The sequence below is a fragment of the Carassius carassius genome, chromosome 49 (genome assembly GCF_963082965.1).
Source record: "Carassius carassius chromosome 49, fCarCar2.1, whole genome shotgun sequence".
Lineage (NCBI taxonomy): Eukaryota > Metazoa > Chordata > Actinopteri > Cypriniformes > Cyprinidae > Carassius > Carassius carassius.
The window spans coordinates 17057146-17336720 of record NC_081803.1 but is presented as its reverse complement, the minus strand read 5'-3'; the positions used below and the strand labels follow the sequence as shown (position 1 = coordinate 17336720).

At 39.6% G+C, this 279575-nt stretch overlaps 5 protein-coding genes across 5 annotated transcripts; 1 reads left to right on the top strand and 4 right to left on the bottom strand.

Annotated features, from left to right (window-relative positions):
* Positions 1-21019: 21019 nt before the first annotated feature.
* LOC132132099 (oligoribonuclease, mitochondrial-like) lies at positions 21020-27306 on the bottom strand. Its single transcript, XM_059544354.1, has 7 exons — positions 27049-27306; positions 26393-26476; positions 24537-24614; positions 24337-24448; positions 21861-21969; positions 21674-21727; positions 21020-21518 (listed from the first exon to the last, which is right to left on the bottom strand). The coding sequence occupies exons 1-7, from the start codon at positions 27277-27279 to the stop codon at positions 21401-21403; spliced, it is 786 nt and encodes a 261-aa protein (XP_059400337.1). The 5' UTR covers positions 27280-27306; the 3' UTR covers positions 21020-21400.
* A 25486-nt stretch (positions 27307-52792) lies between these two features.
* Positions 52793-189872, bottom strand: LOC132132602 (kin of IRRE-like protein 3). The gene is made up of 16 exons (XM_059545041.1): positions 189291-189872; positions 107060-107209; positions 101232-101381; positions 83368-83525; positions 80107-80257; positions 74269-74374; positions 68817-68965; positions 68251-68378; positions 67398-67524; positions 61520-61620; positions 59946-60144; positions 59150-59257; positions 58115-58198; positions 57819-57928; positions 56523-56609; positions 52793-53807 (listed from the first exon to the last, which is right to left on the bottom strand). The coding sequence occupies exons 1-16, from the start codon at positions 189334-189336 to the stop codon at positions 53343-53345; spliced, it is 2319 nt and encodes a 772-aa protein (XP_059401024.1). The 5' UTR covers positions 189337-189872; the 3' UTR covers positions 52793-53342.
* A 73597-nt stretch (positions 189873-263469) lies between these two features.
* LOC132132466 (somatolactin) lies at positions 263470-264725 on the top strand. Its single transcript, XM_059544843.1, has 4 exons — positions 263470-263775; positions 263915-264028; positions 264120-264299; positions 264413-264725. The coding sequence occupies exons 1-4, from the start codon at positions 263605-263607 to the stop codon at positions 264608-264610; spliced, it is 663 nt and encodes a 220-aa protein (XP_059400826.1). The 5' UTR covers positions 263470-263604; the 3' UTR covers positions 264611-264725.
* A 3020-nt stretch (positions 264726-267745) lies between these two features.
* Positions 267746-270943, bottom strand: LOC132132806 (ATP-sensitive inward rectifier potassium channel 1-like). The gene is made up of 2 exons (XM_059545336.1): positions 269647-270943; positions 267746-268928 (listed from the first exon to the last, which is right to left on the bottom strand). Exon 2 carries the CDS (start codon positions 268919-268921, stop codon positions 267776-267778), a length of 1146 nt encoding a protein of 381 aa, XP_059401319.1. The 5' UTR covers positions 268922-268928; positions 269647-270943; the 3' UTR covers positions 267746-267775.
* A 1814-nt stretch (positions 270944-272757) lies between these two features.
* Positions 272758-275794, bottom strand: LOC132132703 (m7GpppX diphosphatase-like). Its single transcript, XM_059545185.1, has 6 exons — positions 275730-275794; positions 275218-275370; positions 274165-274229; positions 273940-274053; positions 273744-273854; positions 272758-273219 (listed from the first exon to the last, which is right to left on the bottom strand). The coding sequence occupies exons 2-6, from the start codon at positions 275270-275272 to the stop codon at positions 272953-272955; spliced, it is 612 nt and encodes a 203-aa protein (XP_059401168.1). The 5' UTR covers positions 275273-275370; positions 275730-275794; the 3' UTR covers positions 272758-272952.
* Between the last annotated feature and the right edge of the window lie 3781 nt (positions 275795-279575).

Below are 279575 nucleotides of genomic sequence, written 5' to 3'. Positions count from 1 at the left end.
TAATTTAAGTATTTATTATTATTTTTTTCTGTTAAGTAGGCTATTTATTTAAGGACATTTAGTATCTGTTAGTAAAATGTGAAAGGTGGTGTACAGATCTGTTTTAATAAAACAATGAAATAAAATAAAATAAATAAACTTACTTCTACCACAAATATAGGCCTAGATATATACTGTAGATTCACAGATTTAATATGTCACACCTGCAACTCGAATGAAAGAGTAAAGGTGGTGCACTTAACATTCTTTGTCAAATTTTCCGGTGCTTCAGGGTTCAAGTTGTTTAAACTAATTGACCGCACTGACCAACAGGAAGACGCTTTGTTTGTGCTTCAGACATCGCATATACTATTGACAATGGACATGTTTTTTGCCCACAGCTATTATAGGAATGAAACAACAAAAACAAGTTACAAGTACAAGTAAGCAAAAAACAGTAGGATGTGTATGTGTGTGTGTGTGTGTGTGTGTGTGTGTGTGTGTGTGTGTGTGTGTGTGTATACAGTATATATATATATATATATATATATATATATATATATATATATATATATATATATACTCATATGTGATCATCTGATGGCTAACCCTGACCCTACAGTACATGTCAATCAGAATTCAAATAACCACAAGTACAGTGTCCTCCGCTTCTTTTCAAAGGCAGCTGTACTTTGGTTTGTGTACTGCTGAAGCTTTCTGACTACATCTGCAGTGATGGAACCAACAAATATTTTTCATTATAATGCATTATGGGATTATTTTTAGTTGCACGGAAAACTTCAAAGAGCAACAGTGGCCTGTTTTTCCCCCCTCTGATTATTCATGAAGGCCTCCTGAAAAGGAGCAGTGAAGGAGGACAGGACTTATTGCCATGACCTGATTACAGTTTGCTACAGATGCCGAATTTACAGAATTTTATATTTTGGAACAGGCTGCCATCTTAAAGCATCTGACAGCTTGAAGGACAAGTGCAAGACTTTCCAGGTTAGTCTTATTTGTGGTTTAGCCAACCATAAAAAGTACAATATGTTTCACTCCACTATCAATTGACTATTTTGAGTTCTAAAGATTGAGGACAAAGTTCTTTGCCGTAATTATTAATTCATCACAGCCTCAGTTACAAGGCACTCAAGTTTAGCAACTAAATTTAGGTCAGACAGAAAATAAATGTCTAAAAACAAAATGTCCACATGTCCCTATAAGAAATTCCAAAGCTTCTTTAGAACATACCGAGGTCATTGCATTATTCATGAAGGCCTTAAAACTTTAAAACAATCCATTAATCCATTCATTCATTCATTTCCAAGACTTGGAAAAATGTCAGGGGCAAAATTGTTGATGGTGCGTTGAACAGACAATGAGACTTCAGCTTCAGATTTAGATGGAAATTAGCTTTCTTTCTGAATTTTTACCCTGTGGTCTTCTGGCAAACACATTAAAGTGAGGATAGACAACAACTCTCTACCAAAACCTCTGGTTTTAGCGATTCAGACCGAGAAGTTAAACCCCTCATCACCAGGGAGAGCGCTGTAAATCTGCAAGCTCTCTACTGCTGCAGAATACCCATAATTCAGAGGCAAGTGTTCATTCATCAAACCACTCAATTAATAACCTTCCCTGAGAGCATAGCAGGGATTAATCAAAATCCTTCTCCGGTATGACATTGGAGGAATTTGAAAGATGTCCTTAGTTGAAAGTGGGAATATGATTCTTTTTCCACAGATTTTTCCATGTACTTAATCTTTCTGGCCTGTGGTTTTGCTAGAATCTGTGGTGATGGAAAACTGGAGGTCTGCACCACAGTTCATCTTTGTATTTTTCCTTGATTCAATCTGAAAGCACAATCAGCACACACCTATGACGTGGCTACCTAGATGATCAGAGTGAATCAAAGCTTTTATGGACCATTTCTGAAACAGAATGATTCTTAGAAGTCTACTTGGGGACAATGCAACGTTAATATCCCCGGGAACACTGACTAAATGAAAGGAAAGGCAAAAAATCCAAGGCCTTGCAATTCAATTCCCTTTCAAAGATGAGGTCTATTTTCTCAAAGACCATTTTCAAGGCCTCAGAGAAAGAACAATAAAAATGAGTGTCTTGTTCCAAAAACCTAGTGAGCTTATTTGCTGTCTACTTTCTAGAGACCCCTGATAAAAAAAGAAAAGAAAAAAAAGAAAAAGATAAATGTCAGTCAGTTTTCTATATGCAAGACAAGAAACGTATCAGCGTATTGTACACATACACCGCTGTGGTGCGAGTTTCAATTAAAGTGATTGCTTTCAGGGATGTCTGGGTTTTTATTTTTTTATTTTTTATTTAGTGTTTGTGCCAAACCTGAGCTCATCAAACTGAGTGGAAACAGAAGCTCAACATGAGAGCAAGTATTAGGAAAGTCATTCATTGTATTTAGAAAAAAAGAAGCCCAAACACAACAGACAGAAAACTATGCATGAAATTATCCAAATACAAGATATAAACAATACACGACAATAGAGAGTATTAAAAACAGTGATATAACTAAGCCTCAAGGAACATGGCATTAGTTGCAGTTAAGAAAATGTCTTTGTATGAATATTTATAATCTGAAACACAGGAAAAAAAATAGATGCAATTTAATATTACTAACACAATATATAAAAAGTAATTAAGTATGTCGATATACATCACACTGTAAAAAAATGCGGTTAATATAAACAGTTTAAAGTCCAAAAATTATGTAATATGAATGATTCAACATGACACCAATGAATGCCATTTTTAATGCTCAGAAATACCAGTAACATACATCAATAAAATAATTTATTTAATAAAAGTTTATAATAATATTAAGTTTAATTTATATATGAATACATTAAATTCAGAGTTTAATTATGTTTGACTGATGTCTACACTTGTTGTAAAATCTAAACTAACTTGTTTTAAACCAGTCGAAAATATGAATGAATCAACATGACTAGGCTACAACGATAAAGGTCATTTGTAATGGCCAGATCAGATAGAACACTGTACAACAAGGTATTAATAAATGTATTTATTAATTTGGTTAATATTGTATACATTAAAATTAATGTATTAGGAATGAGCATGATATTTTATTTAGCAAATTTTATCAAATAAACATTGAAGTCTATTATATTGTGCTACAGAAAGAGCTTCTTAAAGTCAACATGAAATACCTGCACTGATGAATCATCAATAAGACTAAACATGTATTAAACAATTCTACTTAGACAACTGTAGAATTAATAAAATGAGCAATCATCTCCGCAAGCCATGCAAACAATCAAGAGCTCTGACAGGATTATTTCCAAACGTCAGACTAGGTTTTGCACTAATTAACCTCAAGTGATTATCTTAGCAATTTTCTTTATCAGTAGGTGTGCATTGTATGTGTAAGCTTCAGCATTCATGGCATTTTTATGTTAGATGAGTAACGGCGAAACCTCACTTAACAACCCCCTCCCCCCATTTCCAGCAGTGCATTATGGGAACTACAGTGAGATGGGATCCCACATCATCAGACAAACCCTCCTTAACTGAAAGGCACATCAATCTCCCCGCACACGCATGTCATTGTTTAAATTGGGTTATTTAAATTCATTAAACACTGCAACGGCATGAACAGCCAACATCATTAGACTTGCAGATGAGGTTGCTGCAGTGGTCCAGTCCTAATGGCCATGGATTTCACATCTCTCAAAGCAGTGGGAATATTCTGCTCACATTGTTTGCCCTCACTAGCTGAACGAGTGATGAGTTACTTGGGAAGGATATGAGAATAATATTTAAGGAGGATTAGTTTCGCAATATCCCATTGGTCGGCTGCTGCTGTCATGTCTTTCCAAACAATCCGCCCTTAATTAAGTCCAAGCAAACAGTTGGCTACAGTAAATGTGAATCAGAAGTGTGTGCTCTGAGCACATTTGTCAAAGCTGGAATGTTTAACTTTGGCTAACGCAAAATGAAATAATGTTCACTTCAAAATTTTAGAGCAGAGATAATTTTTAGACCCAGCAATTAATTTTCCTCCCTCAGGTACCATACATGCATACAGATACTGTAATACACCATCTTATATATGTTCAAATAATTATAAAAAATAATAAGTATAAATACATTTACATAGTTATAAATAACTATAAAAAAAAGTTTTAAAGAAGAGTGTGACTTAATTTACAAATAATTACAAAGAAAAAACAAGTAACACACTAAAATGAAAATTTGAAGTAGAAAGACTGAAATAGTATTTTCTTGTAAAACCTTATTGAATGCACACATTTTTTTTATATGTTAATGCCAGTCCATCAAGATAGAAAATGTCTGTTGGGGTTCTGTACAAGGAAATCAGATTATTTCCTGACCTCTTGTGCTGTTAGTGAAGTGACGTACAGCCAAGTATGGTGACCCATAATCAGAATTAGTGCTCTGCATTTAACCCATCCAAAGTGCACACACACAGCAGTGAACACACACACACACACACACACACACACACACACCGTGAACACAACCCAGAGCAATTGATAGATTCAATTAATTTCTGTTGTACGTTTCAGTGAATATTAGACACTGGTTAAAGAGGACCACTGACCCAAATTTCCAGCAAAAATAGCTCTGAATCTCCTGTGAAGCCACGCATGGGACCCCTGGATTGCAGTAGAGTCTGAGACATGTTACAGTTATCAAATGACTCAATACAACAGAGAGCCACACTGCCAGGCTTTGTGCAGTTAAACATGCTGTTAATTCCCAATACCCTGCTGTTTAACTGAATAAAAGATCTCTAGAACAACATTTTTCCTACTTTCCAACAGTGAAGTGAAAACTAAAATGCAAACATTGCTTTGAAATGAACAAAAACTGCAAACTAATTAAAATGTTGCATGTTCAATTTGGTTATTAAACATCTAATTTTGTAATAAATGTAAGCTATACACAAACACACACCCATATATATATATATATATATATATATATATATATATATATAATTTCGGTATAGTCTGATTAAGTGAGCCAAGTAGGCGATCTGTCATGATACGGTGTGTACAAACGCACAAAGAAGAAATTAAGTTTCCAAAAAGTCTTTAATCTAAGACATAGGTAATACAAACACATGGCTGCATTGATGAGACAGGACAAAACTCAAAATGAAACACATGGACTTAAATACATGGAACAAACTAAGGGAGCTACTTAAGACACAGCTAAAAATTAAAAGTTCTGAACTCTGAAATTCTAGTTCACCATTAAAGTCATTTTAGGGAAGAATCTACAGTTTAAGTTTCAGCATGAACTTTTTCACCCCCTCCATGAGGCACATGGCTGCCGGCCACAATTCACTTATAGAGATTCAGTTTGCTTCAGTACTGTAATAGAAGCTCTCACATCCACTCCACTGAAACCAGCGGCCCTTCACCCAGATGAGATCCCAGATTACAGCTCTGCTCTGACCATCCAGGACACACAGCAGAAGCAGTACTTCTAATGGATGTCACCCACGTTTTACCTACATTCAATTAAATGATGTAACAAAGTGCACAAGTTTGCACTAGTTTTGACTTTATATATATATATTTTTTGACAATGTATTTACACTTCAATCTATATGTCGATGGATGGATGGGAAGACACACTAACAGGGTTGGTAAGATTTTGTAATGTTTTGAAAGAATAAAATGCAAAAATACAGTAAAAAGTTTTTTAGAATTCTGTGAAGTTAAAAAGAACAGCATTTTTATGAAACAAATATTCTGTAACATAATTAATGCATTTACTGCCACTTTTTTAAATCAATTTAATGCATCCTTAATAATCAAAATGATTTATCTTAGTAATAAATAAACTCTTACTGAACACAAACTTTTTGAAAGTAGTGTGTAATTTTTTTAATTAATTTTATTTTTAAAGCGATCTATTGTAATATAAGTAAATAGAGTAAATTTGGACTTCATAACTTGACTTCAAACTCTTTTTTTGTTTACCTATTCTGCATGCATCAATTATTTTATATCTCATAAATATTACATGATATCGAGCCTGACAAGAGAAACACACCATGAGCATTGATTTGTGGTCTAAGTAATGGGAAAGAGAGAGAGAGAGAGGAAGTGACAGTGAGCGGTCCAGACTAGTTGTCATTCAGTGCTGAATTTGTCACCCTGTAACTGATCTGTCTCAGACACATTCTGTGGCTCTGGTTCCAGCGCAGCTACAGAAGTCACCTTGAAGCTCAGTTTCCTGCACAGCTGCACTGAAATACACATGAAAACAATACTGAGGCAATTTACCTGCACTATGACAGTCGAGATTATCAGTAACACCTACTGTACACAAGAGAGAATAAAGACATTAGAATCAGTTAACAGTTTTGCATTAACATTCAATATAAATCCTGATCAATAGGTGCAATTACATTGTCTGATATCCCAGATGTTTGTGTACCTCAGAGAGCATTGCATTTTTAAAGAGCGTTGTAGGTGTTTTAAGAGTGTGAGAGTAGATATTGACTCTTATATGGTGTGTTGGACTCTGACTTAGTGGAACAATCCCTAAAGGACACACCATAAAGCAGATGGTCAGCAAAAATGCAGCAATTCGGTGTGGTAAACACACACACACACACACACACACACACACAGGCAATGCTACAAAAACACCAGCACAAGCACACAACCCAATCTCAGTATGATGAAGAGAAAGGGGGCAGAGCCGGACACCTATTCTAGGTCTTGCTGGGAAGTTCTTGCTCACAAGTTCTGAAGGGTTAACTAATAAAAGTATGCATGTTCAATAGATTTTGCTCAAAAATAGACAATTGGACAAAGTAAAAAATGGACCAAAATGGAATCCCATCAAGATAGGAAGACCTTTAGTTCTAAAAAATTAAGAGCAGAGGATTAGAAATTTAAATTATGTTTTATGTATTGTGGAAGCAATCTTTCCAATTTCTCATATTTGTTGCACCTTGTTAATATGTGAGTGTACACAATTCCAGCAACTTTTGTTGTTTATTAATGACACAAACTAGAAAATGTTAAACGGTTCCACTCCATCATTCCTCTCTTACTTAATGAAAATGGAGTCTATGCCGTCATCGAAAACAAGGTCACCATCCTTAGGCAATATTATATTAGACTTATTAAATTCATATCTATATAAAGAATCAAATAATTTATGGCTGTTACATCTATGTTGTCATTGTTGTACTAACACAGGAAATAAACCGCCTCGTAAACAAGCTAAATAGTAAGTAGTGTTTTCTGGGAAGGTTTATATCTATTCTTTATCAAAAGTACACATACATTGTATGGCCAACATTCACATTTGAACTTAATTAGAACTATTAGCTTCACCATGATTATTTAACAGAGCAGTTTGAATGTTGAGCCAGCAGTTTGAGTTTCAACTTTTTTTTTACTGTGTTTAATGGTGCAATTACATGTGAAGAACTTAATGCTTTTGATGACATGTTGAAGAAATTAATACATTTATTTAGCAAGGACATAAATTAACAGTATATATATATATATATATATATATTTTTTTTTTTTTTTCCTTATTTTTTATTTAATTACATTAAATTGCAGTAATATTGCATGAGTGAAAGCGTTTTTAAATCCCCATGGAAAAAATTTAAATATTTCCAGATCCAAGACAACTTATAAAAAGTAGACAACTCTGTGCATAAAGACATCCAGAAGGCAACAGTTCAATGGCATTCATGTGTGCTCAGCTTACAATTCAATTTTTCAATTCAATTCAAGTTTATTTGTATAGCGCTTTTTACAATACAAATCGTTACAAAGCAACTTTACAGAAAATTATGTTTCTACAATATTTAGTAGTAGCTAGTAGTTTGTGCACGTTTGACAGGATTTTAGAAAAATAAAAATAATAATAATAATAATACAAGACGTAGTCAGCTAGATGATGAACTATCAATATTATTAATTAATAGTAATTATATGATGCAGTCACACATGTAGCAATATTTGTTAGTTCTGTTTGTTGATTTAAGGTTAGGATCATCTGGGGTCCTCTGAGGGTCGGCACCATCTCTTCTCAGGTGTTCTGGATCCAGACTGGAGCTTGTGTAAATCCTAGTTACATCCCATGGCAAAACATAGAAACAAAATAGAGACATCATTAGCATAGCTGCTGATCCAACAAAGTAAAATTAGTTTAACCCAAACTAAAGAATAGAAAAAAAATAAAAAACACTCACACTCACAGAAACCTATTTAAAAGGTACACGTGTATCTTATTTTACCCTTCAGAGTGTACTTTAAAAGTACACTTTAGCACCTAAATGGTACATAGTATCTTTTGCAAGGGCACCACTCTAGTGACGGCTTTTGTACCATAAGGAAGAAAGAGAGAAATAAGTTCAAAACGTTTAGTCCAAAGATGAATCAGACTGAGAAATCCTCTGGACCCGCTCATGCCCACTGCAGCTGGCACACGGGATGCTCTGCAGTTCACCAACTCAACCCACGCAGGAACTCTTAAAAACCATCTGCCAGATCATCCAGACAGGAAAGCACAGAAAGTTAGATACTCAGTTAAAGCGCTGGGACTGCAAAGCAATTTGGAGTCAGTGAGACACAAGATCGTTATTGATCAGTCAGTGGCCACAGGCCCAGATGGGATGGGCACATCGACACTTTAACCATTAAGGCTTTCAAATGGCTTTACTCTGCAGTGCCTTAATCTCAAGTATATGGAGAAATTTATTTTTCAAACTCACATGGAAGCAAAGTTTAAAATAGGTCACAGGTGATAAAATATTCAGTACTGAACTATGAGATGTTAAAAGCGACCGGGACTGACGGCAGACAATAGGAGTTGTCATGGTGATATGGACACACTGGAATGCTGAGTACACAGGGATATTTTCAATTCAGCAAACCTGGAGGGAAACCGGTGCTGTCCATCAAAAAACCATTTCAGAGCGTCCCATAAAAAACAACACCACCAGACCAGCAATGTGGAGATCACTCAAGGACAAATGCCTCAAGCTCCTTCAAATCATTACGGAGGCAACCTTATGTATTTTTGTGTGTGTGTATACACTGTTCTTTCTAATCAAAGAATTCTGGAAAAATATTACACAAAAACATTAAGCAGCACAACTGTTTAACATTGATAATAATAAGAAATAATTCCTGAGTGCTAAATCAGCATAAAATGATTTCTGAAGGATCATGTGATACTGAAAACTGGAGTAATGATGCTGAAAATTCAGCTATGCCAACACAGAAATAAATTACATTTTAAAAAACAAAAATAGAAAACAGTATCACTCTATTATTGCAAGTGGTTCATCCATTGTTTGTTTCATTCTTGGTCTGAACAGGCTTTAAAGTCAACATGAAATGGCATTTGCAAACCGTTTACTTTCGTAATGTGACATATTTCTAAGAAACAGAAACAAACAAGATATATAATAATTTTGGTTATGAGTGAATAAGGACAATGTGGTGTTAAATACCACAAATCTGAATTGATTTAACCTGGCTGTTTGTTTATTTGTTTAAGAAATAGAACAATAGGCCTTGAGGACATCAGCCAATTGGACATTTGCTTCCTCTGAGTAATATGGAGTGATAAATCCTGTACAATAAAACCTTTATTTAATTATTATTAAATAAACCTGGTCAATTTAGCTTTTATTTTTAACTGTCCTCAGTGTCCAATAGAAAAACACTGACTAAAAGACCAAACACTATGCTCCGGTTTTTCCTCTTACTGACCATCTAATCATTCACATGAACTCTGAACAAGAGAAAGAAAACCACTCAAAGAATTCTCAGAATGCTAAATATGAGCACACTCATACTGCAGTTATATCATCAAAGACATGCGGATGTTGAATTTTCATTCAATTTGTGGCAAGACTGAAAATATACTATAGCCTATATATATGATATATAATATTAATTTATTGCTGACTGAAGAGAAGCTCCTCAACCTGAATCCTCATATTGCCAATTACCTTTTTGATTTTTATGGCTCTTGTAATAATTGCCATTAGTCGGAGCACACTGAACTTCAGTAAACAGACCTGCCTACACTATATAGATCTGTTAAATTGGATTAGGCCATATAAAGAGATTAATCGCACAGCTAACAGTGGACATCAGACCCGGCACAATCCCTCCTGCAGGGCAGCTGAGGTGGAGCGCTGACCTCAGCATTGTCCGTATTGAGAGTCAACCTTTTTTTTTATAAACGCCACTAATGTGTCAAAGCCACTGACAGGTTTGGCCCTTCTGCTTTACTCCCCTGAGGAGTCCATCTATCCATGTTTCCTGTCCCATACAGACATACTGTGGAGTGACATCCTGACTGTCTTTGGCATGGCCCTGCATAATTTAAAACCTCCTGTTCCCCTGCGAGAACCTTTACAGACATGCTGCAACCTTCCTTCAATGCTTGTCTCTCCTAAAAAACGGCTTTGTTCCAAACGTTGCACTCAAAAGAGCATTCCTGTCTTAATGCTGGCGTCCTTGTTGTGCTGGTTGTTTTCAAGTGCATGTCAATATTCAATCCATAACATAACCTACAAGATGAGACAACCGCATAGTACAGAAAATCACGTCAGCATCTTTCCTCAGCTCTCTCTCTCACTCTCGTTGGCATGCAGCACTCTGTGTGTGCATTACTCTGCCTGAACTTTCATCCACTGCTCTTCGCCTACAAAATCGATGGGACGTAATTTTTCAGCAGCTCTAAAGAGGGTGAGAGTAAAGTGTGTGCGTGTGGGTGGGGGTGTCCTGAATGAACAGTGGAATATTCACTACATTAAAAAATAATTTGCTTAATCTTTAATTTTTGTTTTGTTTTGCAGTAAATAATAAAGAAATAATTATATTAGTTAGTTAATAATTATATATTCACACAATTCCAAATCAAATAATTTGAATAAAATCTAAAAAATTATTAAACAAAATTCATGATGCAGTAACGCAAACAAGATCTGTTGATTTGCGGCAAAACAGATGTGAGTCAGACACACCAGCTGCAGATGACGCTCCAGATAAAAAATGTTTTATTTCTCTGGTCCCAAAGTCCTCAAAGCCCCCAAAGACACGAGGAACAGAGCAGTGCTTCTCTAATGCTTGAGATGACCTTTTCTGTTGTATTAAAAGAAAAGAAGAAAGACACAAAGAGCCTGCCAGGCCTTTGTAAGAAGTCTAGCATAATATCACTTTAATTCTCTAAATGTCCTGCTTTGATCAGAAGGACACCTGCCTTTGTTACCTGCCATGGGTTCAATAATGGTCTTAAGGAAAAATGAACTTCCCTATAATGAGGCACATCATCAGGAAACAGTGCCATCGGTGAGCACATTATGTACTTTATACAATAAGTTTAATTTTAAATATTTTTTAAATATATAATATGTTTTGATCAATATCAGTCAATCTGGGTCCCCATTCATCACCATTATTAAATCCAACATTTATTCAACCGGGAATTACAATATTTGAGATTCAGCATCGAGATACAATTATAATTTTTATTTATATTTTCAATTAGTTTTAAATTAATTTGATAATTTCTTCAGGATTACTTTTCAATTGAATTTGATTAGAAATAGTATCATTATTCTTATGTGTCTATACAGTTCATTTGATTTCACTTTTAATTTATGTTAGTAGTTCAAACAGTTAGTATTTCAAACATATATATATATACATACACATATATATATATATATATATATATATATATATATATGCATACATACACACACACACACACACACACTCTCACTCACTCACTGACCACTTTATTAGGTACACCTCGCTAGTACCGGGTTGGACCCCCTTTTGTCTTCAGAACTGCCTTAATTCTTCGTGGCATAGATTAAACAAGGTTTTGGAAACATTCCTCAGAGATTTTGGTCCATATTGACATGATAGCATCACACAGTTGCTGCAGATTCGTCGGCTGCACATCCATGATGCAAATCTCCCGTTCCACCACATCCCAAAGCTGCTCTATTGGATTGAGATCTGGTGACTGTGGGGGCCGTTTGAGAAAAGTGGACTCATTGTCATGTTCAAGAAACCAGTATGAGATGATTTGAACTTTGTGACATGGTGCATTATCTTGCTGGAAGTAGCCATCAGAAGATGGGTACACTGTAGTCATAAAGGGATGGACATGGGGTGCTTCTCAATATCCCTCCTCGTCTCCTCTCTCCTCCGTCCTCTATCCTATGACCCGGAAACCGATCGAGCTCAGCCATCTTGAAGGACATCTCAATTCTCTAATTGCACCGCGAGGAGTCGAGGATCGAGGAGTGAGGAGGCTTCCAGAGGAGTCATGAGCGAGGATACACAGGTGCATCCTATGCGGAAGAGTTTTATCGACTAAAACGTGACGCACGTATAAATTCTCCTCCCCCTTCACATCGGTCACAATAATTTTGATTTCTACTTTACTTTTGCAGTTTATATAAACCACACACCTCACATATTTCAACAGGGTATCTTTCTTTATTATTATTTATTATGAATTTCTTAAATAAACAAATTTCAACAACATGAGGGCAGATCCTCTGAGCGCTGCTGATGACGCAACGAAGTGACGCTCGAGTGATCAAGGATTCCAATGTGTAAAAAAAGCTTTCATTCGATCCCTCCGTCCTCGCGTCTTTTCCTTGCAGCCTTCCCTCGCATCCTACAGGGGGCGGAGCTGAGACGCGAGGAAAGGAAGCGAGGAGAGGAAACGAGGATGCACAAATAAGAATTGAGAAGCACCCATGGTCAGCAACAATACTCAGGTAGGCTGTGGCATTTAAACATTGCTCAATTGCCACTAAGGGGCCCAAAGTGTGCCAAGAAAATATCCCCCACACCATTACACCACCCCCAGCCTAAACCAGCTGTTGCCTAATGGTTAGAGAGTTGTATACACATAGTGCCCGTCCAAAGAAAAGTCACACACTCTAATATTTTGTTGGACCACCTTTTGCTTTGATTACGGCACACATTCGCCGTGGCATCATTATGATAAACTTCTGCAATGTCACAACATTTATTCCTGTCCAGAGTTGCATTCATTTTTCGCCAAGATCTTGTATTGATGATGGAAGAGTCGGATCGCTGTGCAAAGTCTTCTCCAGCACATCCAAAAGATTCTCAATGGGGCTAAGGTCTGACTCTGGGGTGGCCAATCCATGTGTAAAAATAATGTTGCATGCTCCCTGAACCACTTTTTCACAATTTGAGCCCAATGAATCCTTGCATTGTCATCTCGGAATATGCCTGTGACATTAGGGGAGAAAAAATCAATGGATGGAATAAACTGGTCATTCAGTATATTCTGGTAGTCAGTTGATCTCATTCTTTAAAGGTGCCATCTGTCATATCTGGCAAAAAAATCAAGTCATACTCCACATTCCATACCAGATGGGGGCAGTATGCCTCAATAAAGTGAATTGGTCTACTCTAGAGTAACAAACGAGAAACGGCATAGTCTCTATGCTCCGCCCCTACCTTCACAACAACCCTAGAGCATAGCCGAAGCCTATAAGACAGCAGTTCTCAATTGCAGTCCTCGTGCCCCACTGCTCTGCACATTTTGAATGTTTCTCTTAACGCTTTAGACATTTGTTCTATTCGAACATAAGTGCCCTGCGAAGTGGACATCACAGGATATTCAGCCATGATTCCAGTTCGAAGTGAACGTAGCTATATGTTCCAATCAAAGTGCATTGAAGTGTGCAAGACGTGAATTTAAATTGTATTGATTTACAGAGGTATATGATGTCACAGTTGTCCATGTTTAAAGACGCTGCACAGCACAAATCAGTGAATGAATGTTTCGATGTGAGGTAAACTTCAACAGATTTCCCCTGCTCAGAGAGTAGGGAGCAATGAACATTTGAAAAACAGTTCATGAACGGAGTTAATTTCTAACGAGCTGATTATCTGAATCAGGTGTGTTAACAAAGAGAAACGTGCAAATTTTGCAGAGAAGTGGGGCGCGAGGACTGGAATTGAGAACCGCTGCTATAAGAGGACGTTTTGCCTCCAGAGGAACGTTGGGTGATGTCAAGTGATTTTGAAACATGACATCTTCAAGCTACTCCCCTTCACCTTTACCAGTGAATATGTTCATATTCGTTTTGTTCATATTACATTGACTTGTATATACACATTATTTGAATTAAATTAATTTGACAGACAGCATTCTGTCAACATCATTGGTCAACATCAGACAGCTGATGTTGACCAAGCTAGCGCCAACCAACAGTAACCAGAGCTGCCAACTCTCAAGCATTCACCGTGAGACACACGCAATTGACTCTTTTCACACGCTTTCACGCCACACATCAATTTTCTCACGTACAGAAAAACCACGAAGCAAAGAGGACACGGAGACCAACAGACTAGTTAGAGCAGGTTACTTATGATATAAAAAAATGGGTAAGTTATAGCTAGCTAATTATCAAACGCAGCTACGGTTAGCCATCGCTAACATTAGCACGTTTATAGAACAGCCTTCGATACATTTCTATGTTATAACTTCCCGAAAAAAAATACACAAACATATAAAACAAACTTCTAGCGAAATATTAACAGCATCTAACTTACCAATCCAAAATAAATGGTGCAAGTTCGGTGTCGAACCTAATTTCTTTCAGGTCCATCAGTTGTCTCCAGCGATTGAAAGCAGTGCCGATGTTTACTCTGGTTCGGCTCCTTTTCTTATCGGATTTGATTTGTGATTCCGAGCGCGGTTGTTTCCCTGTAGCGGGTGGTGGTCTCTTGCCAAGGGCTTAAGTCATCCTTCCTCTCTCTTCCCTGAACTGAAGTAGTGGGCTGTACTTTCCACATGATTGACATCAGGTATAAGTACGCCCACAAGCCGTGCGAGTTATTCGTGTATTGCATGTTGGCTGGTGGTTATGTTGCCCGCATACCGCCTCCCATGGCCGAAACTGGTATTACGACACCTGTTGGGCCGGGGCTAGTAATGCTACTGCTAATTAAGGTTGATATCTCTGCAGCACTATAACTTGACATTTTTTTAATGACATCATCGCCCTTATTTCTTCTCATACTTTTGATGCGTGTAGGTCATTTTTTTTAATAGTTTTCATCATAATTATGCTAAAAGATCCCTGGTTTTAATCACTGAATTTAACAAAATTTAATTTACATTCATGCTGAGAAAAATATGCAATAAAAGCAATATGTCAATGACATTAATTCAAAATATATATTCTGAAATATGTTTGCTTATTTAATAGACATTTGCTTCCACTAAATGTATAACTTATTATCTTAGGGGTTGTGTTTTGCAACCAGTCATAATGAATTTGTGCTTTTCTTCTTTGCCTGTTGCAATCTAAATGATTTATCTAATTAAAATCCGGCTCCTATCTAACCATTAGGTTAGGGACTATGGTGGTATGATTTAGGACTTTTTGGATAAACGCAAACAAGATCTGTTGATTTGCGGCAAAACAGATGTGAGTCAGACACACCAGCTGCAGATGACGCTCCAGATAAAAAATGTTTTATTTCTCTGGTCCCAAAGTCCTCAAAGCCCCCAAAGACACGAGGAACAGAGCAGTGCTTCTCTAATGCTTGAGATGACCTTCAGAGGCTGTTGTATTAAAAGAAAAGAAGAAAGACACAAAGAGCCTGCCAGGCCTTTGTAAGAAGTCTAGCATAATATCACTTTAATTCTCTAAATGTCCTGCTTTGATCAGAAGGACACCTGCCTTTGTTACCTGCCATGGGTTCAATAATGGTCTTAAGGAAAAATGAACTTCCCTATAATGAGGCACATCATCAGGAAACAGTGCCATCGGTGAGCACATTATGTACTTTATACAATAAGTTTAATTTTAAATATTTTTTAAATATATAATATGTTTTGATCAATATCAGTCAATCTGGGTCCCCATTCATCACCATTATTAAATCCAACATTTATTCAACCGGGAATTACAATATTTGAGATTCAGCATCGAGATACAATTATAATTTTTATTTATATTTTCAATTAGTTTTAAATTAATTCGATAATTTCTTCAGGATTACTTTTCAATTGAATTTGATTAGAAATAGTATCATTATTCTTATGTGTCTATACAGTTCATTTGATTTCACTTTTAATTTATGTTAGTAGTTCAAACAGTTAGTATTTCAAACACATATATATATATACATACACACACACACACACACACTCACTGGCCACTTTATTAGGTACACCACAGACAGCTGATGTTGACCAAGCTAGCGCCAACCAACAGTAACCAGAGCTGCCAACTCTCAAGCATTCACCGTGAGACACACACAATTGACTCTTTTCACACGCTTTCACGCCACACATCAATTTTCTCATGTACAGAAAAACCACGAAGCAAAGAGGACACGGAGACCAACAGACTAGTTAGAGCAGGTTACTTATGATATAAAATATGGATAAGTTATAGCTAGCTAATTATCAAACGCAGCTACGGTTAGCCATCGCTAACATTAGCACGTTTATAGAACAGCCTTCGATACATTTCTATGTTATAACTTCCCGAAAAAAAATACACAAACATATAAAACAAACTTCTAGCGAAATACTAACAGCATCTAACTTACCAATCCAAAATAAATGGTGCAAGTTCGGTGTCGAACCTAATTTCTTTCAGGTCCATCAGTTGTCTCCAGCGATTGAAAGCAGTGCCGATGTTTACTCTGGTTCGGCTCCTTTTCTTATCGGATTTGATTTGTGATTCCGAGCGCGGTTGTTTCCCTGTAGCGGGTGGTGGTCTCTTGCCAAGGGCTTAAGTCATCCTTCCTCTCTCTTCCCTGAACTGAAGTAGTGGGCTGTACTTTCCACATGATTGACATCAGGTATAAGTACGCCCACAAGCCGTGCGAGTTATTCGTGTATTGCAGGTTGGCTTGTGGTTATGTTGCCCGAATACCGCCTCCCATGGCCGAAACTGGTATTACGACACCTGTTGGGCCGGGGCTAGTAATGCTACTGCTAATTAAGGTTGATATCTCTGCAGCACTATAACTTGACATTTTTTTAATGACATCATCGCCCTTATTTCTTCTCATACTTTTGATGCGTGTAGGTCATTTTTTAAATATTTTTACCTCAATTTTTGCACATGGCACCTTTAAGCACTAAACATATATAATCATCCATGCAGTAATTATCCAATGGGAGGATCTTACCTATTTGCTTTGTTAAATACAGGTGGTGACTTTTTTTTTTTGACGTGCAGTGTGTGTGTATGTATGTGTGTAAGTATTTTATAATTATCCTTCTGAAAATACATCCAGATAGATACACTACTGAATACAGCTGATTAAACAGAGGTATCATTTCCTGACCTGGTTTACCTCATTAAATTTACAATGACCAGAAAATCTAAATCTGAATTTGTTTGAATATACTTTGTCAGACTTCTGCAAAGGTTTCCAAAAAGAACAACCTTGAATAACCACATGACCTGTTCCTTTCAACTTCTCTTGTTCTCTGCACATCTAATCCCGTTCTCACTTAGCATGTAACATGGCCTATTTTTCCTTTCATTAAAGGAAAATTCCCTCAGGCTTCCCGCCGTTTTTATTTCTGCTGTGCTCCTGCCCCCCTCTGCCTTTTTCAACAATTTTTTCACCCAGAACCTATACCTGTTATTTATGAAGCTTCACTTTAAATCGTCTGCAATGCTGAAACTTTGGGTCATATTTCAAAGGAAGGTTTTGAGTATCCTGAACAGATTTGATCATTATAAGTCACTCCAGATGTAAACATCAAAGCCTTTCCTGTAGATAAAATCTGGAAATAAAGGTTTATTGCCAAATATAATTTTTTTACACTGGCTGTCTGAATGTCAATACCGAACACACATAATAAATAAATCGTTTACATTTATAAAACGACAGCTAATACTGTTGAAAGTTTTTAAATATTATTTCTGAAAAACTGTAGATTAATCGTGTCTTAAATGCTAGTTACACTGTATGTACAAATTATATTTTCTGTCAAAAAAGTATCTTCTACTGACAATGTGTGTCTATATTGTCAAGTACAGAACTTTTTTCTGATAGTCTGAGTCTGCAGATGGAATGATCTAAGTGGCACTTGGGCCTGTGCAGCTCCACTGGATAAACTCTCCTCATAAAGGTCTGGACTGAAGAACAATGCTGACATCAGCGCTGACTGACAGCATAATAGAGCTAAATGCTTTAAAGCTAGCATGCTTCTACTGGAATGGGTTTACAAATGATTGATGCAGAAATTCATGGTGCTTAAGACTCATTTTCCAGCTAAATGTCATCCCATATATACTGCCAAACAGCTCAAATTATGATTACTTACATTCAGCTACGTTCAGAGTGGAACACTAGCTTCGTACTTACTGAATGAATACTGTATGGTATGTACAATACGTTTCATGTTATTTTATAAAATAACACGAAATAAGTTGCTGTATAAAGACTATAAAATGATAATTAGATTTATCAAACATAAACTCATATTTTTGTGGTACTTGTAGTCACTAAATATCCACAGATCTTATTTTACTTATAAATCTGGAGCACTGTATGCACAAAGTAGCACGTTAGCATACTATTTAGCAACAATAGCCTGTATGTGTACTTGTAAATTAGTGAGATTTAGCTCAAAACTTTATGAAACTTGCTCTTCTTTGTTTCAATTGAACACCAAATCAAGATTTAGAATATTTCATCCTAATCAAGTCTGAAATGTGGATTTGTTTTCCCCCATACAAGTGGGTGAAATGTTAACGAAAGCTATAAAAACACACTTTATCTCACCTGACATGTGTCACTAACGTCAGTGAGATTCTTGTTCAGAGTTCACCTTTGATTTAGAGCTCTGATCAAAGCAGAAGTGATCTGTATCTCATCTGTGTCAAGGCTTCAGGAGACAAAAAATGTCTCACTTAATGAAAAATAACACAAAAGTTTGCAGTTATAGCTATGCAGACATGAGCTGTATTATTTTTGGATAGTTTGAATACATAAACATCAACACGAGGAGCATTCAGTGATATTAAGGTCTAACTAAAACCAACTCAATTCAACTGCTGATAATTGGCAGGTAATTAAATTAGCGTAAATGGGAGTTATTTTTCAGAGCATAAATTAAATTAACCTTTAATGAGTGTAGGAGCCTGTCAGAATAAAAGTGATAAATTACTAGGCTTCGTCAGTAATTATGTTAGCACCTGTTGGTTCAGGGTTATGAATTCATGATGGATTGATCTGTTCTTAGTCCATTGTCATGATCCAGACTTTCTTCTTTCTGCCCTTGAATGAATACAAACAGAAGAAATAATAGAGTAACCAACTAAGAATCCATAAATAGGCAAATTAAATTTTTAATGGTTTGAAAACTACTGTATCATTTAGGTCCAACGAATCCACTTTCTGCTTGGTGCATGGAGAATATTTTTACTCTGGTGTATAAGAAACATTAATTCACTCCAAAAGTCTTAATTATCTCTTAATTTGAGTCATCAGGCACCCTTAGGAAATCCTTTGTATGCTGAACCATTCCGAAATGATCAGAGCCAAGTATAGGAAGCCACTTCAGAAGAAACAATTTCTAATAATCACACATCATTACTTTTCTACATTTTATAGAACATTAATCAAATTTGTTGCATGAAAAACAATCATGATTAGGTGAAGGAGCGCTTTAGAAAAGGCATCTACCTGAACTGGAAAAGGCTGGTTGAAGTCTTGTCTTGTCTGTTTGAAGTCAGTTTTGGTGCACCTGCAGGATGAAGCAGCGATACTTCGAACAGACCCAAGAAAACTGTACCTCTTTCTTCTGCAATTGACATTTACTTGTCAGAGATTGTAGACAATTAAAAATAAAGGGATTTCTGTTTTCTATTTTCCATAAGGTGCAGCAAAGAGCTCTGTACGTATATGGTCCTTTGGAAATTAAAAAAAAAAAATTGTTAATGTTATATTGTAGGTTATTGAGTTCTGGATTTTTAAGAGGACTAGTATATAGCCAGTTTTCCAAATAATTAAAAGTGCTTTGTGGAAATTGAAAATGGTTTTTGGTGACTTCCTCATAATGAAGTACAAAGACACACCTCTTACATAATCCACAACAGCAAAGGTGCTTCAATGAATACATTTACAACTACTTTATCATTCACTTGAACATTGGTATTGTGTACTGAAAATAATGTTGGTTCTCATGAGAAATTGCTTACAATGTTTCTCAATTTGCAAGTGGAGAAGCTAGTAAAACTAGAGCAAACACTCAGTGACACACAGGCATGTCCATATATAAGCAGTTTGTCCCAAACACTAATGAAGATATTCTTCATGCTCTGGGAGAACGATTCTGAGGGGGACGTTTTTCACCAGCTACAGTTCATGGTTTATGCAATGGCCCAGTGTCTCTCTATTTCAAGTTTCACTTGCAAAATCAAACGTGCGATCCTCCAATGAAAGCAGTGACAGACGAGACACAGTGCTCGTGTTAGCTTGGACTGCTCCAACCAAACAGGATCTAAGGTCCCAGAAGTCCCTGCCACATTAAAACTGCAACATTTACCAACATCGACGGTGTTAAAGAGGAAATGGCATCTCAATGAAATTTGATTGTTTTGTCTAACTCTTAGACCAAATTGCATATTTTCAGTCTTCATAACTTGAAGTAACTTCCTGCCTCAAACAACTTTCCGTGTCAGATGACGTCACTAAACCCTACTGTCAGTACACCTGCCATTAAGAGAAAGACTTGATTCCGAACATCATACCATTATATAAAGATGCAGCATGCTAGTGGTTATGCGGATAATAAAACATAGACACTTTTCCCATTTAATATCCTTTCACACGAATATTGAATATAAGGTTTCAAAAAAAGAATTACCCAATAACCCCACCAACATTAACTCCAGACATTAACTGACTGTGTACTGCCATCTGCAGTCTGGTTCAGCTTACTGTAGGTACAGGCCAGCAACAGCAAAATCACAACAACAGATTTTTATTTCAAAAAACAAGGGATGTAATGAAACCACTCTCAGACAGAAGAACTTATGCAATCACACTTTTGTTTCATTACCTATACACTGACTTGATCCAGCAACAAATCAGATTTCTAAAGTGGAACACAAGGGATAAAAAGGAACTTGTTCATAACAATGAGTTATTTGCGTCATTTTTAACTTTTTGGATTTTCTCTCTTTTGTTTTTTTTTTACTACTTTGCAGTCAACAAATAAAACAGGAAACAAACACTGGGGACGTCAACTTGAAGCTTTGCTCTCTCATTCTCTGGAGTATTCACACAGGCTTTCCTCCAAATATGAGAATTCGGCACCTAGATCCTAAAGCCACCCCAGATCGGCTTGGAGATTAGCGCACAGATTTCTTATCACCATTTTCAACGATTTTTCTCTTCTCCTTCACTTTGAAAACATTAGCTCTGTAAAACTTCAGTTCTTTGATGCTCTCCTGGATGTCTTCCAGCGCCCTGAAAATTCAAACAGACACGACATCATTCTGAGATTAGACAAAACAGTTTTTCTTAGTTTTAAATATTTATGAAGTACATCAAAGGGTCCTTTGCTATGCTAAACGTGGCATTCTATAATCCAGCTGTTAAAAACCCGTGTGATGCACGCAGACCTATGCGATGCCTTTTTCTGCGGTGCGACACTGTACTCCTCTGGATACCATCGTCTAGACAACAGAATAAAAAAAAAAGGTCCTTTTAAAAATAGTCTCTCTAGTTCATGCTGAAGCACGTCTGCAAGCATTAATGTGGCAACAGTGGTCGTTCAGTCATCTGATTAAACCTAAATAGGGAACACACCTGGAGAGCTCTTTAATGGTGCTCACATCTATGATGCGATAGTGCAGATGTCGCATGAACTGTGGCATGTACTTATCCAGAAACTTCTTATCGGCGTGAACAGAGTTCCCTGTGGATGAAGAACCACACAAACTATGAGGCAGAGGAGAGCTTTTTTTTTTTGAGATTCTTTCCAGAACTTAAGAGTCCTAACTGTATTAAGAGAAGTCTGAATGATAAGGAATCTGAATAATAAAAAAAGGTGGTGGGGGGGGGCGTCACAATCACTTTTGTGACTTGTGGCAGAATAATAATTTATAAGTCAAAACTGCAAGTCAGAATTCTAAGCAAAAAGTCAGAATTGCGAAATGCAAACTAACAAATGCAAGTTTATAGCTTGCAATTCTGAAGAACTATGTCTTAATTGGCAGATGTGAACTTTCAATTAGGGCTGTAGCTATTGAATATTTTAGTAATCAAGTATTCTACCAAAAATTGCATAAAATGTGTTTTTGCTTAATTAGAGTGCAATATTAATTATGCAAGAGAAAATAAGACTCCTGGGTCTTGTGACGGTCACGGAGGGACCGCACGTTCAACGTGGACGTTAATACGCACACATACGCACAAACACACACCAAGACTGTTTGGTGATACAAGAGTTTATTGTAATTATTGATCAGAGAGTGAATGAAATACGTGTAAACTATGTGTATAGTTCCCGTGTAGCATTTGTCCCGTGATTTTTAGAGTCCTGGTAAGAAACAATGGCAGGAATTATTGGTTCCGCTTAGGGTGACAATCTACCAAGTATTAATTGAGCGTGGGGGTTTCAAGGGCAACATGGCCGAGTTGTTGCTGTTATTTCCTGTTTAATGTGAACGAATTAATAACATCAAAGTAGATTTATTAAGTAGAACATCATGCCAATATGTTTCTTTCAGACTCTGTATATTTAAGGGAACATGTGTAAAGTGTCACCAAAAAGTCTCTGTGTGTGATTGTGCGTATTAACGTCCATGTTGAACGTGCGGTCCCTCCGTGACCGTAACAGGCCTCTTAAAAAAAGCAAATAAGTTTCCTTTTTTAGATTTTTTTTTTTTTTTTTAATGCATAGAATGCAATGCATACTTCAAAAATAAACATTTAATTATTACCCATTGTTTCTCTGTCTGTACTTGTACTGTGAACAATGACAAGAAAGTTGACAGATGAATTAATTGCATTTAAGTGCCATTCACTTGGGGTTTTAAATAAAGCATTTTCTGAGATGCACATTAAACATTAAAAACATAAAACATTAATTTAATTTATCATTTAATTATTGATTATTAACTTAACTTTTTGGTAAACAAAGGGGATTTACTATTAAATATAAAACATGGAAGAAATGTTGTGTGATTAAACCTTAAAAAAAAAAATTGTATATGTACATTTAACCGGACTTTTATTTTGACGGGTTGACGTACCTTTACAGTTCTGTGTATGTGATGTGACGCTAGTTTTACTCAAATCAAACGGTCAAATACTCATGAAGTGACTGTCAGAGCAGTTCTGGAGATGTTGTTCATGTGTTCACATCCTAATTTAGTGAGACAGCAGAGCAGATGCTGAAATTACCGGAGCGTCACGCGCGCTTCAGTGTCTGTAATAAAGGAAGACGTGCTTCTGCTCTATTCATTAACAGAGACACGCAGAACATGCAGGATTCATATTTAAATAGACTGTTCCGGCTTAATATTTACAGATATTAGCCCATATCGGGATTTGATGTAAGTGCAATGACCTATTTTTGATTAATTCATTCAAAATTTGGCAAATTCCGTGCCATTCCGCGTTTTTATGACTGGATTCCGCGATTCCCTCCGCATTTTCTGCATCGCGGAAATTATAGGGCCCTAGTTGTGGTATGCCAGCTCTATCTTGCAATAGACACATGCCACGACGTTCTCTTTACGTTTGCCCGTGCCATCAAATCAAAACACTGCTGACTCCTTGCAGTATGAGATCACATTAAAAAAAATCATTGCGAAAGAACCTGACGTGAGATTTAAAATAAATTAAAAGAGGCTTCGAAGCAGAGGAATTTGCCTCGATCATTTTTTGTAATCGAGTTACTCGAGGAATCGTTTCAGCCCTACTTGCAATTAAAAAAAACAAGTCAAACTTGTGAGATAAAAAGTCAGCACTACCCATATTATTTTTTGAAAAAAAAAAAAGAAAAAAGAAGAATCGCAAGTAAGAAATTCAGAGAAAATTCAAAAGAGCAAGATTTAAACTGATAAGAATTCTGAAAAGAAACATCAGAACTGTCAGATTTGAGTTTGAGTTAATACTAAGTTTTAACTATGAAGATAAACTAAGAATTGGGAAATGTAAAGTCACATTTGTGGGAACAAAAGTCACATAACCTTTTTTAGCTTTTTTTATTCAATTCCAAAATATTTTACACCTACAACATGCAAAAGAAACAACAGCAGCTGGTGTGGTTGGTTACCTGCGAGAGGACACTGTCCGGGTGGCGTGTGCTGCCGGACGAAAGACAGGAATTCATACTCCGCCTGCTGGAGAGTGATGTGACTGTCCCTCACAGCCTGAGTCAACCCTGACTGGCACATCAAACAAGAACACAATCTCACACACACACACTTAAAACACACACAGGAAAACTCAGCAGGTGCATCAATCTGTCCTCACCTTCCCATGATGCTCTTTGCACCAGTCTGACATGCCATCGAGCAGCTCGTCTGGTTGGTTGATTATGAGATTTGGCCCCTAACAACAACAACAACCAACAATGCGCTAGCTTTAAGGCCCAGTGTAAAAGACATTTGTCTTGCATTGCCGTAATTTTATTTGGGGTGAGACATATATGACATTACATGCAGGTGGTATTTAGGAGAGGTACATTCTCATTCTAGACACTATTTGATTGGAAAAATTTGTAGTGAAGGAGTCATCAATATTTGGATTTTACCTGGAAGAAAAGCAATATTTTTGCTAAAATTTAAATCTAGGTTTTAGTCTTTTTTTCTCCATTGCGAGGCTATAATGTTTTATTCATTCATCTGTTTAAACTTTTATTGTCCATTCTATTGGTCACGGGATGGAAAAACAGCCGTGATAAGAATTAAGCTAACTTAAGCTAACTAAACTATAAAACTTAATTCCAGGTATAACAGTGAATCAATCAATCAATAGGCACCCCAAATAACAACAAAAAAAATATTTTCAAATGTACTTATTAAAAAATACTCATCACCATTGGAACAAAGGATTTTAATTATAAATATACAAGTACAGACCAAAAGTTTGGAAACATTACTATTTTTAATGTTTTTGAAAGAAGTTTCTTCTGCTCAAGAAGCAGAAGAATCAAGCCTGCATTTATTTGATCAAAAATACAGAAAAAAATGTAATATTGTGATATATTATTACAATTTAAAATAATTGTTTTTAAATTTATTATACTTTAAATTATCATTTATTTCTGTGATGCAAAGCTGAATTTTTAGGATCATTATCACATGATCCTTTAGAAATCATTCTAATATGATGATTCATTATCAAAGTTGGAAACAGTTCTGCTGCTTAATATTTTTTCAGAACATGTTATACTTTTTTAGGATACTTTGATGAATAAAAAGTAAAAAAAAAAAAAAGAAGCTATGTTTTTAAAATATAAATATTTTGTAATAACAATATACACTACTGGTCAGTAATTTGGGGTCAGTAATTTTTTTTTCCTTTATTTTTTTTTTTATAAAATCAATACTTTTATTCAGCAAGGATGTGTTAAATTGATAAAAAGTGATAGTAAAGAAAATATATTATATGAATTTTATTTATTTATTTTGAATAAATGCAGTTCTTTTTAACCTTTTATTTATCGAATATATTAGACAGCAGAACTGTTTCCAACACTCATAATAAATCAGAATATTAGAATGATTTCTAAATGATCATGTGATAGACTGGATGTTACATGTGACACTAAAGGCTGGAGTAATGATGCTGAAAATTCAGCTTTGCATCACAGGAATAAATTATTTTTTTATTCAAGTATATTCAAATAGAAAACTATTATTTTAAGTTATTAATAATATTTCACAATATTACTGTTTTTTCTGTATTTTTGATCAAATAAATGCAGGCTTGATGAGCAGAAGAAACTTCTTTCAAAAACATTAAAACTAGTAATGTTTCCAAACTTTTGGTCTGTACTATATATATATATAATATATATATATATATATATAGGCCACGGGACTTTTTAATATTTGCCCTGATGGAAGGATCTCAAAATTAGTGTGAAGGGGGTGAGTATAATCCTTCCATGTTCTGATTAATTTTGTATTTATTACATTTATATTGATATATACACACAGCACAGCACAGCACACAGCACTTTGCTTTTCACTCAACTAATGATTATAAAAAAGATACTTAAAACAAAATTTGTTCAATTAATGCATGATGATTCCAAAGTCTGTCAGTAAACTTTTATGCAATGGTTATAAAAAAAAAAAAAAAAATCAAATAAAAATCCCCACCTCTGCAATGACGTTAAGGTCCGAATCTGTAACGATGCAAGCCATCTCAATAATCCGGTCCTTCTCTATATCCAGCCCTGTCATCTGAAACAGGAAGTACAGTCGCATTAATATGCAGCTCTGAAAACTAGTCAATCCCATAACTTCACAATCACTGATCAGCCAAAAATGTAACTGTAAATACTTCCTGGAAAAAAATTCCTGCATAGGTTGCAGCTAAAATCAAAGACTATGTATCTAATTTTTGCATTAATATAATAGTCAAAGACTATTATATTAATGCAAAAACTGGTAAACAAGAAGGTCAGCTGGTCCTCAGCAGCAGTGACCATTCGAAATATTGTCCAAAGAAGTTTTGACATGAATAGAATGTGTTGGAATTGCTATATAAGCCGATCGTTTATTTTATTTTTTTATATTTATGCAATTATCATTTTGAATCGTTCACATACTGTATATTTCGAAAAAAAACATGCAAATTCATTCAGCATAATACCAGCTGTCAAACTTTATCGTACAGGCGTGTTTTGTCATGAAGGCCTAACGTTTCGTTGAAAAAGAAATCTTGATTTTTTTTTTTTGACTTAACAGCGACATAGTTCGATCTTTTAAACAATGTATCGTCCTGTTTATTGTGTTGATCTGCTGCTGTTTACCTCCAGATCTACCCAGACCATCCGCTGGGCCAAAGACAGAGACATCTTCCTGCCGTGAGGTCGTCTTGACATCAAACCCTTAAAGAGCACAGAGGTACATGGACTGTAGACAGAGATGTTTTGAGCGGTAAACAACGGTGGGGGTGCTTTAACCGGCTGTGATGCCACACCAACTCGAGTCAGGACTCTGAATGCAGGAACACATGCCGCGCTCAACATGTGTGCCCGCATACTGCCGTCTTCCGAGGGAAAAGTGACGTAAATACCAACGCGGTGCAACAGTGAAGGCAGTTCAGCGGCAGATGAGTGAACTCCATGAAAACAACAGAATACGCGCTTTAGTTCTAACTCTGGTTCAACCTTTTCAACCTGGTTCAACCCATACAGTCTATGGGTTCAACTCTGCTCACTGGGTAATAGAAATGATAACTGTAATGTTTTTATTGTTTTATTTTTTTATTCAACTCTTTATATAAATGTTAAATATTTTATTTAATTTAGAACACACACACACACATAGATAATATTAATTACAAATTTTAATATAAATCATAATACATGTTCTTTTAATTGATATATTATAATATAAATCACACACACACACACACACACACACACACACACATAGATAATACGGTTTAGAAGAAATAATAATATGTATCTGTGTGTCCTTGTTTTTGTTTTTCTTTAGGTCTTAAAATAAATATATAAAACATACATAATATATTAATTTTGTATATTTATATATTTAAAGACTTATGTTTAAACGTATGGTAGTTACATATAAACTGTATATTAAAATTGCACAATATTAACATTACACTATTTAAAATCTGTATCTGATTCCACATGGACAAAACATTCACTATATTAATATTGATGCAGTAACGCACGTCGGCCATGAGGTGGCGCAGATGGACCATCACTGGAGCTGAATAAATTCAGCAATGTGGAAATTATGGCATATTCCATACAGATGGGTATATCATTCGGTATCCTGACATCCAAAAGTCCAAAGTTTAGGTTTGAATGGTCTAATTTAGTATTTAATGGGCTCTATCTTTGACATAATGTTATCAGGTGGAGATATTGCTTCATTTGTGCCCAGCCACACAGACTCTAATAATCAGACATCATTTTCGGTGTACATCATTTGGCGTGTAATACAGCTTTCACGTTCAAATCAAGTGACATGGTCACCTAATCAATTCTGTAGTGTCTACCGAGTCTGTCGTGGATATGAGATCTCAACTCCAACACTAATAGCCACACAGGCCCGTAAACATCATATTTCAGCTCTGACACGGATAAGAATTTAATGGCTTGAAGTCACCCTGTGAAGTAATCTGTGTTATAAGCGAAAGCGAGCGGCCTCATTCAAACCAAAGTCTGACGGGAAGTAGATAGAGAGAGGGAGAGAATTAGACTGGAGATTATGTCTTTCCCTTTCTCTCTCTGATGGTTGTGGTCTAATAAATGCAAGAGAGTAATTAGCAGAGTTGTACAGATGCACCGCTGCTGATGGCCTCCCTCGCCGTCTGATGGGACTAGAGTAATGCGGCATGGGAAAGGCCTCATGATGCGAAGACAGGCTTCATTATTCCTCTCCCTCAGTTTCTTTCTCGCGCAAACACACACACACACACACGCACACACACACACACACACACACACACACACACACACACACACACACACACACACACACACTCGCACGCACAAATTCAAACAAGCGAACTGAAAAAATAAAAAATAATGATGAAACAATAGGTAACCTGAGTTCAGGGCAAGATAACCCCTTAATATTGACTTCTTCTGTTATTCAATTGCAGTCAGAGCATTAATGTCCTGGAAGTAAGGCACTCACATTTCAACGGGCAAACACCTCTTGGAATATCTCAAATAGATGTTAAAGAGATTTGCACTATTATTGAGTCTCTTGTAAGTGGGAAGAATATTTTTTGCCGACAAAAACATAAGTGATTTTGAAAGCTGCGAGACTTTTGCGCACTTCTGGAAATATATTTTGTGAGTCAATTTCTTGAGACTTCCATCAAGTGATGTTGTTTCTGCCCTTATGTTAAAGGTGCTATAGGTGATTGTCTTCAGAAAAAAAAAATTCTTATGCTGGTTGAAAGTCTCTTCACATCCCTATAGCAATCATTAAGTTAAGTGGTCTAAATCTATTTATCTATATTTTATATACTGTGGAAGGCATAGGACCAAGACATGTACTTCCAATCAAAATGCTCGGTCCGAGCGTTTTAATTAGTTTTTTTGTGAATTGTTGGCCTTCTAGAAAGTATGTTCATTTACTGTACATGTACTAAATACTTGGTAGGGGCTCCTTTCGCTTTAATTACTGCCTCAATTCGGCGTGGCATGGAGGTGATCAGTTTGGCACTGCTGAGGTGGTATGGAAGCCCAGGTTTCTTTGACAGTGGCCTTCAGCTCATCTGCATTTTTTGGTCTCTTGTTTCTTATTTTCCTCTTGTCAATACCCCATAGATTCTCTCTGGGGTTCAGGTCTGATGAATTAGCTGGCCAGTCAAGCACACCAACACCATGGTCATTTAACAAACTTTTGGTGCTTTTAGCAGTGTGGGCAGCTGCCAAATCCTGCTGGAAAATGAAATCAGCATCTTCAAAAAGCTGGTTAGCAGAAGGAAGCATGAAGTGCTCCAAAATTTTTTGGTAAACGGATGCAGTGACTTTGGTTTTCACAATGGACCAACACCAGCAGATGACATTGCACTTCAAATCAACACAGACTGTGGGAACTTAACACTGGACTTCAAGCAAATTGGGCTATGAGCTTCTCCACCCTTCCTCCAGACTCTAGGACCTTGGTTTCCCAATGAAATACAAATCCTGCTCTCATCTGAAAAGAGGACTTTGGACCACTGGGCAACAGTCCAGTTCTTCTTTTCTTAGCCCAGGTAAGTGACGTGACATTCAGCCAAGTATGGTGATCCATACTCAGAATTTGTGCTCTGCATTTAACCCATCCGAAATGCACACACACAGAGCAGTGAACACACACACACACACTGTGAGCACACACCCGGAGCAGTGGGCAGCCATTTATGCTGCGGCGCCTGGGGAGCAGTTGGGGGTTCGATACCTTGCTCAAGGGCACCTACGTCGTGGTGTTGAAGGTGGAGAGAGAACTGTACATGCACTCCCCCCACCCACAATTCCTGCTGGCCCGGGACTCGAACTCACAACCTTTCGATTGGGAGTCCGACTCTCTAACCATTAGGCCACGACTTCCCACAAAGGAAGACGCCTAAGACGCCTCTGACGTCTGTGGTTCAGCAAATTCCTTGACACGTCTGTGTGTGGTGGCTCTTGATGCCTTGACCCCAGCCTCAGTCCATTCCTTGTGAAGTTCACTCAAATTCTTGAATCGATTTTGCTTGACAATCCTCATAATGCTGCGGTTGGTTGTGCATCTTTTTTTTCACACTTTTTCCTTCCGCCCAACTTTCTGTTAACATGCTTGGATACAGCACTCTGTGCAGAGCCAGCTTCTTTGGTAATGAATGTTTGTGTCTTACCCTCCTTGTGAAGGGTGTCAATGATTGTCTTCAGGACAACTGTCAGATCAGCAGTCTTCCCCATGATTGTGTAGCCTAGTGAACCAAACTGAGAGACCATTTTGAAGGCTCAGGAAACCTTTGCAGGTGTTTTGAGTTGATTAGCTGATTGGCATGTCACCATATTCTAATTTGTTGAGATGTGAATTGGTGGGTTTTTGTTAAAAGTGAGCCAAAATCATCACAAAACAACCAAAGACTTAAACTACTTCAGTCTGTGTGCATTGAATTTACTTAATACACACATTTCACAATTTGAGTTAAATTACTGAAATAAATGAACTTTTCACATTCTAATTTATTGAGATTTCCATTTTAATTTAATCAGTTTAATCGGTTATTTTAGTAGGCCTTTATTTAGTTAAACTAGATTAAAATAATTTGGCAACTAGCTGAAATAATAATTGTGACGAGTGGGGCGGGGCCGAGGGACGTGGGAACGAGGAGCGAGGCCGCTGGAGTGATTGGAGATGAACTACACCTGTTTCGAACCACCGGTCTCGAGTCCCACGGAGGAGATGGAAGGATATAAAACTGGAGCGACGACAGTGAAGGACGAGAGAGGACCAGGCCTGAGCTTTATTTTATGTTTGGGTTTTATTTGTGTGCATCAGTCGTCCGCGAGGGGCTGATGCGCTGTTTTGTGTTTATTTTGATTATTAAAGTTTCATTTGATTGTCCGCCGGTTCCCGCCTCCTTCTTCCCGATGATTGTGGAGTGTTAATTATTAAAATAATAAAATATATATATATATATATATATATATTATTTTATTTTAGTGACTATTTTATTTCAAGTAATTTTTTTATTTTTGTTTTTTTTTTGTTATTTTTATGATTTTAGTTTTAGTTAACTTTAACAACCCTAAATATTTGAGATTTTTCAATCCACACTTCTTTTTTTGAAATGTCAAAATAAATTCATTATATATACATTACATATATATAAGTTGAAACAGTATTTAATATGAATAATTTCTGGGAAAAGTTTTTATAAACAGTTTTTAAAAAATATATATAATATACATTTTTTAAAGTTTGAAATGTGTATCAATGTTAAAAGTTTACTGTTTTACCAGTGCTTTTTTTTTTCAAATTGTATTGAATCTAATTAGATCTCCATAAAAACTGTACCCAGATTCTGAAACGAATACATTTACATTTATGCACTTGCAGATGGTTTTATCCAAAGCCACTTACAGTTCATTGCATTCAAGGAATACATTTAATTAGTTATTGCTTTCCCTGGGAATGGAACCCGTGACTTTGGCATTGTTAGTGCCATGCCTGACTGTTTTGTGATACAGGATGGAGTTAGATGTACATTAGAATGGTTAAACTCTGTACACTTGATGAAAAATGCTAATATTAGCAGCATTGGTGTTTTAAAAAGGGCCACGCAGGTCGTGTTAAAAAGAAAAAACCTTCATGTCCAACGTCCTGGAAGATGTTTGGGGTTGAGCCATGTCATTACACAGGGGCACAAGTGATAATCCAGCAAATGGATTTAAGCTCTTGAAAGCTACCCGTGCATGTCCTAATGCATCTGTCACTTCTGAACTCTTGCCAGATAAGAGGAAGGAAAGTGGACAGACTAATGCAGGCCGTCTGATATCATCCACAGCACATATCAGCTCACCCACAAACTGCCACTGTCACGAACAGCCACTGCTTATTTTTAAAGCACATATTACCTGCTGAATAAATGCCTGAAGTTCCCAATTCTAAGTCTCTGTTGACCTGGATGATTTGGCCAGAACTTATTTCTAAAATCATAAAATCGACAGGCTGAAGTCTGAAGTGCTTTCCACTCCAAAGAATACAAGGTGCACGGGAACCCATTAAAACAGTAAAATAAAAACCAACAATCCCAAATGATTGATTTTCAGAAAGTTGGATATGCACCTTACTGTAAGGTGTGATTGCAGTGCGTTTGCATTCAGAGCCGAGTGCTCCATGGAGGGTGGATGTGGTGTAATGGTTTTAAGTTCATGTGCTGATCTTTTATCTTTAAAGGATTTTTGCAAGAAGGCTGTTTATATTTCTTGAAATGCTGGTTCAGCTCTTCACTGACACTTGAAGGGATAGTTAAAAAAATGCACTACATTACACAATAGCTTTGTGTGAGGAAAATAACCACATACAGCCATAGAGGTTTGAAATGAGATGAGTAAATGATGACGGAATTCTCATTTTTAGGTAAACTATCCCAATAATGAGGCTTTTTGGATAAGTCCTTTCCCCCTAAAACCTCTATTCCTTAAAATAATTTTTTTGTTAATAATATGTAATAATATGTAATTGTTCTGATCGGCTGTCAAGCTGTCTGTGTTGACACTGTGGGCCAGTGTCTCTTGCATTGCTTTTCATGAGTGGCACTCCCCCCCTGCTGAAGCTTCAGCGCCTAAAAATCATATTTTACCTGAGCTGTCAGCAATGAATGTGATGCAATAATAAGACATCTACCACAAAATAATGGATTGAAGAGTATTTCTAATGAGTTCCATTTGCAGGCTGAGTAAACAAAAATACAAAGCGACCAGCGTGGTCCAATTCAAGTCAAATTGCTCTTATGAGTCTTTATTAAAAAATTCATTAAAAAAAGGAAAAAGTTAAGCCTAACATTTTTGACAAGAAAACCTCATGGTTGTGAGTGTCATTCCCATCATAGGCCTATAGTTTGCAGCTGCGAAAAAGTAAATGCGGTACTGTTTAATTTTCCAATAAATAAATATATACCATCAACAAGCATAAGATAAAAGAGAATTACCCATAGTCATGGGACTGGAACAGTGTTTGTATTGAACGCAATAACCTGTGATGATCATTTAGTACAGTTGCTCATAAGCACTCTTCATAGTCTGGCGAACTGAATCAATCATTTCACTGTCTTAGCAGAGCAAAAATAAAACTATATCAAGAGCTAAATGTAAAAAGCCTCTGAAAAGAATCATTCAAAGCTGTTTTCTATTCAGAGGGAGTGAATCTTGAATGTGCGAGAAAAAAAAAAAAAGCGTTGTTGTGTAAGCTGAGACAGCGAGGGAGATCAAAAGATCATGTCATGCTTTTTTTTTATTTTTTTAGTTTGCCAACACAAAGCCTGAATGTCAAATCATGCATGGCGTCTAATCACTCATCCGGTGGTGTCTGCTGTGATTGGTGCACCTGAGGTGAGGGCAAGGCCTTTCACGAAATCCCAAATACCGGAGCTGAATTATTTGTTTAGTTTATCTGGATGCCACATGAATGAAAATGAGCCCTTCTGATTGGAGGAGAATTGCTTGAAGGAGAAAACCAAATGCACTTAACTCATAAGCCACACTCACATAAACCTGCTCTGTGATATATTAATATTTACATGTTAGAGAATAATTTTTTATATTGATGAGACATCTGTGATGTTTTGGAAAATAAGCTTTTCTCTCATAGCCGTGTGTTGTAACAGTCACCATGAAAACAGTAGACGCAGGTTTATGTCTCTCATCTTTACCTGTGCCAGTGTCTGGGGTTTCCTGGGAAACATGAAAATCCAATCTGATAAATTGTTTAGTGGTTTTTGTGAAACCTGTTACTGCTGAAATACTGATGGAAGATGCTTTAAAGACAGCTTTGCTACATGACTCGTGATTATTTCATACTGTAACATGATCTAGGGCCATTCTGGGCATTGCTTAATACGCCAAACATCATTTTCTTGGGTGTTTAAGTCAGTAAAAATCAATGGTACCATTGACCGAACAACATGGTCTTTTTTATATTTTGCTTTAAAGTACTCCAGCATCTCCTGCCTTCTCCACTGAGAACCTGGGGAGAGACCATGGGAAGAACTATAAAAATGTTGTTTGCCTAAAAAAATATTGCATTCAGCTTCCTTATAGCTGGAAAAAAATATTCCATAAATTGAGTGGAATCTGGGCTTGCAGAACTCCACAAAACATTTCCACAGAAGCATTTGGCATTCATTAATTCTACAAATACGTTGCATATTTGTTTATTATGCAATATTATTATATATAATATCATACAATTACATGCATTAAAAAAAAAGGTTCCAAAAAGGTTTTTCGGACCATTTTGGATACCCCAAAGAACCTTTCAGTAAATAGTTCTTAAAACCAATTTTATTTTTTTAAAAGTGTGAATAACATTTAAGAAATCTAAAGAAACGTTTTTCACTATAAAGAACCTTTTGTGAAATGGAAAGTTTCCATGGATGTTAATGTATTTTCATAGGAACATAGATGCAGAGAAGAACTTTATTTATAAGAGTGTATGTTGGGTCTAATTTGTCCATGCTTTCAGCTACCAATTGTCACGTTTGAATTAAGGACAGGAAGCAGTTGCAAGTAAATGATGTTTATTAGAGAAGTATAGCCAGGCTGGGTTGATGGTTGGTGACGCAGGGACCTCGATAGCTGCACAGACTGGTGAGGAGGTGATTGAGTGATCAGGTGGGTGATGGTGAGGGATCCGTATGCAGTGTTGGGAAGGTTACTTTGGAAATGTAATAGGTTACATATTACAAGTTACCCTGTGTAAAATGTAATAGTAGTGTAACTTTTTCAATTACTTTATTAAAGTAATGTAACTAATTACTTTTGAGTACTTTTTGATTACTTTTCTAAATTTGTGAAAATTAAATAATAATAAATAAAAGCATATATATCAATTCAAATACAGTTATCTAATAAGCATGTGTCATATTCTGTATAATAAACTCCTGAAACATTGGTGTTTTTTTTAAACTGCTGTCTCTTTGTATATGATATGATGATAGTTTTCTCAAAATAAGTAAAAAGCACATTAAGTGACACAGAGCAGTTCTAGAAATTATGTTTATGTGCTCGTGTACTCCTATATTGAGGCGGCAGAGGTCTGCGAGCTGCAGTAGGCCTATGTGTAGTAAATGAAACCATGTCTTTGCCATTAATTTTCAGGAGGGGCGGACTGGGAAAAAAATTCAGACTGGAAAATTCAAACTCATACAAACAAATTCATGGACAAAACTATTTTTTTTTATGGACCTGACATAAAAAAGGTTTAAATCTTTAATTTGGGGACATGCAAAATAATTAAAAGTTATCTCCTGAATTGCATCTTCACTTCCATTTTTCTCTTCAGTCTCTTTATTTTGCCCTGTTATCCATCTCTCTCATGACTTTAATACTCAAGATTGAACAAAACTATACTTTACAATACAATACTCTACAATACTACAATATCTTTATAGAAAAATCCTAATACTGTACACGAGTCATGTTTTTCCCTTACAAAAATTGACCATGCTTTTATTAGCCTATATAAAAATACAATAACCTTGTTTTGTTTTTTATTTTGCAAATGGATTTGTATTTATTTTTAAATAAATACATTTGTAAAATAATTTTACATTTTTGGTTACCACAGTTAAACAATAGTAGCTAAACATTTTCTCTGGGTTTATAGTAAAATAATAAAACGTTAATAATAACGTTTATAATAATGATGTCCTTTAAATAGTATTTTGAGTGATGACTGATGAGCAACGTGCTGCTGCTTGATCAAATAAATAAAAAAAAACAAAGACAAAAAAGCATCTTTACAGATGAAACTGACCTGAAACCCTGAACAGTAGTTCTGCTTCTCTGCTCCAGCTGTGCGCTTACACACTCCACTCTATTTTCTCTCTCTCGCATTGATTACTCTGAGTCTGATCCAAACCGTTTGGCGGAGGCGCGGAGAGCGCGCGAGTCATGACTAACACTTCATGACTTTTTAGAGATTTAATTATTAAATGGCAGATTCGCAAATGATCGCTTTAGTACATTCGGCAGGCAATTATACAATAATAATATTAAAATAGAGGACCAAATCGACTGCCAGGCCACCGGGAATTGTCCCGGTTCTCCCGGTGTCCAGTCCGCGCCTGATTTCCACAGACACGCGGAACGTGCAGGAGTCATATATTGCATTTTTGGAGCTTAATATTCACAGACACTAGTCGATGTCATGTTTTGATTCAAGTGTACTGACCTACTTTTGATATAGTCATCCAAAATGTGGCACATTCCGTCCGCGTTAGGCATTTCGTTTTTATGATTGGATTCTATAAACCAGACTGTATTTCCGCATCCCGGAAATTATTAGGGCGTATGTCTCATAATAGTCAGTGCAATTTGGGAAAGAAATCAGTTAAATCTGTATGTGGATGTGTGTAAATATTCAAATGTAATCCCCTTTGTAATCGTTAAAAATTTCATAAGTAACTGTAATTTAATTACTAATTTTTTCTTAGTAACTGTAACTAATTACAGTTATATTAATTTTGTAATTAAATTACGTAACGCCGTTACATGTAACTAGTTACTCCCCAACACTGTCCGTATGATGACTGGTAATTCCAAAAGCGACCGAACAGGAACAAGACACAAACGTAGCTGAGCAGATGGAACACAGACAAGAATCACGGAGGACCTCAAACAATGATCTGACAAACAAGAGAGGAAAGACAGGGCATTAAGTAGGCTGGTGGAATGAGCTGCAGTTGCCACATGAAACAATCAACATGACGTAACATGAGACGAGCAGGAAACGGTGCATTCATGAACCGTGACACCAATAACACCACATTTCTCTCAGCTCTGTTTATTTAATCATATTTAAATCAATTTCACAAATTTCCCCCAAATCAGCAAAACATGACTAATAAAACTCTGCAAATTACTAACCAGCCATATAGCAGACACATTTATCCGGACTGACATGCAGTATATGTATTACAGGAATAATCACCTTGGAAATAGGTGTTTTATAATATCTGGAGAAAGCTTGCTGTTAGCGGTCACATTAATTAGCAGTTTTTCATATGGCACAGGAATTATTCAGTGCTTTGCTCAAAGGCTCATGAATGCTCACTTTATACAGTTGGAAGCAGCCTTCCTGTACTGATCTGAAGCCACACCATGGTGGATCATATGCCCAGGAGTCCTATAATCCACTTTGATGCACAATTAAACCCATGTTTAACCCAACAGAGCGACCGTGACCCACAGTACAAACAGATTCTCTTGGCCTGCGCTGACACACAGACACACTACCCAAAGGTCATACTGACATCCACATGGCCTGTTACAAAATCTGGATTCGTTTTTGAAGAAACAAACACAGGCTACAAAAATGATGTTTATGTGAATTAATCAATCATTTGAAGTGGTTCTTTTGAATGACTGTGTAGAAATGATTTAAATTACTTGACTGTAAGAGTTTAAACTGTGAGACGGATGAATCATATGCAATCAGAAATGCAAGATCAGGCAGTCTTTGTTGTATAGTGAGTTTTAAGTAATACAAAATAAAGAGCATGGAAATGTCTCATTAGGGAGTTCTGAATCAAACAAATCAGTGAATCAGTTAAACGAACCATCCAAACAAATCAACCTGACATTTACATGGGATGAGATTAAATCTATGTTTAGAAACAGTTACAGAAACACAATGTGTATGTCAAAATGTCATTGCTTTGAAAAAGTTATTTTAAATGATTCAGTTGAACCGAATTGAATCACTCAACTGTAACAACTTCTGAGAGTTTAAACTGTGTGAATGATGAATCAAATGCAATCAGAATCAACTGACGATCTCTGTTGTAAAATCAGTGGTAATGGGGATCCTGTTAAAGAGCAACAACAACGACAGTAACATCAAAAAACTCTGACTCTCAGGGAGTTGTGACTCGAATGAATCAGAATAAATGAATCATCACTCATTCCTAAAAACAAGCTCTCACCCGGCTTTTAAAAGCTAGCCCTTCATTTTAAAATGCCCGATACCCTTTACTTTAATTAAACCACAAAAACCCAAAGGCTCAAAAGAACAGCACCTAAATCAACAGAGAATTTAAGAGGTTGAACCTTTTTATTTAGGAGATTTTTAAAAGTCAGCATGATAGAGAATCTTTCCGAGATTTGGTGCTGTTTTCATCATGCATGTCAGGGAAATGCTACTCTTTTATCTGCGCAGTCATTGACATCTCTGTTGCAGTCTGATGACTTCCAAATGAATCCATGCAAATCCCTTGACTGAAATGAAACTGTAAAACATGCTTGTGGGGAACTGGATTAGAACGAGCACAGATTTGTATGCATGCCACTAGCATGCAGGTCGACCCATGCCGACATTTTCCAAATGTCAATAAGCACACAGTGATTTATCTTTAAGTCTAGTTGCAAAGTGCCCTGTGTCAATAACAGCTGTTGATGGAGCGTCTGCTTGTGTGCTTTCTCAATGGCTTATAATTTATGTAGAACATAAAATACACAAACAGAGCATGGCTGATCTGTGGGTCAGCAGAATCAGAGGCTGTGTCAAAGATGTAATTGAGACCTTTGAGAGTGATGTCTCATTTATTTCTCCATACATAAGGCCAGTGAATGTTAGAAGCTACCACATTTCTCTGTATTTGTATTGATTGTAATTTTTTAAATTTAAAATAGCTGGAATGATTGATCTTATTTTTATACATCTGCATCGGATACGTCATAGTCTGACTTTGACATACACCTCTCTAAAAAGTTCTAATGAAGTGGTGAGGCTGATTACTAAAGATGGAGAAACAAAGCTTTTCTAAACTCTGAATCACTCGAACTAATTGCTTCTCAACATGATCACCATTTCAAAGTGCTTAAAACTGCATGCTAGCAACACGTGCAGGTCAAAACTGTGTAAATCCAACAAAAACTCAGCCTATGTATTAATAATAGTTTTACAAGCCAATTCCAAATGTTTTCATGAAAGTATAATCTGTTCAATGTAATCTACAAATATTGAAATAATGTTAAGTATGGAGGTTCTTTTATTTTCTAGAATACTACAATCCAAATTCAAAATATTGGAAATATACCCCCTCTTCCTCAGACTCAATGCCCACATGGGTTGCCAGATTGAGGATGTGCACAATTGACAATTTACACTGTAAGTTGATATTACTCTGTTTTTTTAGGTTTTTAAATGGATGCTGAGGCTTTTTAGGTCAGGTAGAATTGACCATCTCTTATCCAATTAGTTTGCTTTCTCCAACCTTCTGGCAACCTGTGGTGTCAAAACTGTCAAAACTGACAGTGGGCAGAATAATACAGACCAAAGCAAAAACAGACATTCCGACATGGAACGCACATTTCAAAGTATAGCTTTCACAATAAATATTCAATATTTTCACTAAAGTTTCACAATAGCATTGTGTTGGCTTGCAAAAAAAAAAAAAAAAAAAAAAAAAAAAAATATATATATATATATATATATATATATATATATATATATATTAATAATCTAGTTAGTAAACTGCTGTTCAGATGTTATGAACTCAATAATTTCCAGAAGGCGAAGAAAAACCCACTTATTCTCTCTCTCCGTCTCTTCTTTTTTTTAAATGCTGATAAAGTCAACCTAATTAGTCTGTGATTGTGCAATCATGAACAGTTATTGGACCGTCTTCATGTGCATAATACAAATGAAAATTAATTACAGATGGTAATTGTTAGCATTTGGTTAGTGAGCAGGTATCATGCCGTGAGGTATGGCAGACCTCATCAGGAGAACGAGACGGGGATTTGCAGCTCATCGGCTTTCATCACGCGTGAGTAAGCCGTCCATTGAGGAAGTGGCTGTTTGGCTGCTTTAGCACTGTTAAGTTTGTTTTTTTTCTTCTCTGTTGACATTCTGTGGTGCTATTTAATAATAATTTATCCTACTTCAACTATTTGACTCATATGCAAGTATTAGGTTTGTCCTGAGGGAGAGAACATTTGAATTTAAATCTCATAATATGAATTATACAGTCAAATAAAGGTTTAAAAGATTTATGCTCTGCAAAAAGGGCCACAAAAAGACTTTTCATTTAAAGAAATCTCTTTATTTTTTTTAGATCAATTCACCACATCTGAAAGAGTTGATAACCTTAAACATCCCTCTTTAAAGAAATCATTACACCAGCACCAACAATAGCGGTCTGGGATTGAGAAAGATTTTATCAATCATCAACAGGGCAGTTAATGCAAAGGAACAGAAATTAAACCTCTTCCTGATTCAGCAAAAGATGTTACAGAAGGACAGACTCATTCAAAAAGAAATCAAGTTCTAAAGCAGAGCATGGCAATAAAACTGAAGTTTTACAAAAACATTTCTGTCGACCATTACAGTCATTATCTGTGACTCTTTCAGCTGGAATGCATGACTCATTTATGAGTAATTTCAGCTTTGTGAAAAGGCTGGATGGGGGATATTTATGATTCTTCAGGTCAACAGAGAGAACAATGGGAGTTAAAACAGAGAAATTGACATGCATATCGATTTTTATGAGGGTCCTTTGGAGATCTCAGAGACAAAATGTCAGAAGTTGGTTTGCCATCGACCAGCTCAGCTGCCTCTGATATTAATAACACAAGGCAAATAGTTAAATAGTTAAAGCAATACTGAACCTGTCCATCATCCTAAATGTCCCTCTTGAACAGGGGTAAAATCATTAGCAAACTAGTGTTCTCTTACGAGAGCTCTCTCGTACTGCGTCTTAGCTAAGACGCTATGGGTAAAGTCTCTTTTCACGAAATACTGAAGCAAAAAATTATCCTTAATTTTGTATTTTTGTAAAGCGCATTTGCAGCAGTACACAGCTATAGGCGAGACGGCTCGTTCGCTCATTGGCTTGTTCTGCGGCAACTGCACAGCCTATCGAGCGCGGGCTGATGCAACATCAGACCAATAAGGGCGCTTCGCGCCCTTCTTGCCACTTCCCGCCGAAACGGGTGTGGCCCAACCTATAAAAGGAGCTCGAAAAGGCTGACTCACCTGATTTTTCATCTCTTCAGCGAAGCTCACGCATCGCTGGATCACGGAGGAAGCAAGCGCCGTCTGAGAAAGCACATCAGCAGGACGAGCCATTCTGAAGCTGCTGGCATCGCCGCCTTCCATTGCCGTTCCTGCTGCGCTATCCAGCGCCTATATCCTTTCAATCCTGTTATATACAAGCTGTTCTTATGTGTGTGTGTGTGTTCGCCCTGCGACACACACTCGTAAAAGAGCTCGCGTCTTTTTTAAGATGCCTTCCTGCGGCTCGTCAGAGCCCCACTCAGCGAGGGAGACCAGTACGTCATCTGTGTCTCCTGCCTGGGTGAAGATCATGCAGCGCTGGCTCGCTGACGGCGGATGCCCCCACTGCGAGCTGTTGCCATGGTGACTCTGAGGACTCGCCTGGCTTTTTTCTCTGAGCCTGCATTCTCTGCTGCGCTGAGGCGCCGTAAAAGCATCGCTTCCAGTGGATTCCGGAACCGTCTTCAGCTAAACCGAGCTCACCGGTTCGCCCTGCTTCACCGGCCCCCCCTGCATCGCTTCCCGGTGGGCAGCGCCCGCTGTTTGCCGGCGCGTCGTCCGAGGAAGTCGATCTCAGGGCCGCGTCGGGTAAGAGGACACCCGCTCTCTGCTAGCTTCGGGCAGTGAGGGCTGGGCGAGCTCCGAGGATCTCGCGCCTTCTGCTCAGAAGCCCAGCAGACGAGCTGACATCGAGAAGGAGCCGGGGCGAATGCTCGTGTTGGCCGCGATGAGTCTCGGCCGCGAGTGGTTTGCACCAGCGCCCCCCCCCCTCTCGTTCCCGGCTGGATGGTATTTCCCTTTCGGATGAGCGTACTTCTCAAAGCCCGCCTCATTTCTTCCTGAGCTTCACGAAGAGGTGGCGAAGGCTTGGAACGCTCCATATTCAGCACGAACTCGTTCGTCTGTCTCACTAGCATTCTCCACACTGATGATGCTAAAAACAGGAACTACCACTCACTTCCGCCGGTGGAACAGGCGATAGCGACGCACCTTTGTCCGCCCTCTGCTGGACGGCGGCAAAAGCGGTGTTGCCATCTAAAGCCTCCTGTGTGACGCTGCGTCGGCACTACTAACGATGGCTGCTTCATCGAAGCGCAGGTGTACGAGTTCCGCTGTGGCCGAGCTCTCACCCAAGCGCGCCGCTGTTTCAGTTCCAGGAATTGTGACTGTCTCAGCGTTTTCTGCAATGCGCAAGCCTGCACAGTTGCCCGCTTGCCTGCACACAAAAGCCCTTATCACAACAGCTTCAGCAACGCAGCTCGAGACCCCCGTTCTCGCTCTACTGGCCATCGCCCCGCGCCGCGGGGACCGCAGCAGAGGATTACGGTGAGGCCGGGAGCCCCGAAGCCATCCTGGGAAAGCCATCTACGCATGCTGCATGACGCTGCGTCGGCACTACACACGATGGCTGCTTCATCGAAGCGCCGGTGTACGAGTTCCGCTGCGGCCGGGCTCTCACCTAAGCGCGCCGCTGTTTCAGTTTCCAGAGATTGTGACTGTTTCAGCGTTGTTTGCAATGCGCAAGCCTGTACGGTTGCCCACTTGCCTGCACACGAAAACCGTTATCACGGCTACCCAGATATTTCCCGAAAAAGGTGTAATTTCTGGTGTCCTGGCCACGGCCGATGGTGCTATAAATGTAGTGACGATGCCCACTGCTCAGTGCCCATCTCCGCATATAAGCACAGCCCTTCACACAGGGCTCGCGCCTATAAAAGCCACTCAAGTCGATCACGCGCACTACATAGTAGACGTGCCCACTCCTCAGTGCCCACAATCACTATGTCACACGCGTCATGTGGTTTCTGTAAAACGAAACCCGTGCACGTTCGTCCGGCCACGGCCGATGGTGCTATAAATGTAGTGACGATGCCCACTCCTCAGTGCCCATCTCCACATGTAAGCACAGCCCTGCACACAGGGCCTGCGCCCATAATGTCGACTCAAGTCGGTCGCGCACACTGCATAGTAAACGTGCCCACCCCTCAGTGCCCACAATTACTATGTCACACGCATCATGTGGTTTCTGTAAAAACGAAACCCGTGCATGCTCGTCCGGCCACGGCCGATGGTGCTATAAATGCAGTGACGATGCCCACTACCCAGTGCCCATCTCCACATGTAAGCACAGCCCTGCACACAGGGCTAGCGCACATAAGATCGACACAGATCGGTCGAGCGCGCCGCATAGTAAACGTGCCCACTTCCCAGTGCCCACATACACTATGTCACATACGGCGCGGGGCTTCTGTAAAAACGAGGCCCGTGCACGTACATGCTGCACAGGCAGACAGCGAGTTGAAAGTGGTAAAAGTGCACACATGCAGCCCACGGTTACTCGCAGATATATCGAGTCCCACGGGACCCGCTCAGCCTCCCTCCAGTCGGTTAAGCGCCGGAACGGGGTCGAGGAAGAGCGATCTGCCCGCTGTGATCAGCGCGCTCCCCGCCTCAGATGCGCAGCACACTCGAGCGCCGCCGTTGCCCAGTCAACAGAGCGCGTTTCGCATCCAGCCCTTAGCCATTCATGCAGATGCATGGTCAGTGCTTCCAGGGGTTTCGGATTGGGTGCTAGGCATTATAAAGAGAGGCTACTCGCTACAGTTTTCTCGACGCCCACCGTGCTTTTCAGCGCGCGTCGAAACTACATGTCAAAACAGAAGTAGCACACATACTTCGGGCCGAAATATCAAAACTGTTGAGCAAAGGGGCTGTAGAGCCTGTGTCTCAAAGCGAGGGGGGGCTGTACAGCAGATACTTTCTGGTGCCCAAGAGAGACGGGGGTCTCCGGCCCATACTGGATCTAAGACAGCTGAACAGGCATTGATGAAACGCAGTTTCAAAATGCTCACGACCAGGAAGCTCCTCGCGCAGATTCGCAGAGGGGACTGGTTCATGTTAATAGATCTGAAGGACACGTATTTTCAAATACAGATAGCGTCAAACCACAGGCGATATTTGAGATTCGCCTTCGAGGGCCAGGCATACCAGTTTGCAGTCCTGCCATTCGGCTTGTCCGTAGCTCCTCGTACGTTTACGAGGTGCATGGATGCAGCGCTCGCTCCTCTTAGACTCAGAGGCACACGAGTGCTGAATTATTTGGACGACTGGCTGGTTCTGGCCCGATCATGAGCGGAGCTCATGGACCACAGAGCCGTTTTACTCGATCACCTCGAGAAGCTCGGCCTCAGTGTCAATTGGGTGAAGAGTTCGCTGAACCCCAGTCAGACGATCCTGTTTCTGGGTATAGTTCTGAACTCGTGTTCCATGACGGCGCGGCTGTCACCACAGCGCGCGATGGGCATTCAGCGTGCAGCGAGTTCTTTCCGCTGTGGCGCGACTGTGTCGCTCAAACACTGTCAAAAGATGCTGGGTTTCATGGCCTCAGCATCTCCGGTTCTGCGGCTGGGCCTGCTCCGCATGCGCCCCCTGCAGTTCTGGCTGAAGGCTCGGGTGCCGCGCAGAGCGTGGGCGTCTGGCCGGCTGCATTTCAAGGTCGATCAGAGCTGTGTTGCGGCTCTAGCACCTTGGACAGCGAACGGCTGGTACCGATCAGGTGTAAGCCTGGGGACTTCCCCGAGTGTGAAAATGGTGTCGACGGACGCCTCCACTTCGGGATGGGGAGCGCTGCTCGAAGGCAGACCGTTCTTTGGCCTATGGTCAGAACGGGAAAAGCTCCATCATATCAACTGCCTGGAAATGCTGGCAGTGGAGAACGCGCTGACGCGCTTTTGTCCCCATATCAAGGATCACCACGTCATAGTCCGTTCGGACAACATGTCCGTGGTGTCCTACATAAATCGCCAGGTCGGTCTCGGGTCCCGAAACCTGTGCAGGCTGACGGAACGCCTCCTGATTTGGGCTCAGCGCAACGTGCGCTCGCTGAGAGCAGTGCATGTGCCTGGACTGCAGAATCTGGGTCCAGACAGGCTGTCCAGAGGCAATGTTCCTACGGGCGAATGGTCTCTACACCCGCAAACAGTCCGGCTGTTGTGGGAGAGATTTGGCATGGCGGAGGTGGACCTCTTTGCGTCCCACGAAAACGCTCACTGCCCCGCGTTCTTTTCCAAGAACAAAAGCGCGCTGTCACGGAGATGGCCGTGCTGCCCGCTTTATGCGTTCCCTCCCGTCTCCCTCCTTCCGCAGGTGATAGAACGGGTGAGAGAAACGAGATGTTCAATACTGCTTGTAGCACCTCTTTGGAAGAACCAACCATGGTTCCCAGATTTGATGCAGTTAGCAGATGTCGCCCCGTGGCCGGTACCTTTGAGGAGAGACCTCCTCTCGCAGGCCAAGGGCTCGATTTGGCACCCTCAACCGGAGTTGTGGTCCCTCTATGTATGGGCACTCAATGGTTACCCGCTGATCTCGCAGTGGGAGTGCTAAATACCATCACTCAGGCTAGAGCTCCGTCGACACGACGTCTGTATGCCTCGAAGTGGTCGGTGTTCTCCAGCTGGTGCACAGCTCGAGGTTATTCACCCCTTAGTTGTGAGGTGACGGAGGTCCTCTCCTTCCTTCAGGAGCTGTTGGATAAGGGCAGAGCCCCATCCACGCTCAAAGTTTATGTGGCTGCCATCACGGCGTTTTCTGAAACGGCGTCCGGTCAGTCAATAGGAAGGAATGATTTAGTCATCCGGTTCCTCAGAGGAGCTAGGAGGCTGAATCCTCCCAGACCTCCGTCAGTCCCTATGTGGGACCTCGCGGCGGTTTTGGAGGCCTTGAAAGGTCCCCCTTTCAAGCCTATCCAATCGATTAGCCTTCAGCATCTGTCGTTCAAGACAGTATTCTTGTTGGCTCTCGCTTCTGTGAAGCGTGTGGGTGATTTGCACGCGCTCTCGGTGAGCCAGTCGTGCTTGGAGTTTGGGCCCAATGACTCAAGAGTCATACTCAAACCTAGGCACGGTTATGTGCCGAAATCCCTCAACACACCGTTTTGGGCTCAGGTTATTGCCCTGTCTGCCCTGCCGGTGTCAGGGGAGGATGGAGACTCGAGTCTTCTTTGCCCTGTCAGGGTTTTAAGAGCTTATGTGTCTCGCTCTGCTGCCTTTCGGCAGACGGAGCAGCTATTTGTCTCGTTCGGTGGGCGTTCCAAGGGAATGGCTGTTTCGAGACAGACTCTATCCAGATGGATAGTTGACGCCATAGCGTTAGCTTACGCTTCCAGGGGCCTTCAGTGCCCGTTGGGCGTCAGAGCACACTCCACAAGAGGCATCGCCTCATCGTGGGCGTGGTCTACTGGGATCTCCTTGCAGGATATATGTATGGCGGCAGGTTGGGCCTCGCCGTCTACATTTATCAGGTTCTATAACCTGGAGGTTCCCGCCTTGCAAGCAAGGCTGCTGTCGGTATAGGCGAATCAGGGCCCTGAGGGGAATTCTGAGTTCACGAGCGCTATGCGCTGCCGACTGTTATATGGGCAGTATTGCGTAAGACCCGCATTGCCACATTGGTCAGGCCTTGCCTCGGCTGTGTGACGTCATATTGCCGCATCTACGGATGCTGCTAGATATGGGACGGAGGGCTTTTTCCCTTTTCTGTCCTGGACTCTCTGTGAGTCCCTCAGGTGACTGTGCACTGTAAATCCTGGGCGTTGCTTCAGGTTTATTGGTGTGTGATCCCTGCGCGCACGGCGTTTTACATTGGGTTCCCGTAGCGTCTTAGCTAAGACGCAGTACGAGAGAGCTCTCGTAAGAGAACGTACTCGGTTACTAAACGTAACCTCGGTTCTCTCTAGAAGAGCGAACGAGTACTGCGTTCTCTGCCGTGCGCACGATTCACTCTGGTTCACTTCGGCGATTAAATAAATCAGGTGAGTCAGCCTTTTCGAGCTCCTTTTATAGGTTGGGCCACACCCGTTTCGGCGGGAAGTGGCAAGAAGGGCGCGAAGCCCTTCTTGGTCTGATGTTGCATCAGCCCGCGCTCGATAGGCTGTGCAGTTGCCGCAGAACAAGCCAATGAGCGAACGAGCCGTCTCACCTATGGCTGTGTACTGCTGCAAATGCGCTTTACAAAAATACAAAATTAAGGATAATTTTTTGCTTCAGTATTTCGTGAAAAGAGACTTTTCCCGTAGCGTCTTAGCTAAGACGCAGTACTCGTTCGCTCTTCTAGAGAGAACCAAGGTTACGTTTAGTAACCGAGTACGTTTCCTTTATATGCACCAAAACCTGGATGACTGAGTCTGCCAAAATAGGCCCAATACATCATAACACAATTTGACCAGAATGTTATATTATTTTATTTTCTTAACTAGATTAAAAATGACAAAAACAGTTTTTTATTTTGTTTAAGATAATGAACAGGAAGCCATTAACTAAATAAAAAATCCAGCATGATGAATAACGTAGCAGTACACTGTCATCACATGATCACTGTTATTTTAGAATCATTGATATATATATATATATATATATATATATATATATATATATACATACATACACATAAATATAATATTATTGTTTTATTTTTTTTAATAGTTTGTAATGTTTATGTAGTTTTAGTTTGTTTATTTTAGTTATTTTACAAACCGGAAAAGATATGTTGCCTTAGCAATTAGCTGAAATTTACTTTAAAACAAAAGTAAAATTTGATAATTAATAAATTAAAACAGAAAAAAATGTATGTGTCACACTTTCTGACTAATGAATTGTCTTTTCTTTTTTTTTCTACTGACATTTTGCCATTGTATTAGATATTGGAAAAGCCATGGAAATTAATAAAATGTTAAAAGGTCATGGAAAAGTAATTTTTTTTCAAGTAATTTTTCTAGGACATTAAATAGGACATCTAAGGACATCTGTGACATTAGACAAGCACAAGCACTCTGCATATGAATAGGGCAACACACACAGCTCTGAAATCATACGATTTTTTTTTTGTTTTTCTAGCAGGAGACTGCAAGCATAACTAGAAAAAAACCTTCTCCTTGTCCTTTTAACATTTTATAAATTCCCATGGCCTTCCCAGGATTGAAAATAACAATTCCCAAATATTGCAAATCCTGATTGTGGGACAGTATTTCACAGTCATGCAGCAACAATGCGCATACTGCAAAAATACCGTAATTTTTTTTTTGTTCCATAAAACACTTTTTGTTTGATGTACTAAGACTGGAAATGATTCATATATTTTAACTCTGTGTGTGAATCTTCAGACAGGGGCCAGGTTATTTGTTCATTCTTGAGTTTTCTTTGAAAGGAAATGATGAATGAACCAAGCTGAGTTCCTCTGTCACCTGATCCATCTCTTTTTTCCACTGTTTTCCGAGGGCTCCACAATGTTTCTATTTGCCCTGCTCTCGAAAAGGTTAAGCAGGAAAGTCAAGCATTCTCGTTTGACAGTTCCGACACCATCAGCGGCTCAGAGGTCCCTTAACCTCGTTCTGAGCAGTTTAGCGGAGAGATGATCTTGAAGAAATCGCCTTATTCTGCTGTCATGTGATGCTCTCTGTTGCTGAACTCATCTCAACTAAAGGTTGCATAGTGATTTATTTCCATTTCGTGACTTCCCCTTGCCATATGTGCAGCAGGGAAAAAACAACACAATGCCAGTAGATGAGCAATTTTGAATCGTTTCTTTATATATATATATAATATATTGTGTTGTGCTTCTAATTGCTTTGTGCTGTTGTTGAGCAGTAGGTTGATTCTAAATGACACTTCACTGCTTCATTACACACTCACACACACACACACACACACACACAAAAGATGTTCTCAAGAAAAATAATCAGACAAAAACAGTTATTCTTATTGTTTTGCAAATTTCTTATTTCATTTGTACGTTTTGAAAAGGATTTATTTTGTTTTTATTTACTGTAGCATAAGTATAGTTGTAGTTTTCATCACCAGCTCCACAAACTGTTCCATCTGCCTATAATATATACTAAAATATACACCAGAAACTGCATTTTAACACATTTAAATTTAGAGCTTTATTTGTCAAATTCATAATGCTTTGGTATTTGTGGACACTTAAATGTGCTGTGAATGTGTCTACCTTTAGAATTAAAGAGGAGTTTGGATCAACTAAATGGCAATGTCTTTACAACGTTTAACAGCTGTGCTACAATTTGCATAACTACTTATATACAAAATACTGTTGAATGCTGGTTTATTAGTTCTACAAATTTCAGATTTACTGAATATAAGCATCAAAGTGAACTTTTTTTCTTTTTTTTACATTCTCAGAAAAACAACAACAACAACAAAAGCACAAAAAGCTGTCACTAGGGTGGTACTTCTTCATAAGGTACACTATTGTATACACTTTAGGAACAAGAACCAGAATCAGACAGCCCCTACTGTCTAATTGTTTGTTTGTTTGGGTTTTTATTTTATTAAATTTTTTGTACAAATACAGATATGCTGAATTTGGAACCTTGCACTCCTTTATTTTCCATAAGGAAGAGTAGTGTGCAGTTTTGAATTCAGAAATAATGTGTCACAGCTTTGCTGGTGAGCATAAATTAGTAAAACGTATTTTGTGGCAACGAATTCATAATTTGTGGCTATATTTTTGCAGTGCTCTGTAAACAGTAGCCACATGTTCTGATGAAATAAAATACTTTTCAAGCAACAATCACAAATATTACAGTACCAGTTTTACCACTAAATGATTCTTTTTCTGGAAGCCCTTATAAAAGCATGAAAGATATTTTTCTCTCTGCCTGCCTTTCACAGCTCTGTGTAGAAGAAAATACTTTTTTAAAGTTGACAAAATAAATTTGCACAACCAGTTCACACCGATTTTCGCAGCTACTTATTCACAGCATTAAGTTAAATACAGTTTATTTATGTCTGTTAATGTTAATTTAGAACTTGAATGCTAATTTTTAAACTGATAGTGAATCATTTAGTTCTTAAAGTATGGTTGATTATTTCATAATAGCTTTTCTTGGCTTTGCTGGTGATATTGGTTTTAGTTAACCATATAATGACCTTGGGGCAGAAAGACAATAAATCACACACTTTCATCAGTATTTCTTCTCTTCCTCTCAGATGGTTTCCATTATGAATTTTCAGTACGGTTAAGCAGCCAGATGCACCGTGTCGTTCAGGAGGATGGAGTGCAGATAAGCGTCTCGCGCAGTGGGTTTGTAGAGATGTTTCATCATACATTCAGAGGATCGCGTCATTTTCCTTCAGGTTTCGCAGAGCGCAGGATGAGGAACGACGACGTTTATTTAGGGCTTCATATGTCACATTTTCGAGGCTCGCCGCATGCTGTGATCATCAGTTTCAGAGCGTTTGCAAGGATATAAATGTGCATACTTTTATCTTAATTTACATAAACTCAGCGTCTGCTGTAAACTTATATGGTGAGCGCGTGCGCACAGACCCATAGGGCTATGCCGCTCTGACCACGTGCACACCCGTGCTCGCAACCCCATGTGGGCATCGGCGATAAAGTTCAATGCACGAGCTACACAGTTGTGTGCGGTGTGGATTTGGGTAAATTGAAGCATTAAGCTGCCATCACTTCTGGACGTGTGCAGAATCAATAGATGCATCCTGAAAGTGGCTGCAGAAGTAATTTACTCAGCACTGGTCACAACAGATAGGCAAAATCTGCTCCGGCACTCATGGCTCCCACACACACACAGCGCGGCCTACTGAAGAATGTGCTGATGAAGGCTTTTCCAAATTGCTGCATTTATGAAGTGTGTGACTAGACTTTCGATTAAGATGACAAAGCCGGAAGCAACAAGGACTGTAATTTAATCCAGTACAAAAACAAGGCTCTGTACCTCGAGTAAGATCATCCTTTGAAGTCCATTTAGTTTCAAGACGGATCCGGCGTGGTCGGGCCAACCTTTAAAAGCCAAGATGATGGATTGAAGCAAGAGGAGAACTCATTTGTATAAAGATGTTTGGAGGGTTTATGAAATATCACTAATGCTATAGCGGGGAGATCATATCAGGTTTGCATTCCCTCGACCCTGTATCTGACTGCTGCTTTATTCAAGGAGGGCTTATTCAGATCAGATTTCAATAGGATGATCTCAACAGTCCTTATGATTTTAGATGTTGTATTTAAAGAGTCTAAAGTGGGCATTTTCTACACTGATGAATGATCCTTGTCCATCCCGTCACTCATCATTAGAATAAAGCAGGCTGTTTTTGCTTTTGTACACATGAAATGCAATAAAGTGAATAAAATCCATATGTTCATATCTGACATTGTCTTAACCATAGTGACAAGAAACTTGGTGGCTCATGTTTTTATTTCTATGTCATTGTGCTAAGCTAAATTGAGCTGCACATAACTATATTAAACATAAAAAAATTTCTGATTATCTGCGATTGGGTTGTATCAAGGACAATATTAAACATAAGTAATAGTTTCAACTTGTAATCAAATAGTAAGCATTCATGCTTGACTTAAATTTGTAAGTTTAGTTAACTTTAATCAAGTTGGATAATTAACTAATTGCAGCTGAATTTTTAAACGAAGCATTAGTTTAAACTTTCTAAACATATTCATTTTACAGCATGCATATTTCAGTTGGTACATTAGGCGCAACCTGCTGTTGACATAATCAGACATGACAGGAAGCCTCTTCTTTAATAAAAAAGGTTGGATGAACCAAAAAAAAAAAGAGAGAGAGGAGAAGAGAAGCCGCCTCAGCTTGAATGACCACAGAACATCTTTCCCACACACTGTTTTATTCAACACTTATTTTGTTATCATGATTATTTGATCAGTGTAATTGCTCTGATGCACAGCTCGAGTTAAAGTTTCACTCTGAACGTTCTGCAGACTCATCCGTCGACGGCAGGCACTTCCTGCATCAATTAAGCGATGTAAACATTTATGCCAGACATTCAGGGGGCTGCGGGAAAGAGAAGCTTACTTAAAACAGTGAGCTTATACATATGACAGCCTTAAACAGAACAAGTGGGGAAATAATGAATTCAATCATACTCCCACCAGAATGTGGAGTTTATGCGCAATCATGTACAGAACAACAACAACACCACATTGTTGGAGGTATAAAAGAAGCTTCTAACAACAGTGTCTGAATTCACAGGACATGTACGTACATAAACGCATTTATTAACCATGAAGTGTTGAAATGATCTGCTCACATTAAATACGTGTTAAGAAAATAAAGTATTGGGATTTACATTCTGGTCTCTGGCATGTAAACACTATGCTGTCCACGTTAGCAAAGCTCCTGAAGAACTCTCCACACATGCAGTTTGGCTGTGTGTGTTTTTACACATTCTCATTGCATTGGAAAGTAAAACACAAAGCAAAGAAACCATAAAAACGAGAGACCACATAAGGAAAGAGATGTAGTTAAAAAACAGTTTAGTGCACACAAGTGAAATCTATTTTACAAAGTCCTTAGCAACAACCTCCCAAGGATAATTCATCCTCATTTAGATCTCTTTATCAGCAGAAAAACACTGCGGTTGGCATTGAACACCTTTGTGCTTTGGGCCACAGTAGAAGAACTGCAAAATGGCCCAAGTTTGGCTCCTCGTTAAAAAAAAAAGCGAACACAAACCTCCAGGTTTTCCACAGTTCCAAGTTCCTGAATGGAACAGATTAGATTGGGTTACTGAGATAGTCAATGTCAATGACTCCTGATTGTCATGTTATGAAACAACATCCAAGGTTTGGTTTCCCCTGCTTTCATCTTTCAAACTCTGAAGTCTTCCACAAAGAACATGAGATCTAAAAAACACGTTACTTTTCAAAATATACAGAAAATTGAGCTTGATATGTCGGTAATGTTTTTCCAAGATTGAAATGTTTGGATTTGTTCACGAATGATGCATGAAGCACAGGTGACTCACCTTTAGTGTTTGTCCAAAAGCATGTATGATGTTCAGTCCTCTAGTTAAACATGCGTTTGCATTCGTTTCTGTAGTGGTCGAGTCAGGTCCGAGTTCTGGGATGATGAATGTGAATAGTGGGACGAAGACGACACAGAGGCTTTGCTAGCTTTGTCAAACTGCACGTATCCATCCTGCTTGCTGTAGCTGCTGACGCTGCTGTCGCACTGCGTGTCCTGGAACGAGCTGGAATCGCTGAGCGATCCCCTCTGAAACTCACGTTCGCACAACTCGATGGAGCTGCTGCCCATTCCCAGAACGAAACGCTGGCTGTAGTCATATACTCGGTTGGGACCGGCGCCCAGTGTGTTGTATATGTTGGTGTAAGACATGCCGGTGGGGACGCGGTGTTTTCCAAGGGTCGCTGTGGCAGGGTTTCGGACCTCTGCGTTCTGATTGGCTGACAGGGATATGGTTGGGGTCGGCTGTTCTTTGAAGGTGTTTACGCTGTAGTAGCCGTTGGTCGGATCCTGTGAGACATGAATACATTTATTCCATCATTGAATTATTTGCACAAATTTTATGCAAATGCGCCATAAGAAAAAGAGTGACAATGATGGCACACCATTTTCCCAGCACATACAGTATAGGCCACATATAGGAAAGGAGCAGCTGGGGGTTCAGTGTCTCGCCTTAGTGTGTTATTGAGAGTGGAAGAGAGCACTGTACATTCACTCCCCCCACCAACAATTCCTGCCAGTAACGAGACTCAAACCTGCAACCTTTGGGTTACAAGTCAGACTCTCTAACCGTTAATTAAATAAAAAAAAAAAAAAAAAAAAAAAAGGTAATTGCAACCTTTTATCTTGCAATTCTGAGTTTATATCTCACAGTTCGGATAAATTTGTCTTAGAATTCAGAGAAAAAAGTCATAATTGCAAGAGATCAAATCTGAAGTGTCCACTATGTATTAAAAAATAAAAATAGGTAATTGCGACTTTTAATCTCACAATTCTGAGTCTGAGTCAGACTTTTTAAATATAAACTCAGAATTGCAGTACAAACATTTTTTGAATTGTGAGAAAATAATTCAAAATGACCTTTTTTTATATCATGTGAGGGAAATAAAACGAAACAGGCTTTTTGCACTGAAATGCCATGCTAAATAAACCATTCTCGCCTCAAAGTACTCAACGAATCATTAACACGTCAAATGAATCTCTTTGTCCTTTTGTTTTTCTCACTGTTTGTGGTCATTTTGCTGGATGTTTCCATAAAGCTTGTCGTCAAATTGATCTGTTTATCCAAAGTCTGTTGGCACAATTATTATTTTAGCAAACAATTATTGATATATTACAGTATATACTTCCAGCTTGTATTAAAAGCAAAATGAGAGAAAGTAAAAGGAAACTGTAATTTTCCTCTCATGTATTTATAAGCTGTAAAAAGCCAAGGTCAAGTTCAGCTCACACTAATTATAGGCAGTGTGACATGGAAATTAGGGAACAGACTGATAACTGTCCCACGCTAAGAAGATTACATGGTTTAGTGGTGTGAAACAGTCATCTCCAGCATAAACAGTCAAATCCTGTTATCAGCTAATTAAATGGGCCTTGACGATTCATGTCGGCATTAAATATGTGAAATAATCTCCATAAAATTCACTCACATTTTATTTTTGGCCAATTTCTATATAGATAACATATATCTCTCGCTTTGTCTTTTTAATCTTAGCGGCCTTGTAGGAATGCTGAGGTGAAATAACTCAGGGGTTCCTGGAAAACAAAAACAGTATGGTGTGCAGTTTCATCACTGTCAGAGTCAAGGTAGCACATCTCTGAATGAGGACCAATTTTGGATGGAATGACATATTCAAAGACTGAGAGATGATGATGGTTCTGCCATGGAGAGATTGGTAAGGCAGGTGTGGTTGCTGGGAAAGAGAACAAGACCATCTTGATTTTTACATTTTCTGGAGAAATTTTGACTGGTGCCAGCGCAAAACTCAAAGCAACTGGACAGAGTCTGTTTCCAAGTCTGTATGATATTCTAGTTTGTAGACAGGACTCGTATTTAGTTCTCTCGCACAAGTTTTGCATTCACCTGAAAATCTTTGTGTTTGCTTAATAAAAGTTTTGCATTCCCCCAAGACAATTTGTTCCCTTTGCAGATGTTTTGCGTTTCCCTGATAAATTTTGCGTTCTCTTTACAAAACTTTTGTGTTGGCTCAAGTAACTTTAAGTTCGTTTTGCAAAAGTGTTGTGTTGTCCTGAAAAACTGCTTAATAAAAGTTTGCATTCACCCAAAAGACTTCATTCGCTTTGCAGATGTTTTGCGTTTCCCTTAGAAACTTTGTGTTCTTTTTGGAAAAGTTTTGTGTTCCTCCAAGAAACGTTGTGTTCAGCAAACCCATGATTCACCATTCATGTTAATGAAACAAATGACATACCCAAGTTTAATGCTGATGGTGTAAAATAGATATGTTCATAAATCTCTGACGCATAGTGGAAGTTTAAAATCCTAAAATCCCTTGGGAAATTTAATTAGTTTTACAAACCCTGTTGCAAGAAAATCCATTTCAAATTATCAAATATTTCAAGATATTATTTTTTTACTGTAAGTACTTTTATCTAAAGAAAAAAGTGGAAGTGTTTAATGTAATGTAAATTCAACTCAGTAGGCAGTTACAAAGCAAAGTTTCCATTTCTGGTCAGTTACGCTGGCCTTAGCAAATATGACTAATGAAGGACGATTTGTTTTAAATGTGCAGTTTTCCAAAGATCCAAACAAATCCTTGAAATATTGAGCTTTTGAAATGATATGAAAGGCTGAAAAGTTCCACACAAACGTTCCAGAGTGAAGTCTAGCCAAACAGCATTCATTAAACGAATTAGCTTGCACATTCTACTAAATGCCCCAGTATTTCTCAGTTACCAGAGGATATAATGAAACCTTGGGCTCTGGAAATCTGACATGCAGTCAGTCAGTATGACAACACGTCCATTTGTAAACATTTCTATAATGGACTCTGTAAAGAAAAAGAACATGGCAAGGAATACTGAAAAAGTCAGAGAGCGAGAGTTCCCACAACTCTGCTTTATTAGATTTGTTAGATTACGCGGCGGTTCTATTAAATCAGTTTTTTATGAGTATGATGGAGAAATGACTCTCTGGGGTTCTTTAATGGTGACAGATGTGAGTCCTGCAGAGTTCTCCTCCTGTCTCTCCATCTCTCAGTTCATCACCTTAATGTGTTGTAGCTCCCTCTCCTCTTCCTGCAGGACCTCCAACTGTTTCAACACAGACTCTTGCTGAAACTCAGATCGCTCCATCTAAAAGCAGAAAGAGAAAAAGTGAGATGATGCAGTAGATGCATGACTGGTATTGATTTCAGCCTGTAAGCATGTACAAGAGAATTTCAGCATCCAGCAAGAACAGAAATTCCCTCAAAGCTCAGGTCTGATCTGAAACCGGTCAAAGTTCAAGGATGCTGCAGAGCTGCACTGTGATTTGAGTGCTGCAGTGAAAAGAGGCGAAGGAAGACTAAAAGAAAAGTCATGTTCTCACATACAATGTCACATTAGCGAAATTTTGTGCAAAAATTGGTCCAATATATAACAGCTCACACAATTGTCACCTTAAAACCGAGCGGTTTTGTGTACTTTGAAACGTAAAAAATGTTGAAAATCTGCATGGGAAAATATTTCGCCCTCAAGAAACTTGCAGATTCCTATTAGAATGACTCAATTTCATAAAAAAAATTCACCAAGCAACAGTAAATGTGACCGCACTTTAACAGCAAAAATATGATTACAATTTGTCAAATGTGACAGCAATGTGGGCGTGTCCAGCAACTCAATAAGGTTGAAAAAAAGTGTAGCTTTATGTAAATGAGCACCAATTCTTCAACATAATCCTTCCTCTTTGAGACTTAGTTGATATGCAGGCACATGTTAAAATATGCTCTGTTGAAATTGACATCATTCTGAGTAAGTTAAATTTATGCACTGGTAATTGTTCATCTTGCTTGTGATATGGTGTATTATGCACTGCTATGATTATATATATATATATATATATATATATATATATATATATATATATATATATATATATATATATATATATATATATATATATATATATATATTTATTTATAAACTTTTCCTCACCAGAAAAAAAACATATTACTTTGTAAAACAGAATTAAATCTTATTTTTACTGGCAGTGCATCTCATTTGTGTGCAGTTGCACAGGCCACCAATAATGTGAGGACATCTAGGGAACATCTACTAGCAACAAACATTACAGAAAAAAAGTCTCATATCTTGCATCTTCATGATGAAAAGCTTTGACCTTGCAGATTCAAAAGCATATGCATATGTATTCAAACCCATCTAGGTTGACTTTGATACTCCATAGGAGGCAATTTACACTTGGATTCAGAGCTGTTAACATCAGATTATCTGAAACGAATGCTTGAACCAGATGTAAAGGAAGACAGAGAGAATTGAAGAGGGAGGTTAGACGTGCAAACTCACCATCATTTGCTTCATGTTGCTGTTTTCTTCCGGTTCTCTGGTTGCGTTATGGTCCTTATGGACAATCTCCACTCTGATGTCGTTTTTAGTGGATACAACCCCTTTGAGATCCGGCGGAAATCGTTCTGATTAGTCACGGTGATGAGAACCACACTACATTCTACAGCCTCTGCTGAGCTTTTACATGATTTGGAATATCCCTTCACATACTTGCAAACATGCAGCAATCGCTCGTAAACAACATGCATGTCTATTTTCCCAGAACCTGGCCGCTATGAGGTGACAGAAGGGCTTACTTTCACTTTTTAACGTGCCGGAGAGCTCTCGCTGCCGAGAAGAGAGGGACACTGGGAGTGATGACATCACAAGGTGCATGTCCTCTATGGTGCACAACATGCGAAGAAAGAAATATCACTTGTTAAAAGATGAGGTCATTACAGTCCTGGCCAGATAAAGTCAGGAGCTTGCCGCTAATGGAGGCAATTTGCAAAAGGCAAGATAAGACAATAAAGACCTCAGATAGACTAAGACGTGAGTGAGGTGAAGCTGTGCTCTTATCACTCTGTGGTACAGTGTAGGGGAAGCTACTCTGAAAATCGGCTGCTGAAAATTCAGCTTTGACATCACAGGGATAAATTACATTTTAAACCATATTAAAATAGAAAACAGTTGCTTTCATTTGCAATTTAAAAAAATACTGTTTTACTGTATTTTTGGTCAAATAAACGCAGCCTCTGTGAGCATCAGAGACTTTCAAAACATTAAAAAATCTTACCAACCATGATTGTGTGTGTGTGTGTAGATATATATTTAAATATGTACAGGTATATATAATATGTAAAACATTTTATTTAATTCTTTAGACTAAAAATGAGGATCTAGTTATGGTGATATATAACTATTATACAACCATTCACAAAAGACTAAATTATTTACATTTAAAACACAATGACAAATGGCAAAATATTTAATTATATTCATTTTCCTGGAGAGTTTCCTGAGCTGTAAGGCTTTGTACAATATAATACAAAAAAAAGTAAAGTAGTGTATTGTCATGCTACACTGCTAATTGTTCAAAAAAACAACATTAGAAAACAAGACTAATTTGACAACATCTGATTAGCTGTTATGATACAGAAAAAGTAGTTAAGCGGCACACCTTTTAATTAGCTTTACTCCAACACTTTTGTGTATGTGTGGATAAAGTGGTGCTACATTGTGCAACACAGTGTCACAAGATGAGTCTAAAACGGTGCATGGGTGTCTCAGTGGACATGCGGTGCGAGTCGCCTCTGTGTTTCTGTCTCTGTAGAAACAACGAGCTCACTTACTCCTCTGCAGTCGAGCGCAGCAGAAAGCCCCCAGGGTCCCAATGAGGACGATGAGAGCCAGGAAAGCTCCCACTGCAACCCCGATGATGACGGCCAATCGCAAAGACCCTGAGGAGAACACAGAACCGCTGGGATCATCAGACAACCAGTGACAGAACATAGATGTGCATAGTCCCGATCAAGAGCCTGTTTGTCACTTGAGCAGACATAATGAAGTCATGTTCCATGAGTCTTCGATTAAATCCTATGGGGATGAGCTGACCTCTTTGAATAACTCAGCTCTGCACCTTGGGAGTCGGCTTTGCTAGAGGAAAATGGGCCATTATTTGAATAAAAAGAAAAAAACATCTAATTTCATTTAAATATTTCAAAGAAATCATAAAGGGAGTAGAAAGGATTAAGGGCTGTTTAAATTAGATTACAAATGGAAGTTCTGAATATGTCACAATTCCATTAAGGAAATCCACATACTTAGTAGATGACTATGATCCAGTCTTTGCCCTAATGCTCTGAAAAATCAAGTCACTGCAAGACGCGAGTAAAACACACTCACACACACTTGAGGCACTGTACACCGTGTCCTAAACAGATGAGACGTGACCCGCAATAAAAGGTATCTTTTCCAAGTTAATCAGCAGAATCTATAGTAGAAACAGTTTCAGTTTCTGCAACATTGTGGCCAGAACTACAGTATTCAAAATACAGCAATAATAATCTCAGGTACTGATTCTTTGCTTTATTTATTGTTAAATATTGCAGTGTTGTTGTTTAGGATGCGGTGTAAACTGATTGTTACCTTGCTCTTTGAGGCGAATGATCTCCGTGTCAGAGCCGAAACTGTTCCACGCGGTGCAGTTGTAGATGGTTTGGAAGTCAGCAGGAACGATGTTGCTCATGGTGAGGGTGGAGATGACACCATCCTCTGTGCTCACGGTCTCCACAGTATAACGGCCCGATGTTCCTGATTCTAGTACTGTTTCTTTCCATGACCATGCCTGCATAAAATATAAGCATAAACGATTATATAATGCTTTGAAGTAAGTTCATGCTAAAAAATGAACCAATTTATGGGTTTAATTTTTATTGCAATGTTCTTGCAACTTCCAGGAAGTTAAAACTTAATGCAACTCAATTCTGTTTTGCTGTTTTTTTTTTATTATTTATTGATGCACTTTTTAGTTCAAATACTCCTAGGCTGTAAACAATGCTTTTGCGGTTCAGTCCATTCTGCCTCTTCCCAGCATGCATCAGGCCATGAATAATTAATACGGTTGCACTGTCTGACGGTTTTCCAATTTGATTTACACTCGTTGTCCTGTGATGTCAGGAGAAGTTTGTTCCCCTATTTAAAGTGATTGATCGTTTCATATACCAAGTGTTGAAGGTCTGTGTGCGGTGGTATTTCAAATGATTTTTTGTTTTTTTGCCTTGTGAGTGATCATTTGCTGTTGTCAATAGTTTAGGATCATGAGCACTTTAGTCTTCATAACATACATTTCCCTTAGAAAACAGGAGATTGGGCATATAATTAAATTAACAGTTTGTAACCATGAAAATACAGGAAACAATTTCCACTGAACTATTCTTTGAGCTGCTTACTGTAATTAGTACTGTAATGAATTTTTACAGTCCACATGTCTAGAAATTACACACCCACACATACGGTTTGTGAACCACTGAAATAAAGCCAAACACTCAAGCTATAAATCCTTTTAAATAGATCTTCAGTGCTTTACAAGCTCACCAAGGCTACATTTGTTTGATCCAAAATACAATAAAACCAGTAATATTGTATTTCTAAAATTTAAATGAACTGTCTTCTATCTAATATATTTTAAAACATAGTTTATGTCATCCAAAGCTGAATTTCCAGCAGCCATTACTCCAGTCTTCAGTGCACATGATTCTTCAGAAAATCCTTCTAATATGCTAATCTGCTGCTTAAGAAACATTGCTTATTATTATCAATGTCGATAATACTTGTCTTTAATATTTTTGTGGAAACATCATAATTTTCTTTTAGGATTTTTGGAAGAATAAAAAAGATTAACATTCTTTTATTAAAGAATATTCATGTATTTACTGTCTCTTTTAATCAATTTAATTAACCTTTGCTGAACTAAAGTATTAATTTCTTTAAAATCTTACTGACCTCAAACTTAACAGTAGTGTATATAAATATTATTATTGACATTTTAATATAATATTTTAATAATGTAATTTAAGTAAATAAACATTAAATACTAGATTTGAATATTACTGACATGACTGAGATATATCTGACCACTTTGAATATGTCTGATATGATTCCGGAATATTTGACCACTGAATACAGTACATAGGTAGTATGGACGGATAGATAGAACTCACAATGCGGTCTGGAGGAGGTGTGCTGCGGATGAAACACTTGATCTGGCCCTTCTCCCCGTAGAGAGCCTGCTGCGTCTGTGTGCTGGAGATGCTGGGAGGCCCTGAAACAAACAACAGACAGTTAAGCTTCCTGTCTGACAGCTGAACTGCCTGCACACCACATCAGCACACATCCTTCCTGAGAACAGAGATAACAGGACATACGCTTCTGTTTTCATGATCTCCAATCTGGTTTTGATTATCTTCTATCTTAAGATGAGGTGTAAGAGTAGAGAATCAGGGACAAAATGTTGCATGTGTTATTTCGCTGCTTATTTTTCACTGACTGTCCACATCCAGCCAGCAAGTATTGAAATGAAGTCATTGTCATTCTTTTCAGCACAAACATCCTTTCTATGTAAATAAGGCTCATTATAGATTGTGGCTTATGCACAAAACTCAGTGCTATTTGATTGGCACAATCATTATGGTAAATGCAATTTCCTTTAAAAGAGATGTTCATGTACATTTTCCCATTCACCATTGATCACTGCAGCCATAATTCATCAAATTATATAACCAGGCAAACTTCCAAAAAAAACCCAACAACAACAGATTCACGTGTCTGAATTGTGAGATTTTGTGGCTGTATTAACAACATTACCTGATTTGCATATTTTGTTTAGTAAATCAGGCACTTAAACAAAAATAGAGTGCAAATTAGCAGACAAATATAGCAGCTCCCGACTCATTCTTTGTGAAGTGGATCATCAAACACTTGACACTTAACTGTTAATGGGTAACTGAAAAAAAAAAAAACTGCACTAAATTGGAGAAGTCTAATGTTTCGTAGAAAGATTATGATTCATTTATACAAACTGTTTTTCACACAATTAATAATTTTCACAGTGATGTCGTGCTAACTTTCTACAAATCTGTTCTAATGAAAAAACAAACTCATCTACCAAGATGGACAAAAGCAGAGTTATTTTCAGCAAACTATTTCTTTTCAAATTTAAGTTAAAATTAATAAATAAATAAACTAAATTTTAAACATGCATGGGTGAACCATTCACAATCAGATCAATAGAATGCATTTAGGAAAGATAGGTTATTTTCATTCAATTTCATACTAACATGAACTTTTCTTTGTCACACGGTAGTTACTTTTTTCACAAATGCACCAAAAAGAGTTAAGGAGTTGAGTGTTAAGATTTGTTATTTCCCAAATAACAACTTCAATTTCAGTCTGTTCCTCACTCAAAGCTATCATATGGCTTCAGAAGACTTGAACATGGATTGTATGGACCACTTTTAAGGTGCTTTTTGTCATTTTGGAACTTGACAGTTTCAGTGCTCATTATATTGAAAAGTGGCAAGATATTCTCCAACGATTTACATTTTGTGCTCCACCGAAGAAAGTCATACAAGGTTGGAATGACATGAGGGTTAGTAAATAATGACTGAATTCTCATTTTCGGATGAGCCAGTCATTTAAATGTTCCCACTGCAGCTTATTCAACGAAAATAATGCTTAAAGTAAACTTCATAATTTCAAAAATAATTAAAAGTGAAAGAGAAAAGAGGGAGATAAAATCATAATAAATACAATCATAACTTTGCCATTTCTCCTTCCACAGCAGATTGTGATTGAGGTTCATTATGTGTCTATACGAAAACAGATTTTCATTTTAATTGGAATTCGGGTGTCTCAGTGCGCGATTACTATCCCATCAATTACAGATCCCAGCAGCGTGCAGGAGTCTTCTGTACAAACTGAAGCTCCATCTCTCTAGAGAGAGAGCGAGACAATGCACCCTCTTAATCACACGCACACTCAAAGGCTGCAGTCGGGCAGAGGGCTGGGATGCTTTTTCCGTGCTCTTCCAGCAGCAGCCTGTTCAGATCGTGTCCTCTGGGGGAGCCAAACAAATCTGACGGGGATCATGGCCATAAATGAGGGCTGTAATTAAACAGCTTTATCTCTCAGGCTCAGACGGGAAACCAGCTGAAAAGAAGAGAGAGCAGGATGTGAGACCGAACTGCACGAGGAAGGAGCAGTCACACGTCTCGCTCCGTGCCTGGCTTTCAACGATACTCTGCTTGTATGGTGTGAAAAAGGAAGGTCTGATCATCTACGCTAACAAACAATACATTTTTTTTTTAAATAAAATGTAATTAAAAGCCAGGGATCCATATTAATTTATACAATAAATGAACAAAAATCAACATTTGGTTGAGTTTTTATTTGGTAATCCTGTAAACCAGCAGGCCAGAGCCCACTAGGTGGCCTCAGCAAACTTTTAAGGGGACCACAGGAAGACTTGGAAGTATTTAAATTAATAAATTATTATTAAATAATATATAACATAAATAATTAACCAGTATAATTCATTCGACAAATATTAATTATATGGGACAAATATTAATCATATTAATATTACATTGTATTAATTATATTAATATTTGTAATATTATTAGATAAATGGATAATAATTAAAGGGTTAGTTCATCCAAAAAATTAAAATTAAGTCATTAATGACTCACCCTCATGTCGTTCCAAACCCGTAAGACCTTTAATTACCCCGTAATTACCTTTCTGGACATGGACAGTATACCGTACATACATTTTCAATAGAGGGACATAAAGCTCTTGGACTATCTAAAATATCTTAAACTGTTATCCGAAGATGAACGGAGGTCTTACGGGTTTGGAACGACATGAGTGTGAGTCATTAATGACACAATTTTTATTTTTGGATGAACTAACCCTTTAAAATGATCCACCTAATCTAAATTAAAACACTGAAAGTCACCCTCACTATTGTTTATACTGAACATACAGCACAGTTCTGGATTACAGAAGATAACTTCTGGAATCACAAAATATACAATGGTAAATAAAATAATAATAATTCAACCTAACAATACAATTTTGCTGAAAACAACCAACACAAAAAGGTTGAAAATCACTTCAGTAGAACTTGTAGTTGGGTTGCATTTAGTTGCATTTTATTTCGGATTTAAACCTGATCTCTCTTGCATGGATCTACAAACATTATCATTCATCCTTTCTACACTTTCAGCTTCTAATGGGTGGACAGAAAGCAGAAGAAGTGAGAGGGGAGCTGTTCAGGAAACATTGTGAGGGGTTCTTGTACACAGTTTGATTTCAATTATAAGAAACATTTCTTAGAATGCCTACAAACTGTGTTCAACAACACCTCCATAAGAGGCTTCTGAGACTGCATTCTGAGTTGTTAATGAGTGTTTTCCTGTTGATTTCAAAGGAGACACAACTGAGGTTAAAAATCATTATTTTAAATTCACCCTCTTGTGGACAGCAAACTGATCTTTTCATTTTTAACTTCACCATAAAAGACAAACCTGAATCTGAGTGAGTTTTATTTCTTTGGAATTTTTTTGGAGATGAAGGTAAAGAAATTGAAGTACTTTTGGAAAAAGTTTAAAAGCACCTTTTTTTTCCTCCGTTGTGGGTCACAAGCAGCATAGTGATTGCATTGATACCGATTGGTTTTATTCACGCACGTCTTTAAGGGTTCTCACAAAATCATCTGTGTTTGTCAAAGAGACGCACTTGTAGCCTAATGGACTCTAATATAGTTATTCATTAATGATCTATTATAATATCAGTAATTGTATTTCCCGTTCATCATCTGCCTAATCTATCTAATTTCTGGCATTTAAGCACTAATGCGTCTCCTCAGTTTATTAGCATATGGCTGCACATTTCTTAAAGAAACAGTCTTGTTTACTCACTCTCATGTCATTGCAAACTTGTATGACTTTCCTTCTTCTGTAGAATGTATAATTTAAATTATTTAATAAATTTAATAAAATAATAAAAAAGAACACCTTTGGATCTTGGAGTAAATAATGACAGCATATTGTGTGGTGAATAATGCCAAACATAATTCTGCCATTTACTTATCCTTGTAATCTGATTTAACTAATGTAAGCACAACAATCAAATGGCTTGATCATCACAGATGAACTGGTTTCCAAAACTTGGTGTTGCTGCATTATTGGCATGTTCACATCCCAAACAAATTGTCATTGCTTATAGAACAGGAGCAGATATGGGTCATCGAGAACCATCTTTGACAATGAGGTGACCAAGCTACATTATCATATATACCTTAACTTTTAGAGTTCTTGAATTGCATAAGGAACACAACTTCATTTACATTGTGGCCGTTTTTACAGATTGCATAACATATTTGGGTTTGAAATGTTTAGTCTGACTGAATTCAAAGTATTTGTCAGTGCTAGATTGTGATATAGATCTCAAGAGTGACCTTACACTGCTGTGGCATTTTTAAAACTGTATTACTTTGTTTCTGTGGAACACAAAAGGCAATGTTTGGTATGTATATATGCAGCTTTTTCCAATACATTAAAAAAAGATAGCTTTTTCAAGTTTCAAAAAAGGCCATTAAAGTACACTGCCCTGCACCACATTTGCTAAATGCATCCAATACTTGTTTCTTACTAATTTTGGGCTGCTATAGTTCCAAAAATGTCTGTTTTGCTCAAACATGTCAAACTTTTTCGCAAAAATGCATTTTGTAGCATTTTTTAAATTAAACAACCATTTGTAAAGTAAAGAAGGCTTGTATTATATAAGTGGGAAGTCGTGGCCTAATGGTTAGAGAGTCAGACTTGCAATCAAAGGGCTGTGAGTTTGAGTCTCGGGCTGGCAGGAATTGTAGGAGGGGGGAGTGCATGTACAGTGCTCTCTCCACCTTCAATACCACGACTTAGGTTCCCTTGAGCAAGGCACCGAACCCCCAACTGCTCCCCGGGTGCCGCAGGATAAATGGCTGCCCACTGCTCCGGGTGTGTGTTCATGGTGTGTGTGTGTGTTCACTGCTGTGTGTGTGCACTTTGGATGGGTTAAAAGCAGAGCATGAATTCTGAGTATGGGTCACCATACTTGGCTGTATGTCACCTCACGTCACTTTCACTTTATTATTAAAATACAACTGCCACAAAGACATTTCCACTTGTTCCATTTTCGAAGCTTAACATCCTTCAGACATCTCTTTTTGTATTTCAATAGAAGACACAAAGTAATACAGGTCTGAAACCATTTTATGACCAAATTATGACAGAATTTTCATTTTCATTTTTGATTGAACTGTTCTTTTAAGACTGGATTAGACACAAGGACTCAAGAAGACCCACAGTCACACATGTCGACCCGGGCCAGATCTCAACCTTGTAACACCACAAGAGGAAAAACAGCAAAGATTAAGAATTCATAGAGCACTGAAGAGGCTTATTGCCTCACAGGAGCAGGCCGGTGTTATTGCAAAGCCCTTAGGACTTAAAAGTTCCCATCAAAACAAACGGATAAAGCATACAAAGCTCCATAACACATTTTCATGAGCTCTTCGGGAGCGAGAATAACCAATAAAATGATGCCTACAGCAAGACAAAGCAAAACAATCAAAGCACATATGTATATGGTCTTTGTTGGTATAGTTTTCGAGCTGCCCGAATGGTCTGTGATATTTTTTTTGTTTACATTTCAGGGAAATACACTTCTTGAAGTGTGGGGTTAATCAATATGCCCGTATTGATTCAGAGACCTGGTAGAATCCTTAAAGTATTTCACACGAAATGATGAGAGCGATTCAAGATCATCTCTCCTGATTACGGCACCCATATCTCCGAGGGTCATGGAGCATGTCTGGGTTATTACAAACCTAAACAGTGTAGAAAACATCCATTTTAGCCTGAGTGAAATGTGGCCTGATCCTGCTTTGGAGAGCCTCTTCCAGCTCTTGTGAGTCAAAGCAATCAAAAGCCGGAGCAAAAGAAAATTCACTGAATCAACACACTGGAATATAAACAAAGTGTTGAAAATATTTACCGTTGACAGTTAGCATGACCTCCTTCTCTCCCACTCCTACCCGCGGCACCACAGCTCGACATACGTATTTCCCAGCGTCCTCTTGTCTCACTCCCTTCAGTGTCAAGGTGTTCTCGTTGCTTAGCACCTGCAAGGTAACAGATGTTTGAAGAAAACAAAACGCTACAGTAAACATTATAGAGATTGTTAAAAAGTTTTCTCTTGCTTGTCTTTTTTTTTTTTTGAAGAAAATTCATGAAGCAGAACTGCATCTACAGTATAATAAACCATCACTGTAGTCACAAATACAGCTTCTTCCTTGAGATTTGACTTCATTTCTACATCAATTGTGAGATCCTAACAGATGACGACCCACACAAATACAATGTGCTCTACATAAGGTCCATTAGCCCTTGAAACTCAACTGTCACAGCTGTTAGCTTAATCAAAAACAGATCAGTCACGTGTGTGTCAGATACATTCATCACATCCAGAAGGAAAAATGAATACATTTCTATAAGATAGAGATGTGTACAATTCAGATTGTAATTAAGAATGCACTTTAAATTACAATTAAACTCCTGAATTTGATTCTATGTGACGAATGCAGATTTGAAATTTGAATTAAAATGTAAGGAACTAGAATTAAAATGAATTTAGATTGATTGACAGAAATAAATTTAAGTTGATACATGACATTATCCAAACAGAAGTTAGAATCCATCATAGTGGCACTCAACAGTTACTCAAGAAAAGGGTGGATAATTCCAATTTAACTTTCAGTGGAGTACTGCAAACTCAGGAACTGAAAGCGAGCCAATTTTTGCACATCCCTGTTATAAGTTTTCTGAGTAATGCAGAATAAATTACGTACGACTCCATGGCCCCTTTTCATCCAGACGATGGTGAGCGAAGGGTTTCCAATCCAAGCGCAGCTGAAGACGGCATCAGATCCCCGATCCACTTGGAGGCTCTGGGGTTCAGCGGCCAGACGGGGTCCAACTACAACACAAACACATACATATATTCATTATCTTTTGCTTTATGCAAAAGAAAATTCATATAAGAAAATCATGCTACTCAAGAAATGGGTGGAAGGTGGTCATTATCAAATTTAAATGAATTTGAGCAGCTCTGCAAGAGTGGGCAAATATTGCAAAATTAGCAGAGACATATCTCAACAGACTACAGGCTGTGATTAAAGCAAAAGTTGGTTCAACAAAATACTGATCCAACTCATTGTTTTTTTGTTTTTTTTGACGTTGTTGTTATATCTTCAACTTGGATGTTATAAGTTGCAATGAATAAAAAATAAAAAATAAAAAAATATATTAAATCTGTGTCCGTCTTCATTTCAGGCTGCAAAGCAACAACATGTGGTTATTTTAAATGGGTGTGATTCTTTGCTATACCCACTGTATAAGTAGCAGTTAAACTCACAGTAAACATCCACGTTACGGCTGATGTTGGTGCTGCCCAGGGCATTGGTGACCTCACAGGATACAGGCTCGGTGAAGAAGGAATGATCAACCAGCACCTCATAAGTGTCTCCCGTTGCATCAGTGATCATGTTTCCCCCCTTCGCCCATCTAATCATCCATAAAAGACAAAAACAGTGCAGGGAAATCAAAAACCCAGATGGATACAGCCGAGGTTTTTTTTTTTTCAGATCTGCCCTAAAGATCATAGGTGACAAGAAATGTATTTATTCATGGCCAAATGACCAAATGAGATCATGTCTTATTTGCATGGTGCACTGAAACAACAAAAACATTCTTCAGAGTGTCTGACATAATTTAGTTTGTTTTTTGGGGCCTTTTCATTTTCATTTCATGTCTTCTTTGGCAGAAGAATAACAGGACCACATTAAGAGGTTTTTAGATGATGCCTCTATCACTGGCTGTCTTTGATGCTGTGGTCATTATAGTGAAAAATAAAGAGGAATGTGAGAAAATATCGGACAACACGAGCGATCGCTGCTGCTCCAGATTCAGACAGGAAGATCAAGCACTAAGCAGATAAACGTTTGTTTGCATTTGTGAAGTAAAAGTGGACAGTGTTACAGAAATAAAAATAATTTGGTGTAATGAATGTAGTTGGTGTAATGTAATTTATATGTGCTGACCCCTAGACAACTTTCTTCTCCACATAGTTTCCTCTGGGTTCCTTTGGGGACAACAGCCTCCATGTGAACTCAAACACATAAGAGAGATCCACACACAGGACAGAGCTGATGGCTTCGCCTGTCAATCTCAAGAGGAAACAGTCTGACCAAGTTAAAATATGGCAAGAAAAAAAAAAGGCCAAGATAAATATTCTATCTGCAGAGATCGACAGATATCCTTTTCATTCAAACATATGGGATTTGTTAATGTGTAGCTAATCCAGTGGCAATTGATTAAGCATTAAAAGCGTCAAAAACTAAGAGATAATCACAGTAGGTATCATCACAAATTCAAACGAATGCTTATTACATCCTGTTAAGAAAATTCAATTTCATCAATTGCAATGGTGCCAATAGTCAGCGTAAGTTGTTTATGAAATTATTTTAATCCTGTATTTGGTGCTAAAATAGAAAAAGTGTTGTGAACAATTTCCATGGATCTTTGACATTTAAGTGATTAACTGTCTTACTTTAATTTAATCAAGACGTGGAGCTGTATGAGAAATTACAGCGTCCTCCTGCCAGGGAGACACTTTCTTTGGCTCAGACGAGGGCTGCATCTTGACATATTCAAAGAGAAAATAATTTTGTTCTACGAAGAGCTGTAACAACTTTATCTCAGAAAGGGACATGCGAATAAAACAGTAAAGTAACCACGAATAAAACATCAGACCAAACCTCAGCCAGAAAGACAAACTGTGCTCTCAAAGCTTCACAATACACAAACCAAATCCATTTGTTTTGCTGCTTTCTTTACATAATTCAACAGCAATAGTATATGCACAAACCCTAGAAGAAAAAAAGGATCCTCTGAAGGTGTAAGCCGATACAACACCCGTGGAAAAGAAATTGTTTGTTTTTTAAGATGCTGCAGGAGGGCTGTCTGTGATCGGATGCATTTCGAATTAAAACACTGGGTGGTACAAACCGTCTCCACCAAAACAAGCAATCAGTCACGTGGACGCTGATGCCCACCGATGCCAAGCTGCAAAGCCACATGTTCACATCAAATGTCCGACACGCCCAACAGAGCGTCTTCCAGAAGACACTTCAGAGGTGACAAATGAGGATAAGACAAGACAAATCACCTACGCCACAACAAAGCCGCCAGCACCAGCGCTGACAGAAAGCCCCTGGAGGGACACAAAGCACATACTTTATTCACAGGCAGAAAAGTGACGTGTCTGATTCCATCCATTCACGCCCCAGTTTTCCACTCTGAGAGTTCAAGAAAACAAACAAACAATCGCAGCCAGAATTAAAAGACTCTCTCTCTCTTGCTCTTTTCTATAGTAAGGTTGTGGCTACATTTTTGAGCAAAGTGGCTTTTATTGAAATCTTTATGACAGCTTCACGTTTCAAGAGCCCCTTTCACACTGCACGTCGGACCCGGCATATTGCCGGAACATTGCCAGGTCGCCTTCTGTGTGAAAGCAAACACGTCCCGGGATTGATTCCGGCATTGAACCCGGGTCGGGGACCTAGTAACATTGCCGGGTTCAACCCGGGACGAGCGCTGTGTGAACAAAAGCCAGATCTAATGCCGTGTCGAAGTGATGACGCACGTTATCGCGCAACTCTTTTACCAGCTGTTTTGAAGGAAGATCAACGTTTGCGACGAAAAAATATGTGCAAACTCTAATGAAGCAGAGATCAGTTAGTTCCTCACTTTCCGCGCTTGCTTTTGTTCGCTTGCTTCAGTGAAAGTATACCGCGCATAACGTTTTCGACTCGTACATTACAGGTCACGCCCTGATGTCACGTGTCGTTACGGGATCTTTACGGGTTATGTGTAAAAGCACGCACATATCCCGGGTAATCACTGGCAGTGTGAAAGTGCAAAATCTAGCGACCCGGGAACAATTGCCGGAACACTTTACCCGTGTATTTGCCGGAATGGCAGTGTGAAAGGCGCTAAGGTGTTATTTTGGTGGAGAGAGGTCTAAGTTTAAGAAAAACAAAAGGCCACATCTTAAAAAAAAAAAAAAAGCATAAATCTTAATGTGATTTCACTGTCACTGTATATTTCACATGCACTATATCGAATTTTATATATGCCTATGTAGTGATGCTTAAGCAATATCATATACTGTAAGCAAGATTGCTATTTCGATATTCAGACTAGCCACACAATTTGTTACAAAAGTTCGATCAACAAAAACCTAAATTAAATTTACATTATTTACAATTTGTTCATTACTTTTTCTATTTTTGCTCTGTTAATGAAACTAGTTCCCATGAAAACCATGACAGAACTAACCGCTGTGATGAACATGCTGTTTTGAACAAATCTGAGTGAATGATTCAATGAATTTGTTTCGTTCCTGAACGAATCAGTGTTTGGAAGAATCATTTGAGTAAATGATTCAACCACTAACTTATAAAGATGTTTCATTCCTGAATGAATCAGTGTTTGAATGAGTAATCAGTATTGATGAATGATTGAATGATCCAATGATAATCAATTGCTGCCAATTTTTTGTAAAATAAGTGTCTATTTAACGGCAAGATATTTATATCCATATAATTGGCTATATTTAATTTCTTGTCGGGATTTAAAAGTCTGAATCTACACTGAAAATGTGTGATTCAAAACACTGAATTTAAATGTGTGACTTACATATTTCAAATATTATTTTGCACTACTTGTAGGTCACCAATCAAATCAGTAAATGTTTTTTTTTTCTTTTTTTACATAATTTATGTATTTATTTATTTTCCAAATTTAGTTTTTTATTGCAATACAAGATGGTCACAAATCGTGCTTGAGAACATGATAATCAGGTTTTACACCAAGTTTCTGTAGTAAAAAAGTGCTGTTGTCAATAAAACAAAAGGAAAATCTAATGCTAAGTCAATTAAGAAGGACAAATTCATGTCCATTCTGTTCACTCACATTTGGAATGAAAAAATAAGTAAAAATGCTAGCCCACTGTATCGGCATCAGCCATTGAAAAATGCATAGGAGTCAATCACTAGTGGAGCTGTGAGATCAAATTCCATTAGACATAAAAACTGCTCTGCCAAGTTATGAAAAGCCATGAATGAAAAATACTCAGGGTCTTAAATGGCCATCATGACCGCCGAACATAAAGGCATTATTTCTGCTAATTAATTTACGGCTTCACTAATCTCATTTCAAATGCCACAGGAGAACATGATGGGTTTTATTTCTGCGAGCGGCTGGACCGGACGCCTCCAATAAGAAATGTTACATTTTGTCTTACAAAAAAAACAAAAAAACAAAACAAAGTTAAATTAATTTCCATATTTATGTAAACAAAACGAACATGAATAAAATATTGGCTAGTGAAAATAATCCTTCCTCTTTCTAGTGAGGCAGCTCTAATCCTCTCAGAGGAACGGTGTAATGCCCACAGGAAATCTCCCGCAATCAGTAATGACTTTCTTCGTAATTAGTTGAGCTTCTGTGTTCCTGCAGTGTGAATTAAAATGCTGTGTTTCTCCATGAAGCCAGTCTCCATGTGGAGAGCTTCCTCGCGCTTGATTGATGATTTCATGACATTACACTTGGCCGAGGGTTTGGTCTGTGGCACAGCACGCATCTGAAGCCTGCTGTAGTGGGTCAAAGGGACAGGAGACACACAGTGTCCTCTACGCTTTGGAGATTCTTTGTCCAGCTGGCTCAGGGCACAGGCACAAGAGTCTGGAGTGTGTCTGTCTGTGCTTCTTTAGACCTCTCTGGCATGAATAATGTATGAAATCCTAATGGGGTGGCACGTGATAATCTCTCGCTCTGTGCTGATTAAAAAGATGTTAAGCGTGACACTGTCTTTCTCTATATGATCAAGACTTTCCAGTGAAATCACAAAACAAAATGTAAAGAAACATGTTCCTGGCCATAGGTGATATGATAAAAAAAAAATCAATTGAGCTAAATGCTTCCTTTTATAGTTACATTGCTTTATTAATAATATTAATTTAGTTTTTACTTTAGGGTCAGTAAGTTTTTTTTTCTTCATGTTTGTAAGAAGTCTGTTATCAAGTAAAATGGTAAAATTGTAAAATATTAGTACAATTTAAAATAACCATTTTCTATTTGAATATATTTTAAAATGTATTTATTCCTGTAATAAAGCTGACTTTTCAGCATCATTACTCCAGTCTTCAGTGTCACATGATCCTTCAGAAATCAATCTGACATGCTGATTTGCTGCTCAAGAAACATTTCTTATTGTTATCTATGTTAAAAATGGATGTGCTACTATATTTTCATGAAAGCCATAATAGATTTTTACATGATTCTTTGATGAATAGCAAGTTCAAATGAACATCATTTATTTGAAAGATAAATATTTTGTGACATTATGCATGTTTTTATTGTCACTCTGTATAAAAATAAATAAATAAATAAATAAATAATAATAATAAAAAAAACTTACTTACCCAAAGCTAAGCTTTCACCACATTGTGATGTCACAAATAAAAAATAAAAATAAAAAATTTGCATATGAGTTTTGGGTTGTTTTAGCACAATGGCTCTCAATGTGTCACGTTGTGCCTCCGTTGCTATTTCCATATGATCAAGTGTTAAAAAAAAAACATTTATTTATCATGCTGCTTTGCATGCATACGTGATGAACGTGTTAAAATGTGAAATTCATATGGTTTTTCCATGAAGGCATCAGGAGAGTGAAAGAATGAGATACTGAAAAAGAAAACCAGTTTCTGGTCTATGTGTGTGTATGTGTGTGTGTGAGCTCTCACCTGTAATGAGTGACAGGGGGATTCGCTTTAGCGGCACAACGGAACTTAACCAGATTGCCTTCTAGAACAGGCTGCGGTTCCACAGAGAGGTTCACCAGTGGGAAATCTGGAGGAGCAGAGATGGCCGGTCAACTTCATCTTTCCCACAAAACACTCATTAATAAACACTCGTCAGAAAGATTAATTGCGGGTTAAAGAACGAACTAAAAATACTCTAAAAAGTGGGAAAGGCTTGATTATTCTTTTTCTCGGTAATGGGAGCTACTTTGCATTAAGATTAATTGGCGCTGTAACTTGCCTTCTAATTGCTGAATTAGAATTTAAACAACTTTTAAAATGAGCATGATTAAAGAGAGTTTTCGGCGAAATTAACAAATAGATTGATTACATGAATTAAACAAACAGCAGCCAAATTCACATTAAGCAAAAGCGATATTTACCCTAGCCTTTTTATTGAACAATTTCAGACAACAATTACATTTTATTTAGTTGAGTTTAATGCGGTGCTGGAAATCTCGTTAAAAAAACTTTGTTTCAATTAAAACAAAAGAAAGTTTGAAATAAGCAGGAAATTGATATGGTTGGATCAAGGCTATCCCACTTTGCTAGAGTTTGCTTCTGTTCACTCCTTCCCAATTACACACACCCAAACCCGAACAGACAGACAGGACTGACAGCAGACAGACAGGAAGTGACAGCGGACAGATAGGTGCTGACACTCTCAGAGCTGAAGGACCTGTCTGTGAAAGCATGATTGTGCAGTGTGTTTGTTTGGACACAGGGCATGTTGGACATTAACTAGGCCAGTGGTAGAAACATCAGCGACATACCGACAAATCACAGCAATTCCAGACACCAGAGATTCCTTGTGCTGTTTTTCTCCCCAAAATCCTGAAACTTTAATATGAGAAAAGCTTCTACAATCTGCCCCAGTCCTGTCTAAGCGCAGTGGACAGATCTGTCACCTCCCACAGGTCTGAATGTGATTAGAGGCTTCTGAAAAGCCCAGACACAGCACTGGGTCTGATTTCTCATTAGAAATCTGCTTCCGTCACTCGCCCAATGTATTTGTACCTGGGACATGTTTCATTCATAATGCCTTATGGCGCGGGACTATTAATTTAAAACTAACCTGCAGCTTTTTCTGCAAAACACTGAAAAGACAAAACAACACATTCGAACATATTAGAGAAACAATAACAGCGACAGAGTGTGAGTAGAGTTAGAAACTGAAAATTTGGACTACTTGCACAACTTCTTCCACATTATTATGACTCAAACGTTTCTGTTTGTGTTTCTGTCATGAGAATGGAGGTTATTACTACTTTTAAGGGCTGTTAGTTGATTAAAATGATGATTCATGTTCTCTGCTTTAACAAGAATTACCTTGAACCGGGTGAAATGTTAAATAATATGTGTGGTTTCTAAAAAATTAATTAATCCATTTCCTCCTTAACCTCCAGAAGTCCAGTGTTCATCTTCTAATTAACAGTGTTTTTTCATGTACTGGTCACGGTAAAAATAAAATACATACATATTTTTTTTGTAGTAATTTCTGTGCTAATTTTTTTTCCACACCATTTTTTTTATTGTACCTTTTGAATGTCCATTTATGAATGAATTTTACTGATAAACCAGTTTTGAATGTGTGAATTGGTGCTCTTATTCCCATCTTTTAAAACAGCTGAATGAATGTTAAAAAAATGTATCAAGCTAAAAATATTTAATTAGTCTTGAACAATAACATGTAGACAGTGCTATTACTCAAGGCTAAACCACACAACTTTTATACAGATTTTTGCCGAATTTGCAGTTCAGACAGATTAACACTAGTTGTGTTTAGAACGACTTGGGAGTCTGGTAGTGTGTGGCTTTTACTGTATGATCCCTAGTTTTAATGTGAATCCATTTACAAAACTAGCAAGTTTATGATCTTGTTCAGATTTTGAAAAGGTGTGTAGTGTATTCCAGTCTTTCCAAAATAAAGTAAGAATTCTGGCATAAACCTAATGAAACATTTTAGTCAATGACAAATGAACCAGTGATTAAAAATACAACACAAATGAACAAATATTATTTGAAAAGAAACTACGTCACAAGGCTCAGGGCAACTAGTCCACATGAGTTTCTACAAAAACATACCAGGTCCTAAGATGGTACAGAATCAACATTGATTTGTGGTCATTCATTTTAAATGAAGTTTGCGTTGGACTGTGGAATCACTGGGATTTAGGGAGGTTTCTAGGTTTCTATAAATCTGAAAAAGAACCGCGTGCAAATATGCATCCAAAACCTCCATGTCCTCTAAACATAGAGGTATGCATCTATTTTGAATGGAGGGCTCAAGGGGGAATGTGAGTGAGTGTTTTCTTGAGCTTGATATAGCACCTCTTTTCAGTTTCCTTTGTGTGGAGTGAGTGGGTTCACCCGACAGGAGCTCACAAGAGGCCTCCAGACGCGGCTCCATGTGCACATGTGGTTGTTAATTATTCCTAACAAACAGCATTGTTTCAAACCTACTTTTATTTTCAAGGCAATTACTTTGAGAAGTGGAGAGCCACTCTCCTGGGTGCTAATTCTTAAACGAACTGGTACAGTGAGGCCTACGAGCTAACGGCGTGAACGATCTTCACGCCACGTTCAAGCAAAGGGTCAGACGGCATTATCGGCGGAACTTGCTGTGAAGATTTATGATAAAACCAAATCTCTTTTGAGTCGTAAGAGGGAGGAAAACTAAAATGGGATAAAGTGAGGCGTGAACGCAGATTGATGTGGGCTATGAGCTTTGAGAACGCTTTTATGAAATATGAAACGGGAAGTTTTAATTACTAAATGTGGTTGAGAGGCACTGATGACCTTTAAAGAGAGAACGTGAATGGAAGAAGGAGAGTGCTGGAGATGTGAATGTCAACACATTGCAGATTAATTTGTTTAGACTATGGAGATTGGTTGAGTCCAGAGATCCTTATCGAAATAGTGTTTTAAGGAGAGGAACCACCAAGAAACATTCCATTAATAATCATCATCAATGGAATCTAGAACAGAATTCTCGAAGGGTGTCAGACTAATAATGATAGGAAACCTTAACTCTGACACGCTGGAAGACCATCTGCTAAAGGCCAAACTGATTAAAGAAAACACAGAGAAAGAAACTATAATATATAAAATGTGACTAAATCTAAATTACACATTTCTCACTCTTTAAAAAAATCATCTAAAAAGTGGTCATTTCTTTTGGTTTGCTTCCATTTTTGCCTTATTTTAGGCCAGTTAAATAGTCCAGTGCTTTTACAGCCAAGAGCTTATATATGATTAGAAGCAAATGTTTTCTGTCTGGTATAAAGAGGAAGGCCAGAGTATAGCAGAAATGTGAAAAGCAACACGCTTATTTAGGTCACCAGTGACTCATGTACCCACAGATCAGCGCTGTTTATTAGCGGTACACTTTAGGCGGAACGCAAAAACTTAAGACGAAATGAAATCTAAACATTCCCCCATTCCGCTGATGAACTCTTGCCACTCTTTCACATTGCTGTATTAGATCAGTCCAGTGCAATTTATATCTGTTGTCGTGCAATTACCTACAGAGCAGGATAAATGGAAAAAACAGCATGCGCGATATAATGAAAGTGTTTTCAGTAAATAATCTCTGTGAACAGTGGAAAACATCTTTTGCCAGTCCTTCAAACTCTGCCACAAAACCCATTTCCTTCATGGCACCTCACTCAACAGCTGTCTTTTATAAATATTGATGACATGAAGCATCAGGAAAGTGCCCCTGGCACCGGTTGGAGCTCCCCATGGGCCGTCTTGGCCCAAAGGTTCTAGCACCTCTCTGCTCTCAGTCATCACTTATTTACCCAGCACATGTTCTTCCAGTGCGTGGCCTACAGCGGGGTCTCCACTTCACTGAACTGCTTCCTCGCATTAGACCTTCCACATCTCAAATGCCAGAGCGCACAGGCTCAGGTTAGATATGGCATAAATTATTCCAATAAAGATGGCTAAAGGGAAGTTCGAGCCTCCATGAATTATGAGCTAAATGAATCTTGGCAGTAGCAGTTAGCTTATTTGTGGCAATTTCACTGACTTTCTAATACACTACCGGTCAAAAGTGTTGAATAATTAAGATTTTGTAATGTTTTTAAAAGATGTTTCTTACGCTTTAGGCTGGATTGATTTAAATTCAGTAAAAACTCTAATATTGTGAAATATACAATACAATTTAAAATAACTTTGAAGACATTTGAATATATAATTAATTTCTGTGATTACAAATCAGAATTTTCAGCAGACATTACACCAGTCTTCACTGTCACATGAACATGATGAGAAATCATTCTAATATGCTGATTCGGTGTTCAGTTGTTAATGATTTCTCTTATTATTATAAATGTTGACAACAGTTTTTGCTTTGATAAATATATTTCAATAGAACAACATTTGTCTTAGAAGCAAAAATATTTTGTAATATTATAAATGTCTTGAATGCCACTTCTGATCAATTTAATTCCTCCTTGCTTTATTAAATAATTATTTTTAATATACTTACCCAAACATTTTGAATGGTAGTATATCATTGTCTTCACAGAAATAATAAGGATCAAAAGTCTTTTTTCAACACCGTTAATAATAAGAAATGTTTCCTGAGCAGCAAAGCATATCAGAATAATTTCTGAAGGCTCATGTGACACTGAAGACTGGAGTAATGTCTGTTGAAAATTCAGCTTTGCCATCATTGGTATAAATTACATTTAATTTTTTTTTACATTTATTCATATTAATTTATTACAAAAATATTTACTATTCCAAACACTAGACAGATAGTGAAGGATAGCGAATATAATCTGAAACCTGGCTGGTTTGACGTTCTCCAATCATGGTTAATTAAACAAAGGATTTCATTGGCCCATACAGTGGCGACATCTGCAAAACTGACTAATCAGGAGTGCCTGTGCAATACAGGGAGGAAAGAAGCTTACAGTAAAACTCTTCTATTGTTTTGCATGACAAAACGATTTGGGCCAAGTCTGGAACAGCAAAAAAAAACACTAAAGTTTTCCGTTTCACGCTTTCAATTCAGAATTTGAGCACCATTGTGCTGAGGTGCATTCCTTCTGGGCAATAAAACAGACTTTACGGACGTGAAGAAATGAGATGTCAGAACTTGTGGATCTTTCCATATGATATATTTTCTGCTTTATTAGTCAGACTTAATATCTTTCAACACTTACTGTAAGAGAGCTGAAATAACGTCTTTGTTCCCTATGCATACATTGTCAGAAATATTTCATCAAAAGCTAATCTTCGCGCTGAATTAGTTCAGGCCTTTCATTTTAGTGCTTTCAGATACACTTTTGACAGCAAAGCTTATGACTGCTATAAATAAAACTAATCAAAATGCCTGTATACAGAAGGCGGATCTGGTCGTGTTCAATTCTTCCGACATTTAAAATATAACAATTAGCACTTATGTCCACAATAACCGGCTTAAAGCTTAGAAACGTCCCTGTATGCTGCGTTTAGTGAAACTGTCACTTTCACAATTGATTCTCCAAGACAAAAAACAAGGAAAAACTAAAATTGTGTCAAGCCTTGTGTGTCTGTGGAGCATAGTACGACATGTGCTCAGACATCGCATCGCATGCATTCACAACGGATGTTTGGATAAAGAAAATAGGACAGCACATAGCGGATTTTCACATGTGAATAATATATCCACATAGACAGACAAGCTCAGAATGCAGGTCTCAAGATTTGGAAGAGGAAAGTGAGCTTGAGCGTGTCTGCCGCTAAATGTGTTTGAACAGATGCTCAGCCGGTGGAAGATTCACTCACGTTGGATGTCGATGGTGACGGTGGCCTCCTTGCCATTGGGTGCTGCTTTGTTGGAAGCACGGCAGGTGATCTGTTGGCCGCTCTTGATGTTCGAGGCAGAGATGTGGAGGGTGCTGACCGTGCTTTCCCTTCTGCCATCTCGCAACAGTGTCTGCGGTAAACACAACCATCATAAGCGGTAAATTGTCACTGGGCAGCATTTAACAGATGGTCAATGATATTCACAGAAAAAATAACAAGCTAAACAGTTCAAGATGGTCTATCCTTGGGCTTCCTCTTGAGTGTAGGTCAAAAACAGATTGCAATCAGCTCCTCTCTGTTGGAAGTCTCAGAACAAACCATCAACCCAACAACCCTTGAGTCTCGAGTGCTAAATAAACATGAAATGTTTGCTCTGTTATCAGACTAGCTCTGTGTTGAAATCTGTATTGAGGCATCTTACACTGGAAGTCACACACTTCATATATCAGTCACAAAGAAGCTTATTCAAGGCGATATTAACTGCACTTTTGCTCTCTGGTATTCAAGCTATTGTAGAGAAGCGTGTTTATTGAGGAAAGATTATTAAAAAATTGGTACAGATATTTGAAGGATATTGACTTCATCTAAAACACCCGTCAGCCTCGCAGCTATAACAGATTCTCTCGCAGAATTAATCAAATAACGCAATAAAGAGTGTTCGGAATGGAGCTTGTTTCCTGGAGAAAAATGAAAAATTCTAATCTCTTGTGCTTTTATCATCTGACATTTTTCTAAAAGGTAATTGTGTTATGATGAGGCTCACCAGTCATTAGACATTCACTGCACAAAATCAAATTAAACTTGATCCAAAATACAGACAATTTTTCACAGATTTTTGAAGGATGAGACAGAGCGTTCTCTCACTTTTACCTGCCAACAACATTTCCCTTTGAAACAGATCAGAGATGATGTCTTTTCATTTCAACAGCTGTTCATTTTCATCAGTCTTATAAAATGACATCAACCACCCCTCCTCAGACAATAAATCAATGTTCATGTAGAACAAAATCTATATATTAAAATATAAATAAATACATAAATATGAGACAATACATAAATATGACACAAAATTAAAATAATAAAATGCTTCTTGAACACCAATACTGGCATATTTAAATGATCGCATGGCACTGAAAATTGGAACATTTTGTTTTGTCATCACAGGAGTAAATAACATTTTTAAATATATTAAAACAGAAAACAGTCATTTTTAAATTGTAATTATATGTTTGAACAGGGACATAAATAAAAACATACACACATTCATCAATCAATCAATCAATTAATCAAGGAACACTAAAATAATAACACACCTCATGAAGACACACCTCGGATGAATGCGTGATTAAATGCATTATGGTTATTTTGTCAGCGCTGTTGATTTTCTGTCTGACTGTGGTAACAATTCAATAGATGAAGCTGAATATCAGTGTGAAACCATCCTGTGATATCAATTCATCCTTAATCGTGTTGACACACTGAGTTGCGTAAAGGAAAAACACACATTTACTGTGAAAACGGAAGAAGCAGGAGGTTGAACCAGCACCTCTGAACATGTTTAACAGATTAATCCAAAGTAATTCCTCTGTACATTCCTACGTTCGGTTCTGCAGGCTGTTTTGTTCCAGCACTCCTTATGAGACTCCTGTTTTCATTAAAACAACATCCAATATCCAGTTTACACTTGCATGACTTTTGAGACGTGAATAGCTTTGTTTTTATCCGTCTCATGGAGGCACTTGATTTCAGAAGGATTTAAAAGAGTCTCCCAAGTGTAGAACAGATATGAAAGCAGTACTTCTGTTGAAAAAAAAAAGAGTTAACCTGTCTAGCTTGCTTGTGTCTAAATGATGTCTGGTTAATTAATGAAGGGACTCTCTCCGGTGGGTGCTGGGGGGTTCAGTTTACTCAAAATGAGCAGATTACGCTCTCCAATCATAGTACATGCGGCCCTTTAAACACATTTCCTGCTCTCTCAATTTTCTCCCTAAAGCTGACAAACTGAGCAAATTGCTGAGGAACACATTCATAATGGAGTGCTGGAATGTCTTTCCATTATGACATATTTAAAGCACTGCATTACAGCTTCACTTTGCCCCAAGGATTAAATTAAAAATTAGTCCTCAACTTGTCATTAATTTGACAGTGCCGAGCCTTTGAGGACACGCAGCCAGGCGAAGTGCAGGATTTCATGAGAGACTCTCTTTTTTTGACATGTGGAAGAGGGGTAATGTTGAAAATATCAACTGTAGGCCAAAAAAAATTAAAAAATAAAATTAATAATAATAATATTGTCATACATGTTTTGTCTCCAAACCTATGCAGTTATTCACCTAGACAGCTATTTTTTGGTGTCACAGAAGAACTTCAATGTTCAAATTGAATTAAAAAGTTTTTAGACAACATTTTTGCGGATCGTATTGATTTTTAAACATTTTTAAACATTCAAGTCATGGTTCAATCATTATGTTTGAATGTCGAATGAACCGAGTTATTTTATGAATGAAAACATTTTTGATAACATAATTTTTGGGGATCATAGACTCGATCGTTCACTTTGAAATGAATATTCGGTACAACATTTTTGGCCATTATATGAATGTTTGAACTAATTCAAAAACAATTTCGGACGTTCTTGAGCATCAGACGTACAAGCTGAATCTAAAACTTTCAAAACAACATTTTGGACATGATAGATCATTCAATTTGAAATGAAACTATCAAGACAGTTTTTGGGAAATGTTTGAACTCACAAATCTTTTGATCATTTGATCATCCAATTGGAAATGAAACACAGTTTTTGAGCATTAGTGCATGTTTGAATTAAATCAAAAGTTTTGAGACAGCTTTTTTTTGGGCATCATATGCACATTTTGAACTGAGTCAAGACATTTGAAGAAGCTTTTTGGGCATCATCTGCACGTTTGAATTGAATCAAAATATTTGGGAACGATTTTTTGGGTGCTACAAAAGAGTTCAAAATGGAACATTTGATTATTCAATTTGAAACCAAACACTTAATACATCATCTAAAATATTTAAAAAAGCATTTCTGGACATAATAGCTGGATGTGAACTTTCAATTTGACACTTTTCTGGGCATCATAGGTGCATTCAATTGAACATTTGAGCACATTTATGATACCTAAAAATGTTTTTGAGACTGGTCCCTGGTTTCAGCACATTTCAGGACTGCATACTGTTGTTACAATAACCGCCAGCAGCAGGGATCTGCCATACCTTGGTGTATGCGGCACCGTTCAACACCTCTCCATTACGGATCCAGATGATGGAGGCAGCTGGTTTGGCATTTTCGGCATGGCAGGTAAGGTTTAGCGAGTCTCCTGCACGCAAGCTCACCACAGGTGCTCCGATTATCACAGGGTCATCAGGAGGAACTAAAAAAAATAATAAATCAGATAAGTCTATCCTCTTGTTTCACAAACAATGGCACATAGTGAAAGAGAGGGAAATAAATGGAAGGATGAGTTAAAAAAACAGGTTTCTGAATAGCGTTGAATAGCGTTGATTGCAGTTACACAGCTACACAGCTCTGATCAGCCTGCTTCTCACTCAGACTCAGGTAAATTATTGATTGGGCACTCAGCTCATTAGGGAGCATATCTGGGGCAAGTCTAAATCAAAGGCAACAAGCAGCTGCTACATCCTGAGCGCTCCAGAGAGAGCACTGGAAAGAGAGAGAGGGCAGTAAGACGTGAGAAGAGGAGGGACTGTTTGAAGATGCCAGCACGGGCTGACTGGGGGGTGGTTGTTGTTGGGGGACATCCCAGAGATGCTGACTTCATTAAGAGAGAAGCTGAGACCCCATTACTTCTTTATTACTGATCAGACTTCTGCCAGCTTAGATCTCACCAAGATTTTTGGCCAATCAGATGGCACATAGAAGTTTGAGCAACCGGGTACTTTAAGATGGCATGGTAACGACCAAGTTTAGGATGCAAAGGGGACATTTTGACCATGTTTCTTCATGAAAATAAATCTCAGAAGGAGGACGCTGGACATCTTCTCTTCAGATCTCTATGTGTAGCACATCAGACCGTGGAGATTTGGCCTTTGTGATTTGTTAGCTGGTGTTCCTTCCCTGGAACCAATCAAGTCTCACTCCAGCTTGAAAAAAACAAACAAAAAACATGTTTCTCAGAACGTATGAATAGTTTTTTCCCTTTTGTCTCCATGTACAAAGGCCACAGCCACATCTAGTTGTCACCATGGTTTGGAGAGAGAGAAAAATAAAGAGTGGGAGAGATTAGAGAAAGTGAGAGATAAATAAAGAATGCGGAAAAATGAAAAGCAGAAAACTGATTCGGTCTGTCGCGATGGAAAAGTACATTTGTTTAACTGTGCGCAGACACACAAGCAGCTGATATATGTGTAATAGATATACATTTCTGTTTTAACTTTGGTGTCAGTAAGATTTTTATTTATTTATTTTATTTATTTTTTTTAAATAATATAAATCTTTTATTTAGCAAGGATGTAATAAATTGACCAAAGGTGACCAAAAGTAAACATTTATGATGTTACAGAAGATTTCTATTCATTAAAGAATCCTCAAAAAATTAAAATAATACAAATAATAAATTATTCATGTTTTCATCAGTTTATAAGAATGACTTCTGAAGGAAAATGTGACATTGAAGGAGTAAAGGCTGCTGAAAAATTACTTTTGCATCACAGAAATATATATTTCAAATATATTAAAATAGAAATGTTTTTAAATTGTAATAATTATTCAATTGTAATAATATTTAACAATATTACCATTTTACATTAGTGTATACAGAGACAGACAGACAGACAGACAGATAGATACAGATATATCTCAATAAATTATAATGTCGTGGAAAAGTTCATTTATTTCAGTAATTCAACTCAAATTGTGAAACTCATGTATTAAATAAATTCAATGCACACAGACTGAAGTAGTTTAAGTCTTTGGTTCTTTTAAATGTGATGATTTTGGCTAACATTTAACAAAAACCCACCAATTCACTATCTCAACAAATTAGAACACTTCATAAGACCAATGAAATATATTTATTGAGTGAATTGTTGGCCTTCTGGAAAGTATGTTCATTTACTGTACATGTACTCAATACTTGGTAGGGGCTCCTTTTGCTTTAATTACTGCCTCAATTCGGCGTGGCATGAAGGTGATCAGTTTGTGGAACTGTTGAAGTGGTATGGAAGCCCAGGTTTCTTTGACAATTTCCTTCAGCTTATCTGCATTTTTTGGTCTCTTGTTTCTCATTTTCCTCTTGACAATACCCGATAGATTCTCTATGGGCTTCAGGTCTGGTGAATTTGCTTGCAAGTCAAGCACACCAACACCATGGTCATTTAACCAACTTTTGGTGCTTTTGGCAGTGTGGGCAGGTGACAAATCTTGCTGGAAAATGAAATCAGCATCTTCAAAAAGCTGGAAATATGGAAATATGACGTTCTCCAAAATTTCTTGGTAAATGGGAGCAGTGACTTTCAACAAACACAATGGACCAACACCAGCAGATGACACAGCACCCCAAATCATCACAGACTGTGGAAATTTAACACTGGACTTCAAGCAACTTGGGCTATGAGCTTCTCCACCCTTCCTGCAGACTCTAGGACCTTGGTTTCCAAATGAAATACAAAACTTGCTCTCATCTGAATAGAGGACTTTGGACCATTGGGCAACACTCCAGTTCTTCTTCTCCTTAGCCCAGGTAAGACGCCTCTGATGTTGTCTGTGGTTCAGAAGTGGCTTAACAAGAGTAATATGACAACTGTAGCCAAATTCCTTGACATGTTTGTATGCTTTGACCCCAGCCTCAGTCCATTCCTTGTGAAGTTCACTCAAATTCTTGAAATTACTTTGCTTGTCAATCCTCATAATGCTGCGGTTCTCTTGGTTGGTTGTGCATCTTTTTTCCACACTTTTTCCTTCCACTCAACCTTCTGTTAACATGCTTGGATACAGCACTCTGTGCAGAGCCAGCTTCTTTGGCAATTAATGTTTGTGGCTTACCCTCCTTGTGAAGGGTGTCAATGATTGTCTTCTGGACAACTGTCAGATCAGCAGTCTTCCCCATGATTGTGTAGCCTAGTGAACCAAACTGAGAGACCATTTTGAAGGCTCAGGAAACCTTTGCAGGTGTTTTGAGTTGATTAGCTGATTGGCATGTCACCATATTCTAATTTGTTGAGAAAGTGAATTGGTGGGTTTTTGTTAAATGTGAGCCAAAATCATCACAATTAAAAGAACCAAAAACTTAAACTACTTCATTCTGTGTGCAATTAATTTATTTAATACACGAGTTTCACAATTTGAGTTGAATTACTGAATTAAATGAACTTTTCCACGACATTCTAATTTATTGAGATTCACCTGTAGATAGAGACATAAACAGACAGACAGATAGATATGCAAATGAGTAACAGTAATATTGGTCCTTGGTTTACCACTCAAACAGAAAACTGGAATGAAATCCCTTTGCTGCATTTAAATTAGCATCAGATAATTCAAAGTACTTCCATCCACTCACAATCCACTCTCATTTCCAGGAGTTATTAAAGTCAGTGTCATATTCCTTTCGCCATCTAGACATCAAAGCCATTCTTAACGGCTTGTTTTAATGTCTAAGTGCTTTGCCTGTTTAGAGCAAACTCATTCGTAGTTTTTTTTTCCAAGTGATACAAACATAGCTTACAACTGCATGCTGAGATTGTTTTCCAGGATTTATAGACCAGAGGCTAAGTGTATGCAAATGAGCACAACAGTTAAGTCAATCAGTCTGTCTTCTCAAGTTTCAGTCATTGATGGGGTTGAATTAGACAGAAGGAGAGAAAGAAAGCTGGCACTGCAGTCCAACATTCAAGTCCCAGAATTCCAGAAAGCTGAGAGCCAATATATTATGGTGTGAATTCACACACTGCCATTTCCAAACAGCTTAGGATGGCATCCCGTGACTCGCCTTGTGGCATGAATCCAAGATGGTTCATGCTCTCCTTGTGAGTGCCAGAAACTGGCATAACCATGTTAAACCTTCTTGTGACCGCCATGTTTGCAAATATTCCCTGTTGCAAAGCTTCCAAGCCGGTGCCTTAATACAGCCAATCATCTTCTTTGTGTTGAGCTGGTCAACACGATGGATTAATCATCCCACCGTAATTGCTGTTCAGAGTGGGGAGAAACTCTCACATAGAGCCTAACGAACAGCCAGGACTGAATTACTTCTGTCTCTGCCCTCTTGATACACTGGGCCCTTGAGACACCTCGAGTCATTCAGCATGTGGAAGGAGAAAAATGGAGCAATTTCATTTTGGAAACAAGAGAGAAGGGGCATTCTGGGAAATGTGACCTATTTTATAATGTACCTTGATTTGGTCTTACATCTGGAGATGTCTCTCTCTCCCTTTCTCATTCCCTCTCTCTGTCTTTCTCTCACAGGAATTGGTAGCATGGTGGATTAATCACTTTCATCCTGAGTTTAGTTGTTGTACCACACAGTGGCACACAGCCTTTAGCAATTATCCCTTCTTTTTTTCAGGTGTATTAACTAAAAATACTCACGCATGTTCACGAGAAAAGCCCTTTAAACAGGAGCAGATGTGATCTTGTTACCAGGACATAAACATTTATTTAAATGAAAGGATTTGAAGTGAAATATTCCTCTGAGTTGTTTGAAACCATGCTCTTGTTGATCGGATAATGATGGTGTGGGGTTTTCGCCTTTTGAAAGTTCCTGCTGAAGGCCAGTTTGTTAACAAAGAGGGCAGTTAGTTTCAAATGAACTGTAGGATATCCAATTAAAATCGAATAAACAAGGTGAAATAACATTTTAAAAAGTTTACACGTTAACACAAGGGCAGAGAATGTTAAATCCAGGGCTATTTTTAACATAATTAATGGAACCTGCATTTCATTAACTATTAACCAACCTTGAATTTCATGTTCAACAACATTATCATTATAGTTTTATTGTCACTTTTGTGTAATAATGTTGACTAAATAGCACAATGGCCAAACGGCCTTGGGGCAGTGATCTAATATGTTTGTTGTGTAATAGAAGTCATTGTCTTACATCCTCTTGTCAGCTTATCAATGTGAAAGCATCTAACCGACCTTGGGCCTGTTTTTCAATTGCAAACAGTTCGCTCTTTTCGAGGGAAATAGCCTCAAGTGAGACTTTTGAGATACACTGTTTTGCTTGTTCATAACCATCTGTAGAAGAAAAGTTCCCCAGGTCTCTGTATACGCTGATCTGTTTCTTTTAATACTGAAAGCTCTGGCCTATGCATCAGATAATTGACTATGATTAAGATTTTCTTAATTTTAGTTAAGACTAGTATTGTCATTTCAAATTAATATGTCTTAATTATTATATAAAGACAGGCTGTCATTTATTGGAGTTAAATCTATTAGCAATGAATATTAAAAGTTAAATTACGCTTTAGGTTCAGCGTGTTTGTTCTTTGGTTATGACATGAATAGTTAGTATAAATAAAAAATTTGATGTCAGCTTGATGAGCTTTAACTGCAGGGTGCCGTTATTGACATAAACACTGAATTGAGAACGAACGATTTATCCCACTCCTTCTGCTCGAGTTCCCTTAAAAGCTTCTCTCGGAGGGAAGACATGTCACTGAGACATCTGATGCTCAGAAACATTAGTGATCTTGGGGAACAAAAAAAGCAGTATAGCATGTACGGAGATGACACACATGGACAAGTGGCCCACACTAGAGAGCCCTTGGCCTGAACAGGCCAGCGAACAACAGCGCTCCGCTCTAATCAGAACTCTGCCTCCTGCTCCACACGTCCTGTGGGAGCTCCACAGTACAGGAGGAGCCTGTCACGGTGCAGTTTTTCTTTCCTGTTACTCTGTAGGATATGGCAATGTGATCTTTAGTGAATGAATGTTTATAAAGTCCTTTTGAATGTATAGAATTTCAAAGATATAGTAAAGATGTCCACATTTAATATAATTTGTACAATCCATGCTTAAAAATCTAAATTTTGGGTTCAGTAAGTTTTTTTTTTTATGTTTAAAGACAATAATATCTTTATTGAGAAAATATGCATTAAATTGATCAGTAAAGTGACAGTAAAGACATTTATAACTTTACAAAATATTGGCATTTCAAATAAATGTTGTTCGTTTGAACTTTCTATTCTTGGATTCTTTCATCCAAGAATCGTGAAGAACAAAATGTGTTATTTAAATTTTAAACCACCCATTATGTAGCTCAAAACAGTAGAGCATGGCATTAGCAGGGCAAAGGTCATGGGTTCTCTTCCTGGGCAAAGCAAGAAATTATAAAATGTGAACCTTGAATGAAATGTAAGTCTCTTTGGATAAAAGTATCTGCAAAATATGTAAATGTAAGTGGCTAATTTACTTACTCAAAGCCTATTGTTATCCACATTTAGCATTTTGCAAGTTCATTTTAGACACTGCATATATCTCTGCTGAAGTTTTGCACCTATGTCACATTAATGTGAATTTGTATTCTGCTGTGACACAGAAGCATGATGTACCTGTCAATGAATTCACATTTTTCCAAGATGCAGATGTTGCTGCATGCCTGCTGCCTATTCAACAAAGTGTAGCATTTGAAATGAGGAACAGCTGTCGCAAACTTCAATACATTTTTAAAAATTCATAACACTAACTGCACTTACAGACTGAGGTGATAATTCTTGCATTTAAAACCAAGAGAACAATGTAGTGGGAAAAAAGACCAGTATCTGTGAACTCTGCATTTTCAATTTCATCACAGCATTGTTTGCTTTCTCTGTTCCCAGTCTGGCTGTGAGGTGCCTTTTTGCAGCCAACAATGGCGCTGACATTAACATGACGAGACGGGGAATGTATTTGGACAGGGCTGGGTGAGATAGCTTGCTGCAAAAGGTTGAGAACTCCATAAAAATGAGGTGAAAAGACAAAAGGACATATTTTTGTCACCTTTCCATTCTAGTTTTCTGAGGATTGGGTGATGATCCCTGACCGGTGTCTTATCCATGAAAAGGAGTATCTGAACAGCCTCTTTGCTTTGAAAGACTACAAGTAATGGCAGTCTCCTCTCATTAGGACTAATGTTTGTCTCCCTCTGGGATGAGTTGACATGGCTTGTTCAACATGCTCTTAAGGCAGGGGACAACATCTCGTACAAAGCTTTAATCCACTAGCTTTTCCTACTACTAGTCTGAGAAGTCCACATTTAGACCTAATTAATGTGACGTGACTGCACAATTAAATTCAAAATGACAATTTTTTTGGCCTTTAGCCCATCAATACTACTGTTCAAAAGATTTGTGTTAGCAATGTTTTTGAAAAAAAAATGTCTTAGGGTTATTAATGCTGCATTTATTAAAATACAGTAAAAACAGAAATATTGTGAAATGTAAATACAAATGTATTTGTAATAATTAAAACTCCATAATAATCGGGAAGAAGGAGGCGGACAATCAAATGAAACTTTAATAATCAAAAATAAACACAAAACAGCGCATCAGCCCCTCAAGGACGACTGATGCGCACAAATAAAAAGCAAACATAAACTAAAGCCCAGGCCTGGTCCTCTCTCGTCCTTCACTGTCGTCGCTCCAGTTTTATATCCTTCCATCTCCTCCGTGGGACTCGAGACCGGTGATTCGAACAGGTGTAGTTCATCTCCAATCACTCCACCGGCCTCGCTCCTCGTTCCCACGTCCCTCGGCCCTGCCCCACTCGTCACATACCCACATCGCCCCTCGCAGGCCGGGGGGTACCCTCGAGACTGCGCTCTACCCCCCCCCCCTCCCTCCGGGAGGGACCGCTCACGGGGACCTGCGGAAACCTGGGGGTAGGACAGACGAGGCGAGAGAAAAGGAGATGGAAGGAGGAGCGACAGAGACGAGAGAGGGGAGAGAGAAAAAAAAAATTCCGGTTCCCAGACGCACTGCTGCTCAGCCCTCCACCAGCTGGGTGATCTCCTCCGCGGTGCCTGGCGGTGGCACTGGACGGCCCTCGGCGGACGGCACGACACTCCTCCACCGCCTGGTTGACGGCGACGGCTCCTCCGGTTTTGGGCAGCCGGCAGGAGTCCCCCATTCCCTGCTCCTCCCCGTTCCGGCGGATGGCAGCAGGCTCCGGCCACCTGGCGAACGGCGCTGACCCTTCCGCTCCCTCACAGACGGCAGCCGCCCCTCCACATCACGAGCTCGCCCGTCCCCGGCAACTCACTCCAGCCCACCGCCTCAAGCGTCCATGGTGGCACACTCCCTCGCCAGCTCGATGGCACCCCGGATTCACCACAGCGGCGAGGGATCTTCAGCAGCGCGTCCCTCCTTCTCCCGGGTTTCGGCACCACTGTGATAATTAAAACTCCATAATCATCGGGAAGAAGGAGGCGGGAACCGGTAGACAATCAAGTGAAACTTTAATAATCAAAAATAAACACAAAACAGCGCATCAGCCCCTCACGGACGACTGATGTGCACAAATAAAAACCAAACATAAACTAAAGCCCAGGCCTGTCGTCACTCCAGTTTTATATCCTTCCATCTCCTCCGTGGGACTCGAGACCGGTGGTTCGAACAGGTGTAGTTCATCTCTAATCACTACACCGGCCTCGCTCCTCGTTCCCACGTCCCTCGGCCCCGCCCCACTCGTCACAGTATTTTTTTCTTACATTTTAAACTGTAATTTATTCATTTAATCCCTACATGAAAATGTGATATATATGTTTCTATATGAATAAAAGAAAGCATTTATTTAAAATACAAATATTTTTAACATTATAAAAGTCTTTACTGTCATACTGGGTATATACAGTGTGTGTATATAGACACACACACACACACACTTTTAAACAGCATGTATGCATGAGCATGCATGCTCTTGTATTGAATGTGGGTTTACCAACCAAAATAGAGACTGAAAGAATGCAATTATTTATGTAATTTCCAATAGTAAATTTTTGCCGTGAATACGGTAATTAATTCATATTAGATTCCTTTAAAAGGATACTCCATCCCAAAATTAAATTTTTGTCATTAATCACTTACCTCGATCTTGTTCCAAACCCGTAAAAGCTTTTGTTCGTCTCCAGGACACAATTTAAGATATTTTGGATTAAAACTGCCTTTGCTCTTCTGTGTCAGCCACGCCATAAGGATGCGCTGTTTTCTTTCAAAGCAAAGCATAAATACATGCAGAAACAGCACATTATTGTGGCGCAGCTGACACCGAAGAGCGTAGGCAGTCTGAGTGATGTGGAGAGACACAGAGGAGACTGTTGACAAAGGAATTGTTGAATAAAGTTGTTATTTTTGTTTTCTTCACTTACGAACAAGATACCGCTATGGTTGAATCACTGATGGCAGATGTGACTATTCTGATGACGCTTTTCATTAGAGATGCACCGAATATTCGGCCACCGAAAATGGCCCAAAAGTGCATTTTCGGTTTTCGGCCGAAAGACTTTTATCACCGAAACAACACGGCCGAAATGTTGTGATGACACAAACAGAAACCGCGACCTGCACGTGCACCTGCATAGCGCAGACCACGAGCTCCCTGCGACATTCACTTCACACCAGTGGGTCTTAATAGAGAATATTCTCTCTATTCTTATTCCTTTATTCGCAGCACTATAGCGTCTCCTAACAAAGAGATTGAGACGGACCACGAAGTGAAAACAAAGAAAAGTACAGTCTTATAGAGTCTGTTAGCACACGTCTCACTGAGATATTTTCGGATCCTCTGCCCTTCGTCGCGAATGTGCTTGATCCATGTTATAAAGACCATTACTTGGATGCAGAAATAAGGCAGCGCGCACGAGAAATGATCCAGGCCGTGCTGGATGCGGAGAACCCGCCTGGAGACGGAGAAGTGCCAAGCGCAGGAGACAGATCAGAGCGCAGAAAAAAAGACTCGTCTCTGCACCAGATGAGGGGCATGCACCCTCGTTGTCTGATATGTTCAGTGAAATTCTGCAAGAAAGTGCCTCAAATAATAATAATAAATTGGTTATTTTGTTCTTAGGCTACTATATATGTGACATTATATATATATATATATATATATATATATATATATATATATATATATATATATATATATATATATATATATATATATACACACACACACACACACACATATATACATATACATACATAATATCAGATTGTAGCCATATTTCTGCTAGATTTCTGCTTTAATTTGATAAAAATGTTTATCTATGCCCTGGCCCTATTTGAATACACTCTCTCAAATATTTCTCAAATGTCAGGTAGATGACAAGCTCAACTGCTCAACAGCTAGATGGTTATCTGTCTGAAGTCCCCATCCCCAGAAGTGATAACCCTCTTGCCTATACTGGAGAAGTAATGCACTTTCTAGTCCTACAAAGAACTTCTCGGGTTACTTGACTGTAACCCTGTTCCCTGAAAAAGCAGGAACGAGATGCTGCACTCAATAGCGCTAATGAGAACATTCTTTGTTTGACCGGTTGTGAAGCATGTGTGTCAAACACGCCAAGAATTGGCTTAAATAACCTCGGCAGGTGACGTTACTGATAACGTGCACCTGCAGGTTATAAATAGACGTGAAACGGAAACATCCTCAGGTTACCCCTTTGTCTGAAGAGACGTCCGGACACATCGACAGTGCGGCATTGAGGCGCAGCATCTCGTTCCCGCTTTTTCAGGGAACAGGGTTACAGTCAAGTAACCCGAGACGTTCCCTATCAAAAGCTACTCTCGATGCTGCGCTCAATAGCGCTAATGGGAACGAGAATACCAACACCTCCACACTGTAAGTGTCTGGACCCCCAAGGTTGTGTAGTGTGTGCGCACAAACATCGAAGAGGTCTCAGACATGACTCTGGGATGTGGACTCAAGGGCATGCGAGCCCGGAGTAGCATCAACATCCAAACTATAGAATCTGACAAATGTGTGCGGAAAGGACCAACCTGCCGCATCACACACTTGCTGCAAGGGCGCACCTCTTGCTCAAGCCATTGAAGATGCAACCCAACTGGTTGAATGGGCACTAACTCCTAGAGGCGAAGTTTGACCACGCGCCTCATAGGCTAGGGCAATAGCAACCCTCACCCAATGTGAAACTGTTTGCCTGGTGGCAGCCGCACCCCTGACTGCGGCCCCCATGGCATATGAAAAGCTGCTCTGACTTATGCCACTGGCTAGTGCGGTGGAAGTAAATCTGAAGAGCACATATTGGACACAGTAAGTGAAGTCTTTTCTGCTCCGGTGCTGTAAATGGTGGAGGACAGAAGTCTTTGGAAATGAGTAGGATGGACATCCAAACTATAGAACCTGACAAATGTGTGCGGAGAGGACCAACCTGCCACATCACACACTTAAGCAGGAGCATCCCTCACCCAATGTGATAGAGTCAGAAGCCTGGCAGGCACTGATTCTAATGGTTCGAAAGGGGTGCCAGCCCCTCGAGCACTACGGCTAAATCCCCTGAAGGGGCCGTAGCTCTAGTAGGTGCCTCAACCTCTGAGCCCCATGAATGAAGCGGGCGACTAGAGGGTGCTTCCCCACAGAAACCCAGTCAATCAAAACATGGCAAGCCAAACTAGTGGCCATGTAAGTTCTGAGAGTACTAGGGCATGTGCCTGAGGACAATTTATCTTGCAGGAACTCCAGTACTGAAACAATTTGGCAGTGAGCTGAGCCTGCATGGTGTGTCATGCGGAACAACTTGATGATGTAACAGAAACTATGGACTCTCTCTTTACCCGGATCCAGTATGTATCCAGACCAGATGGTGGATCAGCACCTAGAAAGGACCTCTACTGCCCTGAAAGACAGCGGAGACCAGGACAACTAGAGCCCCAGATACAGATCCCCTGTAAAGACCTTGTCTCAGAGGATCACCAGGACAAGACCACAGGAAACAGATGATTCTTCTGCACAATCTGACTTTGCTGCAGCCTGGAATTGAACTACTGGTTTCGTCTGGTCAGATGAGAACTGGCCCCCCAACTGAGCCTGGTTTCTCCCAAGGTTTTTTTCTTCATTCTGTCACCGATGGAGTTTCAGTTCCTTGCCGCTGTTGCCTCTGGCTTGCTTAGTTGGGGTAACTTCATCTACAGCGATATCGTTGACTTGATTGCAAATAAATGCACAGACACTATTTAACTGAACAGAGATGACATCACTGAATTCAATGATGAACTGCCTTTAACTATCATTTTGCATTTTTGATACACTGTTTTCCTAATGAATGTTGTTCAGTTGCTTTGACGCAATGTATTTTGTTTAAAGCGCTATATAAATAAAGGTGACTTGACTTGACTCATGCACCAGCCCTCAAAAACACTCCAAATGAGGGCATAAGTTCTTCTAGTGGAGGGAGTCCTAGCACTTAGAATAGTCTCTATTACTGTGGCTGGAAGGCCAGCATCTCTAGTTGGTCCCCCTCAGGGGCCAGACGTGAAGGTTCCAGAGCTCAGGCCGGGGATGAAGTACTGTCCCCTGTGCCTGAGAGAAGATCTCTCCTGACTGGAATCGCCCATGGCGAGCCATCGAGGAGGGATATTAGATCTGTGAACCAAACTCCGGTCGGCCAACGGGGCACTATCAGTAAGAGGCGAAACCCCTGTCGACGGACCTTGGCCAGGACTCCCGGGAGCAGAGCAATCGGAGGAAAGGCATAAAGACGCAGTCTGGGCCACGCATGGGCCATAGCGTCCAGACCCAGGGGAGCTGGATGAGTCAGAGAGATGTAGAGGGGACATTGTGCCATCTCCTGTGAAGCACAGAGGTCCACTTCTGCTACTGAAATCTTTCCCAGATTTGCCTACTTAGGGGTGGAGTTTCCATTTCCCGTGTTTCACAGCTTGTCTGGACAGCAAGTCTGCTCCCACATTCATATGCCCAGGAATGTAAATCGCCCTAAGCGACAGGAACTTGTCCTGTGCCCAAAGCAGAACCTGGTGTGCTAACTTGTTCGAGCGACGCGACTGCAGTCCGCCCTGGCGATTTATGTAAGAGACTACAGATTTGTTGTCCACATTTGTTGAAACTGGGGTCTGAACCACATAGATAGGGTACGAAGCCCCTGGCGCGTAACCCTTATTTGCCACTGGGGATTGGCCCTTGGATGAAATCCCCTGGCTCTGACCCACAACTGAAACGATCTCATGTGCAGGAGGCCCAAAGGTATCACCGTGGATGCAGCTGCCATGAGACCTGAACAGTGACTTTCTGGCCTAGCTTGATGTTCTTTAGGGTGTTTAGAATGGATTTGACGCATGCAGGAGACAGCTGTGCCTGCATTGTGATCGAATCCCATACCACACCCAAATATGTTGTCCTCTGAGCCGGAGAGAAAACGCTTTTCTTGGCGTTGAGTCTCAACCCCAGAGATTCGAGATGAGCTAGGAGGACATGCTGATGTCGAAGTGCAAGCTCTTGAGACTGGGTCAGATTCAGCCAGTCGTTTATATACATTTTAAATGTGGATGCCCTGGAGTCGTAGAGGAGCCAGAGCTGCATCCATGAATTTCGTGTAAGTGCAGGATAACAAAGCTAGGCCGAATGGAAGAACCTGATACTGGTAAGCTTCGCCCCCGAAAGCGAACCTCCTGAGTTGTGGCAATATTTCAAAATGAAAATACACGTCCATTAGATCTATTAGATCGCAGCCCCCTGTCTTTCTTGGGAATCAAGAAATATCGACTGTAATAGACTGACTCTCTGTATGGCAGGGGAACACATTCTATGGCCTCTTTGACCAGCAGAGTCTGTGATTCCTGTGTCAACAGATATGCATGTGCCAGTTTCACAGAGGTGGAGACCACGCTGTTGAAACGCAGAAGACGATGTGCAAACTGAATCCTGTAGCCCTTCACTACAGTTCTTTCGACTCATGGGGAGATATTTGGCAGTAGCTTCCAAACTGCCAGCTTCTCCAAAATGGGAACTAATTGTGACACTTTGTTTGTTGTGGGGGGGATAGATGTCTGGTGTCCTGAAACGTGGCAGGAAGCAAACAGAGCATGTATAATTTCACTGGAGACCACTGCCCCCCGAAACACCGGTGGTGGCGGAGGTTGTTCAGTGATCCCCTAAGGGTGCCAGGAAGGAGCCTTACACTTCTGATGGAATTTTCCAGGGCCCACCCTGAGGGGACACACCCTTTGTCCTGGGCACAGCTTAAGGCCCTTGATTTGGTCGTGATAACGGTACTTTAGTCCAGCTCCTCTCTTTGAACCTCCTACCCCAGAGGAGCTGGATCAGGTCGGGACTGTTTATTTATTTATTTTTTGACAGCCCCGACACTTGAGCACAGTGAGTGAGAAACATATTAAAAGTCTCCTCCTGGCACTCAGATTTTTTAGATCAGACTGATACACCTGCAGAACCCATGGTGTGCAGGGCAGCACTAGTCTGACCCACAGCATGAAATGCGTTCCATCCAAGTGTAGATGTTGCTACAGTACGTTTGGCAGGGAACAATTGCTGTCTTTTCATATATATATTTGTTGTCATCATCATCATCATCATTTTTTTAATTTATATTTTTATTTAAATGATCTTGCTCCAATAGGGGAGAGATAGCAGCTAGCGTCTCTCTCATCTATGAAATCATAATGTACAAAATCTGATTTTAAAGCTTTAATCTGGTCACTGCACGAGTCACCACCTAGTAACTCCTCATGTCCTTATAATCCCGAGAGGAGCGCTAGGAGAGAGCACTCTCAATGTCCATTTCAACAGGAGCAAGAGCTACAGCAGCCTCTGCCCAAACCGAAGAAGCGCCTGGGCACGCTTCGGAGGTGGGCGCGAGAACCGTCAGATCTTAGCGTGATCTTAATGAGCGGGAAGCGGCTCGTTCCTCGTGAGAGCAAAGAGCCTAGCGCGGATAGGAAGTGAACCGCGGTGCTTACAACTGCCACTCTAGAACGCGAAGGCAGCCTTTTTTTTAAACAATAAACATGCGATTTCTCTTCAGAGATCGGCCATGGACAGCGAGGCACGCATCTCTTATAGAATCAGCAAGAATAGTTAGAACTTTCTTTTTCCTTTTTTTTTTAGCTCTCAACATACTTCCTTTTTAAACTAATACTTTCATCAGCGTGACACACACACACACAATGCGGTCTCTGAAGACAAGGAAACCTGAGGATGTTTCCGTTTCACGTCTATTTATAACCTGCAGGTGCACGTTATCAGTGACGTCACCTGCCGAGGTTATTTAAGCCAATTCTTGGCGTGTTTGACACACATGCTTCACAACTGGTCGAACAAAGAATCTTCTCATTAGCGCTATTGAGCGCAGCATCGAGAGTTGCTTTGATAGGGAACAATTTCAAATGCACCTCACCTAAATGCACTTCGTTTTTATGAGAGAACAGTTCATTTTAAAACCTTTCTGCAGGCCAATAGGCCTGTACATTATTATTTAATATTCACATGAGTGGGATAAATTTTTAGTTTGAATTTTATTTTATACTGTGCATTGTTGCAATGTGCTTAATAAATATTTGCATAATTTGTAATTATGTATTTTTATGTTTTTTATAATTTATGTAATTGTAATTATCTTTGAAACTTTAATATTAATTTATGCAATTGCAATGTCTTCATCTTAGTAAAGTTAGTACACGGTCATAGCAATAAATGCAATGGTACTAATAATTGGCATAATTTCTTTCGGTGTTTCGGTTTCGGTTTTCGGCCTTGGTTTTCTCTTTTTCGGTTTTTGGTTTCGGCAAAGAATTTTCATTTCGGTGCATCCCTACTTTTCATACTTGACAGATTTATTTAATTGGCAATCTATGGGACAGTCATAAGCTTCCCAGTTTTCATCCAAAATATCTTAAATTGTGTTCCGAAGATGAACAAAGCTTTTACGGGTTTGGAACGACATGGGGGTAAGTGATTAATGACAAAATTTTCATTTTGGGTGGAGTATCCCTTTAATTATGACTTTTTGCTTAATATTTGGTGAAAAAGAAAATGGTTGTGAAATCTAGACATGAAAGCCAACATCAACACCATTCATATTCATGTTAACAATAAATAATTTAGGGTTAAGCATGATTTTATCCTTGTGAACTGATTGTAGAATAACAAAATTGCACTACATAACAAACTAAAAGTGTCTGGAGGATAGGTGTTGAAGCACAAAGGGAGAAAATTCAATTCAGAGAGAGAGACAGCAAGTCCTTTTCAAACTTTCTCCTTGACATAACCAACAAAAGTTTCTTATAAGACTAGAAAAAGTGAATGGGTCAATGTTGAATTTAAGAAAGTTTGACCCATTGAACAAACTGTACTTTTGTTCCACATGCCTTGTTGTCATTCTCATCAAATCATGTAAAGAAGGAAAGAAAGCCTCTAATTAAGTCTGAAAGCAGCCAAATCTCACAAGCTCTTTAACCCCGAAGACAATGAGCAGAACAAATGCGGAGAGCTTACAGAAACAATGCAGTAGCTCTTTTTAAACAATGGTGACCTTTGGAAGTGGCTTGGGTTTCTCCCCACGGTTCACTGAGTTGCTGCGCGGCTCGCGCTCTCTCTCCAGCTCCCCGCCTTAGCTTTAGGGGAATTCCTTGGATCTAATTAGCCTCAGGGGTCCTTCTTCAGCAATGTGTACCAACCACATCTCATGTCTTATTCAGTAGCCTGGCCACCACAAAGTAAACTGGGTTACCCCACAACTCTCCTATGGATGTTCAAAGTTCAAATGTCACTCCGGCAGGTCAGCTGCCCTCCTGCTGCCAGGTTCGTACTCATGTAATTGCAGAGACACACATTAGAAACAGAGACTGATTGTTTGAGAGCCATATTGCAAAGCTGTGCCGCTTGAAAGAGAATAAAAGAAAGCATGAACTCACTCTAAATTTGCATGAGGGCTCCGCGGGGGACCGGAGACGCCATTTAGCGGCCGATACACACGGATTTGAGACCTATACATATTAATGCATCACAACAGAACCCTGGACTCATGCCCAAACACCGGGCTTTAAAGTCAAAGTCGGGAAAAAGCCTCCACAGACATTTTTCTCAGTAAGCGACAAAGACAGGTTGGAGTCTTCACAGGCCAGGCATCCAATCAGGTTACAAAGACCACTCTAGATATCTGCTGTCAGGAGAGAGATAGAGAAAAAGAGCGAACGAACCAACCGCTGCATCTGATTGTTGTCACGCGCCATCACCCCCCCCACCGGAGGGAAGTGACAGGGGATTGTCGGTGACTGAGTCCCTACATGAGGTTCATTACCTCGCTCAGGAGCCGTTTGAGGTTTTGTATGCAACTTTTCAGAAGTAAGCCAGTTTGTGTGGGATTACATGTCAGGCTAATGGCTCTGCCCTGGGGAGCACGATGATTTGTCTCTGCTGCCACCGGACCAGCAAAAAAATAAAAACAAATGAGCGGCCTCTCATCTATAATTAATCATTTTAATGGACCTAGAATCGCCGGCATCTTCACTCGGCTTTAAGTGTCTAGACTCAGATTACTGGTTTAAAATGCTGTTACTCCAAGGCCAGCGTAATGAACTTGTTCCTCTGGAATATATCATAGTTTTAACAAAGGAAAGGGAAAAAAAATCAATAATGATAATCAGGCAGAGTCGGGCTGCCTGGGAGCTAAGCTGACGCAATGCATTTGTGTCAGGACCTCTATCGATTGCAAACATATCTAATGTGTCTTATTAAAGCTGATTAGCCCTGATTTCAGAATATCACACATTTATCTGACTCAGAGATTGACTTTGTTTTTGTCTACATTCTCAGCATTGCACAGGTGGGGCTTTTTCATGCTTTCTCATTCTCAGGGCCTTGCTTTCTTTCACTGTTCTAGTGCTATTCTAGTTAAAGTATGTATCGATTTGTCTGACATTCCGTCAGTTCATCCATCAATCCGTCTATCTGCACTCGTGCAAAAAATGCTTCAATTAGAAAGAGAAGCAAAAGGTGAAACACAGAACTTGCATGTAATGTAACATAATGAACATTTGCATATCTATCTATCAATCAGTCAGTCCAACTTTAAATTAAGTGGTCGGTCGGCCGGTCAATTGTTCATCTCTCTGTCTCTTTTTATGGAAGGTTCTGGTAGGTGACACTGACCCAAAACAGTGAGCCGAGCAGGTCGAGATCTGGTAGCAGCCTGGATGGCTTGACACTCAAAGCTGCCGTCGTCGGTTAATTCTGTCCTCTGAATCAGTAGGTGATATTCGCCTTTGCTGTGGTCCCCAATCACATCATAGCGTGGATAACCTGAAACGCAAAGTTTAAAATGAAACATATTAACATAAAAAGAGCTTCTGCTTTCCAAGCAGTATAATTTCTGCCCTCGAGCCCTAAAGTTACCCTGAGCATATTTGTTATCTAAAATATTCAGTTTAATCGCTATCTTTGTTATTGCGGGTTTTATTGTATTTAACTCTTTGTGCTATAGTATTGTTAAATTCTATGTAAGTGTCATGAATGGGTGAAATATTAGAAGCATATAAAAATGGTAGGTCTCACTTTATATTAAGTGGCCTTAACTACTATGTGCTTACTTTTAAATTAATCATTTGGAACAATGCAATTATTGTGTACATACATGTTTTTACATTGTACTTATATTCGAAAAATATCTGCATGTAATTACATCTGTAAAAAAAATTATGTAATTAAATTAATAATTACACTATTACATTGCACTGATTTTTTGATGTAAGTGCATAGTAGTTAAGGCCACTTTATTTAAAGCTGGACCAAACGGCAATATTTCACTACATAATAAAGGACAAGGCCTATTCAGAGTTGGCCTTGAATGATTTCCAGTCACATTTACTGTAATTATGAAAACAAAAACATAAAAAATACTCTCTGTGGTATAAGTGGAATTAAACCTTAAAATATAAACATGCATCTTGACTTCTGTCAAAGTGATCACAGATCAAACTGCTACACAATACCATATCATAAATATGCTTTATACATATTTGAAAAGACTGATAACTAGTTAACCGTTAATTTAAATAAAGTAGTAGATTAAAACTAAGAAAGATTAACGAAGATTTGAAGAAATTAACGGTTATTAATCAAGGATGCTTTAAATAGATAAAAATATCAAGAATTTCTATAATCAATTATGCTCTTTTAAACGTTCTATTCATCAAAAAATCCTGAAAGAAAAATCTGTTAGTTTCCACAAAATTTTTTTACAAAATAAATAAATAAATAAGTAGCACAACTGTTTTCAACATTGATGCTAATAAAAAATAAATTCTTGAGAAACAAATCATCATATTAGCATGATTTCTGAAGGGTCATGTGACACTGAAGACTGTTGTGAAGACTTAAGTGATGGAAAAAAGCTGCAAGGCTGCTAGGTAAGAAAATGTCAGGGGAAGCATTCACAAACTGACAGAATGGGCTGTTGTCCTTGTATTATAGTGTCTAACTGGAGAAAAGACGAGAAAGAAATGTCTAAGGCATTTAACGTCTCTGTAATGACACAAACAGATCTGGTAGAGATGCGTGGATGTTTTGAGCAGCCAATGTCTTGACTTTGGTTTCAGTCTAACTGTAACTTACACTGCAAAGCAATCAAGCCTTTATATATGAATGTCAATATTAAAAATCATGGTGGAAATCATCTGGTCATAAGCTAATTTTTAAATATAAAATTTAGTATGGGCACATTTTGGTACTTTCATGGTTTATTTGCGCTTCCCTTTCAACCTCATAATTTCTGAAGAATCATGTGACACTGAAGCCTTTTGTAAATTCAGCTTTGCCATCACAGGAAATTCCAATTCAATTCCATTTTAAAATATGTAAAAAAATAAAATAAAAAATAAAAATGTATTTTAAATACTAAGTTTGTAAGCAAAATTCAAAACCATACTAAGTTTGTAAGCCACATTCAAAACCATAAAAAAGCACTGACCCTAAACATTTGAGTCGCAATAATTATTATTATTTTTTTTTTTTTGTGCAAAAAAATAAATAAAATGTATCCTTTAAGGAAAACTCAGTAACTACAAAAGTGAATATGGCATGCTCAATAAATGATGAATGGAGCCTTTGTAGCTTGAAAAAAAAAATTGGAACAACAAAATTGCTACATGATGCTCTACTCAAGACAGATGTCTCATTTTTAGTTAATCTGCTCATATCAGAAAACATATCGCAGCCCGGAGCACGTCTAAATCTGAACACAATATGGTAAACAGTTACCATGGCATGTCTTTGAAACCCTGGTGATCCTTTATATTAAAGACTGTTTGGCTGCCCTGTGATATCTGGTAATAAGCCTGTATTAGGAATCAATAGTGTCATTACTGCCTTCAGGTTTCCTGCCACTGGATCTTCTTTTGCCTTTTATTTAAGAGCTGTATTCATTAGGGATTATTGAGGCATACAGGCGCCTCAATAAAGCTCTGATAAATTCCCCAATATGCTTGACTGGGCGGCCTCAGACAATGGCTGTCAATTAGATGAAACAATGTGAAATGACCCTATTAAAGGTAATGAATCCCATGAAATGGATTCGGCTTCATGTTGGATCAATAGCAGCTGCGATAGAGAGCTGGGACATGGATTTATCACACTGTGGGCATTTCACTGACACTCCAATGGATAGAAGCACGCTTAAAGTTGGTTGAACGGAGGCAGATCAAAGCTCAGAGCGAAGGGACGTGAAAGCTGAAGGGGAAGAGATACACAGACGGGCATCCTAATCAAGCGTTTTGCTAGCGTCAGTCTCGCTGTCACAAAATCTGTAACTTCTCAAGCTTTGAGGACACTCGCCCTGAAACGATATAGATATCTATGTCATACTGATTGCAGGATGTGTCATTTCATCAGTGTGAAACTGCAGGTGATAAAATGTGAGATGGTTCTTACGAAAACCCGACAATGCCTTGTAAAAATACACAAATTGTTCAGGTTTGAAACTATCAGTAGGCTTAGAGCTGCTCTGAACACACTGATATCCGTTTATGTCAGCACTCTAGCTTATTTTACTTTTTAGTGAGCTACGTTTTCACTTCTTTTTTGAAGCGAGACTTTGTCTGGTTGCCATTGTCGATTACATATCACAGCTCCATACTCTAATATAATGTGGTACATTGATATCCAAGACTCCCTGGACACTTATAAACGCTCAGAGAAAGAAAGATGCAGTGGAAAGGAAATTCAAGCCCTAAGAGGCTCAAATAAGAGCGCCGTCCATGACTAAACGCTGCCTGGGGCCACAGCTAAAAATGAGTAACTTTTGGAGAAACTGCTGCCCAAAATCAAAGTCCTTTCTTGGTAAAGTATTTAGTTTAAAATCACACATCACGAAAGAACTAAATGAGGCCTCAGCTAAAGGCTCAATCTTCAGATATTAATTGCTCGTTCCTTGAAGTGCATACGTAAAAACGCAATCAGCAACTATTGTTAGCGATAATGACCTCTTGATCCAGCAATTATGTGTAACGTTAGCTAAATAGGATCTGATCGCTCTACTTTGAGTTAGATATGAGAATAAATCATTGAATTCTGCTTCGTTACACAATAAATATTTCAAAGAGCTAGTAAGTTCAACTTTAAGCAAGCTGAAGCAAATTTGGAAGCAGCATTCAACAAATTGAATCTTAAGGGATAAATGTACAATTAATGTGAATGAGACCAAAGTTTTTTTTGCATTTTGTCTTATAATCTGACAGTCCATTGCAAATAAAACAGTCAGTAAATGTGGCGTAGTGAAGAAAGCGAGTCCATTAATCATCTCTGATTTGTTTGTGATTTACAAAAGAATCTGTACTGATTTTGCAAACCTTAACCTAAAGGTTGTCCTTGCATGAAGAGACGTTTTCTGAGAACATTTCAATCTGTTCACAGAAATTAATTTGTAAACCTTGTCATGTGAATGTTAAACAGCTGCACTTGCGGCGCGTCTCTCTGGGGTTCTGTGGATGATGAAGTGTTTGCCTTAATTAATGATGGAAATGCAATTAATTCTCGTTTGTTGCTTTGCTTTGCTCAGTCTGACAGTACTTTTAATAGGCACTTTCTGAAACAAACAGAAAAACCTTCACAACAATCAGGAAAAGTTAGTGGTGGAAAAAAGCTGCAAGGCTGCTAGGGTAAGAGAATGTCAGGGGAAGCATTCACAAACTGACAGAATGGGCTGTTGTCCTTGTATTAAAGTGTCTAACTGGAGAAAAGACAAGACAAAGAAATGTCTAAGGCATTCAATGTCTCTGTAATGACAAAAACAGATCTGGCAGAGACGCGCGGATGTTTTGAGCAGCCAATGTCTTGACTTTGGTTTCAGTCTAACTGTAACTTACACTGCAAAGCAATCAAGCCTTTATATATGAATGTCAATATTAAAAATGGTGGAAATGAACTTGGTCATAAGATCATTTTTAAATATAACATTTTGCATGCACACATGCAAAGTACTTTCAGTACTTTCATGGTGTTCACTGGGTTCACTGTATTAATATTTTACACAGTTAAGATTTGTGTTGTGTATCCCACTGATTTTTTGTGCCTCCAACCTTATAGTTGTTCCTGTCAAATAAAAGGTAAATTCTTCCATTTCAGAGTAATTCTAATCATTTGAAAGGGTTACTTATATAGGAATCATTTTTCCCAAAATAACATTTTTGGTATCGCCCCTTGTAGTGAGTATAATTGGTATCACAGCATACCGTCACATATTAGATTTTATTCAGTTATTTTTTCCCCATGATTATCATCTCATCATTTTGTGTTTTTATATGGGAAGCCAAAAAAGCAAATGTGAAAAAAAACTCAGGTTAAAATGTGCAATGCTGGCCATAAATCATGCATGGCCCAGGGTTAAGAGCGGCAACCTGCTTCTTTACTAATCGTTACAGGAAGACAAACATATAAACGCATATAGGCGCTGATCTGGTGTCTCAAACCTATTGAGATGTTTTGTTTTGTTTTTTTAAAGCGAGGCAAAAGAAGTGCATGCAGAACAAATGAAAAACTATGTTTGTATGACAAAATCAGTAAGAATCAAAGACATTTTTACTTTGATTCAGCTAAGATGCATTAAATTGATCAAACTTGACAGTAAAAACATTTATCATGTTACAAAAGTTTTGTTTTTCAAATAAATACTATAAATAAATTCTTTATTCATCAAAGTATCCTGGAAAAGTGTATCAAAGTTTCCACAAAAATATGAACTGTTTTCAACATTGATAATAATGATAAGAAGAAATGGTTCTTAAGCTCCGAATCAGCATATTAGAATGATTTCTGAAGGATCATGAGACACTGAAGACTGGAGTAATGATGCTAAAAATTCAGCTTTAGCATCACAGGAATAAACTACATTTTAAAGTATACAAAATTAGAAAACTGTTATTTAAAAAACGTAATAATATTTCATAATTCTACCCCCTTTCACTGATTTTTTTTAAATGTTATTTTAGTATTACTGAGACACTATTATATTTTTTATTAATATATTGAATTACTGTAGTTTTAGTCAAGTTGCTGAGTTTTTGTTATTTTTATTCGTTTTTATTTTATGGTATTAGTTTTAGTTAACTTAGTTACCTTTGAATGGTAGTGCAAATGAATTATTTTCTTTTCAGACATTGTTTTCATTTCAAGTTCTAAATACTTAATCTCTCGGAAAATATGAAGGTCAAGTTCTACAATGATAAGCATTAGAAGAGAAAAGATTTTATAACTGTTTAAATGTAGACTTGATAAGCATTGACTGTACTTTCTTATACTTTCTACACATAAATTGCAATTATGTAATTAGAGTAAATTATAAATCAACTGCCATTACGTAATCAACCAACTTTGCACATGTGGTCAATCGTATATGCAAGCAACTGGTGAACAAAAACTAGCCATGAGAGGCCGAGATATTTCACCACAGGTTAGAATATGAGACAGACTGCAGCAAAAGCTCTTACCTGACATGTCTCGGTTGACGCCCAGAGCGAGACCGTCTTTGACCCACAGCACCATGCCATGGTATCCAGTTATGGAGCACGGCAGGGTCACGGGCTGCCCAGCTACGACCACCAGATCATGGGGCTGCTGGATAAACACAACAGAGCTTCCTAAAACAGAAAGGAGAGAGCGAAAGAATGAACAAGGGAGGCCACAATTCTAAAACATCAAATACAATTTGTCAGAGCTGGCTGCCCCTGCCAGAAGATTTCCAAAAAAACAGTCTTTTACTTGAGGATCGCTATTATGGCTCTAGTAAATCTACTCCAACTTCCAAAACTCACTTTGAAGAATAAATCTATAAATTTAAACTTTATGTCACTGGAATCCTTAATAAAGTGCAGTGACACACAGAACTATGAGTAGATGCCTCACAGTTAGGAAAGCTGAACATGACACTGCTGAGATCCACAAGACTGCAGCATCTGCACCATAAATCAGCTCGTGGCTCGCAGCCCGAAGCTCCTCAAACTCTACTTTCACTCACGCAAACTCAGCTTAGCAGGCAAAATAACTTTCCAAACGACAAACTGCGTCAGTGCCAGATGACAGGCTCAGTGGTGCTCCGGAACGGCCGCTCGCAGACAGCTGTTCACCTTGAAGTCTAATAGAATGAGGTGCAAATGAAAAAGTGCCCTGAAGGTAAGTAGTCTTCAATACGGGAGGTGAAAAGTACGTGTTACCCTTCACATTAAATTGCAGAGTGAGACAGACCGAGTTATTTTTTGCCGTTCCGGAAAGCGGATAAGAGCATCAATAGAAAGGGAATATGTATTTCTCTGAGAACATATTCACAGAAGATCCTCAGAGAAATAAACATCTCGTCCTTTCAACAGTCGCTTTCCCTCACCTTTTTTTTTTTTTAATATGAAAACAGTTGACACACCAGAGAAACGGAGGAGCCTTGTGCATCTCCTGAGACCACTTTGGTCGATTTTTGTCTTAAATTCAATAAAGTGAAGCTCTGTGTGGTGCATCTTTCATAAATAGTGCTTGGACTTCCACTGATGTGGCAGGATTTCTGTGGGATGTTGCTTTTACACAGCTGAGATGCCAAGCATATTTTTCTCTCTGTATGCTGTCATCTAATTTTGCTGTTTGAAGTTAACACCAATACTCACACTTGGTCTTAGCTTTAAAATGGACTTCTTTTGTTCGCCTATCCATGCTGAATATACTGTATTTAAGGGTGTTTATAGCATAACCCACAGGATTTTACCTCTAGACCCTAGACTTAATGGAGTTTTTATGTGTAATTTGATTTTTTCGCATTTGTTTTTAAAGGTTTTGCCACCAATTTCTTATTGTTCACATAGAGCTTCAAAATAAAGGTGGCTATGGATAGTATAGTATCACGTTGCAAATGTTCTTAATGAAAAGTGAGTTTGGTTATATGGTGATGGTAGTTTGGGGTCAGAATTTTATTTATTAATTTTTAAGAAATGAACGCTTGGATGCATTAAATAGTTCTAAAGTGACAGTAAAGACAATTATAATGTTACAAACGATTACAAATAAATGCTGTTCTTTTGAACTTGCTATTCATCAAAGAATTGTAACACAGCTGTTTTCAAATTTGATGATAATAAGAAATGTTTTTGAGCACATTATCTTATCAGCATATTAGAATGATGTCTGAAGGGTCATGAAGACTGGAGTAATGATGCTGAAAATTTAGCTTTGAAATCACAGGAATAAATTACATTAAGCATATTATATATATATAAACAGTTATTTTTAGGTGCAGTGTTATTACACATAATACTGTTTTTCTTGTATTTTTGATCACATAAGCAAACCCTGGGTGACTTTTCAAAAACATCAATGTAATGACACAAATCCATATATATATATATATATATATATATATATATATATTGTATTTAATATATATGTATTCCACTAGTTCCACAAGAACTCAAACTCAAAAGTCTAGTGGCGTTCTTGATCTGTATAATCTCTCTACCACCAAACACAAAATATAGATATTAGGCAGTTTCATTTTTTTCAAGTTTCAGAAACGAAAAAAGTCTTCTGAAGCAATATGATAGCTTTATATGAGAAATTCCAACAAGAGTCATCATTCACAACTTATTTCCCTCAACCACAGCCGTCAAACCTCATTTATGTTTATTCAAATCTGGCGCATGAAGACTGATCAGGTTTGAGCAAGTACAAAAGAGATATGAGAGCTTGTATTGACTGCTTTTATGTTGATATTTTGACAGCGCTCTACCACCTCTGTCCTATTCACTTTTACTATATTGAAAAGAGCTGTGTAAACATTCTGCTAAAAATGCCCTTCAGACCGTAAATGTTTACAAATGATGGAGAGTAAGTCATGAGCACATTTTTATGAGCTATTACGTCAATGAACGATGGGGTGGGAGCCATAAGAAGAACAGCCTGCGATTCCCACACTACTCAATGTTTTTGAGTGATCTTCAGAGTTGCCCTGGCATTACAAATACTTATGAAACTGAGAGTGCACAATGATGAAATGTCACAGACAGTTCTCCAGCAACAAAGTAATAAATCCATTCAAAGTTCAGGAAAACTTGCAAACTTCATTAAAAGTTTATAGTAGAGATGAGTAGGAATGTAAATACTGTGCATCTGTAATAACTTCTAGCATTTAGAATTGTTCCTCATGCCGTCCTGTCTGAATATGTGAACGCTTTTACAAAGATGTTGCCCAGACTCTCCCACATAGTGTATAGAAACTCACAACTAATGAACAGCACTGCCTTCAGAGCTTTTGTGTTGGACTCCGACTAATCAAACCATTAAAAGGGAATGCTTTTGCAAAGGATTTTTCTAAAGATGTGAGGTTGTTCACATTATACTTCAACTGTGTTTAAAAAAAGAGAGTCTACATGCGTGCCAAAGGTCAGTCACTTTGAGCAAATGCAATTAATTCAGTGCTTTTGTAATGCATGACCTTAATGTAACTGGACTTTTGACTGGCCGAATCTAAGGGCATTTTATACACATTTTGATGAATCATCTTCTTCATAGGACAAAGAGATGTAAAACTATAAACATACACCTCAGTATCTCCATCCAAGGCATGTTTACGAGACCCTGCAGTTGTGTTTCAGGAAAGCAGACCAATATCCACAGCAGGGGCTCGAGGATCCATGGACACCTCTAACGAGAGCCACAAATAGATAAATAAATCCAATCATTACATTCAGAGGTTTGGCGCATCCCAATGCAGTGGGCAAAGCACCCCAAGTCAAATCTAGACAAATGAATTCTGTTATTGGATTCCTGCGGTTCCATTTCCTGGACATACATTTAAATATCACTCCCAGAAGACGTCAATTCTGAGCGCAACAAAGGGAGAGAGAAACAGCACGCAGGCAGGGCATTGAACGCTTTCAAAGAAAAGAAATGAAGCAAGAATGAGAGCGAAAACAAGAACAGGGAAGTTATTTACAAGATCAACATGGAAGATTGATTGGGTTTGTTGTATTACTGCCCTTTTGAAACCTACCGTAAAAGTTACCTGAAAAAAAAACACTGTTTATCTGGTAAGCACTCAAGCTTGTAGTAATACTCCAACATATATACCAATGTGAAATCTTAGGAGCTATGCATGAAATTGATTTCCCATTTTATCATTTCAAGAAGTATGAATTGTCTGCCTTGTAGAAGTGAAGTGGCTTCTTTTTCCCATAGTGCACAGCCAGTCAGTTTTCTTGTGGTATAGTTACATAGTAATATATATATATATATATATATATATATACAAAATAATATTAATAACTACAATATCAAGTGATGGTAAATTGTGCACAGTAAGAGCAAGGTTTTTTTATTTATTAATTATTATTCTATATAATTTGGGATCTGTAACATCTGTTTTGATTAATAAGAAATGTTTCTTGATCAAATAAACACAGCTTTGGTGAGCATAAAAAACCTTGTATAAAAACATGGAAAAATCATAGTTAGCCTAAGCTTTTGAATAATAATCTATGTTATACATATAGTACCATACAGGGCCGGGTTTCCCGATAACGATTGATCTTAGAGCTTAAGAGCGTTTTCTACGAGTAATTTTATGATTGTTCGTTATTGTTTCACTTGTGTTTCCCAAAAATGCACTTAACACAGTTGCACGTAGCTGTGCTTTAAGTGCTACTTAGGAGTCGCTATCCGTTTGTCAAGTGCTGAAATGTCGCCTTATAGAATGGCTCTTAATTGTAGTAAACGATCGTTTATTGACGTTAACCTAATGCTGTGTTCCAGACAGACAATTTGGATATAATAACTATAATACAATACAATATTATATTATATTATAGTCTATAATAATATACTTTACATAATAATATATAATATACTTTATATACTGTATTTATATATAATATAGGTAAAAAATGCACTGTAAGTCGCTTTGGATAAAAGCATCTGCTAAATGCATGAATTTATTTAAATGTATTTATTTATATACAGTATATATATATATATATATATATAGAGAGAGAGAGAGAGAGAGAGAGAGAGAGAGAGAGAGAGCGAGAGAGAGAGAGAGAGAGAGAGAGAGAGAGACGTTATTTCCAGGTCCAATACGTGGTTGTCGTGCACCTCAGCAAGTCATTGACATATTTTTCCCCCCAGTCTTTGAAGCATTTCCTAAATTAATTATTTTATTCTTTTTTTTGTTGTTGTTGTTGTTGTTGTTGTTGTTGTTCAGTCATTTAATTTGAATGTGTATTTCTATTTTCTGCTCTTTTTTATTATTTCATTTATAAATTAATAAAAAATAAATAATGAAAACGACTCATAAAGTCTACAATAAAGCACAATTAAATCCTTATATTAGATTCACATAGCACTTGATTCAAGTTAAAGGTGTAATCTGCCGATTGTCTTCTTACGATGCACTTAGGGCTTTACAATAACTCCAGAGCACCCGTAGATCTACGATGATTTCCAAGTGCTACTTAAGTTATGATGCTTTTGGGGAACAGATCGTAATATTAAGATCAGTCGTACGATCGTTTTTACGAACTTCTTAGGCTTACGAAGCTTTTGGGAAACTCAGCCCAGTACATTTATATTAAGAATAATGAGTGCTTACGAATTGTGCACAGCAAGATGAGACATTTACTGTGGAAGTAAATATAGTCAGTTTTGAAATATATTTCATTTACAATTGTCTTTTAAGCTCATCCTCAACGAATTGGATCAGTGGACTAATTTGGACTTTATGAGGTGGATTTAGATGCTGTCTGAATCTCTTACCTGTGGAAGAGCAGAAGCAGCTTTATTTAACTGTGGCTGTGGAAGCTAAAGGGTCAGCTGAGAGGAGCGAAACGCCTGCAGTAAACAGTGTCAGCAATTTATGCCTGAGTGCTGCTGATGCTACAGCTCATTAAAAAAACGGCCCTCTAGCATCCTTACCACCTCCAGAGAGAAAGACAGTCAGACAGAGAGAGAGAGAGAGAGAGAGAGAGAGAGAAATGGAGAATCCTTTTGTGCAAGCGGCTCTGTTGTCTTGTTATCAAAGGACTACTTTACCACAACGCTTCAGAGGTGTTTAGAAATTGCATGTCATAAGCCTCCAACAGTATGGTGAAATTGGTCAAAAGCCAAAAAAAAAAAAAAACAAGATTACTTTATTGTTATTCTTTGAACATTCCTGTGCCTTTCATCAATGTGAGATGAGCGAAGTGAGCAGCTACTTCAGGAACAGAAACAGGTGCCAGATTAATGTAGCTTGCAATGGAATTGTTACAAACTGTTTTCTTCTCGGCCCCCCCAAAAAACTGTTTTGTTAAAATGGCTCATAAAATGGGAATAATGTAAAAAAAAAAAAAGTTCACCAAGGCAGCATTTATTTGATCAAAAATACAGTAAAAATAGGAATACTGTAAAATGTAAAAGTACTGTTTTCTATATAAAAATATTTTAAAAATTAATTTATTTCTATGGTGGTAATGCTTAATTTTCAGCAGCCATTACTCAAGTTTCCAATGGCATATGATCCTTCAGAAATCATTCTAATATACTGAAAGGTGCTCAGGTTTTGCAGCTTAAAGTAAAAAAAAAAAACTGATTTCAGCTTTGCCATCACATAAATAAATAACATTTTTAAATAATATAAAAATATATATTGCAATAATATTTCATAATATTACTGTTTTTACTGTATTCTTTTTTACTTTCTCAAAAAACTCATTCTGTATGGTTTATAAGCGTTTTGAAAAATGGGGACATGAGTTATGTCCTCATAAGTCACCCTCTACTTGTAATACCTGTGTCATACCCATGTCATCATACAAAGTTGTGTCCTGATATGTCACAAAAACAAGAGCACACACACACACAAACACACACACACACACACACACACACACATATATAGTGGGCGTGAGCATATGGTGAGCATCCATTTTGATCCTGGAACATCATTCCAATCAACCAATCAGAATTGAGGAATAACCCTTGTTAATCAGCTATCATTTCCCTCTGATTTTAGGAATAAATTATGGGTAGGGTTAGGTTTAGGATTGGGATTGGGTTAAGTCTGTATTTTTGGACAGTAATGTTGATCCAGGATCATCAAAAGATGTTGATCCAGAAACATGTCTTACTTAGCAAAATCATGGCGAACACACACACACACATATATACATAAACATGAAAGCATCATACTAAAGCATCAGTTTCACACAGCTGCAGTCAAAAATAAGACTTGAACTTGTTCCGGTAAAGAAGGCCTTGAAAGATTGGGTGTAGTTTAAAAAAATAGTGTGCAAAATTATACTTGTTTTCGAGGAGCAAGAGCTCTCTTGTATCAGAAAATAGGTTTAGCTGGCCTGGCCCTCACCACTCTAAGCAAAAGACATCGTGCACGACAGAAGTGGAACATGAATGACTTTGATTTCTGGATTGATTTTTCAACGGAGTCTTCAAAACTCACAAATTCAAAACCGAGCTGTTAGCCAAGAGAAATCAGAGGGCTTCCAATTCCACCCAGACCTCTCTGCTTTTCAAACGATGGACATGGTCTGAATCTTTCTGCCATAAAATTCAAACACTCGAGAAGTTCTACTCCCTAGGCCTGAATACTGCAGAAATCTGTGTTGCATGTCTTGGATTTGCCCAATGAAATAAACATGAATCTGCGCAGTATTTATTGATCTTCATAATGTGTTTTCATGATTGTTGAAGAAGCTTAGAGCTTATTTAACTAAACCTGTACTTCAAAGTGATTACAGACCCTTTAGCGCAATGTGGAGACTTAAAAGGACACAAAGAATAATGAGGCCAGAGATGCTTGATCTTTTTGCCTGGCTGAGACTAATCATGGCCTTGTAGGTAGGATGACTGAATGTTCATAATAATCAGTAACTATAATTCATAAAAGGTTTTTTGTTGTTTTTCAATTAAATATGCCTCAAGGGGTCAGTTAATATACTCAAATTTTTTGATGTGCACCAACACAGAAAGACTAATAATCCATCAATAAAAAAAATAACAATGTTAAGTTGTGTTGTGAAGATCATCAATTCTGTCATGCTGCTTAATTCACTTCTCTCCAAAACTCTCCCAGAGTCATTTAAAAGACCAATCTAAAGCCTGGTTACACCAACATGCTGAGAAATGCTCCACATATATAAACATGAAATACTGTTCTAAAGGACAAATGCCTGTGGTGCATTATGGTAGCTACATATTGAATAAAAAAAGGTGATTTTTAGAGTCTCTAGAGTCTAGAATTCTAGAATATAATAAATAAAATCACACAATAATCATGAAAGTAATAGTTATTCTGTGAGCCACACTTTGCATTAAACAATATATTCCTTACATTTTAAAACAACTTTGAACCTGTTAACACAATAGTGGAAAGGTAAATAAATCTCATAATTTTTGCACAAATTGTAGACATTACTGTACATTCCTCAAGCATAACAATTCAATCCTATCACTAACATGATTAAAAGGAAAAATAATGAATATTATAAAGAAAGAATATTTGATTTTAATTAAAAGGGATATAGACTGTGTCCATTACTCAAAATACTGTTATCCGTATACATTTAAATTTTATTAGTTTTTGAAGATTATTTAATGTTTATTGCTAGAAAAACTGCACATTCCATACTGTATATGATGAACAGAAAGTAAAGCTGCTCATATACAATTTAATTAAATTACTTTCATACAGTATGACCTTCTTAGATTAACCACCAACATGCTCTGACCATTAAATAAATACATAAATGAATAAATACGAAAATATTACCCGATTTTATCCAATTAGAAAATTTTTTTTTTTTTTTAAACTTTATTATATTTGATGTTAATTTAATGTATATTTCCATTTAATTTGACCTCTTGAGATTAAGCACCTTTCACCGGCCATTAAATGACCATTAAATAAATACGAGAATAAATTTAGCAATGTTAGGCCCTATTTTGTAAATAGTTGATGGAAACCAACTTCTGTCGAGAATTTCAGTTTAACAAGAACACTGATTTCTGAATTTGACTGCTCTTCCGATAGATGAGATCAAAACAGGTGAATACGAACATCAAAGAGTGCACAACTAGAGCAGGGTCTAAATTACAAATTGTAATCTGCAACATTATGGTAATTTGTGAAGCGTTCACATATGCAAATCACAAAGCAAACCACTAGCCAATTGAGTCATTCCACTCAATGATTGTGTGTTTGTGACATTTATATCATCTTTATTTGAATTGAAAGTGTTTTTTTTTTTTTTTCGTTGGAAGGTTTACCATGTGTGTTCATACAGTCTCACCAGAAACGCTAAGAACCAGCCCGGTGGTTTTGTTTGGCTGCACTGGCATCTCAAGGAGCTCCAGCTGCTCCTGTGAATGATGAAAGTACTGCTGAATGTAAACTCAAGACCTCCTGCACTCCTGCCTGATTCAGCCAACCCCTCTGGCCTGTGGGGATGCCCGGGGCAATAATCCTGCTGCCTGACACTCAAAGAGCTTCACAGGTTTCTGCCCCCTTCACCACCGGCTCCACATTCACTCACAGAACTCTAAGGCAGCCACAAGGACACATCCACACTCATGTAGAAAGAGAGCAAATTTAAAACGCAGCCTCGAAAGCTGATTTTTTTCTTTAAATAGATGAAAAGTACAGAGATGAGGATGTGTTAGTATCCAGAAGGAGTTTGCCAGACTTTCGCTCGCAAATTGCTTTTTAGGGCAGAGCAAAGGCTGGTAATTGTCACACACTCTGATGACAAGCGATAATTGCAGTTTTAACATTGCCGTAAAGCCAATCTGATGGAAAAACACTCCTTTCTCATTAGCACCAGCATTTGGGCCCTGGTCCTGCACAGGCAGGGCAGACCAAGCTCCAACACTGCTAATTACTGTGGGAACCTGGGACCACAAACTCTGAGGAATGGCCTCACCTTTAAGCAGCTTGTGTATTTCCAGTAGACCTCCCTTGTATGGCACGGCACCTACTCCTAAGCAATTTCTCAAAGCACCTTTATGTCGGCAATTACTCACTGTCTGACATCTCAGCCCTCATATTGCATTAGCACATGGCTTTCTATGTTGTGCGGCTCTGGGGAAAACAGAAAGGCACAGTGCAGCCTCAACTCATCACACTGGGCAGTGTTCCGATATGATATGTATGAACTTAGGTGCATATTTTGCCTCGGGAACCCACGCGCGTCCGTTGTAGCATGTGATCCGAGTTGCAATGTATCTGACGTCCCCACCTGCCGGCATGCCACTTAGGAAGAGCGAGTCATAGTGAATTACTTCCAGAGGAGGATCTTGGATCTGGTGAATTACCGCAGTGACAGTTTGCTCACTGCTACATCACTCCAACAGAACTAATGGAGCTAATCTACGGTCTAAAGGTCGAGTCGGGGAAGATTACAGTGTAGTCTTGAACTGACAGCCTGACCTTTTAATGACTAATGCCCCTGTGCCTATCAACACCTGGCTGGAACAGCATGCTTTTATTATGGTAGAGATGTTTGAGGTTTTTATACCCGGAAAGTGTGACTACTTGTTAGGGAACCTCCTTTTTTTTTGTCAGCTGGACCCCTTAAGGCAAATGTATACTTCAGTTCAGATGTGTATTTTTATCGTATGTGCACAGCCAAACACACAGCCTTTCAAAGTATACTCCATTAGATAGTGTGCATGAACACAGGTTCACACAAAATCGTGGCCACGTTGTACTAGTTCCCTCATTTTGATTTAATTACAATTAGAGAACAATTTAACACAATGTGTCCACGCTTTACTTAAACGAAGGAACAAATTCTTAATTTGTGGACATGATGGGAAGAGTTAGAATGTGTCCACAATATACTAAAGCAAGGGAATGAATTCTTAATTTGTGGCCATGATCAAACTAAAACAAGGGAAGTAATTAGTACAACAAACCACTCTTTACTAAAATGGAAGAACAAATAATTTGTGGCCAAGGTCTAGCTAAACTGAGGGGCAAAATTATTCATTTTTAGCCACGATTTATTCAAAACAAGGGAATGAATGGAACCTTTTTTTTAAGACTGTGATGACATTTCAACATCGTAGATATCCAACTATACACTGTAAAAAATGGAAAATGACTGGCAGCTATGGCTGCCAAATAAAAACGGTTATGTAAAATATCATAATTTAAAATAAAGTCCAAAAACAATAATTTTACAGAATTTTTCATTGAAGGTTATACAGAAAAGTTTGTTTCAATTATGATATTTTACTTTCATTTTAAATTTTTTGTTTGGCAGCCGTAGCTGCCAGTCATTTACCCTTTTTTATGGGACCTTTTTTAGAATCAAAATCAGAAAAAACTGATTTCTGGTAGTCTCCCATTCACTGCTAAAGAAATTTACCTGATTACAATGACTAAAACGAGGAAACAATTCTTAATTCGTGGCGACAATTTACTAAAATGAGGGAACTAATTAGTACAATTTGGCCATGATCGCTTTTTATGTGCGGGATTATGTACCATTTAATTATCTCCTCATCAACTCATGAACCGCCTGCAGTTCCCTTACAAACCACCAGGACTTTGCGATTGTTACGATCGGAGACCCAGTGAAACGCAGGAGACGAGAGATCCAAACGCAGTGTGGGTTTATTTGGGTAATCCAACTCAGAATCCAACATGCAGAGGTCAAAACCAAAAATCCATCCAAACAAATAAATAAACAGGAACGGGAACAGGAACTCGGAAGACGAGGAACTCGGAAGGCGAGGAAACTGGGTGACGGAAAGAAAGGACTCCATGCAGACAAACAGAAAAGGACTGGTTAATATAGGGAGTATAATGACTAACAAGTGAAGACACCTGAATGCAATTAACAGGAGAGCAATTACTGTGATGAAGGAACAAGGCTTTGTGGGTATTGTAGTGCCTACGGTGAGGTGCCTATGGGGAAGTGAGACCACTAGTGGAGACTCAGGGAAACCCTACTTATGGTAACTATTGCTCACAAACATATACCGACAAACCTCCAAGCAGTTCAGGAGATGCTGTGTCTTCATTATCCATAATGGAAAAGGAAATTAAAACAATGGCGGTGAAATGAACTCCTTGAGTGCTCTGTTTTTTGAGACTCATCTAAAATGTCAACGGGGCTACTGTGGCAGGTTAAGTAATGTGTCCCTCGCAGCTAAAACAGACAGGCTGTGACACTGCCATGGCTCTTCTGTACCCACCTGGCTCGGGCAGATCCATAACCCTGTGTCTAATGGAAATGTCAGAAGTAGCATTTGAGCTGCAGTCACGCGCCCCTCCCAAGGCGACGCACATGCGACAGACTGTGTCATAACCAGACCGCTCTCTTGTCTCTGACAGACCGAGCTTGGCAGCGGCCCTGCCTTAACCCTCAATAAACAATCCTCGACAATGTGGGAACAGAGACCACCCGTCGCGAAAACAACGTGGGATTGTGCCTCGTTTTATCTCACGACTCGAAAAAGCTTCTTTCTCTGAAACAACACTCAGGTGCCCTGTCAGCTTCCTGTGACAGCAAAAGGCTCAGGGAGAAAGTCAGAAAGAATTAATACAACAGCGTCTGAGTGGGTCACAATCAAAGCACGCTTACAAATAATGTTTGGGAATAAACTTTGAGTTGTGCATTTACAGATGGAGCGGCATTCCTCACGGACAGATACTGAGAAAGAGAGAGAGCGAGGTGGTTTTCTGCTGCTGGAATTCAGAAAGAGATTCATAAAAACATTTCTATTAACAAGCCCTCACTTATCTGAGATAGCTGGTGAAATCTTTCATTAACATTTTTCATTAACACGTTAACATTCCGTATATCATTTTAAAATTACCACTAATATAGACTGTGTACAGTAGCTCATTTGATATAAAATATAAAATACAAATATACTTATTTGATAAATATTAATATACTATTGGTATTGCTAACTGCGAAAGTGAAGTGAATGTGAAAGTGACCCATACTCAGAATTTGTGCACTGCATTTAACCCATCCGAAGTGCACACACACAGAGCAGTAAACACACACACACACACACTGTGAGCACACACCCGGAGCAGTGGGCAGCCATTTATGCTGCGGTGCCCGGGGAGCAGTTGGGGGTTCGATGCCTTGCTCAAGGGCACCTAAGTCGTGGTATTGAAGGTAGAGAGAGAACTGTACATGCACTCCCCCCACCCACAATTCCTGCCGGCCCGGGACTCGAACTCACAACCTTTCAATTGGGAGTCCGACTCTCTAACCATTAGGCCACGACTTCCCTGCGTTTATATGATTAAAATCAAAAGATGATTTTAACAGCTTTAATGTAACAGTCAGAAGCTATTTAATAGACTGTAAAAAATACAATGAATGGGAAAAAATTCACAGATATATTTTTGATAGATGGGGATAATAAAGTGGCTGAAGTACCTGTGCAGATAATCAAAAATCTGAGGGGAAAAAAGATTTAGAAACAAATGACTCTTATGAACTGGTTCTTTTTAGCGAATCAGACAACACTGTAAAAAACACTGTGAAAAAGTTTTTGTCAATCAAAAATCAATCAGTGCAATCAGTATAGTCCAATTCACAAACAAATGACTATTATGAATCAGCTCTTTTTAGTGACTCAAAACCATACAGTGCAACAAGTTTAGTCTGATTCACAAACAAAAGACTCTTATGAGCAAATTACTATTTGTGTTTGTGTGTGTGTGTGTGAATCCAAAACATTACAGTGCAACTGTAATGACCACAGTTTGGTCCAATTCAGAACCATATCATTCTTACAAACGAGTTCATTTAGATAATCAAATAACAGTGCAAACAATGTAGTCAGATTTGCAAACAGGTTTTTTTGTGTGTGAATCAAAAACCACATAGTTCAACCAGTGTTTCTGCATTCACAAATAAGTGACTCTTATGAGCCAGGCCTTTTAAACAACAAGTTACCATTGTTTTAACATGCAATCATACGTACGAAAAATAAATATGAGAATTAAATCACTATTTAATTACACATTAATTAACTGTGCAATTAAAAAAGGAAAATTTACCAATAAATAAAAAAATGTTTTGTTCAGTTGGCCTGTGAGTAGAGCTCTGCTGCCAAACAAATCAATGAAGCCCAGCACACACCTGATTTTAGGTTATGCAGGTGTCTGTGGAATTCAATGTTGTTTGTGCAAGCTTGTGTGTGTCTTTTTTGTGAAAATTTTACTATGTGTGTGCGTGTATGTATGCTGTATGTGTCTGATGTGTGTGGAATAATAGCAGATGATTTAGAGGGAAAGAAAGAGAGATGGCACCGAAATTACGGCTCAGAACAGCCTCCAATTGCCATCAAGTCAAATTAGAAACACACATTTCTGTGATTAGTTGAAACTCAATGGGCCAGCAATCACGTCATAGTGAATCCTGTCAGACACACAATCTCTTCCACTCTCAGGTTAAAGAAAAGCCGTTAATCACAGCAGACTACGCACACCGCACAAGACACTTTCACTTTTTCTTTATATTGAGTTGGAAATAACTTGGCAAAAAAAGGGGCAAAGGTTTTTTTTTTTTTCCAGCCGGTTTCATTTCTCAATGTCAAACATTGGCCTTGCAAAGCTCATGGGATGTTGAGCAGCAGGTTTTCTGTAGCCCTATAGCTGCTGGATGATTTTTAAAGACATTGATCAGTTCTTGGCATGTTGTAGCTGAACATATGTCACGATCTGTCAATGTAGTCTTAGTTAATGCTAGTCCTGCTCCGTCACCAATGTGTTACTGAGGCTGTTTTTGGCTTTACCGATTCAGAAATCTGCTGGAAGATTTGACTGGAGTCGTTCCAAGATTTACAAACACAAGGGGAAAAAAAACTTGGATCTGAGTAATGGACTAACTGGCAGGAGGAGAAGAATCAGATGTGACAGATTAAAAGCCAGACAACTGTTTGCTGCATGTGTGTTATTAACTAATTGTGTTGTTAAAATATTACGTCTTCGTGATGCGTTTAATGAAATTTCAGGCTTGAGCCATATCAAATCCACACAGACTGCATGCTAAAACTTAACTGGCACTTTAATACATGAACACTGTGAAACTGCTGTAAAATTGCTAGATTAATTTAATTTCCGGTAGAGGTAAAACATTTGTTTTCCAGACAAGTTTTCAATATTTTATATATATTGCTACCATTCACAGACCACAACCAAATCACCATTAAAATGCAACTTTAAAACTGTAACTGCATCAGCTCCTACTTCAGTTTGACTTTCCTCCTGCTATGAAAAACAAAAGGAAACCAAATATTACGTTTTTTTCCATACACCAAAAGAGGCTTATGTCTGTCGAGCTTATGTCTTTCAAATAAATACTTAAAATAAAATAAAATACATTTTTATTGTATAAATAAAACTTCATAATATAAAATACAAATATTTTCCATATTATGAAATATATTTTATATATTTCATAAAAAATGAGCACCACATCAGCATTAGAATAATTTCTGAAGGATCATGTGATACTGGAGAAATAGCTGCTGAAAAATTCAGCACCATCAAAGAAATAAATTACAATTTAAAATACATTTAAATAGTAATCAGTTATTTTGAGTTGTAATAATATTTCCCAATATTACTGTAGGTAGGCAGTCTTGGTGAAAGACTTGATTAAAAACATTGTTAAAAATCTTACTTGAGTCCAAACCTTTGAATGGTAGCGTATGTGCATTTAAACATACAATGGTTGTATATCATGCAGAATACTGTACAGTAGGTTTTCACATTTTGCATGACCAATCATTTTTGATTAAGTGAAAGCATGAGCTAAGGTGACAATTAAGGTGACAATTCTCACTATTAACTTAATAAACCAACAACAGCTTAAATTCTCCACACAATGTTACATGACCTTAGAATACTTTAAAATGCAGCTATACAAGCCATAAACATTTCTCTTTCATTTTTCAAGCTTAACAGCATCCATCCCCACTCTCTACTGTTGTATGGAAAAGGAAACCCAAGGACAATCTGCTAGACTTTTATTTTGTGCTTCACAAAAACAAAAAAAAACAAAAAACGTCTTGTACTGATGGATGAGCAAAAAAAATTACATGTTCAAATTCATTGAGTAAACAAACTCTTTAAGCCATTGCAAAAAGACTTAGTCCATAAATGACCTCTAAATGTAAACATAGCACTAAATCTTCTGTACACTGTACATATACTGTACACTCACAATTGTGGCAATTTAAGTCTTCTCTCCCAGGGCTTCTTCACCCTGAATGGCATCAGAAACAAGTCAAAAGGAAACTACGGCCACTTCAGCATGGCCTGAACTGACAATACATGCAGGAAACATAAGGGTTATGATATCAGATTAGCTCTCAAGAGTGTTTTAAATGGACTAAATGGAGTGTCAGAAAGGGGCCAGCCGTTGTGCTGAACAGTCTCTCCACATGTCAATCAACCACTTGAAGGGGAAAGCTTTGGACTATGGGTAATCTTTCAATACACAGAGAGAAGAAAAGCACAAAATTCATTGACATGCTTTCCAAAGGCCCTCAAGTCCTCAGGAAACATGACTGACAATCTCTCAAAGTGCCTAATATGAAATATCAGGAGTATTTCCTCAGGATTATGGACTTAAATGACGGATTATTAATAGTCAGGTTAATGTTACAGCTGTTTGTAGTGTCAGGGGCAAAGCTGTATTTTGGAGTGTTATATTAATAGTAAAATTAAAATACAGAATATATTACTATTTTAATATTTGAATATATTAAGAAATATACTTAGTATATATGCAAAAATAAAGTCAGTCCAAAAGCAGCATACTGGAAAATTTTACATTGATTTTTAATTCATAAAATATTTTTTATTTATTGTAATTTCTTTTTTATATGTCTTGAAACCTGGCATGCACACGTGGCAAAGGACAACATATATTGATGGCATGGTTTACAGAAACAAAGTGCAAATACTTTGTTATGGTACTAAAGTTATTTTTGGATATTTATATTTTACTTTTGATTCATTTGCGACTGCAAAGTGCATAAAATCAGAAATCAATCTTTGCTGATTGGTCATAGTGATATACAGCTTGTGAATGAATCTTTTGATTCAATTCAGTTCCTTTGAACATGCCAAACTGGTTTGTGAAGAGGTATAAAGGTTTCGTTTTGCAAATCACAAATCTGAATAAACTCGAGAAGCACCAGCACGACAAACAGTGCATAACAGATCTCGACTGTGGATCTACATTGAAGACGCTATTAGTGTACATTTGAATCTCTGTTTTATCAAGGTAATTACACTTTAGGCTAAAGTAATTAACTGTGAATGTGTGCAATATGATTGTGAAGTTGGGTGCGAGAACACATGTGACAAAACTCTCCCGTCTTCCCAAGAATCTAATCTCGGATGGGGCCGGTGTAATAGTAATAGAAAAAATTGAGATGAAAAAGACAAAAAGCTTGTTTTTTTATGTAAACATGTGGATATTAGAGATGCACTGGTCGACCAGCCGGAACCCGTGTTGTGCCCAATTTCAACCCCTTTGTTTTCATAAAACTTTAGATGGCATTTTCTTTTCATCTTGCCTCTGTATAATGCATATTAAATCAATACACTCAGCTGTGTCATTATTTATAAAACTTTTTTGAATGACAAAAACTATGATGAAAATCTGTTGACATTTTCGTGAACAAATAAAAATGAGACAAAAATGTTAGGGAGGGATGATTTGGGAAGAGATCCAGTCAAATTGAATCTCCTGTGTGGTTGGGAGGTCAGATGCGAACATTTGAACTGATATCCGGAGGGATATAAGGTAGGATACACTTGCTGCACATCTCATAAAACATTAAAAAATGTCATTGTCTTAGAGTAAGAGAAAAGCAGTCATATGGATACATTTGGAAAAAGGTGTGACAACATGAAAGAGAACTGAAATCGGTCTGGTTTTCAACCTGGATCCAACCCCCATCCCAACCACTTGTTTTATCCAGGAATATAAAATGAGTTTGGAAATTTTAGAGGAATGCTTAATAAATGCATTAAAGGTTGTATGACCTGCCACGAGAGGGCGCACTACCAAAACAATAACAATCGCATGGTTTGATTACGCTAAGAAGGAGCGTGGAATGATGGGATTTGTTGTCTTCTACCCAACTGCTGACGGCCATTTAACCACAATATTTGGGCATACATAGCAAACGCGAGTTCAACGATTTGCGCAAGTAGATTACATACACAGTCAATGCAAAGACGGGATCAGACTATGGATCAGACGCATCCTCGTGCGGGTCTAGAGACGCAATGCCCCGCGTTTGGCGTGTATGCCCCATAATACTAATCTTTTTTATCGTTATAATAGCATACGTTTTCTTTAAAGATATGAATCAAAACAACTCACCTGTCAAGTAAAACACAAGCGAGATCGGCATCTCTTTCTAGTTGAAGTTTGTCGTGAAGCTACTTCCGCATTTGTCCACGACACTGTTGTCATGTGGTTTCTACGTCAGTAAAGGCGGTAACAAAGGGTAACTAACGTCATTGACAGGCGACTGCACTGCCCGTGTCACTGTTTAGAATGGGAATTTTCTCATGATTTTTCAAGTAGTTGAAAACATTAGAGATATTGTTAGTAATCAGCTGGACAAAATATATAACACTAGCCTAGTGGTTTTTGGATATTTTACTGCAAATATCTTACACATTGTACCTTTAACTGTAACTAAACACATTACTGTAGATTTAGTCAACTAAAATCTTATATTTAGTAGACTAAAACAAAACAAAAAATTCAAATTAATAAAATATGAGTCAAATTAAATGGCATTTTCATTAAAAACTATGTAAAACTACATAAAAATGTCACTGTCAAAATAATAACAGTTACTTTAATAATGTTAATTTGTATTTTCCATGCGAGCAACTTTAACTTATACTTGAATAAATTTCCATAAAGAAATCTGTAGTTTTACCTGGTTACTTCATTCAACACTGCTTACTGGTGTCACAAGTTCAGAAAAAAGCAAAAAAACTAATTTACTTGCTTTCTCAAAGCCTTTGAGTCCTCAAAAACATGATCGAGACTCTCTCAAGGTACCTGATGTGAAATATCAGGAGTGTTTGCTCAGGATTATAAACTTTTGATGACAGATTATTAATAGTCAGGTTAATGTCACGGTTGTTTGGAGTGGTCAGGGGTGAAACTGGATTGACTGGAGCACTGTGTGCATGAATGTTCTTAAAAAACACGATTTAATTAACTTCACAAAACAGTCAACGGGGTGAAGGTGAGAGTTCTTGTTCAGCAAATACAAGAATACCACAAACAGATGGATGAGAGAAATGGAGATAAGACAGGGACATACAGAATGTCCTTGGCCACTATTAAAAAACCTATGTTTACACATTAAATACCTTTAAAATGAGTCCCAGAGAAGCACGTACTAAAAGCGTTACACAAAAGAAACAGAAACAGAATCTTCAAGGCCCCATAACCATTTTCTGAATAACTCAAAGAGTCATGGGTGAATGGAATGATTTATCTAGGGTAGTGTCAGCTGACAGTTCTGAGGGAAGCTAAATGATTCCTTTCCTCAAGTATTATTGAGGTAATCTTAGAAGTGGGGGGAATGGAGATCATCCATCAGTCATGTGCCATTTTTAGGTCTAAACCAGCACATATTGTTCATTTTCCTGCATGTCATGTCATATCTGGAAGATTCTGGACGTGTGAGGGAATGGATTGATTTGGGGTGACCAAATCTGATCCCTGGAGTTCACTCACAAACCAGCTTCATTTGATTTCCTGCAAGCAGTGAGACTTCATGAAATGAACATTACTTTAGGTGTAGGGTGACCTGGGATTTGTTTCTCTACACCTGTGACAGGTGAGCAGTGAGACAGCAGCATGAATTATCACCAGCATATGCTGGTTCTAGGGCTTGATTAGTAGTTTCATACAAATTCGTTCCACAGAAGAAAGACTACAGGTTTTGAACAACATGATGGTGAGAAAATAATGGTAAAATGTTCTTTTGTTTGTGTGTGTGTGTGTGTGTGCGTGTGTGTGTGTGTGTGTGTGTGTGTGTGTGTGTGTGTGTGTGTGAAAAATCATTTACGGCAGTAGCTCTTTGTAAAGCAATGTGCAGTTGCATAATTTGACATGAGATTCTATTGATCCCATAAGTGTTTTGAAAAAAAATAAATAAATAAAAATAAAACTTTCCCCACGTAACTGTCAAAGGGAAATAAACCATATTTCCACTAAATAAATTATCCTGAAATATGCTAAATAGTGTAGAGAAATGCTGGATTTGCATTGATCAAAAATACAGTACAAACAGTAATATTGTGAAATATTATTACAAGCTAAAATTACTTCTACTTTAAAAGTATATTTTCAAATGTAATTTATTCCAATTTATGGCAAAACAAAATTTTCAGTAACCATTACTCCAGACTATAAACAGTCATGCTGCTTAATATTTTTGTGGAAACTTTTTGAAATATAAATATTTTGTGACATAATGTCTTTGCTGTCTTCTTTTGAACAATTGAATGTGTTCTTGCTGAATAAAATACATTTAAAGAAGTTTTCTTGCTGACCCGAAACCTCTAAATGGTACTCTATGTGCAAATAATGGACATTCATGAATGGTGACAATAAGGGCAATAAATACTCAAATGGTGCAACATGAAAATATTTTAACACTCAATTACACTCCAACAGTTCCTGGTCTCTAGTACATGATACTGAGGTGCTGGTTTCCACACTAGGCTTGTGTATAAACCGCAAGATAACCTTACGCCGTGTCAACACCGGATGCGAGCAGTGCAGCGGAGCACGAAAAAATACTATAGAACACATTGTAATCATTGATGATGTCTACAGTGGATGCATCGCGGTGCGACACGACAAATCCCCAACAGTAATCCTATGCCTCATTCTATTTATGATGTTCTGACACAAAGTTCAAATGATCTGCAATGGTCGTTTTGTATTGTCCAATGTAGACAGGCTTTCGCTGTTGCAGCGCAACAGATGCAACAACTGTCACATACAGTGAAGACACGATGTTACTCAACCATGAAAAAAATGACTAGTTGACCAGTTTCATCAGATATAGGGGTGTTCACACTGGGAGTTTGTGTTCCTCACTAATCACTAACTCCCTGACAGATCCTAAGACTTTTGGTGTGGAAATCATGTCATTTTCAGATGACCATCAGCCTCAGTCTGATTAAAAGACTTTAGCAAACTCTCAGGGTGACATGGCTGTCATTTGAAAGCTGTCATTTGAAAGCTGTAATTATTTTTCCTTACAAGCCAAAGGCGGCTGTTCTTTTATTAGGTTTCTGTTTAATTACCCTCAGATCTGAATTCCACAAGGTTCTTCCCTTCATTAAAGCAATTAGGATTACAGATCTGGACAAAGTGTCATCTATAGATGGAACAGATGACATATTTTATTCTGGTCATCACCTACGCAGCCAATCAGAAAGCAGAGGCTCGGAGTACATGGTAACCAGTGAACCCGTGTCAGGCTACGACCAAAATGCAGTGGCTCAAATCCTTGAAAACGGCAGACATGAGGAGTTACGTTAATTTGAAATAACTGATACGTGAAGAGCATGGCAGCCTGTGTGCGCGATATCAGAGAGCACATGACACGCGTGTAAGCGTGCCGCCCGGGGTCTGCGGCTCACTGGAGGCAGGGAGTAACTGGTTGCTGTGCGAGTGTGTCAGAGGTCTGACGGATTCGTTTGGACAGGAGAGCATGAGCGCTGCCACACAGCATTAGACTCAGGGCAGGAGAGTACGGCACACAGGAAGCCCACACAGAGAGGCAATCACAGATATAATACTGCATCCCGCTCTTGCTCTATCTGTCTCTTTCTTTTTCTCTCTGGGGGGGTCAGTCAAACGCTGGGGGAAGAGTCTGTCAGTACGACTCTTTGAAGCCACTGTCTAGAGAGAGAACATACATTGAAAGACGGACATAGAGACTTTGCAAGCAGGAAATGATTAATCGAAGCACAAGGTAATTACTAAGCCAGCTGACATTAAGTAAGGATGTTTATGCTTTCTCTAAAAATATCTTAAGACTGTTTAAGCAAGATGCACATTTTTATACAAAACGGTAAAAATAATAATCGGACACAGTGAAACAGTGCATTTCAACTCGGCCTACAGGTAAAAACAATTCTCAGAGTCTCCCATCACCACTTGTCATCTGAATTACCTTGAGTGCTCAGCAGAAACTTCAGGTCTGAAAACAGAGAAGGCTAAAACAAAAAAATGTAATGTTATTAACATACAATATTTAAGAACTTTAAAAGGAAGTGTATAAAAATCTGATATCAGATTATGGCAGAATGTTACATGTAAAACCTTATGATCAATCCAGTATGATTTTGTATCAAAATACCTTGTAGATAGGACGACAGGACCATAGAACGATAGATAAATAGAACCATAGAATGATAGATATACAGATGATTTAATGACAGAAAAATATAATTATAGAACAGTAGACAGAACGATAGACAAATAGAAAGATTTTTAATGTGAGCATGTAGATACAAAATCATACATAATTGATTTCATATATATATATATATATATATATATACATACACGTGTGTGTGTGTGTGTGTGTGTGTGTCCTGCTATGATCTGATATCATCTGAAGAGAACCAGAATTAAGAACAATTAAGTTGTGCGAAAATGTATTAGAAAGTTATTTTATTAGAAAGTTACAGCATTTGATGGCGTTTTCTTGTAAACAACACAAATAAGGTCAAATACATGTCTCAAAAGAGCATTTAGACCCTATTTATGTGCGAGCACGTTTGCTAATTACGTACAATATTTAACAGGAAGAATGGATGCGCTGTGTCTTCACGTGCTAATACTTTATTCAAACGCTGCCAGAGGCGAAGAGGACAGCATTCAGAACAAGACACTTAAGGCCCCTTCATAAGCACTAAACTCTATTAAGCGAAAGTGCTATGCTACAGCATTGCCAAAATTTGTGCCAAGTCAAGCAATGTACTGTAAAATAACATACAAAATACAGACCTTTCAACACACATACCTTCTGATTACTGGACAGTTCACACAATGTATTACTGTACATAACTCTTCACATGGAGGTCCAAGACAATCATGCCACTCATTAATAGCCATTCAAAATATAACTGAATTGACGTCTTTTAAATTCCAATTCAATAACTCAATTAGAATAAATTTGAATTGAGGTAGCAGATATGAATGTTAGGAAGTAGAATGAATATAGATAGATAGAACTGTAGAACAAAACAACAACAGAACAACAGATAGAACAAAAAACGATAGACAGAATGATAGAAGACAGGATATATAGAAAGAAAGACAGAACGAATGATACAATGAACAAACTAACTAATGATAGATAGATAGTGATTTTGGGCCAATTTAAATTCATACTCATTAATTTAGCAGTTCAGAATTTTGTCCAACCCTGGCTCTGAATGAATTGATGTTGAAGCTCGCAAATGACCCAAGTGAAGAAATGCAAATGAAGCTTTATCACCAGAGGACCTGTTAAGTAATGAACCGTATGTCATATGCCATTGTCTGGTTTTTTCCTATTGCTTACCATTAAAAAAGAAATAAATCAGACATCTACAAGTGTTAAACACTCTGCTATGGAATAGAAAAGAACATTGGCCAAAGAGAGAGAGAGAGAAATGCAGGACAGGTGCTAGAGAAGAACGCTCACAGTATGAAGTAGAATTGCCATGCTTTTGAGTCGTCTTGTTTTTCTGATTAGCTCTGACTGGAGCAGCGGGGCTCACAGAGATGAAAGAGGAAGTAAGCACACACTCGCTGCTCTTGGGGTGAAAGGCTGTGACAGGGCACAGGGGACAGAGCGGGTGAAGGAACGCAAGGTTCAGTGAGTCTCTGCCTCTCATTCATCACTGTTATATTCTTATATGATCTGCCGTTCTGCAGGGGAAAATAAATCTTGGATTCTGCTCATGGTCTAAAGTCAGTTTATGCATTATCAGTTAATTTAGAGATAGTGGAGTCTCTGGTATTATGCAGCAGCACAGATTTGCTGACTAAACACAGACTTTCCTGGCTGTATTAACATGGAAATGTGAGACAAACAGCCAGAGCGTGGCGCAGTTAATTGGATCGGATGCCGGAGGAATGGGGGCTCTCTTCCCTGGGGTCTCAGCAGTGCTGAGATGCACTTTCAGCCCCGGCTGAGGCACTCCAAAGAGGGAATGTCAATTTACATCACTCATCAGGTGTCACGGCAGGTTACAGCTCGTACTTGACGGACTCTCGCTGCGCTTTAGGTCTTTTAACTCTGGCTGACAGACAAAGGGCCAGTTCCCTGCTCGGAGTACATGGGGGGAAATAAGGTTTTTCTGCTTTTCTGAATACAGTGAAAGCTGGGAAGGAACTGAAAGACAGAAGGAAACTGTTTTTAAAAAAAACAAAAAAAATATGTATTAATTATAATTAAGGGATTTAAAGAATAATGTAGTTATATCAAAAACAAAAAAATTTTTGAACACAAAAGAAGATATTTTTAAGAACGCTGATAACAAAACAGTTTGGTTCCCACTGACAAAGAAGATATTTGGAAGAATATTGGTGTGTCTAAACAGTTTAGGTTACCATATAATGGAAGTCAATGGGATCCAAAACTCTTTGGTTATCAGCATCAAAATGTTGTCTTTTGCGTTCAGCAGAAGAAAGAAATGCATACAGGTTTGGAACAACATAAGGGTGAGTAAATGATAATAGATTTTTCATTTTTTGGTAAACTATCCCATTAACAGTATAAATAAATTGTGCATTCAAGCACACACCATGTACAGGATGCAGTAATGACTACAGGATGTGTAATTTAGCAAAAATAGGGAGTGTGTTTGCAAGGGGAGTTGTTTAATTGAAGAATTATGATTTGGGCGGGGGGGATTGCAAATGTAATTGAAACTATCAAGTACCTGCAGAGTTACTTGGCTTTGTACTCCCACGAATACCTCAATTTCCTTTTTGAATGGCATAAGCCCACCGCAGAGGAATTTTTACCACAAGCAACGAAGCTTCAAAAGACTGTAAAAAAAAAAGTAGGCTAGAAAAAGAGATGATTCATTTCATTACACAAAAACTTTTTTTTTTTTTTACTTTGGGTGGAAGATATCAAATTGTGACCATGTTGACGAGTTTATAGCTTGCCAACTGGCATTACAAATTAAAATAATTAAAATCAAGATAATTAACCCTAAGGAATATGCAATTGGATGAATCATGAACACAAAAGCCACAAAAAAAAATGGAAGCACTGTATTTCAGTTGAATTCATTTTTGCAGAAAGTAATTTTACAATTTTGGAATTTTTTTTTTTAAGTAAGTTTTTAAAAAGACTGCACAGAGAGTAACATCACATCTCATCTGCTGCAGTTCAGCAAGGAAATCTGCACACTCATACTTGATGGATGGAAACTTTTACAATCAAACTGAGAGCAAAGCCTTCATGCTTTTTTATTCACCATTAAATTATAGAGAATGTAAGTATAATTATTAGTCATATTATCATTGGCACACAACACCATGGCTAGAATGAAGCGTAACTGTAATCGATTTTTTGATTTTGAAAGCACCTGCTGCCACAATCCCCAAATTAGCAAATATAAATATTTTTTTAAGACTTCAATACTACAAAAATAGCTAATTAAGTGTTGTGCTTTGTTAAAAGTTTGAATTTCAACCTGTGTGCATGTTGACTTGAATGCACAAACAATGCATCCACTCTGGATAACAGCTCTTTAGTTCCTGGCGAAGGTATCCTGGTATTTGCGCTCTGCATTTTGGATACAAACAAGTTCGGCAGAGTTTTCCTGATTGCTGAATATGGTGATCACGGCAATCAGCCCAATAATCAGCAGACCGGTTCAGCATATGAAACTGTGTTTGCTCTCAATTGCACTTTTTTTTTTTTTACTCCAGCCTAAAGCGAAATCCCTTTACAGATGACATCTTCACCCAGTCAGATGCGTCTCGAATGAAAAAAAAACACTTGTGATCAAATGCAATTATCAGCACACACTGATTGGCACATTTTAATTGGATTCCAAAAACTTATGGAATAATGAAGGAGACCTTCCTGATTAGATTTGGACTTCTTGACTTTTTCTTGACAAATATGATGATCAATGCATCAAGCAAGAAGTCACACTCCAGAGGCAGTGCTTTATCTTCCATTTGCTTAAATTAATTAACTGTGCAAACACACAAATTATTTTAAACAAACGAAACCATGAAATTGAATATTTTTCTGAAGTTACTGAACTTATCTAATGAGAAATGCTTTAGCTCGATGCACAACAGCTGTGGTGTCCAACAAAAGCGATCAATGTGTTTTAGCCATGTGAAGTACAGTGCTGATAATGCAGTACCATGAGACGTGAGATGGATCGATACCCATGTGGAAACACATTACTGTAATGAAACAATCCTTTTATTAAGCCCTGGTGCGACTCATTTACACTTATTGATTAGACCGAGTCTTGTTGCAATCAAGTCATCACACACATCCCTGTGAAAAAAGAGAGTCTAGCATACACTAAAGACAAAAGTTTAGAGACCTATAAGGTGTATGAATAATAACAAGACATTTTCTCACTGAAGGCCATTAGACAGCTGACAGTAATTGTTTGATTTACTGTTGAAGGCAGTGAATTTGTTACACAAGCAATGCTGTGACGGCTGTAGTGGCAGTTTATGTAATTACAGACACAGCATCTCAGGAAAAACTAACTATGCTGACAGTCAAACAGCACAACACGTTATCCTTGCCAAGACGTTTACAGCTCTTAATTCATCACCCCATAAAACCAACTAAATAAACACATAAATTAGTCTAACTTACTAATAGACTTGTTGGTTGGGGGCCAATAATTGTCCCATCCAATGCCATAACTAAGGATGCAGTAATATATTTGAATCTAAAGATTTTGGCAACTTTAAACACACAAAGAACAAGTCATATCCTAACAAGATGACTTTAAAAGAGATAGAAAAGGTTTGGCTAAAAATGTTCTCCGTGGCCCAGATTGAAAAGGAGACGTTAGATCAGTAGTTCAGTTATTTTATGAGTAGACAATTAGATGAAACTTCTGCACGGCTGCATCTGAGATTTTCTCTGTACCTTCAGAGGAGCAGCATGACAGTTTGTTCATGAATCTGCAGTATTAAAGTGAATCTTCTGTGAATAAAGTGTCGTGGAATGTTTCTCTAAATTCTTCAAGTAACCAAGTTTAAACAAACATCTCCTTTTGAAGTTTTCAGAGTTTTCTTTAAAAGCATCTGTAACTCTGCAAGAAAAACTGGTCTGTAATGGTATATTATGGCATGTCATGTACAAGAGTGAAAGAAGAATCAAAGTTTCATCTTCCAAGGGAGGTGTTTTTGCACTATTCAGGTGATCTGGCACAGATTTATACCTCATACAAAGTTATAACATTGCACACAATTTGCATACGATAACAAAAGTTTGGGGTTGTTACATATTTATTTTTTATGTTTTAAATATGTCTCTTATAATCACTAAGACTGCCTTTATCTGAAAAAAGGTAAATGTGATTCAAATAATGGCATTTTTTTCAGGATTCTTCAATGAAAAAGAAAGTTTTAACAGCAATTTAAATGTTATAAGACATTATAAATGTCTTTACTCTCACTTTTGATCAATTTAAAGCATCCTTGCTAAATCAAAGTATTCATTTATTTCAATGTAAAAAAATTTTTTTTTAAATCTGCATTTGATAAATATCAAATCAAGTGTACTGAAAACACATTATATATTGGTCACTAGCTGGTCTTTCTAACAATGTCACATCTTTCTGGGCAGCTCTCACATATCAGAATGTCCTATACTGAGCTAAAAGCAGACATGGAATATGATCTCCCTGAGTGCTGTGTGTCATTGCTATGTTGTACTGAAGATGCTGGTAAATTTCTCTTAAAACAAAACAGGCACAATATTTGCTTCAATAGGCAAAACAAAGAACTCTCCATAGTAGCAAGGAAACTGGGGCCCGTTCTTCGTACGTCGCTAACTCAGTTAGGTGGATTTGAATGTTGACGATTTGGCGTGATCTTGGATCATTTGGTTCTTCGAAGCTCATCCCGGAGCTGCTGTCATAGCAACAGGTCCGTAAGCTTAAACCTGCTCGGGAGCAGGCTTATTTCATGTAAACAGGATTAGATCGCTTCTTTTCAACCCGAACTGATACTTAAAATATGTCTGCTATCACCGCTCCTTTATTACAGGAGTATCGTACTGATCCAGGGACAATAATTTAAAAGAATAATCATTTAAAAAATTATTTAAAAATAATATAAAAATGCTGTGTAGTCCATAACAGCCTACTATAGACACAGCCAGTTTTACTCACTGAAATATTTATTTGTCATAAAATTATTACTTCATAATTGTATTAGAGTCTTACACACATGCTATACAGATAATAGAGTCGTGCATTATTTTGAGTGATGACTGCTATTATAAGAGTGGCTTGATGGAGTGCAGGAGATGCAGATAACATGATATTGACCCTTAAGAAACTTTCATTAATGCTGTCACGTAACAAATCTGTCCAAATATAAAATGAAATGAATAGATAATTTCTACATTGAAATAAAAATGTAAAGACTGTACAACTATTATAAATTGCAAATATAAATAATTGGGAATCATAAAAAAAATTATAATAAAATAAAAACATGCATGTATTATCTGTTTCATGTATCTATTATAACATTTATGCAATTTTGTTTGCTTGGCTGTTTCCTTATAAAAGTCCAGAAATTTGTCAAGCTTTTCGTCGGGTGTCATTTTAAATTATGACTTCATTACATTGCTGTCTTGCCACCAGCCAATCGCTGCACTGCTGATCATGGTTTCGAGTATCGATACATATCCCCTTTTAAGCCAACACATGAACGCGCAATTATCTCAGATAACTCAATCCAGCGATACTAATCATACACAACAGGTGTGTTCGAAGAACCCAATTAGCTGGATCATGATTAGCACGATGATATCATCTTGGATGTGTCATTTGATCTCGGATGTAATAAGCGACGTATGAAGAACGGCCCCTGGTTTAAGTAAAACATTTTATTTATTTATCTTTTTTGTCAAAGGTTTTAATGCCGCATTACTGAAAGTTCTTGACCATTTTATCCATGACCATCCAGGAAGTTGTTCATATGTATAAAGGGCTAAATTACTGAAGGACTCTCAGCCGTGGGTTGATGTTACAATAACAAGACTTTCTGACTTTCTCATTTCTAACTTCAATTCTGCAAATATCTGCTCTGAGCAACAGTGAAGCTTTTATCTGTCATTTATAAGATTCAGAGCCAATTCAGAGATAGTCAATTTAGCCTTTTTCTTTGTTTTTTTGTTTGTTTGTTTTTTTGGGCAAGGTCTTTACAAGGCTGATGAATGCATGATATGCGTGGTACTTTTAAACAAGGCGTATCATGAATACCTGAATTTTCTCTCCTGTTTTGAATTGAAAGAGTTTGATATGCAATGTAAAATGCACAAAAAGTTTCCTCTGCAATTTATTCAGACCATTTACGAACAACAATGAATGATCAACAACAAAGACTTTTAAGTACATTGATATAAAATATATATATGTATATTTTAAATGAAGGCTGTTCTTTTGAACCTTCTGTTCAAAGAATCCTGAAAAACGAATCACTGTTTCCACAAAAAATGTTAAGCAGCAACCGTTTTCAACAGTGATAAATCAAAAGAAAAATTTCTTAAGCACCAAATCAGCCTATTAGAATCATTTCTGAAGAATCATGTGACACTTTAGACAAAGAGAAAACACTTAGGCTAAATTGTAATTATTTTCACAATAATACTTTTTAAACTTATTTTTCAACAAATACATTGAACTGTAGTGCAGGTATGCAGTTAGCAAATCATTGATTGAAATCATTAATAATTTATGTCTAAAATTTTAGAAAGAGTTGTGTCTGCTCAATTGAGCTCCTTCCTGCAAAAAAAAAAGATCTGTATGAAGAATTTTAGTCAGGTTTCAGGCCCCACCATAGCACAGAAACTGCACTTGTTAAAATTACAACTGACCTGCTTCTTGCGTCAGAGGTTACATCTCATTGCTAGTTTTACTTGATCTTAGTGCTGTGTTCGACACCATAGATCATGACATACTCATAGATCGTTTACAAACCTATTCAGGTATTCAAGGGCAGGCTCTAAGATGGTTTAGATCCTACCTGTCCGATTGCTACCATTTTGTTTATTTAAATGGGGAGTCATCTCATTTATCACCAGTAAAATATGGAGTGCCACAAGGATCCGTCCTAGGTCCCCTTCTATTTTCAATATACATGTTGCCCCTTGGTAATATTATTATAAAATACGGGATTAGTTTCCACTGTTATGCTGATTATACTCAGCTATATATCTCAATGAGACCAGATGAAACTTCTAAATTATCTAAGCTAACAGAGTGTTAAAAATGTAAAATATTGGATGACCAATAATTTTCTCTTATTAAATTCGAATAAGACAGAGATATTAATTATTGGACCAAAAAACAGTACACAGAATCTAGTAGACAACAGTTTCCAACTAGACGGATGTACTGTTACTTCCTGTGTTATATTAGACAGCAACTTGTCTTTTGATAATCATATTTCCCATGTTACAAAAACTGCATTCTTCCATCTTAGAAACATTGCCAAGCTACGAAACATGTTACTAGTTCATGCATTCATGACCTCTAGACTGGACTATTGTAATGCACTTCTAGGTGGTTGTCCTTTATCTTCAATAAACAAACTACAGGTAGTCCAAAATGCAGCAGCTAGAGTCCTTACCAGGTCAAGAAAATATGATCACATTACCCCAATTTCTCTGCAATGGCTACCTATTAAGTTCCGTATCAGTTACAAATTATCATTACTTACCTATAAGGCCCTAAATGATTTAGCACCTGCGTACCTAACTAGCCTCATACCACGTTACAATCCATCACGCTCCCTAAGGTCACAAAACGCTGGACTTTTGGTAGTTCCTAGGATAGCAAAGTCCACTAAAGGAGGTAGAGCTTTTTCACATTTGGCTCCCAAACTCTGGAATAGCCTTCCTGATAATGTTCGGGGTTCAGACACACTAATTTAAATCTAGATTAAAAATGCATCTCTTTCGCCAAGCATTCAAATAATGTATCTTAAATTGTGACTGCAGTTGTATCTGATCAAATGCGCATTCTTATTCTTTAGCTTGGGTTAAACTAATTAATTTTACTTTGTTGGAACAGCAGCTATGCTAATGATGTCTCTATTTGTTTCTATGTTTTGCCACAGGATTTACATCCCGTGGTAACTAGGATTTACACAAGCTCCAGTCTGGATCCAGAACACCTGAGACGAGATGATGCTGACCCTCAGAGGACCCCAGATGATGCTAACCGTGAATTAACAAACAGAACTAACAAATATTGCTACAAGTGTGACTGCATCATATAATTACTGCTGTTAATAATGTTCATCGTCTGGCTGACTACGTCCTGTATTAATTTTTCTGAAAAATCCTGTCATATGCACACAAACTGACAGTCACCACTTATAAGCTACTACTAAATATTGTAGAAACGTAATTTTCTGTAAAGTTGCTTTGTAATGATTTGTATTGTAAAAATTTCTATACAAATAAACTGGAATTGAATTTAATTGAATCTTAATGGAGGTCATTTTTATATATTTAACAGTACTGTAATAAAAACTGCATGTTTAACATCTGGAGAAACAAAATGATGGAGGAAATGGTTGTGTAAGCAGGGGGAAGTGACCCTGTTAAGCCCACGTAAGTTTTCTTTGGTTTTGGTGGGGGAATGGTTGGTTAATCATGATACTGGCTCAACATTGTGATGTCTGTCAGCCATCGGCGATGGACGATGACATCGTCTATTGGCCCAACCCTAATTAGCCATTAATTCAATTTACTCAAACTTTGTCTTTTTTATTTTTCTAAATAATAAAACAGAATACAAGTGTACTTATATGATATGTGGCCTTACCAGGGTCACATCCTTCTAAATGATGATGATTGACTTTAGCACAAGAAACCTCCTGTACATATATAAAATGTAATGGCAAATAATAATAATAATAATAATAAAAAATAATAATTTGTTCCAGCAATGAAAGCATTATTCTAAGCAACTGCTAGCTGTATCACCAGAAACTAATGTATTGTTGAAAGCTTTTCCAACAAAAAAGGACCTTAACCTTGAGAGAGCCATCTTCAGTTCACTTACACACATACATATACAAAAAGGTAAAAAAGGGTTCTGCATGAAAGCTTTCTGAGTGCTCTTCCATTTTTCAACTCAAACCTCAGGTGTGTTGTGGATGAGTAGAGTGGAGCTTTGTGTAGACAACAGTCGGCCTCGGCATCAATAACAAGCGGGTGTCCCTCCGGCCTGCCGTCAGCACCGTCTGCCCCACCTCCTCCACCCCCTCCTCCCCAGAGAGTGACGGAAACACCCCAGCAGCCCTATAACGTCTGACAGCTTCATCAGAGCAGCTGCACACCTGTCAGGTCGCTGAGTTTGCAAACTCGCCCCCTTTCCCCATTATCATGGAGCAGCAGTAACTCTGAACCACAATCACATTGCACACACCTGACCCAACACACACACATACACACAAACACACACCCTAATTACCTCACACACACACCGCCTCGGCCTGGAGAAATTACTTATTGACTCCGACCTGAAGGTTATATGACAGGCTGTTGTTATGGGCGGGAGAGTTTGATACACGGACGTGCTCTCGCACCCATGACAAGAAATTCAATACGCCTTTAATTTTATTATCTCAGATTTGCATAATGATTGCTCTGCAGTGTAATATTGCTCCGGCTGCAGAGTCTTTAAATATAATTATTCGTTTATGTTATTTTGGGGGGTCTTGTACGAATCAGCTGAAAGTTGATCTTGTTATGGAACTTTGTCCTTGTGGAATTATGCAGATGTTCAAAGTTTCATCATAAAAGTTTTTTTTTTTGCAAAAGCTATTCAATTAGCTTTTTCATTTGGTTTGCCTCATGAATATGAAATGAGCAACATGCTTCATATGTCACGGTTATACCAAACTTCTACTGTACAATCAAACTAACCAGCCGCGTAATAATAGCCATTAATGCAGTTGAGTGTAAAACACAACTCTATTAAAAAAATATATACTCTGTAAGCACGACCCTGCCACGTACTTTACAATTTTGTATTGAACCATCCCTGTGCCATGAGCATGGAAGAGAGAAAACTTAATGGAGCATTCGCTGAGAACAGTAGAGGTGTGTGCAGAATACGTGTTTTTTCTTCAAGATCTAGTAAATAAAGAAATGATTTGTAAATGCATGCGCTTGGTAATTAAGAAATGTAAATATATTTAATAAAACCTGAGAGGTTTTATGTATACTTTATTTACTGTATGTTTGTTGATCATTGTTTAGATGCAAGTCCTAGATGTAAATCCTTAAATACAAGCCTTAACTATACACTAACTTGTAAAAAGGTTTAAGAGTCAGTTTTAAATAAAACAATTTCATTCCTTAATATTTCATGTATTGCTTAGAAGTCTTGTATGTGAGCCCCAGTAATGTTGTTTACATATTTGTTGCTCCTAAGTTCAGAAAAAAAACGTACTCGGTTACTAAACGTAACCTCGGTTCTCTCTAGAAGAGCGAACGAGTACTGCGTCTTAGCTAAGACGCTACGGGAAAAGTCTCTTTTCACGAAATACTGAAGCAAAAAATTATCCTTAATTTTGTATTTTTGTAAAGCGCATTTGCAGCAGTACACAGCCATAGGCGAGACGGCTCGTTCGCTCATTGGCTTGTTCTGCGGCAACTGCACAGCCTATCGAGCGCGGGCTGATGCAACATCAGACCAATAAGGGCGCTTCGCGCCCTTCTTGCCACTTCCCGCCGAAACGGGTGTGGCCCAACCTATAAAAGGAGCTCGAAAAGGCTGACTCACCTGATTTATTTCATCGCCGAAGCGAACCAGAGTGAATCGTGCGCACGGCAGAGAACGCAGTACTCGTTCGCTCTTCTAGAGAGAACCGAGGTTACGTTTAGTAACCGAGTACGTTCTCTTACGAGAGCTCTCTCGTACTGCGTCTTAGCTAAGACGCTACGGGAACCCAATGTAAAACGCCGTGCGCGCAGGGATCACACACCAATAAACCTGAAGCAACGCCCAGGATTTACAGTGCACAGTCACCTGAGGGACTCACAGAGAGTCCAGGACAGAAAAGGGAAAAAGCCCTCCGTCCCATATCTAGCAGCATCCGTAGATGCGGCAATATGACGTCACACAGCCGAGGCAAGGCCTGACCAATGTGGCAATGCGGGTCTTATGCAATACTGCCCATATAACAGTCGGCAGCGCATAGCGCTCGTGAACTCAGAATTCCCCTCAGGGCCCTGATTCGCCTATACCGACAGCAGCCTTGCTTGCAAGGCGGGAACCTCCAGGTTATAGAACCTGATAAATGTAGACGGCGAGGCCCAACCTGCCGCCATACATATATCCTGCAAGGAGATCCCAGTAGACCACGCCCACGACGAGGCGATGCCTCTTGTGGAGTGTGCTCTGACGCCCAACGGGCACTGAAGGCCCCTGGAAGCGTAAGCTAACGCTATGGCGTCAACTATCCATCTGGATAGAGTCTGTCTCGAAACAGCCATTCCCTTGGAACGCCCACCGAACGAGACAAATAGCTGCTCCGTCTGCCGAAAGGCAGCAGAGCGAGACACATAAGCTCTTAAAACCCTGACAGGGCAAAGAAGACTCGAGTCTCCATCCTCCCCTGACACCGGCAGGGCAGACAGGGCAATAACCTGAGCCCGAAACGGTGTGTTGCGGGATTTCGGCACATAACCGTGCCTAGGTTTGAGTATGACTCTTGAGTCATTGGGCCCAAACTCCAAGCACGACTGGCTCACCGAGAGCGCGTGCAAATCACCCACACGCTTCACAGAAGCGAGAGCCAACAAGAATACTGTCTTGAACGACAGATGCTGAAGGCTAATCGATTGGATAGGCTTGAAAGGGGGACCTTTCAAGGCCTCCAAAACCGCCGCGAGGTCCCACATAGGGACTGACGGAGGTCTGGGAGGATTCAGCCTCCTAGCTCCTCTGAGGAACCGGATGACTAAATCATTCCTTCCTATTGACTGACCGGACGCCGTTTCAGAAAACGCCGCGATGGCAGCCACATAAACTTTGAGCGTGGATGGGGCTCTGCCCTTATCCAACAGCTCCTGAAGGAAGGAGAGGACCTCCATCATCTCACAACTAAGGGGTGAATAACCTCGAGCTGTGCACCAGCTGGAGAACACCGACCACTTCGAGGCATACAGACGTCGTGTCGACGGAGCTCTAGCCTGAGTGATGGTATTTAGCACTCCCACTGCGAGATCAGCGGGTAACCATTGAGTGCCCATACATAGAGGGACCACAACTCCGGTTGAGGGTGCCAAATCGAGCCCCTGGCCTGCGAGAGGAGGTCTCTCCTCAACGGTACCGGCCACGGGGCGACATCTGCTAACTGCATCAAATCTGGGAACCATGGTTGGTTCTTCCAAAGAGGTGCTACAAGCAGTATTGAACATCTCGTTTCTCTCACCCGTTCTATCACCTGCGGAAGGAGGGAGACGGGAGGGAACGCATAAAGCGGGCAGCACGGCCATCTCCGTGACAGCGCGCTTTCGTTCTTGGAAAAGAACGCGGGGCAGTGAGCGTTTTCGTGGGACGCAAAGAGGCCCACCTCCGCCATGCCAAATCTCTCCCACAACAGCCAGACTGTTTGCGGGTGTAGAAACCATTCGCCCGTAGGAACATTGCCTCTGGACAGCCTGTCTGGACCCAGATTCTGCAGTCCAGGCACATGCACTGCTCTCAGCGAGCGCACGTTGCGCTGAGCCCAAATCAGGAGGCGTTCCATCAGCCTGCACAGGTTTCGGGACCCGAGACCGACCTGGCGATTTATGTAGGACACCACGGACATGTTGTCCGAACGGACTATGACGTGGTGATCCTTGATATGGGGACAAAAGCGCGTCAGCGCGTTCTCCACTGCCAGCATTTCCAGGCAGTTGATATGATGGAGCTTTTCCCGTTCTGACCATAGGCCAAAGGACGGTCTGCCTTCGAGCAGCGCTCCCCATCCCGAAGTGGAGGCGTCCGTCGACACCATTTTCACACTCGGGGAAGTCCCCAGGCTTACACCTGATCGGTACCAGCCGTTCGCTGTCCAAGGTGCTAGAGCCGCAACACAGCTCTGATCGACCTTGAAATGCAGCCGGCCAGACGCCCACGCTCTGCGCGGCACCCGAGCCTTCAGCCAGAACTGCAGGGGGCGCATGCGGAGCAGGCCCAGCCGCAGAACCGGAGATGCTGAGGCCATGAAACCCAGCATCTTTTGACAGTGTTTGAGCGACACAGTCGCGCCACAGCGGAAAGAACTCGCTGCACGCTGAATGCCCATCGCGCGCTGTGGTGACAGCCGCGCCGTCATGGAACACGAGTTCAGAACTATACCCAGAAACAGGATCGTCTGACTGGGGTTCAGCGAACTCTTCACCCAATTGACACTGAGGCCGAGCTTCTCGAGGTGATCGAGTAAAACGGCTCTGTGGTCCATGAGCTCCGCTCATGATCGGGCCAGAACCAGCCAGTCGTCCAAATAATTCAGCACTCGTGTGCCTCTGAGTCTAAGAGGAGCGAGCGCTGCATCCATGCACCTCGTAAACGTACGAGGAGCTACGGACAAGCCGAATGGCAGGACTGCAAACTGGTATGCCTGGCCCTCGAAGGCGAATCTCAAATATCGCCTGTGGTTTGACGCTATCTGTATTTGAAAATACGCGTCCTTCAGATCTATTGACATGAACCAGTCCCCTCTGCGAATCTGCGCGAGGAGCTTCCTGGTCGTGAGCATTTTGAAACTGCGTTTCATCAATGCCTGTTCAGCTGTCTTAGATCCAGTATGGGCCGGAGACCCCCGTCTCTCTTGGGCACCAGAAAGTATCTGCTGTACAGCCCCCCCTCGCTTTGAGACACAGGCTCTACAGCCCCTTTGCTCAACAGTTTTGATATTTTGGCCCGAAGTATGTGTGCTACTTCTGTTTTGACATGTAGTTTCGACGCGCGCTGAAAAGCACGGTGGGCGTCGAGAAAACTGTAGCGAGTAGCCTCTCTTTATAATGCCTAGCACCCAATCCGAAACCCCTGGAAGCACTGACCATGCATCTGCATGAATGGCTAAGGGCTGGATGCGAAACGCGCTCTGTTGACTGGGCAACGGCGGCGCTCGAGTGTGCTGCGCATCTGAGGCGGGGAGCGCGCTGATCACAGCGGGCAGATCGCTCTTCCTCGACCCCGTTCCGGCGCTTAACCGACTGGAGGGAGGCTGAGCGGGTCCCGTGGGACTCGATATATCTGCGAGTAACCGTGGGCTGCATGTGTGCACTTTTACCACTTTCAACTCGCTGTCTGCCTGTGCAGAATGTACGTGCACGGGCCTCGTTTTTACAGAAGCCCCGCGCCGTATGTGACATAGTGTATGTGGGCACTGGGAAGTGGGCACGTTTACTATGCGGCGCGCTCGACCAATCTGTGTCGATCTTATGTGCGCTAGCCCTGTGTGCAGGGCTGTGCTTACATGTGGAGATGGGCACTGGGTAGTGGGCATCGTCACTGCATTTATAGCACCATCGGCCGTGGCCGGACGAGCATGCACGGGTTTCGTTTTTACAGAAACCACATGACGCGTGTGACATAGTAATTGTGGGCACTGAGGGGTGGGCACGTTTACTATGCAGTGTGCGCGACCGACTTGAGTCGACATTATGGGCGCAGGCCCTGTGTGCAGGGCTGTGCTTACATGTGGAGATGGGCACTGAGGAGTGGGCATCGTCACTACATTTATAGCACCATCGGCCGTGGCCGGACGAACGTGCACGGGTTTCGTTTTTACAGAAACCACATGACGCGTGTGACATAGTGATTGTGGGCACTGAGGAGTGGGCACGTCTACTATGTAGTGCGCGTGATCGACTTGAGTCGCTTTTATAGGCGCGAGCCCTGTGTGAAGGGCTGTGCTCATATGCGGAGATGGGCACTGAGCAGTGGGCATCGTCACTACATTTATAGCACCATCGGCCGTGGCCGGGACACCAGAAATTACACCTTTTTCGGGAAATATCTGGGTAGCCGTGATAACGGTTTTCGTGTGCAGGCAAGCGGGCAACCGTACAGGCTTGCGCATTGCAAACAACGCTGAAACAGTCACAATCTCTGGAAAACTGAAACAGCGGCGCACTTAGGTAAGAGCCCGGCCGCAGCGGAACTCGTACACCGGCGCTTCGATGAAGCAGCCATCGTGTGTAGTGCCGACGCAGCGTCATGCAGCATGCGTAGATGGCTTTCCCAGGATGGCTTCGGGGCTCCCGGCCTCACCGTAATCCTCTGCCGCGGACCCCGCGGCGCGGGGCGACGGCCAGTAGAGCGAGAACGGGGGTCTCGAGCTGCGTTGCTGAAGCTGTTGTGATAACGGCTTTTGTGTGCAGGCAAGCGGGCAACTGTGCAGGCTTGCGCATTGCAGAAAACGCTGAGACAGTCACAATTCCTGGAACTGAAACAGCGGCGCGCTTGGGTGAGAGCTCGGCCACAGCGGAACTCGTACACCTGCGCTTCGATGAAGCAGCCATCGTTAGTAGTGCCGATGCAGCGTCACACAGGAGGCTTTAGATGGCAACACCGCTTTTGCCGCCGTCCAGCAGAGGGCGGACAAAGGTGCGTCGCTATCGCCTGTTCCACCGGCGGAAGTGAGTGGTAGTTCCTGTTTTTAGCATCATCAGTGTGGAGAATGCTAGTGAGACAGACGAACGAGTTCGTGCTGAATATGGAGCGTTCCAAGCCTTCGCCACCTCTTCGTGAAGCTCAGGAAGAAATGAGGCGGGCTTTGAGAAGTACACTCATCCGAAAGGGAAATACCATCCAGCCGGGAACGAGAGGGGGGGGCGCTGGTGCAAACCACTCGCGGCCGAGACTCATCGCGGCCAACACGAGCATTCGCCCCGGCTCCTTCTCGATGTCAGCTCGTCTGCTGGGCTTCTGAGCAGAAGGCGCGAGATCCTCGGAGCTCGCCCAGCCCTCACTGCCCGAAGCTAGCAGAGAGCGCGTGTCCTCTTCCCCCGACGCGGCCCTGAGATCGACTTCCTCGGACGACGCGCCGGCAAACAGCGGGCGCTGCCCACCGGGAAGTGATGCAGGGGGGGCCGGTGAAGCAGGGCGAACCGGCGAGCTCGGTTGAGCTGAAGACGGTTCCGGAATCCGCTGGAAGCGATGCTTTTACGGCGCCTCAGCGCAGCGGAGAATGCAGGCTCAGAGAAAAAGGCCAGGCGAGTCCTCAGAGTCACCATGGCAACAGCTCGCAGTGGGGGCATCCGCCGTCAGCGAGCGAGCGCTGCATGATCTTCACCCAGGCAGGAGACACAGATGACGTACCGGTCTCCCTCGCTGAGTGGGGCTCTGACGAGCCGCAGGAAGGCATCTTAAAAAAGACGCGAGCTCTTTTACGAGTGTGTGTCGCAGGGCGAACACACACACACACATAAAGAACAGCTTGTATATAACAGGATTGAAAGGATATAGGCGCCGGATAGCGCAGCAGGAACGGCAATGGAAGGCGGCGATGCCAGCAGCTTCAGAATGGCTCGTCCTGCTGATGTGCTTTCTCAGACGGCGCTTGCTTCCTCCGTGATCCAGCGATGCGTGAGCTTCGCTGAAGAGATGAAAAATCGGGTGAGTCAGCCTTTTCGAGCTCCTTTTATAGGTTGGGCCACACCCGTTTCGGCGGGAAGTGGCAAGAAGGGCGCGAAGCGCCCTTATTGGTCTGATGTTGCATCAGCCCGCGCTCGATAGGCATTGCAGTTCCCGCAGAACAAGCCAATGAGCGAACGAGCCGTCTCGCCTATGGCTGTGTACTGCTGCAAATGCGCTTTACAAAAATACAAAATTAAGGATAATTTTTTGCTTCAGTATTTCGTGAAAAGAGACTTTTCCCGTAGCGTCTTAGCTAAGACGCAGTACGAGAGAGCTCTCGTAAGAGAACAACACTGAGTCCAATTCAAGTCATTTTGACCCCCTTTATGCATTGGACTGTTTTGGGTTCAGGTCAAGTTAAACTAAGATGATAATTTGCAATAAATGAAAAAATTGCATGTACAATAATGCACATAGAATGGAAATCTATGGCTGGAAAGCAGTACAGAGTTTAAAACTAAAAATATGAAGCTCATATTATTGATAAAGCTACTATATGAATTCTTCATGAAAGCATAAAAAAATGATTATCCTTGCTTAATTTAATGGTCACTGCAATTTAACAGATACTGCCCAAAATCCCAACATACAAAAACATTCAATCTTGCTCAAAAACACATGAAAATAACTTTTGAATTATACTCTCCCAATTCAGTCTTAAGCAAAACATAGTGGGAATTTTTTTAATAGTGAGTGATTTTAATAAAGCTAATCTCACCTGTGAAATGTCAAAATACAGACAGGACATCAGATTAGTGTTGGGCGATATGGCCATTTTTCAAATCGTTATACTGTCAGCCCGTGAGATCGACGATACACAATATTATCGTGCATGGGTGGAGCAAGAGGTGTTTTAAACCGCACAGGTGCATGAGAGAGGGCCTATGGAAACAACAATAATACACATCAGATACTGTATAAGTCGACTGCAACAGACTGTTAGGACAGCTAAAAGGATAATTGGTGTGCACCTGCCCAACTTTCCAAGGTAACATCGTCACAGACTCCTCTCACCCCGGCCACAACCTGATTTTAACTTCTCCCCTCAGGCAGACATTACAGATCTCTTTGCACTAGAACATCTAGGCATAAAAAAAAAATGTTTTTCCCCCGTGCCATCTCCAGCTTACAGCTAACACAGAAATTACCACCTGTCTTCTGTAATTAATTTCTAATTATTGCCTCACTCTCAGGTATTATGTAAATACAATCATATTTTTATTTATAAAGCTATACATACAGTTGTAAATAATGCACAAATTTTTACATAAATCTTTTCTTACAGATGTATATACCACGGGATTGTTATTACTATTAATTTTTTGTTCGTTTTTTTCCTTAGTTTTACTTATTTAAAGGGGTGGTTCACTGTTTTTTCTAGGCTTGATTGTGTTTATGGGGTGCAGTCTAACATGTTAATGCTAAGTTTAAAAAAAAAATGCATTATTTTACACATAATTTACCTTTATTCCAAACGGCTCTGACACTTCTCTGAGAAATGCGCTGATCATTTCCTAATTTTATGACGCCCCTCCCTCAGAAATAGGTGATGTGCTCTTATTTGGAGCCTATCCTCCAACAAAAAACGACCACATAGGTCGTTTGTGCAAGCATTTATTACGACCTATATTTACGTTTTAAAGTTAAGCACCCTCTAGCGGGCGTAAAAATAATGACAGTATCGCGTTGCGTCTGTCGTCATGAATTGACGTATAACGTCATTACCAATCAAAACGCACGTTTATTTAAATGCAATGTGTGGCGTTTTACACCGATCTAACAGTATTTACTACATATTTTACTAGGTTGCTTATTCGTTCGAATGACCACACCTAACCCCACCCCTAAACCTAACCCTCACAGAAATCATGCTAAATTATGATTTATTGAGCATATACATTTTACGTGCACGTCCGTTCTCTGGGATCGAATCCATGATAGCATGATTGCATATCAAGGTATAACACAATAATCTACCAACTGAGCTACACGAAACACAAACCAGAGGGCAAATAAAAGAGTACAAAACATTAATATGAAAACGACCTTTTGCCGATAGGGGCGCAATTGTAGTATACGCTCTGATGGGTCGTATTTCAGGGATTTGGACAAACGACCTATACAAGCGTATTGGTTGGAGGACAGGTTGCTTATTTGTTAGCTAGCCCAGAGTGTTGTGATTGGCTAAAATGCCTCTAGCACGCTTTTAAAGTCCCGCCCCTTACCTCAGCAGCATGTGCTCCAGTTGTATTTTATTCGAGGGTTTATTATCTGGGTTTGTTACATCAGATATTGTTTATGCTCAAACAGCAACATTATACACTAACATTAAAAAGTGAAATCACAATCAACCACCACTTCATATGTTCTTTCTGTTCTCAATGTCATATACAGTATGTATGTAGGCAAGTTTGTACCTCCTAAAAAACTACAACAAATTCCTTGTGTTTGCACAAACTTGACGAATAAACCTCATTCTGATTCTGGTTCTCAAATATAAATTCAGATCAAATTCAGAAATAACCTATCCAGTTTCAGGCTTGAATGGTAATGGAATGTCTTTGAGCTGAAGTACTTTAAATAAAAAATTACAAAAATAAATCATGTCACACCATTAACGAGTCAAAAAAGTTAATTAACTGTTTCAGATCAAGTATCAAAAGTTCTTTAAAATAAATGGCAATCTATATTTGCTTTTTTTAGTGTACATAAACTATCCCCCTCTTGCAGACTTTATGTGAAAGTTACAGATTTCTTCAGTTTTGTATAGACTTGACATGAGTTGGAACACAAGCATGTCAATAGCTCAACATTAACAAGTTGCTTTGCATAAAAGAAACCGTACCGTCTGCAGAAAAGTAACATTGAATCCAAGATGCAATGGTTGGCTGTTCCAAAAGCAACCCAGCATGATCTCAGAGACAACATGAATATTTTTCACCCCTTCCTTCATTTCCACTGTCACCACTTTCCTTAAACAACATCCAATTACGCCCCCACACAACACTTCATCCATGAAAATCCATCTGGCAAACCAACACGTGAGCTTGGGCTTCAGATCCGATAATGAAAATTCATATGGGTTCCTTCAGCTAGTCCAGATATCTCAAAACAGAACAACGTCAAGCAGTTACACTTACAGTACATAAAAATATTATAACAAATATATGTTCATTATAAAAAATATTTACAATTGTATATATTTAATATGAATATTTATTTAAAAAAATTGTTTTATTTAATTTCTCATATTTAAAATGAAAAAATATATTATTATATTATATAATATTATTATATTATATATATTATATAAATGGATGGATGGATGGATGGATGGATGGGTAGATTCTGGAAATATTTTAATAGGCTCTCATTACATAATTATACATGGATATGAGTCCTTTCTTGCTGAGATTTTGGACGCCACTCAGAATGACCCGAACAACCCTGGAACTCATTTGATATATGCAGGATTTTAAGGTTGAACTGTGCAGGGGATCAGGCTGGATCCAACACATCCATTGTGGGTCAACAGTGCCAAAATCCTAATTAGCATCCTGTTGCTGCCAGCAGGACATTTGGACTGGAGATGGATCCAGTGCTATTATTGAGGATGCAAACAAAATCAACAACCTGCCAATGTTTTTGTTGTGCTTTTTGTCTGGGTGCACCTGCTTCGGGCATTGTATGCTGCTTGGAAAGCGTCAGTTCACACGTTCAAATACACAAAAACATTGGCTCCCAAAGACTGCCCCCTTTTGCTCTCCACGCTGTGGAGGTGGAGGTGAAGGTGAACGTAGGCAGATAGGTGACCAGCTCAAAACAGCTGCTATCAGCCTGCAGCAGGAGTCAAATGTGGACCCCCCGCCTGCCAAGCAGTCAAGAGCTTTCGCCTCCCAGACAGCTGAATCCTGGCAGCCATGGCAAAGCTAGCATTACAACAGCAGCTGGGTCCATGAATGGTTGAAATTACAGCCATTAGGATGTTTAATTAACAGATTGCTGTCAGCCCAAGCTAAAGACTTGCCCCCTTCCACCCCCTGGCCCCCTTTGAAAGACAACAGACCCCGGCCGTGGTCCGGGAAGTGGCTTCATTGCTTAAACACAAGATCCTGGTTGCAGCATATTTGAGATTCAAATATTATGTTAAGCGATTCTCACATGAAGAGAGTGCAAGACATTCAATCTGACACAACACCCTCACTTAGGAACGATCAAAAGTGCACGTTTACCACAGAAAGCGACACATAGGAACCAGGTAGTCACATAGAGTGAAATAGTTTGCCGTTTCTGACATACAAAATTCACAGTGAAATTAATCAAATGCCTCATTAAGGAAAGGTGAATAGGGTAAAAAAGTAACTAATAGATATCATCAACCTTGCCCAGTTGATTGATTACATTTAAAACTGCAAACATGTTTTGTATTACAAGCTTTCTAAAAAATTTTAATATGTAAATGAGGCATTACCTAATTATACATGCATACATTTCCAGAACAGAAATCTGAACACTGAATAAAGCTGGGCTCCATGTCTATGAAGGTAAGTTATCGATTATCATCACCCATTGACTGCACAGGATCCATTGGTGAGCAAGTGCTGTAATGCGACATTTCTCTCTGTTGTGATGAAAAATGTCCTACGAGTGAGTCAACTGGCATTTTTGGTTAAACTATTCCTTTAAAATGGTGTTTTGTTTTGGATGTTTTCTTTCCAATAGTCTGAAACAACATGTTAGAAAATCCAATTACCCCAAAATTTTCAAAATTGACCAATGCACTAAAAATAATATATTTGCCTGTAGTGTCTTGCCTTAATGAAAATAATAAAAATTACCTATCTGTATAAAGTCTGTTGTTCAGAGCCGTGATTTCAGAAAGTTAAATTCTCTGCATTTCTGAGCAAGTTCATTAATATTTTTCAAGCCTGAATATACAGGCAAGCTTCAGGATGTGTTCGCTCATGAACTAGAATCAAAGAGAAGCTCTGATTATCCCACAATTTTCCTTTTACAGCCTAATTTATCCAGTGCATGCAGCCCCCATGGACCAAAGCACTTAAAAGAAGACAATTATCATATTCTCAATTCCTTCCTTACATGCAGAACGAGAGACACAGCTATGCTCTCAACGGGCAGTGGCTTCTTAAAATCTGTTAAAAGATCCAGACTGGGACATAATAACAGTGAGAAAGTGAGAGCACGAGAAAGCACATCTCCACAGCATGTGACACTTGTCCATGGCTTATCAGCTGAGGTATTTAATTGAATCTAGAATTCAAATTAGCATGCATCCAGTGTGAGGCTGATCCAGGGGGGGGGGGGGGGCAATGCTAACATGATTTCCCACAATGCTTCACTGGCGGACCCGCCACAACTCCTGTTTACCCCTTCTGATAGTGACCTGCATCTACAAGAGCTGTCCAGCTGGAAGAGAGATGAGTATGTACACCATGAGGGTCTCCATGGTTAATTACAACACAGGTAATGTGTGTCAGTATTTGTATGCCGTCCACATTGCCGGTTTGTGCCTCCGACAGCACTCAGTGGGAACAAAGAAACCCAGTGGACAGATTCTTAATTGTGCAGATAAGAGGGGTTTTAGATCACAAAAGGTGATCAAATGATGCACTTTGAAGGCTTTGGATGCTTTGAATGTATTAGCAATCGGCTGCTGTCATAAACAAGGTTGAGAGGGTTACTTTAAAAAATTTATTTAAAGATGGCATATTTTTTCACTCATTATAAGTATTAACAAGTGAAAAAAAATCTTCTTGTGTTCTTTAAAATTACACGTATTTATGTCTTTTTTTCTTCAAGAAAAGGACTTGTTTATATTAAATCACATAGGCAGAACATTACCTGATTTAGACTTTTTTTTAAATAGTATCAAAATGTAATTACATATTGTAAGAGATAGAAATGTATACTTCTACTATTTCTCCGTAACAAAATGTACTTCAAAAGTCAGATTAGTGAATAAACAACTTTTTACTGATTTTATGTAGAATCTTTAATCAAAATCAAGCTTGCTACTGTTCTTCAATTCACCTAGATATTTATTAGGGGTGTAATGGTACACAAACATGACGGATCTGTGATCCTTATATAAAATCTTTTAATTTGTCATCAAATGATTCATGTTTAAACATGATTAACGAGATTTCTTAGTATATAAATATTGTTACACTGAATGACATTTTAGTGTCTTCTGTGATCATAGTAAAAAAGCAAGATTGTCATTTTTTGTTCAGAAAAATATAAAGTTAAACAGGACACATGCTAATGTATGGGAAAATTCATACATTTAAAGCAGTTTTACATTTTCATTTTTTTGATGCTTGCCTTTTCGTCTATGACCTCTCTCTCTCTCTCTCTCTCTCTCTCTCTCTCTCTCTATATATATATATATATATATATATATATATATATATATATATATATGCATAAACTCACAGGAGAACAGTGAATGACAATTCACATCTGTTGTGCTGTGGGCTTGAATGGATCAGTGTGGCTTTCACTGCCACCCTGCAAACATGTTCAGTCACAAACATCAGATATCCAACCAACACATTCATTCACATGCTCGCGATTGGCATCTGGCCATCACATAGCGAAGAGTGACGGCAAGAAGAAAGATTCAAAAATCTCCTCACTGAAGCCACAGCTCAGATGACTGCACCAGGGTTTTTTTCCCCATGATTCTCAGTGTTTATTAATGCCCGTGTAGCTTTGCCACGTGAGTGACAGTGATTGCTCCCACTCATTTCTGTTTTAATGAGGAGACAGAGAAACAGAGAGGCCGCAGCACAACTGTCAGTCAACGACCTGTCAGTGTGACATGATCACACTTCTGCTGGTTGGCAGCTGATGCCGGCAGCGGAGGGGAGGGCATGTTAGTTCTCCTGGCGCTGTCCTGGGTGGAAGGTTTTCTTTGCTTGGGTCACAGTCCCCACATCACCACGGCTCATTAATAAATCCCTCCCCTGTCAGGCTCATCACTGCTAGCTGTTCTGTACACTAGAAAGGTGATGCCCCAAACGTCAGATCGTACGTCAAAATGAGACCCTGTGAGCCCAGCCAATGCTCAGAGGACTCTCTAATGAAGGACTCTTCAAAAACATTGTGCTATAATTGAGACACTCTCAATAACAAAGCTGGATTTCTAATTAAATGTTCTAAATATTTAATCAGCCTGCATTAAAATGAATAATCATGTCGTTCTGTGCTGGGTTTGACCAAACAAACTGTTCCAAAGCCTTCTGAAACCCAAGAGTTGTCAACAAGCTCTCAGGGCAGAGCTGTTCTATAGATAAATCACTCTTACTTATAAAGTTTTGATTATATTGGGGAGCCTGGTTGGGAAAAACGAAAAGTTTCGAGGTTTGCATGATGTATATACTTCTAAGGTAACAAATTATGCATTAGATCTCAAACTAAAGAAAATCTTGAAATTGAGAACTTTTATGATAGTATGAGACTGAATGGAGAACAAATGCTCTCCCTGCCGTTCAGATTATTTTATCACAGAGAAAATGATCTTTGTAATTTCATAAGTGCCAGAAACATTTAATCCCATTGTACATTGAAATACAACATGTCACAGAAGTTCTGTGGGTTGTGTATGCCATTTCATGTCAGTTGATTGCAGACTAAAGCAAATCTTTTTTGATCATTTTTGAGACCATTTTTGAGAAGGTCTCAAAAATGATCAAAAAAGATTTGCTTTAGTCTGCAATCAACTGACATGAAATGGCATACACAACCCACTGAACTTCTGTGACATGTTGTATTTCAATGTACAATGGGATTAAATGTTTCTGCAACCAAATCAGGCCATCAAGCCTCAAACTTGCATTCAAGTTTTTGAATCCAATTGAATATCGCTGTATGAATATAGCTGAAGTTCATATAAATCATGCCATTATGAGACTCCCCATCAACCTCATGACTGGCCTTTGCAGATCTGTGGAAGAGACATATCTGTGAGCATCTATAAACAAACGCGCCACAATAGTAACCAAGGCTGTATTTGTTTAATCAAAAATACAGTAAAAATAGAAATATCACAAAAAATTTAAAAAAAAAATGTTTTCTACTTGAATATATTATAAAATGCAATTCCAGTGATGCAAAGGTGAATTTTCAAAATCCAGTCCTCACTCATCAGTGTCACATGAACATTCAGAAATCCTTCTAATATTCAGATTTGCTGCTCAGTAAACATATATTTTCATTATCAATGCTGAAGAAATATGCACTGCTTAATATTTTTGTGGAAACCATGACTGCTTTATTTTTGATTCTTTGATTTTAGGAAGTTCAAAGGAACATAATTTATTTGAAATAGAAATCTTTTGTGAGATTATACATTTGTTTACTGTCACTGATCAGTTTAGCTGAAGAGTCTTGGGGGCAGATTTACTATAAAAGGCAAATTAGCACGAGAATGCAATTACATAAAACTGCTGATAGGAGTGGAAAGTTCTGCTGGTGATCTACTAACAAAGCGCAAATTAAAGAATGCATATGCAACATCTAATTTTCATAATGACCAATGCAATTTACCAAGAGCAGTGCAAATTAGTGTAAGAAAATGTTCAGATAATGTCTTCCGTTCTCTGGCATTCTAAATAAATTAATACGAGTGGAAAGAAAATGCTCTCCCTTCTACCACACACTCTCTGTTCTCTGCAGTGGCTCATTCAGGCAGCTGTGTCAAGTGCAAAATTAGTTAACGTGCTTTTTTGGCCAGTAAATAATGGTGCAAATACCACCAATTTGACTACCACAAACCTTAGTATACTGTATCATGTTGCGTGATTCTTTATATATTCTTCTCCCATAAATTTAGCAAAAAGGTCAGCCGCAAAAATCCATGCCTTTTTATCGTTATTTCTCACTGCATGCCTTTAGTAAATCCTGACAGTAATTTTTTTCAATGCATAAAGAGCACCCCCACTTTTAGGAGAAACATCTAAAAAAGCAATTTTAGGGGAGACATCTAAAACAAAGTTGATGTTTGAACAAAACATAGCTGCAAACTCTATTTAGTCTATTCAAATATAGGAATAAGCAACTTCTGGGCTCATCAGACAAATCTGACTAAACTAAAAACTTCCTAAAAGTTTTCTGAATGCAAACATTTCAAAAAGCAAATTAAAAATGACAATTAGTAACCCCTCAGATCAGCACAAAACACACAAATGTACCAGCGAGATTGTTTAGACACGCTGTGCATTGTGCAGCGCAGGCACTGTTCATTAGGAAACTCTTGTAAAACGTTCTCATCCTACCCATGTGCTCTCATGCAGAAAATGAATCTATGTAGCAACCGCAGAGAATCATAAACACATTGGGTTAGTCCTTCCTCCAGCTCTATCCCGCTAGCAAACAGAGTCATGCACACACACACACACACACACACCTGGACGGGCTGCAGGGTAGCATGCATCTGTGCATATTTAAAGGCCAGACATAAATAACTAGCGCCACTTTAGCCACAAACGCACACACAAAAGTCAATAACAGCTAATTCCGTTCGCCGTTCCTGTCTAAGGAGCGTACGGTTTTAATAACGGAGAGTGGCTGTGAGAGTGGACAAACTTGGATCATTTAAAATGGGTAAAAGAGTGAGGCTCAGTGGGGTGGGTTTAATCGGTTCCATTCCAGCCCTTTGTTTGTGCATTCATCTGCATTCTGGAGACAAACTCTTATTAAGTCCATCAGATGCAAATGAGCAGGGAGACAGACACGCTGCTACGGTGTTGCCTGCAATACAATCAGAGCAGCCTCTGGCTCCTGCTCTGTGCATTTAACCTGCTTCAGTGCATTTTCATTAGCAGACGGGGCTCGGATCTACCTCCCCCCGCTAGAAACTGCACCCGGCAGAATTAGAAAACTCCGAAATGAGCTGGAACATTACGCTCTCCTGTTACTTTTGTTTGTCTTTGATCAGACGTGAGGCTCTTTTTAAAGAAGCTGGAGGCTAGTCATATTGTAATAGACTGTGTAGAACTCGGGGGCTGTATGGCAAAATAAATGTTATGTGCTATATTTCTTTTTAATAAGTGTGATCAGTTGCATGCAGCTGAGCAGGTCAAGTGAGAACGTATAATGACATATTCAAGGTTTAAACCTGCTGGCTGTATTCTGTTCTATAAGGTATGGTGAGATATATGTCACCTCAAATGATTAACCTCCAAATTGAGTGCCTGCTTAACAGTTGGAGAAGTTTTAAGGAAAAAAGGAGTGCAGATTAGGAAGGACGGATCTTTAACGATCGGCATTTACTCACCCTCATATTTTATAAAACCCATATGACCCAAGTCTCCATACAAGTACTCCATACCACTTTGTCTTCTGAAGCTGTATGACAGCTTTGTCTAAGGAACTTCAACCTTCCTTCAACTTTACCCTTGTATTAATGTGATCAATCACATGAAGTCTGTAAACTATCAAAATACCTAGAAAGTCAGTTAACTTGATGGCCATATTTGCAACAAACAGCTATATTTGGGCACGTAGGACCAAATATTATGTACTTAAATTAGAAAATTCCATCATCTCAGAAACTACTTCTGAAACTCACATTTAAATAGCATATTTCAAACATATTTTGCATATATTCCAGCTTGGTCCAGCCAATGAATATGTGCAATCCCGAGTGTGTGTCTTAAGGTGCCATCACACTTACTAATGTTCAGTGAATTTTCTTGGGTGAAATCCAGTCATTTTAATAGGAATCTGTATAATCAGAAATTTCATGTTAGGGCGAAATATTTCCCCATGGATTCACCATGTTGATCAACACAAAGCTACCTCCCTTGAATGTAACTATACCTTCAAAACACTAACTGTTTCTATGTGACATGACGGCTTTGGATCTTTTATTTCAGAGAGCCGGGAAATTCTACCATATTGTGCATCGCACTTTCTTTCTTTCATTCACAAAAATATGAGTGAAATATATTGGTAAATACATTGATTGTAACTATTCAGCATCAGTGAAATCTGACGTGACACTTTCACATGGCAAATTGACAAGCAAATTAAATCAATGAATGATTACAATTAGGTATTTTCTTTACACAAACAATCACACAAACTACTATTTTTCTATAAAGCATTTTTGAACCCCTGGTCACCATATGCTTTTATCGTAAGCATCATTATACAGATTTTACCTTTTTTGAACCCTGGGGAAAAAAGAAAGTCATAAAAAGGACATAAGGGTAAATAAATGATGAAAGAATAATTTTGGAGTGGGAAAAAAAACTGCTGTTACCATTAAGTCAGACTGGAATTATGGCGAATTTGTAGTTTCAATTAAGAGAAACACAGAGAGATACAGAGAGCAGACAGATAGGTGTCAGATACATCTGATAAAGAAAATGTGTGAAAATCAACAACATCCTTTGGAAGTGTTAGAGAGAAAGTATGTTATTTTTCTCATCATAAGGCAAAATTTGCCTTCCTTGGTTAATGCAAAGAGAAGATGAAAAGGGATCATTAATCTAACCCCAACTCCAGCCTGTGATACAATCGAGTTCTCATTAGGCGATGATTGAACAAACCTTAGTTAACGAGCTCCAACTTACTGCCTCTTAGAAAAGCAAACAGCAACAAAAAGTAGCTGAATTATTGCAAGTAACAATGCTGTTTTATGTGCAAAGATTGACTGTCAGAAATGAAAAATGGCAGAAGTTGCTGCCACTTTCCTGCAGCTGTTTGTTAATGATGTGGATGATAACGGTCTCAGAAAACACAATCACACTAAAAAAAAAAAAAAAAAGACAGGCATTCACCTATAGTCTTTAAATGCCATGATGCAAAACAGAAGAACATCTAAATGTAAGAAAATATTTTAACTTATTTAGGTATTTTTTCCCAATGCATTTAGCCCATGAAAACTGAATAATGGGGCCATAGACATAAAATACTCTCATACTGTTAGATCTTAGATCTAAACGATAAATGGGCAACTGAAGAGGAAGACAAAGAATTAAACGTAAACAAAACACTTGACCATGCCTGACTCGCTACATTAGAGCACACTTCCTGTCCTCGCATTCGGGGAACAAGCAGTTAAAGAACCTCTACCATGTCGCTCATGGACAGGCATAGCAGGCGGCCACCCACACACCTCAGCGCACACTTTGTGAAGTGTTCTGATATGGTAGCACTGGGGGTTGGGTTAAGTTTTCCACACGCGTTTCTGCCTCTGTCAATAAGTTTTGTCTTGATTCTGCTTTTATCTGCTGACCTTCACCAGTCAGATTCCAAATAAAAAGAAAGAGAGAAAGAAAGAAAAATAAATCATCTTGCTTTTACAATGACGTTACAGTTTTACTGAAGCCAGCTGGAAAAGAGCCGAGAGAAAAAAGCATTCTTGTAGGCGAGTTGCTGCCCCTTTCTGAAGCAGCGAGTTTCCTGTGGGTTGGCGACGGCAACAAAGAATGTGTTTTCAAAAGGTGGCTTAAATTTAAAGCATTGTGCCACGCAACCTACTGTCATGTACAGCTTCTTGAAAAACATTGATTTTCCCCTCGCTCCTCATCTTTGTCGTTCACACGATCTGCACAGAAAGTACATAAACATCATAACTGTGCTGAAAAAAAGAATAGGACTGCATTAAGGCAGAAGACAGGTCACAATACATGTGTCTGGAATCAAAAATAAACCAACAAAAGACGACAGATTGTTTACAGACTGCTGGAGGCTAAATAACACTTGTTATTGGCTGTCAGCAACATAACCAAAATCAATAGAAGTCGGCCATAAATTGCTTTTACAGAAAGGTCTACTAAATTACGTCGTCTTCGGGAAATTCAAACAACGGATTGTGAGTGAAAAGTCACGTTCGAGAAAACCAAACATGTATGGGCTGCAATAAGTGTGTTGTTCGCACATGCCAAATGGCACTTCTCAGCTTCAGAACTGTGAAATGTTGGCCTGAAGTTTGTTTTCATTAGTATGCAAGTCAGAATATTCTAGCACGTGTGACAGCGGGAGACTTCAGGCACACCAGTGCTACGCCGTGGCATGATGATCAGCATTACAAATTCTCCAGTGTTGCTGAGAGGAGAGCATTCTGGTGCAAAATGAGACCTCAGTGGTGATGAATTCAGAAGAGCACCGAATCATGTAGCTACCGAAACAAAAACAGCCCAAAGACCATCTCTCATTTCGACTGGGATCCTGGATTAATCAAAACAAGTTATTGTATGAAGATGAGCACCTTATTTCTGTGAGCTGGGAAAAGCCAATCAGAAGGCAGTGAGCTGTGGGCTTCATCCATTTCGCGGAGACTGACATGTTAGCGTCAGTCAGGCAGAAGGCCTCACTTCATGAATCAAACCTAACAACTCTCTCTGCGCGGACGTCAAGCACAACTTTTATTTTCCCATTTCCACACAATACGAAAACATCATCATCTCAGATAGATCGCAGAAACCCACATCGAGACCTCTGCACTGGTTCTGGACAGTTCAATGGACTTCATTAACATGACTTAAAATAGATTAGACATGGATCTTAGCCCTATCAACTGTTTAGGTGGCATTTTAATTTTGTAGGCTCACACTCATACACATTCTGCTCCTAATCTCACTTACTTGGAGTTGTTTCAAGCTTGTATTGATTTTTATATATCTCATATGGTCTTATGTGTGGATGCATGGTGCAGTGCGCATTATTAGAATTCCAACATTTAAACGGTGTTGTTATTCCCCAGGTTCATATATCAAATGAGGAGGGCACTGTGGGGAGAGGCGATAAAATCAGGCAAGCAATTACCCACACAGATGTTTAACTGCAGAAAATTAAAGCAACGTTAATCAAGCGTTAAACGTTTGCAAATTCTCCCTCCCTGTACAACCAAATCTTTCCGTTTAACTTTGGAAGGGAACAGGTTTCTCTTACAGTGAGATTGTTTAACTCAAATTATTTAACCCTCTGAGACCCAAGTATTGATACTGATGTTACGGTTTCTTTTTAGTTGTGTTTTATAGTCATGATGACCATTATAGTAAACAAATGGGTTTTAAGAGCCAGTACTTTTTAAAAATGAGTTAAAAAGACTCTTGAATTATTAGTCTAATAAACTATTAACTTCGTTTGTTGTAAGAAATCGCGTCATTTCCAAGAAAAAATAGGTTTGTTAAAACAATTGGTTAAAACTGTTCAGATATGATTGACAGTTATTGGTTGGTCTGTTGATTGACTGATTCTTTTAATCAATATTTATTTATTGTTTTGTTTTCTGTTTTTTTGTTTTTTTGTTTTTTTTGCTACACAACTCATTTATAATTTCACAAGAAATGGAAATGTCACTTTCTATAGCCTTCATAAAAACTACTTAGCACCATTGTCCAATGTTACAGGTGCAAGTTGTTTTGTCCAAAGAGATGTGGAGCCCTTCTAGGAATTCCTCACCTTTCATTTAGATAATTTCAGCTTTGGCATTACTTTAGAAAATAATGCTTCTCCATTCCAGCTCTTCACTGATTCACAGCTACTGCGCTGCATTATTGAGCACGACAGAAACCATCAGAATAGATAATAGACCATGAAAATATTCTTTCATCTTAATATGAACGAAGGAAAAACGCACAAGAGTGTGATTTTCTCTAATGTTCCTGCGATACTTACGTTAGAAATATACCCAATGATTCAAAGGTCTATCAGTTAGGGACTGAAAAAAAACAGCTGCTTTTGAGAAACAAACTACATGGGAAATGTGAAGCCAAACAGGATCCCGCAAAGGATAGTTTAGACAAAATGTACACGATTTAGCTGTCAGAGCAAGCTGAAATAAAAGTATATTCTTTTCATGCTCCATATATCATTGTCAACAACGGTTCCTACTAGGATCAAGCATACTGAACATAAGTCATCAAACAAACCACACTGGAATTTGCTAGAACAAATGTAATTGATCTAATTTCTTGTTTGAACTGCATGACAAATATAATTGCACTTAAAGGGTAAACACAGTGTGAATTTTAAATGCTCTGCAGATAAATGTCCCATGCACTAAAAAAAACCTCTATCTATCGCATTCAGAGTTCAAATTTCATTGCTTACTCCAGTCCTTCTCAACAAACAGCTTCTTAAAACCTCTCACATTATGTTGTCTGCTATGACTGTTTTCATGATGCTCGTCACCATAATTAACAGCAAAAATCCCACTACAAAAATAATACATTTCTGGTTTCTAGCAACGAGATACTTCATTATTAAGGAAAGGCGTCTGTCTGATCAGACACATTTCCTTTTCCCTGTCTGTGCTTTGGCTCTAGCTAATTGATGTCCCGTTGAGACTAAGTGCCGACAAAGGTCAGCCTTTCTTTCTGTGGACAAATTCCCCCATCCATCCACAAAGGTCAAACTACCTAGCTAGAATCTCAGCTTGACTGTTTTTAATGAAACTTGAGATGAAGAAGATCTTTGAGTGTTCGTTTTCCTTGTCATTTCACAATCATACGCCTGCCCCAAATAATTATGTGGATGTACTTGCATCTGCACTTCATTGTGGGGGCAGGAAACTCTAGCAGTGAAACTGTAATTGGTGGTTGTCTTCTGTCTGTTTCATCTGAAGCCTTGGAGAAACAAAGATGTGACGTAATGAAAGCCTAAATTAGAAAATAAATAATTGAACATAATGAGTTTAAGACATTAAAATCCATAATATCTGTATGCCATCAGATCAGACCTCTCATAAACCTCTGAAGTGCCACATCAGTCCATCTGAAACTGTCAATAATTACTTATAAAAACGATAACCCACGAAGGTAGGAGTGTGGTTGAGTAATTATCAGCATCTTTTTTAGTTGTGAACATAATTTCTCACAAAATCACTCCATTCCTGAGGTTAATAAATTAAACTACTTAATTTCTTTGATCAGCAGAAAGGTGAGGATGGAAAATCAGCTTTGTTCAGTTTTCTGCTATAGGAGGTCTGTTTCCATGGAGAATATTGAAATCACATTCCCCTTTTAACTGATGAGTCCTGTGCTTACCAAGTCACACTGTGGCTATTTGTCTACCAAATTACACTGGGGAACAAATCCCAACAAAAAGAAACTTTGAATAGAAGAAACCATGCAAAAGCAGTTAAAAACCTTCACAGAAGACATCAGCTCCCAAACACTTGCCTGTGCTAGAGAAGCTACTTTGAAACTGAGTTTTCTCTAACGACAATCTACTCACTTTTTAGAACAGCTAAACTACTCACACTACCTTAAAAAAAAAAAAAGTTAGCTACACTACAAGTTGCTCCTGGTGTGTCCAAGAAAATATAACTAATTATCTTATTGAAGATATTAAAAGGAGCCAATGTTTTTCTCAGAACACACATAACCAGAATCCATTCACTGTTCAAAACATCAGTGATTTCTTCAGTGCTGAGTTATGCAAGCTCACGAATCCTCTCATTGTAACAAACAAAGAGAATACAGTGTAAATAAGAGATTCATTGTGCAGTGTAGAGAGCTTTGTTGAATAAAATGGAACTTTGTGAGATCACAATGAACTAAGGAGAGTGACAGCTTGGTTTAATGATTATTAAAGGAATTTGCAAATGTTATATTGATTTAATATTGGTTCATTAACAGTTCAATGAACAAGAAGTTAATATTAAGTGACTCACATTGTCTGACTATAACACTATTGTCTGATTTTACACTATATCGCCAATGAAAATAGTCACTGCTAAACTATCATCAGCAAACACAGTGGTGTTTCAATTATGAACAAACTTTCATTTTTTAACAAATCTAGTGAGTCAATGGCTGTTTCTCAATTCCAAGAATGGATGGACTTGTGTTCTCGTGGAGGAGGCTACCTTGAAAGAATTAACTCAGCAGGACGCTAGAACATAGAACGCATATTTGTGAGAATTGAGATGTGCTGTGATCTTGGGTTCAAGTGACAGAACATTATAAGGAACAATACACAATAAATAACACATAATATCACAAACTAATGTCAATTATTATAGATTATTATAGCCAATACTTTTATAGTATAAATATTATTCTTTCTAGTTTACCATATGTATTTGTAAAAAAAGATTAGGCTTAGACATGTATATTTATATTTTGTCAATGTTAAAATTATCATTGTTAAAAATTATACCAATAAAAAACATGAAGCATGACATGCTTTTTTCCAGGTCTTTATAACTTAATTAAATTTATGCAAAACAGATTGGCCAAGTTTACTTTCAAGAGCCTTCGCATATTTACAGGCTTGCAGTCTTAAGTTCAATCTTACAGGCTTCCCCGTTCATTATCCGCCCGCAGCGTCTTCTGGGATTTTTCTAATGGTTCTATTCTTTCAAATCTGCATTCAATGCAATGGGTTCTCGAGTATTGGAATTGAAATTCGATGGTTAATGATGACATAGAGCGAGAATACAAGGATGCAAGATTTCTTAAGAATGTATATTGAAATATGGCCAAAGATTATTAAGAATTGCCAATTCATAAAGACAGTTAATTGCTTCATACCTGAATAGATAAGCCATCTGAATGAATCAACTGAATGAATGATTCAGTGATAAAATCAGTGACTTGCTGACTTGATACCTACTGCCAGTTTTAAATTTTTAAAGTATGATTTCAGTTATTGAAATCATTTTTTATATATATATATATATATATATATATATATATATATATATATATATATATATATATTAGGGGTGCAACGGTACGTGTATTCGTACCGGACCGTTTCGGTACAGGGCTTTCGGTACGGTGCACGTGTGTACCGAATGACGGAATGCAATATTTTGTCTGCGTAACATAAGTACATTTTCGTGTTTCCAAACGAACATATCAAGTGGCAGAAGTCTCCGCGTTCAGCGCAAATACCGCCCTGCAGCTGATTCTAAGGCCGGCAACACACCGCGTGGCGTGAGCGTGGCATTTCTGTGTCAGTTGCGTGACGGCTGCTTCGCGTTTTCTGTGTCTTTACACACCAGAATCGTGCCTGACGCGGCGCTAGCGCACTGCTCCTTTTGGAGGTGACATAGAGGGAGACCACCGACAGACCAGGATCTTGTCTTCACGACAACAATATCTATACTTCATGTTGAGCATAAATATAAAGCCTACTGATAAAGGACACCGTCAACAGTATTGACGGCAAAATAGACCGGGTTTTTGTCATGTTTGACAGGTGCAATATGCCAGTGTGTCACCGGCCAAAGGTTTTCAAAAGGCATCACGAGAGTGTGAACATCACTACAACTAGGAAAAAAATGATTGTAATTCAAACGCAGCTCCCGTCGGCATTTAAACAGACCTTTGCTCTTAATTCTGATCGGTCCAACGCAATAACAAAATCTGAGCAGATCTAAAAACTGAAACTGTTGATGCTGCACTTTACACTTTGGAAAAGTTATATATATTTTTTAAATATGAGCAGGCCTACAAGCTGGGATTGGTAATACTGCACTGTAACAAACTGTCTCTGACTGTAATCATAGTTATTTATTTATATTTTTCATTATATTTTATTATATTTATTATATTATATTAGACTGAGAGTATTTTATTTAGTGGAGAACTTTGCAGCAGTATTTTATTTCTTATTCTTATTTTATATATATTTTATTAAAAAGTATTTAAAAAAGTGTAAACAAATTGTTAAAAAACGTTTATAATAATAAACAACCTGCCGTTTAATGTTTGCATTTCTTTGCCTTACTGTACCGAAAATTAACCGAACCGTGACTTTAAAACCGAGGTACGTACCGAACCGTGATTTTTGCATACCGTTACACCCCTTATATATATATATATATATATATATATATATATATATATATATATATATATATATATATATATATATATATTAAAAACATCTTAACTTAAATTTTTTAATTGTACTCATGCCACCTCTGAGCCTCATTAAATATCTGAAAATACACCTAAAAGCAACTTTTGGTTCTTCTGTGCCACCTCTGTAGTACAAATTAATTTTGTTAATACTGATTTCATATGATTGGTAACTAATTCTTCTTATTGTACCTATTCTTATTGTACCTGTTCTATTGTTTTAATTAGAAATTTTAAAAGGCTTATGAATATATTTTTTTGAATATGACATAAAAGATGACATACTTTTATTAAAATTAGAAAAATCCCATTTCAAATGTAAAAAACAGAGAAGGCCAATTTTTGGACCAGAATTTTTGATTACTGATCAGAAGATGCTCCTGAATTTTTTGGTTGTGCTCCTAAATCTTTTAAAAATTTTAAGAAAAAGTAAGTGTAAATCCCTGATAAATTCCCACAGCAGCAAAATATAGTTGATGATCCTGTTTTAAAGTGCTAAATATGGTTATTAGTGCACAATTTGGTCATTAACAGGAGTGATGAGCATATTTCTCAACCAAAGTGATTCCTTTAAAGGGATTCACCCAAAAATGAAAATTATGTCATTACTAACTCCTCCTCATGTGATTCCAAACCTGCATGACTGACTTTCTTCTGCAGAACCAAAAGGAGATATTTAAAAAACAAATTTTAATTTTGTCCATGCAATGAAAATCAATGGGATTTTGGTTCAGTATACGGGCATCTTATGGCGCTTTTCCATTACCAGTACCAGCTCGACTCGACTCGACTCGCCTCGGCTCGGCTTGCTTTTCGCTCCGTTTTCCATTGCAGATAGTACCTCCACAATAGTACCTGGTTGTCATAGCGACGCTGCAGGAAACTGCCATGACGTAATCTTCTACGCGACACACACCCGCTACCCACACACACAGGACAATGGAGGAAATCGAGTGCATGTTGTTTTTGATCCTCGGGATATATTGGATATATCACGCAATCTCTGGCCAAACTTTTTAAAAATGGCGGGGTTATTCTGGATACTATCTGGATACTATTGCTGGCGCGTGTAATGATGACGCAGTGAATAGTGACGATTCTCTCTGACCAATCAGCAGTCTGCTGTGTTTTCACGTCACATTATAGTATCGCCTCAGCTCGCTTGGAACCTCGCCGGAGGTGGTACGAAAAAAAGTACCTGGAAGCCGGTACAGGTACAACTTTTACACAGCGGAAAACCAAACAGAGCCGAGGCGAGGCGAGCTGGTACTGTGTAGTGGAAAAGCGCCATTATAGACATTGTGTTTTCATTTTTGAGTGAACTACCACTTAGGGTGAACTAACAAGTTGTTCGTTACATCAGATGGTCTTGCACTGCATTTTGGCTTGTTTACACTGAGTGGTACGGTTGAGTAGAGTACAGTATGGTATGAATCGGGATGATACACCCTGATCTGGCTTGCATTTCATCCACCAACAATACCCTTACTTGATCAGTGTGGTGTATGCCAGAAAGTAGCGATTAACGTCATTCTAGCATGAAGATGGAAGCACAACATTGTCTGTGTGTGTAAGAAAATAGTATAAAACACACTTATATTTTTTGTGTTTGTGCACTCTGTTGTGAACAAGCCCAAAACGCATGAGCAGCATGGTGGACCAAGTAAAAGAGACACTTCATTCCCTTTGTGTTGTCATTCCCGATGCAGTACGCACAAGTGGCTTTTCTAATTCAACCAATCAACATTCTGCAACAAGTCTAGCTCCACCCTTTATGTATTAGACTACTGAGCTAGTTACCACAATGGAAGAGTCCCAAAACAGTGGTATGGTACAGTTCACTTTTTTGGTACCATTCACAACTTCTGACAATGAAAGCGGAAAAAACTCTGTACTGTACTGTACTGAACTGAACCAAACCACTCGGTGGAAACGAGCCATATGTGCGTCTCACGAATTGGCCTTTTCACATGGGAATTTGGTAACTCACAGAGAGATATGCGCGGTGTGTCATTTGAAAGTTTAATATCCAGTCACTGTCATTCTAAGCCATCAATCTGTGTGTTACTCTAATGCTCTAATTGTCTAATTAAGATTTGTCTTTGACAGATGAACTCATTCCTTGATTAGAACATTGTGAAAATAACATTGTGTCAACTGTTACTGTCGCTAAAGTTAGGTTTTTTAAACGCAGTACTACTGAAAAATGTTGGTATGTATGTAGTGTTGCTATTTGTAATTATTTACACAAAATTAATATTCATTCCAAAACAAATTGTAGCAACAATATTCAAACAACACAGAAACTTCCACTCTAAAAGTACGAAGATATTCCTCTCCGTGCAGTAATTACCATCAGCATAATTTATTATGCAACATTACAATGCGATTAGGTTGAATTCTAAATAGAAGGTGGAGAATTCTCACAACCCATCAAGGTCTTGCATTGTGGATGTTTCTCGCACGTTTGTGAGTTGATACAGAAGAGCAGTAGTGTGTAACTTTTTTTTCACAGAGTGGGCTGTGTTTGCTGCTAAGAATGTTAATGTGAATCGTCTAACAAGCCTGTCGTTGCCGGGGTGTGCGGTGCATGTCAGGCCAGCCAGCAGAGGTTAACATAGCTCGGCTAATGAGCCTAGACCAACATTAGTGCAAATGAAGGGGCAGATTCTATCGAATTCATGACGGAGTTATTGAACGGCACACAGTAGCACGTCACATCTGAGAGACTCGAGCAGTCAGGGTAAATTGAACTGATGTCACATCTACTCTGAAAACAGAACACCAAACTTGTGGAAAGCCAAAGAGGCAATATAATGGTTTGCAGAAGTTTTCCACTTATGTGGAACATTAATTATGGCAGACATTACTGGACATTTGAGAACAACAACATTTGTACAGCAGTAGGCAAAACACAGTCTCACTATTGACTCCTGATCTAACATTACCAACGCACATAAACCCAATGTTCAACACAATGGATAAAGGGGATGTATTCTACACATCAAGACGTCCCATTTTGGTGTCCACATCCAATTAAATTTAATAAAGTGATATATTTATGTAAAAATGAAATAACACAAAAAATACATAAGTGATCAAAATAAATTGAATTATTTAAATGATTAAAAACTTCTTGCTGACAGCAAGAATGGGAATGGGTAAAGATCTGTAAAGATGTAATATCACAATTAATTAGTATTTTGTATCTAATGTCATCTAATGATTATTGTTATAAATATGCCTGACGAGATTTTTTGGTATATAAACTATTATTTCACTGAATTAAATGTTAGTGGGTATCTTCTGTAAATCATGGTAAAAATGTATGATAATTATTTTTTATCAGAAGAAAATACAATTAAACAGGACACATTCAAAATACATTCAAGTGCCCCTATTATGTAAATTTTACAGTTCCTAATATTGATTGGGGAGTCTCCTACAATAGGATTACATGCATGCAAGGTCAAAAAAATTGCTTTCGTTTTCTCAAAATATGCATTTAATATCACCTCGTTTGGCCTAGTCTGTTGTGGTTGGTCTACAGCGTACAGTGGTGTAAGAAACGATACGCCTATTTCAATAGTTCTGTATTTTGAATGCTCTATAGAAAATAAACAGAATACTGATCCATCTTTCAACAGCAAGTTTTTTGTGAATCCCAAATTAAACTCCCCGAGATTAGAGAAGCAGTCGTCAGTAGAATGACGTGTTTGTGGGTGGGGTCAAGTTGTTCGCAGCCATTTAACGAAGAACATAGGTTCCAATAATGCAAATGTGTTACCCAGTGATGTGTAGCCATCACGGATAAGTGGGATTTGAATTACTAATGACTCGATTAGGCTGTACATCATAAATTCTTTATTTTAGGAGACGATAGCTATATTTATTGTGCACTTTCAGCTTTACAACTTTGCAGATTGTTTACATTCACAAAGAGCTACATTACACACTGCATGAAAGGCAATATTGGAAATAGCATAATAGGGACACTTTAAGATTTTAAGACATTAAGATATAAAATTTTTATTGTTTTAATGCTTGAAAACCTCATTTTTATTTTTGACAAATATGCAATCAGCATTCATTAAGCAGTACTTGAAACCCGCCTTATTAGTAAATTCATGGTTATTTAGAACAATACATGTACTGCATATAATTTAAACATTTTAAACATTATTGATATGGCTTAAACTCTCAAGCACATACCCTCAGCGAATTCATTACAGTCCATTTTCTGTTACCAATCCTGAGGAGCTACATCGCATAAGCTAAAGACAGCTGACGATAGCAATGAGCTGATGAAGTCTTTGATATACACTTTTAACATGACAAAAGTTCAGCATTGAAATATTCTCTTTTAAGCTGATTTTTCAGAGCGGTGAGGATCAAAGTGAGACGAGCTTCATGTTCATTGTAATTAGTGGAGCTCTCAGTCACCTGTGACTAATGAAACAGCCCTTAAAGGAGGGCAAAGCACGGGACTAATTTTGTGGGTGGCCGACTATGACCCCGTAACTGCTTCACTCGCTGTGAAATAAGAAGCAGATCCCATAAAACTAAGGTGTTCTTTTTGCCTGGCTGAAGTAATGTGAGGTGGTTTTTTGTCTCTGTAATCGGAAATGTGACCTTCTGTGCCCTTCAGCGTTTCTCTCCTTGTTGGAAACTTGTTGGGTGTCGGATTCCCATTAAGTGATTCTTCTCAAAGATAGAAGCTTTAGAAAGTTTTCCTCAACCTACTATTGTGATAAGTACACTTTAGCATACATAAAAATGTGTGTGTGTGTGTGTGTGTGTGTGTGTGTGTGTGTGTGTGTGTGTGTGTGTGTGTGTGTATGTGTGTGTGTGTGTGTGTGTGTGTGTGTGTGTGTATGTGTGTCTCTCTCTCTCTCTCTCTCTCTCTATATATATATATATATATATATATATATATATATATACACACACACACACTCACACAATGTATTAATTTGAATACAAAAATTGTACACTATTAAAGAATATAATTAAGTACAAACTGAATGTAATGTTTTCAGACAATTAAGCTTAAATGTATTATTCTTAAAATTTCTATTAAATGCATTTAACTTTAGAGTGTTTTTGACCAACTTAAATATGAAAAAATATGTAAAAAAAAAAAAAATTGTAATTTTATAACTACTTTTATTGTCTTTGAAATATGGTTAAAGTGTACTGCCAAATGTGCAAACAAGAGTATGTATGGTAACCTAAGATATACATTAATGTATTTTTTTTTTTTTCATTTAGTTAAATATATTTGTCATTTGACAATTGTAATGATGAATTTGCAATGTAGTACTTTTAAAATATATTAATTCATCACTACATTTAAAAATTTAATCAGTTACTTTACACATGCTTCGGTAGAAGACTTGAAAATGTGAAAGTTTAAAAAGGCCAGGGGAAGCAAAATGAAGTCAACACATGTATAAACTCATACATCATTTACTCCCAACAACAACTGACTAGCTGTTTCTAAGTGTTGACTAGGGTTCTAAATTTCTCAAGTTAAATCTGTTTTCCACATAGATGTGGCTGTAGTTTGCCAAAACATTCAGAGAATTTCACTTAAAAAGAAGAAGGAAATTAATGGACAGATGATGTAGGACGAGTCAGAGTAAGTGGTGCATGCTTTCATCACATGTAAATGAGAAGATGAAGAGCCTCCTCGAGCAGATCAAACTAGGACATTCTCAAAATTCATTCAGAGAGGGTCACTTACTTATGCAAGCCGCACTACGATAAAAGCTTCCACGAGAGGACCAAATGCATCAAAAGATGCAAGAAGATTTGATGTGCAGGGCTGAAGAGGCCAGGGAAACATGGAATGAGATCAACCTGATCCAAGGAATAAAAGCTGGCAAAACTAAATGGCTGGAAATGTGTTTTCGAGGCACACTTATTGTGTTATTTATGTGCTTACTCCATTAATTTATTTGTCCATTTGCTCATTTCTTTTTTGTTTACTACAAATACACAGTTCCCCGCTCAAAAGAAAGAAGATGTTTTTCTTAAGCTTTCAAAGACTTGCTCGGTTGCACAAAGTACGTAACTGCAAGACTATTTGTGCATATTAATTATTTGAGCTGACACCTCCTGGCAATAAGCCACTGCTAATATTACGACCAGATGGTGCTTATTCAAATTCAGTTGCCATTTTGCTCATGAGCCTCTTACAAATTTTACGTCTGACATTCCCTGACCTCTCAGTCAGAGACTCCGGGCAAGCCATGACATGCAGCAATGGCAGTTCATTTAAAAAAAAAAAAAAAAAGAAAATCGAAATAGTTTCATTGGAAATCAGCAGTGATGCTAATGAAATCCATCTCATGGGGAAAGTAATTGGAAGGTTCTGGAAGGCAGCGGCTGATCGTCCATGACCAAAGAGTGCCCCCATAAAGTAGACTTTGTTCCAATGCTGCCCATTTACCATATACATTTTTACCGGAGCCCACTTTATGTCGAAGAGCAAGATATGATCCTCATGCTTTATTATATCTCTGAGGTACAAATTTCTGCATATCTTATTCAAGCAACTACAGGATGTGAATTTCCTCCTATCCACAGGAGAGAAAAGCTTCACAACAACTCTACATTCTGCCGGCGGGCGAAGCCAGAAGCTGCTTTTACAAAAAGGGAGCATGTTTAATATTCATCGCTTTTGGGAAGCTCTGGGAAAAGATCAAGTGAAATGTCAAAGGGTAATGAATGCCCCGAACCGGAATACAAAGAGGTGTGGAGTCTCAGGTAACTTTTGCATATACCTCAAACTTTCAGTTTTGGTCAAAATTAGGAAATTAATACAAGAATGGTCTAGCCTTGAGTTGATGGATTAATAAAATGTTTCTATTATACACATAAGGCAAGTGGTGCAGGTGATCAAATTGTTTTATGAAGTGCTATATAAAACGAATCAGGCTTTTAATTCATAAGGTGTGAGCAGTTATTGAGGATTTCTCACCTTATGCCCTCACAATGTGCTTGAGAAACAAAAAAAACTTTTCAGGTAACAAAGAGCAAATGATTCTCAAAAGTCTCAGGAAAACAGATATTGCTCCATTTCTTTGTGTCCCTTGGCAATAATGCTTAATAGGGTCATTACTGTATGTCAGTGTGTGTCTAAGAAACTAAGGCTGATGATACATGGGGCAACTTTTTGAGCAATGCTGCTTGGGCACTTTCCCATTGAGAATGGGTAACAAATGTCTATCTGGATTCTTTAGATCAGTTGTGGTCCCTTGTCTCTCTTTCAGTTGCCCAATGCTGGCAACATTGCTCAAAAAGTTGCCCCATGTATCACCAGCTTAACACATAGCCAATGCTAGGGGAAAATAACTGCTATCAGGTTCATAGGGTGTTCTGGGGTGTTTTGTTTCAAAAACCTGAGAATGAGCTATAGTAACAGTGATGATTATCTTAGCAAAAAACACCATAGGCGAATTATCTGGCAAAAACAAAAACACTAAAACATAGTTCTTGGAAAGAATTTAAAAACTAGCAAGCAAGGGCCAGTTGTATAAAATTAGCCTCTAAGTAAGTGTCTTAAGTACAAGTTTGACCAGCTAGCAGTTAGACAAAGGGCAATCAGTCTTATTTTTGGATTCAGCGTAGACTAAGCTATGCTTTTATGTAACTGAATTAAAGAATATTTATGACCAGTCTTAAAGAAAAAATTAACTGACTAACTTTTAAGACTGGTCTTAACCTTTTATGCAACCGGCCCCAGGTCAGCAAAGGTTAACATCAGACTCCTCTGTGGCTTATTTCTGTAAGAGAATTCTAGACTTTAAGACATGAACATTCTGGGAAAGTCAATCAAGTTCAGAACTTGAGGGTGATAAAATGACTGAATGTTTGTTTTTAAGAGTAATTAAAGAATGGAAAGAACAGTTGACACTTATTTAGCTTTATGTCTGACTTGCAATGTCATGTCATGTGTAGAGCATTATTTAGTACACACAGAGCACCAGAGGGCCTAACAGTGAGTCACTCCAATGACAGGGTTTAACCTAGAAACCCTAAAGAGTCAAAGAATACAAAGAGTCAGGCAGCTCAGAACAGCACAGAGAGAGAACGGAAAACAGAACAAAGATTAACTATAGTATTCTGGCCATGGAGGACATTGTTATGTAGTCATCTTATCTAACCTGTGTGTATGAATTCCTCTGTGAATACATGCTTAACATGGTTGTAGTGCAAAAGGGTTTTGTCTTTATCTGTCCTTGTCCAGCTGGAATCAATACCGCTCAGTTCATCTTGAATGGGCAATATCAACAATTCCTCAAGCTGTTCAGCACAGGTTAGAGAATTCCTTAGGTGAATGGAGAGACAAATTAATCATCAGAAAGAGATGTTAATAGAAGAGAAAAAAAGAGAAGAGATGGAAGAAAACGAGAGGAGAGACAGAAGGAGACAAGAGGAAGAAGAGATCGAAGAAGAGGAAAGGAGATCGAAGAAGAAGAGATGGCTGAAGACAATGAGAGACTGAATGAGATGAGAGGATAAGAGATCAAAGAAGACAAGAGGAGAAGAGACAGAAGGAGATTGAAGGAAATGAGAACAAGAGAAGAGAGAGAAGGAGACAAGAAAAGATTGAAGAAGAGATAGAAGACGATGAGATGAAGAGATGAAGGAGATGATAAATGACTGAAGGAGACAAGAAGAGAAGAGAGGAGAGGAGAAGAGATCAAAGCAGATGAGAAAAGACAGGTGATGAAAAGAAGAGACAGAAGGAGACAAGTCGTGATCAAAGGAAAGGAACAATGCTAAAGAAAAGAAATAAAAGGAGATGAAAAGATGAGAAAACGATCGAAGAAGATGAGACGAAGAGATTGAAGGAGAAGAGATTGGAAAAAGTGATAGGAAAGAGGGAGAGGAGAGCAGAGGAGAGGAGAGGGTGATGGCAGTCACATCTGAAAGCGTGTGGCAGATTGTGAGGATTTAAGGATTTCAGGGGAAGGATTGCAAGCTGTGCGTGGGGATCTGTGAGGAGACTGAGACCAGATGGTTGTGATTCTGGCACAATTATCCCCCTCTATTGTTACTGATCTTCATCATTCTGTCTCTCCCCGCTCATCTCTGCCTCTGCCAACAGCCCAGAGTCACTTAATGGAAAAATCTTTATTAAGTGACTTAAAAACATTAAAGGATGAACTCCACGTGAGTGTGTGTGTGTGTGTGTGTGTGTGTGTATGAGTGAGTGGGTAAGTGACTGAGTATGCATGACCTTTAAACTATTAATATCCAGTAATGTCATAACAACAAATGTAATGTGTAAATGCATTGCTCATTTACTATGCATTAATATTTGCTATTAAAAAAAAATACAAATAAATTAAGCAATTAAATATGAAACAGCAATGTGACATATTGTATGTTCAAAGTGAAACAGAGTAAGTCCCATCGGGAATTGAGTGGATTGCAGCATGCTGCGATATTATTGATTAATATTATTTTTCCCCACCCACTCAGTCTTGATTACACAAGCAGAAATGCAATTTCACAGGCGGAAAAAGTTATTGTATTTCCATGAAACAAATTCGCTACAAACAAGTTTATCTTTGGAATAAAGTGCACTGATGAATCACCCTCAGTAATACCTGGGACTTTTATTAAACACTAGATAGTGTCTATTTTGATTTCATGTTGACTTACAGAGCTATAAGCAGAATGATGCAAGCGCAAGCAGATGGCCATACCCAGACCCTACTAAACCTGAGAGACATCGCGTTTCCCCTGAAAAGATTTTTCCCAGCATCGACATTTGTTGCTCCTGCAAGAGATGGGCCTAAGGATAGAAACATCAAGAAATATGCTGAAGTGAGAGGGTTCAATGCTAGTAGAGACAGCACCTCTGTGTTGCTTGCAGATTACAGTTTCTCAGTGGAGCTTCTCAGGCCTCTCGTTACCACCTTTAATATCATCATCTTCTTTTACAGCTGCCATCATCTTGTGTTATTATTTCTGTTTTTTAGGTTAAGCAGACATCATTTCAGTTTTTTCATTCAGAGAGCAACCTTCTAGCATCCAGCGCCGCCGTTCCCAAGAGCCTTGATAAAATATCATAATAATGCATAACACAGGGGGCAACGGGATTATGGGACATGTAAACAGGCAGTTTTCAGCAAGGGCCGAAGTCAATGTAAAAATAGAGCATCACAGCATGAAGGTTTTTTTTCTCCGTCAAATATATGTGTGCTCTTTGAAGTGCTCTGGTTTAGAGGAACCTGAGGCAATTTATTGTAATTATTTAACACTTAGGCCCACCAGACAGGAGCCAACAATGTATTTTTCATGTTTTCACGACAAATTACGCTGCAGACTCAGTGGATAAAAAAAGACACAGAAAGCTTAATTTATTTCAGTATCTTTTCTTTCCTTTTGTTATGGCTTAATTCAACATGTTTATTCTTCAAAGTCAAAGCAATTATTTGGGAGGGGGGTATCTAAAAGCAAAGGGTACTTTGAATTGTTGGTATCTGCCTCTTGTTGTTGCCTTTTCTACATCAAATCACAATGAGAATATTAACAGACTTAATAATATCCACCTGTTGGGGCAAATAAACAAGTTTTGTTGCAAAGTATCATATTTCACTGTGGTATAATGCATAATATACAATATACAGTACAAAGCGAGAATTGTGTCTTCACAAGACATACAAAATCTTTGGGCCCAAAAATTCTTATTCAAAATGTTTGTTGGCATGCAGCATCCTGCTTTCCCTCAGCCAGTTTTACACTTCACACTTTTGCTCACTCGCTTTCACGCACCAGCAATCAAAGCCAAAGTTCAAAACAGCACATGTCCAGCATGTCTGACGCAGCTATAGGAATGACACAGCTTGTCTAGTCCAACTGGCCAGAAAAAAAGCAGAGCCCGAGAGGAGAGATGAAAGCTTTTGAGTGTTTTAGAGAAGCCTGTGCCAAGGAAACTGGTTAGTCCTTCAGAAAGCCAAAACCTTCCTAATTGTACACCTGATCTGCAAAGACTGCTCATATGTGTGATGGAAAAATTTCAGTCTTCTGCAAATAGCACAAAATACAGACAGTTCCATCTCTAAAATCTGATGCAATGAGTCGTAGTCACACACCTGTGATGACACATCAACTGATTTCTATAGTACAGCATTTGCTACAAATGATTACATGCACTCAAACACATGGCCTTGGTTAGTTTTCAATGACAAGTTGGGTGCTAAGACAAAGTGCTTTCTCCTTCTTGCTGAGATAATTATTACAATCCCAACATATGTACCTCCTTATAAGTCATTTGGTAAGAAATTGTCATACATTACAAGAAGAGAACAGTAAACGCACAAAGGCTTAAGGCAATCCTTGAACACATCATAGTCATAATGGACTGAAGTAAAGTCAACTGCTGGGGTTTGCCCTGTAGCATTAAGAGCTCTGGGGAAATCTCAAGAGTATTTGACAGCTCAACAATCCCCTCTTCTCTCATCTTACAGAGCAGATTTACAGGCACAATCTTATGTCGATTACACTTATTAAAACTAAAAACATGCAGGGACATATAAACTCTTTAAACTGTTCTTTTATTCATGAAAGGTTATAAAATAGTTATAAGTTAAAAATCTGTAGCCCAATTCACAAAGCAATGACTCTTATGAGCAAATTATTTGCAGTGAATAAAAAAAGTTAAAGTGTTCGCAACTTACATATGCAAGACCCATTAATCCAACCCTCCTATCTCAGAAGATGTCATGAATGTTTGAGTGTTTGATGTGGAAGAGAAATTGTGTGGCTAATGACCATCCTGCCCTATAATTCAGCGATGAAGACATTGTCTCTGGCCAGAGAGAATGAAGCATTCAGGGCAGATGAGGTCAAGAAATAGCAGTATAGCACCATCAGTGCAGAGTCAATGCTTCGTCCTAGTGCTCCTCTTCAATCTGCCAAACACACAGCGAGTCAATGAGCAGCACGGTCCCATAAGGACAGATTAGAAAAGTACTAATTACAAGTGAGGGGTAATGCAAAGATCACCGAGTACTAGAAGCTCTGAATGACATTTGTCTGTCAACGATTTCAAGAGAAGCATATGTCTGAACCTTTCTGTCATGTCAAATTGCTTCACATTTAAATGTCTTGACAGATTCTGTGATTCCATGGGGACAAGCGAGACCATCTCTTGTAAGTCTGCGGCACTGGCCAGTGGCCAAAAAACTTGAGTGTGAGTTTGACAACTTGAGCTTTAACTATGTTTTTCTGAAGCATTTTTTTTTCCATCAGAGTGCACATTTTTCTCAGTCAACACACGGATGGATTCTTTCTTCTCACATCAGCTCTCTTAGCCACAGGAGATGTTTTCCCTTCAGCTTGACCCATGACAACTGACAAGCTAAATTAAATGTTGTCTCCACTCTCTTTCTCACCTATGCCAACATTCAAACTCTTTCACGGCCCTAAAAGCCAGGAGTAAGCATGCGAGCACACACTCATGGGTCCCTAGTGTCCTTTTGCTATCTGGCATTAAAGACTCATCACAGCAGAGTGTCATATCTCCTTGTTTGCCCTCTGTAGAAGCTGTAACTCTATCACTGGCCTCCGTCTCTTGGCCCCTCTGGACACTAGCGATATTAAAACAACAGAGATTTTCTGAGGGACCCTGGGTTTGTCCTACTTACATCACAGACAACTGGAGGAAACCTCACTGCGGTCCAAAACAACCTTGCCATGGGCTCGAGTCCCATGCATCTGCCTCAGAGACTGAGCTGTGACCTTCTCGTTTGAGTCCTGGACCACGTTTTTAAGTTTGTAAAAAAAGGAACAGATGAAAACCCCCATAGGAAAGTAAAGTTACAACAGCGATCTTTTTAATATCTCAACTGCTTCTCCTAGATTGAAATCAGAGCAAACACACGTTTACTTGAAAGAACAGTTCACCCAAAAATGTAAGTCCATCTTTCACTCACTTTTATTTCATTTTAAACTTGAATAACTTTCTACTATGGAATACAAAACAAAAATATATTTCAAAATGTTTGGATCAATACAAGGGTGAGTAAATAATGACTGAATTTTCATTTTTGATTGAACTATATACAGTATAGGTTTCTTTTCTCTTTTTTCCCTTCTGAGATACAGACCCTTTAAACCAAGAAATGCCTTCATAAGCGTTTGAAAAGAGATGTCAGCAATGCCAAAAACCGCTGAAGTATGCAAAGATGCCAAAAACACACAATAAAGGAAGGTCACATTTTTAAAATAACTGATACATTTCCCATTTTGTTCAGAGGCTAAATTATCTAAACTATGTTGTATGTTGTCAAAAGCCACACCTTCGAAGGCTACAAAGGTCGGACCAAGTATTGTTAAACAGGATGGTCTAGACTCTAGACTACGAAGGACTGATCTTGTCTCCTAGTAACTGGGACAGCTGTTGTTGACAAGCGGCAATAACAGGATTCATATCATGTCTAAATATGCTCATCTTGGTCCATTATTGTACATAATAAAAGTGAAAACTATCTATAAAAAAAGTCAACATTTAAACATTTGTGTTTTTAATGGGGTGGTGTTGGCGCAGTGGATAAGACACATGCCAATGGTGTGAGAGACCCGGGTTCGAATCCACTGTGAAACACCAATGTGTCCTAGAGCAAGACACTTAACCCCTAGTTGCTCCAGAGGTGTGTGACCTCTGACATAGCAATTGTAAGTTGCTTTGGATAAAAGCGTCAGCTAAATGAATAAATGTAATGTAAAATGTAATATATATTTGTATCATTGATATTCAAGTAGGCTGAAACCCAATACTTACACTTATAAAAGTGTAATCAAGAATTTTCTCTCAAAAATAATCATCGGCATGCAATGAATCTCAGGATTGTCTGGGCTACAAAAGAATCCATTAGTTGTATCCTTCACTGCCTGGGAAACAAAGGATGCATTTTGAAGTCGCATTTGAAGAAGCCTTCGAATTAGGACAGCATTCGTCATGCCACGGTGATACAATTGGTCTTTGAATGCAGACTTAGAAGGATGCAGCCACTCAATTGGGACAAAGCAATAGTCAGCAATGAGGCTCCGCCCACCCACAAAATAATTTATAAATACATATATAGCTTCTATATAGTTACTGTAACTATTCATTTATATAGCTACACTAAATACAAGTTACACAAAAGACAACCATTAGATTTGGCTATTTCCTAGAAATTTAAATAAAGCCAAAAAATCTAGACCTGTCAATAAAGTGGATAAAAATAATATTGAAAACATGAGAAGCACAATCCCTTATCTGAATAACAGGTTTAATTTATGTCTCTTTACTTCTCCCAATACTTTAAGAGAAAAGCTACAGACGTTATTATTTGTAAATTATTTAAAAGTGTCACATTATTTAAAAATTGTACTATCTATTCATTCCTAATTCAAACAAAATGCGGCTTTAAATGAACTATAATTGAAACCTAGGTAAATTTGCAAGATTAATGATTTTCACATGACCAGTAACTTCAGTGGAATTATTGAAGAAAATAAGCTGAAAAAAATCAGTTCAGGTCAATCAATTTTTGCAGCCAAGTGTCTTTTTCTGGGGAAAAGTTCAAAGATCTGAAAGTTAAAGTAAGCTTTTATAGTACATAGAGGGATAAATACATTTTCTCAAAATGAAGAACTTTAAACATCGGCAGATCGCTGTGTTGTTCTGACTACATGACTTGCTGTCTGTCTCAAAGTCATTGTGGTGTTCACACTACGTGACACTACATAAATGATCCGCAACAGGGGGCACACACACTACACAAGCTGAAAAGAACTCTTGTCTCCCAATGACTCCATCCGGTCCCCAAACCACGTTTTGGCATGAAAACACGTAGAGCAGAAACAACAAGTGAAACAGGAGTTGTTTATTTGAAAATGGATGTTGGGAAGAAATTAGTGCTGCAAGCTGTTTACATGATGATTTGCTAAATTTGCTCCATTTCTTGTGCCCATCCTTGTCTTAAAGTCATGTTGCTGCTGCTGTTTTTCTTCTGGTGACCTCAACCCATGCCTAGCTCTCTTATTGGCTGTAGCTTGTTGAGACACCTGACACCACAGGATGTCGAGTTGGCCGACAGATCCAGATGTTTAGCATGTTAGATATTTGTCTGGCGTCAGCGAGCCATCAGCGAGCCTCTTTAATGCATCGTTGAGAAATTCACACATAAAGATTCCCAAGCACTGATCACTTGCTGATTTGCCCCCGATCACAGCCCAACCTGCCCGTGAGCTCGTTGACTTGTAAATTGATTTTAAATTGGGCTTAACATCCTGTAGTGTGAACCTGGCATAAAAGAAACATAACTGATCACACTCTAACTCTCCTGAGATATACAATAGCAGCCTCAGAGAAAGGAAAACTTCCACTAGACCTAACAAGATCCTCAAACTCTTTAAACACTGTTTGCACCTCAAAATATATATATATTATTTTTGTTTTTGTAAAAATGGGGAAAATAATGAATGAGAGAAGATGGGAGAAGGTGTAAATCTTAATACGCTCAACAAGGAACATTTTTCTGTGTTTCTCAGCTCAATAGGACACCAGGAGTGACGGCAAGATATATGATAATTTCTTCACGGAGAGAAGATGCATGAAATGAAAGTCCAAAGCTGTCAACGATATTCCAATGGACTCTCAGTGTTTTATTTGTTGTTCAGAATGTTTCACACCTTTAGTCCCATTTAAAGGAAACATGCAAGCATGGAATACCATCAGTCTTTTCTCCCTCTTTCCCCGTCTGCTGACATCTTTACTTCCCAGATGATAATTTGCACCAGAGTCCCATTAGGGATGCTTGAACACAGCAGTGTGTCTTTACTATTTACCAAACCTGCTTCCATCATCCACTCACAGCAGAGGATAGAGCTGGACCATTAGCACTAGCACGGGGAACCCCAAGGATCAGAAATAGGACCACATATCTGAAACCACCAGTTCAGCAATACACACCATACAGCCGACCTACAAATGAATTCAGAAAGAGCACATTTATGGACTGCAAGCAATCAGGGCCTGCAGGGGTTCTGGAGAATGTATTACCAAGTTAAAACACCCTCCTCAAAAGTTTCCCAGCCAGAAAAGGCTTCCGATTAGTGCCTGAATTTCTTTACTACCTGAAAAATGCATTTTGGATGATCGTGCTTCAAAGCCAAAAATGATTTAACTGAACTCACAACCTTTGCATTGATGCATGTCCCTGAAAAGGAGCTTTTTAGATGTTCCTAAAAACTGCTAGGGCTTTAGACATGACAATAAACATCTACAGATATATACATGTAGAGCATTGTCTCTGATTTATAAAAGTGGTATGTTCTGGAAGGCCCTTGATCTAGGTTTCTTTAAGTACCGGTGGTACCGAGGACCCAGTAAACCCGGTTCTTGACGCATACAGCGCTATGATTTCCATGAAGCAGAAAACACTGACGGAATCTCAAAATCCAGTCATGAAAATTAAACTTACATTTTAATATGGACAGTCACGGAATTTGTCAAAGTTAGCATAAATTAATCAAATCAAATCTCCATATGGAGCTGTATCTATAAATGTTAAGCCACAAAAGTTGGTTGAAATATGAATCCTGCATGTTCTGCGCGTCTCTGTGTGAATGAATGAATGGCAGAGATGTGCGGGTTTGTTTACTACAAACAAAGCGTGTGACGCTTGCAGTAATTTCAGCATCTGCCATCTCAATGAGGACATAAAGACATAAACAACATCACCAGAACTATTCTGAATCACTTCAAAAGCATTTTACCATTTCATTTGAGTAAAACCAGTGTCAAAATAAATGTAGCCCATCAAAATAAAAGTTAATTCTTACATAAAGGCTATGTGCTAGAAATATTACTATTATTTTGTAGAATGTATGTGATACTGCTAGTACTGTTGAAAAAATGTATAAAACTTTATTTTTTAAAGAAATAAATCATACAATATTTCTTCAATGTTTTAATTTTAAAAGCAAATTCCCTTTATTTACCAAAAAATAAAATGTTTCAAATGTCATTAATTAAAAGACAAATTAAATTTGGGTGAAACTTGTTTACTTGTTTTTCATAATTATATTACTTGTAGAAAATATTTAAACACAATTGTAAATAAGTATAAAGAAAGGCATTGGTTTTATTTTTAGTGATAAAAAGTGTGTTTTTTTTATTAGCATATTTTTGTGTTTTGCTTTGGTACCGAAACTGGTACCGAGAACCGTGGATTTTCACTGGTATCGGTACCGAATACTGAAATATTGGTACCGTGACAACACTAGTGTAGATGGTGTCACATCATTCAGTATGCTTTGAGCATTAGACTCGTTCAATTGAGGACCTCTTGACGGAGAGCCTATTAATTATGTATTTATGCTTTACCAGTGCCTATGGGATGAACCTGGCTCCCTAGTTTTGTTTTCTAAAGTGTTTATTTGTGCAAAAGTATTTAAGTTGTCTGAAAATTGCCCACTTTTGTTCTCCTCTATAAGAAATTCATGCCTTAAATGGAAGATAAACAACCACATAAAGTCAAGGCTTATGATAGTGAATTCAGGGTAGTGTATCATTTCATGCAGATTTTCTACCAAGACCCTCCGAGATGCACAATAATTCATAGCAAAGTGCATTTTATAAATTTTTTGTTGGAAATCACTGATGCAAGTATAAACATTTGAAGTTACAACATATTCCAGTAGAGGAGTTAGAGTGGGTTTTAGCAACCTAAAGGGAAATATTTTGGCAGCATGAAAATACAAGCACCATTCTTCTGTAATTGAACCTCTGAAGAAATAATTTACTTTCCATTTAACAGAGGTAAGCTGGACTCTAAGCTGGACGCTGTGGTTGTCAATAAATATAGATTTTTCAAAATTACTGCACTCTTCATATCTCCACTGTATTTGCCGTTTCTGCTGAATAACTATCAATACATGTAAAGTTAAATTACTGTTAATGTTCACCCTGGAAAAAAAAATATGTTACCAAAATGCTGCAGAAGCCTTTTGTCTCACAAAATAATCAAACTCTGTCTGTCAAAGTTGAGGCGTGCCTGTCGACTCCTCCTTAACCTCGTTTCATCTTTCTCCAGCTCTCCATCTAAATAAAAGCGTCTTTCAAACAGGAAATTGAGTTTTCGGTCCTGAAAAGCTGTCAGGCCATAACACATAGTCACAACTTTTTGTTCAGTCTCACCTGCTTTGCTGAACCTCAAGCGATGTTATTCGACAGATGCATCATTTTCAAAGTGCACTCAAGATGGGGTTCAGCCTACTGCCTACTTTTTAAAAAACTGTGCTCTCTAGATCTGTCTCTCTGCAATCTGATCTAACTTCATGGCTTTTATTAGATTACTGCCCAGTCGTACTTCAATACAGACCATTATCGGTATCGATAAGGTGAAAATAAACTGCACTTAGCTCTGATTTTTTGTTTATCACCCCGTACTCTGCTCAAACCGCAGAGGACTTACAGGATCTTAACAGAATTTTGCTTTGGCTTCAGCATCCTGCATCACGTCATTCATTTGTGGAACGTGTCTGATATTAAAAGAAACCGGTTTGTGTGTTTTTTGGCTCACTCGAAACAGGAGGAGTCAATTCACTCACGCTGCTCCATTTAGCTTTGGTCAGTGGCCAAGCGGGCGTGCCGGACGCGCATCATGTGTGATTTTCTGCGGATGTTTCAGAGCTGCTGATTGAATAAGAGTTCTCCTTTATTAAATCATGGCACCACAGCAATTGAGGCAGCCATTCAAAACTAGCTCTTCTTAATGTACAGATGGCCTCGCTTACTGTGCTGAAAAAGGCACGGCTGTACTGCACTCAACAGAAGTTGCTCGGTTGTTCTGAAGTAGGGGTTTACAAGTGAGTCAAAGACAAACACTCAGACAGCTGAGTCGCAGACCACTTTTTTTGATTTGTGAGTGAAGGAATGATTCAATTTCAAGATTTAATAAAAGCACAGTCTCATGGGTTTTGCCAGATGCATCTTTATCTTTCTTGATTTTGCAAGATAGAACACTAGGGAAAGAGTCTGCTAAAACATCTAAGCTTTATACAAGACTCCAACAAACAATTACATTTATTTCAAGACTTTGGCTCAAGACTTCTTGACTTCAGACTAGCAGGAAATAACTTATTGTTAGTAAAACATTTTGCATGCTTTACCAAGATGTGACCATTGCAGACATCATCAAACACAAGATATCTAGGTTCCGCCAGTCGCTCGAGTCTCTGGAGAGTAAACTTGGATGTTGGGCCTGTTTCAGTAAGAGCACTATTAGAGGTTCTTTATGGGAAGTGCTTTAAGGCTTTCAAATCTGCCTTAAACAATGAGAGACAACACAGAGACGCATGCTGAGAACAATTACTATAAGCTCCCGTGGCGACTACTTGCAGTTCCCATCAAAAGATGCAATCAAAGCATTCGGTTTACTAGCACAAAATAATGAAGAAGTATTAACCGTGCCTCACGGGGTTCAGATCACACAACACTCCCGATAGAAGCCTTCCTCTGCAGCAAAGAACCTTGGTCATTCTGAAGCGCACCGTCAGCCTCTTATCGGAAATGTGACCACAAAGCAATCCAGGGATTTGGAAGGTGAAGTTACAACGGCGGCTGTAAAGGATGCATTGTTACACCAGAAAAACATACACAGAATTATCTAAAGGTAAGAGGACAGTAACCCTACCCTCAATTGCTGTTGTGTAGTCAAAAGATTGATTTGCATTTAAATAAGCCAGGCTTATGCTTGTATTGTGGCACTCATCCGTGCTGAGGTAAACAGGCTCGGTATGTAATGCCACCAGACTCCAAGCTCCAGACCTGTCAATCTATGTGTGCGACTGTCTGTGGCAAAAACTTCTTGCAGACACAGGAACCCTTATCAGATCAAGCATTTCATGTTCAACAACATAAATCAGAGCGGAATTTACCAGGCCTGCTTAAGTCTATCTCTCAGAGTCTGTCAGGATGACAACCAAACAACAGCTTGCAATGCGACACAAATATGTGGCAGCGTCACATTGATTCATAGCTGCAATATAGAGTGAGTATAAAATGATGCTGATGTTTTTTTTTTTAAACTACCCCTTCAGCAAATGAGAGAGAGAAATAAATGATCAAATGATTGATTGTGCAGAGTGAGGAAAAATAAACTCATATCCACACAGACTAACTGCCACCCACCCACACAGCAGGGACTTTCACACACACACTCACACACACACAGGGTTGCTCATATACAAACATGTCAAGAAATTACTTTGTTATTACCTGCTTAGATCCCATTAGGCCTGTCAATGCTTCAGTGTGGGTGAGGAGAAAGAAACTTTGATGGAAAGTGTTAAGTGACATTTAAGAAAATGTTAAGGCCTTTGAGCTGTAATGTGATCTAATTAACCTGGATACAAGTAGAGTAGCACATCTGCACTCCGAACTGTCAGTTTGCAAGATGTATGGCAGCCAGAAACACTGATAAAATGTAAAAGTCTCAGTTAAAAATGGCCTTTCCTTTTTCTATTGTTTAACGACTGTTGTCCATGCATCTCAGGCGGCCTCTGTGGAAATGCTCTCAGAATGATGGCAAGCCAGCGAAAATAACACAGAACTCTTTCTATCTCTGCCGTCTCTCTGAGTTGTGATTTTCTCTTCACTTGTTTATGAGCTAATCCATCTCTGTCTGCCTCAAATCAAATTATATAAAAAACAAATAGAGGGGAGAGATGACCCCCATCTGCATGGGCCAAGCAGAAGTTGGGAAGGCACTCTGCCTCATTCCTGGGCTGACCCGGCCCCAGTCCAGCCATCACGCTCAACCGGACAGCAAGAAGGATGAGACCAGCTGGGAGGAAATTGGTGTTTACCTGGGTATTTAAGATTACACTTAAATACCACAATGCAGGCTAAAGCTTAAATGTGGTTTTGAGGCAGTGGAGAGTTCACAGATCTGTGAAAAAAGAAAGAGTTGGCAGAAAATTTAAGCTTCTACCAACAGAAAGAGATATACAGCCTTGCATCTGTAATGCCTGGACACGCTGTCCTTGAAAGCACAATTGCACACCATGATACCGCTTTATGAACATCAATGGAGGCTTACAGGATCTTCAATATGAGAAGAATAAATACATCTTATTTATATAAGAATAAATAAGTCTTTTAGAGATGATCTTATTGTTGCTTCTACGTTCAGGGCTTAATTAGGACTGCCCGATGACTTGGTGTAAGTGTGAGAGATCTTCAAGAGAGTTGACAAATTACACATGGTTTAATAGGGTTAGTACACCCAAAAATGAAAATTAGGCCATAAATAACTTACCCTGAAGGCATCTTAGGTGTATATGACTTTATTCTTTCAGATGAATCCAGTCGGAGTTATAATAAAAAATAAAAAAAATTAATCATTCAAGCTGTTTAATGCCACTCAGCAGGTGTTGCAAAGCTTCAGTTCAAAAGAAGTTAAATAAAAAGTGCCTATCCTTAATAAAAACTGTGTCCCATGGCTCCGGGGTGAGAAAAGGTCTATTTTTCTCCAGTGAAATATTTTGCAGGGCAAGTAAAAAAATATTAACCATTGGCCCAAACAGAACCAAAAAGCATCAACTATACATAAAGGCGCTCAGTTTCCAGCATTATCAGAGCGCCACAGCTGTTAAAATGTAGCCTACATTATACAACCCAAGCCGCTTACAGACAAAAGGCCAAGGTGGCTTGTCAAACAACAGCAGAGATGCCCCCACAGTCCATGTTTTATGAAAGACAAGCTCTGATTACAATATAATTGTTAGCAAGCTTTGACAGCATCTTGTATGACAGCGTGTGGGCTGCACAAAACCAAGCAGTGCTACACTGCCCCCATGGCTGCAAGCCACTGCTGACAATGCTGATGGTGTTTATGACACTTAAAGAGGAAACATTATGCCTTCTGCAGCAATCAGGAAGTTGTGGAGTGCGGTGGCCAGGATCTGGGAAATTCAATATTTGCTTAGTTCAACATGCTGCGACTATCTGTGACAAAGCTAAAACTAAAACATTTTTTTAAGAGTTGAACTTATTTTGGCAACCGCTTGAGACGCAGACCAGCTCTTTGAGCTGGTCTGCCTGAGGGTCCATTTCACAGGGTCCTTGGCTGCTACTTGTTCGGCGAGAGCTATAAGTGGAGTCCGGGCCAAGCGTGAATGAGATTGTCCTGGTCGCTCCAGGGGAAAGATCTGCCGCTCCCCCTCACTGCTGGGGAGGCATCGGAGCCGCGGCGCAGATAAAGGGATCAGATGAAGGGTGTCAGTTCACATCAACTTTTCCTTCTGTTTCCCTGGCCACAGCACTGTAAATCAACTGTCAAGAGATGCTAAGTAAACCCAGTGTTCATTTGTAACACAAGAACTGGCTATGGTTAACAGAGCTTCCCCAGGGAATGATACAAATAAAGGTCTCACCTGATAGCATCTCGGCTCACCAGAGGAACAGTTTCTCTGACGGTGAGTATAAATAACAGTAACTCTGATCAATCTCTCGCATAGATGGTTGGAAGAATGTGATTGTTAATTTTATGTATAGTTTCATAAGCTGTACATGAAACATTTCTTGGTTTGCTGAGATGCTGTAAGGTAGCACAAACTTGGAGCACGGATGGGAGCAGGAGGGGGGCTGCAGTATATCATCAGTGTGTAAACTCGAAGTTCTGAGCCGGTGAAGTGCATCACCGTGTGCATATGGCGTAAACACAACTCTGCAGCAAAAATCCTGTCAGTGTTTCCTCTCAGGTCATAAAAAATGATTTTCAGAGTTGTGGCAAAGCACTCCCTCTCAAGACTCTCAAGGAGGTACAAAAAAAAAGAAAAGAAAAGAAACAGCCCTTCGAGGCTTCACATCTTGGCACACAGACTCATAAAAAGCAGTAATAAACCAGAAAGCCTCTTGAGATTTGATGTTCATTCTCTCAAGTGTGCATGCGGGAGTCATACCGGAGGCTTTATTGCCGCTTCAAGATTCAAATGAGGAGTTTGGCCCGTGCTGGACCTTAAATGTGAGTGTTCAGGGGTTCATCATAGGGTTATTTCAAACTCGCACAATCAAACAACACAGAATCTCAAATGAGGCCTGAAGGGAGCAGAAGTCACGGCACTTCAAATGAAAACAAATTTCGGAATGTCTGCCTTTATATCTACCCCAAAGCTTAAATCAGCAAGGAAGATGTAAATGGTTAAGAATGTCAACAAAACCACTCATGCATCTCAATTTCTTTTAGATTTTTAGATAGAAAATATTTGTAAAAAATAACAACAATAATAATGTACAGTATGCAAATGATCCAATGTTTTTTTTTTAAATAAATATTAACTTATTTCGTTAACATGAAAACTAAAATCACCTGAAAGCTCACATATTTAGGCCTAATGAAGAAACGTACGTTCTTTAAAGACACTGCCCTTTTGTTCTGACTTCTTTTAGAAGAGTGCCAGTCTTAATTAGGGAGGTCAGAGCTCCCAAACCTCACTAATTCACACACTGCTAATTTGTGACTTATTAAATATACATTTCTAAAACGATTTATAATGATCACTACTCATGAAACAGAAAGAAAAGTTGCAAAGTGCTGATGAGTACACTGACTAGAACAATTATCATATGGTTGCCAAGTCCGTAACACAACGGATGCGCGCGAACCCGTACAGCACAGACATAAAACAAGCTCCGGGAACGGTGAACCACCGCAAACAAATAGCATATCATGCAAAATACACAATACAGACATCACTACAACTCTTTAATATATTTTACGTCAATCGGATTTCATGTGGGCAGGCACTCAGCGCACTTTCCCTACATCTTAAAGTAACTGACAGGTGAATATGATGCGTAGAGTATTTATAAAAACTCCATTCACATACCGAACCCGAGCAGCCCGGAGATCAGCAGCAGCACCCCGGAGCGCATCGCTGGACTCGGTGAGGATCTCTTCAGTAATGTGACGGTTACCGAAGCAATGATGCGCGCTCACTGCGTTCCTTTAAAGTTAGTAGCGCTGATTTCTTCCAAACGGTCGATATACTCTTTCTGGAGGTTCTGTCCTGCTCCTTTTCTACACTCTTCCTTCTTGCTTGTACTGATATTAGTGCTTAAATGCAGCCTATAGGCGCTGTTTTCGTGCGCAGTGTCTCGAACCCGGTGTGCGTTCTCTCACTCTGCTGCTCAGAGCGCATCAGTGTCCGCCTCACTCACAGCTCCATACTCTCTCACTATCTCCTTCACTCAGCGGAGGATGAGGCAGCCGAGTAGAGGAGATCGCTGAACGGCTTCGCTCCTCCTTCCCCCGTATCCTCCTCCCAGCTCCTCACAAAGTGTATCTGACACAAGCAACACAGCACACAGCAAGAATTAACGAATTAAATTATTAAAATTTTCAGATTAGGAAAGCGAGCTGGATGGTTTGTGAACAGCGTCGTCAAAACGCCGTGCCAAACTGAACCATGTTCTGAGGTAGATATTTTTGTTTTGGGGGATTCAGTGTCTTACTATTGCGATTAAATGCTGAGGGATGGGATGTTAAATCATATTATCTGCGATAATAATAATAATAACAATAATAATAATAATAATTGGGTTAAGAACAGGCTAACTAGTAACCCAAACATAGGCTACATATTCCTCTGCAGCCTCTGACCATTACAAACGTTGCTATTTAAAATTGTCCTCTCAGACGCTCGCGTTCAAACTTGCTAAGTTGTAAATAGAAGGAAAAACTGCAGAGGTAGTTGGGTTAAAATAACATCACTAGTAGCTACCCCAAATAGACAGATAATAAAACACATTCCCAAGTAGGTCATGTTCACTCAGTTCCAATGAAGATGAAAAGCTGCTAAACTGAAAAAGTTGGGCTAAAAATAAGCTAATAAGCATATCGGTAGATAAAGCACCAATCTGTCCCACTGTACTTTGTAAAGTTGATGGTTTGTTAAAAGAAAAAGAAAGAAAGAAACCCCTCACTGAATAAAAACTAGCTGAGTTAAAAGTAACCTAACTGTGGATATTATGGCGCTTTTCCATTACCAGTACCAGCTCGACTCGGCTCGGCTCGCTTTTCGCTCCGTTGTCCATTGCAGATAGTACCTCCACAATAGTACCTGGTTGTCATAGCGACGCTGCAGGAAACTGCCGTGACATAATCTTCTACGCTACACACACCCGCTACCCACACACACAGGACAATGGAGGAAATCGAGTGTTGTTTTTGATCCTCGGGATGTGGCTGTTTCTCACAGCAAGAAGACAAACGTTGTTTCAGGAGAGGCTGAGGGCAGCAAAACGAAACACTGCTGAAAAAACTATCTGGATACTATTGCTGGCGCGTGTAATGATGATGCAGTGAATAGTGACGATTCTCTCTGACCAATCAGCAGTCTGCTGTGTTTTCACGTCACATTATAGTATCGCCTCAGCTCGCTTGGAACCTCGCCGGAGGTGGTACGAAAAAAAGTACCTGGAAGCCGGTACAGGTACAACTTTTACACAGTGGAAAACCAAACAGAGCCGAGGCGAACTGAGGCGAGCTCGTAGTGTAGTGGAAAAGCGCCATTACATTTAGTCATTTAGCAGACACTTTTATCCAAAGCGAATTACAAATGAGGACAATGGAAGCAATCAAAAACAACAAAAGAGCAATATAGACGGTTTCATCGGGCGCACGTGCCTGGCCCTAAGTGTCACGCTGTCTGGTCTCTGTTTCCCTGAGTCTCCACTAGTGGTCTCACTTCCCCATAGGCACCTCACCGTAGGCACTACAATTCCCACAAAGCCTTGTCTCTTCATCACAGTAATTGCACTTCTGTTAATTGGACTCAAGTGTCTTCACTTGTTAGTCATTATCCTCCCTATATTAACCAGTCCTTTTCTGTTTGTCTGCATGGAGTCCTTTCTTTCCGTCACCCAGTTTCCTCGCATTCCGAGTTTCTAGGTTCTATGCCTGTTCCTGTTCCTGTTCCTATTCCTTTTTCTGTTTATTTGTTTGTTTGTTTGGATGGATTTTTGGTTTTGACCCCTGCATGTTGGAGTCTGAGTTGGATTACCCAAATAAACCCATACTGCGATTGGATCTCTCGTCTCCTGCGTTTCACTGGGTCACCGATCGTAACAGAAGGACTCCATCAATGTCGAGACCCAAAGGTGTGGGACTTCATTCCCGTTCCCCAGCCAGTATGGTGGAGCGGAGGGAGAAATATTTAAAATTAACCACCCTCCGCCAAGAGGGCAATGAGGTGGGTGCCATGGCACAAATGTTCTGGTCTCTAGCTGAGGGGATGGGATATAATGATGCGGCCCTAAAGGACACTTTCAACACCGGGCTGGATGACCCGGTTCCTCGAATGGAAATAGAGCAGTTGGACGCCTATAATTTCTGGGAGTTTGTATTTTATTTACAACATCGGTCTCCGTGGAATACCCCAGCCACACCTGTCTCTCCCGGCGGGATGGCCGATTCTAGACCGGGGTCTACAGACAGGAGGACCGCCAGCCCAGCGCCACTGCACAAGATGGCCGCCAGCCCAGCGCCACAGCACAAGGTGGTCGCCAGCCCAGCGCCACGATGCAAGTTAGCTGCCAGCCCAGCGCCACAGCACAAGGTGGTCCCCAGTCCAGCGTCACGACGCAAGATGACCGCCAGCCCAGCGCCACAGCACAAGATGGCCGCCAGCCCAGCACCACTGCCCAAGATGGCCGCGAGCCCAGCACCACTGCCCAAGATGGCCGCAAGCCCAGCGCCACTGCCCAAGATCGCCGCCGGCCCAGCGCCACTGCCCAAGATTGCTGCCGGTCCAGAGTCTCTGCACAGGGTGACAGCCACAGTTGACCCTCCAGAGTCGAGTCAGGTTCCCGTTGACCCTCCGGAGTCGAGTCAGGTTCCCGTTGACCCTCCGGAGTCGAGGTAGGTTCCCGTTGACCCTCCGGAGTCGAGTCAGGTTCCCGTTGACCCTCCGGAGTCGAGTCAGGTTCCCGTTGACCCTCCGGAGTCGAGCCAGGTTCCCGTTGACCCTCCAGAGTCGAGTCAGGTTCCCGTTGACCTTCCAGAGTCAGGGCTAGTCACCGTTGACCTTCCAGAGTCAGGGCCAGTCACCGTTGACCTTCCAGAGTCAAGTCAAGTCACAGGTGATCTTCATGGGCAAGGTCAAGTCACCGGTGATCTTCATGGGCAAGGTCAAGTCACCATTGATCTTCATGAACAAATCCAAGTCACCAATGATCTTAATGAGCAGAGTCAGGTCACCAATGATATTCATGGACAAAGGCAGGTCACCATTGATATTCATGGACAAAGGCAGGTCACCAATTATCTTCATGAGCTGAGTCAAGTCACCAATGATCTTCATGAGCAGAGTCAAGTCATCATTGATCTTCCTGAATCCAGTCTAAACTCTGCAGAGCCATGTCCACGTCTCTGCGGAACTACCAGAGTCTCTCCACGTCTCTGCGGAACTACTAGAGCCTCTCCACGTCTCTGCGGAACTACCAGAGCCTCTCCATGCCTCTGCGGAACTACCAGAGCCTCTCCACGCCTCTGCGGAACTACCAGAGCCTCTCCACGCCTCTGCTGAACTACCAGAGTCTCTCCTCGTCTCGGCTGAATTACCGGAGCCTCTCCTCGTCTCTGCGGAACTTCTAGGGTCTCGTCACGTCTCAGACGAACTCTCTGAGCGCTCGACTGATCCTGTCGTGGTCATGGAGGCCACCCTTAACTTGCTCATGTTCTCTGTTTCAGATTTGCCTAACCAGACTTGCTCTCCTGTGTCATCGATCCTACTGTGGTGGTCTTCTGCACCGCCCGGGTGGCCCTCTGCCTCGACCGCATGGATGTGGTGGTCTTCTGCGCCGCCCTGGTGGGCTTCTGACCTGACCGCACGGAAGTGGTGGTCTTCTGCGCCGCCCTGGTGGGCTTCTGTCTCGACTGCACGGATTTGGTGGTCTTCTGCGCCGCCTGGGTGGGCTTCTGTCTCGACCGCACGGATGTGGTGGTCTTATGCGCCGCCCTGGTGGGCTTCTGTCTCGACCGCACTGATGTGGTGATCTTCTGCGCCGCCAGGGTGGGCTTCTGTCTCGACCGCACGTATGTGGTGGTCTTCTGTGCCGCCCTGGTGGGCTTCTGTCTCGACCACATGGATGTGGTGGTTTTCTGCGCCACCCGGGTGGGCTTCTGTCTCGACCGCACAGATGTGGTGGTCTACTGCGCCGCCCTGGTGGGCCTCTGTCTTGACCGCACGGATGCGGTGGTCTGCTGCGCCGCCCTCGTGGGCTTCTGTCTCGACCGCAGGGCTCCAATTCCACCTTGCTCCTCTCCGGTTTTATTCCCTGTCTATTCGGACCTGGCCCTCCGTCCCTTCCCCTGATCCTCCGCCGGTCCACCTCCCTCCTGGGCTCCTTGTTTTTGTTTTCTGCACTTCTTGTCTCTGTTTCCCCATTTTACCTGGCCCTCCGTCCCTCCCCCTGGTCCTCCGCCGCTCCACCTCCCTCCTGGTCTCTGTGTTCCTTGGTCTCTTCTTGGGTTCGGGTAGAGCATCTGGAAGCTGCTCCGTGGAGGAGGGGGTAATGTCACGCTGTCTGGTCTCTGTTTCCCTGAGTCTCCACTAGTGGTCTCACTTCCCCATAGGCACCTCACTGTAGGCACTACAATTCCCACAAAGCCTTGTCCCTTCATCACAGTAATTGCACTCCTGTTAGTTGCACTCAGGTGTCTTCACTTGTTAGTCATTATCCTTCCTATATTAACCAGTCCTTTTCTGTTTGTCTGCATGGAGTCCTTTCCTTCCATCACCCAGTTTCCTCGCATTCCAAGTTTCTAGGTTCTATGCCTGTTCCCGTTCCTGTTTCCATTCCTGTTCCCGTTCCTGTTCCTATTACTTTTTCTGTTAATTTGTTTGTTTGGATGGATTTTTGGTTTTGACCCCTGCATGTTGGATTCTGAGTTGGATTACCCAAATAAACCCACACTGCGTTTGGATCTCTCGTCTCCTGCGTTTCACTGGGTCGCCAATCGTAACACTAAGTTAACTTCCAGTCTGTGTTCTGTATATCTGTCTGGCTAGCGGTGCCATCTACAAACGCTGTTAAAGTTAAGGTGATGAGTAGACTGAAGTTGGGCTCAGGTGGTTGTGCTGTGGGATGTGTTTCCCATACATTTATTTATTTGTGGAAACTTGCCACGATCTTAAAACTGATCAATTTTCCAAAAGGTTTCGTTGAATAAACATGAGCACGTACTGCACATTTAATAATAATAATAATTCCTTACCTTTATATGTTTAAATATCAAAACGAGGCACGGTTGTTTTTATATCACTGTATTTCTGAAGGAAGACTTGCATGTTATATGCCTGATAAAGCAGCGTTTGTGAGCTCAGCGCTGCTTTGTTTACAGCTGTTACTGGGGAAACCTCTATTTCTCGCGCTTTAAAGCATCTCCTTCTCTTCCTGCTGGCAAAGAATTCATTTGCATTTTCATTAAGTCCGCCTGATTTATGCAGCAAACATATTTTGTTTGTTATCAAAAATATATACTCTAGAGGGGCTTGGCTGTTGTTATTGATTCGGAAGTCTACCGGAAGTTAGGGACACAAAAGCGCACATGCGCAGCAACGTTTGTTTATGTTGTTGCCGTTGAAACCGTCTATAGCAGCTTGCAAACTGTTTGCCAAAAATTGAAATTGTCAAGACTAGTACAGAAGCTCTTTAGACAAACTAAAGACCTTCTATATACGTCTTGACAAATTAAATTGCTGTCAGATTTCAATAAATCCCAGTCAAGAGTGTTTTTTTTTTTTCTTCTTCTTCTTCTTATTTCAGGTATTATGACAACAGCTGCAAATACTCTTACTGAACAATATGGCAGAACATGTGTTGGCTATCAATTGTATACAAATAGAATACATTGCCCAGAGGCATTTTGTATCACCCACAAACATTCTCAATTCATCTTTCCTTTTTAAAATCAAAGCAGCTGACTGACAGAATGTAGGTTGTGCTAGCTACCTCCTGTCAGCACTTATCAGTAAAACTAGCAGAAACCAACGCTAAAAACTCACATAACACTGTTCTACCATCTACCCATTAAAGTTGTGCTATTCTTTGTACATATCTTCCTGGTTCATTTTGTACATCAGTAGGTCTTTTTGTGGGTTTTTCTTAAACTTTCGGTTTCCAAAACTCAGATGACGATTGATGATAGAAGCAATGCTTTCACTTGTCAGTCTTATCATGAACTTAAACCCAACCCGTTGGTCATCTGAAGCTCAATTAAAAGCCTAGATTAAGCTATTTGCTTTTCTTTAGCGGTTTTCTTGAATATGCTGCATTTGAGTCAAGGCACAACTTAAATAGCTTAATATATAGGCTGGTCCTTCCCTAATGCTTACATTACCCTAAACTGTATTTTTTGCACCTATAAAAGCTACATTACACTGAAATCATTTCAAAGCAATAACAATTTGGTCAGGTATATTTTACATATATGGTCTCACTTACATGCACCAAAACCAAACTCATGCACCAGACACTATTCGTGCCAAAGGTCCCATCGATCTGACTTTACTTTGAATAATGAGTTCCCATCAAACACAAACTCATCTCTTTTCATGCTTCATTTACTTGCTGTCATTCTGTAGAAACTGTGGTGCATTGGACGTCTGTTGTGACAGACTGTATGTGACTACGTGTTCACCTCTGACTGTGTCTAAATCTCAGTTTAATAACCATGTCATCATGACATACTACGTTTGTTATGGCTTATCCTTAGTGAATATGTCATCATTTTTGCAACATAATGTACAGGCTAATGAATTTCTGAAAATCACATTTTCACAAAATAGCGAGTAAGCTAGACAATCATAAGCTTCCTTATTCATAGTCTAATCATATTTAGTACTGTAGTCATATTTAGTACTGTTCCAAAAAATGCATGCATCCAATATTTGTGACACCTAAATGTATTGATTGATAAAAGCATCTGATAAATGACTAAATGTAAATGTATTCACAGATTTTTGCTTTTTATCATCAACAGTATTTACTTAAAATGCGTCTCCAATTTTCAGTAAAAGACCACAGGAAATGATGTCACAGTTTTACTTTCGTAATCTGACATATTTCCAAGTGAAACAAGACAAGATGAGAAAAACTGTAGGGTAAGATATAATGTTAGTGACGTTTAAAATTATTGGTAAAAAAAAATTGGTGACGTCAACCTAAAAGGGAAATTTTATTTAATTAGACATTACATTTTTACTAAAGATTAGGAAGAGAAACAAACTTTGCCTTTAGCTAAAATGTGTAATGAGTTGTTTAATAAGACCAGGAATGTGTATTAAGAAATTAAATAGGGTCCGTTTCTATTCAATGTTGTCTTTAATCATTTATTTTTCTGAGTTTCTTCAGGTCTTAAAAAGTCTTAATTAAACCTAATTAAGGACTTAAAAAGTTCTTAAATCAGAGTCGAAAGTCTTCAATCTATAGTTAGGCATGAAATGTTTAAATACTGTACATCTATCAGAATATTACTATTAGAAGATACAGTATAAGTTAAATCTGTAGAAAGCTGTATTTCAAACTTTAAGGTGTTGCTAATAAAAATCATTAGGCTTGGACATTTACATTTAGAAAGTAAATCATTGACAAATTATGTTCACTTTAATATATTCCTTAAATTTTATTTAATTGGTCTTACATTTACCTTCGTAAAATCTGTAGAAACTCAGTTTTAAAATCACACTCAGTTTTATGATTTAACTTGACATCCTTCCAGCATCACAACAGAAGACCTCCGAATGCCTGAACTTCAACCTCAGCTTTATCATTCGTATTTTTAGACATCAGTCACTATTAGTTTCAATTACCAAGTGACTCCATGAATAGAAACTAATCAGACATGCTCATTTCAGTCGCAGAATTTCTTTTTAACTTATTTTGAATTAGCAAAGCCTTCTGTGTAAAGTGAAAATGTTTCAAATATGCAGAAGGAAATGTTTTATCACAGTCAGGCAAACCAGGCTTTTGTATATCCATCATATCATAAAAGAAACAAGATAGCAAATGTGAAATATGAGGCTTCAGCAAGTGTTTCTAAAAACCATTAAACACCTTTGACTCATGTTTTGGTCACTTGGCAGAAGATATAAATGTTCTACTGTGCCATCTGACATTGGAAATGCATCACTTGGACGTGACATGGAACAGCTGCCTAAAAAAATATGCATAAAACATAAAAAGCATTGATAAAAGCTACAATAAACTGTTTTTCAAGAAAAGTTATTCATAGCTTTACTGTTAGTTACTGTAGCCAAAAACTGGTCTGAATTAGCATCTAAACCTGCCTTATTCCTCCAGAAAATAGACCTTTCCACAGAGGGTGACAGATAGTGTTTATAACTCCATTTTAAAATTATGTGGTCTAACATTATATTAAATAATTTAACAGATTATGAATTTGGTTTTATTCTCCAATGGTTTGTGTACTTCACTCGTCTCATTTTCTGTGTCTCATTTATTTATCTTCAGTTCGATATTCATAAATATGTATTTGAATTACCACAGTGTACGCATGGAACAATATCAAACAAATGCTCATCAGTCAGAGAAATTTTAATCTCCACAGTCGTTTCTTATGGGTCCTGAAAACCTTGAAATCGATGAATAACTTACTTAGGTCTCAGTTGGGTCTTTTAGGAAGATTATACGAAGAGAGGAACCACAGAAAATAAGTTGATATTTTCAGGTCAAAGTGCTTAAAATGCCAAAGAAGTTCATATTTTCCTGTTAGTTGTGTTTGCATACAAATTCAATAATGTAAACAGCTCGTAGGCTTACCTTTATAAAACAACGAAGGAATAATTTATGTAAGCCGATGTTTTGGGAGGTTGCAATGCCAAGTGCTCGTGAATGATAATCAGCTGGTTTTATGGTTCATTTAGATCCCAGTGGAATATGCGTGGCCAGAACCACCACACAGTGAATCACATCTCTATAATCCACATGAAGAACGTCCTTTCGTATGATATTTATTTAGCATAGAATATTTCTACTGAACATGTTAATAAAACATGAATAATGCACTTAAAACCTTACACATTTATTCTTGAATAATGACCAGTACTTCAAACATCAATTCTGAAGTGTGCTTTAAACCTCATGTTTCATTCCAGACATTTTGACCTAGGATTTTCTTTTATTGTCATCGCATTTGACTAAAACTTACTGACCTTGGTCACACAGGATAAAAATTCTTCACAAAAAAAAATAATAATAATAATAAATCTGATAATTTTCTGTATTTATGAAAAAAATCTGAATGCGATTACAAGAATTAAAGCCTTGATAAAAAAATATATATATATAAAATCACGTTGCAAGATGACAATTAAAAAGTCACAATTATGAGAAAAGTCACCACTTCAAAGACAAATTACCATTTTCATTTTGACACAGCATCTTAAAAATGTGTTTGTATCTGTGTCTTATATAAATCTGATATAAAGAAACTTTCTGTCCTGTTTTCCCCTCATCTTTTTCATGCATGTTTTTGTGCCCATGGTTATGGCTTAAATCGCCTCTGGAGAACCAGCTGTACTGCATATAAAACACCTGCCAAATTCAGATCTGATTTGAAAGAGTGGTTTTAAAGGGTTATGATCAAAATTTTAGTGAAATATTTTATTCTGAGAGATGAGGCTGTTGACAGGTGTCTTCCTCAGTATATCTCTCAGGATGGGCAAATCTCTCGCCATTTGGATCCTGTCTGCTAGAGATAAATAAAACATCAGCGGATGTTTAAAGCGTTGGTAAGCCAGCAGTAATATTTCATTGGCAGAGTCAAAACAGATGATTGGTGCTGCGTTCACAGAAAAGTGAGGGTGCTGACAGGTCCATGGGAACTGTGGTGGCATGACGGCAGTGGGTTGCCGTCTTTAAAAACAAAAAAAACTTGTCATTCTGTTGCTTTTTTCAACGTGACATTTTGTATGTCTCAGTGGGCGAAAGAAGCTCTGGACTAGGTGGTATGCTCACATATGCAGCAAAGAAGATCCTACAGGAAATTATGTTTCTCTGTTCACAGCTAATCATGTGGACTATTTTTGACCAGTCGCCTTAAATTGAGATCCAATGATGAAGCCGTGAGTCACCTCATCTTGTGACAGCTAATTTAATTATGTCGAACGAATAGATTGTGGCACCTTGTACAAACTGTCTATTCACGTTATACCCTGACACATCAACCTGGAGAAATAATTTGATAAGTAATAAAGCTGCAAGACCAATATGCAAGAAATGACACATTAAATGCACATGAAAATATACTGAAATCACTACTGCCAGTGTTTACCTTAAGATCAGTAGATCCGTTTTTGCAGTAGGTATTCACATGCAATCATGAAAAATATAATTATCAGACTCTACACCCTTTAAGTTAAAGATAGAATTGTTTTATTAAGCCATAGCAACCCGAAGTCCTGATTACAACTGAAGTCATGCAAACATAATGAAAAATATCCATCAACACTTCTAAGAAATTTCCTCTGGGATCAAATAAATTGTCTTCACTAAAATCTATTTGCCAGAGCTAAAAAAAAAAAAAAAATCATTATTCCTTGTTAAAAAGTATAATTTAACTGCATTAGCAAACATAAACAATGAACAATTCTATAGCATTTATTGATCTTAAATAAATCTTCACTTAATATAAAAAAAATCCTAAATTTTACATTTGGAAATGTGAACAAACAAACAAAACAAAAGTAAAAAAAAAACAGTTTTATACAATAAGAAATTAAAAATTATTTTGAAAAATATATCTATAGTCATCTCAGTAGCCAAATAAAAACTTTTATTTTCCACAGACTGGGTCACCTAATGGGGTCACATGGCCTGTTAAATCTTCGTCTCAGTCACCTTTAACAATAGGTCACTTTAGATTGTGGAATAGATTATTCATGACTGACTATGAATACTGCATTTTTTACAGTGGCAACCGTTTAATTTTCATTTTAACTATGCCATTATGCATTACATTAACAAACTGATGAGTGGACCTTCAAGGGGTCAGGAAATGGAGAATCATAATATTATTGTTATGTACACATATCAGAATATATTGGAGTATACTGCAAGTTTCAAAATAAAACTTAAAACTACCCTGCTGAAATTGGCCTGCAAAATTGGACAATTCTTCAACAAGCCATTAAGATCATCTTTGTTATAAATCAATGAGGTAACATTCTTAACAACATACATCTGTCCATCAATCACAAGATTATTGCTGCTGGATAAAGATGTGGAATACAACTCCTTTAATCAACTTTGCCTTCACATTTAACACCGGACTCTTTTGTGAAGTATTCTAAACTTGCTGCCATTAAAAAAAATAATAATAAACTATTTTTTATTTATTTTTATTTTTTAAGATACAGCAGCACCTTGCATTTTGTGCTTGGAGGCAATGCAGGTAAGTGCTTTTTGGGTTTGTAGTAGACATCAAACCAGCATTCAACAGAATTAAGATACAAAGTGTGTTTACTGTTTGAATGTTGATAATCAATACATACACGCAGCAGCTTTTGTAATACGGCAAGTAATAACATTACTTTTAAAACATTATACCGAAAATTCAGTAAGCAAAAGCAATTACAATGTTTCAATCATTGTGGTTGCATTGTTTCAGTTTCCTGTGACTTACTGTCTTGAGTATCAAAACACACAACAAGATGTGAAGGAGAGTGCAGATATTGTGCGATAAAGTTAGCCAGTCACAGCATGTCTGCAAGAGGCAGTGAGTTTCACGGAGAGTGAAAATGGGAAAGTATTGAACCTTTTAGGTGCAATAAACTTTGCAAACTTTATAAAATAACCTCGAGAAACATAATATGAAAATCAGAAACTGCATTTCATGATCTCTTGAACATAAATATGAGTTAACCACTAAGATAAAAAATAAATAATAATAAAAAATAAAATTTAAAAGACACATTTGAATTATTACAAAAATATTCATTTGTAATCATTCATCATGTTTAGATACCTTCAAACATTCAAATATAATCATTTGAGCTTTTTTTTTTTTTTTTTTGTTGGTGGTTTTTGTTTTTTTTCTTTACCATTTAAAAGCCATTTAGCCCTGATCTTATTTTTCACAAAGCTCTTTCAATGTCACTCACAGTCTTCTCATCCCATTCATATCCTCACAGAAAGAACCAGTGCTGCCTTAATTTGAATATATCTATTATTCATTTTCATGCGACTTTGTAGGATATTCTCATTCAGACTCCAGCACATTTGTCGTGCATACGAACCCCATGCAGTATCCACCAAGCATGCAGAAGGAAGCACAAAGACTTAATGTTCAAGTGGATTCAGTGCAGAGTGACACTTAATAGTTCAATTGTGAGTGCCATAGGTACAATGCAGGTCGTTAAAACATCTTTAAAATGTGTGAAGTTTACTAAAGGCCTGTGATCAAGTGTCTCGGCCCTGACAGGTAGACCGGGGTGCAATCAACACTTCCAGGAACTAAAAGAGTAAGGAAAATGAAGTCTAATTGCAAAACAACCATCAGGAACCATGCAGAGGAGCTAAAGTCCACTGCCCTCGTGCTGCTTGCAACTTATAAATGGATTAGAAGTTCAAACTTGGATCACTCTCTTGTTTTTCATTTCTTGGCAGCATCAAATATCAACTTCCCTCATTTTTTTCCCCTCAACTCTTTTATGTAGTCTTTAAAAGACCTCCATAGCGTATTTGAAGAAGTCACTGCATTACAGTGGATCTCTGAGAGCTCAACTCAGTGTTTGATGTTCTAACGTCTCTCTTTTCAAATCCACAGGGGGTCTGTCAGAGCTTGACAATGCAGACCAGGAGGGTAAAATTCCCCATTGTGCAGGTGAGATGATATTCAGTAATGAAACAAACTGCCTCAGAGCATGCACACGAGCATCTATCATCACTCTGAACTCTCCAAAAAACAATCTAACAGACCCTCCGGGCTAAATGACACGCGGTAAACCCTAATGTCATAGTTAATCAAAAAAGCAGCAAGTTGTCCTAATTAAACGTCACTTGAAATGTCACATTTCCTTGAACCTCTGGACCAAAAAATTCACAAATTTAAGGTTAATATCTCTAAGTGATCAATTACGAAATACCACACTGTCTCTTTGATCTGACTGAATCCATATGTTTTCACTGCAGCTAATTATACAGACTGATAAATCTTTAATTAAGCTAAGGCTTAGCGATGAACTTCATAATATTGTCTGTGATACTGAGCATTGTAGCTTGGGGGAATACCCATAAGCCCTTGCACTTTAATGAAATAAAAAGCATGGGAACTTATAGGGTCATTCAAATATACTGAATATATATTCTGACACATTTTGTTCATCAAGATAATCTTCACAAATAAACATATGAACTGTAAATTTTGATGCCTAGACACAATGGCAAGAAGTAAAACGCTAAACAAAGACTATAACTATATGATCACTGATCATAATCTAGATGTGCTCTGTTTGACAGAAACTTGGCTAAAACCTGATGATTACATTATTTTAAATGAGTCCACCCACCAAGATTACTGTTATAAACATGAGCCGCGTCTAAAAGGCAAAGGGGGAGGTGTTGCTTCAATTTATAACAACGTTTTCAGGATTTTTCAGAGGGCAGGCTTCAAGTATAACTCATTTGAAGTAATGGTGCTTTATATAACATTATCCAGAGAAACAAATGTTAATGATAAATCCCCTGTTATGTTTGTACTGTATACAGGCCACCAGGGCACCATACAGACTTTATTAAAGAGTTTGGTGATTTTACATCCGAGTTAGTTCTGGCTGCAGATAAAGTTTTAATAGTTGATGATTTTAATATCCATGTTGATAATGAAAAAGATGCATTGGGATCAGCATTTATAGACATTCTGAACTCTATTGGGGTTAGACAACACGTTTTAGGACCAACTCATTGTCGAAATCATACTCTAGATTTAATACTGTCACATGGAATTGATGTTGATAGTGTTGAAATTATGCAGCCAAGTGATGATATCTCAGATCATTATTTAGTTTTGTGCAAACTTCATATAGCCAAAATTGTAAATTCTACTTCTTGTTACAAGTATGGAAGAACCATCACTTCTACCACAAAAGACTGCTTTTTAAGTTATCTTTCTGATGTATCCAAATTCCTTAGCATATCCAAAACCTCAGAACAACTTGATGATGTAACAGAAACTATGGACTCTCTCTTTTCTAGCATTTTAAATACAGTTGCTCCTTTACGCTAAAGGAAGGTTAAGGAAACCAGTATGACATCATGGTATAATGAGCATACTCGCACCCTAAAGAGAGCAGCCCGAAAAATGGAGCGCAGCTGGAGGAAAACAAAACTAGAGGTATTTCGTATTGCTTGGCGGGAAAGTAACCTATCCTACAGAAAAGCATTAAAAACTGCTAGATCCGATTACTTTTCTTCTCTTTTAGAAGAAAACAAACATAACCCCAGGTATTTATTCAATACAGTGACTAAATTAGCGAAAAAAAAAGCCTCAACAAGTGTTGACATTTCCCAACATCACAGCAGTAATGACTTTATGAACTACTTTACTTCTAAAATCGATACTATTAGAGATAAAATTGCAACCATTCAGCCGTCAGCTACAGTATCACATCAGACAGTGAACTATAGATCCCCTGAGGAACAGATCCACTCATTCTCTACTATAGGAGAGGAAGAATTGTATAAACTTGTTAAATCATCTAAACAAACAACATGTATGTTAGACCCTATACCATCTAAGCTCCTAAAAGAGGTTCTTTCCGAAGTCATAGATCCTCTTCTGACTATTATTAATTCCTCATTGTCATTAGGATATGTCCCCAAAACCTTCAAACTGGCTGTTATTAAGCCTCTCATCAAAAAACCACAACTTGACCCCAAAGAACTAGTTAATTATAGACCAATCTCGAATCTCCCTTTTCTGTCCAAGATACTAGAAAAGGTTGTATCCTCACAATTATATTCCTTCTTAGAGAAAAATGGTATATGTGAGAATTTCCAGTCAGGATTTAGACCGTATCATAGTACTGAGACTGCTCTCCTTAGAGTTACAAATGACCTGCTCTTATCATCTGATCGTGGTTGTATCTCTCTATTAGTTTTATTGGATCTTAGTGCTGCATTTGACACAATTGACCACAACATTCTTTTGCATAGACTTGAACACTTTGTTGGCATTAATGGAAGTGCATTAGCATGGTTAAAATCATACTTATATGACCGCCATCAGGTCGTAGCAGAGAATGAATATGTATCATATCGATCACAAGTGCAGTATGGAGTACCTCAAGGCTCAGTACTAGGGCCGCTACTCTTAACGCTTTATATGTTACCCTTGGGAGATATCATCAGGAAACATGGTGTTAGCTTTCACTGTTATGCTGATGATACACAGCTCTATATTTCTTCGCGGCCCGGTGAAACACACCAATTTGAAAAACGAATGGAATGCATAGTCGGTATAAAAAACTGGATGACGAGTAATTTCTTACTGCTAAATTCTGAAAAAACAGAGGTGTTAATTATAGGACCTAAAAACTCTGCATGTAATAACCTAGAACACTGTCTAAGACTTGATGGTTGCTCTGTCAATTCTTCGTCATCTGTTAGGAACCTAGGTGTGCTATTTGATTGCAATCTTTCCTTAGAAAGCCACGTTTCTAGCATTTGTTAAACTGCATTTTTCCATCTCAAAAACATATTTAAATTATAGCCTATGCTCTTAATGTCAAATGCAGAAATGTTAATCCATGCATATATGACCTCAAGGTTAGATTATTGTAATGCTTTATTGGGTGGTTGTTCTGCACGCTTAGTAAACAAACTACAGCTAGTCCAAAATGCAGCAGCAAGAGTTCTTACTAGAACCAGGAAGTATGGCCATATTAGCCCGGTCCTGTCAACACTGCACTGGCTCCCTATCAAACATTGTATAGATTTTAAAATATTGCTTATTACTTATAAAGCCCTGAATGGTTTAGCACCTCAGTATTTGAATGAGCTCCTTTTACATTATAATCCTCTCCATCCGCTACTTTCTCAAAACTCGGGCAATTTGATAATACCTAGAATATCAAAATCAACTGCAGGCGGCAGATCCTTTTCCTATTTGGCGCCTAAACTCTGGAATAACCTACCTAACATTGTTCGGGAGGCAGACACACTCTTGCAGTTTAAATCTAGATTAAAGACCCATCTCTTTAACCTGGCTTACACATAACATACTAATATGCTTTTAATATCCAAATCCGTTAAAGGATTTTTAGGCTGCATTAATTAGGTAAACCGGAACCGGGAACACTTCCCATAACACTCGATGTACTTGCTATATCATTAGAAGAATGGCATCTACGCTAATATTAGTCTGTTTTTCTCTTATTCCGAAGTCACTGTAGCCACCAGATCCAGTCTGTATCCAGATCAGAGGGTCACTGCAGTCACCCGGATCCAGTACGTATCCAGACCAGATGGTGGATCAGCACCTAGAAAGGACCTCTACATCCCTGAAAGACAGCGGAGACCAGTACAACTAGAGCCCCAGATACAGATCCCCTGTAAAGATCTTGTCTCAGATGACCACCAGGACAAGACCACAGGAAACAGATGATTCTTCTGCACAATCTGACTTTGCTGTAGCCTGGAATTGAACTACTGGTTTCGTCTGGTCACAGGAGAACTGGCCCCCCAACTGAGCTTGGTTTCTCCCAAGGTTTTTTTCTCCATTCTATCACCGATGGAGTTTCGGTTCCTTGCCGCTGTCGCCTCTGGCTTGCTTAGTTGGGGTCACTTCATCTACAGCGATATCGTTGACTTGATTGCAAATAAATGCACAGACACTATTTAAACTGAACAGAGATGACATCACTGAATTCAATGATGAACTGCCTTTAACTGTCATTTTGCATTATTGACACACTGTTTTCCTTATGAATGTTGTTCAGTTGCTTTGACGCAATGTATTTTGTTTAAAGCGCTATATAAATGAAGGTGACTTGACTTGACGTCACCATCTTTAAGTGTCAGACAACTCTTTCTGTCTTCATTTGTTCTATTTCAGTCCCTTCTTAGCTACTTGTTAACAACTGCCTTTTTTCAAAACAAGTAAAAGCGTTACAAAAAATTACTGATTATTTTATATTAAAATGTGAAAACATCTTGTGCTTTTATTAACTACAGATCTAATTTCAGGCCTTTAAACCTATTTGAAACCCATCAACACTGGGACAATGGAACCAGAAGTGTTTAAATTCTATTGCATTTCTGGGTTTTGGCCTACAAAAAACATGTTATAAAAACTCTATTGCTGGTATTAGATGTTTTTTCTGCATTCCCCGTTAGATTGGTTAGCATTACCTTCCACGACTTTAATAGAAGCCATTTTGATCCACACCGATAAGCTTAATGAAAATACCAAGGAGCTCTTGTTTAAATCTCAGTCAGTCAAATGAAGACAGTATAATTAATGATGATGATTACAATTTAGATAATAAGAGCCAAACAAAGGAAATTACTGAGTTGAAACAATTTAATCTATTTGCAATTGGTGCACTTCACTTAAAATGTTAAGTTACATTTTTGAGAAGACCAAAGTTTTAAAAGACATGATTACACTTACAAAAAAATGTTTCTTCAACTTAAGTGTTAACTTGCAACAGTAATGTTTTGCAGTTCATTTATCTGAAATAAAAATTTTTTTTTTAGTAAATTCCATTTTGAATCACCATTTTATTTATTCATTTATTTATTTTGTGCATTTTTGTACAGTTATCAACAAAGCAAGCCAGGCAGCACTACTTATTTGACTGCTTTATTAATTCTAACAGGCTTGTGCAAACAAACTATACTAACCATCATTCTCTGGCATATTGCTGCCAGTTGTTGTTGTTAGTTAGTGAAAAAAAAGAAATATAAAATAGCCCAGCAGTTGAATTCTGATCAAAATCACTTGAGTGCACATCACATAGTAATTGCAATTTCCGAAGTGGAACTGAATGCAGCATTAGCAGATTTTAAGGTTAGAGTTAAGATCTTGCCTATGATAAGTTGTTAAAATAATGCTGTTGCAGACCCAATAAAGTCTGTTAATGCAGGAACATATCATATTTGGCTAAATCACATTGTGTGCAAACTGCATCAGTGCACAGTGGACAGAAAGAAACATGGTTTTCAGAGGAAGACGTGCGGCAATCCATGAAATGGACTGTGCTAGAAATGAATCAAATAAAGAAACAAATGAACTGACGCAGTATCTGGAGTTTATGAGTAAATTTATGAGCCGTGCAGTTCCACCGTTTGAATTTTTTATTAGTTTTGCCCAGGCATTTATTTTTATTAGTTTTGCCCAGGCTTTAGCTCTCATGTCAGTTTGAATAGAACACAGTCCATACACAAAATCACAAAAGACCGCCAAAACAAGTCTCAGCAAGAACATGTTTCTCTTTCTCGTTCACATTTTGCTTCTTATTTTTTACAATAAAATCATAATTGGAAATGAATCTCGCTTACATTTTTGTATTCCCTTGCCTGGGGCATAAATACAGTTTTAACAAAAGAGCGTGCATGCGTATCATTCACTCTGATTAGGATTTGATATTCAAAGCACAAAGTTTCTTTCAGTGCACAATAATTAAAGACGCAGAGTTCACAAATGGCTGATTTGATCACTGACGTTTGTTTAGATTTCAGAGACATCAGAACGCTTCAAAGATGAGCCATAAAACATTTATGAATCGCACAATTTGTTAATTGCAGAAAGACTGGTTAAGTACGTGTTTGCATTTTACATGTGGATTAGCCACAAGGGACTTCCACACCCTCTGCCTACTTCCTGCTGCTTAAAGGATATTGATTGTTCCTCAGAGCACAATCTGTCTAACCTGCAAACAATCTCGCTGCACAACAGAGACTATCCCTGTCACTGCAAACACAGAGATGCATTAACACGTTACAAAGTTTAAGAGGAAAATGGAGGGTTAGGAAGAGTTTTAAAGACCTATCTAACCCTCATCTAAAAAGCTAAATACAAGCCATATGTAAAAGGTGATGATATTGTATTAATTCGTCTATTAGGCTGATAATGTACAGCAAATGTCTGCATAAGCTGTCCATTAGATGCCAAAAGAGGTCAAATATGTTTTTTCTCTTGATCAGTCACAATCAGACAGTTGTGATAATTCATAACAGCGTCCTTCAGTGTGATTTTTATACTCCATCTGAATCTAGTTAGAAAAATATTCTTCTAATTTGTATCTGATATTAAGAAAACACTTACATGATTTCATATTAGTGGTCATTTCATACTTGTCCCATCACTCTATTGTTCATTATTAATGCTAGTTAATGCATGAACTAAAGGCACCTTATTGTACAGTGTAACAGAGATTTGCTAAAAATAATTTCAATGTTTTTATTAAACTATTAGTTTTCTTTTTGAAGATTTATTTAAGTGAGAATTAGATGACAGTAAGGTAAATCTAACTGAAAAATAATAATAATAATAATAATGAAAATTAACATACACAGTTGAACATCCAATCTCAACAATACAGATTTTTACTGATAACCAATACAGAACTGATATATCATACATTCATTAAAAATAAAAATAATTATAATCTGATTCTTTTGGGAACAGCACAAGATTTGACAGAATTTCACTCTTAAATTCCACAAGCATTCAGAGCACAATAAACTCAAGACTGCATGGAATATTTACTTCAGAAAATGTCACATTGCAGGACCGTTTAAATAAACTTCAAAAAGGTTAAGGCATCTAAAATATACTTTCCCCTCATTAAGTCTACAAAACTAGGTGGGAAAGTTTCCATCGATTTTGGGCTTTAAACTGTATGTAACTACCCAACTGTTAAAGAGGAATATTCTATCAATGAATGAATCTCCCATTCTCTTTTCCTGCACCTTTTCTGCTCTCTCTCTCTCTCTCTCTCTCTCTCTCTCTCTCTCGCTCGTCTTCAGTTAGTGGCAATGCTTGTTAAAGTAGAGTGACTGCCAGATTGTGTCGCGCCAACTTTCCAGCTCATGGGATATGGTGAACGAGTTTTTATCTCTCACAAACAGACACATCCGACTGCCTCCTGAGGGCTTTTATGAAGAGGTATGTGGGTGTATGTCTACAGAGGAGATTTGAGTTTGAGGTTTTATTTGCAAATTACCCAAATGCTTTCTTTCACAACGTCAAGGTCCTGTTACCGAACTGACTTTTTTTTTCAAATTTCTCACTCACTCACAATATTACAAGCATTCAGATGCTTCAATTCAACTCATTTGCTGTTTTTTGTGTGTGTTTTTTTTTGTTTGTTTGTTTTTTTACAGTGAATATTGATTCTTTGTATTGTCCGTTTGCATCATGTTCACTATGTGAAATTTAACCTTAAGCATAATGACTTCCATTTATTTCAACAGTACTTAGAAACAGCTGTTATCTGCATTGAAATGCCCAATTGTCGAATCAATAGTTAACGGAATGTAAGACGAGGCAGAAATAATTAACAGAGTTGAGGGTTGAGCTCAAATGTCAGACAGCTAATTATAGCAAACATTTTTACAGCTTTCAGGTGTATATCAAAGTTTAGATCCAAAGTTTAGATCAAACTTGCTGCTTTATCCAGCAAAGTAATGCTTAACCTTTTTACCACCCGATGGTGATTCAAAACATCTCTAGACTGATTATCATCAGTTCACTGGGTCATCAGGGTCAAGAAACCTTGAAAGAACACAGTGATTTAAACTACGTTTTCTGTTCATGCCAGTTTCCTCTTTATGGTGACGCACATCTGCTTAACAAGGTCATCTAAAGTTAACATAAATACCTGTTCCTTATCTTGTATGATTCATTAATGCATTTATTTCTGAAAAAGCTGTCTCTGTAATCATTCAAAACAGGACATCATGGCAACACTTACTTTTATGCTGACTTCACATGCTATTGGATTTTTCCTAAATATGAGTTTCCTATTTTGAAAGAAATTGGACATAAATAGCCTCTCAAGACATATTCACAACTGAGGTCTGGTGATCAAAGACTTCTCTCTGTCCCTAGATGACATAACGGGGATAGAGCCTTTGGCTGTGGAACAGCCTTACAGCCTTTATTAGATCTGCACAGTCTTTAACAGTTTTTAAATCATATCTTAAAACCTATTTCTTCTCTTTGGCTTTCGATTCTTTGTGACTTTATGGTATGAATCGGTGGATTGCCCTGTGTTCTATGTCTTTGTTTGTTCAACACGTTGGTCTGTTTTTAAATGTGCTATAAAAATAATACAACCTTGAGTTTAGTGATTTTGTGTCTCACAAAATCATATTTCCAACAAACGTTGACAAACAGCATTGCACATTTGTGTGGTTGGTACTAAAGTATTCAGCTTGTAGTTAGTAGTTTACTGTTAGAATGTCAGGTGGACTTACTATATTCATCATGTAAACGTTACGGATTTTTGTTGTTTTTTTGTAAATACTATAATAATAGTTTGTTAATTGCAATCTTGAATTGAAGTTATTATTTCATCAGTTACTACACCACTTAAGCTTGAGTTCATTAACAACAATTATTTTTTGTTGAATCACCGTGGTTCAAACATGTGACCAAGTTACTACTTTCGGGAAACAGTTCCAACTAGCTTCATTTCTCCATTGATGCATCATACTATGGTAGTTAAACAGCGAGTTGTTAAGCAATGTCGTTGTACAGGAGACTTACCGCCGAGGAGTTAAAAGAACAAATATCAATTGCACATCCAATTACAATTTTAGAAACCCTCCAAAACAAATCAGGCACTAGCAAGATATCCAATATAATTAAATGAATTATTTGCGTTAAATGTTAAAAACTTAATTTTATCAGAACAGCAGTCAATAGAGAAACATGCTTTTTGCTGCCAGATGTTGTAGTTACACACTCCAGCATGGGCTAACAGGGCCATGCTAACCCAAAATAAAAATAAAAATCCTTGTTGGCGTGGTTTCAAACTCTTCATCCAGGTCTGGTATTGTTTCAAACTCTCATCCAGGTCTGGTATTGAATGCTCACTTTTTACAATTCAATTCCTTATGGATACAAATCAAACCAACACTAGACTAAATTTTAAAAAAAATAATAATAGTAATTAATTAAAAAAAATAGGTTGTGAATATCATTTAATGTTGACTGTAAATGTTGTTGCTGTAAATGGGATGTTTGCTGTGTGTCAAAACCCAGAGCAAACAGTGCGTATGTTCCTGCTTGTCCCACCTCACGCAGTGTTTAATTGAGATTATTTCTTTCATATCAAGCCAATACCGGCTGATCACAGTGAGTGTTTCAACCTTGAGATGTCCTCGCTGACAGTCAGAGTATTTCAGTCCTACTGATCATTATTGAAGCATAATGAAAAGCGTAAGGATAAAAACACAGAGGTTTAAAAGCATTCACAAAACACTTCTTTTGAAAGACCCATCATGCTGCACTTTTCTTTTCTGTTTAAAAAAAGGTCTTTACAAACTATCTCCAATTACAAGCATGAAAGCAAGTCAACTGGAGGATTAAATTGAAAACCCAAGCCGTTGGAGTTCACGGTTAATAAACAGCTGCAAGATTAAATGCACTAACATTTTGCATCACATAGGCCTAACTAGCTCTATGTGTATGGTTTTTCTAACATAGTAAACTTGCTTTATAACTCACCTGGTACAACAATGCATTTACAATGCAGAGCTCTCGGATAGGGGTCCTGTGAAGAATGAATCACAATTAAAGAGCACAAAGACTTATAGAAACAAGCTAAAATAGCATGTTGTTTAATTGATAGAGCATTAACCTTTAAGTACCACTCACCGGATATTTAATTTCTGAACTGCCACAATATGAACATCCAATAGGGATGTAACGATTAACCACGAGGCGGTTGAAAATTTATTAAAATATGTGATGATTCAAATTGGTTGAAATGCTAAACAAATCGTGATTCATTTAGGAGTTGTCATGTAGTTTATATGAATAAGGGGAACTTACTGTGTTTAGAAAAGTTTAGATGGTATCTTTTACCGTTGTTAACTGAGAAGATGCGCAAATAAACTCTGAAAATGAACGTTGATTTGCGCATCTTCTCAGTTAACAATGGCTCTGTGTAGTAACAGTTGCTCTATGTGAAATCACGCGCCTGATGGAATTTACCGCCGATTAGAAAACCGGCTTTACTGACGAGATGCGCATAACGATCAGCCGATCGTGATCGGAGCAGCCCTAGTTTGGATCATGATTAAAATGCAGTGGTTGCCTCTAATTTTAAATGGAAAGCGCACAGACAAAGCTTTATTTTGTTTTTAAGAAGAGATTTATTTTTATTTGTGTTACTTATTTATTTGATTTGGGGCTTATTTTAAAATTTCAGTTTAGTTTTGTTATTTACATTTACATTATATTTAAAATCATTCTTTTATCCAAAGCGACATACAAATGAGGACAATGGAAGCAATCAAAACCAACAAAAGAGGACTAATATGCAAGTGCCATATTAGTATATTATTATAGCGTTATATTTCAGTTTCACAAAGAAATATGCAGCATTTTGTCCAAGCAATAATAAAAGGATCCTGTGTCGACACATTTAATTTATAATTTGTCTTAAATCTCATTTCGTAGAAAAATTGTGTATCGAATCAAATCGTAAAATCTAAATCGTGAATCGAATCGAATTGTGAGTTGAGTGAATCATTATATCCCTAACAACCAACAATGTAATAAAATGTTGCCATATTCACAATAGTCTGTTTTAAAGAAAATGTAACGCACATTCAGCGCCACTTGACCCAAAAGAGCATTCAAGATTTCCACAGCTACAGGTTCCATACCGACAACACTATCTGACCTGCAAGAACATCTTCATTGCTGGGTTTATAGCAGTTCTTTGCTCCAGCAGCCAAGTGATGATCAACATAACAACAGCATACAGAAACAAATCATTAATCATGGTATTTTACCCTCCCATTTCTTTAAGTGTGAGTGAATATTATTCAGCTCGGCCTCAAGCCTCTCCAGCTTCTTTACGGCTCAATGGTGTCTTACACATTTAACTGAATGTTATATTAGTCACAGTCAAAGTGCAGAATCCATTTCCCCTCTTTCTAAATAACTAGGCGATGAATGAGCTCCACCATCCATAACAGTTTCAGATCTGCTCCACAGAGAAACCGGTCCAGAAGTAGAAGTGTTTAATCTCTTTATTATCTTCGCTGAAGATTATTTGATGGAAGGAAAGCCATGTCATCTGATAAATTTAAGTGTGTGCGGGTTTACTCAGCTCTGTATGATGTCTTCCTCTAGAGATAAAGCTGGCACACTGACGAGGGCTGACGGATGAAGAAAATGTGACTCTGGCGTGCTAGAATTCGATTACGGCACCATTATTGCAGTGTCATATGTGTCAGGTTTTCAAACACATGATTGGCATAACCAAAGACTACAAAATCTTATCCTGAAATCAAAATGATGGGAGCTCTTCTAAGGGGCTTAAAGCACTTCTCCAGTCCCAAATCTTTACAATTTTGATTGGTGTTGAAATTAATTCTCAGATAGCTTGATGCAGCTACTGCTCTTCTTTGACAGCTTGACAAGCCTCACTGACACGACTGTTCATCTCTGTGGACGGCTGAACTGATCCTGCCTGCCAAATCATCTCTCTGCCTGAAGTAAAACTGTGAATATGTCTGAATAATATGCAAGTTCGGTCCCAAACCCTAAACTTACCACCTAGATAGCATTTTCAGACATTAAAGCCATGCATCATGCTGCCAGCTAAGATACTTTGTTATTGACCAATTCAAGATGGTGGACAAAGTGCCTTTAAATATATTTAATTCAAGATGTATTATTAAAAAACAGTTCAGTCTAAATTATTATGCACTATTTAGAGCCCTACATTGTTAGCTTAGCAACAAGCTAATACGGAAACATATACAGCTCAAATACAGTGATTCCTCAGGGATGCTTTGGATAAATTTAGATAACAAAGTAATCCAATTTAGCTATTCATAATGTAGTCATAAAAACCAGAAGACAATTAGCAATTCCAAGTCATGTGTTCCCTTGGCAGTCCATTTCTAGGAGGCTTTTAGAAAAGCACTGCAAAATAAATTGTGTGGTTAACAATAAAATGTGAATGTCTGTTTAACATATTACACATATAGTCATTCTTCAAACATCATTTGAAACCACTCTTTTAAAAACATTGTTTCCAACAATTATATATGCTAAGGTATATATGCTACCTTAGAAGGTAGCTGGCTGTGTAGGGAGTGAACAACAAGGCACTAGATTTTGAAACATCGAGTCATTTATTCATTCATTTGAATCATTCAAATGGTTGATTCATTCAGGTATGAAATAATTGGTTCTTTATGAATGGTTCATTGAATCAGTAGGTGTGTTACATCAAAGTACCGCAAGAGCTATAGAGAACATACGGCTACTGTGCTTTTGAATCGCTCTCGCGAATACTCAAATATCATCAAGAAATCGTGACATCCTTTAACAATATATTTCCATGTTAGAATTTAGCACTCTTTGCACATTTGTTTCTGACTTTAAAGTTGAATTTCAATTTGTAGCAGTGTTGCACACTGAATGTACATCCAGACTTTTTCCCACATCTTAGAATGACAATTCAACGGTAAATGGATCCATCTTTGCAACTTCTCCCCAGGGGCTGGAGGTGGCGGAGGGTAAGATTTTCTTGTCTTTCCTTGTGTTTCTGATTTGTCATGTGATTAAATTCATATGCCATCAGGACACTGCAGCACTTTTGGGTTGGCTGATCTGGCTTTGAAATTCCAGGCTTTTTAAATGAGATTTCATACTATATTTGGGCTGCTTTGAGTGATTTGTCTGTTAGGAAGAGAGAGGAAATGTAGTGTCCACTGGGCTGGAAAACTAGAGATTGCAAATGTCTCGGCCTAGAAGTGATTGCATGACTTTTAAAAAAAGAATGCATAAATCATATGACTCCTGCATGTTTTTATGTGCTCTTCATCGCACCAGCATATGCGGTATTGATTATTTAAAGATTGTGTCTTTGGGAAAAACAACATATATATATTTACACACACACAAAAAAAAGAGTCCCCTTGAAATTGCTGGTCCACCGGCATTAAAGCTAACTGCCAATCCTTTATATGGCAACATCCTTATAATTCTGTATGATGCCAGTAACTGAGACTCTGACCTTTGACCAATGAATGTAATCCAAAACTCCCTCTGTTTTTTAAGATGATATAAATGTAAGAAATATTTCAAATAAAATTAAAGGCTCCAATTAGAACCAAAACCATTTTACAGCCTGATGCAACACTGAGGAACATCTACAAAGATCTACAAAGAAATTTTGAATTCTCTACTGGAGCTTTAAAGATCCCATATATAACTTAGAATCTACATAAAGTTATTCTGTTTGCTGTTAGAATCATGTGGGGGGGGGGGGGGGGTTGATGGGGGAGTGTTGCACAGACTGGTTACTTGGGCCTACAAATCAATAACAATCATACTTCATTACATTTGAAACCATTGCTTTAAAGTCGCTAATAAGTTCACGTATAAATAACCCATATCAGTGACACCATAAAAAAATGTAAACCTCCAGATTAAAGCCAATTAAAATTGATATGGCAAACAAAGACAATCATGTTTTTCAATGTTAGTTTTAAGCCACAATAAACCTTTCTCTTTTTTTAAGACCATTGCATTTGCCTATTTAAAATCATTTAATACTGACATGTTAACTAGGCCACTGAAAGATGCTGGTCTAACGAAAGGATTTTTTTGTTGCAAAGACAATTCAGTAAGGTTTGAATAATTCAGAAGCAGTTACGCCCATTGCTTACAGTTTGCAAATCTGCTGACCTCTTGTACTTAAACTAGAATTATGGGCTTAAACCTCTCGAGGGAGCACAGAGACTTTTCCACCAATCTATATAAAATCCTCTGAACCTACAAGTGCACATCTTTCTTTCACAAGTTCTAGCGCCTTGCAGATGAGTGAAAATGATTGCCGAAAAATCCCATCCAAGAGGTGCAAACAGGGGATGTTAATAACCCCATTCAGATATCGAGTATGGATGCACTCGCCTTTGGCAATAAATTGCTCTGTCTGCTCCAATCCCATTCATTTCACGTGCAGCATAAACATCAAGGAGAGCCCCAGGCTATTTCGTCAGGACTGCGTACCGTTGCGTTTTGAAAAGGAGGAATAAAACAAAAGCAAACAAACAAGCCATTAAAAGGCATTGGGTGGCAGGGAGCAGCGGCGTCTGTGAGGTGTGAGGCCTCTCAAGCTTCATTATGACACCGCGGGACAGAGGGAGGCAGTCAGGCGATGATGCATTCAGGGTCTCGTTAGCGGGCAGATGGGGCATGGAGCAGGCAGGCATCAGAGACTTACAGGCTTATTACCACGTGGTGCAATGTCTTGCGTGCATCGAGTCCACGTTATCAGCCGTCTCCTCACATCAGTGCTGCATCTCTGATCATCTGAAAATGATTCAATCTGTATGTGCTACCTGCAGGCCAAAATCAGCCCTGGCATATTGATTGATTCAAACCAGAGCAACAGCACACTGTTGCTTGCAGTTAGTGCTTTCCTGTGAGAGACGTGCATCAGGAACTGAGAAAAATAAATAATTAAATGCCTCTCCATTTTATAAAGCGACACTGATGAGAGGAATCAGATCTGTCGGCGAGTGTGTCACGCCGGAGGTCGCTGATGATGTTTTGATCGATTTGCTGAGAGGTGCACTGGGTATTTTTTATCACTTTGAAAAGCTTTACACCTAAAGAAATGAATAGCGTTATCAGCTAATACAATATTTGTGAGTCACATAAGTGCTCTAGACATAGCTGTTTAATTCCACATGGTCACCATATTCAGATGACATAACCAGACAAATACTACATACTATTCTATTTATATGGTTAAAGAAGATAAACTAATATACATTTTGTTACCGAACAAAAATATGCATTTGTTCCCGAAAACATTTCTGCGCAATGCTGGATCCAAACTTCTCGAACTTTACTTGAAAAAAAAATCTAGGAAACAATTTTCACTCTTATTTTTTAAATAACGACAAAGAAACAACAAATACCACATTTAATTGAACATTTTGAAACAGTAAGTCTAAAAAAGTATTTTTTTGTAAAACATACTCAAATCGTTTTTGTCTCTTTATTTACAACTTCAAAAAATAATTTAAGCAATATTATGCTGTGAACCTTACAAATATTTATGCTAAATATTATGATAATAAATTCAAATAATGTGGTAACATCAAACAGCATAACAGACTTTTTTGTACAGCAAAAATAACTGGAAGCAAATGAAAAGATTTACTTTTTCAAGTAAAAAATATCTCTTGTGTTAAAAATAAGATGGATTGGGTAGAAAAACAAGACAACTACTTTCAATGTGTAATTAAAACAGACGGCATACAGTGCTGTCTCACATTTCTGGTGTTAAGGATTAATTATTGTAATGAGTAATTTAATAAATAAGTTAATCAGTGCACACCATAAAATAATAATAATTACTTTGTGTCTAAAACAAAATTTCTTTCAATTTAGCACCAACTTTTGTTTTCATTTTCTTTATTTAGCACTCTTTATTTCCAGTCATTCCCTCCTTCCACCCCACTGTTCATGATTCAATCCATTTCCACTTTAAGTTCTGCTGCACATCATCCTGTTTTACCACAAATATATCATTACATATTTACATTATGGAAGCAAAATGAGTTGCAAAAACCATTTCATATTGATTTTAAGCTAAATTATTAAATTATTAAAAAATACATTTACTCTAATCTATTCTGTTCATGAGGTGCAGCCTTAGTGGATGTAAGACATAATGACTGCTTTCATTCATTTGGGCCATCGCACATAACGTGCCTCATTTGAAATCGACTGCTCTAACAACACAAGAGTGACAACATCTCAGTCTCACCTCAGAATTTTGTTTCATATGGCTTCCATTTCCCAGATGCACCTCTCGCACTAACAAGGCCAGCTTTTAGCAAAAGGTTATTGATTTTGAAACACCACAATTAGATTTAGGCATTCTCTATGCGGAGAGAAAACAGGCCTGCATATTACATTTAATAGTGTGTGTATGTGTGTGTGTGTGTGTGTGTGTGTGTGTGCGTGCGTGCGTGCGTGTGTGTGTGTTTGTGTATAGCATCAAGCTAAGGGAGGCTTTATATAATATCTAGACTCTTTCAACCCTTTAATTAGTGTCTCTATCTCATCTAATGACACACGGTTCTGATAGACAAAGCCACTCTGGGGCTTCTTTTGTCCTCAGGGATGTTATGATCCACTAATTAACTAATGGCCTCAAATTCGGCATCATTCGTCACCAGCAAATCGCTAACAGTTTCTGAAAAAGACTTTCAGAGGCTTTTAAACAGGTACATCTGTAAGAAATGGAATAGAGGTGTTTGTAATGGCACTATTGGAATAGATTTTATACACCTGCCTGAGGATGTTTCTGAAAGAAGAGAGCCGAGCACTAATGGGGATTATTCTCTACACTGTCTGAAGTGTTTATGAGAAACCTTGTGGGCCAAATATGGTTAAAGGTGAAGTAAGCAATATTTTCTAGTCTCCTATCACAGCATAATATGCAGAGACAATTATAAGGAAAACATTATCCCAATTCCTTTGGAGCCATTTTTTAAACACTGAGGAACCTTGGCTATCTGTTTTTGAGCATTCTGGAAACCTGTATGGAAACAGTCATTTTGCAATTCTGTTCTGAGAAGCTAGTCAAATATTCATCACTTTATATAATTTTAAGCTTGTTTTTTTTTAAGCTTACTGTTAATTTCTTTTCAAGTAAACCTTTATTTAATGAGTGAAAATATGAACATTTGCATTCCTCTTCTTGTTACGAATTAGTAGATCTGGATTTAAATTTAGATGTTGCCATAAAGTTCTTAGTAAACTTGTATTGTGTTTTATTTATGAATAGCTTTCTCTAATCAATGACTCTCAAAAATGTGGATGAAACTATATTTTATAATGAAATAAAAGCAGTCTTCGTGTTGCCTTTAACATTAACAACAGCCACAAAAGGTAAAAATAATTATTTAGAAGAACCAAGTTGAATGTATTACTCCTGAGTACAAAATGCATAATGCATAAACATGATTTTGTGTGGGGAAAAAAAATCACAAAAAATTCACCTCTTCAGATGAATAAGCTCAGTGCCGTTTTCTGGAACATCATTAGAGGATGCAACCTGGAGTGTTTAGACTTTCACAATCAGAAATGATCATGAGGTGCCCCAGCAGAGAATCATCAGATCTTGATGGCATGATGCCACCGGCTATGAATCACACCTACAGTTTCCTTTCAACCAGCAGCACTGCAAGTCACCTGTGAACTCCCTGCCTTATTGGCTGCAAGTTGGTCTTGTAAACTAGAGGCCTATTTTAATGATGACAACCCCATAGAAATTAATATCTAGATGCCACATTAAAGTCATGTTGAACAGGTTTCAAGTAGTTTCAATTGTGACATACTTGTACAACTGAGTGAACTGAATTATCAATAAAGAAAAAATGCCGGGCGGGTCTGCGTTCAATGCATCGTTTGCTGATTGGATGTTGAGATGTGGGAGTTGCACTCAACAATGGAGGCAGATTAACATGAGTTAATTCACCTAAAAAAAAAAATATATATATATATATATATATATATATATTTTTTTTTTTTTTTTTTTTTTTTTTTATTGTAGACATAATTAATGAAATATTAAGTGGAAAATTTCTACCACCTGGTGGAAAATAAACACTATTAAAATGAAAAATCATGATATTACCACTGTAACCAGTAGAAGGCTGCAGAGGATCGCTTATAGTCTCATTTACCAGTTCCACTCTGTAATATAGGTTTGTCTTTGTTTTTGTTTTGTTTTTTCGCATTTTGCATTTTTGCATTTTACATTTAGACATCATAAAATCACTATTATAACATTTGAAAAACACTTTTTTTGTCGAAGTTCAATATTTTTTGCATTGAAGAATGAAGTGGCTAGAGTTTTTGTAAAACTCGTCAGATTAACACATATGGCCTAACGTTAGCTGACTAGTTTGCATCCTTTCTCTCAAATGTAAACCAAACATATTTTGACTTATTTGTTTTTTTAGAAGCTTACCCATCTCTGTTAGTTCACTAATTTTGTCAATTCTGAGAGGGAAAAAATACTTGGTCCCATGTAAAAATACCAAGTGTGGGAAATAAATTCATGATTTTGATTCAAGGGGAAAAGAGAGAATGATGAGTTGATTTTTCTTTTATCAGAACTCTGAAATACAAACTCAGAGTTACCTTTTTTATTCTTTTATTCCATGGCTTCCATAGAATGCTACTTTAGAACTGTAATCTGCCATCAGATAGACTCCACCCACAAAAAAAAAATAAAAGTGCCATCACTGCTTGTAAACACTAGATTGGTCTGTTTTGGTCATGTGACTCTGTCTGCAATATGTAAAAGCATGAATGATTGATTTGTACTCAGTTTATAATAGGCTAAATACATTTCTGAACTCATTAAACTGCTAAACAACCATTATTAATAAATGTTTAATTGCATTATTTTAATTTATATTATTACATTAGATTTTATTTTTGCGCGACACTACGACTTATCCTGACCTAATGTGAAATGAAGATAATACAAATTTGTAAAGATAGATGGCTGAAATATTCAAAGTGCTAATCTTAATTGCACATCCAAGCTTACGTTGCAGCCAATACATGCATAAATAAAGTTAAATCATAAAAATTAAACTTTATGAATTCTGTTTAAATAATTATTTCTGTATTTTTACAGTACATTTTATTTGCTCTACACTGTATTTCTAGTCTAAATCTCTATATTGAAGTTTCATTGTTGGTGATGACATTCTCGTTCAAATGTGAAATCTGGTGGAAACTTATGTTTTATGCATTATGTTTTAGAAAACAAACAGAATTCTCTTGTGATGCATGTACAGAGTTTAACAATTGTTACGATATGGACAAGATTTCCTAAAATTAATTTGTTGCAATGTTGTCACAACGCTTTAAAATACGTCCAATAAGCTTCTAGTACAATCAGAGTTTAAGATTTACAACAGTCATGCTGCAGAAAAATCAGAAACATATGCTTATTTAAATGAAGAAAGATAAATCTAGTTTGCAATGATTAGGTGAAATCAGCTGCAATTCCTCACTGTTAGTCCCTGCACACTGAATAAACTTTCTCTTAATGTGCACTTTTAAACTAGTTTGAATGATTTCCAAATTTACCTACACACGAGGTGGACTCAGCATGGTGTCTTTTCAGAATCATTTAGTCTGAACACATTCCTGAAATTGCTTTTCTTTAAGATGTGCAAGTCAGTGTTTTATAATCACATCTATTGAGATCCTTTGCTGTCTGTTAAAGGCTCAGTGCAGCGTTTCTAATTCTGGATATATTTACACCAGCCTCTTATTTGAAACAAATTGGTTTAAAATGGAGTCAGTGATGCCTTCAACAACAACAACAAAAAAGATTTCAATAGAAAGATTCCTAAAGAGAATTTTAGATTAGATTTTTCCATGCATATTTCATGCTGTTTTTCTACCTTTTCTATGCTGTTATTTTTAGTGTCTTGTTTGTAGAATGTGAGTCAGTGGGGGAGACGGCCTCAGGCAAGCGTTTGGACGATGGTGTCCTGGTGACAGACCCCTCTCTCCTGTGGAATGAAGCTTGTCAGAAGACATCAGCGTGATTCTCCTCAAGAGAACATACTGGCCCAATCTGCATCACTAGCTGGGGTGGATGGCTGTCTGTGTCTCGAATCGCACGAGTCTGGAATATCATTATTGCATTTATTAACACATAAATCCAGAATCCGACGTTTTTAATCTAATAAATGCCCAGGTGTGCATTCCAAGACAGACTCTTTGTGTGCTTGTGTGTACAAGTGTGTGTGACCGTATGTTCCATCAGGTCTATAAATGTGATCTGGACTGAATTGGCTAATTAGACACAGTGGAATATGAAGAAGGATAGTGATTTGAGCATGCAGCTGAAGTCTCCAGGGCAGCAGCTCTGTGTTTGTGTTGTTCCGGGGAGATAAATGCCTCCTCGCTGTCCATGTGTACTGTTGTTCAAAACCCCTGATAAATTATCTTCCCTGTGCCATCTGAACATGTGCATTCATTCTAAACACAGCCGGAAACAGATCCCTTATGCAAAAGCCGCCATCACAAAAAAAAAAAAAAACATGCTGATGAACATGCTCATGGGTAAACGAGCTTTGATACTAATGAACAGCGAGTAAATCAACTAAAAAAACGAGCTATTTAATATAGCACACAATTATGCGGCTTTCTGAAATATGTGATTCTGATTGGTCAGTCACAACATCACCCCACAGTCTTTCTTCTTATATAACTTCATATGGATTGAGTTATTAGCTATGTAACAAATGGGATAATACACTCAGTTGGTCATTATCACAAAATAAATTCCTTCAGATTGAATCAAATCCCTGCATTTCACATTTGGGTCATGGTAACCCGGTCAGGGTTTATGCTGTAATGACTGACCTCAGCTTGCAAACCGTCTCTCTCAATTTAACGCCACTCTCAACATAATTTTGCAAATCAAATTAATCTGATCATATTTGTATTATATTATATAACGCAATTCGGAGATTATAATTGTAACAGCAAGATGATAGATAGATAGATAGATAGATAGATAGATAGATAGATAGATAGATAGATAGATAGATAGATAGATAGATAGATAGATAGATAGATAGATTCAAACTCTGTGTATCTTGTTGTTGAAAATGAACCCATGTGTGGGTTTCACACATAGGCTGTTAATTCAACCCAGTAAATAAAAAATGATTTGAATGTATTTGAACCACCACTTTACATGTTGATGCTATGCAGAAAGTATGAAAGCATTTGATTTGATTTTTAAGATGCCTCAGCAAGATCTAAACAGCAGAACTGTAAAATTATGTCCAATTATGGGTCAATCGTTGATCCATCATTAAAGCGTCAAACAAACTGGAATGCTTATGAGCTAATGCGTCAAGCTGGCACATCAAGTGGAAGCATGTGTCTTGCTTCTCTGTAATAAGGAACAGATGTAGGTAATGCAAATACAGCAGGTGTGGTTAATGGTTCTTTTCCACCCCAGGACTCCTGCATGTACTATCAAAAGTTTCAAAAGCATGGGGTAATCAATCATTGCTTATCATAGTACCTCTTAGTTTGTGTGAAGTAGAGCATCATTGACACTATCTTTTTAAAATGTATTACATGATGAAGGATCTTTAACTATGACCACAGCAAAGCCATTCTCAATTGCTTTGACTCAAGAGTTCCCTCACAAAGATGTTATCTTATTACAGTGTTAATTGCCTCATGTCACAGAATAGCTTTGCCCTAGAATAGATATGACAAATACATAAATAATCCCAGTGGATAGTGTTAAGTGTGTACGGTCGCATTAAGGATTGTCAATAGATCTCTCCCTAAGCTTATCCTATTTCATATTCAATATTTACCCATATGCTAACAGCTCTGGTTACCCTTCCTGACCCTGTCTGTGGTTAATGCATGACCTTAGCATGCTACAGTTTGTCCAGTCATTAACCTTTATGTGAGTATTGGATACAGTGGGAATCAGATCCATAAAACAGGAGGTACAGATGGGTTTCCATATGGAGGGCTGAACAGCAGAAAATCAGCTTCCATTTTTACAGTGTCATTTAGAAGATAAGACACACCTTTTAAGTCGCAAATGTCCCTCAATATTTATCTGAACAGAAATTTTATTGGATTCACAGGTTACGAGGCGTCGGCTAAGGAAAATGTCTTTTAGCCAATAATATTTCGATTTCAAAAACATCACTTTCTGCTGCTGTGAATCTCAGAGCGGCCCACATGGGCCCTCCAGTAAAACAGATGGACCTCTTTATCAGATGCTGAATTGACCAATTTGCTAATGAGCCCTTAAACCCATGTTGTTAAATATTTTAGAGCAAAGTGGTATAATTCAGACTAGTAATGAGCGGAGCAGAGTTATTAAACACACAGCTTTATCCAGACCAAAAAAACTAAAACAAAATATTAGAATGTAATAAAATATGGTATAAATGCAATATACAAACCTAAAATTTAAAAATGATGTTTGTTACTATTGATATTTTTCATTTTCAGATTGCTAATCAATATGAAATGTATCAGTTCAGGAAAAGTCTTCAAATTATAGTTCATCCAAAAATGAAAACGCTGTCATCATTTACTCAGCCTCAAGTTGTTTCAAACCTGAATTAGTTTTTTTCTACTGTTGAACACAAAAGAAGATATTTTGAAGAATGTGTGCAACCAAACTCTTTCCCAGTAACCACTAAATTCCATAGCATGGAAAAAAATACAATACAAGTCAGTGGCTACCAAAAAACAGTTTTGTTAACATTCTTAAAATATAAAATATATTCTTCTGTGTTCAACAGAAGAAAGAAACTCGTGCAGGTTTGCAACTACTCCATCTCCAAAATGGCACGACTGCATAAAATTGCCATAAATATGAATATTTCAACATGAACGCACATGTTTCTTCCAACACAAATGATCTAGGTTCTTGAACATCAAAGTCAATCATTTGCCTCTATAATTTCAATAGAAGCATCTTGATGCTTAACCGAAATATCTCCATTGAGTCTCCTGAGCTAGAGCAATACCATTTTCCTCCACGTTACCTGTCCTTTTTTAATAACATGAGAGCTGCTATTGGCTGTGCGGGAGATATTGATCTGCACTCATATCTCTATAGAACCGGACTGAGCATCATCTCGCTTTAAAAAAAGGTTCATTCACAGGCCACATCTGCGCAGCGTCTAGCCTGCAGCCACGGCAAACGTCGTCCTTTGTGGAGTCCGATGGCATGAATGCAGATAGATTAGCCCATTCCTTCCCATCTAGGTTTGTGTTACAGGATCTCCAATATGTTTGCCGCGAGATTAGTTTCAGTATCACTGCATTTCACAGAGGAAGTGTGCTGTGACAGAGCCGCACGGATTTCTAATCTTGTCTGTGCATATATCCCCGGCTTATCTGGAACCGGCCTTCTCCTGCCAGAAACACTGAACCTTTACGATTAGAACCGGCCCTCTGCAGAACTATCCGTGGCCATGCTGATAGAGCCGCTGTTGGGTTTTGAAAACAGGAGCTGCTCATTTTAAAGTGCCAGTCTGCTCCATCTGTCAGACTGAAAAGGTTTGGGTAATTTTAGAGGTGTCAGACTTAATTTCATAACATTGTCACTGATGCGTATTTTCAGAGTGCTCCTCTATCTTTTTACGCTCCTGGCTGATTTGGAATAAAAATATATTTTCCCTCACTATAATTCAAGAGTGTTTACATTGGGCTAACTTGAGGTAAGAACATTTTAGAAGGCTATTTTATACATTTTATGAGCACTGGCTTTGTAAAAAAAGATATTCAGAGACATGGAGCACAGCGTGTCAGCGTTAGAATCCGCGCACTAACATTCCCGCCGTTTGCCAAGGCTCTTCTTCTCTGTCACCTATCAAGAGGTCTCCATTTTCCAAAGGCATTTCACTAATTGGACGTGACATAATAAGGACACTTTCACAATTGGGATAAATGGAGAGAGCAGATAGGAAGAGGAGATGACATGAGCCATGTTTATCATCGCAATGATTGATGTGTTTTCAAACCTTCTTGTCATGTAAACTGTTCCTGACAGTGCGTTCTCATAAAAGATCAAAAAATCTCAAGGCCTGATGAAAAATGACAAGATCCGATACACTGTTTTCCTATTAGACGCCGAAAGTGCACCAAAGGTTCAGTTTCAATGGAGCTTGAAATAGTATCATGCAAATTGCGCGTGTCTCATTTGAAACTAAACAAATCATTTTCTCAGAAGTATTGCAGAGAGCGCTGTGATATTCTCTTTATGCGCTGAAATATACGTGCGCGTGCTCGATCGTACCCCACGTGCGTGATGCGAATTCAGCTGGGGGATGTTCGACAGAATACACCGGTTAATGCAAAATGACTCGAGACAGAAAATATGATGAAGATATGATTCTCAACTCTTGATTCTCATTCATTGGATTTCTCAGTGTGACTTCCAGCCAATTTTGTATCAGAAAGAAATGCTATTTTCTCCCAGAAAGAAATCCCATTTTCAAAACACAGAAGTGCAAATTCAAATATAAATGGCACTGCCAAAATGCCAGAAGATTACATGTCAATTTTTGCTTTTTGCTCATTTATTCATAAGTGAAACAGTCGAGGCAGCACATCGAAGAACATCAGTAGAGATCAGACCACAATAGTCCGATGACTGAAAGCCAATTAGAGACACGCAACAACATCTAGATTCTAGCCTACCTTCATCCTCAGTGTAAGCAATACTATCCTCAAGCACTTCTGCCGTACCAAACACAGCTGACTATTTTCCGACAAGGGCCTAAACATGCTGACTTTGATCTGAACTTATTCAAAAAGCTTTTTCTCAGAAGTCTGTGGGTGTCCAGGAAAAAGTAAACAACCACCTGCGGCTCTTGATGAGAGCACCTTCGCTAGCAATTACTCTCTAAATTTAGCCTGAGCAAATTGTAGAAATTAGACCGTTTCACTGTACCGCTCAAAAAGAACCTGGCTATTATTAAGGCCACTGAATTCGGAGTGGAAATTAATATCTGTTCAGGAAACTTACCACATAGTACTCAGCCTCTTGTGGGTGATGCCATAAAACATAAATCCAAAAGATAAATGTTTAGAGATATCCTTAGCTTCAATATCTTAACCTCTTAATAGTAGGTATATTTGCAATATTGTCTTCAGAGGCATTGCAGTCGTGTATAGCAGAAGAGAGCATTCATGTAGCAATGTATAGAATTTAGTTTTTGTTTCTGCACAAACGTGGTCAGTCAGTGAAAATTGCTAAGTGATATACAGTACATACTTTGTCCCTGTGGAGTAACCTGTGGTTAAGTGCTTTAATTAAGGGTTGGTACAGGGGGCTTAAGGCACATTTTCTTCCGAAACACCGTATAGCAGCAGCACGGCAACATTTTTCAGACCCATGAGGTCATGGAGTGCAGTGACAAAAGATTGATTGTCATGCAGTTTGATCTAAAATACTGCAGTTTTAAGAAGCTAATGAACATCATACATATTCAAAGACAAGTAACTTACTTATTTTTCAATACCTGTCGAATAAGTGAAAGGGTACGATTTGAGGTAAAATAAGCACATGTCAAGGAAGGTGCTGTAGAGTTCCTGTACTCTAACAAATTGTTTTCTGTAAGGTTTCCGTAATGGGAATGTTTTTTTTTTTTCAAATGTAGACTCGCCTGTAGATGATAAAATGTTATATTAAAAAAAAATAAAAAATTCTAAAGGACACTGAAATGAAAATGATAGAGCATGTAGAGGCTCATAAGTTTTTTAAGTGTCCACTGAAATAGTATTCAGTTAAAAAAATGGTGCATATATGACACATTTTGTTATACATGTACAGATGTACAGTACATTATTACAGGCCTTCATTAATATATATGTGTGTGTGTGTGTGTGTGTGTGTGTGTGTTTGTGTGTGTGTGTGTATATATATATATATATATATATATATATATATATATATATATATATATACAATAGACAAGCAATATTATGGATAGAGGACTGTTTTAGCCAAATTTTTGCTGGAAGCTATTGCTTGAAGTAAAAAAAAAAAAAAAAACTCTCATTCTGATGGCACCCATTCACTCCAAGTGATGTGATGCTAAATTTCTCCAAATCTGTTTCCCAAAAAGAAACAAACTCATTTTGATGGGCCTGAGAGTGTGCACATTTTCAGAAAATTTTCATTTTTGAGTGAACTACTCCAATAAGTAGATCTTTTAGCTCCATTGTACCCCATTACAGCACATTTATCATACTTTGCAAAACAAACGGCAGAAAATGACTGCAGCATTTATTCCTGAAATAGAGATGAGCAGCTAAATGTCATGGTGAGATCTTTACAGTACAAGTTCTCTCACAATAGCGCAAATAAACGCTGGGTGCACAACTTACACATAACATAACATAAAAGACAAATATGTTTGAGAAAATGGAGCTTTGTTGGAGACAATATCTTGCCAAGAGCCTGTGACACAATTTACTTGCAAAAGTTATTTAAAGCTATTGTTATCAAGTTGATGGCAACTATAGGTGTTAGGTTAGTGAAATATGACTCCGTTTCTTCTCAGGTTTTTGACTGTGGGGTGCAACGCTGCGTAGCTCGGGAACAAAAACCTTTCCTCAGTACAAACAGCAGTTCCTTCGTCTCCGAAAAGCCTCTGTTCCCGCGCTCCCTCCTCAAAAGGTGCATATCAATAATGTGAACGTGGCTAATGAAAGCACTCCCTTCCGTGTTTACATCAAAACGTGCCTAGGTGGAGCAGCTCACCCAGCTCTGATGTGAGAAAAGTGTTCCCAGTCTTTCAAAACATAATCTACATAATTTACCCGACTCACTAGATCTGTTTATTATTGATGTGGTTTGGAATTTTAGGGGAAAGGTTGAATTGCTGTGTGCGTCAATGAAAGAGAAACTGTGAGGAACTCTGTAAAGTAAACAGAAAGATTTGGAGTTAAACTTCAATACAGCCTTAAAATTTCTGAGAAAGTATCATGGTGAGGTCTTTATGTTTTTAACTTGTGCTTTCTTAGAACTGTTTCCAGACCATTTCTTGTGTCTTATAAGAAGCACACCTCACAAAGATACACAGAAGTGAACGCTTAGCCATATACTTCTGTCTTACGTGACTATGTTGGTAATCTCAGTACTCGGGTCTACAGAGTTACCTTCAAATGTATTTAATGGAAAAGTTAACTCAAAAATAAAAATATGGTCATTTACTCTTTACACTGAAACATGCATTCCATGTCGGAATGTCTGTTTTTGTTTTGATCTGTTTGATTCCGTCCACTGCTAGATTACCCAATTGTATTTCGGCAACCCGGGTTGCCAGTTGGTGGGAAACACAATCTACAAGTAGACAAGTGGTCAAGTGCAAAAACCATAAGTGTAGATACTAGGACACATATACTTACTCTAATTAATTATTTTTTGTACACCACCAGTAGCTGAAAGAAAGTGATCATAGAAGAAGTTTATACTATGGCATCCTTTGTGGCTGTCTGACACATTTCACATCTCAACTACAGGTAGACACAAATTCGAGCTCTCACACCTAGCTCATGTCCTCGTGTAGAGTATGTGCCAGGCCTTAACTGTCAAAAAGCCCGTTATTGCTGTTTAAGGTAACCGAGGGAGCAATTATCACTCTAAACAGCCTTTGAGCCATGTCAGTATCACACCTACCTCGGTGTGATCTTCATCTCAATTAGCTCCTCCCCTGTCATCAGTGCTCTAATTATGACAACCAGGTGCAAACAGCATGTAATCTTGTTTGTCACTCCCTGATTGGGGTTTTCAAACCTCTCCTATTTATCATGTGAGCTGGAAGGGGAGGTGAGTTTTTGTAAGCCTCTGTGCCTGTGGCAAACGCAGGTGGGAAGGAGAGAACATGGAGTTTGTGCGCTGAAAAGAATCACATGCATGTGTGCCAGTGCCCTTTTCCCTGGTGGGCTTCGTCTCCTGAATTATTCTTCTGTGTGATGACTGTCATGAGCCACGCGGCGGTGACAAGGGCCAGCCTTTGATCCCTGTGACGTGCATCTGGAGAGATCCACGGAGACGGGTGCATGACTGTCAGCTCTCTGGCGCGAGTGTGTTTTTGGGGTTTGTGAGGGGCTCAGGATGAGAGAAAGGAATGACAGTGACCTCTTTTTCCTGCAGCCTCGGTCCCTGTAAAAAAAAAACATACATGAATAAATCAACATACTCCAAAAGAGGACATGCGCAAATCAACTTCACATCAAGCTTCTAAAGTTTGTCACATTTTTTCGATCTGCAGTGCATGTCTGTTCCTTTCTCATTTCATGGAGTTGTCAATTTCTGGTGACATTAATGTAACCATGAACTATTAACATTTTTTCAAGCCAGCATTCATCCTGTCATAAAACCACTGGCTAACATGATAATATACACTACAGGTAAGATCTCTTTCTTAAAGAAACTAATAATTAATTACTCTGCAAGGGCACATTTAATTGATCAAAAGTGGCATGAAGACATATATGAAATATTTCAAATGAATGTTGTTCTTTTGAACTTTTGAGTAATCAAAAAAAAAATCACAAAAAAAAAAAAAAATATATATATATATATATATATATATATATATATATATATAAGCAGCACAACTGTTTTCAACTTTAATAATTATAAGACAGCTGAAAAATCATCTAATGAACTCATGAAGTGTGATAAATAAAAATAAAAACCTTTCTCTTTATTAATTCCTTCTTTTTCTAGTTTGTACTTATTTGAACAATGTCTAAAACTTGATATTACAAGCACTTCCTGTGTCTGTTTGTCTCTTTAAGAAGAATCGCTTTATGTATACCATAATATTAAGTTGCTTTGGATAAAAGCGTCAGCAAAATGACTAAATGTAAATTAGAAGATGGGTACACTGTAGTCATAAAGGGATGGACATGCTCAGCGACAATACTCAGGTAGGCTGTAGCGTTTAAACAATGCTCAATTGGTAATAAGGGGCCCAAAGTGTGCCAAGAAAATCTCTCACACCATTTCACCACCACCAGCCTAAACGTTCAGAGATGGTATTCTGCATACCTTGGTTGTAACGAGTATTTATTTGAGTTACTATTGCATTTCTATCATCTCTAGCCAGTCTGCCCATTCTCCTCTGACCTCTGACATCAAGGCATTTTGTCCACACAACTGCTGCTCACTGGATATTTTCTCTTTTTTTGGACCATTCTCTGTAAACCCTTGAGATGGTTATGCATGAAAATCCCAGAAGATCAGCAGTTTTTGAAATACTCAGACCAGCCTGTCTGGCACCAATGACCATTCAACATTCAAAGTCACTCAAATCCCCTTTCTTCCCCATTCTGATGCTCGGTTTGAACTTCAGCAAGTCGTCTTCACCACATCTAGATGCCTAAATGCATTGAGTTGCTGCCATGTGATTGGCTGATTAGCAATATGTGTTACCAAGCAATAGAACAGGTGTACCTAATAAAGTGGCCGGTGAGAGAGTGTGTCTGTGTGTGTGTGTGTGTGTGTGTGTGTGTGTGTGTGTGTGTGTGTGTGCTCTTGTTTTTGTGACATATCAGGACACAACTCTGTATAATGACATGGGTATGACACAGGTATTACAAGTAGAGGGTGACTTATGAGGACATAACCCATGTCCCCATTTTTCAAAATGCGTATAAATCATACAGATTTCTTTTTCTTTTTTTTTTTTTTTTTTGAGAAAGTAAAAATGCACAAAGTTTCCTGTGAGGGTTAGGTGTAGGGTTGTTGTAGGGCCATAGAATATACAGTTTGTACCGTATAAAAACCATTACGCCTATGGGATGCCTCCACTTTTCACAAAAACAAACAAACAAACAAACTTAAACACATTGTTGCATTGCTGTACAGTGACATGAACGTGTTCTGTGCCCTATATTGTGTTGGCGTCTGTTGTTTAGTTACAAATGATTTTGATTGGCATAAAATGATGCAACACTACTTCCGTTCACGACTTCCAGCTTCCACACTTCCTACAATAATTGATTATGACCATGCTGCCAACAAATCCTCCTGATTTCTGGTAATCATAAGACTGTGATGGTTTTCACATACTCCCATCTAGGAAATCATTCATAGCATGAAAATAACACTTTTGAAGTATGTAGCCTCAGTTCTAATTATATTCACCTTGATGTGATGCAACCAATCAGATTCCTCTCTGTTTGAATGATAATAAAAGCTTCCCATATTTCTTCTCCAACTTTTGCTTGAAGATGATAACACTGGTTTTACAAAAAGCAAGGGGTTTATATTTGAGGCCTATGACTATTTGGAGCAGTTTGAGGCTTCCTGTATTGTTCTATTGTTGGCTTTAATTGGCTCTGTGCTCCTGTGGCTGCTTGTCCTTTTACCACTCACATTTAGGATCTCTATCCTTTATGTGTGAGAGAGGCACCCACATAGTTGCTGATACTGGTGGAGTAACAAGCCCCTTTCCCATCTGAAGAAAATGTTCCTGTGTGTCTAGACCCTGGAGAGCAGAGACCGAGACAACAAGCTTTTGTACCAGGATCATGCCGCTCTAGGGTTTTTTATTTTTTTCTCCGTCTTTTCCGAACACAGGCAGATTTTGTTTGGAACTTGCCTGTAATTTACCTGGAACAGCCTGTTATAAATAGGTTGTGGCTTACCTTCCTGTTCTCCCATTTACGGTACCCACTGTCAATTTATCAGTCTAAAAGAGTCTCTTAAAAACTGATGTCATGTACATCATATATAGCAGGATTATTATCATTACCTAAAACTAAAACATTTTTGTTAATTGAAATAACAATGCAATAAAATACAATCAAACATATCAGTTAGTTGCCATTTGTAATTTGTGGTGTTTTTTAAGTAACATTTAAAATAAATGAAAACTAAAAACAAAAAGATAAAAGCACTTCAGCATTACTAAAAATATAACTAGTAAAGAAAATAAAAAATCAAGTGTAAAAATAAAAACAAATTCTAAATATTAATAGAAGTATTTTCACACTTAATATTTTGTATGCTATAGTACATAAATAATAATAAAACATATTTTATTTTGAAATATTTAAAGTTTTTTAAAAAGTGTTTTTGTATTTCCCCATAATGCATCAAGTGACCCCAGAACTGTCCCTTTAAAAATAAATAACAAATGGTGCATAGAAATTGAAAATTTAAAATCTAGTTAATCTGACCTTTTTATTTAGCATATGCCCCATAACAGACAGTCAGATAGGTGAATAACAGACATTTGAGTCTACAGTCTTATGCTTAAGGTTGAATTTCAAACAGGCGATCAGAGGAACAGCAGGGATGAAGCGAGGACCTAGGTACAGAAAATGCCACAAGGCTTTCAAATGGGGTTTTTCTTTCCCCTTCAGGCTTTTCTAAGGGCTGCAGCTTTATGTGTATATCTGAAACGGGGTTATGGTTTTATTCTTCCTGTCGACTCAACCTGGTCCCCACAGTCTTTCGGTCTTTAATTATTAATTTCATGGAATTTGTTATTGTATTCATTCAGAGGTTTCAGGCTTCTCTTCAGCTCCATGGAAATTGAATCTCTTCTCGGCTGGAGCTGAGGCAGCTGCTTCAGTTCTTAATGGATTGACTGAGTATTCAATACTTCAGTGCCTCCTCGGGGTAGGTGCAGCTTAGTGAAGGAATTAGCTGAGCGGCTTGAAAGCTGAGAGGAGAGTGGAGTTGGAATTGAAGAGCCGCTCCATCTCTGCAGCCCTTCGGAAAGGCTCAGATGTGATCGAAAAGTCACATGGTGGGCCGATTCCATGACGCAGGCTTCTGTTGTTGTGTTGACGCTGGAAGCTCTGAAAACCCTGAAAAATGCGCCGTCACTCTGTTATGCACTTAGAGCTGTGTCGTGTCTGCCAAATTGAATAATGAATAAAATAATAACTGTTGTCAAACAGGTATCCTCTCATTTACCATTGGTCAGTGAAAAAACATATCTCCGCCCCAAACTCACACCACTGGTTGTTGCTGTGCAGTTCTCTTACGAGAGCTCTCTCGTACTGCGTCTTAGCTAAGACGCTACGGGAAAAGTCTCTTTTCACGAAATACTGAAGCAAAAAATTATCCTTAATTTTGTATTTTTGTAAAGCGCATTTGCAGCAGTACACAGCCATAGGTGAGATGGCTCATTCGCTTATTGGCTTGTTCTGCGGCAACTGCACAGCCTATCGAGCGCGGGCTGATGCAACATCAGACCAATAAGGGCGCTTCGCGCCCTTCTTGCCAATTCCCGCCGAAACGGGTGTGGCCCAACCTATAAAAGGAGCTCGAAAAGGCTGACTCACCTGATTTTTCATCTCTTCAGCGAAGCTCACGCATCGCTGGATCACGGAGGAAGCAAGCGCCGTCTGAGAAAGCACATCAGAAGGACGAGCCATTCTGAAGCTGCTGGCATCGCCGCCTTCCACTGCCGTTCCTGCTGCGCTATCCGGCGCCTATATCCTTTCAATCCTGTTATATCCAAGCTGTTCTTTATGTGTGTGTGTGTGTGTTCGCCCTGCGACACACACTCGTAAAAGAGCTTGCGTCTTTTTTAAGATGCCTTCCTGCGGCTCGTCAGAGCCCCACTCAGCGAGGGAGACCGGTACGTCATCTGTGTCTCCTGCCTGGGTGAAGATCATGCAGCACTCGCTCGCTGATGGCGGATGCCCCCACTGCGAGCTGTTGCCATGGTGACTCTGAGGACTCGCCTGGCCTTTTTCTCTGAGCCTGCATTCTCCGCTGCGCTGAGGCGCCGTAAAAGCATCACTTCCAGCGGATTCCGGAACCGTCTTCAGCTCAACCGAGCTCGCCGGTTCGCCCTGCTTCACCGGCCCCCCCCTGCATCGCTTCCCGGTGGGCAGCGCACGCTGTTTGCCGGCACGTCGTCCGAGGAAGTCGATCTCAGGGCCGCGTCGGGGGAAGAGGACACGCGCTCTCTGCTAGCTTCGGGCAGTGAGGGCTGGGCGAGCTCCGAGGATCTCGCGCCTTCTGCTCAGAAGCCCAGCAGACGAGCTGACATCGAGAAGGAGCCGGGGCGAATGCTCGTGTTGGCCGCGATGAGTCTCGGCCGCGAGTGGTTTGCACCAGCGCCCCCCCTCTCGTTCCCAGCTGGATGGTATTTCCCTTTCGGATGAGCGTACTTCTCAAAGCCCGCCTCTTTTCTTCCTGAGCTTCACGAAGAGGTGGCGAAGGCTTGGAATGCTCCATATTCGGCACGAACTCGTTCGTCTGTCTCACTAGCATTCTCCACATGCCCGCTTGCCTGCACACGAAAACCGTTATCACGGCTACCCAGATATTTCCCGAAAAATGTGTAATTTCTGGTGTCCCGGCCACGGCCGATGGTGCTATAAATGTAGTGACGATGCCCACTGCTCAGTGCCCATCTCCACATATAAGCACAGCCCTTCACACAGGGCTCGCGCCCATAAAAGCGACTCAAGTCGATCACGCGCACTACATAGTAGACGTGCCCACTCCTCAGTGCCCACAATCACTATGTCGCACGCGTCATGTGGTTTCTGTAAAAACGAAACCCGTGCACGTTCGTCCGGCCACGGCCGATGGTGCTATAAATGTAGTGACGATGCCCACTCCTCAGTGCCCATCTCCACATGTAAGCACAGCCCTGCACACAGGGCCTGCGCCCATAATGTCGACTCAAGTCGGTCGCGCACACTGCATAGTAAACGTGCCCACCCCTCAGTGCCCACAATTACTATGTCACACGCGTCATGTGGTTTCTGTAAAAATGAAACCCGTGCATGCTCGTCCGGCCACGGCCGATGGTGCTATAAATCCCATATAAGTCCCACGGGACCCGCTCAGCCTCCCTCCAGTCGGTTAAGCGCCGGAACGGGGTCGAGGAAGAGCGGTCTGCCCGCTGTGATCAGCGCGCTCCCCGCCTCAGATGCGCAGCACACTCGAGCGCCGCCGTTGCCCAGTCAACAGAGCGCGTTTCGCATCCAGCCCTTAGCCATTCATGCAGATGCATGGTCAGTGCTTCCAGGGGTTTCGGATTGGGTGCTAGGCATTATAAAGAGAGGCTACTCGCTACAGTTTTCTCGACGGCCACCGCGCTTTTCAGCGCGCGTCGAAACTACGGTCAAAACAGAAGTAGCACACATACTTCGGGCCGAAATATCAAAACTGTTGAGCAAAGGGGCTGTAGAGCCTGTGTCTCAAAGCGAGGGGGGGCTGTACAGCAGATGCTTTCTGGTGCCCAAGAGATGCGGGGGTCTCAGGCCCATACTGGATCTAAGACAGCTGAACAAGGCATTGATGAAACGCAGTTTCAAAATGCTCACGACCAGGAAGCTCCTCGCGCAGATTCGCAGAGGGGACTGGTTCATGTCAATAGATCTGAAGGACGCGTATTTTCAAATACAGATAGCGTCAGACCACAGGCGATATTTGAGATTCGCCTTCGAGGGCCAGGCATACCAGTTTGCAGTCCTGCCATTCGGCTTGTCCGTAGCTCCTCGTACGTTTACGAGGTGCATGGATGCAGCGCTCGCTCCTCTCAGACTCAGAGGCATACGAGTGCTGAATTATTTGGACGACTGGCTGGTTCTGGCCCGATGATGAGCGGAGCTCGTGGACCACAGAGCCGTTTTACTCGATCACCTCGAGAAGCTCGGCCTCAGTGTCAATTGGGCGAAGAGTTCGCTGAACCCCAGTCAGACGATCCTGTTTCTGGGTATAGTTCTGAGCTCGTGTTCCATGACGGCGCGGCTGTCACCACAGCGCGCGATGGGCATTCAGCGTGCAGCGAGTTCTTTCCGCTGTGGCGCGACTGTGTCGCTCAAACACTGTCAAAAGATGCTGGGTCTCATGGCCTCAGCATCTCCGGTTCTGCGGCTGGGCCTGCTCCGCATGCGCCCCCTGCAGTTCTGGCTGAAGGCTCAGGTGCCGCGCAGAGCGTGGGCGTCTGGCCGGCTGCATTTCAAGGTCGATCAGAGCTGTGTTGCGGCTCTAGCACCTTGGACAGCGAACGGCTGGTACCCACTACCCAGTGCCCATCTCCACATGTAAGCACAGCCCTGCACACAGGGCTAGCGCACATAAGATCGACACAGATCGGTCGAGCGCGCCGCATAGTAAACGTGCCCACTTCCCAGTGCCCACATACACTATGTCACATACGGCGCGGGGCTTCTGTAAAAACGAGGCCCGTGCACGTACATTCTGCACAGGCAGACAGCGAGTTGAAAGTGGTAAAAGTGCACACATGCAGCCCACGGTTACTCGCAGATATATCGAGTCCCACGGGACCCGCTCAGCCTCCCTCCAGTCGGTTAAGCGCCGGAACGGGGTCGAGGAAGAGCGGTCTGCCCGCTGTGATCAGCGCGCTCCCCGCCTCAGATGCGCAGCACACTCGAGCGCCGCCGTTGCCCAGTCAACAGAGCGCGTTTCGCATCCAGCCCTTAGCCATTCATGCAGATGCATGGTCAGTGCTTCCAGGGGTTTCGGATTGGGTGCTAGGCATTATAAAGAGAGGCTACTCGCTACAGTTTTCTCGACGGCCACCGCGCTTTTCAGCGCGCGTCGAAACTACGGTCAAAACAGAAGTAGCACACATACTTCGGGCCGAAATATCAAAACTGTTGAGCAAAGGGGCTGTAGAGCCTGTGTCTCAAAGCGAGGGGGGGCTGTACAGCAGATGCTTTCTGGTGCCCAAGAGAGACGGGGGTCTCAGGCCCATACTGGATCTAAGACAGCTGAACAAGGCATTGATGAAACGCAGTTTCAAAAAGCTCACGACCAGGAAGCTCCTCGCGCAGATTCGCAGAGGGGACTGGTTCATGTCAATAGATCTGAAGGACGCGTATTTTCAAATACAGATAGCGTCAGACCACAGGCGATATTTGAGATTCGCCTTCGAGGGCCAGGCATACCAGTTTGCAGTCCTGCCATTCGGCTTGTCCGTAGCTCCTCGTACGTTTACGAGGTGCATGGATGCAGCGCTCGCTCCTCTCAGACTCAGAGGCATACGAGTGCTGAATTATTTGGACGACTGGCTGGTTCTGGCCCGATGATGAGCGGAGCTCGTGGACCACAGAGCCGTTTTACTCGATCACCTCGAGAAGCTCGGCCTCAGTGTCAATTGGGCGAAGAGTTCGCTGAACCCCAGTCAGACGATCCTGTTTCTGGGTATAGTTCTGAGCTCGTGTTCCATGACGGCGCGGCTGTCACCACAGCGCGCGATGGGCATTCAGCGTGCAGCGAGTTCTTTCCGCTGTGGCGCGACTGTGTCGCTCAAACACTGTCAAAAGATGCTGGGTCTCATGGCCTCAGCATCTCCGGTTCTGCGGCTGGGCCTGCTCCGCATGCGCCCCCTGCAGTTCTGGCTGAAGGCTCAGGTGCCGCGCAGAGCGTGGGCGTCTGGCCGGCTGCATTTCAAGGTCGATCAGAGCTGTGTTGCGGCTCTAGCACCTTGGACAGCGAACGGCTGGTACCCACTACCCAGTGCCCATCTCCACATGTAAGCACAGCCCTGCACACAGGGCTAGCGCACATAAGATCGACACAGATCGGTCGAGCGCGCCGCATAGTAAACGTGCCCACTTCCCAGTGCCCACATACACTATGTCACATACGGCGCGGGGCTTCTGTAAAAACGAGGCCCGTGCACGTACATTCTGCACAGGCAGACAGCGAGTTGAAAGTGGTAAAAGTGCACACATGCAGCCCACGGTTACTCGCAGATATATCGAGTCCCACGGGACCCGCTCAGCCTCCCTCCAGTCGGTTAAGCGCCGGAACGGGGTCGAGGAAGAGCGGTCTGCCCGCTGTGATCAGCGCGCTCCCCGCCTCAGATGCGCAGCACACTCGAGCGCCGCCGTTGCCCAGTCAACAGAGCGCGTTTCGCATCCAGCCCTTAGCCATTCATGCAGATGCATGGTCAGTGCTTCCAGGGGTTTCGGATTGGGTGCTAGGCATTATAAAGAGAGGCTACTCGCTACAGTTTTCTCGACGGCCACCGCGCTTTTCAGCGCGCGTCGAAACTACGGTCAAAACAGAAGTAGCACACATACTTCGGGCCGAAATATCAAAACTGTTGAGCAAAGGGGCTGTAGAGCCTGTGTCTCAAAGCGAGGGGGGGCTGTACAGCAGATGCTTTCTGGTGCCCAAGAGAGACGGGGGTCTCAGGCCCATACTGGATCTAAGACAGCTGAACAAGGCATTGATGAAACGCAGTTTCAAAAAGCTCACGACCAGGAAGCTCCTCGCGCAGATTCGCAGAGGGGACTGGTTCATGTCAATAGATCTGAAGGACGCGTATTTTCAAATACAGATAGCGTCAGACCACAGGCGATATTTGAGATTCGCCTTCGAGGGCCAGGCATACCAGTTTGCAGTCCTGCCATTCGGCTTGTCCGTAGCTCCTCGTACGTTTACGAGGTGCATGGATGCAGCGCTCGCTCCTCTCAGACTCAGAGGCATACGAGTGCTGAATTATTTGGACGACTGGCTGGTTCTGGCCCGATGATGAGCGGAGCTCGTGGACCACAGAGCCGTTTTACTCGATCACCTCGAGAAGCTCGGCCTCAGTGTCAATTGGGCGAAGAGTTCGCTGAACCCCAGTCAGACGATCCTGTTTCTGGGTATAGTTCTGAGCTCGTGTTCCATGACGGCGCGGCTGTCACCACAGCGCGCGATGGGCATTCAGCGTGCAGCGAGTTCTTTCCGCTGTGGCGCGACTGTGTCGCTCAAACACTGTCAAAAGATGCTGGGTCTCATGGCCTCAGCATCTCCGGTTCTGCGGCTGGGCCTGCTCCGCATGCGCCCCCTGCAGTTCTGGCTGAAGGCTCAGGTGCCGCGCAGAGCGTGGGCGTCTGGCCGGCTGCATTTCAAGGTCGATCAGAGCTGTGTTGCGGCTCTAGCACCTTGGACAGCGAACGGCTGGTACCCACTACCCAGTGCCCATCTCCACATGTAAGCACAGCCCTGCACACAGGGCTAGCGCACATAAGATCGACACAGATCGGTCGAGCGCGCCGCATAGTAAACGTGCCCACTTCCCAGTGCCCACATACACTATGTCACATACGGCGCGGGGCTTCTGTAAAAACGAGGCCCGTGCACGTACATTCTGCACAGGCAGACAGCGAGTTGAAAGTGGTAAAAGTGCACACATGCAGCCCACGGTTACTCGCAGATATATCGAGTCCCACGGGACCCGCTCAGCCTCCCTCCAGTCGGTTAAGCGCCGGAACGGGGTCGAGGAAGAGCGGTCTGCCCGCTGTGATCAGCGCGCTCCCCGCCTCAGATGCGCAGCACACTCGAGCGCCGCCGTTGCCCAGTCAACAGAGCGCGTTTCGCATCCAGCCCTTAGCCATTCATGCAGATGCATGGTCAGTGCTTCCAGGGGTTTCGGATTGGGTGCTAGGCATTATAAAGAGAGGCTACTCGCTACAGTTTTCTCGACGGCCACCGCGCTTTTCAGCGCGCGTCGAAACTACGATCAAAACAGAAGTAGCACACATACTTCGGGCCGAAATATCAAAACTGTTGAGCAAAGGGGCTGTAGAGCCTGTGTCTCAAAGCGAGGGGGGGCTGTACAGCAGATGCTTTCTGGTGCCCAAGAGAGACGGGGGTCTCAGGCCCATACTGGATCTAAGACAGCTGAACAAGGCATTGATGAAACGCAGTTTCAAAAAGCTCACGACCAGGAAGCTCCTCGCGCAGATTCGCAGAGGGGACTGGTTCATGTCAATAGATCTGAAGGACGCGTATTTTCAAATACAGATAGCGTCAGACCACAGGCGATATTTGAGATTCGCCTTCGAGGGCCAGGCATACCAGTTTGCAGTCCTGCCATTCGGCTTGTCCGTAGCTCCTCGTACGTTTACGAGGTGCATGGATGCAGCGCTCGCTCCTCTCAGACTCAGAGGCATACGAGTGCTGAATTATTTGGACGACTGGCTGGTTCTGGCCCGATGATGAGCGGAGCTCGTGGACCACAGAGCCGTTTTACTCGATCACCTCGAGAAGCTCGGCCTCAGTGTCAATTGGGCGAAGAGTTCGCTGAACCCCAGTCAGACGATCCTGTTTCTGGGTATAGTTCTGAGCTCGTGTTCCATGACGGCGCGGCTGTCACCACAGCGCGCGATGGGCATTCAGCGTGCAGCGAGTTCTTTCCGCTGTGGCGCGACTGTGTCGCTCAAACACTGTCAAAAGATGCTGGGTCTCATGGCCTCAGCATCTCCGGTTCTGCGGCTGGGCCTGCTCCGCATGCGCCCCCTGCAGTTCTGGCTGAAGGCTCAGGTGCCGCGCAGAGCGTGGGCGTCTGGCCGGCTGCATTTCAAGGTCGATCAGAGCTGTGTTGCGGCTCTAGCACCTTGGACAGCGAACGGCTGGTACCCACTACCCAGTGCCCATCTCCACATGTAAGCACAGCCCTGCACACAGGGCTAGCGCACATAAGATCGACACAGATCGGTCGAGCGCGCCGCATAGTAAACGTGCCCACTTCCCAGTGCCCACATACACTATGTCACATACGGCGCGGGGCTTCTGTAAAAACGAGGCCCGTGCACGTACATTCTGCACAGGCAGACAGCGAGTTGAAAGTGGTAAAAGTGCACACATGCAGCCCACGGTTACTCGCAGATATATCGAGTCCCACGGGACCCGCTCAGCCTCCCTCCAGTCGGTTAAGCGCCGGAACGGGGTCGAGGAAGAGCGGTCTGCCCGCTGTGATCAGCGCGCTCCCCGCCTCAGATGCGCAGCACACTCGAGCGCCGCCGTTGCCCAGTCAACAGAGCGCGTTTCGCATCCAGCCCTTAGCCATTCATGCAGATGCATGGTCAGTGCTTCCAGGGGTTTCGGATTGGGTGCTAGGCATTATAAAGAGAGGCTACTCGCTACAGTTTTCTCGACGGCCACCGCGCTTTTCAGCGCGCGTCGAAACTACGGTCAAAACAGAAGTAGCACACATACTTCGGGCCGAAATATCAAAACTGTTGAGCAAAGGGGCTGTAGAGCCTGTGTCTCAAAGCGAGGGGGGGCTGTACAGCAGATGCTTTCTGGTGCCCAAGAGAGACGGGGGTCTCAGGCCCATACTGGATCTAAGACAGCTGAACAAGGCATTGATGAAACGCAGTTTCAAAAAGCTCACGACCAGGAAGCTCCTCGCGCAGATTCGCAGAGGGGACTGGTTCATGTCAATAGATCTGAAGGACGCGTATTTTCAAATACAGATAGCGTCAGACCACAGGCGATATTTGAGATTCGCCTTCGAGGGCCAGGCATACCAGTTTGCAGTCCTGCCATTCGGCTTGTCCGTAGCTCCTCGTACGTTTACGAGGTGCATGGATGCAGCGCTCGCTCCTCTCAGACTCAGAGGCATACGAGTGCTGAATTATTTGGACGACTGGCTGGTTCTGGCCTGATGATGAGCGGAGCTCGTGGACCACAGAGCCGTTTTACTCGATCACCTCGAGAAGCTCGGCCTCAGTGTCAATTGGGCGAAGAGTTCGCTGAACCCCAGTCAGACGATCCTGTTTCTGGGTATAGTTCTGAGCTCGTGTTCCATGACGGCGCGGCTGTCACCACAGCGCGCGATGGGCATTCAGCGTGCAGCGAGTTCTTTCCGCTGTGGCGCGACTGTGTCGCTCAAACACTGTCAAAAGATGCTGGGTCTCATGGCCTCAGCATCTCCGGTTCTGCGGCTGGGCCTGCTCCGCATGCGCCCCCTGCAGTTCTGGCTGAAGGCTCAGGTGCCGCGCAGAGCGTGGGCGTCTGGCCGGCTGCATTTCAAGGTCGATCAGAGCTGTGTTGCGGCTCTAGCACCTTGGACAGCGAACGGCTGGTACCGATCAGGTGTAAGCCTGGGGACTTCCCCGAGTGTGAAAGTGGTGTCGACGGACGCCTCCACTTCGGGATGGGGAGCGCTGCTCGAAGGCAGACCATCCTTTGGCCTATGGTCAGAACGGGAAAAGCTCCATCATATCAACTGCCTGGAAATGCTGGCAGTGGAGAACGCGCTGACGCGCTTTTGTCCCCATATCAAGGATCACCACGTCGTAGTCCATTCGGACAACATGTATGTGGTGTCCTACATAAATCGCCAGGGCGGTCTCGGGTCCCGAAACCTGTGCAGGCTGACGGAACGCCTCCTGATTTGGGCTCAGCGCAATGTGCGCTTGCTGAGAACAGTGGATGTGCCTGGACTGCAGAATCTGGGTCCAGACAGGCTGTCCAGAGGCAATGTTCCTACGGGCGAATGGTCTCTACACCCGCAAACAGTCCGGCTGTTGTGGGAGACATCTGGCATGGCAGAGGTGGACCTCTTTGCGTCCCACGAAAACGCTCACTGCCCCGCGTTCTTTCCAAGAACGAAAGCGCGCTGTCACGGAGATGGCCGTGCTGCCCGCTTTATGCGTTCCCTCCCGTCTCCCTCCTTCCGCAGGTGATAGAACGGGTGAGAGAAACGAGATGTTCAATACTGCTTGTAGCACCTCTTTGGAAGAACCAACCATGGTTCCCAGATCTGATGCAGTTAGCAGATGTCGCCCCGTGGCCGGTACCGTTGAGGAGAGACCTCCTCTCGCAGGCCAGGGGCTCGATTTGGCACCCTCAACCGGAGTTGTGGTCCCTCTATGTATGGGCACTCAACGGTTACCCGCTGATCTCGCAGTGGGAGTGCTAAATACCATCACTCAGGCTAGAGCTCCGTCGACACAACGTCTGTATGCCTCGAAGTGGTCGGTGTTCTCCAGCTGGTGAACAGCTCGAGGTTATTCACCCCTTAGTTGTGAGGTGACGGAGGTCCTCTCCTTCCTTCAGGAGCTGTTGGATAAGGGCAGAGCCCCATCCACGCTCAAAGTTTATGTGGCTGCCATCACGGCGTTTTCTGAAACGGCGTCCGGTCAGTCAATAGGAAGGAATGATTTAGTCATCCGGTTCCTCAGAGGAGCTAGGAGGCTGAATCCTCCCAGACCTCCGTCAGTCCCTATGTGGGACCTCGCGGCGGTTTTGGAGGCCTTGAAGGGTCCCCCTTTCAAGCCTATCCAATCGATTAGCCTTCAGCATCTGTCGTTCAAGACAGTATTCTTGTTGGCTCTCGCTTCTGTGAAGCGTGTGGGTGATTTGCACGCGCTCTCGGTGAGCCAGTCGTGCTTGGAGTTTGGGCCCAATGACTCAAGAGTCATACTCAATCCTAGGCACGGTTATGTGCCGAAATCCCTCAACACACCGTTTCGGGCTCAGGTTATTGCCCTGTCTGCCCTGCCGGTGTCAGGGGAGGATGCAGACTCGAGTCTTCTTTGCCCTGTCAGGGTTTTAAGAGCTTATGTGTCTTGCTCTGCTGCCTTTCGGCAGACGGAGCAGCTATTTGTCTCGTTCGGTGGGCGTTCCAAGGGAATGGCTGTTTCGAGACAGACGCTATCCAGATGGATAGTTGACGCCATAGCGTTAGCTTACGCTTCCAGGGGCCTTCAGTGCCCGTTGGGTGTCAGAGCACACTCCACAAGAGGCGTCGCCTGGTCGTGGGCGTGGTCTACTGGGATCTCCTTGCAGGATATATGTATGGCAGCAGGTTGGGCCTCGCCGTCTACATTTATCAGGTTCTATAACCTGGAGGTTCCCGCCTTGCAAGCAAGGCTGCTGTCGGTATAGGCAAATCAGGGCCCTGAGGGGAATTCTGAGTTCACGAGCGATATGCGCTGCCGATTGTTATATGGGCAGTATTGCGTAAGACCCGCATTGACACATTGGTCAGGCCTTGCCTCGGCTGTGTGATGTCATATTGCCGCATCTACGGATGCTGCTAGATATGGGACGGAGGGCTTTTTCCCTTTTCTGTCCTGGACTCTCTGTGAGTCCCTCAGGTGACTGTGCACTGTAAATCCTGGGCGTTGCTTCACATTGTTTTACATTGGGTTCCCGTAGCATCTTAGCTAAGACGCAGTACGAGAGAGCTCTCGTAAGAGAACGTACTCGGTTACTAAACGTAACCTCGGTTCTCTCTAGAAGAGAACCGAGCTCGATAGGCTGTGCTCGATAGGCTGTGCAGTTGCCGCAGAACAAGCCAATGAGCGAACGAGCCGTCTCGCCTATGGCTGTGTACTGCTGCAAATGCGCTTTACAAAAATACAAAATTAAGGATAATTTTTTGCTTCAGTATTTCGTGAAAAGAGACTTTTCCCGTAGCGTCTTAGCTAAGACGCAGTACTCGTTCGCTCTTCTAGAGAGAACCGAGGTTACGTTTAGTAACCGAGTACGTTTTCAGTTTACTGTTTTCGTGGGAATCAACCTACAAAATGTCTTGTCTGCATTTTAAACCTGGATCAAAACACATTAACACTTAAAAAGTTACAGGAATCAGATAACAAACTTAGGACCAATCACTCTTCATTTTGCAAAAAAAAAAAAAAAAATTAATAAAATAAAATAATAATAATTATATATATATATATATATATATATATATATATATATATATATATATATATATATGTATATATATATATATATATATATATATATATATATATATATATATGTACTAAAATAAATAAAGCTAAGAATCAGTACAAATGATATATATCACTGTTCACTGCATGTAGATAAAACGTACTCGGTTACTAGTCGTGAAAGTCGTGGCCTAATGGTTAGAGAGTCGGACTCCCAATCGAAAGGTTGTGAGTTCGAGTCCCGGGTCGGCAGGAATTGTGGGTGGGGGGAGTGCATGTACAGTTCTCTCTCCACCTTCAATACCACGACTTAGGTGCCCTTGAGCAAGGCATCGAACCCCAAACTGCTCCCCGGGCGCCACAGCATAAATGGCTGCCCACTGCTCTGGGTGTGTGTTCACTGCTCTGTGTGTGTGCATTTCGGATGGGTTAAATGCAGAGCACAAATTCTGAGTATGGGTCACCATACTTGGCTGAATGTCACTTCACTTTCACTAACGTAAGCTCGGTTCTCTCTAGAAGAGGGAACGAGTACTGCATCTTAGCTAAGACGCTACGGGAAAAGACTCTTTTCATGAAATACTGAAGCAAAAAATTATCCTTAATTTTGAATTTTTGTAAAGCGCATTTGCAGCAGTACACAGCCATAGGCGAGACTGCTCGCTTGCTCATTGGCTGCTCTGCAGCAAGTGCACAGCCTATCGAGCGCAGGCTGATGCAATATCAGACCAATTAGGACGCTTCGCGCCCATCACGCCACTTCCCGCCGAAATGGGTGTGGCCCAACCCTTTAAAAGGAGGTCGAAAAGGCTGACTCACCTGATTTATTTCATCGCCGAAGCGAACCAGAGTGAATCGTACGCACGGCAGAGAACGCAGTACTCGTTCCCTCTTCTAGAGAGAACCGAGGTTACGTTAGTAACCGAGTACGTTCTCTTACGAGAGTTCTCTCATACTGCGTCTTAGCTAAGACGCTACGGGGACCCCATGTAAAACGCCGTGCGCGCAGGGATCACACACCAATAAACCTGAAGCAACGCCCAGGATTTACAGTGCACAGTCACCCGAGGGACTCACAGAGAGCCCAGGACAGGAGAGGGGGAAAGCCCTCTGTCCCATATCTAGCAGCACCTGTAGATGCGGCAATACAATCATCACACAGTCGAGGCAAGGCCTGACCAATGTGGCAACGCGGGTCTTACGTAATACTGCCCATATAACAGTCGGCAGCGCATAATGCTCACGAACTCAGAATTCCCATCAGGGCCCTGATTCGGCTATACCGACAGCAGCCTCGCTTGCAAGGCGGGAACCTCCAGGTTATAAAACCTGATAAATGTAGACGGCGAGGCCCAACCTGCCGCCATACATATATCCTGCAAGGAGATCCCAGTAGACCACGCCCACGACGAGGCGACGCCTCTTGTGGAGTGTGCTCTGACACCCAGAGGGCACTGAAGGCCCTTGGAAGCGTAAGCTAACGCTATGGCGTCAACTATCCATCTGGATAGAGTCTGTCTCGAAACAGCCATTCCCTTGGAATGTCCACTGAACGAGACAAACAGCTGCTCAGTCTGCCGAAAGACAGCGGAGCGAGGCACATAAGCTCTTAAAACCCTAACAGGGCAAAGAAGACTCGAGTCTCCATCCTCTCCTGACACCGACAGGGCAGACAGGGCAATAACCTGAGCCCGAAACGGCGTGTTGAGGGACTTTGGCACATAACCATGTCCTAGGTTTGAGTATGACCCTTGAGTCATTAGGCCCAAACTCCAAGCACGACTGGCTCACCGAGAGCGCGTGCGGGTCACCCACACGCTTCACTGAAGCGAGAGCCAACAAGAATACCGTCTTGAACGACAGATGCTGGAGGCTAATCGATTGGATAGGCTCAAAAGGGGGACCCTTCATGGCCTCCAAAACCGTCGCGAGGTCCCATATAGGGACTGACGGAGGTCTGGGAGGATTCAGCCCTTCTAGCTCCTCTAAGGAAGCGGATGACCAAATCGCTCCTTCCTATTGACTGACCTAGCGCTGTTTCAGAAAACGCTGCGATGGCCCCCACATAAACTTTGAGCGTGGATGGGGCTCTGCCCTTATCCAACAGCTCTTGCAGGAAGGAGAGAACCTCCGTCACCTCACAACTAAGGGGTGAACATCCCTAGCGGAGCCCTAGCCTGAGTGATGATGCTGAGGGATGATGCAGGCTTCGAGAAGAACGCCCGGCGAGTCCTCAGAGTCACCATAGGCATTAGCTCGCAATGAGGGCAGCCGCCGTCAGCGAGCGCGAGCGCTGCATGGTCCTCACCCAGGCAGGAGACACAGATGACGTGACGATCTCCTTCGATGAGCGGGGCTCTGCACGAGCCGCACGAGGGCATCTTTAAAAAGACGCAGCTCTTTTATGAGTGTGCGTCGCAGGGCGAACACACACAAGGATATAAAGGATATAGGCGCCGGACAGCGCAGCAGGAACGGCAGTGGAAGGCGGCGAGGGCCAGCAGCTTCAGAATGGCTCGTCCCGCTGATATGCTTCTCAGATGGCGCTTGCTTCCTCCGTGATCCAGCGATGGGTGAGCTTCGCTGAAGAGATGAAAAATCAGGTGAGTCAGCCTTTTCGAACTCCTTTCATAGAGTTGGGCCACACCCGTTTCGGCGGGAAGTGGCGTGATGGGCGCGAAGCGTCCTAATTGGTCTGATATTGCATCAGCCTGCGCTCGATAGGCTGTGCACTTGCTGCAGAGCAGCCAATGAGCGAGCGAGCCGTCTCGCCTATGGCTGTGTACTGCTGCAAATGCACTTTACAAAAATTCAAAATTAAGGATAATTTTTTGCTTCAGTATTTCGTGAAAAGAGACTTTTCCCGTAGCGTCTTAGCTAAGACGCAGTACGAGAGAACTCTCGTAAGAGAACACTTTTTTTTAAATGTGACATAAAACATGATAATATTATATGATTATTATAATAATAATTTCAATTACAATAATCAAGATAAGTGTATCTGAGATAAAAATAAAAAAAATACATCCATTCCAAGTTGTTAAAATGGGAATGACACTCCTGATCATTATTAGTAATCAAATTAAACAATCCTTATAGCTGAATAATATGTGCTCAACAGGTGTGTAGATATTGGTTATTTTAAAACGGCTTTTAATGTAGCCCATCTAATTAGATTTTGTAACACAATTCTAGACATCCACCCAATTAAAAGTAATTGGAATGAAGTATCCATATGAATTGGTTGACCTTTTCCAGCATTCTTTTCTGTTTGTCAGTCATTCTGCTGTTCTGTGTGTGCAGATACGGAGTCATAGCATGATGAACAGTGCTGTGGCTAGCTGGAGTTAAGTTCTGCGGATCACTTCAGACACTGACTCACTGTGTCACTCACATTAGGTGTTTTCTAATAAGAGCAGTGGAGCAGTCTATGGTATAGCACAGAGAACAGATGCAAATCACAGAAAAATTACTGTGGAGAAAAAAAAGTGATTTAGCAAGAAAGGTGTAAGACTGAGCAGATGGACTTGTTCTTTTTTTTTTTTTTCGTCTCCAGATCAAGAGGTTTACTGCTCTTGATGAGTATGCAATTAGTTGAGCTGGAGAAAATGTTCTAAAACAGGTTGCACTTATACTCCTCATTAAAAATATATATTATTTTGGTTTATTACTTAAGTGTTTGGGCGCTTAAGCCACATTTGCATGCAAATTATTTTTGCAAAACGAATGGAACAAACTTTACTCTTCTGATGTTTTTGTTGTTGTTGTTGTTGTTGTTTAATAACTAATAACTTAATCATCTTATTAATAACTAATAACTTAAATAATCAGAATAACTTGTATATGTTCCAGGTTCATAATACCTATTTGGCTGGTTACAAGCATAAAAAATATTATTTATTTATAATGATGGGAAGCAATGCAGTTTAAAATTTTTACATTACGTATAGTCAGGCACCTTGCAGGACAATGCATATATTTGATTCAACAAGGAGCAAATTCAGTGAAAGCATCAAGGTAAAAATTCAAAAATACAGAAACGTACTCGGTTACTAACGTAACCTCGGTTCCCTGAGATGAGGGAACGAGTACTGCGTAAGCTAGCTTACGCTATGGGAAAAGGTCCCCTTTTCTCGAGAATATGAAGCCAAAAATTATCCTTAATTTTTAATAATGTAAAACGCAGTGCTGCAGCACAGCAGACCTAAGCGAAGCGGCTCGCGCGCTTATTGGCTGTGCTGTGGCAACTGCAGCAACCTATGGTGAGGCGGCGGAGAGGAACGAACCAATGGGGGCGCTTCGCGCCCATTGGACGTCAGAGCGCGCCAAAATAGGCGTGGCTGGAACTATATAAGCCGCCGCTTTGCCATAGGGATCAGGTTTTAAATCGACTGAAGCGATCACCCGATCCGAGCACATAGCACGGCAGGTTACGCAGTACTCGTTCCCTCATCTCAGGGAACCGAGGTTACGTTAGTAACCGAGTACGTTCCCTTTCGAGAGTACTCTCGTACTGCGTAAGCTAGCTTACGCTATGGGAACACAATGTAAAACGCCGTGCGTGCTCGGGAACTTCGACCTGTCACAGCCCGAGGCGAGAGCCCGGGGCTTTATAGCAGGAGAAATCCCAGTCCCAACAGCCAACCTTAGTGAGCTTTATATAGGGAACGAAAAAAGGGGGACGTGATAAGGCTTAGCACGTCTATATAGAAAGTACCCTGGCCTGCAGGGCAGGGACTTGCAGATTATAGAATCTAATAAATGTGGACGGAGAGGCCCAGCCTGCCGCTGCACAGATATCATCCAGTGGTATCCCGCAGGACCACGCCCATGATGAGGCCATACCTCGGGTGGAATGGGCTCTGATGCCGAACGGGCAGCGAAGGCCCTTAGATTTGTAAGCCAGCGAGATCTACTATCCATCGCGATAGGCTTTGCTTCGTGGTGGCGAGACCTCGGGTGCGCCCACCAAAGCATATGAAGAGCTGGTCCGACCTCCTGAATGAGGCGGAGCGCGCAATATAGGTTTTGAGAGCCCTGACGGGGCAGATGAAGCTCGTGTTGCTTTCGTCGCTTTGCGAGGAAAGGGCTGACAGCGAGATGACCTGTGCTCTGAACGGTGTTGAGAGCACCTTGGGGACATAGCCGTGTCTTGGTCTGAGAATGACTCTGGAGTCATTAGGCCCAAATTCGAGACAGTCAGCGCTTACAGATAGCGCATGTAAATCTCCCACTCGCTTGACTGAGGCCAGAGCCAGTAGAAAAGCGGTTTTGAACGAAAGAAGCTTCATGTCGACAGACTGAAGCGGTTCAAAAGGGGGGCCCTTTAAGGCCTCTAGGACCGTAGACAGGTCCCAGGAAGGGATTGAAGGGGTTCGGGGAGGGTTCATCCGACGAGCTCCCTTAAGGAAACGAATGACCAGTTCGTTTTTTCCCAGTGATAGGCCGGCCACCGGAGCATGAGAAGCTGCAATGGCTGCCACATACACTTTGAGCGTAGACGGGGATCTGCCCGCATCTAAACGCTCCTGTAGGAAGGAGAGTATCTCCGTCACGTCACATAAGTGAGGGTCTAGGTTCCGTGTCCCGCACCAGGTGGAGAACACTGACCATTTCTGCGCGTAAAGGCGCCTGGTTGAGGGCGCTCTGGCTTCCGTAATGGTCTTTAACACTCCCTCAGGGAGGTTCCCGGGTACCCGTTGAGGGGCCATACATGAAGGGCCCAAAGTTCGGGGTGGGGATGCCAGAGCGCGCCCTTCAGCTGCGTGAGGAGATCTTTCCGCAGCGGTATTGGTCATGGGGCTGTACTGGACAGCTGCATCAGCTCGGAGAACCAAGGTTGGGTCGTCCAGAGTGGGGCTACTAGCAGCATAGCACATCTGTTCTTCCTGACCCAATCGATGACCTGCGGTAGCATCGCGACCGGTGGGAAGGCATAAAGCGGGCGTCTGGGCCAATCGAGGGCCAGCGCGTCCCTGCTCTTTGAAAAATATATTGGGCAATGAGCGTTGTCTTCTGAGGCGAAGAGGTCGACCTCTGCCCTGCCGAAGATGCTCCACATCAACTGAACCGTTTGTGGGTGAAGAGACCACTCCCCAGGGGGAACATTCGCCCTGGAAAGCATGTCCGGGCCCCGGTTCAGGATGCCAGGTACATGTACAACAGGTACAACAGTCGCTCCGGGATCGACCAGAGGCCGGAGGCAGACCTGCCCTCGTACAGGGCACCCCAACCGAGGTTGGATGCATCTGTCGAGACTACTTTCCATTTCGAGACAGCGCCCGTGCTTACGCCTAACTGATACCAGTTGGCTATTTTCCAAGGGGCCAGAGCTGTGATGCAGCCGTGGGTCACCTTGATGCGCGCGCTGGAACACGGTCTCTCAGCCAGCGTTGTAGTGGGCGCATGCGCAGCAGGCCCAGTTTGAGAACCGCAGAGGCTGATGCCATCAGACCTAGCATTTCTTGAAATCGTTTGAGCGGGTAAAGAGACCCGGCTTCGAACGACACGGCTAGATGCTGAATAGTGAGAGCGTGCTGTGACGTCAGACGCGCTGTACATGTCACAGAGTCTATGTCTATCCCCAAAAAGGAAATCCTCTGGCTGGGAGACAGAGCGCTCTTGACAGTGTTGATCGTGAGACCCAGGCATTCTAAATGGCTGATGATCCAGGATCTGTGTGTCGTCAGTAGTTCCTCGGAATGGGCTAAAACTAGCCAGTCGTCGAGGTAGTTCAATACTCGCACTCCCCGCATTCTCAGGGGTGCGAGAGCGGCATCCATGCACCGTGTAAACGTACGGGGCGCTACGGAGAGGCCGAATGGAAGAACCATGTACTGATAAGTCTGCCCCTCGAAGGCGAATCTCAAGAATGGCCTGTGATGAGGTGCTATTTGAATGTGAAAGTAAGCGTCTTTCAGATCCACTGAGAAAAACCAATCCCTCGGGCGAATTTGCGCGAGTATTTGTTTGGTAGTTAACATTTTGAACGATCGCGTCATAAGCGCTTTGTTCAAGCGTCTGAGATCTAGGATGGGTCTGAGACCGCCATCCTTTTTTGGTACGAGGAAGTAGCGGCTGTAAAAGCCTGACTCGCGCTGCGCAGGGGGGGCAGTTTCTATCGCCCCTTTTGCAAGAAGGTTTATCAGTTCGGCGCGAAGGACGTGTGTCATTTCGCTTTTCACTTTCGTTTCGACCACGGCGCGAAAGCGCGGCGGTCTGCGAGCGAACTGGAGCGAGTAACCTCGTTTTATTATATTCAAAACCCAATTTGATATGCCGGGGATGGCCTGCCATGCAGCGGCTCGTGCGGCTATGGGTTGAATGTGCTTCGGGCACTGGCCGCCTGTTATGAGGGGACCAGTAGCTCGAGTATGCTGTGCTTGGGACACTGTGGTGACAGCGCTTATTTGTAGGGTTGCGCACTGAGAAGTGGGCACGCGCGCTACATTTAGAGCACCTCCGGCGCGAGCGGGAAGGTGGGCATGAAAGGGGACCCGAGTGTGTTTTTGTGACACTTGGGGGAGTGTGTATACATGTAGGGGTGCGTACTGTGTAGTGGGCACACTGCCTACATAGAAAAAGCTCTTTTTGTGCTTTATTGAGGTCGCCGTGAAAGCGGCGTTTGTGTGCAGGCGTGCGTGCATTGTAACAGGCTCGTTTACTGCAGTATAGACATCTCCAACCGCCTTTAGTGAGGGGATTGGAGGAAGTATGTGAGGTTTCTTGTGTGGTGGTCCGGCCGCAGCGGGACTTAACCACGGTCTTTTCAGAAGGTCAGGAGGGCTTCGGAGGCTCGGGGTTCAGCACAATCCTGGGCCGAGGTCCCCGTCTCTCTGGCGGTTTGCGGCTCGTAGAGCGAGAGCGGTGCTGGGTTTTGGTCGCTGGGCGAGACTGTAAGTCTGGCTGCGATGGCTTCGAGGTCTGAGGGGGCGGCGCATTTCTACGGCGTCCCGCAGCAGAGCTAGAGCGTTTCGGCAGGAAGTGTCTCATTGCTTGTGACGTCTTCTGAGCCTCAGTGAAGCGTTCAGCGAAACCCTTAACCGACTGGCCAAAGAGGCCGGAAGGAGAGATAGGAGAGTCAAGAAAGGCGGATTTGTCGGCGTCTTTCATCTCCGTGAGCGTGAGTCAGAGGTGTCGCTCTAAAACTGCGAGGCTTGCCATGCTTCGGCCGATCGCTTGTGCTGTGGTCTTTGTCGCACGCAGGGCTAGATCAGTAGCGCTGCGGAGATCTTTAAAATCATAGGTATCTGGGGCAGACTCGTCCAGGTTACGGAGAAGTCTGGCCTGAAAAACCTGAAGCACAGCCATGGTGTGTAGAGCCGAAGCAGCTTGACCAGCGGAGGTGTATGCTCGGCCAGCGAGAGCTGAGGTGGTGCGGCACGGTTTGGATGGATGCACGGGCTTCGACCGCCATCCTTGCTGCAGAGGTGTGCAGCAATTGCCTCCTCGAGAGGGGGGAGGCTCTCGTAACCGTGGTCTCGGGCGCCGTCGACAGAGGAGAGCGCTGACGAGACAGAAGTTTTCAAACGTGCGGAGAATGGGGCTTTCCACGACTTCGTGAGTTCATCGTGAACTTCCGGGAAGAAGGGGGCGTTTCTTTGCGGAGGGGCCGAAGGGCGCCCCTGCAAGAACCATTCGTCCAGCCTGCTTTTAGCGGGCTCGTCTGGAGGAGACCAGTCGAGCTGAAGGTCGCTGACAGCCCTTGTAAGCACGCGAGTAAGCTCCGCGTCGATATCAGCGCGTTGTCCGGTGCAGCTGGGGGCTGTAGAGGGGGGAAGGGGGTCCCCAATGGAGCCCGACCATTCCTCACTACTGGACGCGGCGAGAGAAAGGCTGTCGTGTCTGTCTTCGTCCGCCTCAGGCGCTCCGAAGGAGAAGGGGGCGCTGGTGAGCAGAGACTGGCGCTGCTCGTCCACGAAGAGGACAGGTGAAGGAGAGAGAGCGGGCGAGGCACGCGGGGAGTGTTCCGGCGTGAGCTCGCGTGTAGCAGTGTGCTCAGGCATTCTCTGATCGCGGCGTTTCTTACGCGGCACTTGAGAGAGAAGAGGCGGAGCGGGTGGAGCGTCGTGGCTGGTTTGAGCTAATCGAGCCCGCAGGGTCGATATAGCCATGTTGTCGCACTCAGGGCAGCCGCCCTTGGAGAGTGCATTCTCAGCATGCTCGCAGCCCAGGCAGGAGACACAGAGGATGTGGAGGTCCTTGCTGGGCAGAGGGCCTCGGCAGGAAGCGCAGGCCCGAGGCATTTGAAACAACGCCTCGAAATTTGCTCTTTTGCGAAAAAGTGTGATGCAGCGGCAAACACACTTAGCTTTTTAAAGGATATAGTCACGCCGGATGGCGCAGCAGGAAGCGAATGCTGAAGGCGGCGTCGGGATGAAGCACGAGCCGACGTCCTCAGATCTGCGTTGCAGTGTTATCCCGCTGAGAGGCTTTTCGACGGCGTGTAGAGGCTTCTCCGGAGAAGACAGCGAAGTGCAGGTGAGATCGCTGAAGGAGATGAAATCTGATCCCTATGGCAAAGCGGCGGCTTATATAGTTCCAGCCACGCCTATTTTGGCGCGCTCTGACGTCTAATGGGCGCGAAGCGCCCCCATTGGTTCGTTCCTCTCCGCCGCCTCACCATAGGTTGCTGCAGTTGCCACAGCACAGCCAATAAGCGCGCGAGCCGCTTCGCTTAGGTCTGCTGTGCTGCAGCACTGCGTTTTACATTATTAAAAATTAAGGATAATTTTTGGCTTCATATTCTCGAGAAAAGGGGACCTTTTCCCATAGCGTAAGCTAGCTTACGCAGTACGAGAGTACTCTCGAAAGGGAACAGCAGTGTTACAACCTAACAAACTTGTTAGTGAAATATCGTGCTTGGAAAAGGTCAACCAAAAATAACATTATATTCATAACTTTTTAAATGTGACTTTTTGTCCATCGCTTATTGAGGCTGCTGAATGTCTTTTTATATATATACAGTCAGTTTACCAAATGACTGTTAAGCTACAATAATGGGTAACAAATTGTGTTGTATTATGTTCACACCCCTTTACCTTGATCTTATTTTTGCAGATGTCAGCCGAACACTTATTACATGACAGGCAGCGGATGAAGAATGCAAATATTTTCAACTTGATCCATGAAACAACATGCGGACCCGTGGAGCATTGACAGATTTAATCAGGCCTTTGGTCTTCAGACAGATATAGTGTTACCCAGACTACACAATGCAAAAACGACAGCTTAGACTGATGTGGAAGTAAACTGAATCTTTAAAGCCACTGCATGCATACATACAGCTGTATTCCAAATGTTTGGACAGTGTAGTCAGCCATAGTTTGTAGATAGGCCTAATGCAAAAAAATAGATTTTTTCAATTTTGACTTTGCATGAGAATTTATTTTTATTTTTTTAGATTTTGATGCTTGCATACATGCTATGAACTCAGTATAAACTGAGAACTGTTCTTCTACCATTATCTCTCCCATTCTAACAAGCCAAAAAAATATAAGTGTTATTTTTAAGCATGGCAGTGAAGAGCTTTCTAGACCAAAATCAATTATTACATTTGCTGAAACATGCAGGGCACGGGCACTCATGGGTACAGGTGAGATTTCTCAAATGTGTTATTATTGAAAGACCTTTCAATCTACCTAGTTTTTTTCTCGTCTTTGTTTTTTTTTTTACTCTTGAAGCCCCCATCAGATTAGTCTCTACTTTTTCTGTTCTGTCCTGTCAAACAGTTCAGAGTTTCTAGCCTTTGCATTTAAAAGCACAGTTAGAAGGGTGGAGTGGGGGGGCAAGAAAAAAGCCACATAGGATCAGTCATGAACGAATAAAGAGAAACAACGTTACACAAGCGTGTTCTAACAGTTCGCCCAGTGTAGAGAAACCGACTGTCATAACCATCTTCTGTCTCTTGATCTCAATGTTCTTGATCTTTGCCAGACTTTTTAATGCTAGAATTTCATAGACAGCAGTAGAAAAAAAATCATATCCCATCATAAACGTGTGCATGTGCGCTCATAATGATGTTTGCCGTGTGCTGTTGTTCTCTTTGTTCAGAACAGTATTAAAGAGCCTAATGAGGTAAAACCATTGCTCTTTTGTATACTCCGACTATTATTCAAACACAGCCTATTAACTTGATGAATTGCGCTAATTAATGGATATTTCTCTATGTGGCTTTTGTGCTGTCAGGTGTGCGGTGAATATTTAACTGTTTGCTTCACAGGTTCTTTCGAGCGCTTTGCTCCTGGAGGGCCGACGAGAGTAGAATTTACAGCTGTTTATTTCCATTCTCATAAGCAGCCATATGAATCCATACTCGCGCTCATGATTTAATTATGAGTCACACATTTGAATGAATAAAGTTCACTATTAGTCAGCCGGCTGCAGACCAGCAGGGTTCAGTTAGCGAGAAGCCATGCGATTTTTAGAGAGAATGGAGTCTCACAGGATCCCGCGCACTCGACTACAGAAGCCTTTGGTCTCCTCAGGCGATGACCTCCGTGCCGCTGCAAAGACAATGAAGCCGGATTCCAGCGGTGCCTTCGGACAGCAGAGAGCATATTTGTTCTGTTTGTTATATGCCTGACAATAACGAGATGGCAATCATTTCCGGCGCCGTATGCTCGCTTAAGGGTTTGGGGAACGCAGGCTCGGTTAGGAACAGTGTGATGTGGGCATTAGTTGAGAATGAAATGACTAGATCATGTCAGAACCGCAGCTTCAAGCTGTTTGCCAGCGAGCCCTTTATCTGACAGCACCGCAGAGCAAATACTGATCAGAGAAAGATAGCTCATAAGTATGGCAGAGCTATAAAATCTCCCAACTCAGTAAAAGAGAACCGGGCCGGGGGGCGTGAGATTACTCTTTCGAGATGACCAATTATTTCGAGAGGTGCTCGTTGAGTTTTCCGCAGGCCTTTTTGGGGCCTTCTCAAGAGATGTGAACATTATCTGCTCAAATTGCTCCACCGTCATTATCTGTCTTGTGGCTTTCATTCACTTGAGTATTATTTGGAAACCGCATGAATGCGGCCCGAATGAAAATGGCGAGGGGAAATTAACCTGTGAGAGGAAAGCAGATTATCACCATTCATGCTTCAAACATATCTGAATCACAAACTGAAGGGAAGCAAGACTCTCCCACTGGCTTCATGAATACAGTGTAATGCACACATAGCCAGTGGCCATGTAAACCTGCATTCGAGTTGTTCTGATAGCCAACACCAATCAAAAACCCCTTTTTCTTTACTCCCCCGGGCCTCAAAAGGTCTCTCACAAACCACGAATGAGTCTGATTTGATTTGGCAAACAAATAAACTCCCATCAATGGCAAATAGATCCAGCATGTGTCTGTGAGTGTGTGAGATGTACTGAAAAGTAATGAATTTGTAAAGCTCATTCCCTTCCCTCAATTAAAAGAGAGCAAGAGCAGACGAGAGTACAACAGGTAATTACACATTTCCATTTGCACTTTCATTTTCCTCCGTTTCATTCTTCATTAAACCACAGTTGATTTGTTTTCCTTCTTTCCACATCTGATTGATAGAGTGTATCATTTCACAATCTGTCTTTGTTATCATGACATCTCTCCTCTGCACAAATGAACCCGAGCCTCTCGGTGCCGAAACTGATGAATAGGGTCCATCTGTCAGAGCCCCCCGGACCTTGACTGACACCTAGTGGAGGACATTTAAGAGATTCTGGTCAGGACCATGGCAAGAGTTTTATTTCTTTATTATTGATTTGTTTTATTTGTTGTGCTACTTGCAAAGGAGAGTAATCAGACGATTTATTTGCCTTGTAAATGCTAAAGCAATACTGACAATAAAGGATCTGAACCACATCCAGAAAACAGAATATCATAGAGACAACCACATAAATAATAGCAATATCATAGCAACCACATAAATAAATAGGTTTATATTACTTCATATTTTGCATTATATAAATACTTTTTTTTTTTGGTCACTTGGTGAGATTAGAGTAGACATATATCTTGCACTGGAAGTGTTACTTTAAAGAAAAAAAAGTGTCTGCAAAATACATTAATATAAATGCAAAGGCTTTTGACCAACCTTAAGCCTTTACGGCAAAACTAGGGGAGGGGGGGGGGGGGTAAAACTAGAATAACCACAAAGTAAATCTCACCACACATTACAGCAGAGCACAGACAGACCAAAAAACCTCATAAGCAACTGGAGAGCTGTTTATACACAAGAAGTTAACAAGACACACATGAGACCAATCAAGAAGTAAACAGGAAATCCTGTAAATGAGACTTTACACTTGAAAGAAAGCAATGGCAGAAAAAGATGGCAGAAGACTCCTAAAACCCATAGGCAGTAGACTTGTTTTTGATTAGTCTGATCTGTAGCATTAAAATGTAGCATTACAGGTACTGGTCATATAATTAGAATATTATCAAAAAGTTGATTAATTTCACTAATTCCATTCAAAAAGTGAAACTTGTATATTATATTCATTCATTACACACAGACTGATATATTTCAAATGTTTCTTTCTTTTAATTTTAATGATTAGAACTGACAACTAAGGAAAATCCCAAATTCAGTATCTTATAAAATTTGAATATTGTGAAAAGGTTCAATATTGAAGACACCTGGAGCTACACTCTAATTAACTCAGCTAATTAACTCAAAACACCTGCAAAGACCTTTAAGGTCTCTAAGTCTAGTTCTGTAGGCTACACAATCATGGGGAAGACTGCTGACTGGACAGTTGTCCAAAAACGACCATTGATACCTTGCACAAGGAAGGTAAGACACAAAAGGTCATTGCAAAAAAGGCTGGCTGTTCACAGAGCTCTGTGTCCAAGCACAGTAATAGAGAGGCGAAGGGAAGGAAAAGATGTGGTAGAAAAAAAGTTTACAAGCAATAGGGATAACCGCACCCTGGAAAGGATTGTGTGTAAAGAATTAATATAATATATAAGTTTTACTTTTTGAATGAAATTAGTGAAATAAATCAACTTTTTGATGATATTCTAATTATATGACTAGCACCTGTATATCATTTGCTCACCAATGGATCCTCTGCAGTGACTGAGAATCTGCTGTCAGAATAAGATTTTAAACCACTGATAAAAACCGTCAAAATAATGAAAAGTTGCATGTTTGTTATAAAAAAGCCATTTAAGGGTACACTTACATTAAATGGCATAAAAACAGCGTAGAGGCTCTTCTGAACACAAACCCTGAGGCCCAATTGGTCACCAGTTTTAAATGCTTTTACTAAATTCGGTATAAAATTTCGGACACAGTGTTTTGCATTGTTTATCATTGTACAATGGGACTAATTTTGGCTAATTTTAAAGTAAGCCTCCAATAATCATGTTTAACCATGTGCTGTATTTCACACCATTCAAGCAACATAACATGCATAAACAAGCTTATCAGACCTACTGAATCATTTCTTTCATTAGCAAACATCCTCCCAACCAAACACCCAAAGAATTTAAATGTGAGAAAACTTGTTTTACTTTCTTTTTCAACAAGTTTTTTGACACAGAGAAGCTGAGGTGACAGGCTGAGATGAAAAGCTATGCATCTGTTAAAAATGTGGTGATTTGCATTTATTGTTAAAAACTTGATTTTAAGACTAGCATAATTACAGATGACCACTAAAATCTTAGACGAGTGGGTGAAATCAGTTTATATCAGATTTGATCATGTGCTCACCTTAAAAATGCATTCAGTTGTTGCTAAAATGTTGAAAAATGACTAAGTACTGCAGTATATAATTAGTTACATTTAAAGAAGCATTGCGTAGGTTCTGAAATTTCTAACTGTTACTGACACCAGTGGCCGTTAGAGGAACTGCAGCCAGTCTCATGCTCGTTCTCAGTGCGCACGCTCTTTTTTTTGTTTTTTTTTTTTACTTACGAGGAGTGTCCGTGGGTGTCTGAATTGTGCTGGAGGCTGGTCGCTTCTTTCCATCCGCAGAGTCCATTTGAAAACGCTATTACCGCTGCTTACTATAATGGCTGGCGTGCCGTACGGTTGTAAGCCCAAGTAGACGAGAACGCGCATGACGTCAAATTTTGTGAATTTTCGCACCAATTCGGGCCCGACTCCTCCACACACAATTGAGCCTACAGGCTGATAGAGGCAACCGTGGTGGACAGTCGAGGTGTCATTCTTTTTTTTACATCATGGTTGGCTCATACATGTACAAATGAAAACTCTATCTTAAAGTTTTTTTTAAGTAAAAACCTCAATGTCAATGTCACTCAATGTCACATTCCTCCAGTAAGTTCATCTCATCTCAAATTCTTGAAAAACTCTTGTTGAAACTTTTGCCACTGTTGTGCCCTTGAGGTTCTGACCTGCAATGCAATTAGTCTCCTTAAAGTAGATTTGTGTGAAATGCAGTAGGTAATGAGTGATTAACACAGCCCCCTGCCACCTCATCAAACCCCTGCCAAGCGCAAAGAGCCATGTGCTGTGTTATGACTGCTATGTGCCTGCCAAAATGTGAGATGATATTCCCATGTGTCTTGAAGTACAAAGCAAAAATCTTTTCCAAGCAGTCATTTTCACAATGCATTGGTTGATAAATGTAAATCAGTTAAAAAATTATATTTTTCCACCAAATTAATAGTGGTCATCTTCAGCTGCTTTTGATGGTGGACATCCCATAGATATACTGTAAAAGAAATAAAAAGTAATATCTTGAGGTGAGAATATTAAAGGGATAGTTCACCCAAAAATGAAAATTTGATGTTTATCTGCTTACCCCCAGGGCAAGATGTAGGTGACTTTGTTTCATCAGTAGAACACAAACAAAGATTTTTAACTCAAACCATTGCAGTCTGTCCGTCATATAATGGAAGTAAACGGGAATCCCGGCTTTGAGAGACAAAAAACATACAGAAACAAAACCAAATTAAACCCTGTAGCTCGTGACGATACACTGATGCGTAAAGACACAAAACGATCAGTCTGTGCAAGAAATTGAACAGCATTTGTATTGTTTTTTACCTCTGATTGACCGCAATGTCCGAACTGTCATGAGAGCGACAGCCGACGCATCTTCTTATTCTTCTTGCTTTACAGCAGATCGCAGACTTTTATGTGCATTACCACCACCTATCTGTCAGATAGATCATTGACACTCTGTCTAGTACAAATTAGGAGTGTCAATGGTCCATTTGAGAGATAGGTGGTGGTAATGCACTTAGAAGTCTACGGTGAATCAGAGGTTAAAAATATATACTGTTCAGTTTCTTGCACAGACCAATTGTTTTGTGTCTTTACATATCAATGTATCGTCAAGAGCCGCAGGGTTTAATTTGGTTTTGTTTGTATGGGGTTTTTATGCCGTGATTCCCACCCACTTTCATTATATGACTGACAGACTGCAACGGTTTGAGTTAAAATCTCAGTTGGTGTTCTACTGGTGTCACCTACATCTTGGATGCAATGGGGGTAAGCAGATAAACATAAAATTGTCATTTTTGGGTGAACTATTCCTTTAAGAGACTACTTGCTAGTAACCACCTAGCAACCCACTAACAGAACACTATAGCATTACTGTGGCATTTCTGTATGGGCAAACAACTAATATTTTAGGCATTTTACTCAGTTTCTTATCCCAGCTGGACTTTTCAGTGGGGAAAGTTTCGTCCTTACGTCAAAAATATGTAAAGATGACACACCATTGACATGAGAAACGTCATAAGTCTGATATCTGATCTGTGGACCTAAGACTATCTTCCTGCTCAGTGGACACCCTCATGAAAATGGAAAACTATGAATAATAAAATGAGGGATTCACCTCAGAGTGTAAGACAAGGTGTGCTGTTCTTACGAAACATTTTTTCATCAATATCACAGCTGTTTATGCTATCAATTGATTTATTTCACATTTAAATGTACTTTTGATCATCAAAACAAGTCAAAGTCAATGAGGAAAAAATACAATAATGATCAGCTGACTTTACATTATTCTGTTTATGTACATGAAATATTGATTTAAACTTAAATATTTTATACATTTGTATTTTTATATTTTGCACTTTGCGTCAGATAATTAGTTTATAGTTTTACGCACATATTATTCAATACATTTTAGACTATACTCAACAATCAGCCAAGCAATAAGACAAACACTAAAACCAATATTACAGTTACATTAATACTGAACTCTTAAGTGATTTTCTGTGCAGTGCATAACTGAGACGCAAATAGTGTTTTTTTTTTTTAAGTAGTACAAATGTTTCTCAATTAATATGATGTGGCCCCCCACAGAATGTGTAACAATTAAACAAGTATTAGGCCTACAATTAAAACTAGTTTTTAAATGTTTTAAATGAAATCTGGCACGTCACGCTGCAGGATATAAAATTACTCAGTTATTCGATGAGAACTGACGGAGAAAAACTCAAAAACAGCTGAATTTTGCATCTGAAATGTCTTTTAGTTGAGATGATGCATAAAAACAAAGTGACACATGTGGTCACAAATATCGACTTACAATCACTTACGTTCAAGTTCTTTTCTTTTCTGGTTAATTCATAAATCCAGTAGAGTATATAAGGTATGTATAACTGGGACTGAACCACAGTCAGAGTCCAACAAGACTTTTATTTTGTTCTACAATAATGAAGAAAACTACAGGTACAGGGTCATACATTTGGCTGAATAGAAAAAAATACATATGTAGCTCATAGTAATTTGTTCAAAAGACTCTAATTTATTGATGGCTAACTGACCCATATCTTGCTAAGAGAATGAAAAGCTTATATATATATTTCTTATAATGTATGTAGTTTCAATAAGGAATAATTGTGCACATATATGCAGGTTGAAAAATGTTTAGGCTATAAGATCATTGTGAAGATTATTGAATGTATCTGTTAACGAATATTTCCTTTTGTCCTCTGACTGTCCTGAAGTTCTACAGGTTTGTATGGTGTTTGTGGTCTGCTCACTGCAGGCAGTGATTGGATCACCTGTTGGCTGTCCAGACCAAGATACTGCAGGAACGTCCTGTATCATCTCACTGGAGAAGCTCCTGGAAAGAGCCGTTCAACATGCAGAGCTTATTCACCACATCGCAGAGGAGTCCAAGTTTCTGTTTGTGAGTAACAGAGAAATGCACCTGAAGCTAAGCTTATTAAAGTTTCTTTTTGGATTTTGCAATGTACCATGGTTACAATCTCACTAAATACCTGATGATAATAGGTAAACAGTACAGAATGCCTCCTAAATATTTTCAGGACGAGATGCTCATTTCATTCGGCGTTGTGAATCTGCATATTTCCGAAGGGACCATGTGTTCTCCTAAAACGGTGTCGGTTCCTATGTCTAAAACTGAAATCCAACAGATTTCCGTGAGTTCATTTAATGGCACCTGATGAAATTCACTGTAACAGAGTAACTATCAGCTAGGAATACTGAGATAAAACTGTCTTTTTTTTTCAGGACAAATGGCTCCTTCACTCAGTCCTGATTCTGGTCCAGTTCTGGATTAATCCACTGGTAGATGTACAGGCATCTCTTATGAATTATGAGAACGCCCCAAGTGCCCTGGTTAACAGGAGCAAATTGATGTCTACCAAAATAACAAGTCTGGAGCAGGGTATACTGGTTCTTATTAGACAGGTGAATATGAATTGTTGAAACTTATGAGATCAAGCTCTTAATCGAACACTCTTTGTTCTTCATCAAGCTCCAGTATGTTTAGAAATCAGTCTTTCTTTATTTCTTTCTGCCAGATACTCGGTGAAGGTGGTTTGGTGTTGGAAGGTCCTGAAGCCACATCTGATCACTTTGTTTCTTCCGATACGCTTGAGTCTGTGAGAAGAGACTACAGTGTGATCTATTGCTTCAGGAAAGATGCGCACAAGATACAGACTTTCCTTAAACTGCTGAAATGCCGCCAGATTGATAAGGAGAATTGCTCCCTTTTCTAACTAAAAAAGAAATAAGCTTCTGCCATTTTATCTTTCGTTTCAGTGTTATTCTGCCAAAGCTGGCTTTGCTTTTGCACAAATATTGAATAAAAAATAAAAAAATGTTCGCATGTTCACTTGGAGATTGAGCCTAAGCCTGTTATTTTTGCTTTTAATGTCAGATATGGTTTACTGAAGGTTTGTCAAGTGTCATTTTCTAAATTAAAAATGCATATTTAGAGGAAATTTTAATCAAAATCACTCTTTGTATATGAAGAATGATGGTACCCGGAGTGTTCAAACTGTGTTTTTCTAATGTCTAGATGTGGTGAACAAAGTATAAACTTCATCTCGGAACTGATCATGGGAAATTACACTGAAATGCTTCACAAAATCCTCAAAGTCCACTTATGAGAACACTGAAGTTTGTTCCCAGTTATCACTCAAGAAGGCCAAAATCAAATGTCTATACAGTCTTACACACTCTTTAAATCGCAGAAAATACAAACTTCCCCACAGCAATCTGTATAGAGAGACCAGGGACCAGAGAGAAAAGGGGGAAATGTTTTAGTTGCCATTTGGTTGACAGACCATATGAGGGCACAAGAGAGTTGGAGTGTTGCTGCAATTCTGAGGTTCGTTGTTTTCCAGTTAGCCACTGCTATTGAGAGTATTTTCTCTAAATATAAATTGTAGCGACAAAATAAAAAGGTAATGCTAATAGGCAGATAGTGACTTGAAAATTGTTCTAACTCTATGTTAACCACTCAACATGCACATGACTGGAAACATCTAGGTTGAGCTATGCACCACAATAATTGGAGGACAACTTCAGTTTTAGTTCATGCCTGAGAATATGATTTAAAAAAAAAAAAACTATCTTTTATGTGATCATACAAAAATACAACTTCCCACAAAAAGGTAGCAATGGTTTCAAAGAATGGCACAGTCCTCTTATTCACTCCAGTTCATGTTTTCCATCACCATTATCTTAAACACCTCTAGCTTAAAAAGAATTTACAAACATTTTGTGTTAGCTTTTTTTTATTTATTTTTTATCAGACATAACTTAAACTACTGCTAGGTTCTCCGGTCAGATTTTCAGAATGCTGCAAGGCAGAAATATCACCCTCCTGAAAGCCCCAATTTCAAAGCAACTGCAAATTCATTGCCATTGCTGGGATAAAAGACTTCAACATTTAATTAAAGGAAGCTTTACTGTTTATGATGTTGAAATTACTTGTCTATTAGTGAATAAAACTGTGTGACATTCATGCAGAATCAAACCTTTCCAGACCCTTTAAAATGTTATGACCTTCTAAAAGCCGCTCAGTTCAGAGTGAATTAGTCTTTTATAGGTCAGTCCTTTTTAATCTGCACTGCAAAATGTTTACAAGGCAATTAGACAAATCAAATTAATTCTCACATCACATCTATACTCTCGAAGTTGTGTGAAATTGCTTGTAATGTTTATGACATGCAGGACTCTGGCTCTGAATTATTTTAATGCTTTAATAAATGTATAATATTATATTAATTATTTAGTAACATATGTTGGGGAAGCGGGAACTGGGTTCCACTTGCTCCTTTTATGCTTCAATCTAATCTAATTTGGCTTGTGCTCTAATCCTCCGTTGAACACTCAGCAGGCGTTACTTGTCAGTGTCTAGAATCAAAGAGCACTTAAAGACCTTCTTCTAATGGAGTTCCCCAAACTGTTCTCCAGCGATTCGGTTAGAAGTTAGATCTTTATGAAACAGAATGAAAAATATAGTAAGATTACACAGATATGCAAATACTGCCCCTACTCCAAAGCCTTCTGAGCTGCATTGATGTCTACAAAGGTAGCATACAGAAAAGGGTTCTCAAAGTGATGCTTTGGAAAGCTCTCTGGGGGTTTTAAAGAGTTTACACTGAAGTTATGGGTTAGTATGGGGGAAACAAAATTAAAAAAAAATATCCCATAGACTGGCTAAGAACATATAGTTCGGTTAAAATGTATTTGTGTTTTGTGCAGTTTAAAAAGGGGGAAATGCAGAACTTTTCTCCCAGTCAATTGAATAAAATTGTTTTAAAAGAAGACTGTTGTGATTTAAACCAATTATTGACAAGATATAAGATGCATGTGGAATCACACATCTGAAATCATGCATGTCTACAGGATCCGTCTTCATTTTCCCCCTAGCTAGAACCAACGGGTTACTATGGTAACTGGGGTTTGTTTTCACCCACAGGTGGGCGGAGCCTCTGTCAACTGTATTTATAGTCAGCAAGTTTGTGCATCATGCAAATGGTACTCCATAGTTTTCCATCATGTCAATGATGAAGAAATACATATTAACAGTCAGTAAGACCTTCTTTTTTTGTTTTGTTTTTTAGAAAAATGTAATATTTTTATAATATTTAATACTTAATATTTTTAAGCAAGGATGCATTAAACTGATCAAAAGTGACAATAAAAGACATTTATAAAATTACAAAAGATCCCATTTGAAATAAATGCTGTTCTTTTTAACTTTCTATTTATCAAAGTATCCTGATAAAACATGCATTACTGTTTGCACTAAAATACTGAACAGCACAACTGTTTTAACACTGATAATAATAAGAATTGTTTCATGAGCAGTAAATCAGCATACTAAAATCATTTCTGAAGGATCATGTCACACTAAACTATGATGTAATGGCTGGCGAAAATTCAACTTTTCAATTACAGGAATAAATCATATTTTTAAACATTGAAAAAGAAACAGCTATTTTAAAATGTAATAATATTTCATAATTTTTTTTCCTGCTTATCAAATAAATACAGCCTTGGAGAGCAACTTCTTTTAGAAAAATTACAAATTTTAATTTTATATATATATGTAAATCACTAAATTATCCTACTTCAACTTAGGGTTGTCTTCTTTTCAGTAGATATTACAACTTGATCGAAACAAGGCAACTTGTTTTCACAATTGCTACCTTTTGGAACAGGTTTTGTGTCAGAAGCACATACTGTATGATGCATTAAGTCTGTCTACACATGCAGCTCACTAGGGAACACAGCCAATGTGTCTGTCAGGGAACAGAACTATAGCGAGTCACCCCTCTTCCTCTCTCCACTTTTATGTTGCTTCTAACCATCACAGTACAGAATGCCACCACAGGATGTTTACTGCAGTCTCTGCTGAAGCAAACTGTTTAATCACCCTTCTCAGTTACAACAACAGAGTCTTGAAGCTCAATAACATCAAATCCCAGATTATCAATTCCTTCACGTACATGTTGGTGGAGAATGAGCTCCTTGTTATGTTCATTGTGGAAACAGCAAGCGCAGTGTGGGGTCACCGCAGGCTCCGTTTTGGAAAAGTTGGACAGGTCGACACGGTATTTCCCACCTTTGGTGCGAGAGATGACGGGCAGGAAGCTGTAACCCCACTTGATCTCCCAGGGAAGGTAGGAAGTTCGCACTTGGCAGGACAGGCTGGTGGATTCAGCCATCCCATCAAGGAAGACCACCAACTCAAAGTCCTGCTGCTGAAGAGTGTCTGCAGCCATTTCGGAAAACGGACTGGATTTGTCGATCACGTGGTACAGGGTAAGTGGGCAAACGAAGAACAGGTTGTCCTTCCCAGCATCCACCAAAAAGTCAATATTCACCTGATCCAGTATGATGGTCTCCCCCTCTGGAGTGATGGTGGTCCGGAGAAGCTTTCCATAAATATGGCTGCCAATAAGAAGAGTTTTTCGTAGGTTGGCCACCCGTATCTGGAGGCACAGATTCCCCTTCCAAAGACAAATGACCGCTGTTTCGCTGAAGGTTACAGTTTTTGCTCTTCTCTTGGGGAGAGAGATCTTTGCTAAAATGAGTCCACACATAAAGCAGTTTATGATGGCACCCATGAGGGACTGGATGATCAACAGGGCGACTGTGCCCGGACAGTGACCCGTGAGAGCCCGCCCGCCATAGCCAATAGTCGTCTGGGTTTCTAAAGAGTACAAGAAGGCGGTCGTGAGACTGTTAATGTTCTCTAAACATTTCAACTTCTGGGATTCAGACGAGTTCTGTAGAATTTCTAAGTCTCCGTTATTTTTTGCAAGCGAATACCAGAGCAAACCAAAAATGAACCAGCTTCCCGTGAAGGCGGCGGCAAATAAAACAAATACAAAACACCAGTGGATCTCAACAAATGTAGTCCAGAAGTCCATAAGGAAAGCAAAATGGTTGTGATATTCAGTAGTCCCAAATTTAATGTTGCAGTGGCCGTCCTTGGTAACAAAACGAGTTCTCCTAATTTTCCGCTCCACAAGGTGATTGTGAATCTGTTTCCGTATGAACTGGAACATCTTTCAGCTAGTAGAAAAACAGAAATACATCCATCAGTTGCACAACACTATAAATACTTTTAATGAATAATGAAAAATATACACATATATATATATATACACACACATCACATACATCTATACATCCATACATCACATAGGTACGTGTATGTATATATATATATATGTCTTATTTTATATATACATATTTACATATACACAAACACACATGCATAGTTTAAACAATTTATAGTCTCTAGCAACTGATATATTACAAATAATAAAACAGACGGTTAATAATATTATTAAGTTTACATACATATATATTTTAGATACATATTTAGATACTAATATATAAACAATCATTTTTATTAGTTAACTAAGTTTAAACTAATTTAAACTATTTATAGTGCCTTCTAAGTGATGCATACAAACATTTAAGAAACAATAAAAATGTTAAGGTAAAAACATTTTTAAAAATGGTCTTCTCTTAATAATTCATAATACAACAATAATAATTTGATGCCTTACAAATTAGAAGTAAAGCTCAGAAAATTAATTTTTCTTCTGTAAGAAAAGCACATTAAAATGTATAAGTTGCTTACAAACCCAAACCTCTGTAGGCAATAAAAGATAAATACTGCATTTACTGCAGCTCATAATCCACTCAAACACAACAAACCACACCAGTAAAGCACCGATTGCTTTCTTTGTCAGCCATAAATGTGAAAGTATTTGCCTCATACCTGCAAACTGAAAAGGTCCCAGCAAACAAAGTGCTTTTTGAAGTTCAGGCCATGAAGTTCTCTTTCTGAGCATAGAACCATCGGGGTGCTGCTAAAATCCTCAATGAAATGTCCTAATCCCAGGCACATGCCACAGTTTACACACCATAAAGCAAAGACAGCTTAGAAAATGGTTCCAAAACTAACCTCACATCAGACGTAGTGTTCGTTCACCAATCAACTAATGCAAACCACATGAAAGCTAATTAAAGAGACACCATTATAGCATACAGGATGGGTTTGCATTGGGGGGTCAGTGTTCTAGTTATCCAAATTCCTCTTCAGCAATCAAAGAACCCCATCTGAAAGGAGGAACTTCAGCTGTGGAGCTCCTCGCTGCTTGTACCCATGGGAACGCAAAGGCTTTGCAAAGAACAACACAAAGAAAGAGTTGAATCACATTTCCCGTTGAGCTGATCCTTGCCCCCACCTCTTAAGGTTACATCTTTATGCTTTTGTCAAGTAAATCATAGGATTTGAAAGTTTCAGACTTTAGTTCAAGTTCAAAATGTAAACAAAAGCCACACTGCAGGGAAATTCACAGAAGAAAGCTGAAAAAATGGAAAACACACAGGATGTCCTTTGCCTACTTAGCGTTAATCTGAACAAATTGAATAAAACTCAAGATAACTAAACCAAATTTAATTACAATCAAAAATTAACAGGCACATAATTCAAAATACCAATGTCAAACACACAGAGCCACTCAGGTAGAGACGCTACACAAATAACATTTATCACACGTAGCCACATTAACTTCCTCTGTAACACTGCAGTAAGATAAACCTCAGATTGGCAAATGGTGTCAAACCACACTCATATCACGTAAATCATTTCAGAGAAAGAAACAATGAAGGGTTATATTTAAACCCTGTAGCTCATAGCACAGGCAACACCAGTGTCATGGGTTTGATTCCAACATGAGCTTTTTGAATATATCCAAATGTTGAAGACCAAAATGGAAAACTAATTTCAAACTGAAATCTGAAAAATGTCAGATTTCTTGGCATTCAATGCGTAAACATCACACAGATTTCAGATTTCCAATGCATCCATTTCATTCACGCTAAAAAAAGATATGTAATATACTTTAAAATTGTATAATATATCTTAAATATCAAATATTAAAAATATTAATATATTTAATAAAACACAAAATGTAACAAAATCCAAAAAACAACTTTTCACTAATAACTTTAAACTTTCAGACACAGTAAAAATTAGTTTTAAACTTCTCTATGAATTAAAAATGGCATGTGAAAACATCTAGCTACTGAAAACCTGCTAAAAAAAATTGACCAGACCACATGAAAAGTTCCCACCTTGGTAACAGTCAAGCTCCATCACATCAACATAATGAATAAATATACCATTCATTCTCTTTACACTCCCATTACATTATGTTCCCATTTAATGTGCTCAGTAAGTACATAATATAAAAATCAAAAATTAGAAAACGCATTGTTCTGGAGAGCAGAGCACAGTGATATATGGAGATGGAGTGGCTCTATTTGAGAGCAGCGCTTGTGTGGCATAATGATGTTATTGTTCTGGAGAGCCTCCGTAAGGCCATTTAAAACTCTCTTAAGGACTTTTACATTCTTCTCTGGAATTTTCTGTCTAAATATTCAATCCTGCTGCCAAACATATCACAGCAGATAAGTAATAAGACCCAGTAATTACTTAGAATTAATGAACATGTAACAAGGAATTCAAGCCACGTGAAAGGGAGCACATGAGTGATTTAATTATAGTGACAACACTGAAATTAGCAGTGACCAGATGCAACAAAACCCTTAAGGAAAGAAAGCATTTAGTTATAATTGTACCAGTAGCATTGCTAAAGGCCTTCTCAAAGGGATTTATGGCAACTGGCTTCAAGTGCATTAGAGGAAAAACACAGAGATGACAGAGTCTCTTAACTTTTTAAATCATCTCAATCAAGTTAGTCGATCTGAATGTGAAGCTTAAAAGATATAGTTAACCCAAAACTAAAAATGTACTCACCCTCAGGCCATCAAAGATATGAAGCAAAAAGCTGTATGTTTAAAAGAAACAAATCCATCAAGGCATTTTAACTTTAAACTGTTGCTTCTGGGCAAAATATGACTCCATTATCCATAATAACACTTCCTCAAGTGAAAAAGACCATCCCTTGTTCTATATTTGTTTAGAACCATTTTCTCTTGTAAACGGTGTTTGATCCGTGAATATTTCTCTCCTGAATTCAGACAAGAAAACTTTTTCCACTATTGAAAAAGCCATAGGATAGAGGACTCGTATTTTAGCCAGAAGCAACGTCTTCTGTGGAACACAAAAAAAAATAAACAGAGCTTCAAATCTAATGGCAACTGAGGTCCAAATAGACCAAAAACACAGTCCATTCAATTTCAGTGCTATATTCAAAGTCATCTAAATTGGCACAATAGATTTTTGTAAGAAAAATAATAGCACTATAGCTCATGACAATTTTCATTTTCATGTATGCAAGAGTATTGCTTGAGCTGATATCCCAACAGAAATAATTCTATCGTGTTTAGAGATTTCCTGTGAATAGAGGGCATTGTAAGACTGTGGTTGTATAATGTAAAGCAGTGAAATCTTCTTTAAGAACTCTGTTGAACCACATAAACAAACTCTGAACAGTCTTTTTCTTCAGGGGGTTTTGGGCTTTTTCTGTCTCTCTAGCCCTAGATTTACAATGAGCTCTCAACCAAAGAACTACGTTTGTTAAGAAAATTCTATACACTTCTGGAAACCAAAAACAGTATCAGTTGTGTCTTGGACTAATATTGAACCACTAGGTTTTGTTCGTTTCTTCAGAAGAATTAAAAACAGTGCAGGAGCTTCATTGCAGCCTGCTGCTCTGTCAGTCACAGCCAAATCTCTTCAAAGGATCTCGAAAACCTCAAAGAATAAGGCCTGGGGCCCCACTGGCTCCAATTCTGCTTTAAAATTAATTACCATGTCGCACCACAGACAGGTGCACAGCCGGGGTTTTGGGGGATGAATTTGGGTTGTGTCCACATGATCAACCACAGCATGAAGAACAGACATTACACAACCAAACAATTAAAAAACAATCAGGACTTTAATAAAAATTCAGTTGATGACAAAATCAAACCGGTTTTGGACAAGGGTCAAATCAAGACCTTATTACATTGAGTGTATACTGTAATAATAAATATTTTCAAAACTGATTAGCAGTGTACAGGTAATTAACATTTATAAAGTAAAAAAAAAAAAGGTTCCAGAAAAATCAGGTCTCTAGAGTTTCCCAGCCTCTTTGAACTTGAGGAGCAAACCATCATCGGCCCGCAGCGGGAACGCCAGGCTGCGGTTGCGATAGTAACCGGAATCTGCCTGCAAGTTCTGAATGACATCGGAAAGCAAGTGGGCTCTTTCCACTCTATAACCTGGAGCGTCGTACTCCAGAGAGGTGAAATAGACATGGAGGTGATAGTATGATGGCTGATAGTGGAGATACATGCGCAGTTTCCTGGGAGGGACGCCGTACTGCCGGTGAATGGCGTCCTGTGGATATAGACAAGACTCGAATTTGATGTATGCAGCCACACTACAGCACTTGGAAAAACCCTGTGTTGTGATTTTCATAGCGTTTATGTGTTGAGATTTTAGTTAAGATTGCAAAATGTTGCAGGCTGGAATCGAACCGTGTTTTCCACAGGATCACCACAGCTCAATATATCTAGAGCACATGTGGTAACCACAGCACCACGTGCTTTTAAAAAGCAAGCAGACAATGGACAAGCAGACAAAGAGTGGTTGAGGTTCAGATCAACAGTGACATCTAGTGGACAACAGAACCACAACTCTACTTCATTGTTCATTGTGAAGACACTAAAGAAACAATTCTCACTCAGAAACTGCTAGTAACAATTAACAATTAATTTCAAAGTAATGGCATATAAACATTGCATCACATTTGAAGCAGAAAGACTGAAATAGTATTTTCTTGTAAAATGCACTGCATTAATCTTTGTTTTAAATGACAACTTTGAAAAATCATTTGGATTTCCATCTGATCCATAACTCACCTCTCCTTTACTGCGAATGTTTGTGAGTAACCGCAGGTGATCTGATGCAAGATCCCTTAAACTTCTGACATCCCTCCGGTGGACGATAGCAATCAAATACAAGTCTTGTAGCTGGAGAGGAAAGGAAACATTCATTGTTTTCACTGGCCTTTTATTCAGCCTTAAATATTATGACACGGATTCACCTCAGATTTACCTGCTTTTGATCCCACTTGAAATCGGGCAACAAAACAAAACCAGTATCGGGGTCTGGATCCTCAAAAACAATCCGATCAGCCTCTGCTTTCTTCTCCAATATGTTATGCACCCACTGAAACCAAAATGAAAGATGGGCAGTTCAGTTATGTACTTCATGTGAGAAGGGTACACATGGGACAGGAAAAATATTGACGTGAAGGGTCAGAGGTCAGTGAAGCCTCACCTGCACACTGAAGCTCTGGCTGCTGATGTATGGTAGGGTGAGGTTACGATAATCCTCTCCTGATTCTTCACCCAGAAAAACCTCCTGATGCAAATACTTCTTAACATGCTTCTCTGTCGCAGGGCACACCACTGTCGTTTTTATTTCTGTTATGAACAGTTTCATGGTCTTAATCTTCAAATGTATGTTTGATTTCATGCATGATGTTGTAGATTTTGTATGTTGCATCTGATGGTGTTGAACAAGCTTTGGGATTCAATAACTAAATAGTAAACTTTTCTTGGAGAAACTTGCCGTAATGACAGCAGCACTGGGGACAGTTATTCTTTATTACAAAAAAGAGAAATTGTTCATAAATACAAAATTTATTGAATATGTGATTTCAATTCATTGGAAAAAGTGACAAATATATTTTTGCAATTACAGCACTTTTAAAAAAAATATATAGGAGAGGTTTCTGGCAAATGAAAAATCTCACTCTTCAAAAATGATAAATTGTATTTAACAAAATAGAACCTTTAAAGTAAAAAAAAACACACACAGATAGCAATATATTATATATATATATATAAAATTGGAAATTTAAATCAAATAATATTTCAGAGAAACGTTTATTTTTATTTACTTTATTTGTATTACTACAGCTGTATAGTAATGTATATTAGGCAGCACTGATAATACTGAAGATGTTTATTGAGCAGCAAAACTGGAGTCAACTGAAGACTGGAGTAATGATGCTGAAAATTCAGCTTTGCATCTCAGGAATAAATAATACTTTGAAATACAAAACAGCTGTTTTAAACTGTAGTAATATTTCACAATATTATTTTTTTTTAATTTTTTTTTATTTTTAACCAAATAAAAGCCTTGGTGAGCTTAAGAGACATTTCAAAAACATTTAAGAAATCGTATCAACCTCAAACTTTTAATAGTGTATATATAACAAATTGTACAGTGATGGTATCGAAAGGTAATACCATGCAATATCAGCATGCTAAATGCTTACCATATTAAACCATATAATGCATGGAAGTACAAACATGTTGCTCCTACCGTTCAGGTGTGCAGGTGCCTGCAGCTGGTATGTGCTGTACACATCATTCTTCATCTCCAGCTTGAGTTGACTGCTCTTCAGTAACTCAGACAGTGTGTCCTGTCTGATGGGTGTTTTCTCCAGGATCACAACAGCATCCTGATCCTTCACCTGTGAAACAGAACAGAACTCAGCGACTCCAGGTTACTGTAACATTTATTTCAATACTGACTAATATTATATATTTTTTCACGTACTAGTAGGTAATCTTACTAGAATTCACGTTAGTACTAGTAAAATTGATTACACTTTACAATAAGATTGTGTTTTGTAATTTTTGTTAACTTCATTAATTAACATGGACTTACAATTAAATATTTTTCTAAAAGATTTGTTAAATGTTAGATAATTTCAACATTTATGAATACATTCTTAAAATCAAAAGTTGTATATTTTAATATTATGTAATGTTCCAGAGCTAACATGAACTAACAAGTAAACTACTGCTCTCTCTTGCGCACGCACCTTCCCTTCCCATGAATGAAGATGTTCTTCTCCCGCGCACAATCGCGCAGAATTCCGGTGATTTCGAAGTCCGAGACCAATCATCCTCCGCATCAGTTTTCAGTCTTTTAGCAGCTCTCTCGTACTTACTTTCCGCCATGATTCCGCCCGCTGAACAACAACCAATCAGAATTCACCAAGCAAAACACGCGGGGGGAAACCATAGACCAGTGGTTCCCAACCTTTTTCAACTCGCGGCCCACACAATCAAACGGCCCACTGCAAAAAAAGAAAATAATTAACCGACCCCGCTATTGTTGAGTTAATAACTTAGTACTCAGAAGCTAGATTGTTAACTGTATTTATTGAATGAACTAGGGCTGTGGGATATGGACAAAAAAAAGAAAAAAGAAAACCTATCGCGATCTTTTTGATCAATTCTGCGATTTCAATTTTAATCACGATTGTGACACACACAAATATGCTTTACAGTCATAAATGCATTCAGGATGAATTTGAAACATATTTCCAAAAGAAAACCAATTAGAGCTTTATCAAAAAGTTGTAATGTCTCTAGAACAGACATAAATCAAAATTATAACTATAGTAAAGGTGTAACAAAATTAATGGACTTAAGGCAAAAAGTTAATGACTGTTCAGGGACTTTTTTTCTTGTTGCCATGCATTGTTCATAGAGCTCATTATAGCTGTGCCTCAGGTGTTGAAATAGATTTGTTATACATTATACAGGTTTACATGTACTCCGATTGCAGTGTGTAGGCTATACAGTAGGCTATGTGTGAGCGGTGCAGAAGCAGCAGCGAGTTATTAACGCGAAAGCACATTAAAATAATGCACGTGCGCGAATCTCTGTTTCGCACCTAGATTTCCTTTGCTCTGTCACAAAACCACACGTGCTTGCTCGGATACACGCTGCTCTCCTCCAGAGACTACGCACTTAAAACGTGTCGCCTTTCACTTAAACTGCGTCCTGTGCACTCGCAACTCTCTCTATGATCATGTGCTAGATATAAATTATTTTCGCACATTTTTATTTCTAGCCTTTTACCGTGTGCAGTGTGAACGCTCTAATCTGTTAACATGGGCTCGGAAAAAAGGCGCATCACAGACAGTGTGTGAACCTGGAGTAAGGCATATGCCCAGTCTGTTCTGTTCTGTCAGGGCCGCGGTAAATCGTACTATAAAGCGATTTAGAAATCGCGACGCTCAAATTGTGTGTGATTTTATGACTATTTCTATTAATCACAGCCCTAGAACGAACTGGCAATGAACAGAAAATAACTCGAGCTGGCACCGCTCAGCAAAACGGGAAAACCAGATCCAGCCAGAGCTCGGCAGCGGGTAGACAGTCAGAGCAAGCAGTCAGGAGGGAACATGTTCACAGCCATTTATGTTGAGCCTGTTGGCAGCCATTTATGCACGTTTTAATTTGTTGTTCTGTTGTTCTGTTTTTCTGCATATGCAGAAAAAATATCTAAGATAAATTGGTGGTTTATTCTTAAACCAATCAGCGAATCACAATTTTTTGTTATTTAATTATATATATATATGAAATGGTGTTATTATGTTATGACTTAGACATTTTTACATATATTAACAATATGCAATACCACCGCGACCCACTAGGGGGCCGCGGCCCACAGGTTGAAAACATCTCGGTTACGTATGTAACCTTGGTTCCCTGAATAGGGAACGTGATGCTGGGGTGACGTAACCACGCATGGGAACACCTTCGGTGTGACGAATGTCTGAAGCCCTATACCATCCCGCCAATCTTATTGGCCAAATAGCGCGTGGCACCGCCCAGAATGCGTAAGCATATATATACCTGGTGCCGCGCGCCATTTACCTCAGATTTCATGACGAAGAAGAGAAGAAAGCTATCAAGGTATGGCACGGCCAGAACCGCAGCATCTCGTTCCCTATTCAGGGAACCAAGGTTACATACGTAACCGAGATGTTCCCTTTCATAGATCATTTCGATGCTGCGGTGACGTCACCACGTATGGGAACGCTATACCATAACGCCTGACGTACCTGATAGCTTGGATCCAAGGAGGCATCTGCTCAAGCGAAGAGAACCCGGGAGCCAGGAGCCATCCTCACATCCAGACTGTAAGACCTGATAAAAGTGCTCGGTGAGGACCAGCCTGCCGCAGCACAGATATCATCCATAGAAGATCCACTGAGAAAGGCTTGAGAAGAAGCCACTGCTCTCGTGGAATGACCTTTTACTCCTAAGGGCGAAGCGAGCTCGCGCGCCTCATAGGCCAAGGAAATAGCCTCCACCAGCCAATGGGACATGCGCTGTTTCGTAACTGCATGGCCTTTATTCTTATGTACAAAACAGACAAACAGCTGGTCAGACTCACGCCATGGGGCAGTACGATCCACATAAGTCTTTAACGCTCTCACAGGGCAAAGACTTAGATCCCCAGACTCTGCCGCAGCAGGAGAAAAAGCCTCCAGGACCACCTGCTGAAAATGAAAAGGATTAGACGCGACCTTAGGAACATAATTAGGCCTAGGTCGCAACAACACTTTCACAGAGCCTGGTGTAAACTCCATGCACGAGGGTGAGACAGAGAGAGCCTGTAAATCCCCAACTCTCTTGAGGGAGGATAAAGCCATGAGAAGAAGTGTCTTCAGAGTCAGGAGCTTATCCGATACAGTTTCCAGGGGCTCATCGCGTTTGCTGTCATCGCGCGAGAGTCCAATTCTATTCCCAGAAAAGTAATCCGTTGAGAGGGGACTAACACACTTTTCTGGAAGTTCGTGCGTAAGCCCAGGCTGTGTAAATGATTCAGCACAATATCCCGATTAGAGTGTGCTTGAGTCTGAGATTGCGCTAACACCAGCCAATCGTCCAGATAGTTCAACACACGGACGCCCCGGAGCCGCAACGGGACCAGAGCTGCGTCCATGCATTTTGAGAACGTACGGGGAGCTAGCGCTAAGCCAAAGTGAAGAACGCGGTACTGATACGCTTTGCCCTCTAAAGCGAATCTGAGGAACTTCCGGTGTCTCTCGATGATCTGAATATGAAAATATGCATCCTTCAGATCGATCGTGACAAACCAGTCGTTTGGTTGAATCTGAGACAAAATAGACTTTACCGTCAACATCTTGAATTTGCTCGACCTGAGTGCAAGATTCAGACGGCGTAAATCCAGAATGGGTCGTAATCTGCCGTCCTTTTTTGGTACCACAAAATAACGGCTGTAAAACCCTGACTCCATCTGAGAGGGGTGTACTTCTTCTATAGCCCCTTTGCTCAGTAGAGCTAACATTTCCTGTCTCAGCACCGCTATATCCATCGGTTTCATCACCGTGGAGAGAATTCCGCGGAAAGGGGGTGGGCCTTTCCGAAACTGAATGGTGTATCCGTGACAAATTGTGCGTAACACCCATTGAGAAATGCCGGGCAAGCGTTCCCACGTGGCCCGAAACAATATTAGCGGTCTCAAAATGTTCGTTTCCTGCAACGCTGTTGCACACATAGAGATGTCCGGGCACGAAAAACTCACGGTGTTTGTGCACAGGGGAAGTATATGCATAGCAGTCGTTGCATCTCGTTGTACGTAATCCTGAAACGTGTCCACGGCAGGAATTAGGCCAACAGATTGAGCATCGGGCTCTGCCGCTAGCGAAATAGCGGCGGCTGTTCGAGCCGTCATGACGGGCCGTTCGATGACGACCCTTTGAAGCGCTCCTCGAGCTCTGAAAACTGGATCGTGCAGAGTGTCTGAGGAAGCGATTGGTGTTACAGTTCGCTCCAATGCTGTTCGAGGTGCTGTTTGCGGCGAAACAGTCAGGGTTTGAGCGTGGGGACTGCAATGAGAGTGTTGGATGC

Bases quoted from the DNA above. Each gene is read 5' to 3' on its own strand.
- LOC132132703 (XM_059545185.1), bottom strand. From the start codon at position 275,272: ATGAAGAATGATGTGTACAGCACATACCAGCTGCAGGCACCTGCACAC. The intron at 274,054-274,164 runs GTGAGGCTTCAC...TTTTGGTTTCAG, and splicing joins GCCAGAGCTTCAGTGTGCAG to TGGGTGCATAACATATTGGA. The intron at 273,855-273,939 runs GTAAATCTGAGG...TTTCCTCTCCAG, and splicing joins TCAAGTGGGATCAAAAGCAG to CTACAAGACTTGTATTTGAT.
- LOC132132099 (XM_059544354.1), bottom strand. From the start codon at position 27,279: ATGCGGGCACACATGTTGAGCGCGGCATGTGTTCCTGCATTCAGAGTC. The intron at 26,477-27,048 runs GTAAACAGCAGC...TTCCTGTTTCAG, and splicing joins TGGTCTGGGTAGATCTGGAG to ATGACAGGGCTGGATATAGA. The intron at 21,728-21,860 runs GTGTGTTCCCTA...TCTGTTGTCTAG, and splicing joins ACCATTAAAGAGCTCTCCAG to ACGATGGTATCCAGAGGAGT.
- LOC132132466 (XM_059544843.1), top strand. From the start codon at position 263,605: ATGGTGTTTGTGGTCTGCTCACTGCAGGCAGTGATTGGATCACCTGTT. The intron at 263,776-263,914 runs GTGAGTAACAGA...AAATATTTTCAG, and splicing joins AGGAGTCCAAGTTTCTGTTT to GACGAGATGCTCATTTCATT. The intron at 264,029-264,119 runs GTGAGTTCATTT...TTTTTTTTTCAG, and splicing joins CTGAAATCCAACAGATTTCC to GACAAATGGCTCCTTCACTC.
- LOC132132806 (XM_059545336.1), bottom strand. From the start codon at position 268,921: ATGTTCCAGTTCATACGGAAACAGATTCACAATCACCTTGTGGAGCGG.
- LOC132132602 (XM_059545041.1), bottom strand. From the start codon at position 189,336: ATGCGCTCCGGGGTGCTGCTGCTGATCTCCGGGCTGCTCGGGTTCG. The intron at 83,526-101,231 runs GTCAGTGTCACC...TATTTTTTTTAG, and splicing joins TGCTCGGCTCACTGTTTTGG to TTCCTCCTGATGACCCTGTG. The intron at 74,375-80,106 runs GTGAGTGAATCT...CTGCTCCTCCAG, and splicing joins CGTCACCATCGACATCCAAC to ATTTCCCACTGGTGAACCTC.